At 40.6% G+C, this 229192-nt stretch overlaps 4 protein-coding genes and 1 long non-coding RNA gene across 6 annotated transcripts; 4 read left to right on the top strand and 1 right to left on the bottom strand.

The window, feature by feature from the left end:
- Nucleotides 1–22312: 22312 nt before the first annotated feature.
- On the top strand, nucleotides 22313–24347 carry LOC143886154 (protein WUSCHEL-like). 2 transcript variants are annotated; one of them, XM_077390108.1, is made up of 3 exons: nucleotides 22313–22762; nucleotides 22983–23083; nucleotides 23848–24347. In XM_077390108.1, exons 1-3 carry the CDS (start codon nucleotides 22444–22446, stop codon nucleotides 24160–24162), a joined length of 735 nt encoding a protein of 244 aa, XP_077246223.1. In that variant the 5' UTR covers nucleotides 22313–22443; the 3' UTR covers nucleotides 24163–24347. The 2 variants fall into 2 exon arrangements, with proteins under 2 accessions (XP_077246223.1, XP_077246224.1); XM_077390109.1 differs by having other exon boundaries at nucleotides 22338–22804.
- A 30765-nt stretch (nucleotides 24348–55112) lies between these two features.
- LOC143885889 (uncharacterized) lies at nucleotides 55113–55754 on the top strand. Its single transcript, XM_077389930.1, has one exon. The coding sequence runs from the start codon at nucleotides 55113–55115 to the stop codon at nucleotides 55752–55754; it is 642 nt and encodes a 213-aa protein (XP_077246045.1).
- Nucleotides 55755–65478: 9724 nt separating this feature from the next.
- On the bottom strand, nucleotides 65479–169864 carry LOC143885887 (uncharacterized). Its single transcript, XM_077389929.1, has 9 exons — nucleotides 169774–169864; nucleotides 157564–157902; nucleotides 157268–157473; nucleotides 155560–155935; nucleotides 154672–155424; nucleotides 127073–127098; nucleotides 126391–126838; nucleotides 85213–85695; nucleotides 65479–65678 (listed from the first exon to the last, which is right to left on the bottom strand). Exons 1-9 carry the CDS (start codon nucleotides 169862–169864, stop codon nucleotides 65479–65481), a joined length of 2922 nt encoding a protein of 973 aa, XP_077246044.1.
- Nucleotides 168362–187852, top strand: LOC143886438 (putative HVA22-like protein g). Its single transcript, XM_077390405.1, has 7 exons — nucleotides 168362–168549; nucleotides 169780–169915; nucleotides 170011–170109; nucleotides 170250–170306; nucleotides 170448–170511; nucleotides 170598–170804; nucleotides 187261–187852. The coding sequence occupies exons 2-7, from the start codon at nucleotides 169884–169886 to the stop codon at nucleotides 187663–187665; spliced, it is 864 nt and encodes a 287-aa protein (XP_077246520.1). The 5' UTR covers nucleotides 168362–168549; nucleotides 169780–169883; the 3' UTR covers nucleotides 187666–187852.
- Nucleotides 187853–198083: 10231 nt separating this feature from the next.
- On the top strand, nucleotides 198084–198870 carry LOC143886273 (uncharacterized). Its single transcript, XR_013253727.1, has 3 exons — nucleotides 198084–198359; nucleotides 198586–198736; nucleotides 198823–198870. It is a non-coding gene; the product is annotated as an uncharacterized LOC143886273 (long non-coding RNA).
- The last annotated feature ends 30322 nt before the right edge of the window (nucleotides 198871–229192 follow it).

Genomic DNA, 229192 nt, shown 5'->3' with positions numbered 1-229192 from the left:
GTTCAGGACATTCAGTTTCAGGACCAGGGTGGTTTCAATCCAAGTGACCTCACACTGTTCCCAGAAATCCGTCTCCCAGCCAATTTTCAAATGCCGGACTTTGATAAATATGATGGTGTGGGTTGTCCAATCACACATTTGCAAATGTTCACCATCATGTGTCAGCCTCAAGGCTTATCTTCTGAGCAAATGGCTCAATTGTTCCCGGTTTCCCTAACCAAGGTTGCCAGGAGGTGGTTCATGGTCTTGGACAAGACTCGTTACAGGACATGGAAGGATATCGGCGAGCAGTTCATCAGGCAATTCAAATATGATGACGGGACAGAAATCACCAGAAAGGATTTGAAAAGGACAAAGCAAGACTTGAGGGAATCCTTTCTGACCTTTGTGAAAAGATGGAGGAGAATAGCAGCTCAGATGATGGAGCGCCCTTCTGAGGAAGAGCAGGTCCAAATAATCATGAAAAATATTTCCCCCCAGCTCCAGTATCACATGTCGTTGCAGTATTATCCGGACTTCAAACACTTTATCGTGGCAGGCACCCAAATAGAGGAGGCTATGGCTCAAGGTGTGTTCAACCGAAGTAACCCGAATACCAAAGAACTCAGGAAGCCTCCATCAGCTGAAATTAATAACCTTTCCCGCTCCAAGCCTCAGCCTTCAAAACCTCAGAACCCCATGGTGATGGATTATACCCAACCTGCTGTCGCACCTCGGTCACAGGCCCAGACAGAATTTACCCCTCTCCCTCTTCCACCATCTGTGATACTCAAGGAGTGTCTAGCCTCAGGTCGCATAATCCTGCCCGACATTAGGGCTCTTCCTAATCCTTTACCAGCAAATTGGCGAACAGATCAACACTGCGAATACCATAGAAATTCTGGCCATCTCACTGATAATTGCATTGCCCTAAAATTCAGAATCCAGAGGTTGCTCGACAATAAAAGCCTTGTGTTTGAGCCAAGTCCCGTTGCTACCAATAACCCATTATCAAATCATGCAGTACTGCCGCCAGCCGTTCGCAATGCTTAAATAACTGAAGGTTCAAAGGGGCACAGGTCCGGTTGCAATGAAAAGAATCAGAAGTTGAAAGTACCATTTATGAGCCAGCTTTCGCCGAGCCTCCGAAGCTAGACAGTTGCGGCAGTTAAAGTTTTAGTCGTTTATTATTTTATTTTGAGTCAGCCATCATGGTCAGTACAATTGTTGAGTCCGGTTCTACAGTTCAAGGTTAATGCCTAGTCCAGGCAAGTTATCTTTTGCTTTTCTTTTAGAGTTGTGAATCCTGAACATGTTCAGGATAGGTTGTGAGATGTAGTATTTTTTTTCTTTAAATAAAATTTCAGTTCCAATAGTTCACTTGTGTCTATTTCTTAAGTGTGCTTCTGATCTTAAAATAAGACTCCCTCCTCAAATGAGGACAAAATTGACGAAACTCCACTTGAGTCACAACGATTACTTGAACAAGAGGAGGAGCGCCAATCTCAGCCTTTCAAAGATGAAATTAAAGTGGTAAACACTGGCACTGAAACCTTGATCCAGTAAATGCCGATTGAAAATACATTACCCTCTGAAGAGTGTGAAGAATTGGTAAACCCATTTTGAGGATAAAAAGATGGTCCGGTAAGCGTTACCATTAATGCCAAGAGAAAGACATGGATGGAAAGCTCAAAGAAAATGAAGAAAGTGAGAAGATATATGCTGTACAAGGGGCATAGAGTGGAAACAACTTTCATATTTCCAATCAATGACCTTGGTTCTCAAATTCATAACATAAAGCCAACAAATTCAAGATAAGAAGTTCAAGAGCAAGCATTGAAAAGTGATCATCAGATATCAAGAGTACGAATCCATAGATGGAGGATGTCAAAGAACAAGTTTCGCTCTATGAAAGTCTAAAGCACGCATTAGAATCTTGAAAGAAGAAGATCCATTATCTTACCTGGAAATGCCGTCAAGCTCCGTGAAAAAAAAATAAAAAAATAATAATAATCAGTACCAGAGGGACTCTAGTAACCTAGATCGATTCCCAATCTGAACATCGGAAGGCCTCCTTTGGCCGAATAAATCCCAAAATCAGAACCCAACGTCAAAAGAATACTGGTTTGCAAACCCTTCGAGCCTAAATGAAATTTTCTTGAAAACCCATCAAACTAGGGGCATTCGCCCCGAACTACGCGAGACCTGATCCCTACACTAGGGTACGTAGGCAGCTCGGTTAAACCGAGTTCGGTCGATTCAAAAAAAAAGAAAAAAGGAAAAGAAATGTAATCGTTCTAAAAAAAAAGAGGGACCAGTTCCAAAAGAAGAGAGGTCAATCATTCCAGAAAGAAAGAAAAAAAGGAAAAAATCAATTAACCTTCAAGCAATTTATCTTCAAACTAGGGGCATTCGCCCTGAACTACACACGACCTGATTCCTATCTTGGGATATGTAGGCAACCTATTCATAGGTTCGGTCGAAATCTTTGTCGAGCCTTAAGCCATTCTTTGAAAAACCCTATCCTACCTATAAAGTCCTTCCGGTGTTCAGAACTAATGATCTAGGTCCCGAAACACAAAAAGAAAAAAAAAAAAAAAAAACGATGATGAATAAAAAAAAAAATGGAGTTTGAAGATCTGCTAGACTGAAAACCTGAAAGGGCGGTTTAGGCAAAATTTAAGATCATTCCCCTGCTAAGTTGAAAACCCGAAAGGGCGACTTAGGCAAAAGCTAAGGGGATAGCCTGCTGGATCGAAAACCTAGAAAGGTGGTTCAGGCAAAAGTTAAGGCTAGCGCGGTCCGCCAAGTCAAAAACCCTGAAGAGGTGACTTGGTCACGGTAAGAGAATCGATATAAGAAGGCTACAGCCGGTATCAAGACTGAAGATCAACTGAAGTTCAAGCAAATGCAAGTGATATCCTCAAAACTGGGGGCATTGAAGCTAAGCAATCTTAGGGGTCATAATTAAATTCTTGAGGCATTACTATTTCAAGGAAGAAGTCCAGTGTTTACGATTTCAAAAAAAAAAAGAAAAAAAAGAAAAAGAAAAAGCATTCTTCGAAAGGATAGACTTACCAAATAAAACGTTAACTAAGTCAGAAGCATTACTGTGTCTGTCAGTGTCGTTAGTCATTCTTTGTCATTCTAAGTTCACTCCTTCAGAGCTGCTCAATCCTTTGAGTAGTGCCTTTCATCTAAGTTTTCTCTTTAGAAAGAGCCAATCGTCGTTCCTATGTCCAAAATGATGCAACTGTCTCGGTGAAGGAGGCCCGGCTTCGTCAGCTCCCTTCGATTGTACCTGAAAGAGCTTGAGAATCCAGTCAAACAGCTTCATTTCAAAGATGATCAACTCAGAAGAGTTCAGAAGTAGAAACATCAGAAAGCCCAGCTTCCGTAAAAAGATCATACCTCAAAAAGGCATCTTAAGCTTGGAAGAGCCTCAGATGCAATGATGGTCGAGCCAATTTCTCAGAAAGATGAACCGTTAAAATTCAGAATTTCCTTCCAGTTAGTTAAATACTATCCTGGTCAAGAAATGTTTATCTAAACACCTATCAAGAGGCAAGTCCCACTTTTCCATGATTATATCCAAGAGAGCCGTTGTTCTAGATTACCAATTTTAAGTGTCTTGTTCAAGGTTTCAGTTATCCAAATCCCCAAAGACAAGACCAGCAGTCTCTTTGAGAAAAATATTGTTGAAGTTTAATAAAAGTGTTTCTAATCCATTCTTGTTAGTAATGGTTCTTCGGTTTGCCGTTTCATCATTCGTCACGGTTTGCCGTTTCATCATTCGTCAAAGTCCTAGTTTCCGATATCTTTGTCAAGCATGATCTGTAACATCCCCGATTTCATTAAGTTCAAAAAATCAAAAATTCATCAAATCCAATCCTATGTCAAATTCAAGTTCATGAAAAATCTCTAAATTCTTCATTGTTGAATTCATCAATCAAAGCTATCTTGTTTCCTTGAGCCCGTTTGTGAACGGTGCCTCATTTTCTGAGTCCATTTGTGAATGGTCTCGTGTTCTCCTTGAGCCCGTTTGTGAACGGCGCCTCATTTCTGAAGTTCATTTGTAAATGGTCTCATGTTCCCCTTCATCCCGTTTGTGAACGGTGTCTCATTTTCTGAAGTTCATTTGTAAATTGTCTCATATCCTCTTCAAGCCCGTTTGTGAACGGTGCCTCATTTTCTGAGTCCATTTGTTTATGGTCTCATGTCCTCCTTGAGCCCGGTTGTGGACGGTGCCTTATTTCTGAAAAATCAAAAATTCATCAAATCCAATCCCATGTCAAATTCAAGTTCATAAAAAAAAAAACTCTAAATTCTTCGTTGTTGAATTCATCAATCAAAGCTATCTTGTTTCTTTGAGCCCGTTTGTGAACGGTCCTCTTTTCTCGAGTCCATTTGTAAATGGTCTCGTCTTCTCCTTGAGCCCGTTTGTGAACGGTACCTCATTTTCTGAGTCCATTTGTGAATGGTCTCTTATTCTCCTTGAACCCGTTTGTGAACGGTGCCTCGTTTCTCGAGTCCATTTGTGAATGGTCTCATCTTCTCCTTGAGCCCGTTTGCGGACGGTACCTCATTTTCCAAAAATAAAAAAATTTATCAAATCCAAATCCTTAATTAAAAAAAAAAAAATCCAATCCTACGTCAAATTCAAGTTCATAAAAAATATCTAAATTCTTCGAGCCCGTTTGTGAACGGGGCCTCATTTCTCGAGTCCATTTGTGAATGGTCTCGTCTTCTCCTTGAACCCGTTTGTGAACGGTGTCTCATTCTCTGAGTCCATTTGTGAATGGTCTCATCTTCTCCTTGAGCCCGTTTGTGAACGGTGCCTCATTTTCTGAGTCCATTTGTGAATGGTCTCTTATTCTCCTTGAGCCCGTTTGTGAACGGTGCCTCATTTCTCGAGTCCATTTGTGAATGGTCTCGTCTTCTCCTTAAGCCCGTTTGTGAACGGTGCCTCGTTTCTCGAGTCCATTTGTGAATGGTCTCATCTTCTCCTTGAGCCCGTTTGTGAACGGTACATCATTTTCCATCATTTTCTGAGTCCATTTGTGAATGGTCTTTTATTCTCCTTGAGCCCGTTTGTGAACGGTGCCTCATTTCTCGAGTCCATTTGTGAATGGTCTCGTCTTCTCCTTGAGCCCGTTTGTGAACGGTACCTCATTTTCTGAGTCCATTTGTGAATGGTCTCTTATTCTCCTTGAGCCCGTTTGTGAACGGTGCCTCGTTTCTCGAGTCCATTTGTGAATGGTCTCGTCTTCTCCTTAAGCCCGTTTGTGAACAGTACCTCATTTTCTGAGTCTATTTGTGAATGGTCTCATGTTCTCCTTGAGCACGTTTGTGAACGGTGCCTCGTTTCTCGAGTCCATTTGTGAATGGTCTCATCTTCTCCTTGAGCCCGTTTGTGAACAGTACCTCATTTTCTGAGTCCATTTGTGAATGGTCTCGTCCTCTCCTTAAGCCCGTTTGTGAACGGTACCTCATTTTCTGAGTCCATTTGTGAATGGTCTCATCTTCTTCTTAAGCCCGTTTGTGAACGGTACCTCATTTTCTGAGTCCATTTGTGAATGGTCTCATATCCTCCTTGAGGCCGTTTGTGAATGGTACCTCATTGTCTGAGTCCATTTGTGAATGGTCTCTTATCCTCCTTGAGCCCGCTTGTGAAAGATGTCTCATTTTTAAAAAAAAAAAAAAAAAAAAAAAAAAAAAAAAAAAAAAAAAACCGCTTGAGAACGATCTTTGTTCTTTCTGTTCGGAATCCATTCGAAAGTGGTATCTCATTCTCTCGTTGCTCGTTTGTAAACGGCACCGCATCAGGATTTCTTATTATGTTCTAATTCTAGGATTTCATTTAGGGCCTTGCATTAGGTAGTAAATGTTTGCGTCTAAGTTCCGTTTTGTGTAGAGTCTTTTGTCGATTAAAGCTACGCAAAATGGCTCTGTCATTTTGACTTTGGTATTCGATGACTACGTCATCTCTACCAAAGAGGGGCATCTGTAGACACCCCATTTTGCTCTACCTTAATCGATAAAGAAATTAGGGTTTGTTTTCCGTCGGTTTTCCAATGTCTTTCTTTCCCGCATCCGTTTGTTACATTTCTAAATATTTTTGGTCATTTCCGTCGTGTTTCGCATTTTCCCGCTAAATGTTGAAAAGGATTATTCAGAAAAATCTAAACTAGGGAGAATTTGTACCCGTTTGTGTGGGACCCGCTGGTGTGGGACCTGCTAGTGTGGGACCTGCTAGTGTGGGACCCGTTTGTGTGGGACCCGCTGGTGTGGGACCTGCTAGTGTGGGACCTGCTAGTGTGGGACCCGTTTGTGTGGGACCCGCTGATGTGGGACCCGTTTGTGTGGGACCCGCTGATGTGGGACCCGCTTGTGTAGGGCCCGCTGATGTGGGACCCGCTTGTGCGGAACCCGCTGATGTGGGACTCACCATTAGCATGACTTAACTTTCTCTACCATTTCCACTAACTTCATTTTTCCCTTTAAAATAACACCATTATCTCCATTACCATTATATATTCCATTATCCCCACCACCATTCCCACCATTACCATTATATATTCCATTATTCCCACCACCATTCTCACCATTACCATTATATATTCCATTATTCCCACCACCATTCCCACAATTACCATTGTTTATTTCCATTATTCTCCACCACACCCACCATTCACATTATATATTCCATTATTCCCCACCACAATTCCCACCATTACCATTATATATTCCATTATTCTCCACCACACCCACCATTCTCATTGTTTATTTCCATTATTCTCCACCACACCCACCATTCTCATTGTTTATTTCCACCTCTCCACTAAGTTTTTCACTATATAAAGAGAGGTGATGAGAGGAGAAAAAAAAAAAAAAAAAAACAACACATTGTTTTTGGATAGTTTTCTCTTTCTCTCCCTCAATATCTCTCACTCTCTCACTCTCACACTATCATTATCTACTTTCTCTCCTTATTTGTTTCTCCCCATCTCTCTCCCTTGTTCCATATAAAAAAAAATATAAAAGAAAATAAAACAAAGAAAAAGAGAAAGAAAGCGGAAGCGGATCAAGCGGCGGTGCGATTTTCGAATTTTTCGGCTCTCGGATTCGGCGAGGATTTCGATCACAGGTAGGTACTTAATTTTTAGATTTTTCTAGAATTATTTGGTATATTTGCATGATTTTTAGTATTTAATTGGATTTAGTTGAAAATTAAATATGTATGCTCAAAATCATGATCTCCATGAGTGTTTCGAAAATAAAATATATACTAAATGAATTCCAAAATTAATGAAATTTCGTGGGAAACTAATATGATACCAGTACATTCTACCATGAAATTTTGAGAATTTTGAGAATTTGTTTGGTATATTATTTTATGCTTTCTTTGAAATTTACCAGCTTTTGGAGGAATTGTTACTGACATCAGATCACAACTAAAATTCTTAAAATTTTTACAGTAGTCTTCAATCTCACATTTCTAGTTACTGTAAAAGTTTCAAGTGATTTGGATCTGTTTTCATATGGGATGTAGGGTTAATTCATAATCTGGTCTGAAAATTAAAAAATCTGAAACTGATAGTAAATGGTTTCCAAAATTCATGAAAATTTCTCAGTATGTTATTTTTACTTATATCTTATTAATGTAGAAATTTCATTGAATTTAGATTCATATTTCTAGTGGTTTCTGTGTTATTTGTGCAATCTGGTCAATCAATTGTTAAATCGAAATTAAATATGAGCTTAATGTAAAAATCTGTAAAACTCTTTCCGTAAGCTACATTTCATCATATCTTGCTGCTGTAGAAATTTCAACTCATTTCGAATTCGTTTGCTACAATTTCACTTGTAAAATCACTCATATGTTTAAAATTGATAAAATTCATTGAAAATCCGAAATTAATTGAAAATCATCTGAATATTTCTAAAGAACCTTAAATCTCTGTCACACATTAACTCCTTAATCCATTGAAACAGAAATCTTAGGATCATTAGAATTCCCTGGAAAAATGGTCAGTGCATCCATAATCGTATCCCAATTGCAACCGATCTTTGACAATTTGAATACTTAAGCTATAGCATGTTGTTGGCTCCGAGGTTACTGTCCACGGAAATCCTGAGATATGCCAGGCAATAAGATGTTATAACCTAAATATTAAATTGCGCAAGGAAAGAACGCACGATTCCCTTCCTTGGATGCTATTCTGGGCCGAAATTGGTGAACCCTAGAACCATTGGTAATCCTCAAGTGTCCATAAATCGAAAATCCATGAAATCTGAAATTAATTAACTTCAAGAATTTGAATTGATTTGTCTCGAGTCTTCCGGAACCATTGGATTATGGTTTCCAATCTAAGAACCATTAGAGCCCAATTTAGGAACACTAGTGTTGTGTCGTGTCCTAAGTTTTAGGGAGTCCTAGAGTTAGGAGTCCAGCCTCATCACGGACGTTTGTTATGTATAACAACCGTGCCATAGGTCTAGTCACACTAGTCACCCAATCTTTCCTTAAGACGAGCCTAGTAACCTAGGATGTAGGCAAACCTGCATTAGTCTAAGGAACAATTTGCATTTAGATAAGAATCATATAGCATCTCAGATGAAATCCTAAGATAATAAAATCCTCAACTTGAATTAAATAACTTCTCTCAAAACTGTTGAAACAGTCAATTCTGTCTAGGTCGGTGTCCTAGTTGAGTTAGGCATAAGTAGCTTGGCTTAGGTGCACCGAACTACGTCGACTCTGATCCCAGTGAGGCTTGGGTACGTAGGCAGCTTGGATGTCTGACGGCATACCACCCGCGAGTCGGCACCACAACAAATTGTGGTGTTTTGTATATTAATTTTCTTGTAAATGCTTAATCAAATCACTTAGGATTTTTCATGAAATTAGAATTTTAGGAGAACTTTCACCTAGATTGAATCCAGACAAATTAAGAAATCAAGATACACATTTAGGATTCACATTGAAATTAGATCATAGGATGCATGTCACTTAGTTCGCACAATAACATAGAGTTGAATGAGCCATTTAAAATAAATTTAAAAGAGTTAGCTTTTGGAATCGAAGACCGATTATCGGGCAAGAATGGTGCATGTGGTGGATAACTCCCCATACCTTCCATTCTCGTAACCAGGTAGCGAGTCTAGATTTCTGGTTAATTATGGGTCCTAGATCCCACATCTAGGTGGCGACTCTGTCAATCTCTTTCGTGTGGAATTCGGATTGCCTTAGTGATCCCAAGTTCACAGGAAAGACGAATTCAAATCAACAAATAAAATGCACACGCCAATCGCGTGGGAACGAGAAACCAAGAGAGAGCGCGCGGCGGCTCGCGCCCCACGCCCCTCTCGCGGGATCAGGGTCCCACAGCTGGTGAGGAACAAAATCTCTTCATTCTTTGCTTTTTCAAATGATATGGCGGTGACTTCTACAGAGAACCCGGTCAAACTAACATCACCTTTTTTTCTGAGGTACCCTCTTGCAAAATTTGGCCTACCTCTAAATCAGGATCACCCTTGACTATTATCACCCTGTTATTTCTAATGAACTTAAGTTTCTGGTGCAGTGAAGGAGGGATAACTCCAACCTTATGTAGCCAAGGTCAGCCAAGCAAGAGAAGGAAAGACGCTTTGATATCAAGCACTTGGAACTCTATTTCAAAGATTTCTCCTCCTATCAGAATCTCGGTTGCTAGTGTTCCAATAACGTCGCGTCTGGTACCGTCATATGCCAAAATTCCTTGTTCAGAAGGGATGAAGTCATTCGGCCCAAATCCCAAGACAGTAGCAGTGGCTAACGGACATACGTTCAGTGCGGACCCGTTGTCAACTAATACATCAGGGACCTTCTTCCCATTACAGATAACAGTGATTTTCAGTGGACGCGTATGATTGCAACCCTCAGATGTCAGATCTTCATCACTGAAAGAAAGAGTCTTGGACACCCTAGCCATCGCTACTAAACCAACCAGTTCATCTGATGTAATATCTACAGATACCTGTGCAGCATTCAACTCTCTTAATACCACTTGACGGTGCTTTGGGGAAGCCATAAGCAAACCCCAAATTGAAATATTAGCTTGGGTCTTTTTAAGTTGACGTAAAAGATTCTCATCTTCTTCTTCGCAACTCGGCTTGTTTTGTTTCTGCGCTTCTGCGGCCCATACAACTTCAGCCGGGTTCTCAGCTCTCAACTCAACAGGTTTGAAGATTCGCCGACCATGAGTAACATGGTGGACTTTGTCACATTGATCGTTCAAGAAATCAAAGTCGTCATCATCAAAGCTAAGAACATACGGAGCAACAACTTGGACTTCCTCGTCATCACATTGAAGAATATATCGACTAACAGAAGACTCGACATAGTCATCTTCATCTCCACCCAGCACATAAGGTTCTTCTTCCTCTAGTCCTTCAATTTCCTCGCCAAATGCCACGACAGTCGATGAATTGGAAGCGATAGGACAGATCAAGGAAGCAGGGTCAAGAATAGGCTCTTCAGTAAAAACCGCCCCAACTGTAGGTGGAGGTCGTGCAGCATGAGTCGGTAATGGATTCCGGGTAGTGTTTGGCATAGATACAGCAATTTTTTTTCGCTTCTATCATATCCTGAGTTTTATGCCTCAAGGCCATGCAGTTATCTGTTAGGTGTCCTGCTCCTTAATGATATGCACAATACTGATATTCACGCCAATATCTGGGGAGAACAGGTGTTGGAGGTCTCGGTTCTAAGAGAGTGTTCTTTTTGTCTCTTAGTAACTTCTTGAGAGCGACAGATACGGGGTAAGGTAGCGGATCAAAATGCCTTGGCGCTTTCTTCACTGGCTGCTCTGTCTCTGCCACAACTCTTCTTACAGGGCGTACAACACTCACACTGTTAACTTCAAGCTTTGAAGCTACCATTAGTTTCTTTCTGTTCCTTGGATCAAAAGATGACTTCGCCAGAGAACCCTTTAACAATGCATCTTCAGTTATGGTTCCTGTCTTGATCAAGTGATTGAAATGAGAATAATATGGTCGCCATGAAGTGGTAATACTGCGGAGACAAATTCTTGCCCACAATTTTGATCTAATCTTCTTCTGGAGGGCGATGAGTCATCTGGGCCGCTTTTCTCCTCCATCTTCTTACAAAAGAGGAAAACGTTTCCTGAGGTCCTTGCTTTATTGTTTTCAGATCCCTCTTCGTAACTTCTATTCCTTCTTCCATCGAAAATTGCTCAACAAACTTGTTAGCAATTTCGTCTAAAGTTCCGAGCTCTTCAAATTTCAGATGAAGGAACCACTTCTTAGCTACTCCTGTTAGCGATCTGCTCTGGAGACAGCCCATACCCTTCTAGATTTGAAATGAACGACCTCAGATGACTCCACGGGCATCCCGTCCCATCATATTTATCAAAATTTGGCATTCTGAATTTTGGAGGAAGGGTGACACCAGGGAAAAGGGAAAACTCAGACATTTTGATCTTCTTTGGGCCCTTAACTTGCATGCTTTCAACTTGTTGGGTCAATTTTTCAACTTTATCAACCAATTCCTTCTCTTTGTTTGGCTTAACTGATTGCGGGAGACAGTTCTCCTCTACATATTGCTCGTCATAGAAATCATCTTCATGGGAGATGACAGACCGAACAAAGCCTGGAATCACATTAGGAGGATTTTGGACGACGGGTTGCTTCGAGGTAGCGGCTTTCTCACTTTTCAACTGAGTAACTTCTTCCTTTATGGTAGATACCTCTCTTGTAAGGTTCCTCATCATGTCTCTCATTTCAGCCAACATCTCATTTGACTCAACCATTTGGTTAAGACTAGGGGAGACAAGTGGAAATAAAGCTAGTGAAATAGGTGAAGAAGATTTACGACTTAGTCTCGACGTAGAAGATTGTCGGGACCAAGTAGGCTATAAAATGGTAACTTTTTTCGGAGCAATGGCTTTTGCTTAATGCAGACTCCTGAAATGGAAGTAAAACACTAATTTAAATTAAGATAATCAGAAAGAATGTCATGTACAAAATGAAACAAGAGATAATACAAACACATCTCTCCTCTGGGTAAGAACCAGCAGTACAACAATTGTAAGAAGGGTCATGACGGCTCATCAAACCTAAACGAATAACCATCACTTAGGGTGTTTCAGATAAAAATCCGGCAGAATAATGGCCTTACAAAAGGATCATGGCATGGTAAACTCATGGTTTATCAACAGTCCTAAAGAATAGCGGTCACACTCTATATTCTGGGTAAAATCCTGCAGCATAACAACTGTACAAAGAGATGTGGTAAGGTAAGCACATGGTTTGTCAACAAGCCTAAAAGGATAATGACCACACTCAAGGTATTTAGAGAAAATTTGACTGCATGACAGCTACACCTGGAGATGTGGTACGGTAATCACATGGTTCCTCAACAAACCTAAAAGAATAATGATCACTCTAAGGTTTTTAGAAAAAATCCGGCATCATGACGGCTGTACAAAGGGGTCTAGACAACTAAGTATAGAGAGTACGCCAACAAGGTCAAGATGAAACAGTGCTCTCAGCTAGAACGCACTCCGGTAATGATAATGGCAAAGTAAACTCATAATCAACAAGCGGAACGCGATCTTTTCAGGATCAATCAAAGGATCCGGCTCGTGGAAGATGAATCATGGCTTATAAAGATAATGAAGTAAAACCTATGATCTAACCATAATCCAAAAGATGGATGGATAGGAAGAATGGATTAGATTAGGAAGAAAAACCTAACTAAGAAGAGTCGTCAGCCTGTGGACCCCGATCCCGAGGACGATGAGCGAGGGATACGAGATCCCACGTCAATCCTCTAAGATCTCCACAATGTGAAGGAGAGCTGTACCAAGGACCTCTCGAAATGGTGCCACTCACAGCATGGGTAGCGATATAAATGAGATACTTCTTGATTCAAGGACTAGCCCAGAACCAAGACGTACTTATAACAAAGAAGAGTCGCCATCCAAGGAAATGGGCCCTGGATCCCATACAATACTCTGTCGCAACGGATAATCAGAGATACAAAAGTCCGTGCCTGGTGACGAATGAGGAAGATCCGAAGAGCACCCCCAATTCGCCCAAGTGCGAGCACCTGGTCTCTTATGCCATTTATTATTAAGTTTAAAGAGTTTTGGGCGAAAATCAGATGAAACGGGAACGAGTATCCCCGAGAAAATATCTATCTAAGCCATGCACGACTCGGGGATGGGCAAAAGAAAATAAACATCCAAATCCTAACTCACCGCATCTACTCCTAACCCATCACATCTAGAAAAGCAGTAACTTCCGCATGCACAGCTACAGCTAAGCAAGTAATATAGCAGATATGATAAGCAGGAAAGTAGTAAATATCTACAGCTAAGCATATGATCATGATAAGTAAGCAGATAAATGTTACAGCTAAGCATGTAAATAAGCATGTGAAACTAAACACACAAGGAATAAGCAAGCTGAAAGTGAACACACAAGGAACCAAAGACAAACACACGATAAGCTAAAAGATGCGAGGAAAGAAAGGAATCAGAAAATCGACGGTATGCGTAAACCCAAAATGCTAGGAAAAAGAAAATGGGACATACGATAGACTCAGGGAGCGATTCTAAAGGAATCGAGCTCAGTGATCCTGATCCGCTAAAGATCGGACAAGTCTCGCAGTCATCATAGCCTATCGTTAGGCTCAGCGAGGACAATCCCTGTGAAGGGGCCACGCTACGTCGTCACCTGTCCCAAAATCAGATAAAACGTCGAAAAATCGATGAAAACTAAAAAACCACGATCAAGATCGGAAATGGAATGAAAAGAGGGCTCCGAATGACCTGGCCATCACCGTCCTTGCCCATTTTGGTTTTTGTTTTGAAAGGTTTAAAAGATTTTTTTTGATGTTTAAATGATTTTTTGAAGGGTTTAAATGATTTTACTGAAAAGTTTGAATGATTTTATTGAAAAGTTTGACTGGGCTTGGGATGAAGATCCCAAGCTGCCTACGTACCCTGTGGAAAGAGATCAAGCCAACATAGTTCGAACCGCTTTTCGAAAAATGCTTTTGAGTGTTTTTTTTTTATGTTTTTTGCTGTTTTTGGATTTTTGTAGATTTTTATCCCTTTTGATAAAAGGGGGTTTCGACTCAGGAGTTCGTCGTCCGTCATCGCTTAAACCCGCCAAAGCGCTCCTATAATCGAGGGAATCCCGAAACTCAAAAAGGATACCGAGGAACATGAGGAGAATGACTCTGAATGAAGAAGCAACCTGAGGAAATGTCCCTATAATCGATGAAATCCAGAAGTTCGAATAGAATTCCTAAGAACCTGACGAGAATGAGCCCAAAGAAGACACCCCGAACCCTGAAAGAAGTAATGATCTCGAAGAAAAGGGGACCCCTAAGCCCTATAAGAAATGGTGATCTCAAAAAGAAGGGAAATCCCTACACCCTATAAGAATCCTAAGGAGAGAAAGAGGATGTGAGAGGCAAGGGGTGGCTGAAGAAACATTCCGTCATCATCCTGACCATAGAGGAAGTGTTCATTGAAATCAAAGGAATCTCAGGCCCACAGAAGATCTCGAAAATGAAATACACTCAGGGTAACTTCGGAGATATGAAACAAACCATGAAAGGTAAAGATAATCCCGAAAGCCCTAAGGAATTGTGATATGCAGACCTGGGATGACAGAACATGATCCCAATACCATAGCTCAAATAGAAGGACCAAGCTAGTATCATACGAAGGACAGAACACGGGTCTATCCTACTTCATTGCAACTAGTAATGAAAAACAAGTGTAGCACCTTTAGAAGCAATGGCATCAACGCGAAGCTCTAATGAAAAGAAAAACTTTGTTCTCCTCCTTCTCATGTTGTGAGGTATTTGCATCGAGTGCTCATCAAGTGTCGAGTGTTTAGTCAACATTAAGGCGCCAAAAAGGATCCAATTTGGGCTTAGGTTTAGGAACTTCAAGCAAACAATTGAGATTCAAGAATCTGTATAATGCACAAAGCAAGTGCGAGGTCTGGGTGAATAACAGGTCCGGTATGCCATCTGAACCAATCAAGGGTAATACTAGGTCAATTATTTAGAGCTAGGGAAATTGGTCTTGTTAGAATGGAGAGTTGATAATCCGGTCTCATTTTCATACTCGGGGCCAGTCACTTGTAACGTTGGAGGTAAGCAAAATTAATGAGAAATGGTTGGTTCAAAGAGCAGATTATGGACAATATATCATTTCTCTAAGAGTACTCATCAAAATTTAATCAGGTTAATCACAGAAGCAAAAGTGATTAATTGACCCGCTATTGCGCATGCATCACAAAATTATCTTGACTGAGAATTAGCATGGGAACCATATACCCATAACAACATCACAAGGGTTCTCGGATTTAAAAAAAAATTACCCAGACTTGCTTCTGTACAATTAGAATTGGAATTTTGCCTTGGTCCCGGGAGGTTTGGGGTTAATTCTCATCTATTTTGATAAATCCCAATCTTAGACCAACCCTTCCATTAAAAATACATTTTCTTGATTAGCTTTAGGTCAAGACAACCATGAAAACCTCAGTTGCCTAAACCCAATCGAAATCCCATCTCATTGTTTATCAAAGTCAATAGAAAACGCACCATCCAACAATCACATAGGTTGTAGAGACAAGCCATTATAATCAGATCCCTCTTTAGAGATGAAATGAATCATGGATTGATAAATTAGACAAGGAACTTACAGGGAAAAAGAATGAATGTTACCTGTATTTGTTGACGAGAGCTGACAGGGTTCGTAGTGATGATCGGAAATGATAATGGCCGGAGTGATGATCGAAGATGATAATGGCCGGAGTGATGATCGGTCAACGAGATGATGACGGCCGGACGACAAGGTTGGATCCAGCGAAGAGATAGCAACAAAAAATGGCAGCGGACACCTTTCCTTCTCTGCTCCTCTCTCTATTGTGTTCTCTCAATCCTCTCTCTATTCTCTCTGTTTTGATGAAGGAAATCAAAACTCCAATCGATTCCCCATTTTCATTCTCGCTCCGCTCTCTGCTCTCTCTAATTTTATGCTTCTCTGCCGCTCAAACCCTACTTCAATTTCCCACCCTACTTCACAAATCCAATCTCTTTAACATAGAAGGATTAGAGGGCATGAAGTCAAATAAATGTGGTCGGATCTGGGTTCCAAGAAGATGGAGGTGGTGAAAATCAATAGAGGAGATGGTGGCTGGCTTGAAAGTGGCCTGAGAAATGGGATAAATGGGGTCCAAGGCTGCTGTTATAATGGCTATAGATGATGTATGAATTTGTTGGAGATGAGGGTTGGTAGTGAGAGGGCAAAAGAATAGGGGAAGTTGATGGTCGGATCTGGGCGGAGGTGGGTTTAAATGGAAGAGGGTATGATAGGTTTTGAAGAAGGGTTTGGGAATAGATCTGTTGTGGTGGCTGAAATCAATGGGAAAGATGAATAGGATGATGGTAGAAGAAGAAGAGAATGGGAATTTCAATGGAGGAAGGTGGAGATGGCTTGGCTGGATTCCTGCAAGGACGACCGGAGAAGATGGTGAAGGTGGGGTAATAGAAGGTGGTGTTGATTGGGAAGGGAAAATGGGGGTTGGAGAAGTAGATGTAAAGCTCTTCTCTCTTTCTCTCTCTGTTTTTCTCCCCTTCAATGGTGGTGTCGGTGGTGGTGGGGGCAAGAGGTAGTGGCCGACCGGAGTTAGTGGTGGTAGGGGTGAAGAAATGGGTTTATGAAGAAGAAGATGGGTTTGGATCTAGATGAGGATTTGAGATGGGTTAGGGTAAGGTGATGGGGTTGGAGAAGATGGTTTTGAAGATATTCATGGAGAAGAGGTTTTTGGGGTTAAGGTGATGGTGGTGGCGGATGATGGTGGTGGTGAAGTTGAGGATGGAGTTAACGAACGTCAACGAAAAATGGCCGGAGAATGGCCAGAATTCATGGCCGAATCTCCTCTCTCTCTCTCTCTCTCTCTCTCTCTCTCTCTCTCTCTCTCTTTGCAGCCTCTGTTTCTCCTTCTTTTCTTTTTTTTTGCTTCTTAAGAAAAACCTCTCCCTAATGCCCTAGTTCGTTGGGTTTTAGTAAGGAAAATGAAATATTCAACCCTATCAATGTATTTATGACTACTATTTCAACCTACATGGGGGCCAAATAGAAAATGGGGCAAAGACTCCCTTCTCTTTACATGATCTCAAGCCTTTTAATTTGATCTAGTGGCTCTTAAGGATTGCTTGAAACAAAAGCTACCCCCTAATTGCAAAATCACCCTTCCAAAGATAGCAAATCCCCAATTTACTAAATAAAAAATCCCTTGTCTTTTATAATAAAAGTAGGGTGATATCTGCACACAAGTGTTTGATAACCGCACAAATTTGGCACGTCTCTTCCGTCATTTTCCTTTCAATTTGTCCGAAATTTTGCGGATGTCCTCTTTAAAGTATCAACTATCCTCTAGGGAACTTGCACCTACCAATGGGGATAACAGGTTGGTACCATTTCGGGTTTTCTTCGCATTTGGGGCCCACTTTTTCGGGAATTTGGGAATTCGGTTTGGGACCTCGACTCAACTTTCAGGATTTTATCTGATTTTGGAGAAAAGGGTTCTGTCAAAATGGGGTGTCTACAGTATCTAGCAAATCCCTTGTATGCTCGCTTCAGCTCATCAAACAGTGTATGCACGCATCAATCTAGACCACCCAATAAATGATCTAACTTTCTATGCACCCTGCCCCTAAGACGTGCCCATTGTATCGGAAATGTGTACTGTTAAAAATTATTCGTGTAAATCATGGACTCACCCGAGTCAACTCCTTTATACCTTGGTCGGAGTTCTTGTGCAGATCTAGGTTTTGCCTGCTTATAAAGTTAATTAGAACTCTGGTATGAAATTAATGAAAAATTGATCACGTCAATCATCGAATGGCCTAAGGGAGTTCCCTTGAGATTTAGTTCAAGTTTCGAAACAGTATTCAAATGACGTGTTTTTATATGGTGTAAGGCCTTCCAACTATAAGGTAGGGGTGCCAGCCTTGATATTTGATTCAACAGCAGCTCACCTTTTGAGAAGCTGCCGTTGGATCAAATATCAAGGATGGTACCTCCACCATACAAAGGCCTTATTGTTGTAAGGCCATGCATTATATAATTTCTCATCAAATGACAATAGTAGTTTATACGCCATGCCTTAGTGTATAGCTATACACATATCTAGTTATATTCCATGAAATAGTGAAATACTCAATATTTTTTTGCTACTGATATTGACACTACGAAGGTTTAATCATTGCACTAACTAATCTTGTCTTTTCTTTTTTAATTGCCTTAGGAGAGCTTTTGGAGGATTATAATAACCTTTGAGAGCTGGTTAAATTAAATAATAAAAGACAAGGTGAGTTATTGCAATTATCAGCATGATAGTGCTAATATCAGTAGCCTTTTTTTTTCCTCTAGCTACTAGAGACATAATAGCTTATAGGTAGGGTCATCCCATCCTTGGGTGTGTTAGAAAGTTGTGTTTAAATGGGTAGATCCCTTGAAAAGGGGGAGTTTAGACTCAAGAGCTGTTGTTCATTGACTTCTTAGTTCGAATCTACAGCCGATTTGGGTTGGGTCTATGTCTGTCTAACCATAGCTTAATGGGCCTAGAGAAGGATAAAAATCATACATGGGAGTAGCTATTCTAAGTAAAAGGTTGTGTACTAGAACGAATACTTTTGTGGTCTTCCTTTGATTGAAGAGAGAAACTGAAAGTCATTTATAAGGGCATGACTTTATTTAAGTAGCGCATGCTTGTCCCTTTCTAGGAGTTATTGTAGGAGAAAAAGAAAAGGAAAGATGGGAAGAAAGAGAGAAGAGGGAGTAGCCCTTTATAGGGAGGGGGTGGAGGTAACATAATCTTTTCAAATATCTTTATGTATCTTTTCAAATCTCCAGAGAAACATCACAAGATGATTACCCCAAAGAAAAGTAGTGTACTCTTAGAGCTGCACTCTAGGGCACACTATAAGGGGTAAGGGGCAAGATAACACGACTGCACTGCCAAAATCAAGTGCAAAGAAAGCCTCAAAGAAAAACGAGAGAGAGAGAGAGATGTAATTGCATGATAGAGAAAGGGAAATCTCATGATGGTAGTGTCAATATCAAACAAATAACATAATCTGAAAAGTTGCACTTGTAACTGAGATCCTCATAAAGTAGATGATACATATACTACTCGGATGTGAGAGACAGAGAGAGAGAGAGAGAGAGATAATGTTATACTGTCCACAGTCTTTGTTGGGTAGAGGACAGAGACAGAAAATGAGGATGAAAAGAGGGGTGTTACAGTGAAAAATATGGAAAAGGGGAATGAGAGATTTGCAGGATGGATTTAAGCAGAGATTGGGTGGGAATTTATTATCTTATGTTTGTCTGCAACAACAAAAGAAAAGAACAACATTTTTGAGGAAATGGGTGGTTTTACCAATCCTATCGGCAAATGTGAACTCTCCACCAAAATAACTCAATATTTTTGCGTATGGAACTGGTGGGGTCCATTCGAGTGACGTCATCTGCTTTTGTTTCCCTTGTCTGTGGTCCCATTTCTGTTCACCAATCAAATGGCTTCGGCCCTCTTTCTGATTTTAGAAGCGTCTGAGCGTACCATAATCCAAAAACTAGAAAACCCAACTAGACAAAATCTACTTTGACCGAGTCAATTGTACCGACTCATAAAAACTCGGGAAATTTGAATCCAATTGGGGTTTGGGTCATTTTACACTAAGGCTCTGTTCACTTGCGTTCCCGGGAAAGCAAATCCATAGAAAACAGCCTCTTTTTTCCTTGACAAGACCTTGACAAGATAGAATTCTGGTGTTCACTTGCTTTCCTGATAAAGTAACAAACCTAGGTGGAAAATGTCAAATAATGGCATAAAAATTACCAAAAATGATGTGAAAATGTCTCTTTTCTCACAAGTGTGGGAAACCAAATCTCACTATTTTGGTCGGATTTGCTTTCCCGAGAAAACTAGTGAAAAAGGTGGGCAAGCAGTTTCTCAGAAAACCTTTTCCTGCGCACGTGAATAGGCACGGGAAACCTTTTCCTACACAGTTTCCCTGGATTTCTTTTCCTAATGCCACGTCAGATTCCCAGCAAACCTTTTCTTTTCCTTTCCCGGGAAAATAAGTGAACAGAGCCTAAGATCATGTTTGGTAGCCCTGGAAAATTATTCCATGAAAGAGCATAAGAAAATCTCTAAAAACTAGTAAAAAAATTACCTATTTAAATTATTATTTTTTCCTCGTGTTCAGGAGCTTTCATGCTCCCCTTACTCCCACCCTCTTATAAGCCAAAACGTGGATTTTATAAGTGAATCCTGGATTTTTTTAATGAAAATGAAGTAAAACCTAGATTTTACAATCCTAAAAATGTACAATCTGGGTTTCAGCTTATAAAATCCTGATTTTAGCTTGTAAAACAAAGGATTTTACAATCCTGGATTATAAAATCCCGGTATCCAAACATCTCTCTCCGGTCCATCGCTACAACTCGCCCCCACAAATATTCTACAGAATAATTTTTTCCATGGTTGCCCAAACATGGCCCAAGGCTCCGTTTATTACTCTTGAGTCATTCAACTCGGATTAGTTTTGGGTTGACTCTGTGAGTTTTTGTACTATGTCGTCCTAAAGAAAACTAAGGAGCATTTGTTCTACCTAGAGCATGTTATGGTGGATCCCAAATTCACCACCGTTTGATCATAATCTGACAGTGGCGGATGGTGCATGTCTTTGAGCGAGGGTGGTGTTATGGCGTTTGACAGTAGCATGTAAATGCTACCAAATGTTAGCATTTAAAATGGGGCGCATTATCCTACAGGGGTGAAAAATGACCTTACCAAATTAATTTGTCGTGGAGTTAGGCATTGTAGCAGCGGGAAAGCACAAAAATGATGACGTTTTGATGAAGTGGCTCGCCCACCGATGAACCCTATTGAAGGCGAGGATTTCCCTGGGACCGCGTGAGGCCTGAAATTCTCTCTCTTTTTTTTGAGAAAAAATGGCTGAAAAATCTTCTAAACTAACATTTGCCATGTTTTGGTAATTGCACTAACTCACCTTGTCTTTTCTTTTTTAATTGGCTCGTGTGAGTGTTCTGGGAATTGTAATAACATTTGATATGGCTGGTTAAATAATAAAAGACAAGGCAAGTTAGTGCAATTATTAAAACATATCAGTGCCAATATCAATAGCCTTAAGTTAAAAGAAAGAACTCAAAAGAAAACAACAAAAGCTAATGTTTGGATTGCAAGAAAAACATTTCTGATGGAAAATCTGTTTGTAGAAAGAAAAAGATTGGAAATCTCTTTTTGTAGAAATATTTTTCTTTCTAAGATTTATGGGGCAATGATGATATGATTAATGTTAATTTTGAGAGAGATTATTATAAATATAATTGAAGGGCCCTCTAAGTAAAAAATCATTAGGCTTGGTTAAAGATATTGTTTTTAGTAAGTTAAAAAGTAATTTCCTTTCCAAGATTTTCCAGGAAATTCCTACAATCCATACAGGCCAGGCAAATGATATTTCCACCCCTTAAGTGTTAAAGTATAAAAAATAAATAACACCTTTCTCCAACAACTTAAGCTTCTGGAGAAGTTGGTAAGTTGACATGGTATTAAAGCCAAATGTCTCGAGTCCAAACCTCTCGGATAGCAAAAATCAACACGCGATGGACGGCCCAAAGTGGGACCACATGTGCCACATGTTTACCAAGTGGGCCACTTGTGCGGGGGAGTGTTAAAGTATAAAAGATAAATAACACCTTTCTCCAACACCTTAAGCTTTTGGAGAAGTTGGTAAGTTAACACTGAGCATACATATGTTCCTTTTGTTTTTCTATATTTTAAAAGAAAAAAGTAGTACACTTGAATCTTCTTTTGCTTGTCCTTTCTATATAATTAGGTCATTTTTTGAGGAAAAGACACACAAAAGTGGGTGGAAATGATGGGTAAAAAGTGGAAATATCATTTCCCCTGAAAACAACCACAGAAACTAAATAATTTAAAACCTTAATAATAAAACAATGTAGAAAGAGAGAAGAGAAAACCCCATCATCTTTCCCTATTCATTCATTCATTCAGGAGGACTACTCTCTCTCTCTCTCTCTCTCTACATGTTCTGGCTTTTAATCATTTCTTCATGCCTTTTCATCCAAGCAATTCCCCTGCACCCCTTCCTTTCTATCCCCTCTTTTGTCCCCATCCATTTTTTAAGCCTCCCTCTGTCAACTTCAGTCCTTCTCTACCTGATATCCCTCTGATCTCCTCTTTTGCTCTTATAAACTCTTTCCATGTGACCAACTTATATCTTCAAATACCCCACCTCACACATTCTCCTCCATTTCCCCCCTCCGGCCTCCTTTTCCTAACCCATTTGTTTTCTTCCTTTTGTTTTTCTCAACCCTAATGGATTCTCAACCACAAAATCCGCAAAAGAATCAACAACCACTACATGAAGATAGCACTAGTAGTAGTAAGAGCAGCTTTCTCTGCAGGCAATCCAGCACAAGGTGGATTCCCACTTCTGACCAGATAAGAATATTGAAAGAACTTTACTATAACAATGGACTTAGGTCCCCAACTGCTGAGCAAATACAAAGGATTTCAGCTAGGTTGAGGCAATATGGGAAGATAGAAGGGAAAAATGTCTTCTATTGGTTTCAAAATCACAAGGCAAGGGAGAGGCAAAAGAAGAGATTTACTGTTGATATGGCCATGCAAAGAGGTGGTTGGAAGGCTGAGGATTCTATTCCCAACAACTACACTGGTGGAGTATCAAGAACCCATCTCTTTTTCATGAAAACTTTTACTTTTCTCATTTGGGTCTGATGAGATTTATAATGGGCTTTGGGTTTCGTGAAGGAAAGTTGGATTTTTGTCCAGTGTTTTACAAGTTCTAATTTCTTTCATTTTTATTCTTATTTTCCTTTTGGGTTCTTTTGCAGTGCTTTCTTCTCCTCCTCCATGTTCTTCTTCTGGTGTACTTTCTGTTGGGCAGATGGGGAGCATTGGTTGTGGGTCCGTACTCATGGAAAAGAGTTTCAGAGTAAGTGATTAAAGTAGTCTTGGCTCTGTTTTATTGATTTCATGTGAAGAACTGATTTAGAAGAATAGCCCAAGTGTAAAAGTCTAGTAGGGTGAGACAAATGACTGTCTTTACTAAGAATAGGATACTAAAAGATGAAAACAGTGCTTGCATTATGCAAATATTGTCTATAAAAATAAACTAACCCTTTTTCTCAATCTCTAGGAAAATAATTTGTTTCAACTACTTTAAAGAAACCCAACATGCTAATCTGTTAAAGGGAGAGTTTATAACAATTACCCATTTGTTTGTTTCAGAACAGAGTTGGAAACACCAATCTGTATGATTCTAAAAACGAAAGGAAAATACATTGAAGAAATCATCTTCCTTATTTTCCTATTATCAAATGCAAAAAATTACCCATTCTGTTAAAGGAAAAATCTCATTTTTTTTTCTTTTCTTATAGCTTGTTATTAAGCTGAAAGCCAGACTCTCTCTCTCTCTCTCTCTCTCTCTCTCTCTCTCTCTCTCTCTCTCTCTCTCTCTCTCTCTCTCTCTCTCTCTCTGTATTCTACCATCCACAAAAAGCATCTTCCTACCTAAATAAAGGAAAATAGATTAGACAGACAAAACCCCATTCTAAGAAAATGCTAAAAATCAACTTTTTTCCTTTACCCCAAGACTGTGGGCTGTTAGTAAAAGACCCCAAGATTTTGGGCTGTTAGTAAAAGCACCAACTCTCTCTCTCTCTCTCTCTCTCATGGGTTTCTTTTCTTTTCAATCAGGAGTGTTGTATATCAGGTGTTAGTGGATATGTTAACCATAATATTGGATGGATGGGCATAGAATCTTCTCCTTCATCTTCATGCCCTCCACGTTTCGACATAAGAAACCCCACAGAAACGTTTTCAAGATCAGCTTCTCCCGACGTAGAAACGCTCCAGCTTTTCCCAACACATGCAGGACAACAACACACCAACAATCCTAATCAAAACCCTTATTTCCCTACAGAAGGCTATTTTCACTATGATGAAGAAGAAACTCCAAGGACTTCTCTCGAGCTCAGCCTCAGCTCATTTGGGCCCTCGGATTCAACGTGACTTTTGATTGAGTATGATCTCTCTTATGATTTTCATTTTGGAATATCTTTTTAGTGGTCTGTGTAAGTCGTAAAGGTGGTCGTAGACCATTGTTTTTTTGTGCTTCTCTCCCTCTGCTCTCTCTGATTATTATTGTAATGGCCGAAATATTTGACTTTGTAAAACAGTTATATTATCTTCTTGTCTCTTGTGAACTTACTTGTGAACTTATCTAACTATACCTGCCCAGTTTCTGTAAGATATATTCTCTTCCTCTCTTGTTTTCTTCATTAGCTTCTACAATTTCAATGAGTTGTAGGTGTTAAAGTATTAAAGATTTAGTAACGCCTTCTCCAATAGCTTAAGCTTTTGGAGTAATTGGTAGTTTCACATGGTATCACAGCAAAAGTTTTGGGTTCAAAACTCCTTGATAATAAAAATTCACATCTAATGGCCAACCCCAAAGACGGGCCATTTGTGCCACGTGTAGGATGTTAAAGTATAAAAGATGGGTGCTGATATTCTTAGACCAACCCCCCCCCCCCCCCCCGTCCCCCCCCCCCCCCCCCCCCCCCGTGTAGGCTATTTTCCCCCTCCTTGATGGCCGCTACGCTAAACGTTAGGCTTTAATGGGTAACTTCGTCAAATTCTCCCCACCCCCCCCCTTGAATCATGTTAGTGCATGTTTCCCACCTTTAGACCTCTCTCTCTCTCTCTCTCTCTCTCTCCACGACAGGAACAGTTGATGGCCCCCCAAAATTCTCCTTGGTGCCCAAATCCAACCCACTATGACAGTGTACCGTCCAGACCATGAGATGATCCGAGCAGTCCATTTGATAGGCCACATCGTAAATAGGTTGTGTCCCAAAAAACCATTTCCATATGATGATCCTAGCCCTCAAATATAAAGAGAAATTGTTATTATGGAAACCTCTATAGATTGGAGGGTTGTGATCATCCTATGCAAATGGCTTTTGGGGCACAACCCATTTACGTTATGGCCCATCAAATGGACGGCTCAGATCATCATATGGTTTGCACGGTACACTTCATTTTCAAAAATATAGGTGGGGCCTAAATTGAGCCTTAATGTTACTGTACGAACCACATCATAGGATGATCCAAACCATGGACGGCTTGGATCATCCTATATTGTGGACAGTATGCTTCAATTTGAAAAATATTGATGGGGCCTACGATTGGGCCTTAATGTTATTGTGCGACCAACTCCATAGGATTATCCAAACCATGGACGGCTTGGATCATCCTATGTTGTGGACGGGCCTTAATGTTACTGTACGACCAACTCCATATGAAGATCCAAACCATTCATTTGATGGGCCATAATGTAAATAGGTTGTGCCCCAAAAATCATTTCCATAGGATGATCACAACCCTACAATCTATAGAGGTTGCATAAGATGTAGTTTCTATTTAGATCGGAGGGCTAGGACCAGCCTATGGAAAATGATATTTTGGGATGCAACCTATTTACATTTATGGCCGATCAAATGGATGGTTAGGATTATCCTATGGTGTGGTATGCGAGGGGCCCTACGTTAATTGGGGGGGGGGGGGGGGGGGGGGGGGGCGGGCGGGGGAATAGCCTACCAAGGGGGGGGACCTTCTCCACCAGCTTAAGCTTTCGGAGTACTTGTCATTTCGTTTCACAGCAGGACCTTATGGGGGAATTTAAATTTCAAAATACAGAGATGGGTGTATGTTACGGTCCTGAGTGGGGGCCCCACCTAGGTATGGGACCGGGTGGGACCCAGGTGTGGGACAGGTTTAAAGGGCCTTGCCTAACGCTTTCCATCAGCTCTGGAGCTTTGGAGTATTGGTAAGGTACCTAACAGCGTATGAAATGGAGGGGGTGTATATCCCTTATTTTTGGTAAAATATAGTCTGTGTGTGTAATTTCTCATTAGTTGTCAGTTTGTTACAATTCGAATGAGTTTTAAGGCTTATGGAGTTTGAAATTCCAAACTATGACTTGTAGGGGGCTTAGAGTTTAGGACCACGTTTGGATACATGGATTTTTTAATCCTGGATTTTACAATGTAGAAACTGGATTTTACAATCCTGAAAATGTACAATTCAGATTTTAGGTTATAAAATTCAGGTCATAGATTTACTGGATTAAAAAATCTATCCTTCCAAACGGCCCGTGGATTATATCTGTCTCTCCAAACGGCTTTAAGATTTTAGTGGGTGTCTTTAACAAAAAGAGAGGTCTCAGTATGTAGGTGTGCGGGAATGCGCATGCGTTTTGCTTATGTAGGACTCGCTTAAGCATAAGATCAAGGTGGGACCCACAGAATATCGAGTGGCACAAAACAGCTGCGACATAAAGGAGGCGTGCTAGGCTCTAGTACTTCGGTTTAGGATATGAGAGAGAGAGAGAGAGAGAGAGAGAATATGCTGCCGTTAAGAGTATATATTTTGGAATTTGAACCGCAAAGTACCCGGAAAATGTCCTGGAAAACAGAAGGCAATGATATTCTGAGGAAAAAGGAGTGGTTCTCTCACTTCAATGCTTTGATAATTGTAGCTCTCCCTTTGTTAAAGTGTAAAAATAGAAAAGGAGCGGTAAATGGGAAAAGTACGGAATATGGCTCATGTTCGAGGAATTACGGATTTCGGGCACCTTTTAAAACACGGGCGGTTCTTCAAAATCGTGTGGGAAAAAGACCCCAATACCCATCTGACATAATCAAGACCAAAATGGAGTCCTCGCATGTTTGTCAATCAGCCTCGTATGTTGGTCCATTGTACTTGCACCATTCTCTTTACAGGTTCGTTCTGTACCGGTGGCATATCTCTATTTTACTGGTGGCGTATGTTGTTTGTATCGGTGGCATACAGTTGTTGTATCGTTGGCGTACCTATATTGTAACGGTGGCGTATGTTATTTGTATCGGTGGCATACAGTTGTTGTACTATTGGCGTACCTATATTGTAACGGTGGCGTATCTGTATTGTACCGATTGCACCCAAGTAGCGTACCAGTGGCGTATATTTACCGTTGGCGTATATCTATTGTACCGGTGGCGTACCTATCGAGAAATAATGACCTGATTGGAAAGGGCACCATCATTATGAGGCGTCGTTCCAGGAGGCGGTAAGTCCGAACCGTCGCCAACTTCTGTGTATTTAGTGTAAGTTGGGTTCTTATTTCCCATCCCATTCGAACCGTCCCTAACTACTGCAAGTCTGCAACTCTCTTCTCTCAACAATGGTTGAAGAACCATTCGAAAGTAAATACGACCTATCCTTCCCGTCAGAATTCGCTTTTGTTGATGTGGAATCTTTATCAGAAAGTAATTACCTCCGGGAGTTCTTTGGAGAGCCGGTGGAGAAGAGGACACGCCGGACGTCTCTCCTGAAGGCCTCAAGTTCCAATCCCTCTCCCCTCCTCCCGCTCCTCCGATGACCAGGGTCGCCGCCCTCAAGGATGGCTCCGAGGCTTGTCCCAAGGCGGAGGAACTTTAGATTGTATATATAACTTTTTTGTTTGTTTTAACTTTTATTATAATATATGAACTTTTTAATACATGAGTGTTATTCCATGTGTGTTGGTATGACGATAGAAATGTCTGTTTGGGTAAATTATTCCATAAGTGTTAGTACTATAGAAAATGTCTAGGTAAATTCTATGAGTGTTAGTATTATAGAGAATGTGTGGGTGAATTACATCAGACATGATTGTTTACAGTATTTTTAAAAAATTATCGGTTGGAAAACGTAGGCGTTTTTAAATTACGCCGCCATTTCTCTTGGGGTGCCAATGTTACAAATTAAAAACGCCGGCGTATTGGTTGATAAAGTTAAAATAATATTTGAATTAATTACGCTGGCGTTAAAATAGGGATTCAACTCTCACAGGTCTGTACACATCAGTGGCATATTTGTTGTTGTCTAATACGGATCAAATATTGTTTTGTTTTTTCTTGTTTTCATTATATTAGCTCTTCACTTGCTGGGTTAAGAAGATGTGATAGAGTTACTTTTATGGTATACATGAGTGTTCGCTAGTGATTTGTTGTCGGTTATTGAACTCCTTTCATGTAATTGCAAAATATTGACTAGGAATGACAATGTACGGTGAATGAAGAAATAGGCATACACATTAACAATGTTTGATGATTGGTTTCTCTTAGTTACAATAGGGGGCAGGAAAATCGCTGCCCTAACAAATCATCCTTGATTCATCATCCTATACCCTACTGAAATACAGGTGTGACAACCCCAGAGGGAGGGTGAACTGGTCAATTAAAAATTTTGGGCTTAATTAGGTGAGTAATTAAAAATTAATTTACTAATTAAGCACTTATTAATCTAATCCTTGTTCAAATATTCAAGATAATAAAATTTAGGGTTTAGATGTTATTTTAAGCCTATTTGTCCTAACCTTTGTTTTAATAAAACATAAATACAAGAAAGGGTAGAGTTTACCAATCACCCCAAAGTGCAATGAGAAGGAGGAGAGAAAGCATCCACAAGGCACAAGATTTATAGTGGTTCGGTCTATAACAAGACCTACTTTACTTTTCCAAGTTTACCTCATAGGAATCTCTACTAAAACAATGAGATTCTTCAAAGGGGGAATCTCGAAGCCGTACACCCAACTCCTCCGATCTTCAAAGAGAACAAACTCTTTCTGCACGAAGCCTTGACAAGAGGACAAACCCTCTTACAACGTCTTCACCTTTCATAACGGGCTGAAGAGTAGATCCTCACAATGTCTTCACATTTGTTACCGGGCCGAAGAGGAGACTGTAGACACCCCCATGTTGCTTCGCTTTATCCAACAAAGGATTTCTTTAGTTTTCATCATGTTGGGTCGGTTGTGTGAGTACTGTCATTTTCTGAGTAGATCCTTAGCATTTTCCCTCGCTTTCCCTAGCTCTCCTGCTATTGCCATACGATTTATATCATTTTCCTAGGAGTTCGATTTTCCATGGAAAATTAAGATGAGGTAACTTTCGGCCAATTTTGGGAGAGATTCATCATTTTTCAAAGATATTCAATTTCAGCCATATAAGTGATGGCCCATTAAATGGACAGTTTTGGATCATTCTCTGGCAACAAGTTGCGGGGTACGACCGATTTACGTTGTGACCTGACAATTGGGCGGTCTAAATTATCCAATGGAAAAGATCTAGGGGGCGTGGCTATTCACATTGTAGCCTATCAAATGAATGGATCGGATCACCCAATGGAGTGGATTTATGGGGATTAGAGTTTCGGTCAAAATATAGGTGGGCCCCAATAAAGGTTGTGATTCATGAAGAGTGGTTTCGGTCAACGGGGGGATAGGGTTTGTCCTAATTATTTTTAGAAGCAAAGGGTCTTGAATTGGTATTGGAGAGGAAGGTTTGAGTAGTTCTACTCGTGTGAAACTTGGTCATCATTTGGTGGGGACTATTTTCAAATTAATTAATTTCAACAAAGAACTCGTTTCTTTAACCATGAGATTAGAAATCAAGGGCTGTTGGAGCATCTTATTCAACTGTTGGTGTTTTGATTGAATTCTTCATTTCAAGATTATAACAAGTAACCTAATCATGCTACGGCCCACCAAACGAACAGTTTGGGTCATTCAATGGAAATGATTAGGGGAACATTTCATTTGCGCCATGGCCCATCCAATGTACTGTTCGGATCATTGTATGAAAATGGTTTTGTGGCGCCACTTAATTACATCGTGACCCAACAATTGAACGGTCGGGATCACCCATGCAAGCGATTTGCGGAGTGCTACCAAGTCATGTTGAGGCCTATTGATCGCACAGTCTAGATCATATTACGGAAATGATTTGGAGGGCGCAACCATTTATGTTACTGCCCAATCAAGTGGATGGTTTGGATCATCCTATGGAAATCCATCGCGGGGCACAAGCAATTTGCGTTGTGGCCTATCAATCGAACAGCTTGGATTACCCCAGGTAGCAAGTTGCCTGGGAATAGCGGGGGCCACTATTTGCACTAGGGCCCACTATCTCCACTCGAGCCCATGCGTGTGGTGGGGCAAACAATTCTGGAGTCGAATTGTGATGGGAATGCCCATTTGTTTACATGCCCAAATAGCTTACGTACATAGAAATGATATTCCCACCCCTCTTGAAAAAAAAAAAAACAAAACGGAAATTCAAACTCATCAATTTTGCTAACTACAAGGGCATTTCGGTCTTGTGGTAACAACCCAAAAAAAAAAAAAAAAAAAAAAACCACCGTGGGGTACCTTGATTAAAACCTGGATTCCAAGGTTTACTCAAATGTTGGGTCTCTTTCTCTCACATCCCCATATGACCTACTCACTTCTTCTTTATCCAAAACATCCAACCACCGCTGGATGATCTCCTTTGGATATGAGCATAACCACCTACAAATCTCCTCCTTCTAATCTCAACAAATTGATACACCCAATCACTCCTTTGTTCTAATCTCCAAGAGAATACTTCTTCCTTATAAATATGTTCAAGAGCTTGGAAGAGAGGGGGGTTGATGTTTGGACCAGAGAGCTCTCTTGCTCGGTCAAACATCTCCATCTCCTCCATAGCAGCTTCATCATCCCATCTCTCATCAGCCATCTCTCTCTCATCTCACCCCATCTATCATCAGCCATCTCTCACTCTCATCTCTCCATCCTCTATTTCATATAGCAACCCTCTCTCTCTATCTCAACTGATAAAACCGAGACCCACTTTCTATTATTCCAAAAGATATCTTCCATCCATATTTACACTTCGGATCGTTTAAAAATTCTCACGGTCTCAAGATTTGTCTCATTCAGTTCTCTTCGGAGCATCTTCTATTGGCGGAATTCAGCGGAGTATTTTTTTTTCTCGTGGGTTGGATTTCTTTTCATCAAAGGATCGAGCTCAATAATCAGGTAGGTATTTTGGTCCATTTTTTATTTCATGTTCTTGTTTGAATACATGTTCAATTTCTAGAAAAATTGCATGCTTTAGTTCTAGCGATTTCCATGTTCTTGCTCAAATTCCAGTTGAACTAAGATAATTTTTTTGTAGGAAAATAAGAACGTAATTAGGATTATCTATCTAGGATGTAGTTTATGGGACATCTAATTCATGGCTCTAAGATCTTTGAATTCTCTGTCATGCCCCAAACCCCACCTTGGGCGTAGGACGTGACAGCGCCGTACACCTGCAAGACGAATCTCACAAATGTACAAGGCTACAAAGCAGATAACAAAATAAACCTGGCATTCATAATTAAATGTATATCAAATTCCATCTAAGCGGACCCATTAGGGTCAAGTCAAATCTCATCTCTCCCCAAAAGAGTCAAAGCGGAAATAAATTAATAAAGTCTTTACATATTATTCAAGTACTCACTTCCTAATAACTGAAATAACTAAACTAGTCTCTGAGCCAAAAATCATATTCCAGAACTAAGCGTCCTGCTCCCCGTTAACCTCACGAGAATCAAAACCTGAAAATAATATATAACCACAGTTAGCTGAAAAGCTCAGTACATAATAAAGCACTACTCTAAGCACAGTCTGATTATGACAGGATTCAATAGGGTCAGATAGTCAAAGTCAAAATGGAGTTCAAAGGTCTTAGCTGATTCACAGGCACAAACAGTTATAAGTGCATGTCAAATATGGTTCCGAATTAAAGGTGCATGAAGCAAATCAAAGTCTAAGTTTGAATCAAAGACATATATTTCAGAGTTCACATACAGAAGGTCAGAGTTAAAATACACTTCGGAGTCACCGGCATAGTTCAGAAGACTCCACAGAAGTGTTCAAAAATGTTCAAAGTTCATATTCAAATGATTCAAAGTATTCAGAATTCAAACTAATAGGTTCAATGGATCAGAGTTCAGAACAGATATTCATAACAGTTAATTCTAAGGTTCAGAATAATAGTGATAAAACACTAAGTAGGCCAAACAGAAACAGACATAACAGATCATGGCTAATTCAGAAGTTCAAAGGGTATCAATACAGATTTCTAAAGTCAATACTGATTCAAAAGGGATACAGGGTTCATAATACCCAAAGTAGTACGTTGTTACGTACCTCAAAGATGCTTGATTTCTTAATTCAGATTACGATTCAATGTCCTGATCTGAACAGAACATAACAACAAATAAGGGCTCATAAAGGTAACCCATTCTATGGTTATTTTTAGTATTTTGGTGATATCATCATTGTAAAGTTTTTAAAATTTATTGAAACTATTTTTAACAGAAAGATGACGTTTTCGGCGTACCTGTAGAGTACAAGAACGGACAAGAAACAAATAAGTTATGAATTTTTGAACTTTTGGAAAAATTGTCGCACCGACCGTCCGAAAATGACGGACGTCCGGGATTGCGGACGTCCGAGGAGCTACTATCGCCAAAAGTGGTAATCACGGATGTCCGCCATATTCCAGACGTCCGGCTCACGCGCGAATCCAGATTTCTCCAAAACACATTTTTTCACCGTTTTTGCACTAAAACGGTCATAACTCCTTCGTTTGACATCCGATTCGCGCGTGGTTGGATCCGTTGGACTCGTATCGACAAGAGAAATCCATCTAATCCAATTCCATGCTAAAAAATTCTCAAATACTAAAGTTTCTATCGATACAAACAAATTGATCTTGAGTTCTTTGGGGGGTTCAACACGAAACGAATCCCAAGGAATCCAAGATCTACCATGGAGTTTACCATAGACTAAAACCAAGGCTCTAATCACACATCTTTTCACATCAAACCTCAGTTTAGGGTTCTTTTCATTCGTTCAACCATTAAAGATTAATAATCTTACCTTGGTTTGCGATCTCTTTTCTTGAATCGCGCTCTTTCTCTTTTTCTCCACGAAGATCTCTTCTTAGGGCTGCAAAGATGGTTTAGGGTTTCTTAATTTATCATAAGATGTATTTATAGGCTTTATTAGGAAGTCCTAATCTGAGTTAACATGAATAGACAAAAAAGCCCCTCTTTTAAAGAGGAGGACAAAAATTTAAGTGGGGGGTATTTTTGGGTATTTACATTCTCGCATAACTAATTTGCTAATACTAAAATCCGATTAAACATAGAGACTCAATTACATAAAGTAATTTAATCATAGCCCACTCCCCAATTGATAATCACAACCCATCTTCCCATAACTTGTAACCCAAAAATCCACTTCGTTTGGGTTTTGAAGCTAAAAGTAAATAATATTTGCTCACTCATGCTTTGCTATTTACACCCTTTCTTGAGTTATAATTTATGAGGAGCTTCAAAAGGTCATTACAGTTCCTAAAAAGCTCTCACATATCAATTATTAAAGAAGGGACAAGCTTGGTTCAAGCAATTATTAGAACATCGAAGTTTCAACATCTGTAGTTTGCCCATCTTGTAGGATGATCCACACTGTTCATTAGTTGCAACTCACCAATTTTGACATGGACTGATGTCTCAATACCATATTTTGATAACCGCACTACCCAATTAGTGGAGGTGTAAGCCCAAGGGTCTACTCTCCTATCTTGTTTTGATGATTCTAAACATAATTGATTGTGTTATTGAATACTAATCAATTTGCCTTGAAGTGTTGTGTTTAAGATAGGATTGATCAATTGAAGAAACCAACACACTACATGGTCATGCTTAAAAACGTACCAACACAAGAGTCAAAGGAGCTAAGTGGAGCTCACATCATCTCTCAAGCAAGCATACAAAAGATGGAAGATCAATTGAAGACCAAGACTAAAGAGAAGTTGAAGGTTACATAGGTATCATTGTACATCCTTTCTCTTTAGATTTTCAAGATAAGACAAAGTGTTTTTAAAAGAGTTTTTCAAACACACTTAAGAACTTAAAATGGATTAGTGAATGGTTCTGTGGTGGACCAACATGTTGGGACCCTCATAAACATTCCAAAATTATCATAGGAGTTGAGTTCGAAAAGCCAAAAATCAAACAAGCAATAAAAACACAAAATCTGCTGCTTTTTAGGCTTCTGAAAACTCCGAGATTTTTCTCGGAGCTCCGAGCTCGGAACTCCGAGAAATGGTCCAGTAGCATCTGGACATTTTCTTGGAACTCCGAGACATTTTCTCGGAATTCCGAGAAATGGTCCAGTAGAATTTTTTCATCTTCTGGCCGTTCTCTCGGAACTCCGAGAACCTCGCGACAGACCAAAATATAGCCATTGGGATTTGAATTAATTTGTGATTTTTGATATTACCACCCCCAAAACGGTCATATTTTGATGAGAGGTTATATATACAACATCAAGAGGATTATTTCCTCTCTCTTGAACATTTTGAAAAATCCTCTTAAGCATTCAAGCAAACTTGCAACCCTTTCAAGCTTAAGATTTTGTTTTTCCCAAACTTGCCTTGCACTTGCAAATCTATTGAGTTTGGATTTAGAGCTTTCACTTGCAATCACTATTGAAGAGCAATCAAGGGACTTCAAAGAGCATCAAGCTTTCAAGAAGAAGCCAAGCTATTTATCTTCAATTTCTTGTAAAGGTGGCTAGGGCATCCTACCTTAATACCCTAGGGAGCATCGCTTAGAACTCGGCGAAAAAGGAGAGTCGGTGTAAAGGTGTAAGGGCATCCTTATTTAATATCCCTTGGAAGTGTAATCGCCTAGGAGCCGGGCATCGTGGAGGTCTCCAATAGTGGAAATCCTTAAGGACGATCTTAAGAAGAGTGGAGTAGGGCTTTGCCCGAACCACTATATATCGGTGTGTTCTTTCTTATTCTTGCACTTTCATTCTTATTTTTGGTTTGGTATTTCTATTTGTGTTGATCTCATTTGAACTAACCAAAATCCAATTAAGAGAAAAAAATTCAAATTATGGTTCACTAATTAATTTTCAAAAGGGCTAATTTAGTGTTAAAATCAATTCACCCCCCCTCTTGCATATTTCAATTGGTATCAAAGCCTCGTCTCTAATTTATTTTAAAACCCTAACCAGTCTAGAGTAAAGATTCTAAAAATGGCAAACTACCTTCAACACCATGAAGGTTACTCAAACACTAGGCCACCCTACTTTGATGGAACAAACTATGGATTTTGGAAAACCAAAATGAAAATCTTTTTAACCCAAGATTACCAAATGTGGAGAGCAATTATTAATGAATATATATTACCCACTAGAAATCTAAATTATTGGACCGAAGCCGAACAACAAGCCTCAAACTACAACGCCAAAGCCATGAATTTCCTAATTTGTGCTTTGTCTCACGGAGAATTCAATAGAGTGTCAAATTTGAATTCGGCTAAGGAAATTTGGGACACCTTAGAAGTCACCCATGAGGGAACCAACCAAGTCAAAGAATCTAAAATGAATCACTTATTTAGGCAATATGAACTCTTTCAAATGACACCCGATGAAACTAGTGCCCACATGTACACTAGATTCACGAACCTTGTAAATGGATTAAGGGGACTTGGAAAGCAATTTTCAAATAGAGATTTAGTGACCAAAATCCTTAGATCCCTACCTTTGTCATGGGAATCCAAAACCTCCGCAATCACTGAAGCCAAGGACATGAATACATTAAACCTAGATGAACTAATAGGATCCTGGATAACCCATGAGATGATTTTCAAAACAAAAGCACCCGAAATTGAAACTAAAATTGAAAAACGAAAAGGAGTTGCTTTTGCTTGTAATGTAGGTGACAATGAAGATGCAAAGGAAGACATGGAAGATGAAGTTGCCCTCCTAACAAGAATGATAAAATTCTTGCAAAGGAACATGGGAGGCATGAAAAATAGAAAGACCAATCCTCCATTCAAGAAGAAAGAAGAGCTCGGTGATGGATCGTCTCAACCCCGATGCTATGGATGCAAGAAGCTTGGACTCATTCGTCCGGATTGTCCACTCAACAATGAGCCTTCTTCAAACAACCGTTTCAAGAGAAGAGAAGGCAAGAAAGGAATGACCGCCACATGGGATGAGGAAATTGAAAGTGAAGGCGAACAAAATGATGAAAAAGATTGCTTGATTGCAAGAAACGTTTGCTTCATGGCCTCAACAAACGACAATCAAGAGGTAAATACTTTAAATAATGTCATTGTTTTAAAAGAAGTTCTAGATTCCTTACAAAATGCACATGATGAACTTGAGATTGAATTTGATAAAAATGCATCACTTGAAAATTCTCTCTGTAACATGACAAAAGAATTTGGTTGGTTAAAGAAAGACCATGAATTTTTAGATGATGAAAATGAAAAATACAAAGTTAAAATTCATGATTTAATTGCTTCTATCAAAATCTTAAATGAAAATCGTCAAGAATTTTCTATTGAAAACAACAAGCTAAAGTATGAAAATAGTAAACTATCTTTTGAATATGATAAACTAAAGAAACTATTTGAAAATTTTGAACAAAGTTCATTGAAATTGGATAGGCTTGTTAACATTCAAAGAATGCTACATGATCAAAGTGGACTTGGACACAAATGGAATACTACAATATCCAACTATAAAAACAAACTTGTAAATGCTTCTTCCAGTGGTACTAAAACTTGTCATTATTGTGGTCTAGAAGGTCATTATAAAATTGCTTGCATGCATGCTAAAAAAGATAAAATCAAATTGAACTCTAAAGTGAAAATAAATGAACATAGCAAGATTAGGAAGATTTAGGTACCTAAGGGATCTCATTTGCCTATTCATATGTAGGTATGCCTTAAAAGCCATAATAAGAAGAACACATGGTACCTTGATAGTGGATGCTCTAGACATATGATCGGAGACCTCACTCAATTTGCATCCCTATCACTCAAGGATGGTGGAGATGTTACCTTTGGAGATGACAATAAAGGAAAAGTCAAAGGAGAAGGCACCATAGGTAACTCTACCTCTCTCATACATGATGTGCTTTATGTTGATGGCTTATCCCATAATCTTATTAGCATTAGTCAATTATGTGATAATAGTTTTGAAGTAGTCTTCAACCCCGACAAATGTATTGTTAAAAATAAGATAGATGGAAAAGTGAAATTCATAGGTTCTAGAGACAATAACATTTACACCATTGGACTAGATGATCTTAGACTCCAAATGTGACTTGTCTTAATGCCATTAGTGAAGATTCTTGGTTGTGGCATAGGAGGTTGGGTTATCCCGGAATGGATCTCATTTCGACCCTCTCCTCAAAAGAAATTGTTAGAGGATTGTCTAAGTTCAAATACACCAAAGATCACATTTGTAGAACTTGTCAATTAGGAAAACAATTAAAAAGCTCATTTGCCCATAAAAATATGATTTCAACTACCTACCCCTTGCAACTACTTCATATGGACCTTTTTGGACCAATGAAGACAAGTAGCTTAGGTGGAAAGAGGTACGTGTTTGTCATCGTGGATGACTACTCACGATTTACATGGGTCATATTTTTAGCACATAAAGATGAAACCTATGAAAATTTTCTTAAATTATGTAATCAAATACAAAATGAAAAAGCTATTGCCATATCTAAAATTAGAAGTGACCATGGAACGAAATTTGAAAATGTACATTTTGACACTTACTGTAATGAACATGGCATCAAACACAATTTTTGGGCACCTAGGACACCTCAACAAAATGGGGTTGTAGAAAGAAAGAACCGAACCCTCCAAGAAATGGCTAGAACTATATTGCATGAAAATGATCTCCCTAGATACTTTTGGGCAGAGGCGGTTAGCACCGCTTGCTATATCATAAATAGGGTATATATAAGGCTAATTTCTAAGAAAACACCTTATGAGCTTTAGAAAAACTTGAAACCAAATATAAGCTATTTTAGAGTGTTTGGTTGTAAATGCTTCATCTTGAACATTAAAGATAATTTACACAAATTTGATAAGAAGTCGGATGATGGCATATTCTTTGGGTATTCTTCACATGGCAAGGCATATAGAGTATTTAATAGAAGAACTCTAGTTGTAGAAGAATCCATGCATGTGACATTTGATGAGAGAGAGCCAACACCTCAAGAAATGCCACATGATGAGGATGAACCTATTGAACATCTATTACCTAAGACAAATGTTCCTTCTCATGCATCTACAAGTAATACATTGCCTAGTGAGGAAGTAGAAAATGTAGATGATGACTCAGTGCCTAGGGATAGGAGAATATTGGTAGATCATCCTGAATCCCAAATCTTGGGTGATGCCACATCGCCGGTAAGAACTAGATCATACTATCGTAGTGTGAGCAATAACTTGGCGTTTCTATCCGAATTAGAGCCTAAGTCCATCAAGAAAGCCGAAAAGGATGAATATTGGTTGATGGCTATGTAAGAAGAGTTGAGTCAATTCGAAAGGAACAAGGTGTGGAGGCTAGTGCCTAGACCTAGTGATCATCCAGTCATTGGCACGAGATGGGTGTATAGAAACAAATTGGATAAAAATTAAATTATCACTAGAAATAAAGCTAGGCTTGTAGCCCAAGGGTACAATCAGGAGGAGGGAATAGACTATGATGAGAAATTTGCTCCTGTAGCCTGTATGGAAGCTATTAGGATACTCTTGGCATATGCATCTCATAAAGGATTTAAACTATATCAAATGGATGTCAAAAGTGCCTTCCTAAATGACTATATCCAAGAGGAAGTGTGTGTTGAGCAACCTCCAGGTTTTGAAGACTTCAAACATCCAAATCATGTCTTCGGGCTTGATAAAGCTTTATATGGATTAAAGCAAGCTCCTAGAGCTTGGTATGAGAGGCTTTGCACTTTCTTAGTGGAAAAAGGATTTGAGATGGGAAAGGTGGATAAAATATTATTTATCAAAAGAGAAAATCAAGATATCCTCCTTGTCCAGATTTATGTGGATGACACCATCTGTGGCTCAACTAATCAAAAAATGTGTGATGAATTTGCAATTCTAATGAAAAATGAATTTGAAATGAGCATGATGGGTGAGTTAACCTACTTCTTAGGACTCCAAATTAAACAATACCAAAATGGGATATTTTTAAACCAAGAAAAATATACAAAGGAGTTATTAAAGAAGTATGGCAAGGATAGCAGTAAGACATCAAGAATTCCCATGAGTACAACTGCTAAGCTAGAGAAAGATGAATTTGGCAAATCTATAGATCAAAAGAGGTATAGGGGTATGATAGGTAGCTTACTCTATTTGACAGCCAGCAGACCAGACATTATGTTTATTGTCTGTCTCTGTGCTCGATTTCAATCGGATCCAAAGGAGTCTCACCTATCGGCAGTCAAGAAAATCTTTAAATACTTAAGAGGAACCCAAAGTCTGGGACTATGGTATGAAAGATCCACTGCCTTCACTCTCATTGGATATTCAGATGCAGACTTTGCTGGATGTAGAGTGGATAGGAAAAGCACTAGTGGGACTTGTCAATTCTTGGGAAAATCACTTGTTTCATGGTTTAGCAAGAAACAAAATTCAGTAACTCTGTCTACAACAGAAGCAGAATATGTGGCAGCTGGAGCTTGTTGTGCACAAGTCCTATGGATGAAAAGCACAATGATGGACTATGAAATTAAAATGGAAAATATTCTCATCCAATGTGACAATACTAGTGCTATAAGCTTGACAAAGAACCCCATACAATACTCTAGAACAAAACATATTGAGATTAGGCACCACTTCATTAGAGATCACTCACAAAAAGGGGATATTTGCTTAAAATATATCAATACTGAGGATCAATTGACGGATATCTTTACAAAACCCCTTAGTGATGATAGAATATGTTATATCCGAAGTGCCTTAAACATTTGGAGTGCTGATCAAGTCAAAGAAATTGCCAAATAAATACTTTGTGCCTTTCACCAGCTTATCTATATAGTATTTATATATATATCATCTTTGTTTGGTAGTATCTGCATGAATGAGATGTCAAATATTAATCTTAAAATCACTCAATTGGTACTCTTAGCCTTCTTAGTTCTCTAAGATGGAGAGGTACCTTCACTTTAATTAAAAATACCTAACAATTTGACATTTGTCAGCATCTCGATCATGAACAGGTATATGTACATTACTTGGCTAAATATGTTTATACCATAAGCATTGATTTAGGAGGAGTACCTAACTCAATCTTCATTTACTCCTAAATTGCTTTATATTTTAGTTCACCCTTTCTGTCGATGACAAAAGCGAGAGAAGTTTGAAATTGATTATCTATTCAATTGACTATATGCACCATATGCTTTCAATGGTTATAATTTATCTGTGTGCATATATTGAGGGGGAGTTCCAGCATTCTCCTATCTTGTTTTGATGATTCTAAACATAATTGATTGTGTTATTGAATACTAATCAATTTGCCTTGAAGTGTTGTGTTTAAGATAGGATTGATCAATTGAAGAAACCAACACACTACATGGTCATGCTTGAAGACGTACCAACACAAGAGTCAAATGAGCTAAGTGGAGCTCACATCATCTCTCAAGCAACCATACAAAAGATGGAAGATCAATTGAAGACCAAGACTAAAGAGAAGTTAAAGGTTACATAGGTATCATTGTACATCCTTTCTCTTTAGATTTTCAAGACAAGGCAAAGTGTTTTTAAAAGAGTTTTTCAAACACACTTAAGAATTTAAAATGGATTAGTGAATGGTTATGTGGTGGACCAACATGTTGGGACCCTCATAAACATTCCAAAATTATCATAGGAGTTGAGTTCCAAAAGCCAAAAATCAAACAAGCAATAAAAACACAAAATCTGCTGATTTTTAGGCTTCTCGAAACTCCGAGAGTTCCCTCGGAACTCCGAGAAATGGTCCAGTAGCTTTTGGTCATTTTCTCGGAACTCCGAGAAATGGTCCAGTAGAATTTTTTCATCTTCTGGCCGTTCTCTCAGAACTCCGAGAATATTTCTCGGAACTCTGAGAATTTCTCGGAGCTCCGAGAACCTCGCGACAGACCAAAATATAGCCGTTGGGATTTGAATTAATTTGTGATTTTTGATATTACCACCCCCAAACGGTCATATTTTGATGAGAGGATATATATACAACATCAAGAGGATTATTTCCTCTCTCTTGAACATTTTGAAAAACCCTCTTAAGCATTCAAGCAAACTTGCAACCCTTTCAAGCTTAAGATTTTATTTTTTCCAAACTTGCCTTGCACTTGCAAATCTATTGAGTTTGGATTTAGAGCTTTCACTTGCAATCACTATTGAAGAGCAATCAAGGGACTTCAAAGAGCATCAAGCTTTCAAGAAGAAGCCAAGCTATTTATCTTCAATTTCTTGTAAAGGTGGCTAGGGCATCCTACCTTAATACCCTAGGGAGCATCGCTTAGAACTCAGCGAAGAAGGAGAGTCGGTGTAAAGGTGTAAGGGCATCCTTATTTAATATCCCTTGCAAGTGTAATCGCCTAGGAGCCGGGCATCGTGGAGGTCTCAAATAGTGGAAATCCTTAAGGACGATCTTAAGAAAAGTAGAGTAGGGTTTTGCCCAAACCACTATATATCGGTGTGTTCTTTCTTATTCTTGCACTTTCATTCTTATTTTTGGTTTGGTATTTCTATTTGTGTTGATCTCATTTGAACTAACCAAAATCCAATTAAGAGAAGAAAATTCAAATTAGGGTTCACTAATTAATTTTCAAAAGGACTAATTTAGTGTTAAAATCAATTCACCCCCCCTCTTGCATATTTCAGGAGGAGATTATCAGCACAGCAATATTTCCTTCCATATGGGATTTGATATAAGCACAACCAAGTTCTAATAATCACACCATCATGTTTCTTTCTATATGAGATTTGACATCAGTATAGCTATGTTTTGATAATCGCACCACAATGCCCCTTTCATGCGTTTTGGTAATTGCACTGCCGTGTTTATTCCCACATGTCCTGATGAATACACTATCATAATGGCTTATAAGAAGGGTTGGTGTCATTATCAAAACAATGTGGTGTTCATATCATTTTTATTTCATGATGGTGCTAATTCAACTCGTCATTTCTCATATAATGGCTTATAAGAGCTTTCTGACTGTTGTAATATCCTTTCGACAGCTCTTTAACCATTAGAAGACAAGATGAATTAGTGTGATTATCAAAACGTGGTAGTCCCAATATCATTTCCGCCATAGTCCTGGCTGCCCGTCTGGTGACCTGATTTCGAGCATCCAAACCAAAGATTCACAAAAAATAGTAAACTACAAAGTTGTAGTCCTTCGAAAGATCTTTGTGACGCATATTCGTACATTAAATTTGGCTAAGCAGTTAAAAAGTTATCACAGTTTTAGTGGGCTGTGTTCGTTAGATCTTTAAATGATCAAGGTTTTGTCAAATTGGTCCAATTGTCAAAATATGGTTGTGTTAATGTCGTTCTCCAAACAAAAATCAAAAGACACCAATCTAAAATACACCCAATCTAAAAGTCACAAATCTAAAATTTACCCGCTTAAAAAATACCGGTCTAAATCTGGTAAAAGCCAATAACCAAAAGACCACTAAAAGTCACAAGTGAAACTAAAAACTTCTAAGCAAACAACTTAATAGACACCACACACACTAAAGGCCTTAAGATAATTAAAAGCTTCAAGAAAACTCTAAAAGTTTCAACAAACTCATAAGAATTCGAGATTCCTAAGAGCATGTGGATTCAAAATTCTTTTAGGAACATTTATGCTCTGTTTCGATGCCGGTAGATGTTGGGAGGATTTGGAGAAGAAGAAGTCAAAGGGAGATTAAAAGCAAATCAATTGAGAATCAGTCAACGGGGAGATTGAGAGCAAATCTACCGGACATTGTTTGGTTGGGTTAGGAGATTTTTTTTCGGAAATGTTATCAGCACTACTGTATTTTGATGAGGGCACTCTCACTTTATTAAAAGTACAGTATGGCCCTGCACCATTGGATGATCCAAACCGTCCATTAGATGGGCCACAGCTTAAATAGGTTGTGCCCCAAAAATTATTTCCATAGGTTGATCCTAGCCGTCCAATCTATAGAGGGTTAGGATCAACCCTCTAACATTTCCCTTTTTTCTTTTTATAGGAATTTGCTAGCCACCTTCGCCGAGGCCACTTGCTCGGCTTGTGGCCCATCCTTTGATGCAAAGATTGGAAGAAGACATGGGTGCAAAGGTGGCTAGCAAAAGCATAAAATGGAAAAAATAGTAATCATTACGATTTATTAGATTTGTGATAGAAGTGCTAAGTTTTAAATGAAAAATTACCGAAAATGGAAATAAAGTAAGAAAATTACAAAAAAATACAAATATGTGGTACTAACATATGACAATTACAAAAAAACTACTGTGAAAGTTATAAAATTATGACAATTATGGAAAAGTTAAATTTGCCTCAGAATTTCTCCCCTTTTTTCTTTGATTCGGAGAAATTAATCCAGCGAATTTTGAGGGTTCCATGTCACCGATAAGTGCCCGACATCCCCGGCGGTCAAACTCCCCAATTTCTTTAAATTCCCTACCAAACACCCTTCGGCGAATTAGTAGAATTACATTCCCTGCTATTTTTCTCAAAAAGAGAACCAAATAGAGCATTAGGGCCCCCTTAAGGAACACTTATGTCACGTCGTATTCTAGGTCTTAGGGTGTTTTGGAGTTAGGAGTCTAGCCTCATCACGGCCAGTTGCTATTACTAGCAATTGAGTCATAGATTAGGCTCACTAGTTAATCTTTTTTTCCTATAGGACAAGCTTAGTTAACCTAGGTTATAGAGCCCACCTACATTAGTCTAGAGATTGTCTTGCATTTAGATAGGATCATATAGCATCTTAGATGAAGTCCTAAGATAATAAAATGTAATTAACCTGAATTAATTAATCTCTCTAAAACTGTTAAAACAGTACATCTAGTCTAGATCGGTGTCCTACATGAATTAGGCATGTAGCTTAGGTTAGGCCACTGAACTACATCGACTCAGATCCTAGTGAGACTTGGGTACGTAGGCAGCTTGGATGTTTGGATAGAATTCCTTGCAGGAGTTGGCCCTACACACTTCAGTAGGGTTTTATTTTGTTTATTTCTTTATGATTTTCAAACACTAAATTAAATTGATTAAAACACAGGATTTTTCCCAAAATTAGAGTTTAGGAGAACTCTCACATAGATCGATTAGAACAAATCAAGAAAATCAAACGATACCTTTAGGAACTACATTGACATTAGATTATTTATGATGCATGTCCCGTAATTTGCACATCAATAGAGTTTAAATGAGCCTTTTAAAAGAAATTTAAATGAGTTAATCTTTGGAATTGAAGACCAGATTATCGGACAAGAATGGTGCATAAGGCGACAATCTAGCATACCTTCCATTCTCGTAATCAGGTAACAAATCTAGACTTCTGAGATCGCAGATCATTGCAGTGTCACTTATGTGTGCTAGGTCCCTTACCTAGGTGGCGACTCTGATCATTCTCTTTTGCGTGAAATTCATATTGCTTTAGTGATCCCAAGTTCACGAAAAATATGATTCACATCAATAATAAATAAAAAGGCACACGCCATTCGCGTGGGTATGAGAGACCAAGAGAGAGGCGGTTCGCGCCATCTCTCACGGGATCGGGTCCCACAGAGACCCTCAAATACAATGAAGAAAATAAAATGAAAAACTCTCAATGCCTATTAATAGGCGGATTACAAACTTTGTTAGCTCACCAACACTCCAAAGAAAGATGAAATGTAAAGCCTAAGGAGTACCTCTTGATAGAATGTGCAAATGCAAGATCAAAGAGGTTTTAGCTTTTGATAGAAGGTTTTAGCTCAAGGAAAATGGGATCTGATCTTTCTAAATTGTTCAAAAGCTACTTTATATAGGTTTTAATCATGTTTATATAAGGTATTTGAAAATATGACCGTTTGGGGGTAAAACTGTAAATAACTGGGTTGAAAAAATCAACCTGCAAAAGCCCCAACGGCTAGTTTGCCTAACCGTCGCGGTCAACCGAGCTACCGCAGTCGCCCGCTCCTATCGGGCGCCCTTTTTTATTTTTAAATTCCTTATCGTCGCAGTCGACCGGCCCCATGGTGGTCGCCCGGCGAGAGCTACTTGTTCGCTCAAAATTTAAGCACAAAAACCTATCCGCGGTCGACCGACCCACGACGGTCGTCCGCCCGACCGCCCAAACCCATGACGGATTGTTTTGTTTGAAACAGACACATATCTGCGATCGCCCGGCTTGCCCCGGTTGACCAGCCCGATAAATTTTGAGATGTCCTGGAGTTCCAGGTATCATCCCGCGGTCGCCCGGAATAGCCCGGTCGACCTGCCCTGAGTGAAATTCCATTTTTAACTTTAAAATTCAGGGGCTTTGGGCTTTGGTCTTTGGACTTTAGTCCTAGGTTTTCAAACATATTTTTGGGTGTGTTGATGGTTTTCAAAGAAGTAAAATGTTAAGTATAAAAATCATTTGAAAATCTTTTGAAAGTGCATTTAAACATAAAATTAAGAGGACTCTAAATACATTCTAAAAATGAATACCATGAGTTTTCTTAGAATGTGTCGGCTTCTTTGCATTTCCTTGGACTTCTTCTGCTTGGGTAAACATCTTGACCTTGTGTTGGCTCTTGTGACTTGTCCTCCAATCTTCAATACATGTTGAGCTACATGAAGTGTCACCATGGCATGTTCAACTCCAAGCTCCTTCTTGACACTTGTTGGGAACTTGTGGAATCTTCATGATGAGCTTCTTGATTTGAACATCTTCAAATGAGGATGTCTTCACTGTAGGTGCAAGCTCTTGGTTCCTTTGCTCCTTGATCCACAAGCCATGTGTTGTGAAGAGTTGTGTAATGGCGGTTATGACATGAAATTCCTGTATACAACACAACACCTCAAAGCAACACATTAGTCCATAAATGCTAATCAATTTAGTTTCCTAGCATCAAACCAAGAAGGTAAGGTGAATGATTAAACCCATGGGAACACTTGGGCTTACTCCTACATTTTTCGTAAACCCCGGCCAAAAATTGATTGCATAGGGTGCGTCTTATATGGGGTATGTCGTCGGTCGTGAAGGAAAAGTAAAAGTCCCTCAGTAGGCACTCCATGTACTTCATCACAAATACCCCACAATCAAATCTGCACGCATATATGTGGTACGCATGATTAATTTTCAGTAGGGGAGATCATAGAGAGAATCATTTTAAATACACTCACTCGTTGCTTTGCAATGGTTGCTTTATTGCAATCATAACTGGGCTTTCTTCGGGATTTTTTCCTCGAGTTGTTAAGTATATCTTAAAACATTTAACCTGTGCCTACATTGATTATATATAATGTTAGTACGATTTTTTCCAACTAAATTGGGAAGCAATATATGATTAATCATAGGGAACACTTACAACACTCTCCACAGGTTGGGTGCCTTCTAAGCCCAAGAGTCAAATATTACAAATGCATTGCATTCCATATCTACCATAAGAAGAACCCAATGGACACCGGTGCATATCGGAAGAAGTATTCGTTTGATGTCATTAATGGGAATCTGGTCTAAGTCTGAGGTATGGTGCTAGATATGGCATGGTCGGCGGGTTGGCTTGATTTAGCTTTGCCTGCATTTACAAGGTAGTAATTATAATAACCATGGAATGGATAATTATAAAACTCGTTAGAAGGCAATCAATGTTGGCTTTCACCTACCGCAAGGCGGCACCGACCCTTACCTTGTGCTCCGCTTTCATCCATTCGATTAAGGTGCTCACCATAAACATCAATGATCTACACAGAAAATCGGCCGGCATAAGTCAAGGATCAACCACCACATTGTAAGGAAGGTGTTCAATAATGCTCACCGAATCTATAAGAAGCCCGTTTAATTTATAGAGGGTCATAAGATGGCTCTTCGTTAGAAAATCCTTTTCTCCATCTACTATTGTTTCCCTATAACAGACAAGAAGGCAGCTCAATCGACGTACATAAATTAGTAATATCTCATTCCAAGATTAACCGCATTAAAATAGAAAAAGACATGGGATTTTTAGTTCTTCCTTACTCGTCTCCGAAGGCCAAAAAGGAGTCCAACTTCTTGTCTCGACTAGACTCATGGATCTGCAGCCCCTCAAACACTATTATTCTATCGGACCGATCAATAGCGTTCGCATCCCTTTGTAGAATACTGACACGGTCAACTTGGGCTTGCCCCTCTTTAAGCACATTTACTTCTCTGGCAAGCTGACTTAGCTTCTGATTGTATTCCTAATATTATGACTTAACTGTCTGTAGCTCTTCCTTCATCGCCAAAGTCTCTGCTTTGGCAGCTTTTCTTAGCAACCTCATGTAACAGCTCTTGATGAAGGTGATACACAATGTCGCCCGCTGGTTCCTGTTGGACGAGACTATCATCAGCTTCATCCGTAATATCCCAGTCTTCATGCACAACGGAAGCATGGGTCATAAGATTGTGAAGGACCGGTATAGGGTTCGACTGATCCGCTTCGCCTTGGTTATCTTCAGGCACTTGTACAACAGTGGTCTGTCACAATAACGGATGTGTGCTAAAAATCTCTATGTACCAAAGGATGAAATGTATATAATATGGTAACGATGATACATTACCGGGTCCATGGGAGGCATAAACCTAACCTCATTCAGAGTCGGTGGTAGAACCCTGATGACCTAGACACTGATTGCAAGCAACTGTTGAGACGAAATAAAACATGCAGATTACATGCACATTAAATTAACTAAGTACTGTGACCCCTCACCTGGGAGTCACTCAACTGCATCTCCTTCACCAATGTAAACATTTGTTTATGCTCAGTCTTCCTGCTATGTACATGACATTTCCATTTAAATATTTGTGGGATCGCTTCAGCATGATCGCAACGCCATAGATTAGTGTGCTCAAACAACCATACCTGAGGTAATGCGCATATACGTTTTAAGGTTTTCATGTAAGACCTTACAATTGTACTGTTGGATTCGTCAGAATGTAGTGGCTTACCTGAAGGACAATCAAGCATCCGGTGAGATGACCTATCTAGTTGCACTTCTATTTATAGATTGAAGAAGGTAGTTGTAGACAACATATGCCCATGCAAAATTTGATATGTTTTGAAGATTGTCTATAAAAAGGAAAAACGATGCATCCACCTTGTGGTCTGTCTGATTCAAGAGAAAGGTATTGAACATGAGCAACAACAGAAAATTAACAACCAAATCAATATTGTCCTCCTTATCGCTGCCTACTAAACTTTTGATTTTGTCACATATTTCGTTCGCTTTTGCAGATGGTTTGCTAAACATCCACCCAGGCACATTTGCACTGCGGCTCCGTCTCATCGGTATTCTTTTGCCACTGATATTTAGGCCTAATACTAATGCAACGTCTGATACCTGAAACGGAACTAACTAACCACCTAATTTAATCGAATTACTCTCACAATCCCACAAACCTAGTAGCATTGTCAATATAGATTTATGTAATACAAGACCTTCGAGATTAAATACATGTCCGAATGGAGTTCAATACAGCGCATCATAGTGAACATCCCTAAGCTCTAATTGTAGAGACTTAAGATGCGAGAGAAAATTCCTTGGAGAGCATCTAGTCATCACATACTTAGCTTTTTCTTTTCCCTGCAATATCAAAGTGGTACAAGAACGTGTGGATCAGTATGGTGTCCATAGGATATATATGCCATATACAAAGAGGCATCAAACCACCTGTACTCTTTCCCCAGTGGTTGCATCGTCTGTCCGATTCCGTTTCATAGCTTCACTTGGTTTTACAAGCAAGATGATCCTCAGCCCATCCCACTAGCAAAGAAAGATCAGGGAATGGTATCTTACAGCTTGGAGAACGCAATATTGGCTCTACGAATCCTTTTACAAGCAATATGAATGTAAGCCCAAGGGTTCCCATAGGTCTAATCATTCACCTTACCTTCTTATTTTGATGCTAGTAAACTAAATTGATTAGCATTTATGGCCTAATGTGTTGCCTTGAGGTGTTGTGTTGATACAGGATTTTCATGTCATAATCGCAATTACACAACTCTTCTCAGCACATGACTTGTGGATCAAGAAAGAAAAGGAACCAAGAGCTTGCACCTACATTGGTGACATCCTCATTTGAAGATACTCAAGTCAAGAAGCTCAACGTGAAGATCCTACAAGTTCCCAACAAGTGTCAAGAAGGAGCTTGAAGATGAACATGCCATGGTGACTCCTCATGCACCTTTCAATATGATTTGAAGATTGGAGGAAGTCACAAGAGTCAAGATAGAGTTCAAGATGTTCTCTCAAGCCGAAGAAGTCTAAGAAAGTGCAAAGAAGCCGACACATTCCAAGAAGACTCATGATATTCATTTTTAGAATGTATTTAGAGTCATCTTGATTTTATGTTTAAATGCACTTTTAAAAGGTTCAAATAATTTTTATACTTAACATTTTACATATTTGAAAACCATCAACACACCCTAAAATGTGTTTGAAAACCATCAGTCGACCGCAGATAGTTTTTGAGCCGAAATTTTGAGCAAACAGGTTGACCTCGCCGGATGACCGCCATGGGGCCGGTCGACCGCGACAGTAAGAAATTTGAAAATATAAAAGGGTGACGGATAAGGGTGGATGACCGTGATAGCTCGGTCGACCGTGACAGTTGAGCAAACTAGTCGTTGGGGCTTTCGCAGATTGACTTTTTCAACCCAGTTTTTATAGTTTTACTCCCAAATGGTCATATTTTCAAATACTCTATATATACATCATTCAAACCTGTCTCTAAAAGCTTTTGAAGAATTTAAAAAGATCAAATCCCATTTTCCTTGAGCTAAAACCTTCTATCAAAAGCTAAAACCTCTTTTGGTCTTGCATTTGCACATTCTATCAAGAGGTACTCCTTAGGCTTTACATTTTATCTTTCTTTGGAGTGTGGTGAGCTAACAAAGTTTGTAATCCACCTATTAAGAGGCATTAAGAGTTTTTCATTTTATTTTCTTCATTGTACTTGAGGGTCTTCTCTTTGGCCCTTTAACAAAGGTGAAGACGTTGTGTTGGGGGTAAAAATCGGCATTTACGGTACCGACCCTCAAACCCCTTCTCCACCACTCAATTGGATCAATACAACTCCCGCAGCAACACTCCGAAGCGAACATTGATTGGACCTCTTTGATACTTCTCCCTCGACCGGTACCGAGCTACCAGGGGAATCAAACAGAATCACGGGGATCTTGCCCCCATGCGACTAATCCAGATGGCTGTTATACGTAAGGCGTGGAATCGCTGGAAATCATATCTCCATGATCTCTTTCTCCATCCATCACGCACCACGTGGGCTAAATTAAAGGCCTAATTGATATCTCCAAGATCACGAATCTCCTCCCCTATAAAAAGGGGTCTATACACTGAAGCAAAGGGTCATTCCATTCTCCCTCTCCTCCTTTGGTCTGGTAACTTGATTGAACCCTCTCCCATTCCCCGTCCATTGTCTGTGATTGTCCATCTCTGACTTGAGTGTCGAAGTGGCCGTCCAGAGCCACAACTCCGGGCCCATTGACGCTTGTTCTGTGAGCGCAGGATTACAGGTTCTGCGAAGATAGTTCATGCAGTCAGATTTTAGGCATCATTAGATTGGCGCCATCCGTGGGACACGACTATGCCAAAGGCGAAAGCTACCTCCCAACCTAACGGTGGAATGGTTACGAGAAGCCAAGCAAGTCAACGAAACCGCGAACAACCGGAGGAGACAGGAGAGATGGTTACTTCCGGTGACTCTCCGGTAATAATGACCGTCTTCAACCAACTCAAACAGCAACTTGGAAGCGTCGTGGCCGCCCTCCAACAAGTACTCCAAATGATCCCTCCCCAACCGGCAGCGCCACCTCCCCCTATAAACCAACTGGACGAAGAAATTCATCCCGTCAAGATGTCAGAGGAGCAAGGATCCTCAGAAGGATGAAATCCTCGGAATCAAAGTGTAGACACCCCCACTTTGCTACACTTTTAAAAAGCAAAAACTTCTGTAGTTTGTCAAGTTTCGAGTCCATATTCCACCTAGGATTAGGCATCTGTGCATTTTAGGGTAGATTTCGCCTCGTTAACGGAATTCTGAAGTTGATTCGCGATCCTGAAGGTTTCTAGGGTGTTCCAATGGTATCTAGAAGATGAAAATTCAAGTTTCCAAGCAAGTGAAAAAACCTGCTATTTTTAGAATTTTCGGGGTTTTCCCTAGTTTTGCCAAATTCTTGCACCTCGGGGCAATTTGGTCTTTTCCTGTGTAATTCTTTTGATCCCCGAAAGGTGTCTGAGAGATTATGAATGATTTCTTGAATTTTGGAAAACCTGCTAAATTTAGAATTTCTCAAGGGTTTCGCTTAATTCGGAAATTCTGAGTGTTGAGGGCATTTTGGGTATTTTCAGGGGATACCAAATGATCATGTTTGATATTGCTCACCGAAATGATCCAACTTTAAAAGTTTCTTCGGTTTACGTGCCGTAATTCTTTTTTGTATTAAATTAGAAAATTTTCAAAATTTTTCTTTACAAACCAGTAACATAGGTTACTGGAATGTTAGAGAAAAAATTTTAATTTGTTTTACAAAGTTTTAATATGGTTTTGTAATTTATTTTAATAGACGGGTTTCAATTCTTATGAAACAAATTTCCCTTTTCTATGTAAAAATCAATTTTATGGAGTAGATTTAATTTTTAAGTTTTGAAATTTTGATAGAAAATTTTATAATCTATTATATATCTACTAAAATTTTTTATTTGATTTCAGGATACCATTAGGTTTGCTTTTTAAGTAATTCGTTGGTTTCATCCGATTTTTGTGTGAATTTCAATTGGCATCAAATCGTAATACAAATCCATGAAAGTCATACAGTAGTCTAATCTAATGATTAGATTTATAATGTAGAGTTTGAGTCGATTTGAAATTGATATGCTATAAGTTGCTGTGTTAATCTATAATCTGATTTGAATTTTGAAATATTTGAAAATGATATCAAACCTTAATGATAATTCATGACAATTTTCTAGTAAGCTATAATCATATATATATTAATATGCTATAAGTTACCGTGTTAATCTATGAACTGATTTGAATTTTGTGAAATCAGAAATTGATATCAAATCTTAATGACAATTCATAAAAAATTTCTGGTAAGCTATAATCATCTATATCTCTATTCTGTGAAAGTTTGGATTATTTTGAAATTGATATGCTATAAGTTACTGTGTTAACCTATGAACTCATTTGAATTTTAAAAAATCAGTGATTGATATCAAATCTTAATAAAAATTCATGAAAATTTTCCAGTAAGTCACAATCATCCATATCTTGTTACTGGAAAAGTTTTAACTGATTTGGAGTTTGATTGCTTAGGATTTCTTTGTAATCCTAGCAATCTGGTCTTAATGTTAATAAATCATAATTTAATAGTAAATCAACACAAAAGTCAGTAAAAACCTCCAACAAATCTTACCTTTACATCATGAATTTAATCCCCAACTTGTTTGAAACAGAATCATAGATCTCCCATGTAAATTCGCTATACCGCGATAGTCTAACTGCCGAGATGGCAACCACAATCGTATACTAATTGTGATTAATCCTGCATAATTGGAATACGTAAATTATAGTTTGATATTGGCTCCGAGGTCAACTGTCCACCGAAATCCTGAGAAACATGCCAGGCAATAAGATACCATAACTTACGTGCTAAATTATACAAGGGTTGAGAGCACAATTCTCATCTATGGTTGCGATTCGAGGCTGAAACTGGCAAACCATAGAACCTTTGGTATCGCTTCGATATTTAGGAATCGAAAATCCTTGAAAATAAAAAATCAGTCAATCTAAAAATCACCTATATCAACAAATTGAATTAACTTAATCAAAGTCTTAGGAGTCGTTGGATTGCGGTCTCCTATCGTAGGAACCTTTTAGGGCCCCTCAGGAGCATTTACGTCACGTTGTGTCCTAGGTTTTAGGAAGTCCTAGAGTTAGGCGTCCAGCCTCATCACGGCCGTTTGCTATGGATAGCAACCGTGCCATAGATCTAGTTACACTGGTAACCCAATTTTTCCTTAGGACAAACTTAGTTACCTAGGATATAGGTTGACCTTTATTAGTCTAAGGATGACTTGTACTTAGATAAGACCATATAGCATCTTAGATGAAGTCCTAGGATAATAACATCTTCAACTTGAACTAAATAATTTCTCTTAAAGTGTTAAAGCAGTCAATCCAGTCTAGATCGGTGTCCTAGATGAGTTAGGCATAAGTAGCTTAGTTCAGGTGCACTGAACTATGATCGACTCTGATTCCAGTGAGGTTGGAATACATAGGCAATTTGGATACTTGAGTGGCATACCAAGCCCGAGTCGGTTCCACACATAACTGGGGGGGTTTGTATATTAATAATTAAATTTAAAGTAATTAAATCACTTAGAACTTTTCATGAAATTAGAATTTTAGGAGAACTTTCACTTAGATTGAATTCAAACAAATTAAGAAAATCAAGATACACATTTATGAATTACATTAAAATTAGATTTTAGGATGCATGTCACATAGTTCGCACTTCAATAGAGTTAAATGGGCAATTTAAAAGAAATTCAAGAGAGTTAACTTTTGGAATCGAAGACCGGATTATCGGGCGAGGATGGTGCATGTGGTGGTAACTCCCCATACCTTCCATTCTCGTAACCAGGTAACGAGTCTAGATTTCTGGTTATTTATGGGTCCTAGATCCCTCATCTAGGTGGCGACTCTGTCATTCTCCTTTGTGTGAAATTCATATTCTTTTTGTGATCCCAAGTTCACGAAAAGGATGAATTAAATCATACCTTGCTAGGCTCGGCGGCTTACCCTGCCCTTGTGGGTACTGGTTGCACGTTTGTTTGCACCCTATGGCTTGGTTGTTGCCGGCTTGGTTGGGTAATCAATAATAAAAATAATAAAAGACACGTGCCAATCGCGTGGGTACGCGAGACTAAGAGAGAGTATGGCGCCTCGCGCACTCGTGACCCTCTTGCGGGATCGGGTCCCACACAAAGACCCTGCCAACATCAACAAGAGTCTACCTCAGTCACCAGCCTGCCACTCGACCATCGCTGTGATAATCGCCATCGAAGAGGTGACAACTCGATGATGGAACCAGTGAATCTAGCCTATCGGGACGATGATTGGATGCCTTTGAGAAGAGAAAGTCCTACGAGAAACAATCCAGCAAAAGAAAACCCCACTGTCATGGCCGATCTCCAACGCCAGATAAGAGAACTCCAACAACAAATGAAGGCGCCCTGCGACCCAGACCTCCTGGCAGCATGGGAGACCGAAATCACTTCTCCATTCGTTCCAAGAATCTCTAATGCCATTGTTTCTATGAATTCTAACATGCCTCGGTTAGACCTCTATGATGGGTCATCTGACCCTCTTGAGTTTCTCCGAACTTACCGCCGCGCGATGGTAATCAGGAATGCCTCAGACGTCACGATGTGGAAAGCCTTTTCTGCCTACCTAAAGAAAGATGCTAGCAACTGGTACAGTCGGTTAAGGCCCAACTCCATCGAGTCATTCCACGAACTAGGAAGGAGTTTGTCGCTTATTTCGGTAACAGTCGGCCCCAAAAGAAGCCAGCCGATGCTCTTCTGACTTTACGACAAGGAAAGGACGAAACATTACGGAAGTTCATCGATCGGTTCCGGGTGGAACTCCACCAAATTAACGAAACGAACTTCGATATGGTTCGCGCCGCAATCCGCCATGCCATCCGAGATAAAGACATGAAAGTCGCCTTGAATGTGAATCCTCCTCGTGACCTCCAAGAACTCATGGCCACTACGGATAGATACATTAATAATGAGGAATCATTTGCCATGGAAAGGGAGTTGGAGAACACCCGAGGAAATGAAAAGTAGAAAGACAACTCTAGGGCGCTACCGAGTCATAAGTAGGCAAGACACAACGATCAACAGAATCGTCGCGCCCCAAATCCCCAGTTTGATAGGGTCAACCACACTCCATTGAACAACACCATCTCAAATATCCTGTACGAAATTCGCGATAGAGAACCCATACACTAGCCCGAAAAAATGAGAAACTCGAGAAAAGGTAAAAACTCCAGCAAATATTGTCATTTTCACCAAGATCATGGGCACACCACCGACAATTGTTATCATTTGAAGAATGAAATTGAAAGACTCGCGAGACTTGGTCAGATTGATCGTTACCTTCAAAATCCCCCAAGGAGCCAGCAACGACCCAGATCCGAAATTCACCGGCCGGACGAACATCGTTGCTCGCCAAACCACCGGGCGGAAAGCAGTAGGCAAGGAGCTTCGGATCTGGAAGAAGCACCTAAGATCACCAGAAATATTGACACCATCTATGGAGGTCCGGCGTCCGGAGGACCAACCGAGGAAGGACGCCCTCTTTATGCGGGACAAATCAACTCCATAGAAAACCCTTCCAAGAAGTCAAAGATGGACCCAAGTACCAGTGTACCCATCACCTTTACCGAGGCAGATTATGGAATGATAGATCATCAGCATGATGACACTGTGGTATTCCGACTCACCATCGCCAACTTTAACGTGGGGCGAATCTTGATAGACACTGGAAGCTCGGTCAATGTCCTCCATCAAGACGCCTTCGCCAAAATGGACATCAGCAGTGATAGGCTGGAGCCTGTTGACTGGTCCATCTTTGGATTCTTCGGAGAAGTTAAGGTATGAGGGAAAATCAAACTCCCTGTGACATTTGGATCTCACCCGACCCAGCGTACCATCATGCAAACATTCATAATAGTTCGCATCCCTTCCACTTATAATGGGATCATCGGAAGGTCAGCACTGAATGAACTAGGGGCAGTGGTTTCCACTGCCCCACTGCCCACTTGAAAATAAAGTTTCCCCTAAAACTTGGTGTAGGAGAGGATAACAGCGATCAAGAGAAAGCCCACGAGTGCTACACCACCCTGTTGAAAAAGAAAAGGGCCGTCAAAGAAACCTTCTCCATAGGCGGTACTAACCCTCGAATTGAGGTAAAACAGAGAGAACCGGTCGAGGAACTCACGAAAATCCCTCTGTTCCCCGGATCCGACGAGCAAACCATCCAAATAGGTTCCCTCCTGTCAAGTAAGCTTAAAGCTGACCTCGTCAATTTCTTAAAGACTAACTCGGATATCTTCACCTGGTCCGCCTCCGACATGCAGGGAATTCCCTTCGATGTAGCGGTCCACAAGCTGAACGTGGACCCAAACTCCAAGACGGTCAAACAAAATAAACGTAACTTCGCCGCCGAAAGACAAGCACATCAAGGAAGAAGTAGATAAACTCCTCGATGCCAAATTCGTCAGAGAAATTCGCTACCCAGACTGGCTTGCCAATGTTGTGATGGTCAGGAAATCCAACGGTAAGTGGCGAATTTGCATAGATTTCACGGATCTCAACAAAGCGTGTCCCAAAGATTGTTACCAGTTACCGAGGATCGATCACCTCATTGATGCCACCGCCGGGCATGAGATGGTGAGCTTCATGGATGCCTTCTCCGGGTACAACCAGATCCAGATGTATGGTCCCGACATTCCAAAAACTTCCTTCGTCACTGACCAAGGGTTGTTTTGTTACGAAGTCATGCCTTTCGGCCTCAAAAACGCTGGCGCCACGTACCAACGTCCCGTCAATAAGATTTTTACCGAACAAATTGGGAAGAACATGGAAGTATATGTCGACGACATACTCGTTAAAAGCCTCAAAGCACAGAACCACATCGCCGACCTTGAAGAGGCCTTCGCCGTACTCCGACGAAACCGAATAAAGTTGAACCCTGCCAAGTGAGCTTTTGGGGTTACCTCCGGAAAATTCCTAGGCTTCATGGTTAGCCAGTGAGGAATTGAAGCCAATCCCAAAAAAATAAAAGCACTGTTAGAAATGACAGCGCCGAAGGAAGTCAGAGATGTACAAAGACTCACCGGCAGAATCGCGCCCCTCAACAGGTTTATGTCTAAATCTGCCGAAAGGTGCCTGCCCTTCTTTAAATCTCTCCGAAGTGTGAAAGACTTTTGATGGATAGAAGAATGTCAGACGGCCTTCGACCAGCTAAAGGCATATCTCCAAGCGCTCCCGTTACTCTCAAAGCCGGTACCGGGGGAAGATTTGTACCTGTACCTAGCAGTTGGGCTCGCCGCGGTAAATTCTGTACTCGTCCGACAGGAAGGAAAAATGGAGCAACCTATTTACTATGTTAGTAGAGTGCTCCATGACGCTGAAACTCGATACCACCTTTGCTGTCGTCATGTCGGCAAGAAAGCTTCGCCCGTATTTTTAGGCTTATCCTGTTACCGTACTCACCGACTAGCCTCTCCGAAAGATATTGCAGAAGCCTGGAACCTCAGGACGCCTGATTAATTGGGCCGTTGAATTGGGCGAATTCGACATCCACATAAACCCCCGTCCAGCAATCAAATCCCAAGTGCTGGCAAATTTTATTGTGGAACGTACGGTACTGACAGAGGAATCTGAAGAACCAAGTCTTCCGGCCGAAGAGCCGACTCTAAACCAGCAGAGCCAAGATCCAATGTGGATGTTATACATGGATGGCTCCTCTAACGCTGGGGGCAGTGGTGCCGGCTTGGTCATAACAGGGCCGGACAATTTTATTGCTGAGTACGCCCTGCGACTAGATTTCAAAGCATCCAATAACGATGTGGAATACGAAGCTTTGATTGCTGGAATAGCTCTTGCCGCCAAATTATGAGTCAATCGGATCAGAGTCCACAGTGATTTGCAATTGGTGGTCAGCTAAGTAAATGGATTCAGCGAAGCTAAAGAAGAACGGATGATCAAATACCTAGAAAAGGTGAGAAAGGAAATCTCCAGCTTTGAAGAATTCCAGATAGTACAGGTTCCCCAGCCTTAAATACCCACGCTGGCGCTCTCTCCAAGATGGCCTCGTCTGGAGTGTTTGAACCGGGAAACATCTATACCGAGATCCTCCCTCAGCGTAGTATTGAGAGAAAAGAAATCCTACAACTCAACGAGGAACCTAGTTGGATGGATCCTACACGATACTTAAAAGATGGCGTCGTACCCTCGGATAGAAAGGAAGCTCGACGCCTGGTTGCCAAGTCCGCCCATTACATCCTCAATGGACATGAGCTGTACAAGCGGTCCTTTTCATGGCCTTTATTGAAATGCCTCTGACCCTCCACTGCAGAACTCGCCATGAGAGAAGTCCATGAAGGAATCTGTGGCGATCACTCAGGAGAAAAGGTGCTCACAAGATCCTTCGCCAAGGTTTTTCTAGCCAACCATTCAACAAGACGCATCTGATTTCGTCAGAAAATGAGAACAATGCCAGAAGTTCGCTACCATACCTCGTCTCCCCGCAGTTCCCTACAAACCCATCTCCAATCCAGTCTCGTTTGCTATGTGGGGAATGGATTTGTTAGGGCCTTTTCCAAACTCGACCAAGGGGCACCAAATGATGTACGTCGCCATTGACTACTTCACCAAATGGGTCGAAACCAAGGCAGTGAAGAAAATTACTTCCAAATAAATAGAAAACTTCTTCTATCATGATATCATTTGTAGATTCGGTATTCCGCGGGTTTTTGTAACTGACAACGGAACCCAATTTGCGAGTAGGCGGTTCAAAGACTTTTGCGAAAAACTCGGTATCGAACAGCGTTTCACCTCAGTCGGCCATCCGCAAGCCAACGGACAAGTGGAAGTAACCAATCGAACTCTCTTACAGGGATTGAAGAAATGCGTAGAAAAAGCCTGGGGCTTATGGGCAGAAGAATCACCGAACCTCCTCTGGGCCTATCGAACCACCCCTAGGACCGCAACATGAGAGTCACCATTCAGCCTTGCCTTTGGGGTAGACGCGGTCATACCCGTCGAGATTGGAGCCCACTCTCCGAGGCTGGAAGCATACAACGAGAGGTCTAAGCCCAACCACCTAAGGAGCAGCCTTGACCTCATCGAAGACACTAGGGAAAAAGCCTGAGTAAGGATGGCCGCGTATCAACACAGGGTGGCCTGATACTACAACTCTGAAGGAAAGAGCAACAAGAACAGGCGACCTAGTGCTGCGACGATCCGAAGTCTCTGATCCTCGCAACTTGGAAAAATTGGCTCCCACTTGGGAAGGACCCTACCGCATATCCCGTACTCTCCACCAAGATCGTACCAATTGGAAGACTTAGAGGGCAACCCCATTCCCCACACTTTGGCACATTTCAAATCTGAAGAAATTCTACCGGTAGGCAAGAATATGGTTCATTTTCATTTTCTTATTTCCAATAAAATTGCGTGTTTGTTTTTTTCTTTGCGATATTGCAGAAATGTAATCATTCTCCCCAAATAATGAAATCTCCTTTTCGATTATCCGTCTGCAAGAGCGATTACTCCCCAGCATTAATGAATCTCCAAATCGAACAAGCTACGAACGAAGGATAAAAGATACGACCCATAAACTAGTGCCCGAAGAGGCCCGGTAGAGAGTCTATCTATTTAAAAGATACGACCCATAAACCGGTGCCTGAAGAGGCCCGGTAGAGAGTCTATCTATTTGAAGGATACAACCCATAAACCGGTGCCTGAAGAGGTCTGGTAGAGAGTCTATCTATTTGAAAGAAACGACCCATAAACCGGTGCCCGAAGAGGCTCGGTAGAGAGTCTATCTACTTAAAAGATACGACCAATAAATCGGTGCCCGAAGAGGCCCGGTAGAGAGTCTATCTACTTGAAGGATATGACCCATAAACCGATGCCCAAAGAGGCTCGGTGAGGAGTCTATCTACAAAATACTGCTTCATAAAACAAATCAATATCTTGCAAGAGTCAGGAGAAAATTTACTATCACCAGTAAAAGGTATAAATGTTTCAAATACATCACCATGAATAGGGATCACCTCGAAGGACGAACCCTTCCATCACACACCAAAATAAAATGAAGTTCTACATATACAGTTCATGAGAAAAGTAAAAAGAAAATTGAAAGGGCCCTGCCCCTAAGCATCCTTCCCCAAATCTTCTCCAGCAGAGGTTGCTCCAACGGGCGGAACAGAGGATTCCACTCTAGGAGATGCAACCGCGAGGTTCGCCTCGTTCGCTTCACTCGCCTCAAGATCCTCTCCCTCGAAAAGTTTTGTCCCCGGTGGTCCCTCCAGCCTCTGGATGGGAAATACAGAGTTTTTGGCCTTAACCTGGCTACAACATTCAATGAACCCCTTCGCGTCAAACTCCAGGATGTGAAGTGCCATATCCGTTTTAAACTCTTGAGATTGACTGAACTCGGCAATCGCACGGGACCGAATCTCTCCTTCTCGCTGCGCAACCTCATCCCGTACCTTCTTGAGGTTAGCACGGATCTCCTTTTCTCGGTTAAGTTCATCCTTAACCCTCTGAAGCTCAGCCTGGCCTGAAGATTTCTCGCATCTACCAAGGACTCCTCGAACACCTTCCTATCGTTCGCCCGTGAATCCACTTAATTCTTTACCTCCTTGGATGCGTGAGCGTAGAGAGATTGGTACTTGTCCATGCGCCGCGAAGTATAAGAACAAATATCTTACGACTGTGAACAAAAGGGGGAGAAATAAGTATTCGCAAAGCCTAAAGGACGTCAAGAGAATTAAAGATAAAAGCACACACCTTCTTCGCCAAAGCGACCATGTCCCGGCCCAAAGAATAGTGCGAACACTTCTCCATCTCCGCTAAGTCTCTTGGTAAGACACTCGTCATCGCCATCTCTACAGCTACCCTCAGGTTACGAAGGGCAGAATCTTCGGTACTCACCTTCCAATTAGGATCAAAATAAGGCCCCTGTTGGGTCGCCTCATCCTTCGACAGAGTCACTGACTTAAAAAGAGCATGGGTCCCATCGCAACCCTCGGCGGGGAGGGTCTCCTGAGTCACAACTAGGTCTTTACCTTTAAGACCCTCCCCCTCTGCCGACTTACCCTTCTTGCTAAGGCTCTTCTCCGACAAATCTGCTTGCCGCTTGCCATGAACGGATTTCTCCGAAGATGCAACATCCTTGGACCCTACGGTCGAGCAAGGGTGTGTCCCCTTGTGGAGGCGGTGATCGCTTTTATACGCTTTGTGAGGCGGCATTGAAGAGCCTTGCCATAGTGGAGAAAATCCCAAGGAAAGACCAAGTACTTGGGTAGTGGAGTAGGTCAAGTTGTGACCGAACCACTATAAAATCATTGTGTGGTCTCCTTGCTTCCTCTCCTCTCTCTTGTGGTGTGATTCGTAATTTCTTTCCTCTTTCTATTTGGATATAATCTTGAACAAGGGTTAGAACTAACTAGGCTAATTTCACAAGTCCTAGCTTTTGAATAGAAAAATTTTAAAACACCCAATTCACCCCCTCTTGTGTGTTGCCCTTCGGAATTTCACTTGGTATCAAAGCTAAAGCTCTTCTAGAGATTCTAGATCCTAAAATCAATAAGAGAGATCCATGGCAACCGATCCTCCTCCATCCTCATCTAATCCCCTTCCTCTTCCGGTAGCTCCCTCTGGGTATATTGAGGGTCATGCCTCAAATAAACCTCCGTATTTTAATGGACTAAATTACGGATATTGAAAAATTAAAATGGTCTTTTATTTAAAATCCGTAGATTTTGAAATTTGGGAGCTAGTCCAAGATGAGTACATTGAACCCACAACAGATAGGAAGGAATGGAGTCCCACCGACAACTACATTTGATGCCAAAGGAGTAACATTACTATTTTGTGCTCTCTCTCCTAAGGAATTCAATAGACTCTCAACTTGTAAGACGGATAGGGAGATTTGGACCTCACTTGAGACAACTCATGAAGGGACGACTCAAGTGAAGAATTCTAAGGTTAATATGCTTATTATTGATTTTGAGGCCTTTGAGATGCATGAAGGAGAGTCCATCTCCAACATGTTAACAAGGTTTACTAATATTATAAATTAGTTGAATGCCCTAGGAAAAACTTACACAAATTATGAGTTGGTTCAAAGACTCCTTAGATGCTTCCCAGATTCTTGGGATCCAATGACCACGGCGGTTGAGCAATCAAAAGACTTGGATACCCTTCAACTTGACGATCTCATGGGGAACCTAATCACCCATGAGATGAAGATGAAGAAGAGGAAAAGCAAAAGGAAACAAAAGAAGGAAGAATCAAAGAAGAAGGATGTAGCTTTTAAAGCCAAAGTTCACAGTGATGAAGATGACAGTGATAAAGAGCTAAGCATGGAAAACTTAACCTCGAAAATGGCTCTCCTCTCCAAAAGGATCTCTCGATTTGGAAAATTCAATCAGAAGAATCGATCATCAAGAAGAAGCAAATCCCCAAAGAGAGATAAAGATAGAAGAAGAAGAGAAGATGATGATCCGGTCCGATGTTTTGAATGCGGCAAAGAGGGACACATCCGTACTAAGAGCCACTACTCAAGAAGGACTCGGATAGAAGAAAAGAAAAAGATGACAAGAAGAAGAAGAGCTTCAGTGCCAACTGGGATGGCTTAAGCAACACATCACGAAGCAACTCGAGTGGAGATGAGAAGTCCAATTTCGTATGCTATATGGCAAGCAATCCATCTAAACTCAATGTAAGCCAAATTCTAGACTCTTTTCTTCCTAATAGTGACAGTGATAGTAGTAATGGTAGTGAAAGTGATAATGAAAATGAAAAGCCCACCATTGAAGAACTAATTGAAACATGTGAACAAGTTAAGGAAGCACTACTTCTTGAAGTTTTCAAGAACCAAAAATTAAAGAAGTCACTTGAAAATATAACCAAGGACTTTGAAAACTTGAAGAATGAGCTTGATGAAAAATCTTCTCTACATGATAAATTTTTCATGGAAAACACCTTGCTTAAAGGGAAATATGAAAACTTGAAGTGTAAGTTTGATCCTTTAAAAGAAGAAAATGAACAATTGTATATTGATATTTGTGGACCCCGATCTGAGGACGGTGAGGGAACGGGTCCCTACATCCTCTAAGATCTCCACAATGTGAAGGAGAGCTCTGTCAAGGAACTCTCAAAACTGCTGCCACCCTCACAGCATAGCATGAGTGGCGATATAAAAAGAAAGAGATACATCATGATCCGGAGCTAGGGCTCGAAACCAAGATATATCTAGAAATAACTCAGAGTCGCCATCCATGGATACACCATGCAACCAAAACAAATGCTTTGTTTGCAATGGATAACCAGAGATACTAAAGGTCCGTGCCTGGTGACGAATGGAGAAGGTCCGAAGAGCGCCCCCAATTCGCCCGAGTGCGAACACTTGGTCTCTTATGCCATTTATTTATTAACTTCGAAGAATTTCTGGGCAAAATCATGTGAAATGGGAATAAAATATCCCCGGGAAGACGTCTACCTAATCATGCATGACCAGGGGATAACATAATAAGCACACACAAAATAAAATAAAAGATGTGTCATCTAATGACAGCTAGGTTATGAGTGACATGCCTAACAGGTGTCTAAGTTCTGGTGGACGAACACATGCATGCTACAGCTAAAGGTATAGGTCTGCACAAGAAAGTAAGAAAACACAACAAAATATACAATATAACACAACAAATCCTAAGACTCTAAATGATTTAGCCCGAGTCCTTGAATGGTCTGATGTTCATCCAAAGAAGCCTACGTATCCCCGCCTCCACGAGAATCAAGGCACATAGTTCTTCTCGCCTATTCTAAACTAGGATGCCTAAGACACCTAGACCTCTATCTTAGACTCGATCTGAAAGACCGGATTAGTTCTTAAAGCTTCATGAACGATTATTCAGATTCCAATGAATTGTAGATTTTAGGACACCCTATATGCCCTAACTAAATGCAGGTTAGCCCTAAGCTAATGCGGGTGGTTCCTACAACCTATGTGTAACTAGGCAGTGCTTCTTAAGGAAAACCATGGGATCACTAACGCATCTTAGACCTAGTCATCAGTCGGCGATATGAATCGCCAACTGACCGGACGGATGCGCTCCTAGCTAGGACAAACTCCTAACTCTAACACAAACACACAACAAGCACACAACAAAAGACAAACTCCTAACTCTAAAACTCTCTATCTAGGACAAACTCCTAACTCTAGAGGAAGATCTTGTTGAAAACCAGGTTTTGAAAGATTTTTAGTATTTTTAAAAGGGTTAAATGATTTATTTACAAAGTTTGGCTGGACTTGGGATATGTATCCCAAGCTGCACTACGTACCTCGTGGAAGAGGATCAAGCCAACGTAGTTCGAAAATCAAACTCTCCTACTACACTCCTAAAACTACTTAATACTTTAGATGATTTTGGATTTTTCTGTTTGTTAAATGTTTTTGATATTTTTAAAGTTTTCAAATGTTTTTGGATTTTAAAGCTTTTCCAATGCTCTGAACCTTTAAATGCTTTCAATCTTAAAGGGAACACGCAAGTAACACCACAAACTAGGGCAAAGCCCTAAATCTAAAGGGGAAATCCCAAATAAGCAACTAGCGTCTCAAAGAGACAAACCACAACAAGAAAGATAGCGTCCCAAGAACAGAGAAAACAATCTAAGATCCCAAGCAGGGAAGGCTCTAATAAGACCGAGTTAGTCTTGAATGAAAATACTCCTAACTAATGACACCAGGGAGGAAGTACAAATGAGTCGGAGACTCTCTAATAACACTACCAAGTCAAAGACTTGCTCTAAAAGAGGAGGCCACTCTAACATGAGGCTAGGTAAGCCTCCTAAAGGGGAAACTCTCTATATGAGACAAGGCCTGTCTCTGAGACACAAATGACGTAAACAAGGGTTCTGATGAGACTGGGCAAGTCTCCTATATACAAAGGAGATGAGCTCTACTCGGACTGAGCAAGTCCCCTAAGGATGGGCTTGGGCTAGCGCCTTCATCGCCCTTCCAAAGGCTTGCCCCCCTAAATAGAAAGATCAGAAATAATAACGAGAAGAGAATATTATTCAACATAAGTAACGCCAATGGAGTGCACCTAAATGACCACTATTTAAGCAGATTACTGCTCAGAAAGATAAATTAAATACTATTTCACCTCAATGCATATATCAATTTATAACTTTGTAGGCCCTGCATAAAATTCGGCACATATTCCTAATAAAACAATATGCAACAAGTTACCCTAAATATTATTTAACCATGCTAATTCATGCAGTGAAGAGGATCATCCAAGAGATCCCAAGTGACATAGAAGGTGCGCAAGACATAGAGTTATCATTTACAGACCATCACCAAAATTCAAAAGGGATTCAAGGTTGAAAGGTATCCCAACAAACATGGCAAATGCTTTAATTCCCATTAATTGCCTCGTATGGACAACAATGAAATAATTTTCAACATGAAGCGCAAGTTTTCCAGCTACTAGAATTGAATTCAAAAGGCTTAGAACAGATATCCGAACAGATTCCGGGTTTGCGCCAATGAATGCTTGGATTCAAAAGAAAATTTCAAAGATCAAACCATGGAGCTGAGAGCGACCGGATTCTTAATAACCCAAACCCAAAATTCATCAAATTCCACATAATTTGCCGAAGAACCAACCATGAACAAGAAAACATAAATTTGAAAAACCATACGAGTCTTAACCATAACTGCCCTCGTAAAGTCTTGCTCGAACCAATTGCAGAATTGAGAGGAAATTGCAGACCAAAATGCTATGAGAACAAAGAATTAAAAAATAAGAGCACAGAGGATAAAGGGGGCAAGTTGTACCTTCCTGAATGCTGCCCTGTGAATCTTCTCGATCTTTTGATCAAGGGCGAAATTGCCGCAGGGCAGAGATGGGTTGCGGCTTGATGTGAAAGAGGCGATGACGATGGCAAATGGTGATGAAGCTCGTGAAGACAAAGGCCGGAGACCGGCCATAGGCGAGGAGATTGAACTGGTTAGATTAGGGAGCCGATCACTGGATTCCAGTAGAGCTACCTGAATCAATTGAATTGGACGGAGCCAGACAGATTCGCCGGAGATAGGAGAAATAAGTAGGAATTCGGGGTTTCTATAGAGGCAGCAGAGAAAATGGAAACGAGTTTAAGAGGGGAGATGAAGGTATGGTGATTTGAAGGGGGATTTATAGAGATTAGAGGTGGTGGCTGAGATGGGTTTGGGTGTTTGGAGGATGGAGGAGTGGGTTCGAATGGAGGTGGCAAGCCGGAGTTAATGGGGTATCGGCCGGAGCATGGTGGTGGTGATTGGGGAAGATGAAAATGAAAATGGGGTTTTGTAAAAATGGGGATTCGAAGTGGGTTTGGAAGATGGTGGAATGGAACTGGGTTTGAGGGTGGGGACCATGGCTGAGATGAGAATGGGTTTTGGAGGTGATTATTAAAAGAAGAAAATGAAAAGAAAGATGATCGGGGGTTGCAAATGGCAGGTCGGAGCTTGACCGGAGCACGGCCGGAGAAGATGAAAGGGGAAAATGTTAGGGTGGAGATGTGGGTTTGAGTGGTAAGGAGGAGATGGGTTTGATGGTGGCAATAACTGTGAAGGAGGTAGATTGGGGTTTAATGGAGGTTGAAGAAGATGGTGTAGATTAAGGTGGTGGTTCAAGGGTGTTCTCGGTCGGATTCCGGCAATCTTGCCGGAATCAATGCAGAACGGTTTGGGCGGCTGGCTTTTGGGATTGACTGAGATGGGTTTGGATCTAGTGATAGTGGTGTGGAGATGGAGAGAAGAAGATGATGGTGATGCCAGATTTAATGGAGGTTGGCCGGTGGTGGTGGACTTGGGGAAGAAAATGGGTTTCTGTAAAAAAATAAAAATGGAGATGATGGTGGGATCGTGGTGGTAAAATAGAAGAAGAAGAAGAAGAAGAACATGGTAGAGGCCGATTGGAGTCAGGAGGGAGGCCGGAGAAGAAAGCTCAGACTCCTCTCCTCTCTCTTTTCTGTGATTTCCTTCCCTTTTTCTTGCAAAAATCAAAATCCCCTCTTCAAACCCCCTTTCGCTGGGATTTAAGGAGAAAGGGAGATGATATAATCGACCCCTCTTCTTTCCCAGGCCACCTCCCTTGGCAGTGCATTTATAACTAATCCATAATTACGGGGTGGTGTCTCGAGTAAGACAAACCCAAGCAAAATGAAATGAATTTGATCCCCCTCCTTTTCCATGGACAACCAGCTCTAGTGTATTTATAATTACTTTTTATACCAGCAAAGGGGGGGACCACGTAGAAAACAGGGGGAAATAATCTTTGCAAAAAAATATCTTCTCTCCCTTTGATCTTAACCCTTCAAATCACCTTTTGATTCAAGGGTTAAGATCAAAGAAATCCTAACCAACTAAGATTCCCTCTAACTAATCCTAGTCTTAAGCATCTCACTAACCTAGCTTAGGGCTTAATGGTGACTTGGAGGGGAAGAAAAGCATCTTTGCAAATTACGAAAGTGCCCTGGTTCAGGATAATACGCCCCCTAATTTTATTACACACTAATCTGCACACCCCTATATCTCCCTGGACAACCTATTACGGAAAATTTGAGCTGGTTTTCTAAGCTCACGCGCACCCCTATTTCTGGCTAAGTCGCCACCCTTATTCCTACACTACACTACTCTACAAACATCGTCCGTTTACTAGGCAAACCGCGACGGATTCAGACGAAAATTTACGGAGACCTAAATGAGACCCTAACCTAGTCTAGGAACAAATTTGGGACACTAAAACACTAGTTTGATAGGGTTTTCATTCTACCGACGCTTATTAGGGTTCGGTCAAAATGGGGTGTCTACAGATGCCCCTCTTTGGCAGAGCGTGTGTAACACGCGAATGCCAAAGCTGAACAGACGACACATTTTGGCTGACCCGAAAGCAAAGCAAAATTTTGGGTTTTGGGTTCTAAAACGGTACTCACAAAGGTAAGACTACGAAATAACACTACAAGACTCAAAGACTGCAAGCAAAAGGGAGATAACCTCTCACCGGCCCTTAACTCGGCAATCACGATATCTCAATGAGATAGTCTCTCTCTAATACTCACGACTCAACTATCTAAACCAAAACGGAAAGACCTTATTAAGGGAAGCAAACACAACACACAAACATACTCTTTATCTTTAAGACGTAGTCTTATGAAAACGAACACAATGGAATTACTTCAGAGAATGTAAAACATTATCAATGCAGATGTAAATCAAACACTCGAAGAATATCAAATCGATCACTCAAAGAGTCTGTAACACTCAGAGAGCTTCAAACACACACAGAAACCTTTATACTCAAAGAGCCTCAACTATCCGAAGAGTCTGTAACACTCGAAGGGTCTTAACTACTCAAAGAGTCTCAAATACACAAAAATCATTTATACTCAAAAAGCCTCAACCACCCGAAGAGTCTGTAACACTCAAAAGGTCTCAACTACTCAAAGAGTCTCAAATACACAAAAATCATTTATACTCAAAAAGCCTCAACCACCCGAAGAGTCTGTAACACTCAAAGGGTCTCAACTACTCAAAGAGTCTCAAACACATGCAAAAACCTTTATACTCTAAAGAGTCTCAACTACATAGAGAAACCTTTATACTCAAAGAGCCTCAACTACCCGAAGAGTCTGTAACACTTAAAGGGTCTCAACTACTCAAAGAGTCTCAAACACATCAAAGAAACTTTTATACTCAAAGAGCCTCAACTACTCGAAGAGTCTGTAACACTCAAAGGGTCTCAACTACTCAAAGAGTCTCAAATACACCCAAAAACATTTTTACTCAAAAAGTCTCAACTACCCGAAGAGTCTGTAACACTCAAAGGGTCTCAACTACTCAAAGGGTCTCAACTACTCAAAGAGTCTCAAACACATCAAAGAAACTTTTATACTCAAAGAGCCTCAACTACCCGAAGAGTTTGTAACACTCGAAGGGTCTTAACTACTCAAAGAGTCTCAAATCAACACAAAAACATTTATACTCAAAGAGTCTCAACTACCCGAAGAGTCTGTAACACTCAAAGAGTCTCAACTACTCAAAGAGTCTCAAACCAACACAAAAACATTTATACTCAAAGAGTCTCAACTACCTGAAGAGTCTGTAACACTCGAAGGGTCTCAACTACTCAAAGAGTCTCAAATCAACACAAAAACATTTATACTCAAAGAGTCTCAACTACCCGAAGAGTCTGTCTGTAACACTCAAATGGTCTCAACTACTCAAAGAATCTCAAATCAACACAAAAACATTTATACTCAAAGAGTCTCAACTACCCGAAGAGTCTGTAACACTCAAAGGGGCTCAACTACTCAAAGAGTCTCAAATACACAAAAAACCATTTATACTCAAACAGTCTCAACTACCCGAAGAGTCTGTAACACTTGAAGGGTCTCAACTACTCAAAGAGTCTCAAATCACCACAAAAACATTTATACTCAAAGAGTCTCAACTACCCGAAGAGTCTGTAACACTCGAAGGGCCTCAACTACTCAAAGAGTCTCAAATACAAACACTCAAAGAGTCTGCAACACTCAATGAGTCTCCTTCCTTCTTTTTTGAAATCGAAGCTTTACCAAAGCAACACTAACCAAATACTCGAAAGTAAGAATTAAAGAAGCACATTAATCAATCAAAAAACCCTTTTTACTGGGGCTAAGATTTTTTGAAAATCTTAATCTAAAAGAAAACAACTCGACGGGAGAGCTTGAACCAAAAGAGCGTGTTCAAACTTCTCTGGTCTCTATTTGAGGAGAATGTCCATTTCAAATATCAATGCACTTTTGACATCTTTTATGACGTAAGTCATAAAAGATGCCTCTAGTATGGTTACTTCCATAACAACATTCGCTGGAGAGCAACACATGAAAAACGGGCCAAAGGCTTTCATTAATGTACACTTGGGTTACAAACTTTTCTGATAAACACTTGGGCTTATAAAGCTCCTCAAAAATACAAGAACATGGTTCTGCTCAAAATCTTGCTTCATCACTGCCATCTGCTAACGCTGGAACTGGGCTAAAAGCCTATCAACCTCTGAATTCTACTATGCTCTGCACTTGTTCACGGGAGCGACGAATTTTCTGCTTCTGTGAGAGTTATGCTTTCTTTCTTTCTTTTTTTTGTCACCCCGACTTGGGGAGGAACTTTAACTAAACAGGAATCTGGAAACTGACCCCGACTCAATAAGGAAAGACTTTGACAAACCACGAATGAGACAAATGACGAACACACGACTCGAACACTAAGAGAAACTGAAATCTGCTTCTTAGTCTGATAAATATTTTTAAAATGGTAAAAGTCAACCACTCTTAGAGTCTTTTGAATACCGTGTTCAAAGGCATTTCATTCCTCTTTTCAGGATTTCTGTCATGATTATTATCACTTCAGATTGCTCGGTTTCAACCTCTCTAACTCAAAAAGTATCAAAAGAAGTCTTGATGGCATTTACTCAGACTTTGAGAAGGTGCCAAAGAAAACTGAAAGTTTAGCTGGCTTCTTAAAGCCCGGTCGTCTCTTCATGAAGTCACTGCCATGACCAAATCGCCTTTTCAGGTTTTCAATTCGGCGGACCGCATGCCTTAATTTTTGCCTGGACTGTCTGCCCTTGCAGATTTTCCATCCAGCAGGCTCAGCACCCTGATTTTTGCCTAAGCCGCCCTTTCGGGTTTTCAGCTTAGCGGGTGAATGACCCTAACTTTTGCCTAGACCGCCCTTGCGGATTTTCAGTTGTGGGACCCGATCCCGCGGGAGGGGTGGGGCGCGAGCCGCCACGCTCTCTCTTGGTCTCTCGTACCCACGCGATTAGTGTGTGCTCTTTTATTATTGATTTTAATTCATCTTTTATGTGAACTTGGGATCACTAAGGCTCTGTTTGGTTGCAAAAAGTAGGAAAGACGGCTGAGCATTTCTAGGAATATGAAATACCAAATGTTGTTTGGTTGTCATTTTTAGCTCAAATCCCATTGGACTTCTAGACATGGAAGAGACATAATTATTAGCTTTTGGCTTAGGTGGCACCTATGTGGCGGGAGTGTCCCCTCCCCTACTTTTCCAATGCCAAACCTTGTTTTTGGTAAAATTTAGAGGGGAGAAGAGTAGAATATGAAATGCCATGTGTAATCATTACTTTTTTCTCTCTTTCTCTCTCCCCTTTCTCTCTCTTCTACTATTTATTTTGTTAATGACACCCCTCCATTCTTCCACATGCTTTGACATCTAACCAAACACACTACCAAAATTCCCCAAAATTCCCTCTAATCTTCTCAGACAAGTCTACACATATCCCACCCTTGTCACCTCCTTGTTGACTACTACTTGCACTAAAATCTCATCTAACCAAACAGAGCCTAAGGCAATTCGAATTCCACACAAAAGATAGTGACAGAGTCGCCACCTAGATGTGGGATCTAGGACCCGTAATTAACCAGAAATCTAGACTCGTTACCTGGTTACAAGAATGGAAGGTATGGGGAGTTATCCACCACATGCACCATTCCTGCCCGATAATCGGTCTTCAATTCCAAAAGTTAACTCTTTTGAATTTCTTTTAAATGACTCATTTAACTCTATGTTAGTGTGCGAACTAAGTGACATGCATCCTAAATCTAATTTCAATGTAGATCCTAAGTGTGTATCTTGATTTCTTTATTTGTTTGAATTCAATCTAAGTGAAAGTTCTCCTAAAATTCTAATTTCATGAAAAATCCTAAGTGATTTAATTAAGCATTTCCAAGAAAATTAATACACAAAACCCCACAATTTGTTGTGGAGCCGACTCGTGATTGGTATGCCATCAAGCATCCAAGCTGCCTACGTACCCAAGCCTCATTGGGATCAGAGTCGACGTAGTTCGGTGCACCTAAGCTAAGCGACTTATGCCTAACTCAGCTACGACACCGACCAAGACTGGATTGACTGTTTCAACAGTTTTAAGAGAAGTTATTTAGTTCAAGTTGAGGATTTTATTATCTTAGGATTTCATCTAAGATGCTATATGATCCTATCTAAATGCAAATTGTCCCTTAGACTAATGCAGGTTAACCTACATCCTAGGTAACTAGGCTTGTCCTAGGGAAAGATTGGGTGACTAGTGTAACTAGATCTATGGCATGGTTGCTATCCATAGCAAACGTCCATGATGAGGCTGGACTCCTAACTCTAGGACTCCCTAAAACCTAGGACTCCCTAAAACTTAGGACATGACACGACGTAAGTGTTCCTAAATTGGGCTCTAATGGTTCTTATGACGGAGACCGTAATCCAACGGTTCCGAGAGACGCGAGGTAAATCGATTCAAGTTCTTGAAGTTAATGAATTTCAGAGCTCAAGGATTTTTGGTTTCTGAACATTTCAGGAATACCAAAGGTTCTAGGGTTCACCAATTTCGGCCTAGGATAGCATCCACGGAAGGGAATCATGCGCTCTTTCCTTGTGCAATTTAATACTTAGGTTATAGCACCTTATTGCCTGGCATATCTCAGGATTTCCGTGGACAGTAACCTCGGAGCCAATAACATGCTATAGCTTAAATATTCAAATTGTCAAAGATCGATTGCAATTGGGATACGATTATTGATGCAATGACTATTTTACCAGGAAAATCTAAAGATCCTAAGATTTCTGTTTCAATGGATTGAGGAGTGAATATGTGACAAAAAATTAAGATTCTTTAGAAATTTTGTGATAATTTTTAATTAATTTCAGTTTTTCAATGGATTTTATCAATTTTAAATCATATGAGTGATTTTACAAGTGAAATTATTGTAAACGAATTCAAAATGGATTAAAATTTCTACAGTAACAAGATGGGAATGTATGTAGCTTACTGGAAGAGTTTTACAGATTTTTATATTAAGTTCTTATTTATTTTTGATTTAACAATAATGAGATCAGATTGTAAAAATAACACAGAAACTACCAAAAATAGAAATCTAAATTCATTGAAATTTCTACAGTAATAAGATATGAATAAACATAGCATGCTGTGAGATTTTCACGAATTTCAGAGACTATTTACTATCGATTTCGGATTTTTCAATTTTAAGACCAGATTATGAATTTACACTACATCCCTTAGGAAACAAGATCCAAATTAATTGAAAATTTTACAATAGTAAGAAATATGAAATATAAGACTACTGTAAAACTTTTGAGAATTTTAATTGTGATTTGATGTCAGTAAAAAATCTCACAATATCTGATAAATTTTCAAAGAAAGCATCAAATAACATACTAAATAGAATCCAAAACTCCTTAAAAATTCATGGTGGAATGTATCAGTACCATATTATTTTTTCACAAAATTTCATTAATTTTCGAATCTATTTAGTATATATTTTATTTTTCTTCGTCAAAAAGATATTTTTGAAGAGTTTTCTATTTTTAAAACATGATTTTTGAGAAAATTACGACTCCGGAAAATGTCCTTTAATCTTGTTCTGATGTGATGAACACAAGAAAATTTTAAAATTCCACAAAATCAATCATCCTGAGATAGCTATTTTTTCAAATTTTGTAATTTCTCAGCCATTATTTTTAATGAAATTCCACTCTTCACTCAAATTTTTGAAATCCTTTGATCCAATGTCCGATCTAATCCGATGGTTATTTTAGTCTATTTAAATAGATCAGTGTATTAAATTTCGAGACGAATCGGAATTGAAACACTCATGTAGATCATGATTTTGAGCACACACATATAATATCGAATTAAATTCAATTAAATGCTAAAAACCATGGAAAAATACATAAAAAACACCAAATAATCCTGGAAAAATCTGAGAATAGTGCGCCTACCTTTCTTTTTTTTCTTTGTTTTCTCACAGAGGATGGGCAGAGAGAGATAGGGAGGGAGAGTATGAGAGTGAGAGTGATTGAGAGAGAGAGAGAGAAAGAGAGAGAGAGTGAGAGTGGTAGAGAGTGTGAGATAGATAGAGAGTTGAGAAGATTAGAGACAACAGAGTGATATAGAGAGAGTTAAGAGGATTAAATACGACAGAATGAGATAGAGAGAGTTGAGAGGATTAGAGACAGAAAGAGTGAGAGAGAAAGAGAGAGAATAGAGAGAGAGAGAGAGATAGTATGAGAAAGAGAGATAGTATGAGAGAGAGATAGTTGTAGACACCCCATTTTGACCAGACCCAAGTTCGCGTTGCTCGAGCAAAACCTCGTCAAATCCTTGAATTAGGACCTCAAATTACACCCTAAGGTAGCTTAAGGTCTCCCGTAGGTCTCCATAAAATTTCGTCGAGATCCGAGCGTGTTCGCTTAGTGAACGAGCCAGGGCAGTGTGCGTAGTACGAATCCAAAAGGGGGGTGATTTATCTGCACTAGGGGGTGTCTTTACCAAGCCATTTGAATATAAGACGTGCAAAGGGGGGTGAATTAGATCGCTCATGTCGCAGACCATTCGCGCGCTTATCACATTTGGTGCGCTCATCAAAATGGGGAGTGCTAATATCAGCAGCCAGCATGTGTATATAAAAAAAAAATCAAAGAAAAAAAGAGGGGATCTGAGATTTCTCGCTGAAACGAGAGGGGTTTTCTCATTTTTCGTTGAAAAATTTGCAGAGAGGGAGAGCAAGAGAGAGAAGGGATTCTTCCCAAACCTTAACCCATGCCTCATCTTCTCCGATGAATTCGGCCGGATTCCGGCCAATCTCCAGCTAGGAGGATTTTCATTTTCGTAGAAAAACGAAGAGAGAGATTGCAGAGAGAGGGAGAGTACTCCTCCGGCAACGGTGCCGGAGCTCCGATCGCACTGCATCACCATCCCTCTCTCCCAATCCCCGACTCCTCTTCTTCTTTTTCTTCTTCTTCTAGCTTCCTCCACCTCCATTAAACCTAAATCCCCTTTTCTCTCTTCAAATCTGTACGGGAAAGAGAAATCTCAGATCTGAGATCTAAGATCTGAGATCTGAGAGGGAGAGATATATATAGAGAGAGAGAGCTGAAGAGAAAATCCCCAAACCCTTGTTATCTTCTCCGGCAAGATTCTGCCGGAATTCGGTCAGAATACGGTCATCTTCTCCGTCAATCCTTTCCGACTATATAACCGAAGCTCCGAGTGAAAGAGAGAAGGATCTGAGAAAGGAAAAATAGCAGAGAGAGCAAAGAGTCATCCAACTCATGTCAATGTCTATCTCTAACATTTCAGGTAATTCGTTCTCTTTCTTTTAATTCTTGTTTAATGCTCAGTTCATGCTGGTTTGGATAGCATATGTTTGCATTCTGTTTGATTATAACCCTTAGTGATTTCAAGACTTACCTGGTAGTTTGAATAAAAGTAAGTTTATTGCCAATGTGTATCTGGGTTGAGGATGTTAGGATTTACTTCCAATTAATTTGACTTTACTATATTTCCTGAAATTGATTGGGGCAAGGGAGGTGTTGTAGATCCCAAAAGTAGTATGGTTGGATTGATTCCATTTTGTTTAAGATAGGCTTACTGGTTCAATAGGATGGTTGGGAATAATTTTCATCCAATTACATATTAGCTAGTACGTGATTAAATTTTGCTTACTTCCAAATGGCTGACCTGAGTGTGTGAATGAGGCGAGATTATCAAGTCTCCAAGCTAGCCCGAGCCTTCCTTGAAAAATTATATTTTTCTACTTCACTTCTGGGCATTGGCATTTATATTTACTTGATTATTTCGCTTCCCCTGTATCCAGACCAATATTACTTAAATGAGAGTATTCATTTGGTCATCTGTGGGTCGTTGTTAACTGGTAAAAGGAATTGGTTTAAATTTATTATGGTTGAGTGCACTTCATACATAGCAGCTGCTGCTCTGTAGGCTCATTATTCCTGCAAAATATGAGCTGGTGTTGTTTGAAGTCATTTTCATGGAAAAGATACTGGATTTTTATTAACAAATATTGTTATTCCTTTCATAACCTGCTATGCTTTCTGGTTATATGTTATTGTACAATCAGGTTATATTTCCTACAACTTTGCTCTACCTTTGATGAAGAATGATATCAGTTGAATCATGTTATGCTGATTGCATAAGTTGATTATTTTTGTGAGCTAAGTCTTGATATTCTTATGGCTTGGATTGCCAATATTCATCATTGATCTCATTATTGTACTATGTGACAAAGGTTTATTTCTCTTATGATATGATACATTGCCGTATATGACGGAAAATTCATGTCTCTTGGAATTGGGAATCCCTTTCTTTCGTCGTTAGATGTATTTTAGTATTGGGATCTTGAGTTAGGGCGATGAAGGAGCTAGCCCAAGCCCATTATTTTAGGAGATTTGCTCAGTCTTAGTAGAGCTTCCCATCTTTTATTTAGAGACTTCTCTAGTCTTTTAGAAACTTTTAAGTGGTAGTTTCTCTTCCTCATTTAGTAGACCATTATGGTCTTATTAGCGAATTCCATGCTAGGAGACACACTCTGTCTCATTGAAGTATTTCTCTTGTGTAGACAAGCCTCATTTTGGACCTACCCTTAGGGAGGTCGCTTTAGTTTGGTAGAGAGTATACCCATAGGAGGCATGCCTTGCCTCATTTATAGAGCCTCTATTTGTAGACAAGCCTTGTCTCATTTAGAAGGTTTCCATTTTTAGAAGGCTTACCAAGCCTTATATTAGAGCAGCTCCTTTTAGAGAGTTTTTAACGCATTCCTCCTTTAAGTTGTAGTATTAGAGAGCCTTTGGCTCATTTATCTTCGTTAGTGTTTTTTATTAGAAAGTCGTTGACTCGCTCGTCCTTTGGATGTCATTGTTAGAGAGTTTTTTATTCACTCGTCCTTTGATAGCGGTATCAGAGAGTCTTTGACTCATTTCTCCCTTCTTCTATAGTTGTTTTTAGGAGCTTCTCCTTAGTATTGTCGTCGTTCTTATTTGTTAGAGACTGGAGCAGTTTCATTAGAGTTTTTCTTGTTTGTGATCTTAGATCATTCTCTCGTCCTTGATCATTAGTTTACCTTGTTTAGGGGTTTCCCCTGTTAGCCCTAGGGTTTGGCCCTAGGGTTTTGCTTTGTATATTCCCTTAGGTCTTTGACCAAAAGGGTGAAAACTCTTTAAACTTCAAAAACATTTGAAAAGCTTTAAAACCCAAAAACATTAAATACATTTAAAACTCAAAAATATTAGAAATTTAAAATATCAAAAATATTTTTAAAAAAGCCTAAAGTGTTGAGTGTTTTAGAAGTAACAATTAGGAGAGTTCGTTTCGAACTACGTTGACTTGATCCTCTTCCACGAGGTACGTAGTGCAGCTTGGGATTTATATCCCAAGTCCAGCCAAACTTTTGTAAATAGCGTTTTAAACCTTTTTGAATAAACAACATTTGATTTCGAAAAACTCTTCCTTTAGAGTTAGGACTTTGTCCTAGATAGAGAGTTTAGAGTTAGGTTTTGATCTTTGTTTTGTTGTGTGCTTGTTTGTGATTGTTTTAGAGTTAAGGGTTTGTCCTAGAGTTATAGGAGCGCCTCCATCCGATCAGTCGGCGGTCCACATCGCCGAGTGATGACTAGAGCAGGATACGTTAGTCCACCCTTTGTTTTCCTTAGGAAGTACAGCCTAGTTACACACAGGTTGTAGGAACTACGTACATTAGCTTAGGGCTAATCTGCATTTAGTTAGGGCATATAGGGTGTCCTAAAATCCACAATTTACTAGAATTTAAATAATCGTACAAGAAACTTTAATAACTGGTCCGGTCTTTTAGATCGAGTCTAGGATAGAGGTCTAGGTGTCTTAGGCATCCTAGCTTAGAATAGGTGCGAAGAACTACGTTGCCTTGATTCTCGTGGAGGCGGGGATACGTAGGCTTCTTTGGATGAATACTAGACCATCCGAAGACTCGGGCTAATCATTTAGAGTCTTAGGATTTGTTGTGTATTTATTGTATTCCTTTTGATGTGTTTTCTTACTTTCTTGTACTGATCCTATACCTTTAGTTGTAGCTTGCATGCCTTTGCACATCAGAACTTAGACACCCATTAGGTATGTCACTCATAACCTAGCTATGCTTAGGTGACACATCTTTCATTTTATTTTATATGTATTTATTATCTTTATTCTCAGGAAATGCATGCTTAGGTAGACAACTCCTGAGGATTGTTCCCATTTCACATGATTTTTACCCAAACTTCTTTGGAGTTAATGAAAATGGCATAAGAGACCAAGTGCTTGCACTCGGATGAATTGGAGGTGCTCTCAGACCTTCTCCATTCGTAACCAGGCACGAACCCATATATATTTCTGGTTATCCATTGCACAGAGGATTTGATTTTAGGGTTCCATGGCATATCCATGGATGGCGACTCTGAGTTTATTTCAGGTATGTCTTGGTTTCGAGCCTTGGCTCCGGATCGAGACATATCTCTTTCTTTTTATATCGCCACTCGTGCTATGCTATGAGGGTGGCATCCGTTTTGAGAGTTCCTTGGCAGAGCTCTCCTTCACATGTGGATGATCCAGAGAGGGCGTTAGGGACCCGTTCCCTCGCCTCGTCCTCCTCGGATCGGGGTCCACAGTAGTATGAGAGAAAAAAAACAGAGTATACGATACTCTGTTTCTTTTCACGTTCCTTTTTTTTTTTATAGAAAAGATGCTGCTGTTGAAGGGATGGGAGGTGGAAAAAAAACGTGATGGGAAGAGGGATCGAGAGGAAAAACAGAGGAAGAATGGGGAGAGGAGTTTTGAGAGTGCTCTTCAGAGAATCGTTTTTCTTTTTTATATATCCGAGCTACTGTTTTTGTGGAGCAAAAAAAAAAACAGAGCTTCGGCTTTTCCTTCTTCTGCTTGTAACCGAGAGGTCAGAGAGAGAGAGAGCTGGGAGAGATTGAGAGTTAGAGAGTTATGGCACTCTGTTTTTTACCGAAGGAAGGTGAGATGGAGAGGGATCGGAGAGAGGAAGACAAACAGAGTGAGTGAGGGGAGGGGGAAACACAGAAGCTAGCAAGGGGAGAGGGAAAACACAGAAGCTAGCAATGGGAGAGGGAAAAACACCGCCGCCAGCAATCTCACGGTTTTTCTTTTTTATAGAGTTGCTCTTTATTTTTAGAAAAACCGAGCCACCTCATCCTGAAAATGGGTATCTTTCTTTTTTTCTTAAAAGCTTCCTAACACTAGAGGGTGGATCACTTGCTGTCTTTCTTTTTTTATCAAACACCAAAGCTGCTATCTACAATTTTTTTTTTTTTTTTTTTAGAACCATATTTCTCTTGCCTTAAAACGGATTCTTCTCCTCTCCCCTGTTTTTTTTTCTTTTATTCCTACCCACTTCCTTTGTGTTGCTAAAAAACCCACCCTCTATCAAATGAATATCCGAGCACTCTTTCTAGAAAGGGAGAGGATGTTTCCAACTATTTTCGATGACCGAGAGTAACTTTACACCATGCCTAAAAAATTTCCTTTTCAAAACAATGACATAGGGAATCCCCAAACATTGCCGAATTTATTTATTAGGTGGTGGAATTACCAAACCTTATGGTCATCTACATCACGCACGTAATTGAGGGTCCCACACATCAGATTATGAAGCTCAAAATGATAGTGGCACCATCAGAAAAACAAAAAATTAATGATAGTGGCCCCACAAATGATAATGGCCCTACCTTTAAACTTTTTATCATGGTGGCCTCTATTCCAATTTGTCTAAATGCTTTTACAAATAAGGTGATGGGCCCACACCATGTTGAGCACATGGTGGGCCCCATCCCATGGCTTAAAACACATGAGCACCTTCTCATAGAAATTAATGTTTCAATGTTAATTCCAAATAAAGCCGAAATGCATTTTCCATGGAAAAATGCATGGTTTCATTGTTTGTCCCAAGTCTAAACAAAATGCTCAATGCGGGCCCACCAAACGGGTCCAAACTCCCCCCTTGCTCGGATTCTCGTGAATAACCTTTCTCAACACTTAGCGGGATAATGCGAAACACGGCAGAAATGATCGACAAGATCGAGAAAATATAAGAGACGGCACGGAAATAGAAAACACTGGAAAACCGATAGAAAAATACTAACTTCTTTGTTGACTAAGGCGGAGCAAAATGGGGGTGTCTACAGATGCCCCTCTTTGGTAGAGGTGACGTAGTCATCGAATACCAAAGCCAAAGTGACAGTGCCATTTTGCGTAGCTTTGATCGACAAAGGACTCCCTAGACACAATGCAACCTAACATAATGCAAGACCCAAGATGAAATCCTAGAATTTGAACATATATCAAAATCATTAACTCTAAACACCATGAGATGCCAGTTTAGAATAACGGAGAATCGAATTTACTCTGTGTGCAAAAATCTTGCAAACCAGAACAAAAGATGATTATGATGCGGTGCCGTTTTCGAACGGACAATGAAAGAATGGGATGCCATTTTCAAACGGATTTTCAGAGGGAAAGGAATACCGTTTTTGAACGGTTTCAGAGGAAATGAGACGCCATTTTCAAATGGTCTCAGAGAGAATAATGGATGACTTTTTGAAAGATTTTTAATGAAAACGAAGCATCATTTTTTAATGAGCTCAGATAAAATACGATATCATATTTGTATGGATCCCAAAGAGGAATAAGAAACTATTTTTTAATAGACTGAGGAAGGATGAGATACCGTATTTTTACGGTACCCAAAAGAGAGCAAGAGATCATTTCTGAATGGATTCAGAGAGAATGAAATACCATATTTAAACGGATTCCATGGAAATGAGACCGTAATTGTACGGACTCGGAAGGAACATGATACCGTAATTATACGGACCCTGATGGGAATGAGACACTGTAGTTATACAGTCTCAAAGGAAGCAGGATATTGTAGTCATACAGGCCTAAAAGGATAAGAGTCCATATTCATATGGACTCAAAGAGAATGAGACACCGTAGTTGTACGGGTTCAAATGAAATGGGATACCGTAGTTGTACGGGCCCAAAGGAGACAAGGGACCATATTCGTATGGACTCGAAGAGAATGAAATACCGTATTTATACGGATTTCAGGGAAATGAGACACTATATTCGTATGATGTTCAAAGAGAAAAGACCATTTTCAAATGGATTCAGAGAGGATGAAATAACGTATTTGTACGGATTTCAAGGAAAATGAGACATCAAATTTATATGATGTTCAAGAGACCATCTTTGAATGAACTCGGAGAGAATGAAATAACGTATTTATACTGATTTCAAGGAAAATGAGACACCATATTCACATGATGCTCAAAGTTAACTCAGAGATAATGGAATATCGTATTTATACGAATTCCAAGGAATGAGACATCACATTTGTATGATGTTCACAGAGAATTAAGAGACCATTTTTGAATGGACTCAAAGAAATGAAATACCGTATTTTTACGGATTCCAAAGAAACGAGACATCATATTCGTATGATGTTCAAAGAGAATAAGAGACCACTTTCGAATGGCTTGAAGAGAATGGAATACCGTATTTATATGGATTCCAAGATAATGAGACATCATATTTGCATGATGTTCAAAAGAAAAGACCATTTTTAAATGGACTCAGAGATAATGAAATAACATATTTATACGGATTTCAAGGAAATGAGACACCATATTCATATGATGCTCAGAGAGAATTGAGAGAGCATTTTCAAATGGACTCAGAGAGATAAGATAATTTGGGTTTTGACAGAGATTATCAGAAAAAAGGAAATTGAAACCTCCAATTAACAATTTTGGAAGCAAAGGATTTAACACCACCATGTAGCAAAGGACTTTCAAGGCTTGAATATGGGATGCCACTTCATTAGCAACCTGCCCCAGTTTGAGGCATTCTAACCTTCTTCTATTCATTGACCAGAGATCATTCTTTCAAAGATTTTTCGCCATTCGTGACAGTCTCATCTTTTCCAAGTTTCTCAGAACCTATTAATGAACCTGCCTTCAGAGTGATTGCACCCTACAACAATTCTTAAAATAGAAATTTTTTTTCTTCTAAAAATAGAACCACAGACATTTGTAATAAAAGACAAAATGAGAAAGATTACTCAAGTAGTCTCGTGATGCTTCTGACTTATCAGTATTTTCTTTTTGGGTTAGGCTGGCCTCTTTTAAAGAATATTTCTCCATTGATAAACATCTTCACTTATTTTTAAGACAGTGATACTTCATGTATCTTTCTATCAACTTTCGGATTGCTTTGAAATTAATGCCCCTAGTTTCGGGAATCGTTGTTATTTTTGCTTGACCTACTGTGATTTCAGAGATCGATTGTAATTCTTCTGGTGTGGACCCAATCTTACCACGACCAAGTCTTCCTTTCTGGATTTTCAACTTGGCGGACCGCTCGGCCTTAACTTTTGCCTGAATCGCCTTTTCAGGTTTTCGACTCAGCAGGCCACCCCCCTTAACTTTTGCCTAAGCCGTCCTTTCAGGTTTTCAACTTAGCAGGGGAATGATCCTAAATTTTGCCTAGATCGCCTTTTCAGGTTTTCAATCTAGCGGATCTTCAAGCTCCATTTCTTTTTTTTTCCTTTTTTTCTTTTTTTTTTCATTCATTTTTTTTTTACTTGAACACCAAAAGGATTTTTTAGGTGAGGCAAGGTTTTTTAAAGAATAGCTTAAGGTTTTGCAAGAATTTCGACCGAACCTGTAAACAGGTTGCCTACGTATCCCAGTGTAGGAATCAGGTCATGCGTAGTTCAGGGCGAATGCCCCTAGTTTGAAGGTATTTTAATTTTCTTTTCTTTTTGTATGGATTTTTTTCTTTTTTATTCTTTTCAACTTCTTTTTGGAATGATTGATTTTCTTCTTTTGAAACAACCGAACTCGGTTTGACCGAGCTGCCTACGTACCCCAGTGTAGGGATCAGGTCATGCGTAGTTCAGGGCGGATGCCCCTAGTATATTGAGTTTTGAAGGAAAATGTTATTTAGGCTCAAAAGGGTTCGCAAAAGGTTATATATATATTTTTTATTTTTGGGTTATGAATTTGGGATTTATTCGGCCAAAGGACGGCCTTCTGGTGTTCAAGCATAGAACCTCTTGAGTTGATCAAGATTTGTTAGTTCTGGCAATATTTCTCCATTTAAATCACGGAGCTTGACGGCTTTTCCGGGTAAGATTTGGTCCACAATGTATGGTCCTGACCAATTTGGTTTGAACTTGCCCCTCGGGTCAAACATTGGTGCTCGGTTCTCTTTCAGAACAAGATTGCCTTCTTCTAGATCTCTGATTTTAACCTTTTTATTAAACGCCCGGGCTATTCTGCGTTGGTAACCCTGTACATGGTAAAGCGCCTTTAACCTTTTCTCATCTAGCATGTTCAGCTCTTTATATCTGGCATCTGCCCATTCATTTTCTGGCAACTTAGCCTCAGTCAATACTCGAAGCGAAGGTACACGGATCTCAACAGGTAGCACTGCTTCCACCCCATAAACAAGAGAGTAAGGGGTTGCCCCAGTTGAAGCTCTAATTGATGTTCTGTAAGCCCACAAGGCGTACGATAACTTATTCGACCAATCCTTATAAGTTTCTGACATCTTGCTAATGATAGTCTTGACATTTTTGTTTGTAGCTTCCACCGCTCCATTCGTCTGCGGACGATAAGGTGAGGATTTATGATGCTTAATCTTGAACTCTTCGCAAAGAGTGATTACTTCCTTCTTGAAATGAGATCTGTTATCTGAGATAAGTTCATGGGGAATTCCATATCTGCATATGATATTGGTTCGTATGAATTTGGCAACTAATGCGGATGTAAGCTTTGCGTAAGAAGCGGCCTCAACCCACTTGGTGAAGTAGTCAATTGCAACGAGTATGTACTCGTGACCATTAGACGACTTGGGTGAAATCTTGCCAATGATGTCAATTCCCCATACTGAAAATGGCCAAGGAGAGGTAAGAGAATGCAATTCGGTAGGTGGTACATGGATGAGATTCGCATGTATCTGACACTTATAGCATTTCTTCATAAATGTGTGACAATCTGCTTCCAATGTTGGCCAATAGTACCCCAGACGTAGAATTTTCCTTGCCAACATCTTCCCATTCATATGAGGCCCACACACCCCTTCATGAATATCTGCGAGAATTTCTTCTGCCTGATCTTCAGTGACACATAAGAGTTGAATTCCGTCGAAAGACCGTCGATACAACTCTCCTCCACAAATGACAAAATTAGCTGCCAATCTCTGCAAAGTCCTTATTTCTTTATTCGACGCCTCATTGGGATGCCCCTGGCCCGAGATGTAGTTCTTTATGTCCGTATACCATGGTTTACCATCGGGACATCTTACAGCTATTTCTATAGCATCAACATATGCAGGAGCCCGTTGCTCTTGAACCGTGATGGGCCTCATCTTCATATTGTGAGGTATGTCAATCATGGAAGCTAATGTTGCTAAGGCATCGGCGAATCTATTTTTCAACCTTGGTAAATAACTGAAAGTGATGCACTGGAATTGTTGAGCGAGAGCATCCAAGTATTCATGATATGGCTGTAGCTTTTCTTCTTTGGTTCTCCACTCTCCTTGAGTTTGGCAAATGATTAGCTTCGAATCTCCATATACGTCAAGATTCTCTATGCCTAAGGCCAATGCAGCCTCAAGCCCAACAATGCATGCTTCATACTCTGCCATATTGTTGGTGCAATTAAATTGCAACTTAACGGCAAGGGGAACATGCTCATTTCGAGGTGACACAAGCAATGCCCCTACTCCTTGCCCTGTTTGGTTTGCTGCTCCATCAAAATAGAGGGTCCAACCAGTTTCTGGATATTCATCTTCTATCATCATGATCTCTTCATCTGGGAACATCGGCTTGAAAGGCTGATTTTCTTCTCGGGGTGCTTCCGCCAATTGCTCAGCAATGGCTCGGCCCTTTACTAATTTTTGGGTTACATGGGTGATGTCGAACTCAGACAACAATAATAACCATCTGGCAGTCCTGCCTGTCAGGGCTGGTTTTTCAAAGAGATACTTCAGAGGATCCATTCTTGACAACAGCAGGACCTTATGCGATAAAAGGTAATGCCTGAGTCGCTGAGTTGCCCAAACCAAGTCTAAGCAGGTTTTTTCTAGGACAGTGTACTTCTGTTCATACTCCAACATCTTCTTACTAAGATAATATACAGCCTTTTCATGCTTGGTTTCTGGATCTTGCTGTGCTAACATACAACCCATGGTGGTTTCTGTTACTGACAAGTAAAGCAGCAATGGATGCCCCGGTATTACTAGTGCTACTATCGGTGGTTCAGCCAGACTTTGTTTTATCTTCTCAAAGGCCTGTTGACATTCCTTCGTCCATTCTTTGGAAGCATTTTTCTTTAGGAGCTTAAAGATAGGTTCACAAGTTGATGTCAGATGAGCGATGAATCGCCTTAAGAACTGTATCCTTCCTAGGAATCCCCGAATTTCCTTCTCAGTTTTAGGCGGCGGCATCTCCTGGATAGCCTTAATCTTCTGAGGATCTACCTCTATGCCCCTTTGACTCACCATGAATCCTAGCAACTTACCAGAGGTAACCCCGAATACACACTTGCTAGGATTCAAGCGAAGCTGGTATTTGAGTATTCTTTCAAAGAACTTCTTAAGGTTCGGGATATGATCTCTCCTTTCCTTGGCTTTTACAATCATATCATCGATGTACACTTCGACTTCCCTATGTATCATGTCATAGAGTAAGGCTGTAGCTGCTCTTTGGTATGTCACACCAGCATTCTTGAGACCAAATGGCACTACCCGATAGCAATAGGTCCCCCATTGTGTAATGAACGAGGTTTTAGCCATGTCTTCGGGTGCCATTTTAATTTGATTGTAGCCCGAAAAACCATCCATGAAAGATAGTAATTCATGCCCGGCCGTATTGTCTACCAGGATGTCGATATGTGGTAGAGGGAAATCATCTTTTGGACTTGCCTTATTCAAATCCCTGAAATCTACACACATTCTCACATTTCCATCTTTCTTTGGTACAGGTACTATATTTGCGAGCCATTCTAGATATTCCACTACTTGCAGAAACCCAGCATTCAACTGCTTAGTAACCTCTTCATCTACTTTCAAGACCCACTCGGGCTTCATTCTTCTTAGCTTCTGCTTTTTAAGTTTAATTCCCGGTAACAAAGGTAGCTTGTGCTGAACAATGTCTTCACTCAACCCGGGCATATCTTTGTAGGACCAGGCAAAAACTTCTTTATATTCCTTAAGTAGGTTTATTAATTCATCACGCTCTTCAGGAGATAGAGTATTTCCAATTCGTATTTCCTGTATTAATTCTTCTGTTCCGATGTTTATAATTTCGATTTCATCTTTAAGAGGCTGGGCTCGGCGCTCCTCCTCTTGTTTGAGCATATGCTGCAATTCAATGGGAGTTTCGTCAATCCCTTCAAGCTCTAGTTTGAAAGATTTTCTGTTGCAGGTGCAATCTGACTCTGAGGTTCAGTAAAGGTATCATCGCTCTGAATAATTGCTACTAGCACATCTTCACAGTCTGTTTCTTCTTGCTCTTCGAAATATTCTAAAATTGGCAACTCTTGCCAAGCAACATTAGGCACATCTTCTTCAAACAAGGACCCCAACACATCTGGCTCAAGGTAGACTAACCAGTCCTCAACAGTTTTCTCAACATAACATACCGGCGGTTCTGTTTCTGGGAGAGCAAGGCCACTAAATATTTCAAAACCAGGTATCATGATTCCTGTCATCGAGTCATACCATGGTTCAGAAAACCCATAGTATGGAGAAGTCTCGCCTTCTTTGATATAGTGATCATTCATCGATAAGGAAAAGGGAGCCATTGGGAGCACACTTTCGGTGCGGCAGATTTCTTCCTTCAATTTCAACAATTCTTCCATGGCTTCTTCCTCCTCCTCAGTAGGTACATATCCAAGACCGAAAATTCCATGGTTTGCTTTGATTGGGTGCCAGTGAGATGCCTTGCTTGGATCACGGCCCAAATTCATACCAGGAAAGTAATTCTTTTTTCTCATCATCTTGGCAACCACAGGACTGATGGCAAAAGGTAAACACAACTCCTCTCGAGAGGCCTCTTCATAGGAAATAGCAGCAACGTCGAACGCGTAACCATTCAAGTTGTAGTCTTCTGCTATTGCAGCTGGAAGGATCAGAGTTTCTCCTGTTATCTGTCCTATTTCTGGCTCTTCATCACCTCTGACAGTGAACAACTTTCCATCTTTGATGAACTTCAATTTTTGGTGAAGGGTTGAAGCAACAGCGCCTTCCTTATGCAACCAGGGACGTCCCAGAAGCACATTAAACGAGGCCTTGATATCAATAACCTGAAACTCAACCTCAAATTCTTGACCACCTACAACAATTTTAGTGGTAAGGACCCCGACCACATTTCTGCGGGTGTTGTCATATGCGAGGATTCCAAGAGTTGATTCGGCAAAATCAGTAGGGCCAAAACCCAAGGTAATAGCAGTTCTCAACGGACACATATTCAACGCAGATCTGTTATCCACTAACACAGATGGTACTTTCTTGCCTTCACAGACAATAGTGACATGTAGAGCTCTAGCATGATTCCGACCTTGAGGAGGCAGCTTCTGATCTGAGAAACTGATGACCCTGGTGGCCTAGGTTAGATCAACAACTTCGGCTAGTTGCTCTGGAGATATTTCTGAGGATACCTGTGTGGTATTCAATTCTTTTAACACGACTTCTCTGTGTTTCTTTGATGCTATCAACAATCCCCAAACAGATATAACGGCCTGAGTTTTCTTCAGTTGCTGTACAACTTCATCATCTGGGTCTTTCATATATTGCGGCTCCTCTCCTCGAGCCAATGCCCCTGGATTTTCGACTCTCAATTCAGCAGGTTTGAAAATTCTTCCACCCCTTGTAACATGTCTGACTTCATCCAATTCTGGCTCATCGTAAGTAATAACTTGAGGGACTTGTGGCTCATAGGTGATTACCAAGGGAGGTACAGACTCTCTTAGGTGTGATTCATCACAGAAGATGATCTGGGGTTCAGAAATGGGTTCTAAGGCACATATGAGGGTGAGAGGGTCAAATTCAGAATCTCCTATGGTTAAGGCATTAACGGCAGCAGGAGGATTAGCATGATCAGGTAGCGGGTTTTGGGTAACATTGGGTCTTGGCTGGAATGCAATGACTTTCTCATCAATGAGTTTTTGGATTCTAAATTTCAAGGCAATGCAGTTGTCAGTAAGATGACCAGGACCCCTGTGATACTCACAGTGTAGGTCAGCTCGCCAATTTGCAGGTAGAGGATTGGGGGGAGACCGGATGGCAGGTAGGGTTATGCGACCTGAAGCAAGACACTGCTTAGGCACTTCTGAAGATGGAATAGGAAGAGGGGTAAATTCTACCCGGGTTTGTTGCCGAGGTGCGGTCGCGGGTTGAGCATAGTCCATTACTAGAGGTTCTTGGGACTTAGAGGACTGAGCACTGGAACGAGAGATACTACTGACTTGGGCTGGAGGGGACTTTTTGAAATCTCTGGGGTTTGGGTTGCTACGGTTGAATACACCTTGAGCCATAGCCTCCTCTATTTGGGTGCCTGCCACAATGAAGTGCTTGAAGTCTGGATAATATGGCAATGACATGTGATACTGGAGTTGGGGGGAAATATTTTTCATGATTATCTAGACCTGCTCTTCCTCAGAAGGGCGCTCCATCATCTGAGCTGCTAATCTCCTCCATCTTTTGACAAAAATTAGAAAGAATTCCCTCAAGTCTTGCTTGGTTCTCTCTAAATCCTTTCTAGTGATTTCTGTCCCATCATCATATTTGAACTGCCTGATGAATTGCTCACTGATATCCTTCCACGTCCTACAACGAGTCTTGTCTAGGACCATGAACCACCTTCTAGCAACCTTGGTTAGGGAAACCGGGAACAATTGAGCCATTTGCTCAGGAGATAAGCCTTGAGGCTGACACATGATGGTAAACATCTGCAAATGGGTGATTGGACAACCCACACCATCATATTTGTCAAAATCTGGCCTTTGAAAATTAGCAGGGAGACGAATTTCGGGAAACAATGTAAGGTCACTTGGATTGAAACCACCCTGGTCTTGAAACTGGATGTCTTGAGCCTTCCTGGTAAGACTTTCTAATTTCTCCATAACTGTCTTATCAACCATGGACTGAGAAGGCCTACTGCGATCCTCGTTGTACTGCTCTTTTTTCAAATCTTCTTCGGTTTTATCAGGGATGGGAATGAATACTGGCTGGGCAGGTGCGGCTGAAGTAGTTGTATGGTGCATGGACCCTTTATCTTTGGACAACGACGGTCCCAACTTCTCAGAAAGCTGAGCCTTGATAACTCGGTTCTCTTATTTGAGTTCTTGAAGCTGCTGGACAATTAAAGTAAGAGTATCGGTAATAACAGCGGGTGGAAGACCGTCCTGGTTTTTTGCCATTGGCGAGGATGAGGACGGGAAAGAAGGAGAGGCTGGGGTTCTCAGAGAAGGTGGCGGGGATACAGATTTCCTCTCCAATCGTGAAGAGATCCGAATCCAAGGAGTAGTAGGGTTAGCTATGGTGGTTATTGCCCTGAAATATTTGAAAGACATATTTTAAAATCAGAAAGAAGTAGACAATGATGCACACATAGACAAAGATAATGAAAGAGAATGATGGACTTTATTGATTAATCATTAAAGCTCGAGTACATGGTTTATTCTTTCAAAGATGAACGAATAAGATTAAACATGGAACTAAGCATTCTTTCTAGACTTCTTCTTCGGACGACAATCTTCCTCAACTGACTCCTTTAAAGGCTTGATGATTTTGACATCCTAAGCAGATGAAACGGCTTTGACAATCTTGGGCTTGAGATCCTCAGGCGGATAGAAATGACGAAGGGGAGACACAATGGATTGCCCCCTCCCATACTGATGCTGAATCCTGGCAGGAACATAGAAGGAAGTCTTTTTTAGACCAAGAAGACGAACGTAGTTAGCTTCTCCAGTGTTGAAGACGGCTTCTTGGATTCCAGGGATTTGCCAATAAATCTGATCTTGTTGGCGAGAATTTAACCATTCAACCCAATTGTTTTTGTCATCAAAGGAAACATCATGACGCCACTCGCTAAAGGTATACAATGTATAGTCAAAATGGACAGGAGCTGCAATTTTTAGCTTGTGGCATAACCACACCTGAAGTAATGCAGGACATCCTGAGAAGGACCCAACGAAAGAGCGAACATAAGAGCCTGGACCTGAGCTGGCACGAAGACGAGCCATGTCATCCAATCCATTGAAGGTTTCTGCAAGTATAGTAAGAATTGGATTGGCGCCACGATTCATTTGATCAACAAGGTCCAAAAGAACAGCTGACGCAAAGCGAGAAGGCTGATCAGTGAGGAACCTAGCAAATGAGCAGAATCTCAAAGCGCGATGTCGGGCTTTTTGAATATCAACAGCACCAATGTGTCCAACAGGAGGGTAAATGTCAATCAGTTGTTGCATGGACACTTCTTGGCCTTTGATGAAAGAGTTCGTGGATTCATCTGGATTATTCATCAAGTGAAGGAACAAAAGACGATAATCTGGTACACAGGATGGCTTCACCAGAGGGCCATCCACAGGATATTCCAACAAGGCACACCATTCTTCAAAGGTGGGACACATTTCTTGGTTGCCAAAACGGAAAACATGATGATCGGGATCCCAACACTCTGATGCGGCATAGAGTAATCCCCAATCGAGCTTAATGGCTGCCACGTAGCCGAAGAGATTTTTCTCTTGTTCACTTATGGCGTAGATATGGGATTCTCTTAATGTACCACGGATCCAATAAAGAATTGTACGGGTAGACATAGTGCCTGTAAGCCAAAAGGAGGGATACAAGAATGATCAGGGTTATATGAACACGAGATGGGGATAAGTTCCTGCCAGTACAAAGAAAGTATGAATACATGATCGAATCACATGATAGAAGATTGACAGACGTACGATCAAGAGATGAGATGAGATAGCATAAGATTGCTTTCAACGGATAGATCATGAATGACTAATCGTATGAGATCTTTGGAAATGATGGGATTTATATCTTAACCCCAAAGGGAAAGTTTTTAATCTTCGCACATTTTAACAGTGTTACCTGAATGCATCAAACCCTAATCCTAATCTAGCGGAGTGGAGAGAGGATCTCGACTCATGACTTTGTTTGTGCACCTAAGACCGATCGTAGCCATTGGAAGATGGGCTACGGCCTAATCTAGACACAAATGGGTAGGATATCCTAAACTAGGCTCACACACGTGATGCACATCTGTTCGTATACTACATGTATGGGTGGGTTAATCTAGGGGTAAGGCCAAGAGTTCCCTTAGCGTGAATCCATGTTCGATATACTGTACCAGTGTCCGGCATATCAGTACGTGAACAAGAGATCCGTTTACGCACCATAAGGTGCTAGGCTAAGGGTGGAATGCTTCTCTAGCACAGAGGCACCAGGTGATGAAATCCCAGTCAACCATGCTAGATAACACTTTGGGTTCCTAAAATAGGACGTGTGTGTATGTGAGATGCAGGGGTTTAGATGCAAGTGATGTAAGTGTGTGCAATAAGTTCGCGCAATCTATGATGCATTCAGGTTTTGTTAGATTAAGTTTGAGTATGATGTGATGAGAAAATAAAGCATACAAACTAATCTAACAAGCATAAAAGAGATAGAGTTTTTATGAGCCAGTTAAATTAAATTCAAATGAGTTATTTTTTGAAATTTTAATGAAGTTAGGTGGTCCCCAGCAGAGTCGCCAAACTGTGGGACCCAGTCCCGCGGGAGGGGTGGGGCGCTAGCCGCCACGCTCTCTCTTGGTCTCTCGTACCCACGTGATTGGCATGTGCTCTTTTATTATTGATTTTAATTCGTCTTTTATATGAACTTGGGATCACTAAGGCAATTCGAATTCCACACAAAAGATAGTGACAGAGTCGCCACCTAGATGTGGGATCTAGGACTCGTAATTAACCAGAAATCTAGACTCGTTACCTAGTTACAAGAATGGAAGGTATGGGGAGTTATCCACCACATGCATCATTCCTGCCCGATAATCGGTCTTCAATTCCAAAAGTTAACTCTTTTGAATTTCTTTTAAATGACTCATTTAACTCTATGTTAGTGTGCAAACTAAGTGACATGCATCCTAAAATCTAATTTCAATGTAGATCCTAAGTGTGTATCTTGATTTCTTTATTTGTTTGAATTCAATCTAAGTGAAAGTTCTCCTAAAATTCTAATTTCATGAAAAATCCTAAGTGATTTAATTTAGCATTTACAAGAAAATTAATATACAAAACCCCACAATTTGTTGTGGGGCCGACTCGTGATTGGTATGCCATCAAGCATCCAAGCTGCCTACGTACCCAAGCCTCACTGGGATCAGAGTCGACGTAGTTCGGTGCACCTAAGCTAAGCTACTTATGCCTAACTCAGCTAAGACACCGACCTAGATTGGATTGACTGTTTCAACAGTTTTAAGAGAAGTTATTTAGTTCAAGTTGAGGATTTTATTATCTTAGGATTTCATCTAAGATGCTATATGATCCTATCTAAATGCAAATTGTCCCTTAGACTAATGCAGGTTAACCTATATCCTAGGTAACTAGGCTTGTCCTAGGGAAAGATTGGGTGACTAGTGTAACTAGATCTATGGCACAGTTGCTATCCATAGCAAACGTCCGTGATGAGGCTGGACTCCTAACTCTAGGACTCCCTAAAACCTAGGACTCCCTAAAACTTAGGATATGACACGACGTAAGTGTTCCTAAATTGGGCTCTAATGGTTCTTATGACGGAGACCGTAATCCAACGGTTCCGAGAGATGCGAGGTAAATCGATTCAAGTTCTTGAAGTTAATGAATTTCAAATTTCAAGGATTTTCAGTTTTTGAACATTTCAGGAATACCAAAGGTTCTAGGGTTCACCAATTTCGGCCTAAGATAGAATCCACGGAAGGGAATCGTGCGCTCTTTCCTTGTGCAATTTAATACTTAGGTTATAGCACCTTATTGCCTGGCATATCTCAGGATTTCCGTGGACAGTAACCTTGGAGCCAATAACATGCTATAGCTTAAATATTCAAATTGTCAAAGATCGATTGCAATTGGGATACAATTATGGATGCAATGACTATTTTACCAGGGAAATCTAAAGATCCTAAGATTTCTGTTTCAATGGATTGAGGAGTGAATATGTGACAAAAATTTAGGATTCTTTAGAAATTTTGTGATATTTTTTAATTAATTTCAGTTTTTCAATGGATTTTATTAATTTTAAATCATATGAGTAATTTTACAAGTGAAATTATTGCAAACGAATTCAAAATGGATTGAAATTTCTATAGCACTAAGATGAGAATGTATATAGCTTACTGGAAGAGTTTTACAGATTTTTATATTAAGTTCTTATTTATTTTTTATTTAACAATAATGAGACCAGATTGTAAAAATAACACAGAAACTACCAAAAATAGAAATTTAAATTCATTGAAATTTTTACAGTAATACGATATGAATAAACATAGCATGATATGAGATTTGCATGAATTTCAGAGACTATTTACTATCAATTTCGGATATTTCAATTTTAAGACTAGATTATGAATTTACACTACATCCCTTAGGTAAAAAGCTCCAAATCAATTGAAAAGTTTACAGCAGCAAGAAATATGAAATATAAGACTACTGTAAAAATATTGAGAATTTTAATTGTGATCTGATGTCAATAAAAAATCTCACAAAATCTGACAAATTTCAAAGAAAGCATCAAATAACATACTAAATAGAATCCAAAAATGCTTAAAAATTCATGGTTGAATGTATCAGTACCATATTAGTTTCCCACAAAATTTCATTAATTTTGGAATCTATTTAGTATATATTTTTATTTTCTTCGTCAAAAAAATATTTTTGAAGAGTTTTCTATTTTTAAAACATGATTTTTGAGAAAATTACGACTCCGGAAAATATCCTTTAATCTTGTTCTGATGTGATGAACACAAGAAAATTTTAAAATTCCACAAAATCAATCATCCTGAGATAGCTATTTTTCAAATTTTGTAATTTCTCAGCCATTATTTTTAATGAAATTCCACTCTTCACTCAAATTTTTAAAATCTTTGGATCCAATGTCCGATCTGATCGGATGGTTATTTTATTTTATTTAAATAGATCAGTGTATTAAATTTCGAGACGAATCGGAATTGAAACACTCATGTAGATCGTGATTTTTAGCACACTCATATAATATTGAATTAAATTCAATTAAATGCTAAAAACCATGCAAAAATACATAAAAAACACCAAATAATCCTGAAAAAATCTGAGAATAGTGCGCCTAACTTCGATCGAGATCCTCTCCGAATCCAAGAGCCGAAAAATCCGAAAAATCTTGCCGACGCTCGATCCGATATCCGCTTCCTTCTCTTTCTTTCTTTTGTTGTTTTTTTTTTCTTTGTTTTCTCACAGAGGATGGGCAGAGAGAGATAGGGAGGGAGCGTATGAGAGTGAGAGTGATTGAGAGAGAGAGAAAGAGAGAGAGAGTGAGAGTGGTAGAGAGTGTGAGATAGATAGAGAGTTGAGAAGATTAGAGACAACAGAGTGATATAGAGAGAGTTAAGAGGATTAAATACGACAGAATGAGATAGAGAGAGTTGAGAGGATTAGAGACAGAAAGAGTGAGAGAGAGAGAGAGAATAGAGAGAGAGAGAGAGATAGTATGGGAGAGAGAGATAGTATGAGAAAGAGAGATAGTATGAGAGAAAAAAAACAGAGTATACGATACTCTGTTTTTTTCACGTTCCTTTTTTTTAATTTTTTATTTAGAAAAGATGCTGCTGTTGAAGGGATGGGAGGTGAAAAAAAACGTGATGGGAAGAGGCATCGAGAGGAAAAACAGAGGAAGAATGGGGAGAGGAGTTTTGAGAGTGCTCTTCAGAGAATCGTTTTTCTTTTTTATATATCCGAGCTACTGTTTTTGTGGAGCTACTGCTTTGGCTTTTCCTTCTTCTTCTTGTAACCGAGAGGTCAGACAGAGATAGAGAGAGAGAGATAGAGAGAGAGAGAGAGAGAGAGAGAGCTGGGAGAGATTGAGAGTTAGAGAGTTATGGCACTCTGTTTTTGACCGAAGGAAGGTGAGATTGAGAGGGATCGGAGAGAGTTCTCTTTGAAACAATACATTGTTTCCATTATCACAGAATTCACTAATACTAAATAAATTGTGAACCAAACCATCAACAATCAGAACATTATTAATAGTAGTATTTTTAAACTTAATAGTACCTTCTCCAATTATCTTACCATTGGCATTATCTCCAAATGTAACATTGCCTTGATTTTCCATGATGAGGGAAGAGAATTTGGAGGAGTCAAATGTCATGTGTCTTGAGCATCCACTATCTAGATACCATTGCTCAAGCACACCTAGAAAATGAGATCAAGTTTTTGGTTTAGGTACCCAAACCATCTTGGGTCCTTGTGTGTTAGTATCAGATAACATGTCTTTTCTAACCCAAATATAGTGTGATGATTTCTTAATACTGCAAGCATAGCAAGTTGGTTGAAATTTACTAGTGCTAGGTAGAGAATGAGAGGTGCTAGCATATGAGTGTCCATAGAGATGACTTGCTTTTGTGTGAGTCATTCTTTTGGATGTTTTGATATCCAATTCCTTCCTTTCTAAGAGAGATCTTTCTCCCAAGAATTTGATCTTAGGTGGTTTTTCCTTTGATAAATTTCAGACTTAATTTGTCATAGTCCCATTTCAGTTCTTTATTTTCTAGATAAAATTTTGCAAGATTTAGAGATAGTTTCTCATTCTCTATCAAGCATTCTTCATTTAGTGACTCTAATTCCTTAATTCTATCCAATAGGGATTTGTTTTCATTGATCAGATTAGCATGCAGTTCACACTCATTTTTACATGAGTCAAGTTTCATAGTTAATTCATCTATAGTTTTTGACAATTTTCTACTCTTTGAAACTTCAAGGAGTCCTTCTTGGAATTTCTCACATGCATCATATAATTCTTGAAAAGTAAAAGAGGGTTCATCATTCATTTCAAAGGAATCACATACCTTGTCTTGTTCTTGAGTCTCCTCAAGAGCCATGAAGCAGATGCTGGATTCTTCACAGTCGCTTTGTTCACTTCCTGATGAACAGCTCAGTCCATCAAGTGTGGTGCTGAAGCTCTTCTTCTTGTAGTTGTCTTCTTGTGTTTTTCAACAACCTTGTACTTTTCGTCCAGTTTGTGCAAGGGACATTCTGGGCGAATATGACCCAGTTTGTGACATCGGAAACAACGTGGCTGGTCGCCCTTTTCCTTCTCTTTGTCTTTTTCTTTTCGAGGAATTCTGTCCCTTTTGAAGTTCTTGTTGCCCTTAGCAAACCTTCTGAATTTCCTGGCTAGCAGTGCAAGTCCATCTTCTAATGTTCTCATGTTTTCTTCTTCACTGCCGCTTTCCTCCTCTTCAAGGTTGGTTTTGAAGGCAATTCCTTTTCACTTGTCTTTCATATTTTCTTGATCTTCAAGTTCTCTTTTCTTTAACTTCATTTCATACGTGATGAGAGATCCCACTAGCTCTTCAAGCTTCACTTGGTCCAGTTGTTTTGATTCCTCGATTGCTTCAGTTTTCGCATCCCAAGTCTTAGGGAGTGATCGTAACAGTTTGTTGACCAACTCTTCATTTGGGAATGTTTTACCTAGACCGTCTAACTCATTTATAATATTAGTGAATCGTCTGTACATGCCTGAAACAGATTCATCTATTTTCATTTTAAATCCATCTAGGTCACTAAGGAGTAGATTAATTTTGGTCTTTTTCACTAGGGTAGTACCCTCATGAGTTACTTCCAAAGTGTCCTAAATTTCCTTAGCCGTTTTGAGAGTTGATACTCTGTTGAACTCTTCAGGCGATACAGCACAGATTAAGAAATTCATGGCCTTATAGTTCAAAGTGTATTGACTCTTTTCTTCAACCTTCCACGTATCGCTATCCATGGAGGGTTCAATGTACCCCTTTTCAATTATCTTCCAAACGCCAAACTCTTGGCCTTGGAGGAAGATCTTCATCTTAGCCTTCCAATAGCCATAGTTTGTGCCTTTGAAGTAGGGAGGCCTAGATGAGGATTGTCCCTCAATGTTTTGGGAAGATGAGGATGCTACGGATCTTTTCCTCTTTTAGATTTTTAGGAATAAAAATCTATTGTTAAGAGCCTTTTGCTCTGATACCAATTGAAATTCCTTATGGCAATCCAAGAGGGGGGTGAATTGGTTTCTTTGAATTTTTATTGATTTTAAGAAGAGTAAATTATCAATTTTTAAATTCTTGCAACACATAAAAAATAACTAGGGTTATTAACATACCATTCACCATGAAGATGCAAGAGAGGTAAGACTCAAGAGATGAATCACCGGATTTTTGTAGTGGTTTGGGAAATCCCTACGTCCACTTTGTGGTTGATCTCCACTATATCCGATCCACACCAAGCCTGAATCGGAGGACGTCTTACAACACCAACACATGAATTAAACCCTCTCACAAACACACACTACAATGGAAGGAAGGAAATACAGTCGAACCCTTGGCCTCTTCTAGGCTTGATACACAAATGAGCACAAGAAATCATTGACTGAAAACACCCTAATTGAAAACCTCAACTTGATCACAAGGTGGAAGCTCAAGAATCACCTCACTAATTCAATATGACTCAGTTCCTTTTAATGATCTTAAAAACTCAATATATATAAGGTGTGTTCTATGAGATCTTAATCAGAAAAACATTGATAGGATCAATGAGGAAAGATTGAAAACGTAATATTGATAAATTAGGAAAGATTCTTAGGTTTTTGGAAAATTCAATGGTAACCCCGGAAGGTAGGTTCGGATGTCCGAGACTAGCAATTACTAAGCAAGAAATTCAATTTTCGGACGTCCGACAAAACCTTCGGAAGTCCGACCAAGTTCCAGTAGTTTTGGTTAAAATTCAATTGACCTTTTTCTTCACACTCGGATAGCCGATAGACATATCAGACTTCTGACTCGGACATCCGACAAACACTCGAAAACCCGATATGATTCCAGTAGTTTTGCAAACATTTTCCTTTATAATCGGAAATCCAACGAAAGCATCAGACATCCGAGGTTGCCCTCGGCAGTCCGATTTGGTTCCAGTAGTTTCACAGATTTTTGCCTTCAAAAATGAAAATCCGATTAAATCATCGGATGTCTGATACGAACATCCAAGGTTTTTTTCGGCAGTCCAATTATATAGGGTAATTACGTTTTAAGATCAACTGAGTTTGGAGTTAACTTTTGTGTAGCTTTTGAAATCTTATTGAGATCTTTTTGAAATTGATTGGTGATCTTGAGCCTTACTTAGTGTCATTGAAGAATTCAACGAACACTCTAAAGTGGAGAATCAACTCCTAACTCTAGATATCCTGTTGGTCTTAAGCCAACAGTCTCCAACTCATTCCTTTGAAATCCCTAGTGCTTCTTGATGTTCTTATCATCTTTCGTTGATGCCTTTGTCCGCTTGATTGATCTAGTGCACTCCTTTGAGTTTGATTCTGAAACACACATAAGCTACAAGACAACTTGTGAGATCTTATTTACAATCAATTAAGGTTTATAATACATCAAAACTTGGGTGAATGTTGAACCCATAGGCTAACAAAATTCAAGAGAGTTAACTTTTGAAATTGAAGACCGGATTATCAGGCAAGAATGGTGCTTGTGGTGGTAACTCCCCATACCTTCCATTCTCGTAATCAGGTAGCGAATCTAGATTTCTGGTCACTTATGGGTCCTACATCTCTCATCTAGGTGGCGACTCTGTCATCCAATTTTGCGTGAAATTTGAATTGCTTTAGATTCACAGAAAAGATGAATTAAATCAATAATAAAAAGCACACGCCAATCGCGTGGGTACGAGAGACAAAGAGAGAGGGAGGCGGGCCGCCCCTCTCGCGGGATTGGGTCCCACAGTAGTTTTTGAGATTGGACATGACCCGCTATAGGACATGGAAAGACATTGTTGAACAGTTTGTGAAGCAATTCAAATATGATGACGGGGCAGATATCACTAAGAAAGACCTGGAAAAAACCAAACAAGATTCAAGGGAGTCTTTCTTGACATTTGTGAAAAGATGGAGGGGTTGGCAGCACAGATGATTAACCGTCCCACAGAGAAGGAGCAAGTTCAGATGATACTTAAAAACTTGTCCCCTCAGCTCTATTATCACATGTCTCTCCAGTACAATCCTGACTTTGAGCACCTCTTTAATGCTGGCACACAAATTGAAGAAGCAATGTCACAAGGGGTATATAACCAAAGCAATCCTAATACCTGAGATTTTAAGAAGCCTGCACCCGCACAAGTCAAAGAGGTTGGCAATGTCTCTCGTGCCAATCCTCAACCGCCAAGACCTCAGAACCCTATAGTCATGGATTATGATCAACCCATGGTCGCACTCCAGCAGGAACCAAGGAAGGATTTTGATCCTCTACCTGTTCTACCTTCTAAAATCCTACAAAAATGTTTAGCCTCAAGTCGCATCATCTTACCTCCCATTAGACCACCTCCCAATCCTTTACCCCGAAGTTGGAGAGCACAGTGTATAGCCTTGAAGTATGTGATCCAGAAGCTGATTGATGAGAAAAAATTATCATTTCAACACAGGCCGAACGTCATCAATAATCCTATACCGACTCATGCAGTACCGCCACCAGCCAATGCTTGAGACAACCCAGGGTTCAAAGAAGAACAGGTCCAGTTGTAGTGAAGAAGGGGGTTGAAAGTACCAGTCATGAGCCGCCTTTGCCGAGCCTCCAAAGCCAGACCTTTGCAGTGTTTAAAGTTAAAGTTTCAGTCATTTACTATTTTGTGTTGAGTCAGTCAATATATTAGTTCAGAAATTGAGTCTAGTCTTACAAGGTTACAGAGTCAACGCCTAGTCCGGGTGAGTCTTTTTCTGCATTTATTTTCAAGTCCAAAAATTGTGAATCTTGAGCATGTTCATGATAGGTCATCATTTGTAATGTCTTTCTATTAAATGAAATTTGCTTCCCAATAATGTTTCAGTGATTGCTTCTGATCTTAATAAATAAAAATGAGACTCTCTCCTCAAAAGAGGAAAAAGATACCAACAAAACTCCCCTTGATTGGCGGCATATGTTCAAACAAAAGGAGCGCTGGGCCCAGCCTCTCAAAGAGGAAATTGAAATGATAAACATTGGCACGAAAATTTTAATCTAGTAAATGCCAAATGAAAATGCATTACCCTCCAAAAGAGCGTGAAATAAACTCATTTCGAGGATAAGCCGATTATCTAGAAGCGCTATAACCGATACCAGAGGCAAGACATAGATAGAAAGCTAAAGAGAATGAAGGAAGTGAGAGACATATACTATATAAGGGGCATGGATTGGAAACAACTTTTTATATCTCCAGTCAATGACCTTGGTTCCCAAATTCATAATATGAAACCAAAAAATTCAAGATAAGAGTTCAAGAGCAAGTATTGAAAAGCGATCGTTAAATATCAAAAGTTACCGATTCATAAATGGAGGATATTAAAGAACAAGTTTTGCTCCATCAAAGTCAAAAGTGCATATCAGAATCTTGAAAGAAGAAGACTCATTATCTCTTACCTAGAAATGCCGTCAAACTCTGTCAAAAAATAATAATAAAAAAATTATCAACCTAGATCAATTCCAAACTTGAACATTGGAAGGCCTCCTTTGGCCGAACAAATCCCAAGTTCATGACCCAGTGTGAAAAAGAATACCCTTTTTGCAAACCCTTTTGGGCCTGAATAATATTTTCTTTCAAAACCCATTATACTAGGGGCATCAGCCCCGAACTACGCGAGTCATGATCCCTACACTAGGGTACGTAGGTAGCCCAGTCAAACCGAGTCCGGTCGTTTTAAAAGAAAAAATTCAATAGTTCCAAAAAGAAGAAGAGAGAGTCTCAATCAATCAAAAGAAAGAAGTCAATAAAAAAAGAGAAAAGAAAAGAAAATAGAGTCAATCAAGAAAAAAAATAAAAGAAAAATCAATTTACCTTCAAACTATGGCATCTGCCCTGAACTACGCGCGACCTGATTCCTACACTAGGATACGTAGGCAATCTGTTTATGGGTTCAGTCGAAATTTTTGCAAAGCCGTAAGCCTTTTCTTTGAAATAGCCCATCCTACCTATAAACTCCTTCCGGTGTTCAGAATCAAGGATTTAGGTCCCAATGCAAAAAAAGAAAGAAAGAAAAAAGAAAAGAACAGAGTTTGAAGATTTGCTAGACTAAAAACCTGAAAATGCGGTATAGGTAAAATTTAAGATCATTCCCCTGCTAAGTTGAAAACCCAAAAGGGCGGCTTAGGCAAAAGCTAAGGGGATAGCCTGCTGAGTTAAAAACCGAAACGGGCGATTCAGGCAAAAGTTAAGGTCAAACGGTCCGCTAAGTTGAAAACTTGAAAAGGGCGACTTGGTCATGGTAGGAGGAAATATCCAAAAATCTATATCCAGCATCAAGATTGAGGAATTAAGAAGTTCAAGCAGGCACACTTTGCATCCTCCAAACTAGGGGCATGAGACCAAGCAATCCAAGGAGTAGTAATCAAATCCTTGGAGTATTACTGTTTTCAAAGGAGAAGTCCAGTGTTTATCAATTTTAAAATTTCTCTTTGAAAGGCCACACCTACTAAACAAAATGTTAAGTAAGTCAGAAGCATCACTTTGGGTTGTTCTAGTCAGTCCATCCATTTCTATTCTTTCAGAAATCATCGATTATTCGAATAGTGTCTTAGTGTCCAAAGGTCGCAACTGTCTTGGTGAAAGAGGTAAGGCGTCAACTTATCTGCAACTGCACTTGAGCCATACAAATCTTGATGGAAGAACTTCATGAGTCGTCATATGAAAGATTCGGTTTAAGCAAGCCACCTCAGAAAGAATTTAGAAGCAGAACGTCAGAAGGCACAGTTTCCATAAGAAGACCATGTCCCAGAAAGGCACCATAGGCTTGGAAGAGTCTCATATGTGATGTTGGTTGGACCGATTCCTCAGCAAAATGAAACATTAAAATTCAGAATTTCTTTCCAACGTATTGCATACCATTACCGTCGAGAAACGTTGGTCAAAATACCTGCCAAAAAAAAATCCCACATTCCAATTTCAGTATCCAAGAGAGCTATTGTTCTAGATTACCAGTTCACATATTTAGATCAGGGTTTCAATTATGAATACCAAGAATCTCCAGCAATGAAGACCAATGGTCTTTAGGCAATAACCTCTTCTTAAAAGTTTCTGAAAGCATTCTTAACAATTCTCATAAGTCATGTTTCACCATTTCTTCTCTACGGATAAATGTCAATAGCCATTGCATTTAGTTCCTGATATGCATTGTCTCGTCATTCATTTGAATTTTGGTCTTCCACAATATTTATTTGTCCTCGAATCCAATTTCATACATCTAAATTTCATCAATTTTCAAATTTATCAAATTCAAGTTCATGCTCAAATCTTCAAGTTCAAGTTCATTTCAAATCATCAACTCAAGTTCATTTCAAATTTCCAAATTCAAGTTCATTTCAAATCATAAACTCAAGTCCATTTCAAATCTCCAAATTCACGTTCATTTCAAGTCATCAAATCAAATTCAGATTAAATTCATCTTCCTTTTCTTTTCAAAGAAAAAGCGAAAGTGCCTCTCGATCGAAATTCATCTTCCATTTTGTTTTCAGAGAAAAAGCGAAAGTGTCTCTCGATCGAAAATTCATTTTCCTTTCTTTTAAGAGAAAAAGCAAAAGTGCCTCTGGCTTGAAATATTCTTTCTTTTCAGAGAAGAAGCGAAAGTGCCTCTGGATTGAAAATTTCTTTCTTTTCAGAGAAAAAGAAAAAGTGCCTTTGGATTGAAAATTTATTTTCCTTTCTTTTCAGAGAAAAAGCGAAAGTGCCTCTGGATTGAAAATTCATTTTCCTTTCTTTTCAGTGAAAAAGCAAAAGTGCCTCTCGATTGAAAATTCTTTTTCCTTTCTTTTCAGAGAAAAAGTGAAAGTGCCTCTCGATTAAAAATGTCTTTCTTTTCAGAGAAAAAGCGAAAGTGCCTCTGAATTGAAATTTTCTTTCTTTTCAGAGAAAAAGTGAAAGAGCCTCTCGATTGAAAATTTATTTCTTTTCAAAGAAAAAAAGAAAGTTCCTCTAGATTGAAAATTTATTTTCCTTTTATTTTTGGAGAAAAAGCGAAAGTACCTCTAGATCGAAAATTCCTTTTACTTTCTTTTCAAAGAAAAAGCGAAAGTGCCTCTGGATTGAAAATTCTTTTTTCTTTTCTTTTCAAAGAAAAAGCGAAAGTGCATCTGGATTGAAATTTTTTTTTTCAGAGAAAAAACGAAAGTGCCTCTGGATCGAAATTCATCTTCCATTTCCTTTCAAAGAAAAAGTGAAAGTGCCTCTGGATAGAAATTCATCTTCCTTTTCTTTTCAGAGAAAAAGCGAAGGTGCCTCTGAATCAAAATATTCTTCTCCCTTTTTGTTTAGAGAAACAGCGCACGAGCCTCTAAACCAAAAAGATTCTTTCTTCAGCCCTAGAGAAAAAGCTTGGTGCCTCTATGACAAAAAATTTCATCAAGATAATCCAATTTCTCAATATTCTAGGACTTCGTCTAGGGTCTTGCATTAGGAAGCATTTAGCATATGTTTGCATTGCATTAGTGAATCTTTTGTTGATTAAAGCTACGCAAAATGGCTCTGTCACTTTTGCTTTGGTATTCGATGACTACGTCAACTCTACCAAAGAGGGGCATCTGTAGACACCCACATTTTGCTACGCTTTAAAAAGCAAAAGATTCGATAGTTTCATCGAGTCTTGAGTCGGTCTTCCATATTAGATTAGGTATTCTTGCATTTTAGGGTGAATTTCACCTCATTTTAGGAGTTTTGAAGTTTATTCGCAATCCTGAAAGTCTCTAGGAGGTTCCATTGGCCTCCTGAAGATGAATAATTAAGTTTCCAATCAAGTAGGAAAAATTGATATTTTTGAGTTTCTCAGGGTTTCCCTCATTTTTGCCTATTTTTGCACCTCGGGGGTAATTTGGTCATTTACAGTGTGTTTCATTTGGTCTCTAAAGTGTGTCTAAGAAGTCACGAGTCATTTCGTGAATTTTTGAAAACCTGCTAAATTTGGAATTTCTCAGGGATTTCGCTTGATTTGAAAATTTTGTATGTCGAGGGCATTTTGGGCATTTTCAGGGGATTCCAAGTGATCCTGTTTGATATCACCCACAAAACGAAGTAAACTTAAAAACTTTCTATTTTTTAGGTTTGACCATGAAGACTTTCTATTTTTAACTTTTTTCTTTTGGGGCAACCCAATTTAAGGTCATTTTAGTCGCCTTTGGGTACATAATGATCAAGCAGGGGCACTTTGGCCTAAAAAATTATTTCTTCTAAAGGGAATGGTTCGACCATATGTCGAGGGTGCACCATAAATATCATATGGGTTGGGTTCATCAATAAAAATTTTGAATTTAAAGGATTTTATTGAATTTTCATTTAAAAAAAAACAAAATACATGTCATAAGGCTCATTGGGCTAAAGCCCACAAGGTGGGGGTCCATGTGGGTTGGCCACATAAGTGGGCGACCCACATGGGGAGGCCACATGCAAAAATGTTCAACATGGGATGAGGTGGTTGGTGATATCATATTTGTTTTGAAAAAGTAATAAAGAATGGAAGAGCTATAATTAGAAAGGGCTAGTATGGTCATGTTAGTAAAATGGCCATAACTTTTTATCTTCTAGTCCAAAAAAATTGTAATTATACTTGTTTCTAACATCTCGAAAAGATCTACAACTTTCTAGTTTACAATATTTTCTTAATCAGCATCTAAATAGGCCAAAAACGAGCTCAAACGTTGGGCGGCCCTCTTTGGACAAAAATCATTCATAAAAGCTAGTTTCCTATGTGAGAAGGCTTCTAGATTGATCTTGAAGGATCTCCATTATGTAATTTAGCATTGCTTAGCTTACAAAAAACAAATTTTAGAAATAAGTTCAATATGAAAATCAAAGAATGAGAAAGTCAAAGCACAAATTGGAAACAAGCCAAAAGGAGAGAGCTCACATTGAAAACTTCCAAATTCATTCAAACCTAGCCTTGTGCTTATAAAAGCAAACCCACCCAAGGCTTTTCTTCTCTTGGAAAAATATCCCACCTTGTCTTCACCCTCTAGAAAATTCCTTCCCCCATTATAGTGTTCTTAATAATCTTCTATTACTTGTTTTTCTTCAAAGCACACTTGGATTTCTTCGTCTCTTCTTCAACAAACGTCAAAACCAGATTATATTGGGCGATCTTTGGGGTTTTCTTTTGCGTATACAAGGTGTGACAAAGCGTATATTTTGGACTTACACACCTTAGAGACAAGGAAAGTGATCAACAGTTAGTATCTTATTCTATGTAATCTAGAACTAGTAACATGTTAGAGGTGCCTTTTCTTTATTTTCTTCGTGGAGTTTTGTAGAGAATTTCATGAGAGGTTGTCTTGCAGATCTAATATGATTTACGATGGGTCAATTTACTTTATTACTGATTTTGGTAGAAGAAGAACCATGTTACAGGTGGAAAATTGAATGTTTAACCAATTAAGATTGTAAGTAGTCTTTGAATCGATTTACAAAGCAAGTGTTTCAAATCTAAGGATTTTTCGCAAAGTTATATTTTCTGAGTTTCAATTGAATTTAAAAAACACTATAAATCCGAAAGTTCCAATAGAATTCATTTATATTGATGGCTTTAAAATTCGATCAACTGATTAGGGTTTCAAGTAGTTTTTAAGTCAATTTACAAAGCAAGTGTTTCAAAACCAAAGATTTTTCGCAAAGTTATATTTTCTGAGTTTCAATTGGGATAAAAAAAACACTAAAAATCCAAAAGTTCCACTAGAATTCATTTATTTTGATGATTATAAAATTCACCCAAAAAATACCTAGAAAAAAATTTTGACGAATAAAAATTTGTTCATGTATCAAAACAATTCCAAATTGAACGAAATTTTATTCTTAGTAGTCTTTTAATATTTAAATATCATACAAAAGTTTCCAAAATATTTTGAGTTTATTTATTATATTTATTGAAAATTTTTAATGAAAATTACTTATTTTCACATGTATGTTTTTCGGATTTGTTGTGGATGTTTTGATATTTTTTTATGATTTATCTTTGAATCGGACAAAACATAAATAAATATATTTAAAATAGTAAATTTCAGAGATATTATGTGAAATTTCTATTGTGGTTTGATATTACTGTGAGCATATTATAGTGATAATTTGGAATGATTTGGAGCACGTTTGCTATATGTTGCTTTGTAACAGTATAAATCTGGTCTGATTTTGTTAAAATCATTAAAAATTCACTTTAATTATAAAAATCATGAAAATTTTCAGAATATCATAACTTTCTAGAATGCATGTAATCTTTAAGTCATTTGAATATAAACCTTAAAAATCATTAAGTTCCTTCATAACTGGCTAATCTAGGTCATTTTAGATGAGAGAGTTGTATTCATAATCGTTTCTTCATTGCGATCAACCCTTGACTTTTTAGCATCTAATTCTAAATATATTGTTGGCTCCGAGGTCTTTGTCCACGGAAATCCTGAGAAAATGCCAGGCAACAGTATATCATGATTTATTTGCCGAACTGTGTAAGGGTAGAAAACATGATTCCCTTCCATGAATTCAACCCTTGTAGGGAAATAACTAACCATTAGAGCCTTTGATTTTTCTTAAATTTTAGGTGTTAGGAACCCTTAAAAGAATTGAAAATAATTAACCGAATAATTTGGATTGGATAAACCCATGTTCAAGTCAATCTTGGAACCGTTGGATCATGGTCCCACCTCGTAGGAACCTTTAGAGCCGCATTAAGAACATTTTTGTCACGTTGTGATCTAGATTTTAGGGTGTCCTAGAGTTAGGAGTCCAGCCTTATCACGGCCGATTTCTATTATTAGCAATTGACCTTTAGATTAGTTTCACTAGTTAACCCTCTTTTCCCTGTAGGACAAGCATAGTTAACCTAGGATGTAGGACCCACCTGCATTAGTTTAGGGAGTGTCTTATACTTAGATAGGGCCATATAGCATCTTAGATAGAGTCCTAGGATAAAAAGAAATCTACCCAACTTAAACTAAATAATCTCTCTTAAACTGTCAAAACAGTCAGTCCAGTCTAGATCGGTGTCCTAGATGTCTTAGGCATGTAGCTTAGTTTAGGCCACCGAAGTATGTCAACTCTGATCCTAGTGAGGCTTTACTACGTAGGTAGCTTGGATGCTTGATGGGATACCAATCACGAGTCGGCCCCACACATAATCAGTGAGGTTTTTATGGTAGTTTTTTTTTTCTTTCATCATTTAAAACCTTAAATTAAAATTGATTAATTCACTTAGGACTTTTTTCCAAATTAGAATTTTAGGAGAACTTTCACATAAATTGAATACAAACGAATTAAGAAAATCACGATACACATTAGGAAATGCATTGAAATTAGATCTTAGGATCCATGTCATATAATTCGCACATTAATATAGAGTTAAATGAGCCATTTAAAATAAATTCATGAGAGTTAACCTTTGGAATTGAAGACCAGATTATCAGGCAAGAATGGTGCATGTGGTTGTAACTCCCCATACCTTTCGTTCTCGTAATCAGGTAACGAACCTAGATTTCTAGTCAATTATGGGTCCTAGATCTCTCATCTAGGTGGCGACTCTGCCATTCTCTTTTGCGTGAAATTCGGATTGCTTTATAACCTTTAAGACCCCTTAGGAATACTCACGTCACGTTGTGTCCTAAGTTTTAGGGAGTCCTAGAGTTAGGAGTCCAGCCTCATCACGGGCGTTTGCTATGGATAGCAACTGTGCCATAGATCTAGTTACACTAGTCACCTCACTTTTCTCATAGGACAAGCCTAGTTACCTAGGATGTAGGTTTACCTGCATTAGTCTAAGGGGTGTCTTGCACTTAGATAGGACCATATAGCATCTTAGATGAAGTCCTATGATAATAAAATCTTCAACTTGAACTAAATAATTTCTCTTAAACTGTTAAAACAGTAAATCCAGTCTAAATCGGTATCCTAGATGAGTTAGGCATAAGTAGCTTAGTTCAGGTGCACCGAACTACGATCGACTCTGATTCCAGTGAGGCTGAGATACGTAGGCAACTTGGATACTTGAGTGGCATACCAAGCCCGAGTCGGCTCCACAGATAAGTGGTGGGGTTTTGTACATTAATCCTTAAATTAAAAGTAATTAAATCACTTGGGACTTTCCATGAAATTAAAATTTTAGGAGAACTTTCACTTAGATTGAATTCAAACAAATTAAGAAAATCAAGATACACATTTAGGAATTACACTAAAATTAGATCTTAGGATGCATGTCATGTAGTTCGCACATTAATATAGAGTTCAATGAGCCATTTAAAAGAAATTCAAAATAGTTAACTTTTGGAATTGAAGACCGATTATCGGGCAGGAATGATGCATGTGGTAGTAACTCCCCATACCTTCCATTCTCGTAACCAGGTAACGAGTCTAGATTTCTGGTCAACTATGGGTCCTAGATCCCTCATCTAGGTGGTGACTCTGTCACTCTCTTTTGCGTGGAATTCGGATTGCCTTAGTGATCCCAAGTTCACGAAAAAGATGAATTAAATCACACCTTGCTAGGCTCGACGGCTTACCCCTGCCCTGACGGCTACTGGATTGCACGTTTGTTTGCACCCTATGGCTTGGTTGCTGCCTGCTTGATTGGGTAATTAAAATCAATAATAAAAAGCACACGCCATTCGCGTGGGTACGAGAGACCAAGAGAGAGCGTGGCGGCTCGCGAGCACGCGACCCTCTAGCGAAATCGAGTCCCACAGTTTGGCGACTCTGCTGGGGACCACCTAACTTCATTAAAACTTTAAAGGATAATCATTTGAATTTAATTTAACTGGCTCATAAAAACTCTATTTCTTATATGCTTGGTAGATTAGTTTGTTTACTTTCTCATCACATAATACTCAAACTTAATCTAACAAAACCTGAAGGCATCATAGATTGCACACACATATTGCACACACTGACATTACTTGCATGTAAACCCTTGCATCTCACGTGCACACACATCCTATTTAGGAATCCGGAGTGTTATCTAGCATGGTTGACTGGGATTTCATCACCTGATGCCTCTGTGCTAGAGAAGCATTCCACCCTTAGCCTAGTACCTTTATGGTGCTTAAACGGATTCGTTGGTTCACGTACTGATACGCCGGACACTGGTACAGTATATCGAACACGAATTTGTGCTAAGGGAACTCTTGGCCTTACCCCTAGATTAACCCACACATGCATATAGTATACGAACACACGTGCACCATGTGTGTGAGCCTAGTTTAGGATATCCTACCCATTTTTGTCTAGATTAGGCAATAGTCAATCTTTCAATGGCTACGATCGGTCCTTAGGTACACAAACAAAGTCAAGAGTCGAGATTCTTTCTCCACTCCGCTAGATGAGGATTAGGATTGATGCCTTTAGGTAGCACTTGTAAAAATGTAAGAAGATTAAAAAAACTTTTCCTTTGGGATTACGATATATAAATCCCATCATTCCAAAGATTTCATAGGATAGCTTCCTCTCGATCTATCTCTCAGATTTATCTTGCACGATCTTACTAAATCATATGATTATGATATCCTGATTTCTCTCTCTCAATGGCCTAGTCATGCTTGTGTCATTATAGGTCGTGTGACCTATCGCTTAGGCTTTCCCTAGGGCAGTTCATACATCTGGGATGTAGTTTACATATTCAGATTGTTTAGCCTGGATCATCTTTCTCTTAAGATCATTGCATCCCTAGCTTAAGGTCAATTCCTTCTGACTCTAGGGGGATCATTTTTCAAGATCATCTTCTAAATTCCTTCAGAGTTCATTCCGATAATCCTTAAACCAGAGGCATCCCCATGTGCTATCATGTCATCATTGTTATGTTTATTTGTTTTGAGGAACCATCCTTTTATCTCCCATTCCTTAGCTAGTCGTATTATAATTATCATATCAATCATAGAAAAGAAAAATTCCCTGAATGTCAAGCTTACATCTCGTGTTTATTATTTCTATGTCAGGATTGGTCATCACTGAGAATCTTGGAAAATTTCTTGGGTTTGAACTTATTCTGTATTAGGTGAAAAAATTTAACTCACCATTTGTGTTGAAAGTCTCTCTATCCACTTTTTCCTACCTATGACAGATTCTATGGAAAATTTCCAACTCTTTCATGTCACAGAAACCCTAACTCTGCTTGTCCAACAGATGAAAGAACTTAAGGAAGAGAATCAATACATTAAGGCTCAGCTGGATGAGAAACTTGGCCCAGCCATTATTGCTTCTAAGGACAAAAATCATAGCCTCTATGATGCATTGAAATTGTCTCAAAATGATGCGTTCATAAAGATGGAGAAATTCTTCATGAACCTCTCTCTGCAGACAGCCATGGTAGTTGGTGAAGTCAGTCAGGTGAAGAATCAGATACATTATATGTCCACCCATTGTTGTCAATGTCAAAGTTCTGAGCACTTCATCAACATGGATATTATGACTGAAGATGTCACTGCCCAAGGCAGTATTGCCCAAAATTACGAAAAACCTCTTGAGACTCTAGTCTGTAAGGAAGAGAAGCCAGCTTCAAAACAGAGCAGAAAATTCACTGATTTGCCTATCCCACGATCTGGTATCCTGAAAGGGTTTAAAGAAAAAGCGGATTAACTAGTCACAGGAGCCTATGGTAATCGAATATGATCAACCAAGACCTACACCTCAGCAAAAGCCCGATAGGCAATTCGCCCCCCTCCCGCTTCCACCATCTATTATATTTCAACAAGGGTTGGCTTCAAGCGATATCTATTTACCTCGCATTAGGGATCCTCCTAATCCACTCCCCAGGACGTGGAAGGCAGATGAACACTGCGACTTTCACCGAAGATCAGGGCACACCACCGATCAGTGTATAACTTTGAGACATGTGATCCAAAAATTGATTGATGAGCGCAAGCTATTATTCCAGCAAACGCCAAATGTTGTGTGGAACCATGCCGCACCATCGCCAGATAAGGCTTAGACACATCGAAGTTTGAGAAGCTCAGGTCTAGCTGCAGTAGAACAGGAAGAATCCAAAATTGAAAGTATCAGCCATGATATGATTCAGAACGAACCAGCCTTCACTGAGCCTTCAACACCAGACAGTCGCAACTGTTAGAGTCTTAGTCCGTATGCTATTTTATTGAGTTTAGTCATATAGTTTTGTCTTCTGAAGTTTGAATAAATTTTTATTTCGGTCATGTCAGTTAAGTCACTATCAGTGCCTTGTCCAAGCGAGTCCTTTTTTTATAATGTAAATCTTGAGCTTGTTCAGGATGAGTCCAATAATGATATAATTTCTTTCCATTCAATAAAGCTTGCTTCTTCATACATTCTAGTGTGTTTGCTTCTAACTTTCATAACAATAAAAATAAGACCCCCGTCTCAAATGAGGAAAGAAATGCCGACGAAACTCCCCTTAGTTTGTAGCATATGTGCAAACACGATGAGCGTCGAGCTTGGCCTCTTAAAGATAAAACTGAAGTGATAAACATTGGCACTGAAACTTTGATTCAGTGAATACCGATTAAAAGTACATTACCCTCTGAAGAGTGTGAAGAATTGATAAACTTATTTCAAGAATAAGAAGATTATCTAGAAACGCTACAACCGATACCAGGGGCAAGACATAGATAGAAAGCTCAAGAGAATGAAGAAAGTGAGAGACATATGCTATACAAGGGGCATAGAGTGAAAACAACTTTCATATTTCCAATCAATGACCTTGGTTCTCAAATTCATAACATGAAGCCAACAAATTCAAGATAAGAAGTTCAAGAGCAAGCATTGAAAAGTTATCATCAAATATCAAGAGTTACAAATCCATAGATGGAGGATATCAAATAACAAGTTTCGCTCTATGAAAGTCGAAAGCATATATTAGAATCTTGAAAGAAGAAGATCCATTATCTCTTACCTGGAAATGCTGTCAAACTCCGAAAAAAAAAAGAAATAATAATAAAGAGAACACATCAACCTAGATCAATTCCAAACCTGAACATTGGAAGGCCTCCTTTGGCCGAACAAATCCCAGAATCATAACCCAATGTCAAAAAAATACCAGTTTGCAAACCCTTTGAGCTTGAATAAAATTTTCTTGAAAACCCATCAAACTAGGGGCATCCACCCCGAACTACGCAAGACCTGATCCCTACACTGGGGTACGTAGGCAGCTCGGTTAAACCGAGTTGGGTCGATTCAAAAAAAGAAAAGAAATTCAATCGTTCCAGAAAAAAAAAAGAGGGACAAGTTCCAAAAGAAGAGAAGTTAATCATTCCAAAAAGAAAAGAAAAAAAGAAAAATCAATTAACCTTCAAATAATTTATCTTCAAACTAGGGGCATTCCCCCTGAACTACGCACGACCCGATTCCTACCCTGAGATACGTAGGCAACCTGTTCACATGTTCGGTCGAAATCTTTGTTCAACCGTAAGCCATTCTTTGAAAAGCCTTATCCTACCTATAAAGTCCTTCAGATGTTCAGAATGAAAGATCTATTCCTAAAAAAAAATGATGAATAAGAAAAAGAACGGAGTTTGAAGATCTGCTAGACTGAAAACCTGAAAAGTTGGTCTAGGCAAAATTTAAGATCATTCCCCGGCTAAGTAGAAAACCCGAAAGGGCGGCCTAGGCAAAAGCTAAGGAGATAGCCTGCTGGATCGAAAACCTAGAAAGGCGGTTCAGGCAAAAGTTAAGGCTAGCACGGCCCGCCAAGTTAAAAACCCTGAAGAGATGACTTGGTCACGGTAAGAGAATCATTATAAGAAGGCTACGCCGTTATCAAGACTGAAGATCAAAAAGAAGTTCAAGCGAGTTCAAGTGTCATCCTAGAAATTAGGGCATTGAAACCAAGCAATCCTAGGAATGGTAACCAAATCCTTGAGGCATTATTGTTTAAGGAAGAAGTCCAGTGTTTATTAATTGAGAAACTACTCTTTGAAAAGATAGACTTACCAAACAAAACGTTAACTAAGTCAGAAGCATCACTGTGTCTATCAGTGTAGTTAGTCAATCTTTGTCATTCTAAGTTCACTCTTTCGGAGTTTCTCAATCCTTTGAATAGTGTCATTTACCCAAATTTTCTCTTTAAGATGAGTCAACCATCGTCCTTGTGTCCAAATGATGCAATTGTCTCGGTGAAATAGGCCCGGTGTCATCAGCTCCCTGCGATTGTACCTGCGCCAAGTTAATCCTAAAGAAAAGATCTCGAGAATCTAGTCAAAGAGCTTCGTTCTAAAGAAGATCAGCTCAGAAGCATTCCGAAGCAGAAACATCGGGAAGTGGAGTTTCCATAAGAGGACCATGCCCCAGAAAGGCACCTAAGGCATAGAGAATTTCATATGTGATGATGATTGGGCCAGTTTCTCAGAAAGATGAACCCTTAAAAATTTTAATTTCCTTCCTGGCAGTTGAATATTATCCTGGTCAAGAAGTGTTTATCTCAACACCTGTCAAAGGAAAAATTCAACTTCCTAATTTTCAGTATCCAAGAGAGCCGTTGTTCTAGATTACCAATACCAGGTAGTTAGATCAAGGTTTCAGTTATCAAAATCCCCAGAAGAAAAGACAGACAATCTCTTTGCGAAAAAAAAAATCATGTTGAAGCTTCCTGATAGCGTTCCTAAACCATTCTCGTTAATCATGTTTCATAGTTCCTAAGGTTTGTTGTCTCGTCATTCGTCAAAGTCTTAGTTTCCCATATCTTCATCGGGCACAATTTCTATTGTCCCCGATTTCATCCTACACCAATTTCAAGCATCTAAAATTCATCAAATTCGAGTTTACCTCAAATTCTAGTTTATGAAAAATCTACAAATTCTTCATTGTCGAATTCATTAATTCATCTCAACCGAAGTTGTCTTATCTCTTTTGAACCCGTACAACTATGGTGTCTCATTCTCTTTGAGTCCATATGACTATGGACTCTTATCCTTTTAGGCCTGTATGACTACAGTGTCATATTCCCTTTGAGGCTGTATAACTACAGTGTCTCATTCCCTTCAGGGTCCGTATAATTATGGCGTCATGTTCCTTCCAAGTCCGTATAATTACGGTCTCATTTCTTTGGAATCCGTATAAATACGGTATTTCATCCTCTCTGAGTCCATTCGCAAAATGGTCTCTTATTCTCTTTGAGCATCATATAAATACGATGTCTCATTTCCTTGGAATCCGTATAAATACGGTGTTTCATTTTCTCTGAGTCCATTCGAAAATGGTCTCTGTTTCTCTTTTAGCATCATACAAATATGATGTCTCATTTCCTTGGAATCCGTATAAATACGATATTTCATTTTCTCTGAGTCCATTCGAAAATGGTCTCTTATTCTCTTTGAGCATCATACAAATATGATGTCTCATTTTCTTCGAATCCGTATAAATACGGTATTTCATTTTCTCTGAGTCCATTTGAAAATGGTTTTTTATTCTCTTTGAGCATTATACAAATATGATGTCTCATTTCCTTGGAATCCGTATAAATATGGTATTTCATCTTCTCTGAGTCCATTCGAAAATGATCTCTTCTTCCCTTTGAGCATCATACAAATATGATGTCTAATTTCCTTAGAGTCCGTATAAATACGGTATTTCATTATTTCTGAGTCCATTTGTGAATGGTCTCATCTTCTCCTTGAGCCCGTTTGTGAACGGTGTCTCATTTCCCGAGTCCATTTGTGAATGGTCTCTTATCCTCTTTGAGCCCGTTTGTGAACGGTGTCTCATTTTTCGAGTCCATTTGTGAATGGTCTCTTATCCTCTTTGAGCCCGTTTGTAAACGGTGTCTCATTTTCCGAGTCCATTTGTGAATGGTCTCTTATCCTCTTTGAACCCGTTTGTGAACGGTATCTCATTTTCTGAGTCCATTTGTGAATGGTCTCATATCCTCCTTGATCCCATTTGTGAACGGTGTCTCATTTTTCGAGTCCATTTGTGAATGATCTCTTATCCTCTTTGAGCCCGTTTGTGAACGGTGTCTCATTTTTCGAGTCCATTTGTGAATGGCCTCATATCCTCTTTGAGCCCGTTTGTGAACGGTACCTCATTTTCTGAGTCCATTTGTGAATGTTCTCAGAGCCCATTTGTGAACGGTGTCTCATTTTCTGAGTCCATTTGTGAATGGTCTCATATTCTCCTTGGGCCCGTTTGTGAACGGTGTCTCATTTTCCGAGTCCATTTGTGAATGGTCTCTTATTCTCTTTGAGCCCGTTTGTGAACGGTGTCTCATTTTTCGAGTCCATTTGTGAATGGCCTCATATCCTCTTTGAGCCCGTTTATGAACGGTATCTCATTTTCTGAGTCCATTTATGAATGGTCTCATGTTCTCCTTGAGCCCGTTTGTGAACGGTATCTCATTTTCTGAGTCCGTTTGTGAATGGTCTCATGTCCTCCTTGAGCCCGTTTGTGAACGGTGTCTCATTTTCTGAGTCCATTTGTGAATGGTCTCCTATCCTCCTTGAGGCCATTTGTTAACGGTGCCTCATTGTCCGAGTCCATTTGGGAATGCCTCTTATCCTTCTTGAGCCCGCTTGTGAACGGTGTCTCATTTTGCTACGCTTTAAAAAGAAAGATTCGGTAGTATCATCGAGTCTTGAGTCCGTATTCAGCATTAGATTAGGCATCCATGCATTTTATGGTATATTTCACCTCATTATGGGAGTTTTGAAGTTGATTCGCGATCCTGAAGGTCTCTACGGGCTTCCTTTGGCCTCCGAAATATGTAAAATCAAGTTTCCAAGCAAGTGAAAAAACCTGCTATTTTTAGAATTTTTAGGGTTTCCCTCATTTTTGCCCATTTTGCACTACAGGAGGATTTTGGTCATTCCTGATGTGTCCTGTTTGAACCCCGAGCTGTGTCCGAGAGATCTTGAGCGATTACATGAATTTTGAAAAAGCTGGTATTTTTATAAACTCATGGGGCTTCCACATTTTCATCATCTTATGGATATTTCAATCATTTCTCATATATCCAAAACCATCTCGAGGGTACGGCTGATGGATTAGGAGTAATTTCGTAAGATTTTGGAAACCTGCTAAATTCAGATCTCTCAAGATCTTCTCTTAGTCTTGCACTTCGGAGGTATTTTAAACAGTTCCAATATATCATATTTGGTCCCTAAGTTGTGTCTAAGAAATCTTGAGTCCATTCATAAATTTTCGGAAATCTACTATTTTTGAAATTTCTCCGGATGAATTAGACCAGGAATACCCACTGAAATGGGTCATAATCTAGACAATCGACTCAACGAATCGGGTATGTACAAGAAGGTGACAAATCTATAAATTGACTCAACAAATAATACATGTATATCGGAATGACACAACTGTACACTCACGAAACAAAAGGCCACTCATGGTCAGAATAATGACAAAGGATAATTACTGACCAGGTCTGAAGATTGGAAAGAATGTAGCGAATAGTTAGACCAAAAAACTTTATTGATAGACAAGTCCCGATCTAACAGCTAGCACAATGAATGTGATTAGAATCACGAAATTTAAGTGAAAAGGATAACAAAGAGTCAAGGAATGGCCACAGGAGATAGTGGACAAAACCATCAGCCAAATCTAGGGCTAAAAGAGTAAACAGACTGTAATCGTTGCAATAGACCAAAAAACCTCACTAGAAAGTAAGCCCTAATCGTTAAATTGAATATAAATCTGAGATATATGGAATAATTGGAGATCGCAGGGTAGACCATGGTCTGTATAATGACCAAGCAAGAACAAGGGTCATCGACCAAGTCTGAAAGGATGGAATGACTGAAATAGATACAGAAACTTAATCTAAGAAATAAGTCCTAATAAATATAGTATATACACATATATATACCCTAACCAGGGGCACCAACCCTAATATAATCCAACGGAGTCAAGACACTTGACTCAAGAGTGATATGTGAGTATACTAAACAACACGCCGAGTAACCACAGTGTGACTTACCCTTCTACACTACATGGGTAGGCTGACTTCTATCCTAGGCTCACATGTGTTTCCATCACACATCTACGTCCTATATGAATGCAATATATATATATATATATATATATATATATATATATACACATGCACCTCCTAGTTAGGTTTCACTAAGTCAACAAATATATCTATGGACATAATATATGAAATTAAAGTAGGGCTCCGGGCTCGATCTATCGGGCACTATGCATATGATCCATACTTTAGATGTATAACACAGGTACACTGAGTGTTATACATAGTATGCTTCATTGCTCATCGGCTGCTGTAAACACAGGTACACCGAGTGTTTACGGCTGTAGCACTGGCACATAGCTTGGAAATAGATCCAGCAGTCCCATCAGGGTAATGACCTCCCATGTGGCACGCACTGTATCTATCCCGTGGAGCCAATAATAATGAAAAATAATGAAAGAAATAAAGAATATGATAATGTATGCTGTGCAGTGTGTGAATTCCTGGTTTTACACACTTATTTGGTGCCCCTGGATTTCTAAGCGTTAAAGTTCCCATTTAACTTGATTTTTGCCCAAATTTCTTAAAAATTAGTAAAAATTGCATGTTTATCAGAGTTAGGCAATGTTTCAAGAACTCCCCAGCAGAATCGCCAGCCTGTGGACCCCGATCCTGAGGAGGCGGCAAGAGAACAGGTCCCTCGTCGGTCCTTTGGATCAACACATGAAGGAGAGCTCTACCAAGGAACTCTCAAAATAGGTGTCACCCTCATAGCATAGCACGACTGACGATAAATGAAAGAGATACTTCTTGATCCGGAGTCAGGGCTCGAAACCAAGACGTACCTAGAATAACTCAAAGTCGTGATCCAAGGAAGTCAGCCCTAGAACCCATAAAAATAAATCCTTTGTGCAATGGATGACCAGAAATATATGTGGGTCAGTGCCTGATTACAAATGAGGAAGGTTCGAAGAGCACCCCATCTGCCCGAGTGCAAGCACTTGGTCTCTTATGCCATTTATTATTAACTTTGAAGAGTTTTTGGTGAAAATCATGTGAAATGGGAACAAATATGCCCGAGAAAAATGTCCACCTAAACATGCACGACCAGGGGATAATAAGCACATACAAAATAAAATAAAAAGGAGTAACCTAAGCATAGCTAAGTTATGATTGTCATGCCTAATGGGTGTCTCAGTTCTGGTGGGCAAACACATGCGTGCTACAGCTAAAGGAACAAGGTCTGCACAGGAAAGTAAGAAAACACAACAAAACATACAACACGACTCGATACCACACACGACACAACACAACAAACCCTAGACTCTAAGTGTTGTCGCCCAATTCTTTGGATGGTTTGGTGTTCATCCAAAGCCGCCTACATATTCCCACCTGCACGAGAATCAAGGCAATGTAGTTTTTCGTGCCTATTCTAAGGTATGATGCCTAAGACATCTAGACCACTAAACTAGACTCAATCCTAAAAGACAGGACTGATGGCGTTTGGATCCGGGTCTGCGATCGCGCGGTAGGTAGAGGGCCTCCGCGGGGTCTGCAATCACAAACAAAAGGGGGTCAGGGGGTCCGGGGTGGGTCCCGGACGACCACTTTGACACCCAAGTCAAATCCTTCGACCAGTCAATATAAAGAACAGCTAGAAAGGGAGGGGGTTTTGACCAGGGTTACCAAGGCCGGTGCGCGGGGACATTTCTGGGTGCGTAGATGAGTGAGTCGGAGGGGACTAGCAGGGAGGGCAGGATGGGATTCCTGGCCTCCTCTATTGTTGCCTCGCCTCTTTTTCCGGTGTTGCGGGGTGGAGGATGGGTGAATTCCCTGCTTTTTGGGGTCAAAAGAGAAAAAAAGGTCCCCCTCTTCTTCCTTTCCCTCCCCTTTTAGAGGGAGGTGTGCGGCCCTTTTCATCATTATGGAGGGAAAAACTTCCTTTGCAGGATTGGGCCGTCCCTCTGCCTCGCCGGCGTACGTGGCTTTGGCGGCCATTTCCTTCCCTAATTTGTGATGATGAGGCCTGGATGGCGAGAAGAACTTCCTTTGCAGGATTGGGCCGTCCCTCTGCCTCGCCGGCGCGTGGCTTTGGCGGCCATTTCCTTCCCTAATTTGTGATGATGAGGCCTGGGTGGTGAGAGGGCGACATGTGTCATGAATGTGTGGTTTTTGCCGTTTTCCAACACCCTTCTTCATGATGGTTGGGCTCTGCTCGTGCATGGATGACACGTGGTGATATTTGGGAGCGTAGCCGTATTTGTGCCCCATCATAACTCCCCCTTACTCCTTTGGTCCATTGAATGGGCCAAGGGAGTAACGTTTTGTTCGAGCTAAGTCATGATGAGGATATTTACGAGCGCTCCGGGGTGCGTGGAGACATGCCGTTTTATCCGGCGGCTGTTCTTGGGAAGCGGCGGCGTCGTTAGGGAGGCTGCGTTGTCTCGAGGCACCAGGATTTCTTTCTCGAGTTTAAAAGAGGGGAATTACCCTGGTGTCTTTTTGTGGCTCCTCGTCGCTCTTCTTCTTTCTTTGCCGTAGGGGTTCTTTTCGTATATTCTCCAGCAACATGTCTGGCTCTTCTTCACGAGTTAGGGGCAAGGCCTGTTTCCTCCAGGAGTCGTCGAGCGACCCTGACTTGTCCTCCGATCCGGGGGAGGATCTCGTGGCTCGTCGGAAGAAGGCTAAGAGGGGCCCGGGCGCTTCGTCGGGCTTCCCCCCCCCCTTCGCCTTTCTTCCCTGCCTAGGAAGGACAGATTGTCCAGGTCCCGCGTTGCCCGGGAGTGGTCGTTTTTCTCTCGAGCCTATCGTCAGGGGACGGAACTGCGTGGGCGTGTTTCGAAGATGGGTCAGGAGATCGAGGACTTGAAGCGGGAGAACGAGGTTCTACGGAAGAAAGTTCATTTTCTCAACGAGCAGCTGTTGGAATATGAGGTGGACCCCCTGCTGGAGACCTCTTGGGAGGAGGAGGGGAGCTCCTCTGGGGAGGAGTCGTTCTCCGATTAAGCTTTGGCTTTCTATGTTTTCTTGCGTGTCTATCCCCTTCTCTGGCGTGGATCTCTGAGGCCTGCGTGCCCTGTGCTTGTTTTTTGGTTTCCCTTTATTTTTGTAGGCCTATGGGCCAGGAGGATGTTAATGGGTAGTTTATGTGTATTTGGGCCATATCTCTTAATGTTGTTCTTGGCTTGTGATGGAGAATCTCTTGTTTTTTTTTTTTTTGGGGGGGGGGGGCCCGAACCTGCGTGGGGTCGGGATAGCGAGGCGTGTCGAATTCGTGTGATTTTGCCCTTTACCCTCTACTTCCTTTATGAAGGTTAGGCTTTATGTAGATCTGGGGGCGACACGTGGCGTGCTCCGGTGATAGCGCCGTCTTTGCATGTTATCGTGATGTGACCTTAGTCCATTGATTGGCCTCGGGGAGCTGGCCCGTTGGCATAGTTAAAGGATAATGTGGTGAAGGCGTTTATTGGAGCATTGGGGTGCGAGCGGATATTCTGCTCCGTCCGGCGGCTCCTTCCCGAGGCGCCGCTTGGTTGTTCAGTAGGAAACGGACACGCGGGTAGTAAGTGCTTCATTTTTTCACACCGGGGTTTCCTATAAGGGTTCTATAAAGGGGTGAGCTTTCCTGAAGTCCGGAATATCGCCCTTTGTCTGTTGTTCGCCTCTTTGATTTCTTCCGGCCTTTCTTCAGGCTTGTCCGAGATGTCGTCGCCTTTCCAGGGTCCCTTTGCGGGCGGCGATCGTAGGTCTGATCGCGACGGGAGTCGTCCGAATAACCCCGAGGCAAATTCTGGCGGGCTGGGGCCTCAGCGAGGGGTTCCGGAGGGGGACGTGGATCATCATCCTTCCCTGCACGAGAGGGAGTCTCACGAAGCGTTTATTCACCGCAACCGTTCCTTCTTTTCCTGCGTCCATCGTAGGGGAATGGAGGTTTTTAGCCGGATGAGGGACATGGATCGGGAGATTGCTGCTTTGCGCGCGGAGAACGATCTGCTGAGGAACCGGGTGCGTTGGTTAAATGACCAGGCCCGTTTGGCTGGGAATCGGCGTTGGGGAAGCTCTTCGGACGGGGAACAGAGTGATAGGGAGATTTCTGATGCGGAAAACTCTTTCGGCGGCCAGTCCCTCTGAGCTGATTGCGGTGGGAGTTCGGAATTTTTGGAGGAAGCCTCTTGTCTTTGCGCTTTCTTTTTTTTTGTCTTAGGGATCTTGGGGGCTTCGGGCCTGCGTGCCTATTGTCCTTACTCCCCTTTTTGTAGGCCTTTGGGCCAGGAGGAAGTGGTTTATGAATGGCGCCTTTCTTTTTCCTGTTTTCGATGTGTGTTTTCTCCTTTCGTGTTTGCTTTTCTTTTGCATGCTTGCTTTCTCGCGCATTTCTGAGCCCTTGTCGCTGCGTCGATATTTTCGGCCCGGTGGTATTTTGTATGGGGTATCTAATCGTACCTTTTTTCATCTTGTGGAAGGGTATGTCGGGCCCTTGTGACGGGGTCCGAGCCCTTTCTTTATGAACGCAGTTTTGTCCATCTGGTGGAGGTGTATGGATGGCTTGCTGGGGAAGTTATGTCGTGGGTAGGGGTAGAGACGTCCTTTCCGTATGGCGCTTCGACTTATGGCGGTTCCCTTGGGTTTCTCAATCGGCGCCACGTGTGCGCGTCCCATCGACTTAGAAAGGGCGGGAGTTCGAACGATAGGTGTCAAAACCCTAGCCCTTTTTAAAGCCTTTTTGGGGATTTCATTTTTTACTTTATTCCTTCGTCTTCCTCGATTAGAACGGGTTTTTCTCCGCGGCGATTCTTCTACGTGTTGCTTGTCGTCCACGCTTCGCTCGGTGAGTTCTGTGTCTTTGTTTCATAGCCTAAGATGTCTGTTGCGATTGTGCCTCAGAGCCCCTCTTCCGCGTCGGTAGAGGTGGTGGAGAGGGCTCCGGTGAGAAAGAGGAGGCGGTTGTCCGTAGAGGGTGGGAGCGGCGTCGCTGAGGATGTGCGGCAGCCCACGGAGTTGAGGGATAGTTCCGGGACCTCAGGGTCGTCGGTGGGGGCCGCTACTTCGGAATCTCCGGCTCGAGTTTCTTATGCTCGTGGGGCGGAGATTGGGGACATTCGGCCTGGCGCCGTTATTCGTCCCGGCCGGGTGGCGTGTTTCAGGAATACTTTGGAAAAAGGGGCGGCGGAGAAAATTAGGAGGGAGTTCCATATCCCCGACGATTATGGGATTAGAGTCCCCTCCTTTGTAGAAGGGGTGTGTGGGGGTACCACGGAGGAAGAGGTAGCTTTCTACGTGGAAGCTTTCCGGGCGGGCGTTAGGTTTCCGCTCTTGGACATTATAATAGAGGCCCTCGAGTTCTACCAGATGGCTCCTTCCCAACTGGCGCCTAATAGTTGGTGCACACTCCTGGCCTTTGTGGCCAAGGCGGGTCTTCATAAGGTTCCCTTCCCGACGAGTCTGACTATAGCAAGTTTGACTTGGGGAAGCTCGCCTCTGGGGAGGCTATTAACGTCTCCGAGTTTAGGTGGGAGAGGAGCCTGAAGAGGTTTGGCTTGGTGGGAGCTGTGGAGAGGAGGGTCCGTTGCACGGGCGAGGGAACGGGGGAGAGTTCAGCCAACTATCGTGGTGAGCCCCTCCCCTCTTCCTTTTTTTTTTTTTTTCTTTTCCTTTTTTTTTTGGTTTTCCTTTGCTTTGAGCGATTGTTATTCTCTTGTTTGTGGCAGGAGAGATGTCTTCTTCTGGTGACGTTGGTAAGGGGAAGGAGGTTGCGGCGGTGACAACGGGCTTGTCGAGACGGAAGAAAATTCCTTCTGACTTTATGGCCGCGGCCAGGCTGGGTCGGTCGCAAGCGAGGCTCGCAACATCTATGCCTTCCAGCCCCTCTGGTCGAGCGGTTGGAGAGAAGGGGCCGGTTAGTTCCTCACCCCCGGGGTCTGAGCATCCTGCCAGGAGGGTCGCCAGCCGCGTGGCGCGTCCTTCAATCTTTGCGGAGGACGTGCCAAGTCGGATGGAAGGGGCGGTAATGACCAAGCTTCTTCTGGAGCGGGCGGAGCTTCCCCCGCAAAGTTTCCAGATGCGAGGGGAACTGTTTAAGCCTGGCTGGAGGATTGGTGTTGAGGACAGCGTTCTTGCGAATCCCCGGGTTGGGGTGGAGCTAGGGGTGACAACTGCCCTTCCTTGTGACGAGGCTGAGCTGAAGGGCTATGATCGTAGGGCCCTGGGGGCTCAGTATTTTCAATCAACTTCCTGCGTAAGTAATGGGTGGCCGGTTTTCTGATGGTATTTTTCTCTCCTCGCTGTTTTCGAGATTGTGTGTTGGAATTTTCCTGATAACGTGCCTTTTGCAGTCCCAAAGTTATGCCAGGAGGATGGTGCAGTGCCTTCTTGAGGATGAGGCTGAGATAAGTGCTGTGGGGGAGCTAAACCGGCAGTTACGCGAGGAATTGGGCAGAGCCCGGGCGGAGAGAGCGACCTTTGATGACACTGTTGCTCAACTCCGGGAAGATCTCCGGGTAACTGTGGAGGGGAGGAGTCGTGCGTCGGACAAGTTGGCGCTGGCCCGACGAACTCATGCCCGGGAATTGGCGAAGGCACGGGAGGAATGGTGCGACTCTGCGGAGTTTTTTAAGGCTGCGGCTGCATTCAGCGTGGATATTGAGATTGATGCGTTTGCTGAATGCCGGCGGCGCGTTCAAGAGGTCGATCCCTCCTTCCCTCTCGATAAGCTGATGCATGAGTCTGAGGTCGATCCTTTGCCGGCACCGGCGGAAGTGGTGGAGCCGGTAGGAGAGGAGGTGGCCGCCCCAGTGGATCGCGTAGTTGCCGAGATTTCCGAGGGGGGCCCAGTGATGTTGTGAATGCCTCGGGGGGCTTGCTCTTTTCTTTCAATGTTCCTGGTTATTTGGTCTGTAATAACTTTTGAACTACCTATTTTTTGTTGTTTGTTGTGTAACCGTATTGACATCTCTGCATATACACGATGCGCCGCGAGGTTTTCGAGGTCGTCAGGCCTTTGCGAATTGTGTTGGTGAGAGTATTCTTAGTGCACCCCGTAGGGCGTCTATTTATGGGAGGACTATCTTCCCCTCGAATGATCAGTTCGGGGTTAATGGGTCCCGCCTGCCCTTAAAGGGGGAGGTCTTTTTTCTTTTTTTTCATGGGGAGCGTTTTAGGGTATTCTCGGGGGGATCGGCCCCGATGTTACCTCTGTCTCATTCCCTGTTTTCTTTCGGGTCCCTCATTTATCGTGGGCCGAAAAGTGGAGATGTACGCTGCTTTTGTAGAAGTGCTTTTCCATTAATTTGTTGATAAGAATACATCTTTGCTTCTAGGACACAAAAAGGAAACCAAAACACTTGTCATATTTTTAAAAGAAAGGCACGGAACTTACCCTGTCGTTTTACTGATAGAACTTTCGGAGGTTGTCCATGCTCCAACTGCGAGGGACCGGGGTCCCATCGAGGCGTTCTAGTTGGTAGGCCCCGGGTCGAAGTGCTTGAACGACTTTGTACGGTCCTTCCCATTTGGGTGCGAGCTTACCCGTGTTGCGGGGGTCTGATACCTCTGCACGCCGTAGCACCAGATCTCCGGGCTTTATCGAACGCTTTTTAACCCGAGCATTGTAGTATCGTGCCACCTTTTGCTGGTAGGAGGCGGTTCGGAGGAGGGCTTGCTCTCTTTTCTCGAGCACGAGATCGAGGTTGTTCCGGAGGAGTTCGGAATTTCCCTGCTCGTCGTAATTCGCGGTGCGGAAGCTGGGGAGGCCAATTTCTAGCGGAATGACCGCTTCGGTCCCAAAGGTTAAGCTAAAAGGGGATTCTCCAGTTGCGGTCCGTGGTGTTGTTCAATAGGCCCAGAGGACGCTAGGGAGTGCGTCCAGCCAGTTTTTTCCGGCTTCTCCCAATCTCTTCTTGAGACTTTGTAGCAAAATCCTGTTGGTTACCTCGACCTGCCCGTTGGCCTGCGGGTGTGCTACAGAGGCGAAACGGTGTTCGATGCTTAGGCTATCACAGAATCTGCCAAATTCGGCGCTTGCGAACTGGGGACCGTTGTCTGTTACAAGGGTCTTTGGAATGCCGAAACGGCAAACGACGTCGTGATAGAAGAACTTCTCCGTCGCTTTGGAATTGGGTTTCACCACGGCTTTGACCTCAACCCACTTGGTGAAGTAGTCGATGGCGACGTATAACATTGTATGCCCCCCGGGGGCCTTGGGGAATGATCAGAGTAGATCCATGCCCCACATGGCGAAAGGCAGGGGTCCTGCTATCGCGGTGTACGGTGTAGCCGGTTGGTGGGGGGTGGTTGCGTACCTTTGGCAGGGGCTGCATTTTCTGACGAATTCCTTGGTGTCCCTAAGGACCGTGGGCCAGAAGTAGCCGTGCCTTACGATTTTCTGGGCTAGGGTCCTGCCGCCTCCATGGTCTCCGCAGATCCCTTCATGTACTTCTCGTAGCGCATAGTCTGATTCGGAGGGCACCAGGCATCGGAGGTACGGCCATGTGTACGACCGTTTGTAGAGCCTGGGCCCGTGGACCACGTAATGGGTGGCTCTTGCGGTTAGGCGCCGGGCTTCCAGCTTATCTGCGGGTAGTATACCGTCTTTCAGGTATCGTATGATGGGGTCCATCCAGTTTGGCCCTGGTGGAATCTCCAGAACTCGTATCTCGTCGATGCTGGGGTGGGGCAGGATTTCTGTGAGCACAGTGCCGAAGTCATGGGTCTCTTCGGCGGCCATTCTTGATAATGCATCCGCTCGGTTGTTCATGTCTCGCGGCACCTGGAGGATCTCTACCTCTCCCATCCCCTGCAGTTTCTCTTTTACCTTGTGGAGGTATTTTTTCATTCTGAAGCCCTTGGCTTCGTATATTCCGTTTACTTGGTTAACGACAAGCTGTGAGTCGCTATAGACTTTCAACTTGCCTGCACCGAGCTCCGCGGCTAGACTTAGTCCTGCTAGTAAGGCTTCGTATTCGGCCTCGTTATTGGAGGCTTTGAAATCCAACCTGAGGGCATATTCCAGTGTGAACTCTTCTGGGCCGTGGAGGACCACTCCCGCTCCGTGTCCTTTATTGCCGGCGGAGCCATCAACGTGCAGGATCCAAGGGGTTTCGTTGTTCTGTTCCGAGGGGTCCTGCATCCCGTCGTCGCAAACCGTGTGCGCAGTGGGGCCCTCGCTGCTCCCCATTGTCGCTGGTTCTTCGGCCGGGGCCGTGAATTCCACTATAAAGTCAGCGAGGGCTTGAGATTTGATAGCCGGCCTTGGGCGGACTTGTATGTCTTCCTGAGGGGCTGGTCGGTTAGCAGGACTATGGGGTGGGCCTGGAAGTAGGGGCGGAGCTTTCGAGCGGCACTGACGACTGCGAGGGCGAATTTCTCTATGTTCGAATATCGGATTTCCGCACCGTGGAGAGTCTTGCTCACGTAGTACACAGGGTGTTCCTTTTTGTCGCTTTGTTTGGCCAACACCGCGCTTACTGCCGTGGGGCTGACGGCCAGATATAAAAATAGCTCTTCCCCCGGCTCGGGTTTGGCGAGTACGGGCGGTGTCTGGAGGTATTGCTTCAGAGAGTCGAAGGCCTCTTGGCAGGCCGGGGTCCATTCGAATTCCCGTATGTTTTTTAATTGTTTGAAGAAGGGTTGGCACTTCTCTGCTGATTTGGGCATGAATCGGCCGAGGGCCGTGATCCGTCCTGCGAGCCTCTGTACTTCTACTGCTGTCGTCGGGGGTTCCATGTCTAGGATGGCCTGGATTTTTTCTGGGTTGGCCTCGATCCCTCTTTGGCTGACCATGAACCCCAAGAACTTTCCGGAAGTTACCCCAAAGGCGCATTTCGCGGGGTTCAGCTTCATTCGGGCTCGTCGTAAGGTGTCGAAAGTTTCCTGAAGGTCGGAGATGTGTCTGGCGGCTTCCAAGCTTTTTACCAGCATATCGTAGACATACACCTCCACGTTCCTTCCAATTTGCGTTTGGAATAGCTTATTCACGAGCCGCTGGTAGGTGGCGCCTGCGTTTTTTAACCCGAAGGGCATGACAGTGTAGCAGTAGACGCCCTGATCGGTGATGAACGCTGTTTTCGGGATGTCTGGCTCGTGCATTTTGATCTGATTGTAGCCTGAGAACGCGTCTAAGAAGGTGAGAAGTTCGTGTCCGGAGGTGGCGTCGATGAGTTGGTCAATGCGCGGGAGGGGATAGGGGTCTTTTGGGCAGGCTCGGTTGAGGTCGGTGAAGTCTATACAGGCCCGCCATCCTCCGCTAGCTTTCTTGACCATCACGACGTTTGACAGCCACTCGGGATACCGGATTTCCCTGACGAATCCGGCTTGTAGCAGTTTTTCCACTTCGGCCTTTATGTGAGTTTGGCGCTCTACTGCGAAGTTCCTCTTTTTCTGCCGGACGGGTTTAAGGGCGGGGTTCACATTCAACTTGTGGACGGCCATTTCCTTGGGTATCCCGGGCATGTCCTTGGCGGACCATGCGAACATGTCTTTGTTTATTCTGAGGAAGTTGATCATCTGGTCTCGCAGGGGGCCTGTTAACATGGAACTTATCCGGACTTGTCTCTCCGGCTGACCTTGGGCCAGGGGGTGGAGTCTAGCTCCTCGGCGGGCTCTCCTCTGATTGCGCGAGCCCGCTGCCAAGGGTCTTCACTGCCGATGGTGAAGTTTTCGGCTGGGGCGTTGGTTCCTTTCAGGCTTGCCGCGTAGCACTGGCGTGCTATCATTTGCTGCCCCCTGACCTCTCCCACTCCGTCCGGAGTGGGGAATTTCATCTTGAGATGGGGGGTGGAGACTACGGCTCCCAAGTCTCTGAGAGCAGAGCGCCCAATGATGGCGCTGTAGGTGAACGGTATGTCTACGACCAGGAAGGTGGTCAGGATGGTTTTCTGCAAGGGGTACGCTCCGAAAGTCACGGGCAAGTCGATCTTGCCGTCTACCTGTACGGATGCCCCGGAGAAACCGTAGATGGAGTATTCCGCGGGTCCCAGCCTTTCCCTGCCCAGCTTCATTTCTTCGAAAGTTTTGAGGTGTAGCACATTGACGGAGCTTCCTGTGTCCACCAAGATTTTTCCTATATCGAAGTTGGCGATGACTAGCCTGATGACCAGTGCATCGTCATGCGGGACTTGCAGCCCGTCGAGGTCTTTGTTGGAAAAAGTGATGATCTGGTTTTCATGGGGTGGATTTGTTCGGGCCTTCTTGGAAGGTATATCCATGGAGAATACCCGTTCCGCGTATGCCCGCCGACCGGCTGTTGTCGGCCCTCCCGCCGCAGGCCCGCCTACGATGATGTTGATTTTTCCTATGATGGTAGGCGGTTGCTCGCGAGCCTGTGGCTGTTCGGGGGGCTCACCCTTTCGGGGGCGCTGGTGGCGGCTCGTGTCGTGTCTGCTGCGGGATCAGCGTCGGCTTCGTGAGTGATGCCTACCGGGGGATCGGTGTCGGCTTGTGGACCGGCGGCGGTTTGGTGACCGATGCCTACCTCTGGGTTCGTCGAGCGGGCGCTGGGCCTCGCATGGGCTTTTGTCAGGACTCCTGAGGTATTGGTTTAGGTGTCCTTCCTCGGCCAGCCTTTCCAGCTGGAGGCGGAGGTGGAAGCAGTGGTCAGTTTCGTGGCCGTGGTCCCCGTGGAATTCGCAAAATTTCCTGGCGGACCTCTTCTTTGGATCTGTGGCCATTTTCTTGGGGGGGGGTCAGGAGACCCTGATCCCTAATAGCCGATAGAACGTGGGAGAGGGGGAACTTTAGTGGGGCGGTTCCCAGTCTTTCGAAGACGGGGATGGGGTTGCGGCCCGTCTGTCTTTCATCGGTTCGTGGCCTTATGGCCCTTCGGCCGTCGTTTTTTCTCTCGTCGGGGCCGGGCCGATTCTGGGAGCGCAGGCTTCTTCTGCTCGAACGAACTTATCAGCCTTTGATTCAAGCTCCTGTAGGTCCCACGGGGGCTTGAGGGTGAGGTGCAGCTTAAGATTCGGATCGGTGGTGGCATGCTTTAGTGTGGCGACCGCTATCTGGACGTCCATGTTGGAGAGTTAGGCCAATTCGGCGTTGAACTTCAACATGAAGTCTCTTAGGGTCTCGTTTCTGCCTTGGCGGAGGGCTAGGAGGGCGTCCGCAGGATCATGGCGGAGGCGGTTGTTGGCAAACCTCGTGCTGAACTTTCGTCCGAATTCGTGGAAGGATGCGATGGAGTCGGGCTCCAATCTCATGTACCAGTCGTTGGCGGTTTTTCTTAGTAGGGATGCAAAGGCTCTGCACATGAATCCATCCGACGCGCCTCGAAGCATCATTACTCTCTTGAAAGTCTGGAGGAACTCGAGGGGGTCCGTGCTCCCGTCGTATAGACCGAAGCGGGAGAGGTCTATGCCTGCTTCTGCGGGGGTCTTTAAGACCTCTGAGGTGAACGGGGATGCCGTTTCCCTTTCCCACTCATCAAGGATGCCGTGGGAGTAGGGTTTTTTCATTTCTAGTTTTACCTCTCGGATTTGCCTTTGCAGGTCCGCTATTGGATCCAAGCTGGGCGGTTGCGCCGAGGTTGCAACTTCTTCTGCCCGAGCCAAGGGCGGTTCCCGGAGACGGGTATCTTGGACAAGGGGGGCGCGGCTATTAGTAACCTGTCCCCTGCTGCCTCGCTGATGTCCCCCGGCTGCGTGGGGCAAGGGGCTATTTGTTGATGGGGATGGCGTTCTGCGAGTCGGTGCTCGCTTTCGCCGGGGATGTCATTCCCCTGATTGTTCCTCGTTGCCTTCGTCGTAGGCTTCTGTCCGGTCCTGTGTCGTCCCGGGCTTTTTCGAAGCCGGGAGAGGCAAACGCTGGAGTAGTTCGTTGCGAAGTTTGTTGAACATCTCCATGGTGGGGACCATCTGCGGCGTGCTGGAGGAGGGTCGGGGTTGGTCCGAAGGCGGTGAGTTTCGCTCTTGGGAGCTTGAGGAGCTGGCTTGTGCGCGCTGGGCCTGACTCCTAGTTATTATCCCTGTTTCTGGCTGTTGGGTGTGGTTTCTCATCGCCATAAGGCGTTCAGTTACTCGACGAGTCCCACGGATGGCGCCAATATGATGGCATCTGGATCCTGCGATCGCGCGGTCGGTAGAGGGCCTCCGCGGGGTCTGCAATCACAAACAAAAGGGGGTCAGGGGGTCCGGGGTGGGTCCCGGACGACCACTTCGACACCCAAGTCAGATCCTTCGACCAGTCAATATAAAGAACAGCTAGAAAGGGAGGGAGTTTTGACCAGGGTTACCAGGGCCGGTGCGCAGGGACATTTCTGGGTGCGTAGATGAGTGAATCGGAGGGGACTAGCAGGGAGGGCAGGATGGGATTCCTGGCCTCCTCTGTTGTTGCCTCGCCTCTTTTTCCGGTGTTGCGGGGTGGAGGATGGGTGAATTCCCTGCTTTTTGGGGTCAAAAGAGAAAAAAAGGTCCCCCTCTTCTTCCTTTCCCTCCCCTTTTAAAGGGAGGTGTGCGGCCCTTTTCATCATTATGGAGGGAAAAACTTCCTTTGCAGGATTGGGCCGTCCCTCTGCCTCGCCGGCACGCGTGGCTTTGGCGGCCATTTCCTTCCCTAATTTGTGATGATGAGGCATGGATGGCGAGAAGAACTTCCTTTGCAAGATTGGGCCGTCCCTTTGCCTCGCCGGCGCGCGTGGCTTTGGCGGCCATTTCCTTCCCTAATTTGTGATGATGAGGCCTGGGTGGTAAGAGGGCGACATGTGTCATGAATGTGTGGTCTTTGCCGTTTTCCAACACCCTTCTTCATGATGGTTGGGCTCTGCTCGTGCATGGATGACACGTGGTGATATTTGGGAGCGTAGCCGTATTTGTGCCCCATCAAGGACTGGTTTTTAAAGCTTCTTGAGCGATATTCAAATTTAAGTGGATTGTGAATTTTAGGACCCTCTATATGCCCTAACTAAATGTAAGTTGTTTTTAACTCTAAGCTAATGCAAGTGATTCCTATATTCTATGTGTAACTAGGCTGTATGTCCTAAGAAAAATAATGGGCAGACTAACGCATCCTATTCTAGTCATCAGTAGGCGATGTGGATCGCCAACTGACCGGATGGAGGCGAAACAGACACCTAGCTATGACAAACTCCTAACTCTAACAAAAAGAAACAACAACCACAACACTCTATCTAAGAAAAACTCCTAACTCTAGATGAAGAGCTTTTTGAAAACAATGTTTATCGAGAAAATTTTAAAATATTTTAATATTTTGAAAGGTTAAAACAGTTTATTTATAAAGTTTGACTGGACTTGGGATAAGTATCCCAAGCTGCCTACGTACCTCATGGGAGAGGATCAAGCCAACGTAGTTCAGAAACCAACTTTCCTAACTACACTCCTAAAAGTTTTCAACATTTTAAATGGTTTTGAAGTTTTCTGGTTTTCAAATGTTTTTGAGTTGCAAATTTCTAATGTTTTTTATGTTAAAAGATTTTAAATATTTTTTGGATTTTAAATTGTTTTCACCCTTAAAGGGAACATGCAAACACAATAACAAACTAAGGCAAAACCCCAAAGCTAAAGGGGAAACCCCTAAACAAGCACACTCACTAAAAGTAAAATGATCCCAAAACGAGTAAATTAGTGTCCCAAGAAAAGTAAAACTGATCTAAGATCTCAAGTAAGTAAACAATGTCTAAAAACTTAAGTAAAGCTCTATATAAAGAAAGAGGAGATAACAAAGGTAAAAGGATAGACTCCTAACTAAAAGTATACTAAAGACTCTAAGAGGGGGTGCAAATAAGTTAAAGAAATGACTAATAGATGAAACAGGAAACAAATAGGGATGCTTGTGAGACTGAGCTAGTCTCCTGAAAAAGATGACAACTATGACCAATGAGACAAGGCATGTCTCCTATAGAGGGCTCCAAGTAACCTTATCATTGCCCTTCCTTGCAATGATAAGTAGGGTTAAGGGCAACGAACAAACCAAGTTGGTCTTCAACTAGTAGGGGGTGCAACTTATGGGACTCGAGGTAGTCTCTTATAAAGGGGTATGCTCTAAATGACAAGGCTTGTCTCCAAAGGAGAACCGCCTAACAAGACAATGCGTGTCTCCTAGTGTAACTCACTAATAAGACTACAATGGTCTCATAAATGGGGGCTCCAGATGACTCTTTCATTACCCTTGAAATGATAAAGGGCTCTAAAAGACTTAGTTAGTCTTTAATTTAACTGGGGTGTTTAATCTGAGACTTGGATAGTCTCCTATGTGTGACTCACTAATGAGACAAAGCATGTCTCCTAAAATGAAAAACTCGTAGAATTTGAAAGGTCTAGACATGATTTGGAAGTGATCCTGGAAGTTTAGATGTCTAGGTTGACATGTAGTACGGGTTCCACTCATTTAACATAAAAAAAAATATTGAAAGCACTCTACACAACATGCAATTTTCACAAATAAGGCTCTAAAATACAAAATAAATCATGAAAATGATCAATATATGATTTGTAACTTGCTAGCATGCTCATCATATCCCAATACAAGCATTAGAATCAATATAGGCTCAAAACAATTTAGAAAAACAAAGAGGCAAAATTTTCACCCAATATGCAATTTTCACAAAAAATGGGCGAAAATGCCAAACAATTCATGAAAATTATTCAATATATGATTTAAAACTTGCTATTAAGCTCAAAATATCCAAAACAATCATTAAAATTGAATAGAGCTCAAGTTGTCTATAATATAAAAAAATGACATAATTATGACTTTAGTGTGAAAATTGCCACTTTTCGTTGAATTTTGGACCTATCAAATATCAAAACCACCAGAAACCTCATGATTCAAAGTTATAGATCCCATCATGAATGACATTCTCTCAGTTGACCACTTCATCTTGTTCCAGCTGGAAGTGACCGGAAAACGATCGTTTCCGGCTCATTGCCATTAAAAAGCACATTAGTGTTTCAGCTGAAAGTTCACGCTCAGTTTTGACACTCAATACATCATTTTTGAAAATTTTGCTCAAGGGAAAAGTTTTAGAAAATCATTCAAGGAACAACTTTGTCTTCTACGGCTCCGGCCAGATCAGGCCAGAAGTGCCCCAAAAATGGCCGACAATCTGCTGTTATAGCAAACAGAGTTTTTTTAGAAAACTGAAATTTTCAAAGTGATTTTTGACTCACCAAACATTGTTTCTGGAAAAATGCACAAATTGATAATGTTTTAGGAAATCTCATAACGAACAACTTTCTCTTCTATGGCTCCAGCCAAATCTGGCCAGAAGCGGCTCAGAAGTTACTCGACGCGATATTTCAAAAAAATATATATATTAGAAAATAAACACATTGAACGGCTGAACTATTCCACACCCTCATGCTACCTAAACATGCCCTCAAGCAAGAATTAAAAGGGAAGCTCTTCTTTTGAGCACACACCTCTCATAATCATATACACATGCACTTTCACAAATGTATACACACATGGACAAGCACACTTACACTCACAGCCACACATATATAACATACACTCGTATGTATACACATGACAACCGTAAGAGAACCAAGTTATGTATCAAATTTACACTAGCAACAAATTGAATAGGAGCAGTACTAAAATAGGATTACAAGAACACTCTTTGGATTGACAGAATCAAAGAAAGACAGAGATGAATGCAAGCACTATTGTGGTAAAAGGGCTGTACATATCAAAGTGAGATAAAGGATGTAAATACCAAAGTGATAAAAGGGTTGTACATATCAAAATGAAATGAGGGATGTAAACACCAAAGTGGTAAGTGGACTGTGAATATCAAAAGAAAGTGGGCTGTCATTATCAAAATGAGAGCAAGGGCTGCCATTATCAAGTGGGTGAGGGCTGCCATTATCAAATGAAAGTGGGCTGCCAATATCTAAACAAAGTAGGATGCCATTATCAAATGAGAGTAGGGGCTGCCATTATCAAGTGGGTGAGGGCTGCCGTTATCAAATGAGAGTGGGCTGCCATGAATTATCTAGTCAAAGGGCATGAAAATGGGCCAGACCATAATGCACTTAAAATTTGGAGAAAACCAATCATTCAATCATCTTCTAAGTGAAGAAGAAGACAAAATGTAGGATACACAAACACCATGTGACCAAGTGAGCATTATCTCGCACGAAAGAAAAAAAAGACAAGTAAAGAGAGGGACTTAACTAAACTACGGATATATGCACCACCACGCTTTGTTAACTGGACTAACATGCGTTGACTAGAGGTAACAAATGATGAAGCTCAGACAAGTTGAGGCCACTATCAAGGAAATGATGACACAAATATCAGTAACCTCATTTTGTTTGTAGACAAAATGCAAAGTCTCAAATTATGATCGCAGGTTCAATGCCAAAATGACCCAACACAAGTAAAGGGTTATTTAGGATCATAAGATCTCAAATTTGTAAAAAGCCATTGGGGATATCAATACAGTTCACAAAAGTCTTTATCAACTGATTAAGGAATGAGGGTCTACCCAGGGAGTGCGATAAATCAACACCATTTCTAATCATGCTTATTTAAACCAATATCACTGATTCAACTAAACTTCGACAACTATGAGACCTACTGATTTCATATAAAGCTCTTCCCAAAACATAGTATTGCTGACATCATTTTCCCACAAGAAACTATATTAATTTGGTTTGATTATCCAAGCATGGCAACGCGACATCAATAACCACCGGCCTTATTATGGGTCATGCTTTGCTCAAATAATCATACCCAGGTCATCTTATTTCTCTTCACAAATCCTGGGTATTCTCAAAAGAGATCAGAAAAATTACTCTAAGCATCAAAGACAGAGCAACTTCTTAAAATTAACAAACATGCCAATACTAACATCAATTCCTGCCTGCACTTTATTTTGGCAATTACACCACACTCACCTCATTTATCATTACTGATGAAAGGGAAAATGAAAGATTAGCAACCAGTCCAGCTTCTAAACATTACTATGGAAAACCAGCCTCACCATGAAAGAAACACATTGATTTTATGCAAATTTTAGAATTTTATACTGAAAATGCTATAATCCAAAGGTAGAGCATTACCTGTTTGGAACGAAACTACCGATGCAAAGGATTCCACGGAGCCTTAGTGCAGGCACCGAAAATGATGGGCGAGTATCTTCGGGATTGTAGCAGCGTCGGATCCAAGTTAGAATTGCGGAAATATTTGATCGGATGGCAAGATCGACGAATCGATAGCTGGAATTTTTGAAGATTGCCGGAATAAATGGCGAGATGGGTTTAATGGTGCAGTTGAAATAGAGGGTTAGACCTGATGGGAGTAAAGGGGTTCTAGATCTAGGAATATGATGGAGATGGGCTGACTGCTCCAAAGAAGGGAATAAGGTCAGAATTGTGGAAAATGAGTAATGGGTTGTGAGGGTGAGAGATAGAGGTGATGAAAAGGAGAAATAAGAGGGGGAAATGGGGTCTGTGATTAGAGGGTTCGGATTCATGGGGGTTTTTGGTTGGATTTGATGGGTATTGCCGAAGTTAGGGTTGGGGTTAAAAGATAAAAATGGGTTTGGAGGTGGTCTACGGCACCAAGGAATGCCCAAGATGGGAGCTCGACTCCCTCTTTTCAATAGGTTTGGAAACCCTAGCCTCTCTCTCTCTCTCTCTCTCTCTCTCTCTCTCTCTCTTCTCTTCCCTATGTCATATTCAAATCAGAAGCTCTTACTCATCTTTTTCTCTCTATTTCCTCATCCAAACCCTAGCTCAATTACCCTCTCTGCAACTTTTAATTTCACTCTTCTTCAATATCTCTCTACTCAAATCTCTCTCAAATGGGGTGGTCGGATTTGGGGTTTTTGAAAGGGAAGTGACCGGATGGGGTTGGGTATGATTGTTACTTACAGGGAGAGCAACAGATTCGACGGTCTATGGTGGTGTAAAGTGAGGAATTAGAGGTTGAAGATGGTGTTGGTAGATAAGGCTAGATCTAAAAGGGGTGAATCAGATCTTAGTTAGTAAGGTTGGCAATGGTGGGTTGTAGTGGTGGTGGAAGAAGAGGGTCGGATGATGGAGGAGACAGGGGTAGAGTAGAAATGGAAGGGGAGTGGCCGGATTCCGGAGGAGTTGTCGGATTCCGGCAAGAATCGACAGAGCAGGGAAAAATTCTGGTGGCTGAATGTATGGAGAGGGTTTAAATAAAAAATGAGGTCTGAACAAGGTGGAGGTGTTCGCCAAGGAAGATGGGGGCGATGGGGCAACAGATCCTCTTCCCTTTTTTCTTCTCTCTCTGCTCCTCCCTCTCTACTATGTTTCCCTAACCCTCCAAAAAAATGGAGAAGAGTATATGAAAAACCAAGCATAAATTGATATAACCTTAAGCCATTCAATAAAAAAAATACCAAATATAACCTTAATGCAAATATGAGACCATATATTTCTTGACACCACCACCAAAGTGGAGCATGGACTAAAGGTGATCCTGTTTTTTCGTAGGATATGCTTGATTGCTCGTCATGTGGGGAAGAAAAAAGGTTTGGATGGAAGATAATGAGTCGATTTTGGGTTTGGATGGAAGAAAAAGGGTATTTAGAGAAAGGAGAAGGGTATTTGGAGAAGGGAGAGAGATAGGGGGGAAAAGGGTTTGAAGGAAGTTGAAGTTTAAAGGGCATCACTGGGCCCGGTTTTTAAAAAAGAGCCGGAAGGTCGCACGGAGCTCCGTAAATTTACACGGAGCTCCATGTGAACTACTGCCTTTTTAAAAAAAAATCTCGCACAGAGGTCCGTAAATTTACACGGAGCTCCGTGTGAACTACTGCTATTTTTAAAAGAAAAACTCTCTCGCACGGAGCTCCGTGTGCGGAGTTTCGTGGAAAATCACGGAGCTCCGTGCGAGAGTTTGTTAAAAAAAAACAGAAGCTTCGACGGAGCTCTGTATAAATGCACGGAGCTCCGTGGGAGCTTCTATTTGTTTAAAAAAACAGTACTAATGGGGGACCTGTTTCAAAGCGTTTCAAAGCTCCGTGGTAGCTTCTGTTACACGGAGCACCGTCATTTTATTACAAAAAATCCAATAATAATGGGGGACCCAATTGTGCTTGTGTAGCTGTCAAATTTCCTACTTCAGCACCCAATTGTGCTTGTGCAGCTGTCAGATTTCAGCACCCAATGGTGCTTGTTCAGCAACATCCCGAACATGTATACATGGGTTTCAAACAACTTAGTCATTGTTTACTCAAACCTGTATATGTACAACTGAAAACACCCAATGAATCTCCATAACAAAAACTCAATTCAACTTCTATAGATCAATGTTTACAACGTCTCAATCCTTTACACAAAAGAAAATGTGTACAACTCAAAACACATTTTCTAAAAATTATAGATTTCAGCACCCAATTGTGCCTATGCAGCTGTCAGATTTCAGCACCCAATGGTGCTTGTTCAGCACTTCACTTACAATTGATAACAGGTTATCAATTCAACTTCCGTAGATCAATATTTACAATGTCTCAATCATTTACACAAAACAAAATGTTTACAACAACTCAAAACACAACGTATACAAGAACTCAATCATCTTTGCTAGCTTTACACTCTCCAAACTCCCCCTGTAGAAATCTTTGACAAAGAGCCTGACGCATGTCGGGGATGTCTGCGGGGCCAAATTTCCAAGGGCACCGCGATAAAGATGGTCGATGAATTGTAGAACAAACAATCCACAGTCAAAGCTGCATAATAAATAATGGAAAAAGCAGTGAGAAAACTTTTACTAAATTTACAATTAAACAACTTTACAACAAACTTTCTATTCTGACTAACCCATTGTCTTGCTGTGGGCAATCACTCCTCTATTCATACGAAAACTCATCTATATTCATACCATGATCCTTGAAATACTGCTTTATGTAGTCTATCTGAAAAAGAAATTAAGGTGTGATACGGTGTTAAACAATTAAATTAGGGTGTCAATCAAACGGTGTTATACAAAAGGTGTTTTACTTACGATCTGTGCTGTCAGTTCCTCAAATTTGAATCTCGTTTCTGAATTGAACTCGACGAAGGCTTTTTTGACCAAGTCAACCCCGAGAAGAGCCTAGTGCATGTTTTGACATAACGGGAATAAGATCATATCCAACTGGGTCAGATCTTCATCCCCAAGAGCATCGGCCAACACCTGCTTCCCGTCCGCCCAGACCTCCAGCTTTCTTCTTATATCCATCTGCTCACAGCCAACCGTTAGATACCCCTGAACAACCGTGTATGCAGATATTAAGTTGAAAAGAAGTGAACATTAATAAATAAAGGTATTATGTAACATGCATATGTAGAGAAACCCTCTTACATGGAGTGACGAACTGACTAATGCAATTCGGTTCTGACCGGTTAAACGGTAGTTGGAGTGAATGGCCTTCGCGCATATGTCTACTATCTGTTAAAAAAAATGATTTGAATTTAATTCAAAACTACTATTGGTGCTAATGCGAACCAAATTTGAAGAGAGGAGTTCAATGCCACTTACAGAGGTTGCGAGGTACCCTCTAAGGCTCCAGAGTTCGTACAAGTCCTCCGCAATTACCCTAGTGCCATCATCGAAGGTAATGACTTCCAAGCTGCATAATCATAGAGCCGTTAAAATTGCAACACACTCGCATTACCGTGAGAAATAAATCTATGTGCTACAACCTCGCATTTACATACTTTTTATTATACTTTATGAGCTTATGAATAGTTGCGCTTCGCCTGCCCGCCCCTCCCTTCTTCGCCCTGGGGGCTCGCTTTCCCTTCTTGGGGGCTACCTTCGTCTCCCGCTCATCGGTTTGAGGTTCCACGTCAAAGGGTGATTGTTTGAACCTACTCGTGGCCCTGGTCCTTCTCTGTTTCACTTCCTTTTCAATACTACCCATAGGAGGAGCTCTAACATGCTTCCTCTTCAGAGGGCTATCCTTGATGTTAATAATGAATGGTGTGCTCTCAACCTCTAGAGGACTGTCATTAATGGTGACAGCCACCGTTTCCAAGGCATTTGAAACTTGTAGAGGACTGTCAGTAATGGTGAGAGCCACCTTTTTCAACTCATCTCCAATCTCCTTCCCCACTACATCCTCCAATACACCAACTCGAGCCTCCTCCAACACATCACCATCCTTCTCCTCCAAAACACTGCCACCTTCCTTCCCCATTACACCAACTATCTCCTCCTCCAATGCACCAACTCTTTCTTCTATTACTTCTTCACCCCTTCCCTCTCTTTTAGCAAAGCTTCCCTCACTTTTCTAAATTCTTCAGTCTCCCTCCTAAAAGAAGCTTTCTCTTCTTCAAAATCCCCCCTCTCTTTTCTCAGCTCCTCTTTTCTCTTTTCTACTTGTTCCCTCTCCTTTGCTACCTCCTCCCTCTCTATCAACTGTCTCCTCCTCGCCTTCCTTATGTCCTCCCTCTCCTTCCTTGTCTCATCTCTCTCCTTCCTTAACTCCTCTCTCTCCTTTCTTAGCTCATCTCTCTCCTTTTCTATTTCGCCCCCTCTCTCATGAGGATCGTTAAAGTCACCACCACCAATTGGCTCGTCTTCTCTCTCATTTTCTCATCTCTCGGGTGGGTTGGCAAATGCAGGGGGCGTAGGGGAACGCGTCAGCGATAGAAGCCCCTCTATCGAACCCGACTCATCATCCTTCTGCCATACAAAAAGAGTAAATAATAAAAGGACAGTAAGGAGAGAAATAAGAGATGAATACTGTGATTACAATATAAAGTGCATTACCTGGTAGCTTGAGGGCAGGTACCGTAATTCCTCCCCATCCGGATTTAATGAGACGACCACCTGATAATTTCAATAACCTATTATCATTGTCTAACCTCATTTAAAAATAACAATTAATGAACAATCTATGTTGGTTATGTCTCAACTCATGTCCACCGATGCGTCTTTTTCGATCGATTGATACTTCGGCCACTCCTCCTTCGACCCGGACTTAGTATTCCAGTCCCACTTCAAGAGACGTGGTCGGCCTTCTGGATTCTTTGGAACCCATAATTTGGTATGCTTATAGAGCCACACCTGCATAATACACCTAATCATCATATAACTAGCGAACATATAATAAACTACATATAATGATTTAAAGAAGCTGAAATGACACCATACCTGAATTACCAAAGAGCAGCCGCCGAGGTATATTCCAGATGACAGGTACTCAACTAACTAGTCATATACTGCGTAGCCCTAGGCGTAGTCGCCTATCTTCTACAGGTCCTCTATGTAGGGCCAGAATAGCTGGTTTGCCCGATGTTCGGTCTGCGTGAAGAGGACCGTCGCAAATAGGTGAAGGAGGACATACTTCACCATTGCATCGATCGACACTTGGTCCTCCCTGTTCACTACCGTCATAATCTTCTTCTCAATTTTTGGTGCCATCGCAGATGCTTTGGGAAACACCCAACCCGGTACAAGAGGAGGGGGATTCCTCTTGTCAGTAGGGATTATCCTAGCTACACTTACTCTTTGTCCTCTCGGTGAGAGGCCTAGCGTCAATGCAACATCGGTCGCTTTAAAGGGAACTGCGATGCTCCCTAGAATAAAGGACTTCATATGTGCATTCTAATTAGAATGCACTGCTCTGATTAGGGGCTTGTGCATCACCACATCTTCTAAATTCATCAAATCCTTGAAGGGAGTCATCTTCAGAGCATTCTTATGCCATTCCCTCAGCTTCATCCTCCCCATGGCAGCTGTAAAACATGCAGGCGAACATCGTGCCGGCACATTTTTAACCTGCATGACAGGTTAAGTCATCAATGAATATAAAAGAACTACTAATACATCAAATAGTAAACTACAATAGAGTACACTTACAGGTTTCTTCCCTCCCTTAGCCATATAACAAATCAACAAATATATCGAGGTCTGTACAAACATCATCAAAAAGTTATAAACAGCCCACATTAAAGAAACAAATGAATGAATTTATTCAGGATACAAATAAATGAATTTATTCAAATTATATTTTCCTTCTAGCTAGACTGAATTCATTCACGATACAAAGAAATGAAAAAAAAGCCCACATTAGAGATTAAAAGAATTGAACTGAATTCATTGCCAACACAATCAATAAACAGAACCCACATCAGAAATCAGCACATCTAAACAAACATAGGGAAATGACAAATAGAAGAACAAGAAGAAGAAAGATTGGGTTTTTTGGTTTCATACCAGAGGTATAAACAAATAATCTACTAGTTTGCCTGTTCGTATTGTGATCTAATTTCAGGAAAGTCACAAGTAATTCAAATGGATAATCTAACAGCAAGCCTTATAAGTTTAAACAAGAGTTATCCTATCATCTAGAGGGCTTATCCTATTATAGACAAGGCTTATCCAATTATACATAAGGGATGCCAAGTTATACATATGGGATGCCAAGTTATACTGAGGTTATCCAATTCTATACTGAGGTTTATTCTATAATGAGGTTATCTATACAAAGGTTATCCAATTCTATACAGCGGTTATCCAATTTATACTGAGGTTATCAATTTATATACAAGGGTTATCCAATTCTATACAGAGGTTATCCAATTTATACTGAGGTTACCAATTTAGACAAGGGTTATCCAATTATATACTGAGGTTTATTCTATACTGAGCTTATTTAGACTGAGGTTATCCAAATATACAGAGGTTATCCAATTTTTACTGAGGTCATCAATTTATAAACAAGGGTTATCCAATTCTATACTGAGGTTATCAATTTATACGATACCAACTTCCTCAGAACACACCAATAAAATGAAAGGAAACTAAATAACTTTTCAGAACACACCAAAAAAGTAAGATTTTCTATGGTAAACTGGGGTTATCAATTAACTACACAGGCTATCAAGAATTTCTCAAGTCCCAAGAATGCTAAAAAATCTAAATATCAGTTATTAGTTGTAAAATAGGTTTCAGATCATAAGAAAAATAATGTTTCAACATATACATGGGGGTTATCCAATATTTAGAGGGGTTATCAAGTCTAAACGAGAGATTTTCAATGGTACCCACCATCCGTCTTCCCGGGAAAGTAGCTGGAAAAACCAGTGAAAAAAACTCTCACTTACTTATTTACGCCGGGAGACTAAACGCCGGAAGGAAGAGGACGGTGAGGGTGACGGCGGCGGCGAAGGTAGATGAAAAGGCAAGGGTTTTGGAGGAATAAGAAAATGAGGGTTTCCAAACGGCGGGACCACCACGATTCTCCGGCCACTCTTGGGTTTCAGAGGAAGAAGAAAATGAGGGTTTGCAAACGGTGAAAAAAAATGACTGAAGTTTAAAGTAAGTCTTGCCTGTTTTTTATTTTCAAACGTGAGGGCATTTCAGTCTTTTTTCCAAGCGGGAATTAAATATCGACACCACTTCGACATGTTGGAATTGGGTGACTTCAAATGGACATTTCCCTATTTTTCGACGTCACTTAGAAATTTTTCCTTTCATTTTTAAACTTAGATACATACCATTTTTCATATTTTAATAGAATGTACTTTTCAAATTGAGCTTTAATGATCCCATCACATCCATGCTATAGTCTATAGGTAAAATAATGCTATACTTATTGTAGACTATATCCTTGTACTTTATTGAATATCATTCTAGAATTTTTAGTCTAAGTGCACACACTGTCTTCTTGCACTTAGTACTCATCCACAACAAAAATCTATAATAGAAAATTCATTGTGAAAACCATATTTGTGCTTCCAGGAAAATCAACCACTCCTTGCCCCTGAGTTCAGCTTAATCTCCATATCAATTTTTGCATTTGCTAGATCTTAGAATATTCAACTTGGTTTGAATATCATTTCTAGCATGATTAAGAAGTTAAAAGCCATGACTAAGAAAATCCACTCAAGTCCTTTCTTAGACATCCCTTGTGCCCTAGGTGAGTAGTCATGTCTATTACTTTACACCTAGTTGTGCTTTAAACCCATTCTTATGTGCTTAATGGTTATTATTAAATGCATAAGGAATCTTGATGGGTTATAGTAGATGTGTTCCAAAGACCTAAAATGAATATACTCTCATGACTAAGATGAAATTATCTAGTCATAGGAATTCATTTTGGAATGCATTTGTCCAAGGTGTTTATCTCTTGACATACTCTAAAAGAATCCTTAGATCATTCCCTAAGTTCATATAAGAATATATTATTATAGGGAACTTTAAAATGAGTCTAGATTCAATATATGATACTCATTTGAGTAAAATTAAAAATCTCATAGGAATCTAGTTTCATTTTTGGGCATTTACCTATGATGATGGTTGACATGCAATACATTGTGATGTGAACACTTATCTCCCTCACATTTTTGTTTTCTATGGGCCTATGCACTTTGTGCTTAGTGCCTTCTCTTTAGAAAGGTGGTATGTGGATGTAAAACATAGATGTTTGGACCATGAACTTTATGTGGTATGACTTTTGTGTCCAAACATGGCAGACTATCCATGGATGTGTTTGTCATAGATCATATCTTTCCCATGAGGTATACTCTCACCTTCATGAGCCGTGGATGTCTCTCTAAGACATGGTACTTTATTGACCATTCTTACTATGTCTTAGCATTATAGATTTGAGCTAAATTAGCATATTTACATAATCTATAATTATAACTATAAGCCCAAGGGTGCACATGGGTTTAATCATTCACCTTACCTTCTTGTTTTGATGCTAGCAAACACAAATTGATTAGCATTGACAGACTAATGTATTGCTTTGAGATGTTGTGTTGTATACAGAACTTTCATGTCATAATCGCCATTACACAACTCTTCACAACACATGACTTATGGATCAAGGATCAAAGGAACCAAGAGCTTGCACCTACAGTGAAGACATCCTCATTTGAAGATGTTCAAGTAAAGAAGCTCACATATAATGAAGACATCCTCATTTGAAGATGTTCAAGTAAAGAAGATCATCATGAAGAAGATCCCACAAGTTTCCTAAGCAAGTGTCAAGAAGAAGCTTGGTGTTGAACAAGTCATTGATAACACCTCATACACCTCACAATAGGGGTGGACATGGTTACGGTTCGAACCGAGGAACCGAACCGAACCGGCACATATGGTTCGGTTCGGTTCAGTTCCATATTTATATGGTTCGGTTCCGGTTCTGAGATCCTGGAACCGATGGAGATTCGGTTCGGTTCTGGGTTTGGGATCCCGGAACCGAAAACCGAACCGAGAACCGACCCTCACCTTAAAACCCAATGCCTCATCGCTTGATAAAATCACCCCACCCCCTTTTAATTCACCCATCTTTAACGTGTTGCTTTGCCTTTAAAATTTTAATTCACCCCCCAAATTTGTGCTTGATTATTCCAAATTTGTGCATGTTTGTAGGTCATATATAATTTTTGCATTGCCCAAATTTGTGCAAATTTGTGCCTAATTATTCCAAATTCATGCATGTTAGTCTTTGTAGTTCATATATAAATAGGACCGAACCCATTATAAATACGATTAGGCAAAATATCTACATTTGGTGAAGGTTGGGTAAACCCAGAACCGAACCGAGCCGATTATATATGGTTCTGGTTCGGTTCGGTTCCAAACATATATGGTTCGGTTCTGGTTCCAATTTCAGGGAACCGATTATATATGGTTCGGTTCTGGGTATACCCCAAAACCGAACCGAACCGAACCATGTCCACCCCTACCTCACAACATGCAGTGAAGATTGGATGATGTCACAAGAACCAAGACAAGGTTAAGATGTTCACCCAAGCTGAAGAAGTCCAAGAAAGTGCAAAGGAGCCAAGACATTCCAAGAAGACTCAAGGTTCTTATTTTTAGAATGTATTTGGAGTCCTCTTGATTTTATATAAAATGCACCTTCAAAAGGTTTTCAAAATGGTTTTCATACTTAACATTTTACATCTTTGAAAACCATCAGCACACCAAAAAATGTGTTAGAAAACCTTAGACTAAAGCCCAAAGACCATAGCCCAAAAGCCTCTGGATTTTAAAGTTAAAATGGAATTTTACTCAGGGCCGGTCTACCGGGCTAGGCCGGGCGACCGCGGGATGGAACCTGAAAATCTAGGCCATCTCAAATTCTATCGAGCCGGTCGACTGGGGCAAGCCGGGCTACCGCTGATACGTTTCTGTTTCAAACAAAAACAATCCAGTATGGTGTGGGCGATCGACCTCCATGGGTCCGGTCGACCGCGATAGTGTTTTGAGCGAAAATCTAATTCAAACAGTAAGCCCTCGTCGGGCTACCGCCATAGGGCTGGTCGACCTCGCCGGTATGAAATTTGAATTTCAAAAGAAGAGCCCCATAAGGGCGGGCGGCCTCGGTCAACCGCCGCGACTGGGAAATAGATCCGTTGGAGCTTTCGCAGGTTAACTTTTTCAACCCTGTAAATTACAGTTTTACCCCCAAACGGTCATATTTCCTTGTGGGCTATATATACACTATCTAAAACCTTTCTACACAACCTTTTGCAAGATAAAATCCCATCTTCTTGAACCTAAACTTTTATATGAAAGGTTAAACCACTTTGAACTTGATTTTTACATTCTATCAAGAGGATCTCCTTAGGCTTTACATTTGTATATATTCCTTGGAGAGTTTATGAGCTTTGAAAGTTGTAATCAACCTATCAAGAGGCATTAAGAGTTCTTTCTTTTTATTTCTTCATTCTATGGTTGAGGGTTTCCGATTTGGCCTGGAAAGAAAGGTAAATCAAATGTATGAAGAAAGTGTCATCGGAAAGGCTTCGTGCATAAAAGGGTGTGATCCCTTTGAAGAAGGAGTTGGTGTAAGGCGTTGAGATTCACCCTTTGAAGAATCTTATTGGTTAGTGAAGAACCCCAAGGAGAAAAACTTGGAAGAGTGGAGTAGGTCAAGTTGTGACCGAACCACTATAAATCTTGTGCCTTGTCGATGCTTTATTCTTCTCCTTCTCATTTGCACATTGTGGTGATTGGTAATCTCTAACCCAACTTGTATCTATGTTTTAATCAAACAATGAATGCATGCTTAAAGTAACATCTAAACCCTATCTCTTAATATCTTTATTGATTGATCAAGGGATAAACAAATTGATTTTAGTAATCCAATTAATTAAGCCCCAAATTTTTAATTAGCCAATTCAGCCCCCCCTCTTGGGTTGTCACCTTGTATTTCAATAACCCCTTTTATGGTATGAGCTTCATGGAAAGATGGTAAACTTAAAATTAAAAGCTACTCAAACGGTACTCTTAGTCCTCTTACCTAGTAAGTTAGAGAGTATACACTCACCTTTAATTAAAACATCTAATCTCTTTGGCTTTGAGCAACATCTTCACCATGATAAGCCATATGTGCTCTGGAAGTGAATTATACCATATATGCACACATTTAGGGGAGCATTAGCCAAAAGCTGAAAATCTGTTGTGCTATGCTTGTTTATCATGAAGAGCTAGAGTATGGTTATCACTCTAATCATGATAAACCGACACTTAGAGAGAAGAGTGCCTTTATAGCCCAAGGGTTGATTGTAAATCATTTATCTATGAATCCCTTGGTAACTATATGGTTGGACAGCCCTTTGGATTCATAATTTGTATGAGTCATTCGCAAAGGGGGAGCTATACATGTATATTGTCTGTCCATCTATCTTATCATATAATGTTTGATGTGTATACTACATCTCATATGATAAGTTAACTCATTTGGAGCCACATCCTTTTTCACAAGGGAAATGATATATTTGATCCCCTCTTCTTATAAGGACAGCCCCTTCTAGTGCATTTTACTACTCTTTTTGCTTCACAAGGGGTGGCTTGAGATGGAAAAGGACCCTAATAAAAAGACTCTAAATATGGCTCCCATTTTCTTCGCTTGGACAGCCCACTCTTTGTTTACTTATAGCCACTTTTAATTCAGAAGGGGTGATTCAGGTAAGAGTAGGGGTGGGACAAATGATCTTTTTCTTCTTGAAATGTTATTGGCACAACCATGTTTTGATAAGTGCACCAATCCGCCCGTCTTTTCTTCTCTTAAGCTTTTAATGACTCCTAAAACAAACCAATAGGGAAGGTGGGTTAGTGAAAATATCGAAGCAAGATTGTACGAGTAAGCCTCGGAGTTTGGGGACTTCAATAGGGGAGTGCCAATACAAATGCTCATGTTTTTTTTTTTTTTGTAATTTTGGAATTTTGCGAATTTCGGGAAAATGAGTATGGGGATCAAGGCTTCGAAAAGCTTCACAAAACTAACTACGAATGAGGACTCTTCGGGTTTATCTATCACTAAGGACTCGATTCTTCGGGGATTTCGGGATCTTATTCGACTTTGGAATTTACTCTAATTTGGGACATGTATTCAATTATGGGGATTTAGGATCCGGTCAAAATGGGGTGTCTACAGCATTCAATATTACATTGAATGTTGGTTTGAAGTGGGCGACACCTTCAAATGGGAGGGCCCCACTCCAACAGATTGTATGACTAACTCTGTCATAATGGAGGTTAGATCTCCACTTATTATAGTGCCTGTCACTCTACAAGGAACGGAGGGTGCTTGACATCATCATCGCCATCACTTTGGGAGGATGGCATTCGTGGTTCCGTAGGAAACAATCTTTAAGTTGGGCTTCCTTAGTATCTTGAAGAAGATGGGCCCATGAGGCCCACCTTCTACTTAAAACCAAGGTTTTAAATTTAGGCCGGATTTCGGTGAGGACTGAAACCACAACATTCTGAAATTGAAATTGCCAAAATTTACCAAATTTCGGTTGAAATTAAATTTCTAAAATTTTGGCCAAATTTTTTATAAAATATTAATTTTGTATTCATTTACAAAATTTCAGTAGGCTAAAATTAACGAAATTTCGGCCCAAAAAATAACATTTGGAGCACCTTTACGAATTTAGGCTAAATTTTCAGTTTCCGTGAGGAGCGAAAGTACCCCCGAAACCGAAATTTAAAACCTTGCTTAAAACAAGCTAACCAGGCAAAAATTCCCCTATGTATAAAAAGGAAAAGGGGGGGCAAATATATCACTTTCATATTTCTAATCATGCGCTATTTATGATCCGACTGTTTGTCAGGTCACCTTTGTGCTGGTCCACCAAATCAACGGTCCTAGTGACACAATTTATCACATAAGGATGATTATTATGGTTGTTGGTCTCTGCTTAGTGGAAAATGGATCATTGCAAGGGACCACTGGACCCAGAAGACGTAACCCATAAGGCATAAAAATAAAAGAATTGAAAATGACACACCTCGAACATCCTCTCTTCATCCATTCATTATCCGCAGGAAATGATATTTCCACCACTGTTGTTTCTCCCTTCCAAAAATAATGGCCGCATTCCCATCTCCATTTGTTGGTCTTTTCTTGAGAAAGGTAGAAAAGCTAATAAAGGGGTGTAAATATCATTTTCCTTATCCATATCATATTATCCATCCAAAAAACGAAGGATAAAAAAAAAGGGGGTGATAAATTCGCACCCCCTGTAGGATGATTCGCACCCAGTATAACGAGAATTGTGGCAGACTTTTATTGCTTTTTGACATCAAATCACGTTATAAGGGGTGCGAATCATCCTATAGGGGGTGCGAATATATCATCACCCTTAAAAAACAATAAAGATTCTGGCACTTGCCGCCTAGTATGCTTTGCTCACTTACGTGCAGCTTCCAAAGTCAATTTTGTTTTGGGTTTTTCTTTTCCAAAAGAAGTCTTCTGCTTTGCTTTATTTGCAAATATAGTCATCTAGTTTGAGTGAATTTTCCAAATTAGGGTCATGCCATCATTATGTTACCCAACTACTCATGGTAGATTCTTTTGAGTCACTGAAAAAGACCAAAATGTCCTTACATGTGAAAAGACATATTTAGACATGGCAAAAAGTGACCCAGACCTGTGGGTCCACCCGGGCCGCCCGTAATTTACTGGCCCGGGTCACTAAATTAGTGACCCGTTGATATTTGACCAAGCCTGTACAAGTCCCGTCAAAACTAGGCCGGGCCGAGTGGACCCGCGGGTGCCCGGAAAAACCCAAATGATTGAGATTTAATATGGTGTAAGCTCTTATAGTTCCATATTTTTCAGAAAGTACTATATGGACCACATCATAGGATGATCTAAACCATCAATGTGATGGAATACAACGTAAATATGGTGTGCCCAAAATATCATTTCCATAGGATGATCCTAGCCCTCCGTTCTATAGAGGTTTCCATAAATAATAATAGTGTAAGCCCAAGGGTTCCCCCCCTCCTGGGTTGTCACACCTGTATTTCAAATATGCAATTCCTCCATGGGTCAGAGGGCTAGGATCATCCTATGAGAATCAATTTTTGGGCACAACCTATTTACGTTATGGCCCATCACTTGGACAGTTTGGATCATCCAGTTATAGTGTGGGAATAAAAACAGCAAAAAAAAAAAACTGGTGACCTACAAGTCTACCCTACCCCTACGTGTGGGGTCCAGGTTCACCAAATTGTGACCCGTAAAATTTCGGGTCATTTATGAGCCAGCCCGTTTTACCCAAACCCGTACGGGTTGGCTGAAACCCGGCCCGCCCCACCCGTTTGCCAGGTCTAGACATATTAGGGGTGCAACTCACGTCGGGTTTGGGTTGGGTTGGGTTAAGCTTTTTTGCAAATCGGGTTGGGGTGTCGGGCAACCCGACCCGACCCGAAACCCGAATTGTCTTTGTTGAATACCAAAATATTTTGAATATGCATTGAAAATAATGGCGCAATCTCTTTTCCCCAAAATTAGACAACTGTTATGCACTTTTCTAGATAGCCATTACTTCTCTTCCCATTTTTAACTTCTCCCAATGCCAAAAAATAAAGTAGGTTTTCCTCTCTTGCTAGACGTGTAGAACAATGTAAGAAAGTTTACTTTTTTAATGACTTTTATATTTATAGCCTCTTTTCCAAAAGACATTTACTCATTTATCTCCTAGGGACACTCGTTTTTTACTTCTAATACCAGCTAAGGCAGGTAAGCTAAGTAGGTTTTCATAAATTATGAAAATATCCTCCATTTTCCTCCCATTTTTCTCAGATCTCTTCCCCAAATCCATTCCATTCCATTTGAAGCTTTGCTCTCTCCCTCTATGTCTCTCTCAATTGCGACTACCTAACAGAGCTTCACGCACGATGGCATCCTCGTTGGATGTATAACTTGTGGAATTTTGCATCAGCTGCATCACACATCTTATGGTTTTTTGAATAAAAAATGGGCTTAGATTAGGGTTTTTGTAATGGATAATGGGTGTAAGCCCAATGGTTTCCACCTTGGCATTCCCATCTTATTTTGATGATTCCAATACACAAGTGATTTATGATCACTAATGTGTTTGATTGTCTAAGTTGTAGATCACATTGGTGCTTGATTGAGAAATTAAATAACCGCAAGTGCACGGATCGTGTAAATACGGGTCGAACTCAAGGAAGAGAAATCTAGTTGTCAATCCTATTCTTTTACCGATTAGAATACTAGCTATGATATAATGTTGCCTGGAATGGACTCAGGATTTCCGTGGACTTAGACCTCGGAGCCAACACTACATATAAGCGTGTATTCTATTCAATCGAAGAATCAAATTCAACTACGATCTTGATTTGGAAATCTTAATTTAGGCAAAGTGTACCAAAATTCTTAATGATCTTTATTAACTACTTATCTAATCTAATTAGAAAACTAAAATTCTAAAGGCCTAAGTTAATTGGAAAATTGCAAAAGTAATTTGGAATAGTGTAAAAATCTTAATTCAATATAAAAGATTACTTAGGGTTAGAATCCATCATGGGTTTGGAATTATATTATTAATCAAACCAATTTCTGTATTGGATAGTGTATTTGATAAATTTAGTCTATGGGGAATAAGATCTATTGATGTCATTGCCCATGAGTGTTTTATCAAATATACTACTCAATTTAAAGATATTATATAAGAAATTATATTTATTTATCGGCAATCACTTATACGACTGGGGAAAGCCAGTGGCATACATGATTGGGATCCAACAAATACAAATCCTTACATAAGTTGTTATATAAGCCACTGGTTTTAATTAATCATCTTTCTCCTTTCCCATGGCTTCATCTAAACCCCAAGTAGATGGATTTAGTTATTCATGGAGAAGGGGAAAGAAACAAAGAAAATAGAGAGAATAGAGAAGAGAATTGCCATTAAGAACTTGAAAAGAAAAATCAAACACAAAGTATTTTCTCTTTTAATTAAAATTAAACAAAAATACAGTTAACTAGGATTGAAAGAAATAACAGAAATTAAAGAACACTTAGTCTTTTTCTCCTTCGAGCAACGGCCAACTTGTCCTTCTCCGTCTCTTGATGTCACCTTGGAGTGGAGCCTTTGATGGTTGATCCTTGGTTGAAGAGATAAAAAAAAACTAGAGAGAGTGAGAGAGGAAGAAAAGCATGAGAGAACGAACTCCCCAATTAGGAGGAGGCAAAGAAATATATATCAAGAGAGTAAGAGAGATCATTTTTTTTAGGCAAGAGAGAGCTGTCGGTTTTTCCATGGAGGTGACAGAGGGAATTACTAACTCTTAGTCTTGAGAAATTCGGAATGTTCTAAATAGAGGTGATACTAATGGAGACCGAAATCTCGAGATTAGCAATTACAACAAGAAAGTGGTAAAGAGGAGATTGGAAGGAATTGCCGAAATCCCATTTTAGCTAGCAAGAGAGTCTTGGTTTCTGTGTATTGTGAGGAGAGAGACAACTTGCCAAAATTGGATGATGTGAGGAATAGAAACATTCTCCAAACATGACCCACTTTCTTAATGTATGAGAGAAAAAGAATCACACAGCATCTTGCATGGCTTTTTGCATGGCTCTGAATCACTACCATGTGTTGGACATTTCCAAATTTGATAGATGCCATTGATAGATGGCCAATTAATCTCACTCTTATGGAAAGTTTATAGATGGGCAATCCACTTCTTAAGATAATCCAAACCATCCATTTTATGGAGTGCAAAATAAATGGTCGTGCCTCTTATTCCATTCCCACAAGTTGATCCAAACCGTTCACTTAATGGGCAACTGCAAAATAGATGGGCCGTGCCCCCATAATTCATTTCTGTTGTTTGATCTCCACCGTCCAATTGGTGAACCATAATATAATTGGTTTGTGCCCTCAAGTCATTTCTATAGAGCAATCCGAACCGTTGAATTGACTAGCCACGACATAAATCGGCCATGCTTCGCAACTCATTGCCAAAGGATGATTCGAACTGTCCGAATGGTGGGTACAAAGATGGCATAGGAGTGGGTCCCATTTGATAAATCAATTATCACTCTTAATATGGCAAGCAATTAAAGACAATGTAACAACTGGGCCCTGATGTTTGACCCAAAACATAACAACCGAAGATATGATGGACAATTTCTTTGGCAAGGGCATGCATTGATTGAATGGGCATGTATGATGGACATATTTAGCAAGAGCTAAAATAGTCGGTGCTTTTGTATCCCACGGGGGCTGCTGTCCAAGCTTCCAAAAATGAGAGCCACACATGGGTGCAAATTGGCAAGTGGGTCCCACTTGATTACATGCTTTAGAAAATACTATTTCCAAATCCAATGGGTGTAGCTGCTGGACATTTTTAGAAAAATGCCAAAATTCGGTGGTTATGGCTAAAATAGCAAGATGCCAACTCATATAAAATCACACCTCAGGTGGGTCCCACATAGAAAGAGAAAGAGTTGCACCCAAAATTCCAAACAACAAAAAAAAACTTTCTTGTGTGGCTGAATCCTATATGGACTAAAAATCGAAAATTCAAGGTGGGCCCCAATTGAACCGACCATGATGCGAATGAGGATGTGTAGCTCATTTTAACCCTACTGTTACTAGTGGCGCATGCCAAGGTTGCACAAGCAGTGGCCCCCACACTAATCCTCATTACACTCCCTCAGCCAGCCCCCTTTTGTTTATTAATAACTACCATTTCATATATAAAAGGGTAACCCATGGTAGAAAAGGGGTCGATATGTCAAAACTTAATTTACCCAAAAAGGGGGTTCGGCTTAGATTGTTCCAAAATTGCAATTTTTCCGTAAAATTTCATCCTCTTAGCATATTTTCCTCTGAATTCCCCATATAATCCTGAAACATCAGAAACAAGCAAATACCTTAGTAGTACTGCCTTAAATAACAAAAAAATGCATGCTTTTCCTACCTACAATTCACACATAAATGTGTTCATCAAATTCCTCCATACTTAAGCTTTGCTTGTCCTCGAGCAAACAAAAAGAAAAACTAAAACAAACACAAAAACTAAACAAAAAATAAAATCCTAACTCACTTTCGTAGGAATCACGATTGCACTTAGCATGTGCAACAAGCCTTTAAACCCCTAAGTTACCCTAGTGGACGAGTTGTGTCTCGTGAGTGTTTGCAGTGAATAAACACACAAAATTCTAAAAACAAACTTTTCTTTTAAATCCCACTATAGAGTAAAGCCAAAAATTTCTAATCCTGTTTCTTTGATAAATTGCTCAAATAGAAGAACAAGAATACCCCCATACTTAAACTTTGCATCCTATCCCAAGTTGGAAAAATTAGAAAAATATTTTAATCAAGGAATCCTCTTTTGAATTTGTCGTACTTTGCTCCCTTAAACTTGCCTCTAATGTAATCGTACCATAAAAGAAATTTGATTCGGAAACTTCGTAGAAAACTTACAAATTTATATGGTCCACCATTCTTTCAACTTTTCCCATAGTTTCTAAGAATAGAACTCATTTTTTTTTTTTGTAATCCTCTACTGCTTTTGGCGTGAATGACATGCAGGGCATGCACCAGACACCCAGGCTACTAAGCAGTGTCCGACTAATCTTTGATTTGCATATGTCATAGACATTGATGCATATGAGTTCAAGCTTTACCTTTGATTATGTGCAATGCTTTGATTCATTAAGCTTTCTAATTGACCCATGTATGGAGTTTTCAGTCAGTTGCTCTCAAGCCAGTTGGCTTTAAGGAACTAGGCATAAAAACCCTTCAGACTTAATAGCTCAAGTCAAAAAGGCTACAAATCAAAACTATAATCAAGAAGCAAACTTTCTAAAAAATCATTCTTTCTTTCTTTTGTTTCAACCTTTCTTTTCTTTTTATCCATACCATATAAAAAGCAAGTTTCTATTTCTATTTCTTATTCAAATCCTTTTAAAAGAAAGATTCCAAAAGCAAACAAAACTAAGAAAGGAAAGTATTCTTTCTAATTTTTCAAATTCCAAAATTAAAATATCCACTAACTTTCTTTCTTAAAATAGGAAAACAACTTTCTTTTTAAAAATACCAAGTTCTTTCTAATTTGAGAAAAATACCAAAAACAAAAGGAAAAGAAAATTTCTAACTTTAAACCATAGAAAAGAATAGAAAAGGAAAGTTTCTAAAAGCCCCCATACTCGATTTATGCATTGTCCTCAAGGCATTAAAAATAGAAAGAAAAATATGAGGACTAAAAAATAGAAAGGAGGGTACGTACCGTATTTGTTTAGGCATGATTCGAATAGGAAGGTTCATGGAGATCCATGACCTCTTCCATATCCGGCTTTGAAAACTCAATAAATGGCTTTAATCTTTGACCATTAACTTTAAAAATCTCACCATTGCTTGGATTTAGAATCTCGACCGCACCATGGGAGAAAACTTTATTAACAATGTATGGTCCATCCCAACGGGATCTTAACTTACCTGGAAAGATATGCAATCTTGAATTGTAGAGAAGTACTTTTTCGCCCTCTTGAAACGATTTTCTCAAAATATGTTTGTCATGAAAAGCTTTTGTCTTCTCTTTATAGATCTTTGCATTCTCGTACGCTTCATTGCGCAACTCCTCCAATTCAGAAAGTTGTAATCGCCTTTGAACACCTGCAGAAGACAAATCAAAGTTTAGTTTCTTTATGGCCCAAAAAGCTTTATGTTCCAATTCAACCGGGAGGTGACAAGCTTTGCCATACACAAGGCGGTAAGGAGACTGACCAAGATCAGTCTTGAATGCCGTCCTATGAGCCCACAAGGCATCCACTAATCTAATGGACCAATCTTTGCGGTTTGGATTCACTGTCTTTTCCAAAATTTGCTTAATTTGCCTATTTGAAACCTCCACTTGGCCACTCGTTTGTGGGTGATAAGGTGTAGACAACTTATGAGTAATACCATATTTCTTCATAAGAGCTTCAAAAGGTCTATTACAAAAGTGTTTACCCCTATCACTAATGATCGCACGAGGAGTACCAAAGCGCGAGAGGATGTTTTCTTTCAAAAACTTGACCACCACCTTGTGGTCATTGGATTTGCAAGCAATGGCTTCAATCCATTTTGACACATAATCTACTCCTAACAAAATATACAAGTTGCCAAAAGAATTGGGAAACGGACCCATAAAATCAATACCCCACACATCGAAGATTTCTACCACTAAGATTGGGTTGAGGGGCATCATATTTCGCTTAGTAACTCTACCTAATGACTGACAAGATCTACATGCCTTACAAAAATCAAAAGCATCCCTAAAAAGACTTGGCCAATAGAAACCACACTGTAAAACTTTGTGCGCGGTTTTCTTTGCACTAAAGTGGCCACCACAGGTTTGATTATGGCAAAAAGATAGAATCGATTGGTGCTCATGATTGGGCACACATCGTCGGACAATCTGATCCGAACAAGTTTTGAATAAATAGGGATCATCCCAAAAGAAATACTTTACCTGTGAGTGAAACCGGTATTTGTCTTGGTTGGACCAATGATCAGGTGTAGCACCTGTAACCAAGTAATTCACAATATCCGCATACCATGGTTCACTAGAAATAGCAAACAATTGCTCATCAGGAAAGTTTTCATTAATTGGACCTTCGTCATTCTTTGCATTAGGAAGTCTAGACAAGTGATCGGCAACCAAGTTTTCCGTACCCTTTTTATCTCTAATCTCCAAATCAAATTCTTGAAGAAGTAAAACCCACCTAATGAGGCGAGCTTTAGCATCCTTCTTTCCAACAAGATACTTGATTGCCGAATGGTCGGTATAAATTATCACATGCGATCCAATCAAGTATGACCTAAATTTTTCTAATGCAAACACAACCGCTATAAATTCTTTTTCCGTAGTGGTGTAGTTGAGTTGTGCATCATTGAGAGTCCTACTTGCATAATAGATGACATGCGGTAATTTATTGAATCTTTGGCCCAAAACGGCTCCTATGGCAAAGTCAGAAGCATCACACATAATTTCAAACGGTTCGGCCCAATTTGGTGCTTGAATGATGGGAGCTGTAGTTAACTCCTTTTTTAAACACTCAAAAGAATCGAAGCATTCTTTGGAAAACTCAAATTTTTGATCTTTTGCTAACAAGTTGGTTAGAGGCCTAGCATTTTTAGAAAAATCTTTTATAAAACGCCGGTAAAAGCCCGCATGGCCTAAAAATGATCGAATATCCTTCACACTTTTGGGCGGTGGAAGATGGACAATGAGATCCACCTTGGCTCTATCAACCTTAATTCCCTCTTTAGAAATCACATGTCCTAGAACGATGCCCTCTTTTACCATAAAATGACACTTTTCCCAATTGAGGACAAGGTTCTTTTCTCTACTCCTTTCTAAGACCAATTTTAAGTGATGTAAACATTCGGCAAAGGTGGAGCCATGAATAGAAAAATCATCCATAAAAACCTCTAAGAAGGTCTCCACCATGTCAGAAAAGATACTCATCATGCATCTTTGGAAAGTTGCCGGTGCATTGCATAACCCAAAAGGCATGCGTCTATAAGCAAACGTTCCAAAGGGGCATGTGAATGTCGTTTTCTCTTGATCTTCAGGAGCTATGGGAATTTGGTTATAACCGGAATATCCATCAAGAAAGCAATAATACTCACGACCCGCTAACCTTTCTAACATTTGATCAATAAAAGGCAAAGGAAAGTGATCCTTCCAAGTAGCGGCATTAAGCTTTCGGTAGTCAATACAAACCCGCCACCCCGTTTGAATACGAGTAGGAATGAGTTCATTGGTGGCGGATTGTATAACCGTGACTCCCGACTTCTTAGGCACTACTTGAACGGGACTCACCCATTGGCTATCCGAGATGGGATATATGATCCCGTTATCTAACCATTTTAAGATCTCTTTTTGGATGGCTTCCTTCATCACAGGATTAGCCCTTCTTTGAGGTTCCCTTGAAGGTTTGGAACCCTCAATGAGGTGGATGTGATGTTGCACAATCGAAGGGCTAATTCCTTTGATGTCGGCCATTGTCCAACCTATGGCTTCCTTGTTATCTTTTAGCAATTTAATGAGTTCCTCCTCTTGAGTGGAGGTTAGATCCGCAGCAATTATTACAGGCAAAGTACAATTATCACCAAGAAAAGCATAACGTAAAGTAGAGGGAAGCGGCTTCAAGTCTAGCTGTGGGGCCTCTTCAATGGAAAGCTTTGGAAGCGATGTGGCTAGTGGTCCCACCGGCTCTACGTTTTGAATGGCAAAAGCTTTGGAAAAGAAATCATCTCCTCCATCATCTCCTAGTGCATCCAAGCATTCTTGATAACCTGCATCAAAGTTGATTTCAAAATTAGTCATAACATCTTCAGGAAAGGCATGCAACATATTAATATCTTCATGAAAATTGGGTTGCTTACCTAATCTAAAAACATTAAAATCTACTGAAGTATTACCAAAGGAGAGTTTCATTAGGCCATTTCTACAGTTAATGAGAGCATTGCTAGTAGCAAGGAAAGGCCTCCCAAGAATGATAGGGATTTGATCCTTGATATTAGCAACAGGTTCCGTATCTAACACGATAAAATCGACTGGAAAAAGAAAATCTCCTACTTTAATTAACACATCCTCAACCATCCCTTTAGGTGTCTTTATGGATCTATCCGCCAATTGGAGAGTGACGGTGGTTGGTTTGAGGTCTCCTAGTCCTAATTGCATATATACAGAAAATGGCAAGAGGTTCACACTAGCACCCAAATCTAAAAGAGCATGCTCAATTTTAGTGTTACCAATAGTGCAAGAAATAGTGGGACATCCCGGGTCCTTATACTTAGCCACCATCTGTTGAGATAAAATGGAACTTATATTTGCGGCCAAGAAAGCCTTCTTGGGCACATTAGTTGTGCGCTTTTGTGTGCACAAATCCTTCAACACTTTGGCATAAGTAGGGACTTGGGAAATCGCATCTAATAAGGGAATGTTAATTTGCACTTGCTTAAACACATTTAATATTTTATCCATGGCATCCACCTTTTTATTATTAGCAAGTCTCCTTGGAAAATGAGCTTTAGGCACATACTCCTTTTCAGGTGGAGAAACTGCTTGCTCTTCACTTACCTGTTTGGGTTCCACAATCGACCCTGTTGGAGGGGAGTCTTTTCTTACCTCTTTGGATGTATCTTGTGGATCTATAGAAGGTTCAGATCTGACCTCCTCATTGTGGTAATCTTTACCACTCCTTAAAGCATATACGACATTACATTCATTGGAGGGCTCTTGCAGCGGCAGAATTGGTTGAATGACATTCAACTGATTTTGCGGTACCTGTTGATTCACATTCATATTCACGTTCCTTGGATTAGGAACGGGTTGACTTGGCATCTTCCCCTTTTCCCTTTCATGCAAAGCCATGGCAAGTTGGGAGATTTGCTTCTCCATATTGTGTTGGCTTGTCATGAAAGTGCTAGTGAGAAGTTCTATGCTCTTTTCTAAGGAAGCTATGCGTGCCGACTCCCCTTGTTTTTGAAAACCCGGTGGTTGCTGATTTGAAACATTATTTAAAATTGGGTTGTGAAAAGGTGGAGGTGTGGTTAGGGGTGGTCGAACATTCATAGAAGGGAAGGTGGGCCTAGGTTGGCCAAATTGGCCTTGACCTTGGAAATTTGATGGCCCTCCTTGATAATTCCCTTGATTCCAAGAAAAGTTAGGATGATTCCTCCATCCCGGATTATAAGTGCTACTATATGGATTATTTAAAAACATGGCACTTGCATTTTCATTAGAATTACCAAATTTAGCAAGAGTTGGGCACTCTTCCATGACATGGTCCGTGGCTTGACACCAATTGCACATAGGAACACTATGTGCAATTTGATGGACCTGTGAAGGTCCTTTGACAACTATTGCTTCTAGCCTTTTGATTAGGCTATCAAGATGGGCCTCTTTTGCCATGGCACCCTCTATTAGAAATCCCTTACTTGAAGTGGCTCTCTCACCGTCTTGAGTGGATTCCCACTCTCTTGTTTTTTCTGCCAAATCAAGTAAGAAGTTCCATGCCGCGGCCTCATCCGTGAAAGATGTAAAACCGTTAGGACACATGGATTCAAGAAGTTGCTTTGTTTGGTAATCTATGCCCTCATAAACAATTTGGCATAAGTGCCACAAATCAATTCCATGGTGAGGACACTCTTGGAGTAGGTCTTTCAACCTCTCCATAAACTTAGAAAATGACTCTAATGGCTTTTGTTTGAATTGTAAAATATCGTTCCTAAGCTTATTAGTTTTATGTAATGGAAAAAACTTTTTTAGGAAAGCGACGGCGAACTCCTCCCAAGTGGTGATGGAGTTCGTTGGTAAGCCATAGAGCCACTTCTTTGCTCCATCCTTGAGTGAAAACGTAATAAACCGCAACTTTACCGCATCATCGGTAAGTTGTTGCAACTTAATCAAAGCACATACATCTTCAAACTCACGCAAAAATAAATACGCATCCTCCGAAGGGAGGCCATGAAAACGAGGAAGCAAAGAAATAAATTGCGATTTTAGCTCAAAATTATTGCCCTGCGCAATCGGCAATCTAATGCAAGAAGGTTGCGCGGTTCGGGCCGGATAGAAGCGATCGCGCAAACTCTTGGGCGTCTCTTGGTCTTCCGCCATGACTACTTGATTTGGATTTGGTGCGATGTCTTCCGCCGTCTCTAACCGGTTTGATCTTTCTAGTCGATTGGCCGAGTTCCGCACCCAACCTTCACTCATAAACACAAGAAAACCAAATAAGAGAGATGGATAGGCAAGAAACCAAAAATATAACTAAACTAAAAATAACTACTAATCTAACACTTCGAATAATTAAGATTCTAATGCAACTCTCTTCCCCGGCAGCGGCGCCAAAAACTTGATTGAGAAATTAAATAACCGCAAGTGCACGGATCGTGTAAATACGGGTCGAACTCAAGGAAGAGAAATCTAGTTGTCAATCCTATTCTTTTACCGATTAGAATACTAGCTATGATATAATGTTGCCTGGAATGGACTCAGGATTTCCGTGGACTTAGACCTCGGAGCCAACACTACATATAAGCGTGTATTCTATTCAATCTAAGAATCAAATTCAACTACGATCTTGATTTGGAAATCTTAATTTAGGCAAAGTGTACCAAAATTCTTAATGATCTTTATTAACTACTTATCTAATCTAATTAGAAAACTAAAATTCTAAAGGCCTAAGTTAATTGGAAAATTGCAAAAGTAATTTGGAATAGTGTAAAAATCTTAATTCAATATAAAAGATTACTTAGGGTTAGAATCCATCATGGGTTTGGAATTATATTATTAATCAAACCAATTTCTGTATTGGATAGTGTATTTGATAAATTTAGTCTATGGGGAATAAGATCTATTGATGTCATTGCCCATGAGTGTTTTATCAAATATACTACTCAATTTAAAGATATTATATAAGAAATTATACTTATTTATCGGCAATCACTTATACGACTGGGGAAAGCCAGTGGCATACATGATTGGGATCCAACAAATACAAATCCTTACATAAGTTGTTATATAAGCCACTGGTTTTAATTAATCATCTTTCTCCTTCCCCATGGCTTCATCTAAACCCCAAGTAGATGGATTTAGTTATTCATGGAGAAGGGGAAAGAAACAAAGAAAATAGAGAGAATAGAGAAGAGAATTGCCATTAAGAACTTGAAAAGAAAAATCAAACACAAAGTATTTTCTCTTTTAATTAAAATTAAACAAAAATACAGTTAACTAGGATTGAAAGAAATAACAGAAATTAAAGAACACTTAGTCTTTTTCTCCTTCGAGCAACGGCCAACTTGTCCTTCTCCGTCTCTTGATGTCACCTTGGAGTGGAGCCTTTGATGGTTGATCCTTGGTTGAAGAGATAAAAAAAAACTAGAGAGAGTGAGAGAGGAAGAAAAGCATGAGAGAACGAACTCCCCAATTAGGAGGAGGCAAAGAAATATATATCAAGAGAGTAAGAGAGATCATTTTTTTTAGGCAAGAGAGAGCTGTCGGTTTTTCCATGGAGGTGACAGAGGGAATTACTAACTCTTAGTCTTGAGAAATTCGGAATGTTCTAAATAGAGGTGATACTAATGGAGACCGAAATCTCGAGATTAGCAATTACAACAAGAAAGTGGTAAAGAGGAGATTGGAAGGAATTGCCGAAATCCCATTTTAGCTAGCAAGAGAGTCTTGGTTTCTGTGTATTGTGAGGAGAGAGACAACTTGCCAAAATTGGATGATGTGAGGAATAGAAACATTCTCCAAACATGACCCACTTTCTTAATGTATGAGAGAAAAAGAATCACACAGCATCTTGCATGGCTTTTTGCATGGCTCTGAATCACTACCATGTGTTGGACATTTCCAAATTTGATAGATGCCATTGATAGATGGCCAATTAATCTCACTCTTATGGAAAGTTTATAGATGGGCAATCCACTTCTTAAGATAATCCAAACCATCCATTTTATGGAGTGCAAAATAAATGGTCGTGCCTCTTATTCCATTCCCACAAGTTGATCCAAACCGTTCACTTAATGGGCAACTGCAAAATAGATGGGCCGTGCCCCCATAATTCATTTCTGTTGTTTGATCTCCACCGTCCACTTGGTGAACCATAATATAATTGGTTTGTGCCCTCAAGTCATTTCTATAGAGCAATCCGAACCGTTGAATTGACTAGCCACGACATAAATCGGCCATGCTTCGCAACTCATTGCCAAAGGATGATTCGAACTGTCCGAATGGTGGGTACAAAGATGGCATAGGAGTGGGTCCCATTTGATAAATCAATTATCACTCTTAATATGGCAAGCAATTAAAGACAATGTAACAACTGGGCCCTGATGTTTGACCCAAAACATAACAACCGAAGATATGATGGACAATTTCTTTGGCAAGGGCATGCATTGATTGAATGGGCATGTATGATGGACATATTTAGCAAGAGCTAAAATAGTCGGTGCTTTTGTATCCCACGGGGGCTGCTGTCCAAGCTTCCAAAAATGAGAGCCACACATGGGTGCAAATTGGCAAGTGGGTCCCACTTGATTACATGCTTTAGAAAATACTATTTCCAAATCCAATGGGTGTAGCTGCTGGACATTTTTAGAAAAATGCCAAAATTCGGTGGTTATGGCTAAAATAGCAAGATGCCAACTCATATAAAATCACACCTCAGGTGGGTCCCACATAGAAAGAGAAAGAGTTGCACCCAAAATTCCAAACAACAAAAAAAAAACTTTCTTGTGTGGCTGAATCCTATATGGACTAAAAATCAAAAATTCAAGGTGGGCCCCAATTGAACCGACCATGATGCGAATGAGGATGTGTAGCTCATTTTAACCCTACTGTTACTAGTGGCGCATGCCAAGGTTGCACAAGCAGTGGCCCCCACACTAATCCTCATTACACTCCCTCAGCCAGCCCCCTTTTGTTTATTAATAACTACCATTTCATATATAAAAGGGTAACCCATGGTAGAAAAGGGGTCGATATGTCAAAACTTAATTTACCCAAAAAGGGGGTTCGGCTTAGATTGTTCCAAAATTGCAATTTTTCCGTAAAATTTCATCCTCTTAGCATATTTTCCTCTGAATTCCCCATATAATCCTGAAACATCAGAAACAAGCAAATACCTTAGTAGTACTGCCTTCAATAACAAAAAAATGCATGCTTTTCCTACCTACAATTCACACATAAATGTGTTCATCAGTGCTAAGACAACATTGGTTGGATTGATTCTCACTTCTATTTGTATTCCCGGAACTCCGAGATTTTTTCTCGGAACTCCGAGAACACTATAACGGTCGGATTTTTAGCCGTTGGGAATTTTCCAGGAATTACCACAATGCCACTGAACGGTCATATTTTGGTTTTCCTATATATATGGGCATTCTAAACTTCAAGACCATCAATCCTAACACTCTAAAACTTCATTTGAACATCCAAAGAGTGAATCAAACTTGATTATGCCTCTCATCCTCTAAAGATTAGGATTTGGATCATAGGCTCAATTTGTACATCTTCTACAATTCTTGTAAACCCTTGTGAGGGAATTTTTGTTCTTTCTTTCTTATCAAGAACTTTGTATCGGGCGAGTGTTCGGAGAAGCGTAGCCCACTCTCCGTGGTGAAGATTGCCACCAAGGTTAAAGGTAATCGGAATTATAATCGGCACCGATCTTCGCCGAAGTTAAGAAGATCACATAGTGAAGCCATCAACGGGTTTGGTTGGTGGAGTGGAGTAGGCCTCGCGTTTTGAGGACCGAACCACTTTAAATCTCGGGTGCACTCTCTCTTGAACTCTAGCTCTTTATTTTGCATTGCACCTCTAGATTTAACTTGTGTGCTTGAAATTCATTTGTGATCTCTTAATTTCCTATATTAGGTTTGAGTTTTCAAAAGAGTTAAAACTTGTTAGGAACCTAATTTTTCCCTCCTCATAAGTTGCCGTACTCGGGACCACCCTTGGAATTTCACTTGGTATCAGAGCCTTGGCTCTTAAAAGATTTTCATTTCTTAAAATCTTTGGTAAATTTTCTTTAAAAATTTCAACAAGGGAAAGATCATAAGTTCTTTGGCAACTTTCTAATTGTGAAATGACGGATAAAAATGGAACCGGACTTCCGGAGGGCCATTCCACAACTAGACCTCCCTTCTTTAATGGGTCCAACTATGGACATTGGAAGACAAGGATGCGCATCTATCTTCTTTCAATAGATGTAGAACTTTAGCATATTGTTGAAAATGGATACATTTTGCCTTCCACACCATTTGAAGAATGGAATACGGTAGAAAAAAGGCATGCAAATTTAAATTACAAAGCTATAAATTCTTTGTTTTGCGCCTTATCTACAGAGGAGTTTAATCGAGTTGCTCTTTTTGATTCCACCAAGATTATTTGGGATACACTTGCCGTTACCCATGAGGGAACATCACAAGTTAAAGATTCCAAAATAAACTTGTTAAAGAGCAAATATGAAATGTTTAGAATGGATCAAAACGAAAGCATTTCCGAAATGTATACCCGTTTTTCTAAAATTTCTAATGAACTAGCTAATCTTGGTAAATCTTATCCTACTGATGAGCTTGTGAGTAAGTTGCTTAGGTCTCTTCCTCCATATTGGGATCCAAAGGTAACCGCCATACAAGAATCAAAGAATCTCAAGACGCTAACCATGGAGGAGCTTGTAGGATCTCTCATCACCCATGTGATGCTCCTCACTAGCCGACAAGAGGAGAAGAAGCCGAAAGAGAAAGAAAAAGAGAGTCGATCTCTAGCTCTAAAAGCCTCCAAAGCGAACTCATCATCCTCTAGCGAGGCGGATAGCGATGAAGAAGAAGCTTTAAGAAAATTTAAAAGCTTATGGAGAAAGAAACATAAAAAGGATAAAAAGAAGAAAGAAGAAAGTGAAGTTGAGGGAGCTTTAAGATGCTACAATTGCAAGAAGATTGGACACAAAAGACCGGATTGTCCACTTCTCAAGTCGTCTTCCTCAAAGTACAAGGGAAAGAAGGATTGGAAGAAGCACAAGGCTCTTGCCGCCGGTTGGGATACTTTGAGCACCTCGGGATAAAGCTCAAGTGAAGGGGAAGAAAAGAAGGATGATCTTTTCCTCATGGCACTCTCCCATGAAGTTGAGGTAAATTCTAACCCCTCTTGTTATTCATCTAGTAGTGAGAGTGAAAAAATATCATATGATGAATTGTGCTCAACCTTGCACTCTCAAATTTCTAAAAATAAAGTTCAAAAGAAATCCATTTCAAAATTAGAAAATGAACTTAATTTTTTGAAAAATGAATCTTCTTCCAAATCTCAAGCTCAATTTGAAAATTTTAAACTTGAGATTGAAACCTTTAAGGGTTGTTTGGATGAGAAAACTTGCCAAATTGCAAAACTCCAAGATGTGGCAAGCTCTTCCAAATCTTATGAAGATGAATTTAATGATTTTGTAAATCAAATAACCCATCTTCATAATGAAAATGAAAGGTTAAGATTATGTCTCCATGGATTCTTAAATGGTGACAAAATTATTGACATAATCTTAAAGAAGACTAGTCAAAGACCTAAACATGCATGTTATGATAGGACTAGCGTATCTAACCCTCATGTTAGATGCCATTATTGTGGAATAAATGGTCATTACCAATTCCAATGTGCATCTAAGATTAGGGATAGCGGTGGATCCAAGAAAGCTTGGGTTCCCAAAGCCCCCATATGATTTTCATCATATGTGCTTAGATTAGGGGCTTGCTCTAAAATTGAATATCTTTCTATGGATAATTAAAATATCCCCTCTTATGTTGAATAAAAATTCTAAATAGGGGAGTTCTAGGTTTATCTTTTTCCTTGAAAAAAGGGGAGCCTTAAATTGCATATCTCATCCCTTTGTTTCTCTTTTACCCCAATCTTTGTTATTGATGCCAAAGGGGGAGAGAATTCTAGTGTAAGGAAAATATGTATGTTTTTATTGGAAAATCTCTTGTGCTTGTCATCATCAAAAAGGGGGAGATTGTAAGCCCAATGGTTTCCACCTTGGCATTCCCATCCTATTTTGATGATTCCAATACACAAGTGATTTATGATCACTAATGTGTTTGATTGTCTAAGTTGTAGATCACATTGGTGCTAAGACAACATTGCTTGAATTGAGGCCAAGAAGATCTCATTGGACCACATATGAAGGCCAAAGACATCGTAGCCCAAGACAAATGAAGAGTTGAAGAATCCATTGAAGATCAAAGTCATATTTGAATGTATAAGATCCAATCTTAGTTTTAGATTTTAAGAGGCATAATTAAGTAAATAAACACACTCCCTAAATGTATAAAAGATTGTCCTTGTGGTGTTCCAACACCTTGGAACCCTCATAGCAACCCCATCTTGGTGTAAAGTTGGAAGCCCAAAAAGAAGAAGTGAAAATCTGCTTGACATAGGCTTCTCGGAACTCCGAGAGATTCCTCGGAGCTCCGAGCTCGAAACTCCGAGAGATTCCTCGGAGCTCCGAGAAATGGTCCAGTAACATTTTTCTCACTTCTATTTGTATTCCCGGAACTCCGAGATTTTTTCTCGGAACTCTGAGAACACTATAACGGTCGGATTTTCACCCGTTGGGAATTTTCCAGGAATTACCACAATGCCACTGAACGGTCATATTTTGGTTTTCCTATATATATGGGCATTCTAAACCTCAAGACCATCAATCCCAACACTCTAAAACTTCATTTGAACATCCAAAGAGTGAATCAAATTTGATTATGCCTCTCATCCTCTAAAGATTAGGATTTGGATCATAGGCTCAATTTGTACATCTTCTACAATTCTTGTAAACCCTTGTGAGGGATTTTTTGTTCTTTCTTTCTTATCAAGAACTTTGTGTCGGGCGAGTGTTCGGAGAAACGTAGCCCACTCTCCGTGGTGAAGATTGCCACCAGGGTTAAAGGTAATCGGAATTGTAATCGGCACCGATCTTCGCCGAAGTTAAGAAGATCACATAGTGAAGCCATCAACGAGCTTGGTTAGTGGAGTGGAGTAGGCCTCACGTTTTGATGACCGAACCACTTTAAATCTCGGGTGCACTCTCTCTTGAACTCTAGCTCTTTATTTTGCATTGCACCTCTAGATTTAACTTGTGTGCTTGAAATTCATTTGTGATCTCTTAATTTCCTATATTAGGTTTGAGTTTTCAAAAGAGTTAAAACTTGTTAGGAACCTAATTTTTCCCTCCTCATAAGTTGCCGTACTCGGGACCACCATTGGAATTTCAATAATGGATGTTGATTTTTAGCTATTTTTCTTTTCTGATTTTTGCGACTTTTTTCCCTTCTTCTGATGTCCATTAGGGTTTACAAATCTAGATAAAATGGAGGAGTAAGGTATAGACTGAAAGAAGAAGAAAACGTCTAGAGAGACATAGAGATTTGTGTGTTCAACTGGGAATAGATTTTGGGCGAGAGAAACAGTGACAGAACTAAAAACATTCTGATTTGGGCAAATGAGAGAGGTAGAAGATGAGGGTATTTTTGTAATTTTCAAAAACCACTTGATAGAGAGGTACGAGCCAGGGTATTTTTGTAGTTTTCAAAAACCACTTGAGTTTCTTCTCCCCTCTGAAATCGGGTTGGGTCGGGTTGAGGAAATTGGAAATCGGGTTGGGTCGGGTTGAACTCAGCCGGGTTGCAAATCGGGTTGGGTTGGAAAAATGGGTTCCTCGGGTTGGGTCGGGTTGGCCTCAACCCGACCCAACCCTACCCGAGTTGCACCTGTAAGACATATTACCTTGTAAAAATTCCAAAATACCCATGACAATTGGAGATTTTATATTGTGGCCAGCCTTTACATATAAGGGTTGGAGAGATACAACCCCTCCTCCCTTCATTTTTATCCAACAGTAGCCCCCTTTTGTGACTTTTTGTTGGATCCCAAATCAAGGGTGACAAGTTTTCTCTCTCTCCGCCCTTGTTTCTACACGGTCGGCCACCATATAATTTTTCTGACAATTGATGATAGGTTTTGAATCATAGGTGTGAGAATATCATTTCTTTATGTTGCGGTCAAAATCTAGATTCTGCTGAGCTGGAGACAAAGAGAGGTGATTTTCAGCCTGTGTGCAAGAGAAAACAATTAGAAGCCGACCCGGAGATGGTTCTCCGGAAAGGCCCTCCGATGCTTAACTCAATGACAACAACAAATAAGGGAAAATCAATAGGAATAGAAAGTTTTAGGAACTATGTCCTTTACCTTTGAGCCTTATAATGCTATTTATAGCAAGGGCTACCTTGGGGTTTATAGTAATTTCCATCTTGTGGAATTACCTTATTACCCTGCACAGCACAGGTGGCAGCCCCTGATTGGGTGTCATTCTCTTCAGGGTTTCCCCATGGTATGGAATTATTTAGACGTCACTGGCCACGCGGCAACCCGTTATTGGGGCGTTATTTTGGGTTTGAATTGAGTTGGTGGGACCCAACCTATCAAAACATAATCACTGAGCATCATGGGTATTTTGGTATTTTTATGAGGTAATTTTCATCTTTTCAAATTAATGTCATGACCTGGGCTGCAAAACTCAAATTGTCAAACTAGAAAACTGTTTTTGTAAATAAACCAAAGCAGAGGACTTCTTTTACAATATCCCCTTTTATTTTTTAATTTCCCGTACTCAAAAACAAATTAAGGAATAATTTTTAGAGATAAAGTTCCAAAAGAAATTCAAAACAAGATTTAGCACAGTCTCCCCTCCTCCTCAACGACGGAGCTGTACGGCCGCGACCCTTCCAAAATTCCAAATCGCGACCTCTGTATAAAACCCTAACCCTAGATTTCAAATCTCCTCAAACCCTTCAGATCTCTCTATCCTTTTCTCTTGACTGGTATATAAACCCTTCATATCTCTATCCTCTTCATTTTTCTTTCATCTACCGATCTTTTACAACTTTGTTTTTTTTAATTTTTTTTTAATTTTCAATGTATACAATTGTTTTTAGAATTACTATTTATTCTTGATTTTCACCTTGAATTTTTGAAGATTTGGGATTTTTCCTTATTTATTACTGATTTTCTGGTGTATGCTTGTCGATTTCGGGTTCTTTCAAGTTTCCTTCAAGGAAATTGGGGTTTTAATGTTCCAATTTTGTAATGTGTGTTTAGATTCAGTCGAATTTTTTTATTTGGGTAGTTGAATTTTTTAACACGTCAATGGTGTTTGCCCTAATTTCGGTTCTACTTGCATTTTCTGTTGATTTTCTTTTTAATACGCATCGAATTTTAATGTTGGATAGTAATGTGTGATTTCCTTGTTGTCTCTCCTTGGAATGGTGTTTTATTAATGAATTTTTGCCTGTGTTGTCTGCTTCTTTTTGCCCTAGTCACTGTTCTGGAATGTGCAGATTTTCAGATAAGACGCTTCTTTTTCAAAATGCATGATTCTTTTCTTAATTTTTGCAGTAAATTTTCTAAAAATAACTAATATCTGCCTCAAATTTTTTCTATTAGTTTCCTCGGTGGTCGGTTTTTTAATTTACTGTACTTATATGTATCACAGAAGTGTGTTGCTTTTCCTTGCTTATTGAATTTACTAAGGCCCTGTTCGTTTAAGATTATGACAACCGATTATGAGTGCCAAACCGATCATTGGACTCAATTTTGCGTTTAAATTTGAGTCCACAAAATAGGTTTTGTTTAATAGTAAATAACTTGACTTTCACGGTCCTCTGGTGCAATATGATTACTAGGGCTCTCTTCAAATGCGATATCAAATGCGATAAACTTTGCACTCACAATGACATTTAAGATTATGACAACCGATTATGAACTGATTATTGGATTTAAATTTACGTTTAGGCCATGTTCGTTTGAGATTGTGACAACCGATTGGTAGCCCCAAACTTATTATTGTACTCAAATTTAAATGTATTTTTAGTCCAATAATAGGTTTTGGGCTCACAATCGGTTGTCACAATCTCAAACGAACAGGCCCTTAAAATTGCGTCCAATAATCGGTATGGCACTCACAATCGATTGTTATAATCTTAAACGTACAGGGCCTAAGATTCTGGAGAGTTTTCTGATTTGTGCCTTGTGTTTGATTTCCCTACCTGCAGTATCAGCAGACTGGCATTTGCATTCAGTGAAGTTCAATTCGCCGTCTGGGAAGTGACCGTCGAAGTCGTTTTTCTTTTTGTACATGTTAGATTAGATATCCAAAATGATGGGATCCTTTCTTACCAGAGGCCTCGCGTATGTTACTACTTGAATTCCTGTTTGTTATCTTCCTTGCGTCTGCTTAGCTTCTTGTTAATGAACAAGTGAATCTCTATTGCTTGTGTTGGCAGGATGGTTCTAGGCTATGCTTATCCAGCTTATGAATGCTTTAAAACCGTGGAAAAGAACAAGCCAGAGATTGAGCAGCTACGGTTTTGGTGTCAATATTGGTAGGTGCTGTTTTTTTTTTTCTTTTTGAAAGTGTGTGATGTGGGATAATATAGATTTTCTCAAGTTATTATAAAGCAATGACCCGGAAACATTGACATTTTATTTTTTCTGATAATGTTGTTTCTTCCAAAATTTCCAGGATTTTAGTTGCTATGTTGACAGTCTTTGAAAGGGTTGGAGATACTTTTGTTTCATGGTAAATGTTTCTTGACTTGAGAATCTGCCCATAATAATTTTTTTCTCCAATGCTTGAATTTACTCAATTGAGCCAATTCTAACTAATTTGGGACAAAGGCTTAGTTGAGTTGAGTTTAATATATCTGCACTTTTCTTGTAGGGTACCAATGTATAGTGAGGCTAAATTGGCATTCTTTGTGTATTTGTGGTATCCTAAAACGAGGGTATGACTTCTGTGCTGAGTTCAGTATTTGATTGTGTTTTATCTCAATGCTCCCTCTCATTATCTTTGAATTTGATTCTGTCCCAGGGAACAACATACGTTTATGATACATTCTTGAGGCCATATCTTGCAAAGCATGAGACAGAAATTGATCGTAACTTGCTGGAGTTAAGGACCAGGGCAGGGGACATTGTAGTTTTGTATTGGCAAAAGGCTGCAAGCTATGGGCAGTCAAGGATTTTCGAAATTCTGCAGTATGTTGCCTCGCAGTCACCCAGTCCTCAACCTGCTCAGGTACCCATTCATAAGGGCAATTAGCTCTTGTTTCTATAAGGGTATTGCCACTATTCTTTTTCTTCTTCAAGTCTATGCTCGGCTTCCTGCACTGCATCAACCTTGCTCACTCAGATACCCTACTAATCATGATGGATAAAGCATGTTGTTTATGCCTCCATGCTAATCTTGTCTTCTGATTTTTTTACCCTGGGCTTTCTCCAATGCATCAATGCATGACACTTCCCCTATGAATTTATTTGGTGCCCACTGGTTATTGTTTTACCAGTTTTTGTGATGCTTATGTTTTGATTTTTGCTTCAATGCTTTTATTTTAATTTTTGCTTCTGGTGTGTGTGTGTGTGTGCGCGCTTATGATGGTTTCTCACCAATTTTTTAATCTAAATTTAGTGCTTGGCAAAGAGGTGGAGAAGATAGTCCTAAATTTAGATTAAAAAACAATTGGAGGCTCTCGGGGTCTCTCCATCAACCTCATATCAATTCAAGATGACTTCAAGATGATCTCTCTCTCTCTCTCTCTCTCTCTCTTCACTTTTTGCTAGTCCTCATGCTTGAGGAGATACTTGTTGAACGAAAATGACCTTGGAAATGGAGTATTCTGGAATGGTCCTCGATTTGCAAATGCAAGACATGTTGTTGCATTGAGAATTTTCAATTTCGAAGATATTCATTCCACTTGATTATGGGGAAGGAGAAATGTGGTTTTCATGAGAATAGGAAGAAGGCAATGGTATATCCTTTTCATAGAGCTAGGGAAGATTTCGATTTTCAAATGACCAAGCGACCATCTATCTATCTCTCTCTCTCTCTCTCTCTCTCTCTCTCTCTATATATATATATATATATATATATATATATATATATATATATGTGTGTGTGTGTGTGTGTGTGTGTGTGTGTGTGTGTGCAAAATCCCCCAACCCCACCCCCATTTTTTTGTTGTGGTAAGAGGAGGGGGGATGGGGGCCGCTTATTAACACCGATTTTTTAAGTTTCAGGTGTAGAAATTGGAGACCGATCAACCCTCTTACCCCCTAAAACCTCTTTTTTCTCTTTCCCCGGTGTGCATCACCGCATGCCTCTTTTTGCTAGTTGTGTATACACAAAGGTAGTGGGTTGCTAGATGAAACACTTAAGTGAGGGCTTCATACATGTCTTAGGCATTAAAATATATAGGGATAGACCCAACCCAATGTTAGCAGTCTTAGGATAAGCACAAATCCTATGGGAACGCTTATTTCAAAGGAAGAAAGACTCAACGATGAGTTTTGTTCAAAAACTCCCAAGGAAAAAGACTATATGGAAAAAGTTTCACATGCTTTAGACCAACATGGATCAACAATGAACCGGCTTACTATCTGAATTGCATGAGAGATTCTGTCTGGTCATCATCGGTTGCACCTGCTAATCTCTAAGGTGAGCAAGAGCGATTATATCTTTCGTGTATTTGGTTTAGCTCACCAAAATCCCATGGCTTAGAGAGACCCCCAGCCCCAAGAAATATGTTAAATGGCCCAAGTCATCAATTGTCATCTCCTAATATGATGACTTGTCAAACATAAATGAGTACAAGGAATAATCAAACTATACCGTGGAAATCCATTACCGATAGCAATTTCTTGGAACTTCTCCAACCATGCATGTAGGGCCTGTTTTGGTTCATGAAGAGATTTTCACATAGGTGGCAAACCAAAGGATGCTAGAAGGAAGTATGGTCCTGGAAAAGGAGACATGATGCAGAAGTGTTCGGATGTCATCTTTGCGACATGTGTTAATAGTCTCCTCATGGTTAGTACTTCCTGTGCATAACCTTATACAACCTTGTGCAACCAATATTGCTTTATATATTGCCCAAACTGCTATTTGGATTGAGCAAACTAGTAATGGAGGCTAGTGAGGAACAAGAAACTTGAAGACGTAAGAACTTGCACAACTTGATTGGATAATTTATGTCACACATGAAGAGCGTCGTTAAATTTAAACACTTTACCAAACAAGTATTGGATAGTTAAATTGGCTATTCTTCCTTTTAGCGACCACCTTATGTTGGGGTGGGTGTGTGGAAAACATTGTTGAGAGAGAATTCCTTCCTATTTTAAGAAGTTTTGAAATTCAGTAGAGTTTTACTCGCCACTGAATCCATTTCTAGGATTTTGTTGGGATGTATAGACAACTTCGTTGTGAGAGAATTTGTTCATCTTTTGGCAAGTTTTGAAATTTTAAAAGGCTTCAGATTTGTTTTGAGATGTACGCTGAAAAGAATTATGCACCTGTGAAAGATCAGATTTATTAAGAAGCAATCCAGATGTAAACTGACAAACTTATCAAAAAACTCAAACTATCATGAAGAGAGGAAGAAAGGAGAGCAAATTTGACACTCAAAAAATGGGGAAAGCAGGGAAATCCTTGCTCCATAACTTATACGGTTATACCCCATTGTATTTATAATACCAGTTGTGGCAATTACAAAAATACTCCTATTGCACAGTACATTTACTAAAGGGCCTATAGGTAATATCCTACTTACATACATAATGTCTGATTCAATCGTGCACAAAAAAACGGAATAGTAAAAACAAAACAAAAACAAGCCAAAAGTTGCACACCGAGATTTTACGTGGTTTGGCCCAGATGCCTACGTCGATGTGCAAGAACACAATATTCCATTATGAGGAAACAAAATACAAAGATTACAACAGGATTAGCCTGCAAACACCTGAACCCACAAACCAAAACCCTTTCCTTCCTCTCTCAACCGAGACCGTATACAAGAGTAACTCGAGAGAAAAACCCCGAGAGAAAACCCAAGAAGAAAACAAGAGAAACCCCGAGAGGAAGTACACATGGGTCAACTTTCCTGAAAATCTCCACCTTAGCTTGTTTCCCACTCACTTGAAGATTTTCTGTTGATGTCTCCACCAATCCCCTGTTGCCACAAACCACCATTGGCCTTCCAAAATGCTATCTACACATACAATGATGCATATTGGTTGGCTATGTCCCACCCTCCCCTTCAAATTGATGCATTGGGTCATGAAGCATCAATTTGCAAATAAGAAATTCATGTTTTGAGCAGATCATTGCCAAGCTAACGTGATAAGGGAACATTGATAATGTAAACCATCTATTGGAAAAACATTGTCGAATATAATGACAATCCACCTCAATATGCCTTGAGCGTAAAAAATCGGATTAGTGTCAATCCGAATAGCAGACTTATTATCTAACATAGAGAGGAGTAGATGGGGGAGCTTATACTATAATATTGTTGGATATTCATATGTGTATATAATGCCATAAGGGCATAGTAGTCTTTTCTCTCTTTCCTCTTTAATATAAGTACTTGAGTGAAGGGGAAAGACGCTAACTTATTCTTATTTTCTCTCATCTCTTTCTCCTCCAACATGGTATCAGAGCCCTAAGGTTAGTGTGCCCTAAGGACCAAATTGGAGCCTCCTCCATTCTCTTCTTCTTCTTCTCTCCCCCCCCCCCCCCCCCCCACGCCACCCACTCATGCCCTAACTCCTCAGCCCTCCATTCTCTTCTTCTTCTTCTTCTTCCCCACCCCCCTAGCCCAAAACCCTCCCTCTGGTGACAGCTGGGGGAGACGGCTGAGGGAGACGTTGATTTGAGAAGAAAAGGAGGGGGCGGGAGGAGGAGGACGGTTGAGGGAGATGCTGAAGCTCCTCATAATCGGTCCTGGTGAACTCAAAAGGGTCCTCTGGAAGGCTAGAACCAGAAAACTGGAATGTGCCATCTGTAGGGGTCGCAACAGAGAGATGAGCAGCTCGGGAACTGAGGAGCTCAGGATGGAGCACAAAGCAAGTCTCAACACAGTGGCCATCCCTCTGATAATGAGTGCAATATGGCCGACCACGACCACCAGTACCACGTCTACCGCCCAACACACGACCGCGGCCAAAACCATGGCCACGACCAGAAGATCCAGTGCCTCGGCCAAAGGAATCTCCAGTATCATAAGTAGCAAGGGCGGAACCCTCAATCGGAAGAGTGGTGGATGAGCCGCCTGGGAGACACTGTTGAACACGGAAGTAGATCTCCGTGAGATAGGGAATGGACCTCGAGTTGATCAACTGCTGGCGAAAGGGTAAGAACTCCGGGCCCAAAGACTCAAGGTAGTGGAATGCCCGAAGCCGGTCCCTCTGATGCGCAAGGACCGTCAAATTTGAAGTAAGGGGCATAAACACGTCCAACTGCTGGCATAGAGAGAGATGAATTTGCTGTAATGGTCGGCGAGGGACAAATCGCCTCACACAAATCAAATCCACTCAGAGTAGGTGGCACAAATGCATGTGAGGTTATCAACCTCAGAGAACATGAGGGCAATATGCTCCCAAATATCCTTGGCAGTTGCCAAATCCATCATCGGCCGAGCAATATTGGGGGTCATACTCTGCCAGAGTAAGGTGCGAACCATCGTATCATCCTGTCGCCACTGGTCATCGGATCAGAGGAGGGAGGAGGACCCCACTCAATGAAAGAGACTTGTCCTCGAGCTAGGAGATAGGTCTCGATAGCCCTCCGCTAGCTAAGATAGTTGGAGCCGACGAGATGCTCCGAAGTCATCTGGGGAAAGGACTGCTCTACGAAGGAGAATACGCCGTCGGATTGTAGCTCGAAGAAGGAGCCGATGGAGGCGCTGTCAGTGGGTCAGGGACTGGCAGGAGGATCCGAAGTAGTCGGAGGATCCATAGGAAGAGAAGGAGCTCTCGGAGACCCGAAAAAGAAATGAGACGAATGAGAACATGAGAAGTCACAAAGTGGACTCCATCAAACGAGCGCGGCTCCGATGATAAAAGAGAATGAGAAGAGGCATAGAAAGACAAGCCTCATGTAGCAGCATGGAATGTCAATCGGAGCCGCGGAGAAGGGGGATAGAAAGAAAGGGAAGATTTAGGTCTATGTAGGAGTAAAAGAGAAGGGTTTAGTAGGGTTTTAGGGTTTAGAGAAGTCTGATGCTGGTCATGTCATTCTCTTAGTCTATGTCGATGATATTATCATTATAGGAATTGACTCATGTGGCATTCAACGACTGAAGAATTTTCTTTAGAAACAGTTCTCTACCAAGGATCTTGGTCGTCTTCGATACTTCTTGGGGATTGAGGTATCTTATTCAGGTACAAATATTTCTCTATCTCAGCGAAAGTATGTGTTGGACCTTCTGGATGAGACTAGATCCTTGGAGACCAAACCTACCAATACTCCCATGGAACCAAATACAAAGCTTCTCCTGGAAGAGGGGGACTTATTAAAGGACCCTGGCCGATATAGGAGACTTGTTGGAAAGCTCATATACCTCACTGTCATTCGTCCTGATATTTCTTATGCCGTGGGAGTCGTCAGCCAATTCATGAGTGAACCTCGAACTTCTCATTGGGCGGCTGTGGTGCATATCATTCACTACTTAAAGAGTGCTCCAGGAAAAGGGCTAATTTTTAAGAAACATAGTCACATGAAGTTATAGGCCTTTTGTGATGCTGATTGGGCTGGCTCTCCAGCTGACAGATGATCTACTACAGGATATTGCACATTTGTTGGTGGAAACCTTGTGTCCTGGCGTAGCAAGAAACAAAATGCTGTGTCTAAGTCAAGTGCAGGGCTATGTCTCACACCTGTAGTGAGCTCATCTGGCTGCGCTCTCTTCTTTCTGAGATTGGGCTCCCCTCATCTTCTCCGGCAGAGTTGTATTGTGACAACAAGGCGGCTATCTATATTGTGAACAATCCAGTGTTTCATGAGCGTACCAAACACATCGAGGTAGACTGCCACTTCATTAGGCACAGGATCTAGCATGGCATGTTACGCACTACATTCACTCGCTCTACCGAACAACTAGGTGACACCTTCACCAAACCATTGAGCAAAGCTAAGTTTATTGATATTTGTAACAAGCTAGGAATGTGTAATATATACATTCCAGCTTGAGGGGGAGTGTTGGATATTCATATATGTGTATGTAATACCATAAGGGCATAGTAGTCTTTTCTCTTTTTTCTCTTTAATATAAGTACTTGAGTGAAGGGGAAAGACCCCAACTTATTCTCATTTTCTCTCATCTCTTTCTCCTCCAACAAATATGAGGGAAGAGAACTAAGTGAAACCACATCTCTAGAGGCTGATTACATAGGATGATTAAAAAAAAAGGGCGGCCCAGTGCACGAGGCTCCAGCCATTGCGGGGTCTGGGGAGGGCTCAATGTAAGCAGCCTTACCCCTGCTTTGGAGAGAGGCTGTTTCTGTGACTCGAACCCGTGACCACCAAGTCACAATGGAGCAACCTTATCGTTGCGCTAAGGCTGTTTCTGTGACTCAAACCCGTGACCACCAGGTCTCTAGAAGCTGATTACATAGGTGGATGAAGACGAAAAAAGGAGACTCCATTCGTCAATGCTACATATCTTATGATCCGACGAATTGCCGAAGATGGGACACATATGAGGAGCATACACTAATTAACTCATTATTTGAACAGCATATGCAATATCTAACCTAGTCATTGTTTAGTAAACTAAACTTACTGAAGTCTTTGATATGTTATAAGATCATTAAGTACATCATCAACCTCTCTATACTAGAGGTTTAGTTCAAGTGGAGTGTTGATTACCTTTTTATCAGTCAAATTGACAAGATGAATCATGTCCCCAGCATATTTTTTTCGATGACCGAGAATACCTTGCTGGATCAATTCTTCTAATCCCAAAAAATACATTAGAGAACACAAATCCTTCATTCTAAAGATGATTGAAGACAAGACTTCAGACGGGCTATACCTTCTGTTATCTCTTGTCATCACCAGAAATAACGATATTATCGGCATAGATTAAAAGTATAGTTATCTTTGAGGGATTTGCTAGGGTCCATCGCAAAAGGCATTTCGCAGCTGGTCTGTCGCATGTCAAACCAGCCACCTCGTGAATGAAGACAACAGCTTTTGTCTCCATTCACGAGGTGGGTGGTTTGACATGCTACAAACCAGCCACGAAATGCCTTTTGCGATGGACGCCAGCAATTCCCTATCTCTGATTTACTATGATATGTAAATAGGAATAATCAGAAGTACTATGCTCAAAGCCATGTGTAACCAATGCTATGCTCACAAAACTTTTTAAACCAGGCTCGTAGTGCATGTTTGATACCATAAAGAGGTTTCTTCAATTTACAAAGTATATATGTAGAGATGTAGGAACTGGTAGTCTAGGAGAAGGAACCTATGAACGGTCTCAAGATCATGTAAGAAAGCATTCTTTACATCCATTTGGTTCACAGGCCATTATCATATGGCGGCAATATCAGTCATATTTCGAATAATGGTCATTTTTGTCACTGGAGCAAACTATTGCCGCAGTCATATTTCGAATGAGTCATTTTTTCCACTGGAGCAAACATTTCTTCGTACTCAATCCCATATTCTTGCTTATAACCTTGGGCAAAAACATGGGCCTTATATCTATCCAGACTACCATCATACCGTAGCTTGATATAATAAATCAATTTGCTTCCAATTACAAACACATCAGGACACAAAACCAAATCCCACTTGTGTCACTTTCGTGGAGACCAATAAGCTCCTTGTCCGTAGCCCGTTTCCAACAATCTTGCTTCGCTGCTTGTTTATAGGTTGAAGGGACAATGTGTTAAATAAATTAAAAAAAAGTGCTTTGGACAGAATCCTTCGTGGTTTAAGGGCCTAGCCTAATGCGTTCCATCAGACATAGAGCTTTTGGCATGTTGATCAGGTACCTAAAATTTTGTGTGAGATCCAATACCTCGTCTTATGTTCGAGTCATAGAAGGAGCGGCCTCGCCGTCGCAGAGTGAGCCGTCGAGAAGAAGGACAACCTATGGAAAGGGTTACATAGAGCAACTAGTGTGAAAGTCACCGTAAAATGGGTCATTGACGGTATGGGCCGTTGGGGAGACCTGTGAAAAGAGCTACCTAGAGAACAACTAGAGTGAGTAGTCACAAAATGGGCCGTTTGGGTCATCTATTGCGGAGCAATGTTACAATTTTAAGTGGTTTAAGGGCCTTGCGTAGTCTTTTCCATTTGTCTCGAGGCTTTTGGCATATTATTTCGTTACCTAACATTTGTTATCAGAGCCAACACCACATCTTGTTGTGTTCAAAACATGAAAGGGGCCACTTGTGAAAAGGGCTACCTGGAGCAACCAAAGTGAATCGTCATAGAGTGGGCCATTGGGTGGAAGGAGCAATGCGTGGAAAGGGCTACCTAGAGCAACTAGAGTGAAAGCTCTCACAAAGTTGGCCACCGATGGAAGGGGCGAATTGTGAACACAAGAAGTGGTGTTGGGTCTGATACCAAATGTTAGGTACCTAACCAATACCTCAAAATCCTTGGGACTGATGGAATTTGTTACACGAGGGCCTTGAACCACTTAAGATTGTAACATTGCTCCACAACCAACATCCCCAATAGCCCACTCTGTGACGGCTTTAATTCTGGTTGTTCTCTAGGTAGCCCTTTCACAAGTCGCCACTTCCGTTGGCGGTCAACTCTATGATGACTTTCACTCTAGCCCACAAGTCACCCCTTCCGCCCCGGCAGCCCGCTATGTGATAGCTTTCACTTTGGTTGTTCTTGGTAGCCAGCCCTTTTCACATGTCATCCTTTCCGTGACTCGAACACGAGACGTGGTGTTGGCTTTGATACCAAATGTTAGGTACCTAACCAATACACCAAAAGCCTCAAGACTGAAGGAACACATTAAGCTAGGCCCTGAAACCACTTAGGGGCAGTCAGGAGGATGAGATTGACGTTTAGAAAAACGTAATTGACACCCATCTAAGTGTTGGTTTGGGATAAGTGTAATACTTGGTCTTGGTGATGGATGAATCTTGTTTTGAAACATGGAGCGGGACACCTTTCTTCCATTTTCACTGATAAGTGATTATGGGTGTCAAAGTAGGATATGGGAACTCATCAGAATGGAACGGACCTTCATTACTAAACGAAGGTGATTAAAAGAAAGACGGAGGCAATGAGTCTTGTATAAGGCGGTGGAAAAACAATGATAAGGAGATTTATTGTGCAAAACATGGGAATTTGGTGAGGTGTATTCAGGCAACTTTTGTGGTAGAGTATCTCTCGACCTGTTATAATTTCTATAAGTTACAAGACTAGTGATCTCCCTGTAAATCAGAGAGAAAAATTTTGATCCCTGATTGAAACTATGTTTTAACCATGTTGAAATATTGAATAGATTTATAACATTAAATTTCTTCTATAACAGGTATAACCTGGTAAACTGGGTTTGATCATCAATAAATATATCGAAATAGTTATTACCCTTTGTGAGTTGATACTTGTGCATCCCACACATCTCTATGAAACAATTCAAAAGGTTCCTTGGTGAAGTGATGACTTAGGGGAAAGGATAACCAAGTGCTTTTACTAAGCAAACACGCATCACAATTGAAAGAAGAAGACGAAGAAGAAATATGAGAGACAATGTTTTTATTCATAGACATTCTAGAATTTAAGAAATGCCTCTTTTGAACTGCTCCAAAAAATGGTTTTATTCAGACATTCTAGATTTTAAGATAGAACTCAGTCTTTACTTTGTGGGTGGCATAAGCGTCTATGCCACAGAGGCCAAATGTTATTATATGAAGATGAAGAAAGGAAACAAACAGGTAAGGGAGTAATCCCCTTAATGTCAAGAAAATAAAGGTGTCTGTCCTTATATCCTTTCTTGGACGAATTCGCACTCTATGGAAGCTACCCTTATTAGTAAGGGCAAGCAGCACCTTCGGATGTTTAAAGTGGCATGTTGTGTTCACTCCTTTAGGGAATATTCAAGGGTATGGGGTATCACGCCTGACTCCAAGTCGAGCGTGACCCTCCATGTGTGCAGGTCTTGTATGTGACATCCAGAATGAGAGAATGAGACAGGGCACTCATTTCTAGTTAATTGTCCTACAAAGGTTATGCTCGTAATGAGAGACAGGGCACTCAAACTAGTTAATTGTCCTACAAAGGCTAAGTTCGAAATGAGAGACACAGCACTCATTTCAAGTTAATTGTCCTACAAAGGTTAAGCTCGCAATGAGAGACAGGGCACTCACTTTTAGTTAATTGTCCTACAAAGGCTAAGCTTACAATGAGATGAGGAACAACAAAGACAATTTTTCAAGGAAACAGAGAGAACCTGAGGGATTGGGAAGCAAAGTGGCGTCAAGTCCAGAAATAGGGAGGTAATGTAGAAAAATCTACAACGACGATTCTTAAATAGGTATGAACTAGATAATTCAAATATCGAAATAATTTCGAAGTAAATTACTGCAAACAAAATCACAACTCACCTTTCCTTAAATCATAAACCAGAAAAACAAAAAAGAAAAAGATTGCTCTAAAAGAATTCAAATCTAGATTGATTGCATCCATAGATCAAATTCCAGAGGAACCTTTATTGAACTCTGCAACGAAGCTCTCAAAAATAAATTTTTTCCTAGAAAAATCCACAAATAGTTCTTGTTGGACTGGATCTAAACATGCCGTCTTTACAGTCTGATGACGTCAAGGCATGGTCAATATGGGTCAAACATCTCAAAAAAACCCTCTTCATATAGAACATAAGTACATAGCTATAACTGTTATGCTAAATCCATTACCGAACCTGGTTGTGATTCCATGTCAACAAGAGGTTTCGGCAAAGAAAGAAGCACTCCTTCACTTGGCTTTTCCATATATTATATGAAAACACCCGTCATACATGAGTACATAAATTCTTGAGTGGGGATGATTCAAAGCATGCACAAAAATACCCAAATTACATATCATTAACCAACTATTTTAATTTAATTTTCGGTAACTACTTGAGAAAATCATTGTTCAATGTAGTGACTTCACACACGATTTTGTAAAATCCGTATCTTAAAATATGGCCTTTCAAAATTTTATGATTCAAATTTCTTTTGAAAGTAGACAAGATAAAACATCTCGGTACGAAATTTCAATATTTGTCATTCTACAAATATAGCAGAATTTCTAGCAAAAAAAGGGCGGCCCAGTGCACGAGGCTCCCGCCATTGCGGGGTCTGGGAAAGGCTAGATGTACTCAGCCTTACCCTTGCTTTGCAAAGAGGCTGTTTTCATGACTCGAACCCCGTGACCACCAGGTCCATAGGTCACAATGGAGCAACCTTACCATTGCACCAAGGCTCGCCCTCTAGCAGTATTTCTGACATCGTTTGTTATGCTTTTTTCTGACATCGTTTGTTATTCTTTTCATTAGAAACAAGTTTAATTACAGAATCTGGGGAAATACCTGTGCCAGAATTTTCAATGAATTGCTAGAAATTTTTCCCCAGATTCTGTAATTAAACTTGTTTCTAATGAAAAGAATAACAAACGATGTCAGAAATTTATGGAATAAGTTAAATTTGAAAGGGTCTTTTGTGTAGAACAAAAGTCAATAGACTTTCATTTTTCATTAGACTACAGTTAACTATAATGGAAATGTCATGGAGTTGTCAGATTCAAGATTTTTCCACCTAGGATTGTTGATGCAATTTTTCAGAAAAATCCCGAAATCCAAATCCTTTGAAAATTTTATCACTTTTATCACTCACTGTTAACAAGTCAAAGATGATTAAGAAAATTTTTAGGAGTTTAAAACAAGAAAGCTTTAAAAGAAGTGAAGTGATATATCTTCCTCTTTTCATTACTTGGGACATCCAGCTGCAGTGTATCGATATGACTGTATAAGGGCTGTTGTACTTCACATGGGAAGGATTCAACAGATTTGATTCCCAGCCTACACTGCATTCTGCTGTCCCAAGTAATGAAAAGGGGCAGATATATCACTTCCTAAACGAATTCAGATCTACGTTGATTACATCGTAGGTCAAATTCCTTAGAAAACTTCGTTGAAATCTGCCGCAAAGCTCTCGAAAGTGAATTTTTTCCAAGAACAATCTACGAATAGGTTCTTTTCTGAATGGATCTGAATTAGCCGTCTTTACGGCCTGATGACATCAATGCATGATCTAGTATGGGTCAAACACCATCGAGAAAGAAAAAATCTCTTCATATAGAACAGAACTGTAAGTGTAATGGCTGAATCCATCACTGAACCTTGTGATTCCATGTCAACAAGAGGCTTGGGGCAAATATAGATTGCGCATAAGAGAAAGGAGCTACATGTTGAAAGGCATTATTTAGATAGCGCATTATGGTGGTACTAAAAGCTTGAGAGAGGAGTCAATGTAATAAGAAATAAGTAGAAAATTTGTGACAAAGGTTGGAGCACTCAATCACTTCTCTTTATTTAACATTAGATGATGTGATATATATACATGATAATCATGTGAAGAACCACTTGTCCATTCTTAGCCATATGCTTACGAGGCCGCATGTTCAGATCTAAAATAATTTACCAGCGAGGGTGATGGGATTAGGCTTTATTTATTGTTTATCTTCCCCCCAAGCTAAGATTTGGTTCTCGCATGAAATGTTTGGTTTGCTAATACTGTTATCGTGATTTCAGTGGACGCAATTGATTTATCACTTGTGATGTATGATCTAGCAAATGTAAGATATTGCAAGCCTCAACAAATGGTCTTGTGTCTAGCTAAATCTTCTAGCTGGACCCTCCATTGGCTCTACACATTTCGTTGACACCAATAGGTCCAAAAGGGTTTAAAGTTCTCCATTTCTTCACACCACTTTAGCAAGTTGTGTGCTTACCCCTCTTAGTTCGTGTTTCTCTAATTAGTTCTGATAGCTGGTTTTACCAACTGTCTTGAATGTTTTCATCATGGCCCCTAGCCATATATTTTATATTGACATTTGTATCCAAAACCTTCTATTATGTTTTAGATGATTCTTCATGTGATCCATCCTCATGTCGGGCTTCAGTGAAGAACTTTATAATTTATAAAGAATATCTGACCGCATCTGGTGAATTCATTATCTAGTGAATTTATTCAATTAATAAAATATCACGATGTCCAAAGGGGATTTGGGAACCATGTAATGTGAGAAAATAGTAAAGAATTTCATTCTCTGGTTTATAGGATACATCTATACCTTAACATGTGGGAATAACAAATTTCCTTTCATTGTCACTAACATGATTTCTTATGCTTTGGCATTTACAACCATGAGGAATTGGATGGTTGTTTTGAGCGCAGTGATAACACCATAGTGTTTTGTGCTCTCTCATTATATTTTCCATGCCTTTGGGCTTTATAGTCATGGCTTCTAGAAAGATTTTGATTGATCATTCTGTTGAGTGACTCTTCAAGATCATCCTCCTTGCCTTGTGCCTGGGATTGCACGAATCTAGCTGCTTTAACTTATTCTTGAGTCTTAACTTGCATGTTCTCAATTTTCTAGCACAGTGCACATTTTTTGTGTGGTAGGTAGTTAAACTACTTTTTGGTATGCATTTTGGTCGTGTCTGAAATGTCCATTTTGGTTTCGGATGGAAATGTCTTTTGAAGGTTGCTCCATTGTGACTTGGGATTCCATTAGGGATTTCTACCTTAGTAGATGGAAGACCAACCAAATCTCAATTAATAAAGAGAGAACTTACTTCTTTCAAGCGATCGACGAAAGCTTTCTTTCACAGGCAGATCAGTGCTCTGATTCTACTTATGAGATTTTTCTAATGAAAAGCTTTACCGTGACATACTAAAACCCGTGGTCACGGATTCGAGTCACGGAAACAGCCTCTCTGCAAAGCAGGGGTAAGGCTGTATACACATCTAACCAGCCCTCCCCAGACTCCGCAATGGCAGGAGCCTCATGCACTGGGATGCCCTTTGTGGAAATGTCTATGGAAATGCTGTAAAATCATGAAAACAAATTGAAACAGATGTAAATTAATGATAGACATTTAAGATAAAACTCCAGGGAGTGCTTGAATAAGGACAAATTTAAATAATACATATATCAACATTTCACATGCAATTTATAGGAAAGGAAAAGTGTTTGTGAGCTAGAGTTCATATAAGATTATATGAGCAAGAGCTCACAAACATAGGGGGCCTCACATTGTTTGGATGATCCAAAGCATTCATTTGATAGGAAAAGTGTTTGTGAGCTAGAGCTCATATAAGATTATATGAGCAAGAGCTCACAAACATAGGGGGCCTCACATTGTTTGGATGATCCAAAGCATTCATTTGATAGGCCCTCATATGGATAGGGTGTGCCCAAAAAAACAGCTCCATAGGATCATCCTAACCCTTCCATTTGTGGAGGTTAAAAATGGGTAGATTTATGGAGGTTTATACCCGTCCATTTTAAGCTCCACAAATGGAAGGGTTAGGATGATCCTATGAAGCTGATTTTTTGGGCACACCTTATCTATATGAGGGCCTATCAAATGAATGCTTTGGGTCATCCAAACAATGTAGGCCCCCTATGTTTGTGAGCTCTAGCTCATATAAGCTTATTTGAGCTCTAGCTCACAAACACTTTTCCCATCCTTATAAATGGGACCCAAAACACTTTTCCCATCCAATTATTGGACTCAAAACTAAACGTAAATTTGAGTCCAATAATAGGGGTTTTGTGCTCACAATTAGTTGTCATAATGTTAAACGAACACATCCTAAGTAGTTCTATTATCAGATGGTCTTTCTTCATGCTGCTTGAGTGTGTTACTTGCGGTCCAGTGAAGTGCCCCCTTTTCAGCTTGCTTAGCATTAGCAGGAGAACCCTTCCTATCAGGAAGCTCAATTGCTGTTCGGTGAATTTCTAATGCCTATATATTTTCATGCTTTTCCCAATTAAAATCTTAGGAAATGATATTTCCACCCCCTTTTCCAGCATTTCCACTGCCCCTTTTGCTCGTCTTTTGGGCTCCTTTATATGGATGGTTAGTACCCTGAAAATCATCCACATTGGATAATTCTCTGATGTATGGCCTACAAAGGATTTGGATCATTTTTCGGAGAATATTTGTGGGGCATGGTCCTTCCATAGTGGAGCTCAACAGATGAATGGTTTGGACTGGTTTCAGTCTTGTTAATGCCATGTGGAGTGGGGCTTTTAAGAAGGTAGTAGCTTCTACCATAAGTCAAATAGCAAGGGGCAATGTTTGCACACAAGATGCAGTGGCTGTAGCGGAGCCAAGTTTGAAGAGTTGCACAGATTTATCATGCAGGTTTTGCATTACGTAGTGTTGTGGTTTCTTTATTTTCCTTAATTTAAGATGAGAAAGTGGGAGGAAGATCCGAGTCAGGATCAGGGGGAAATAAAAAATACAGAGACCCAACTCAAGCTCTTTCAGGAGGATGAGAGAGTTCGCGATCCATGGCGCCAAGACCCAAAACTAGGTCGACTCCTAGTGGATTCGGAATTTAGGCAGAGCAAGGGAATCGAAACGGGAATCGAAAGCGGGAATCGAAGGCTCCCAGGGAAGAATCCTACTAAAGGTTGCCAGAGCGGGAATCGAAAGCGGGAATTGAAACGGGAATCAAAGCGGGAATCGAAGGCTCCCAAGGAAGAATCCTACTTCCTTGAGGCAGAGGTCTAGGCAAAGTGGCGACTTTGTGGAGGAGGTGACCGTAGGCCTTTTCAAGGGGCTGGAGGGTTTGATGTAACCCTTCGTTCTATATTATACCACTGGACTATATCGAGTTTGAAGACTTGCACTGGTTTATTCTGCAGGTTTTGCATTTGACGTCTTCGTTTCGTTGCTTTCCAGACTTTTTGGCTTAATCATGTTTCTTGATGACTAATTTGTTTTTTTTTTTGTTTTTTGTCTTTTTTAACTGAAGGCTTGGGATTGTCAAATGACTTGTACCGCCTTTTTTTTTTCTTGAAATTTGTCAAATGACTTGTACCTGAAAGGGATTCAGAAGAGTAGCCATAGCCATGTTTCTAACTGAAGTTAGGAGCTTTGAGTAGATTAAGTTCTATTATCGGATGGTCTTCTTCATGCTGCTTGAGTGTGTTACTTGCAGTTCAGTGAAATGCTCCCTTTTCAACTTGCTTAGCATTAGCAGGAGATCCCGCCATATCTGGAAGCTCAATTGCCGTTCCGAGAATTTCTAATACCTATGTCTTTTCATGCTTTTCCCAGTTAAAATCTTGGGAAATGATATTCCCACCCCCTTTTCCAGCATTTGCACCACCCCGTTTGCTCGTCTTTTCTTAGAAATGGTTGGCATTGCACCCCCTACTTTTCAGCAAAAGACTGGAAACCAGAGATGCACTGCTAGGGGAAACAGGGTGGAAATATCATTTCTCTAAGATCTTTTACATGAAAAATTGCAAATGCTTGATCCTCTATTTTTTACGTGCTCTCAAAATTTCACCTTCCACCATCACTGATATGAACTGAGCAGCACACTATCACTCTCAATTAGAAGTCTCAATTCCTTTGTAAGTAAGAGGTCACAAGATTGAAAACCCGGATACATATTACTTTCATATATTGTCAATGATGCTACTGAAACTACAGCAACGACGACAAGTTGGAGTTCGTCAACCTCCGCCCACTGCACCGACCCACCAAACTGCCACCCAGCAGCCCCAACAGCCACCATTGCGACCACCACCAACCACGGCTACCACAACCACGGCTACCACAGTTAACCAAGAACGTGAACCGGCCAAGGAAATATCAGCAGCCCCTCCCTCGGCACCCCATGAAGCATCACACTCGCAAGCCACAGATTCCGTTCAAGCTACTACTCAATTGACGCCACCACCAAGTGAGGGAGAAGCAACACAGGTTGACCCAGTGGTTGCTATCACAAATGGAAATGTAGACCCTCCTCCTTCCTCGCTGGAAACAGTCATGGACGAAACCATTCGCGAGACACGTGCCCGGTTGAGGAAACATCGACCTGCCGGAAATCGTTAGTGAAGTCTCCATTTCTATTTTTTTTTCATTTCTTGTTAGTGTTGTTCGTAGTAGATAAGATGATTGAATTGAATGTCCAGTTTCCAAACAGATGGTGAAGCAGTTGGTTAGATGTATATTAGCTAGAGTAATTCTGTTGATACTGTTGTTCAATTCATTCCTTTGCTGTTTTACTAGCCTTTTAACACATCATCTGGCTACATTATTTCCAGTGGAAAGTGCGGGGTTGGCTGATTTATATCAATATTGCAACCTCTTACAATTAGGGTGCATCTCGGGCTGGGTTGGGTCGGGTTGAGGCCAACCCTAGCCCAACCCGAGATAGCATTCCCTCAATCCTAACCCAACCCAATCCAAGCCTCTGGTCGAAAATGGTCAACCCTAACCCAACCTGCCTGAACTTCTCAACCCTCAAAATACATGTCTAACCTGTGTTTTCCTAATCGGGTTGGGTTTGGGTTACAGCAAAAAAAAAAAAAATTCCTATTCGGGCGCTTACAGCAAAATAAAAAAATACAATAAAATCACAATAAAATTAGATGATGGAGGTTAGGTTGGGATGTCTCGACCCGAGGCATCGACCTAACCCAACCCAACCTGAGAATCAAGTTGGCTTTTCCCAACCCTGACCTAACCCAACCCAAGGAAATGTCAACCCAACCTGAGCCAAAATTAAGTTGAACATGTCGGATTTGGTTAGAAACGCTCTATTCAGTATTTCTCCCCGGCTCTTCAATCCTAGTATACGAAAGGGCCTTTATCTTCTATCTAATGACTTTTTTTTTTTTTTTTCAAACAAAACAAAATGGAAATCAATCGTTTTTAGAACTCAATCCTACCTTGCCTTCTAGTTAACCTGTCTCCTCTCCTAAGCTTCAGAAACCTTACCAGTTTTTCCACCTTGTCGAGTCCATGTATCATATCAATCAAGTGAATCTTGTCCTGATGGGTCGGGTCAATAAAAGCAAAGAAATTAGGATCGGCCCTGAAACAATTCATTGCATTGATATTTATCAAATATCAATAATGACCCAAGTTGCACCCCTGCTGTGTATGGTTTGAACTTATGTGAAGCTCTGTGGTTTGGAGTTGTGGTAAGCTGGTCTCGTGGATAAGATGTTTCTATAGCATAAGATGTTAGCCCTATTATTCTCATAGTTACAGTGAAATAAATATGTTTGTCGACTTGTTGGCCAAGATTCCTTATGCCCGAACTCATGCAAAAAATACTTGTCATTAACTGGAGAGTTGAAACCGTTCCCTATTTCTTATCAGATTTGGACTAAAATCTGCATGGATTTAATAGATGGGCTCCAACCTATGCAACGAAAGAGTGTTATAGGGTTGCATTGTATTAATTTTAAAAGTAAGTCCAACTCATGTCTCAATTATAGCACATATAATCACATTTTCAAATTACATAGCAATCTGTTATCGATAGTTAGTGACCACGACCTACTTTTACAGTGCATTTAGCAAGAACCCTTAAAATTGCATGGACTTGCTCTTAATTCAACCTACCATTCCCAAACAGATGAATAATCTAAAATTGTGAATAAATATCTAGAGAATTTCACCAAAGTAAGGCCTAAAGCATGTGTCAAATTTGACTAGTACAACACAAACACCCATTCCTCTACCATGCTAATTGTCACAGGGTAATTTTGCCCTCCTCAAAGGCAACCAGTGATGGCACTAAGTCTGCCAACTTTCTCAGCCAACTCACATTCGAGGCTCCATGAAAATGCATTTGAAAGCAATACACAAAGATACAACAGTTTTTTAATTCTTGCATACGTCCACGGGCTATATTATTATTGCATACACTTGGGATCACTCACCCACACAGCCCTTACAATAATAAAGGAAAAAATCCCTCCCCAAAACCCCCAAACTCTCTTTACAATATAAAGGAACTCACTCAACACCCCCTCCCATCTTGCTTGGATGTTTGCCTACATATAGGACACTTACAACAGCCCACAACATCCACCATGCACATGTTTGGTGCAGTTACACACCTGACTCTTCTAAGTGGCATAACTGCCTTACAATTGAACATACAATTGCCCCATGTGCTGCCCAACACGAGTCAGCACATCCCTTGGGCCATTTCCAGCGTGCCACGTGCATAACTGGGCTAAGTGCCTCTGGAGAGTACCTCATGCCTTAGCCAAATCGTGTCTGCAACTACCGCCAGCATTGGCCCAGTGTGCCCTGCATGATTAGCCAATTTCTCCCGTTTCTGGCCCATTGTTGCGAGCCAATGCCATTGCGCATGGCTTCTCCCGTCAATGCTCAATCCCGCCAGCGTGCTATTTTCCGCCAATGCCCGCAAGTCACTTGGCCCATGTGTGCATGCCTTGCGCACCATTCCTCCTGGCCTTCCTCTTGAACATGTCGGATTTGGGTAGAACCGGACCCAAGTTGTACCCCTAGTGTGTATGGTTTGGAGTTACGTGAAGCTGGGAAGTGTGTGTTTTGGAGTTGTGGGAAGCTGGTCTCACGGGGAGACAGTAGGGCTTGTTTATTTAGCAATTTGTTTCACATTCCTTAAGATGTTAGGGCTGTTTTTCTCATATTTAGAGTGAAATAAATATGTTTGTCTACTTGTTGGCCAACATTGTAGATTTATTTTTTTGGGTTTTCTTTTCCTTATGCCCAAACTTACATTGTAGATTTATTTTTTTGGGTTTTCTTTTCCTTATGCCCAAACTCATACAAAAAATACTAGTTATTAACTGGACAGTTGCAACCGTTTACCCATTTCTTATCAGTTTTGGACTAAAATCTGCATGGATTTAATAGATGGGCTCCAACCTATGCAACGAAAGAAGTGGTGACATTGTATTAATTTTAAAAATAAGCCCATCTTATGTCTCAATTATAGCACATGTAATCACATTTTCAAATTACATAGCAAGCTGTTATCGATAGTAAGTGACCAATAGTAAGTGACCACGACCCTACTCTTACAAGTGCATTTTAGCAAGAACTCTTTAAATTGCAGACTTGCTCTTGATTCAACCTACCATTCCCAAATAGATGAACAATCTAAAATTGTGAATAAATATCTGGAGAATTGTCTTCGGTGTTTCACCAAAGCAAGGGCTAAAACATGTGTCAAATTTGGCTGGTGCTGGCAGAATGGTAGTACAACAGATACAACCATTCTTCTACCATGCTAATCCCCTATGAGGCTATTCACGGAGTTCACCTCCCCTGTCTCTATCATATATACACCGAAATACAATGTTCAAGCCCTTGAATACGAGCTATATAGTTATGATCAAATTCTTAAAATCCTTAAGGCCATGTTTGGATACCCACAAGATTTAGATTTGAATTTCTCACATTTGCAGTTGAGATTTGGAACTGGTTCAGATCCTTAGATTTCCAAATCAGCTAATACAGTGAAAAAAAAAATCGGATTTTCGAATGTGTTCTGCAAGACATTATTTGGAAATCAATATTTGTGGCAATTACCTTCACCCTATCTGCTCCTCAGCCTTGCTGATGCAGCAGCCAGACATCCCTCCTTCCCTCTTTTTTTTCTCTTACAACATGAGCAGTAGGATGACTGATGTATTTTGTATCCAAAATTCAAACTCAAATCCAAATGCAAAATGCAAATACAAAAACATGAGGTATCCAAATGTGGCCTAAAGAAAATCCACAAGTTGTCAAAGATCGCATGAAAAAATTTGCAAATCGTCATCAGACTGGGTGTGAATTCCAAGCCATAGATTGGATAAATATACAACATCCAATTGCCACTCTTTCCTAAATTCTTGACGTTACATTCCCAAGTGAAGGCCTACCTAGATATGAGACTAGATTAGACCCAGCTTGGCATGGGATGGGTTTAAAGGGCTTAGGCTAATGCATTACGTCAGTATTGAGCCTTTTGGCTTACTGATTAGGTACATAACAGTTGGTATCAAAGCAGCCATTATGTCACATGTTCAGGTCACAGAGGAGGCGGCTCATGGAGAAGACTAATTGGAAGGACAACCTGGTAAAAGCTAGAGTGAAAGCCGCTAGAGTGAAGTTACCATAGTGTGCCACCAAAAAATGAACAAACCGTGGAAAGCATGGCTTTAAATTTTGGCCGAAACAGAAATATTTCGGCCAAAATTTTGGATTTCACCCAAGGCCGACATGAAATTTACCTTAAATCGATTTTCCTTAAATCAAAATTTTACAAGATTTCGGTGAAATTACGCGGAAATTTTGCTGAAATTTTATGATTTCCACCGAAATTTTTAAGATTTCCACTCAAATTTATGAAATTTCCACCAAAATTGTTGAAACTGAAACCAAAATTGCCAAAATTTCAATAATAATTTTGTAAATTTCGGTGGAAATAGAAAGAAAAAATAAAACGAAATTCTTACCATATTTTTAACGATTTCGGCTGAAATTTTCACTGAATGGCCGAAACTGACCAAAATCGTTATTTAAAACTTGGTGGAAATGACTACCTAGAAAAAGGTCAAGGTAAAAGCCGCGACAGAGTGGGCTGCCGAAGACCATGGATGCGGAAGCGTGGTAGAATGCTACGATCCTCAGTGAGCCCTGATTAGGTATTGGACTAGGTTGGACCTAGTCTAGTATGGGACAGGTTTAATGGGCTTAGCATAATGCCTTCCATCAGTCATATGACAAGGCCTGCCATGATCGGTATATGGTTTAAGCCGGTCATCCGGTGAACCCTGACATGGATTTGCCCAGCTTAGAAACTACACCAATCCTGCATCCTAAATTCCTAACCATCCTATGATCCTATCAATCGTATGTAGACTGCTGATCAATTTTGCTATTTTATTTTCAGCTATCTACTTGTCCTCAAAAGTCCTGATTCGATGGTTAGATTATCCAACGGCTACAGTTTTTAGGATCATCCAACGGCTGCAATTTTTAGATAGGGCCCATCCAATATGGGCTCAGGTCTGGAGTCTGGACTACACGGTGCATGCACCACATCTGTACCAGATTAAAACTCATCATTACGAAAAGGGAGATGATATTTTCACCCCCTTTGTAGTACTCATTCGCCCCCCTTATAAATTGAACATTCAACTTTAACGCTTTTTGATGTCGAATCACGTTAATGCGGACTGCCCTGCCTTATCATCGCCTTAAAAACATGTCAGGCAATGGATGTCTTACATCCTTTTATGCGTGAAACAAATACAAGCATAAGAAAACTTTGCAACCAAGAGACAAATAAGAAAAGGAAATTAGACATAAGGGAGCCAAATAAAAGGCATAATATCAGAGGGGTCAAGGGTTTGTTGGAAATGACAGAAGGGGGTCAAAATTTGGATTTCGAAATTTCGAATGACGAGAATGCCCCTCTGGCAGAAACAGTGAAATGACTTAGAAAAAATAAAATAAAAAACATTTACGTTTTCCCTCCTCTCTCTTTCCTCTTCTCTCCTCTCGTCTCTGTTAAATTTATTTCGTCCTCTCCTCCCTCCGGCGATCTCTACGGCAATCACTCCGGCGATCTCGACGGCGATCTCGACCAAGGTGAAGTACGTATCAAACCTCGTATTTGAAGGAAACCCTACCTGGTACGTCGTTTCCTTCCCTTCCTTTATTCAATCTCATTTTTATTTATTTTTGAAGAGGAAAATCAGGTTGAGAGAGATGCAAAAGGGGGGAGTGGAAATCCTTTTTCATGCTATATGTTTTTGATTTTTTTCAGTTCATATACATGTCAATTACTGCATTTCCTCCTACAGAGTAAAATAGTTGTAAATGCTTTTAAATGTTGTTTGTTGCTGCTAGGGTTTTATGTTTTACATTAATTTGTGAAATGGAGAAACGTTCTGCTGTTTATTTATTGTAGGGTTTTATTTTGTACATTAATTTCTGAAATGGAGAGATGGGATTTCATTTCATACATGCGTATCCACCTACAGAGTAAAATAGAGTTGCATGCTACGGTATTTGTTGATGCTAGGGTTTAATTTTTGACGTTAATTTGTGGAATGGAGAAATGCGATTTTGTTTCATTTACATATGTTAATGCTAGGCTTTTAATTTTACAATTTGTGGAGTGGAGAAATGGGATTTCAAAATCACCTTCTTGAAAACCATGTAGAGCTCCCCTATATTGGCCTTGAAAACCCTCTTTTGGTACTAGTAGCTGGAAACCCTTTTCTGTGAACTTGGGGACCATGTTAGGCAGTTGATGGCCCCTCTATGGCGACTTCTTCTAGGTACTAATAACCCCTTTTTTGTAGCTGAAAACCCATGACTTTCAACTTCAGGACTTTCTTCTGGATTTGATGGACCCTCCAAGGGTACTTCTTCTACCCCATTTGAGTGCCCATAATCCATTCTCTAATACCATGCATAGCTCCCCTCGGTTGCCCTTGAGAAGCCCCCCTTAGGTACTAATAACCCATTCTTTGTAGCTGAAAACCCATGCCTTTCACCTTGAGGACCTTCTTCTGGATTTGATGACCCTCTGAGGGTACTTCTCCTACCCCATTTGAGTGCCCATAATCCCTTCTCTAATACCATCCAAAAGTCCCCTCTATTGCCCTTGAGAAGCCCCCCTTACGTACTAATAACCCCTTTTTTGTAGCTGAAAACCCATGACTTTAATGGACCCTCCAAGGGTACTTCTTCTACCCCATTTGAGGGCCCATAATCCCTTCTCTAATACCATGCATAGCTCCCCTCGGTTGCCCTTGAGAAGCTCCCCTTAGGTACTAATAACCCCTTCTTTGTAGCTGAAAACCCATGACTTTGAACTTCAGGACCATCTTCTGGATTTGATGGACCCTCCAAGGGTACTTCTTCTACCCCATTTGAGGGCGCATAATCCCTTCACTAATACCATCCATAGGTCCCCTCTATTGTCCTTGAGAAGCCCCCCTTAGGTACTAATAACCCCTTCTTTGTAGCTGAAAACCCATGCCTTTGAACTTCAGGACCTTCTTCTGGATTTGATGGACCCTCCGAGGGTACTTCTTCTACCCCATTTGAGGGCCCATAATCCCTTCTCTAATACCATGCATAGCTCCCCTCTATTGCCCTTGAGAAGCCCCCCTTACGTACTAATAACCCCTTTTTTGTAGCTGAAAACCCATGACTTTCAACTTCAGGACTATCTTCTGGATTTGATGGACCCTCCAAGGGTACTTCTTCTACCTCATTTGAGTGCCCATAATCCCTTCTCTAATACCATGCATAGCTCCCCACGGTTGCCCTTGAGAAGCCCCTCTTAGGTACTAATAACCCATTCTTTGTAGCTGAAAACCCATGTCTTTCACCTTGAGGACCTTCTTCTGGATTTGATGGACCCTCTGAGGGTACTTCTCCTACCCCATTTGAGTGCCCATAATCCCTTCTCTAATACCATCCAAAAGTCCCCTCTATTGCCCTTGAGAAGCCCCCCTTACGTACTAATAACCCCTTTTTTGTAGCTGAAAACCCATGACTTTAATGGACCCTCCAAGGGTACTTCTTCTACCCCATTTGAGGGCCCATAATCCCTTCTCTAATACCATGCATAGCTCCCCTCTATTGCCCTTGAGAAGCCCCCCTTACGTACTAATAACCCCTTTTTTGTAGCTGAAAACCCATGACTTTCAACTTCAGGACTATCTTCTGGATTTGATGGACCCTCCAAGGGTACTTCTTCTACCCCATTTGAGTGCCCATAATCCCTTCTCTAATACCATGCATAGCTCCCCTCGGTTGCCCTTGAGAAGCCCCCCTTAGGTACTAATAACCCCTTCTTTGTAACTGAAAACTCATGCCTTTCAACTTGAGCACCATCTTTGGATTTGCTGCACCCTCCAAGGGTACTTCTCGTACCCCATTTGAGGGCCCATAATCCCTTCTCTAATACCATCCATAGCTCCCCTCTGTTGCCGTTGAGAAGCCCCCCTTAGGTACTAATAACCCCTTCTTTGTAGCTGAAAACCCATGCCTTTCAACTTGAGCACCATCTTTGGATTTGCTGCACCCTCCAAGGGTACTTCTCCTACCCCATTTGAGTGCCCATAATCCCTTCTCTAATACCATCCATAGGTCCCCTCTGTTGCCGTTGAGAAGCCCCCCTTAGGTACTAATAACCCCTTCTTTGTAGCTGAAAACCCATGCCTTTCACCTTGAGGACCTTCTTCTGGATTTGATGGACCCTCCGAGGGTACTTCTCCTACCCCATTTGAGGGCCCATAATCCCTTCTCTAATACCATCCATAGGTCCCCTCTATTGTCCTTCAGAAGCCCCCCTTAGGTACTAATAACCCCTTCTTTGTAGCTGAAAACCCATGCCTTTGAACTTCAGGACCTTCTTCTGGATTTGATGGACCCTCCGAGGGTACTTCTTCTACCCCATTTGAGGGCCCATAATCCCTTCTCTAATACCATGCATAGCTCCCCTCTATTGCCCTTGAGAAGCCCCCCTTACGTACTAATAACCCCTTTTTTGTAGCTGAAAACCCATGACTTTCAACTTCAGGACTATCTTCTGGATTTGATGGACCCTCCAAGGGTACTTCTTCTACCCCATTTGAGTGCCCATAATCCCTTCTCTAATACCATGCATAGCTCCCCTCGGTTGCCCTTGAGAAGCCCCCCTTAGGTACTAATAACCCCTTCATTGTAACTGAAAACCCATGCCTTTCAACTTGAGCACCATCTTTGGATTTGCTGCACCCTCCAAGGGTACTTCTCGTACCCCATTTGAGGGCCCATAATCCCTTCTCTAATACCATCCATAGGTCCCCTCTGTTGCCGTTGAGAAGCCCTCCTTAGGTACTAATAACCCCTTCTTTGTAGCTGAAAACCCATGCCTTTCAACTTGAGCACCATCTTTGGATTTGCTGCACCCTCCAAGGGTACTTCTCCTACCCCATTTGAGTGCCCATAATCCCTTCTCTAATACCATCCATAGGTCCCCTCTATTGCCGTTGAGAAGCCCCCCTTAGGTACTAATAACCCCTTCTTTGTAGCTAAAAACCCATGCCTTTCACCTTGAGGACCTTCTTCTGGATTTGATGGACCCTCCGAGGGTACTTCTCCTACCCCATTTGAGGGCCCATAATCCCTTCTCTAATACCATCCATAGGTCCCCTTTGTTGGCCTTGAGAAGCCCCCCTTAGGTACTAATAACCCCTTCTTTGTAGCTGAAAACCCATGCCTTTCACCTTGAGGACCTTCTTCTGGATTTGATGGACCCTCCGAGGGTACTTCTCCTACCCCATTTGAGGGCCCATAATCCCTTCTCTAATACCATCCATAGGTCCCCTCTATTGCCCTTGAGAAGCCCCCCTTAGGTACTAATAACCCCTTCTTTGTAGCTGAAAACCCATGCCTTTGAACTTCAGGACCTTCTTCTGGATTTGATGGACCCTCCGAGGGTACTTCTCCTACCCCATTTGAGGGCCCATAATCCCTTCTCTAATACCATCCATAGGTCCCCTCTATTGCCCTTCAGAAGCCCCCCTTAGGTACTAATAACCCCTTCTTTGTAGCTCAAAACCCATGCCTTTGAACTTCAGGACCTTCTTCTGGATTTGATGGACCCTCCGAGGGTACTTCTTCTACCCCATTTGAGGGCCCATAATCCCTTCTCTAATACCATGCCTAGCTCCCCACTGTTGCCCTTAAGAAGCCTCCCTTAGGTACTAATAACCCCTTTTTTGTAGCTGAAAACCCATGCCTTTGAACTTCAGGTCCTTCTTCTGGATTTGATGGACCCTCCGAGGGTACTTCTTCTACCCCATTTGAGGGCCCATAATCCCTTCTCTAATACCATCCATAGCTCCCCTCGGTTGCCCTGGAGAAGCCCCCCTTAGGTACTAATAATCCCTTTTTTGTAGCTGAAAACCCATGACTTTCAACTTCAGGACTTTCTTCTGGATTTGGTGGACCCTCCAAGGGTACTTCTTCTACCCCATTTGAGTGCCCATAATCCCTTCTCTAATATCATGCATAGCTCCCCTCGGTTGCCCTTGAGAAGCCCCCCTTACGTACTAATAACCCCTTTTTTGTAGCTGAAATAGAGTTGATTTTCAACTTCAGGACCTTCTTCTGCATTTATGCTAGGTTTTATTTTTTACTTTAATTTTTGGGATGGAGAAATGCGATTTCATTTCATGTACATATCAGGTACCACATTTCCACCTATGGAGTCAAATCAATGCAAATGGTCGTCTGCTATTTGTTTATGCTAGGCTTTTATTTTTACAATATGTGGAGTGGAGAAATGGGTTTTCAAAAACACCTTCTTCAATACCATGTAGAGGGCACAGTTTATAGTTGATGGGCCTTCTTTAATACCATGTGGAGACCCATGTTCATTGTTGAAGCAGTCATGGTTCACTTGTTTTATCTTCGATTTCATTTATTAAATTATTGGTCCAATGGTGGTCATTGAATTCCAATACCTAGTGCTTATCTGCTTTGTTTCTCAAAAGGTCTGATGCTATAAGTTTTTTTTTAAATGCATGTGAGCTAATACTCGCCTGATGCCCATGTGGATGAGAATTTTAACAGACCTCCTAATCTGTTTTGGGGGTTTGTCCTTGTTGTTGTGCTTTCAGAAAATTCATATAGAACACTGATGGTTGCACTTATTGGTTAGCTCTTTTATTTCTTCTTTGCTTTGCTTCATATCTAAGAAGCCAGACCTTAGAGGTTACAGACATGATACATATTTTCAGGTAAGTATGAGAATTGTAATAATTGTTGGTTTGCTTGGTAGCTTTTCTTCATAATAGTACTGATTGGGAATATGAGTTTATGCTATGGGTTGGATTTTATTGATTTTCTTGGTAATTTATTTTAGAGATGATGAGGACGAGATTTTTAATGATTGTCAATATAACTGAGTTTTTGGGTTATGAATTGATCTCGGTGATTTTGATTTGGTTGTTCATTGTTATACAGTTTTTATCCGGTCAGGAGCCATTCAAAGCCTTGAAAGATGGTGATGCGAAAAAGTGATAGAGTGAAAGTAACAAAGCCTCCAAGAAGGACAGAAAGGAGTTTAGAAGGGGAGGAGACGAAAACTGCAGCTGTGAAGAAGAGAGGAACAGATGTAAGTGTGTATGTTGTTAATTGTATCAATGATAGTAAGTTAATTCATTTACGACATATATTTTGGCGATGTAATTTGTTTTGCAGGCTCCATACGTCCCAGCACGATGTTCTCCAGCTTCTTTCAAATCGGCACTGGACAGGATAAAGTTCAAGCCAGTCCATTTTCATGCCATAGAAAAGACTCCTTTTCGACATCTGTTTGGCATGGAGGACATTATCATGCACAAGCCTCTCATAAGAGCTATCCACGATAAGTGGACTCCCGGCACTAACACGTTCACGTTAGGGAGTATAAATGTCCCCTTCCTTCCAAGAGATGTGGCATTGGCATTAGGACTGCCACTTACTGGAGAGCGAATGGACGTGGTGAGGGTTCTGTCATTCGACAGGACAAAACCGCAACCTAAAGTGCCTGGCTGGCCATTTCCAGAGGCCAACGTCAAGGCATCGGTTATTGAGAATGAAATTACAGCATTAGTTAGAGAACGCAATAAAGTTTCGATAGAGAAGACAGTGAAATATGTTCTCCTGCATCTTTTTGCCTCTGTCCTTTTCCCAAAAAGCGTACATCGAGCTGAGGAGCTCTTCTGGCCCTACATCGACGACATAGGAAACATTGGCAACTATAACTGGGCGATGGCAGTGTATGACTGGCTCGTAGATTACCTAGACAGAGTCAGCAAGGGTGGCAGGTACCTTGGTGGCTGCTCGTTGGTAATTCAGGTAATTTGGACTCATGACATTTAATATTATAACCGTGCTGTTTATAGTTTGATTAACATGGTGTTTCGTATGTATGCAGGTATGGTTATACGAGCATACCACATTTTGGATTCCCACCAATCCAACTGCTCGTCCACTTGTCCTTAAATGGGACTGGAAAGCAAACGAATCAAAGACATATCGATTAGTGGAGCAGAAGCAGATAAAGAAATCGGAGGTGAGATATGAAAAATTTGTTAACGTATATATCAATACTAGTATCTTGATAACTGACTATGTTTTCCAAAAATTCAGGTGGTGGTGACATTGAAAGTATCTCTGTTAGAGAAGTCACAGTACCTACAGGATGAGGTAATGCAGTCGAGCATGACTATGTTGCGTACGTTATTTTATTTTACTTATTGATTTTTTAAATTTGATCATTGACTGTCATGTTTAAACATTAGGATGTTGATGAGACAATGGAAGTCGATAAGGAACAGTTGGAATCCGAGGGGATAGTTTTGGGAGTAGAAAGTGAAATGGAGAAAGGAAGTAGTGAAGATGAGTCGAAGCATATAAAATTTTTGGCGAGAGAGGGAGATGTAATTGATAGACAGTGGCAGATGATTACAGCAGCATGGGAAGAAATAAGAAAAAGAGAGGAAGATGTTGGAAAAAGAGAGGAAGATGTCAGAAAGAAAGAGGAGGATTTGAAAAAAGGATGGGAGCGTATGCGGAGAACAAATGAAGGGACTGGGGGAAGAATGGAGGGGGTTGAGGTGGAGGGGGTTGAGGAGGAGAGGAAGGGCGAAAATGCATCTCAAGGTGCACGATTCTCTTCGCAGCTGTGCGAGGATTGGACGGATTTAGCTGACCTTGGATGTGACATGGATGCAGCCGCCACCCTAATAGATGTATCGGCTCAGAACCCCAAGTCACATGAAGAAATATTCGGCACCACAGACGGGGTGATCCTTAACCCTTTACAACGATTGTTCGAAATGGAGGTGACCAAGGAAGAGGCACCATCTACTGAAGTTGAGATGAAAGTGAGTGGTGTAAGGGATGAGATGGTGGATTCCGAATTAGGGAGCATTGTGAGGGGTGTGAAGATGGATGGAAGGAGTAGGAAACCTGGGAGAGCCAGAAAAAGCCCCTACTATTCAGGGAAGACCCGAAAGAGGAGGCAGAAGGAAGGGAAGAAACAGGGGGAGGACCCCAACATACCTAAACCACCGCCCAAGAAGAAAGGGGATGACGGGAAGATGCGTAAGGGAAGGAGAACAGCTCTGATAGAGAAACTTCTAAAGCATGATAAAAGGCAAGTAGATGTGAATTATATTATACCATGATTTAAGTTGATCAGAATTGAAAATTATTAACTAACAATTTAATACAATTTTGCAGTGATATCCTCATGGAAACGGATGATGTACACCTAATAGCTGAAGACCTACAACATCTATGGAATGTCAGACAATACCTGACTGGCACTGTAAGTGTCATTTTTTATCATTAATTTCTACATTACTGTAGGGAATAATGTACATCTGACATTTACTTCTCTTCCTTGAAGATTGTCGATATATATGGGAAGCACGTGCAGTCCTCCAACGACGATGGGTTAGCAGATCCTGCAATGGGGGGAATTGTCTTCGTTCCATCGGTGGTACATGTAAGTGTTATTTCTATCATCCCACATTGAGGTTTACATAAGATTTTATCTGTAGTATAACATTGAATTCCTTTTTTTTTATAGGGAACTCTTACTGCAGTAGGGACCGAAGTCACTGAGGTCCAGAGGGTAGAAAAGTGGAGGACAGCGAAGGACGCTCTACACAGTAGACTTATAAACCACCACCTCGAAGCAGTAAAAATAGTACTATTACCATTATGTGAAGACAACCATTGGGTTCTCCTCATTGTCGATATGGTCAACAAAATCTTCCACGAATGCAATTCCTGTAAAGGAATAGAGTTCCAGGAAAGAGCAGGATTGACCGTAAGTGGGTTAGCATCTTTAATGTTTTCCTACTTATAAATCTATACGTATAACACTTTTGTTTCCTAAACCTATCAATGTTAACCACTTGCAGGTTGTGTTGTTGAAGGAGTACTTAAAGGAAAGGGGCTGTGATATAGACCACTTTCAATATGCGCAGATGGAAAATTTCCCACAACAGGCCAATGGGTCAGTATATTAGTATATTTAAATGTTTATTTTTCTAGGCTATGATTTTGATTCGCTCAATACAACTGTTGTTATGCAGGTTTGACTGTGGTTTGTTCGTGCTTAAAGCGATCGACCATCTGTATGCAAATGATCCATTTACTTTCAGCAAGTCTGACATTCCCGCTTATCGGCTGCAGCTCTGCGAAAGATTCTTGCGCGGAGAGTTTGGGGACTGTGGTGATTTCCTTAAGGGGGATATATGACTGAAAAATGAAGAACCTCTCTTCAAGTTCTAATGGATGTTGTAAACATGGTGGACATTGATGGTCTTTCCAGTGAAGTTTTCTGTGTATTTGTAAGCAAAATGGGGTAAAATGGGCTACATTTATTTGTTGGGCGCATATGTGTAGGACAGAAAGCAGGGTGTAGAGACACAGAGGGAGGGTTTGTTTGTATCTCAGCATACTGACAACTATGTATTTGTAATGAAAAATCAAGTTCTGTGAAGTGATGGTGTTTGTGGCATTGGGTTCATTGCGAAATATGGTAAAGGTCTTTGAAAATCATCAAATATTTGTTCATAAAGTTTTGGGGGAATTTTTATTTCTATTGGATGGAAATATGATTTATTTGTAATTGTGGTTATTCTCTCTACTTTATATTTTCATCGTCATAGTTGGCAATGGGACCCCTGTTTTTTGTGCTTTTCCGGTTTTGTTTGGTTGGTTGAACTGTTGGGAAGAAAAAAATTCTTCCTCAAAGTTGTTCATAAATTGCACACTTAATTTCTTACAACACCCACCCTCTTCTTTCCAAATGGACTTTCCACCCCACACCATAGGATGATCCATAACGTCCATTTGATGGGCCACAATTTCAATAGTTTGTGTAGCAAAAGACAATTCATACAAAATAAAAATATAAAATAAATGGGTTAGCAGATCCTAAAATGGAACCTCCAAGGATTCTCGGAATTCCGAGACAATGTCTCGGAACTCCGAGATTCGGTCCAGTATAATGTGAAAACAACCGTCTATTCTCGGAGCTCCGACAAATTTTCTCGGAACTCCGAGATTCGTACCAGTAGCCTAAAAAAAAAACCTGTATATTCTCGGAGCTCCGAGAAAATTCTCGAAACTCCGAGAGTCGTTCCAGTAGCCAAAAAAAGAAACCTGTATATTCTCGGAGCTCCGAGAAATTTTCTCGGAACTCCGAGATTCGTTCCAATAGCCTAAAAAAAAAACCTGTATATTCTCGGAGCTCCGAGAAAATTTCTCAGAACTCCGAGATTCGTTCCAGTAGCCTAAAAAAAAAACCTGTATATTCTCGGAGCTCCGAGAAATTCGCTCGGAACTCCGAGATTCGTTCCAGTAGCCTAAAAAAAAACCTGTATATTCTCGGAGCTCCGAGAACATTTCTCGGAAGTCCGAGATTCGTTCCAGTAGCATATACAAGAAACCGGAAATTGTCGGAGTTCCGAGAGTAATTCTCGGAACTCCGAGATTCGGGCAATGGAAAAAAAAAAATTTTCTTTTGTTCTCGGAACTCCGACACAGTGTCTCGGAACTCCGAGAATCGGCCCAGGAGCTTCATAACCCTGGACCCGGTTCCTTTTTTTTACTTCACTTTTCTTCTCTTCTTTCCCTATACCTAAACCACTTCCCTTGAAACCGTAAGTCCACTTTTTCTTTCGTTCCGTCATTTTCTCCCTACATCTTCCTCCAAAACCCGCTTCTCCCTTCCAAATCCCTCTCTTCTTCCTAAAACCCTAGCATTTCACCACTTTTTCGTTTTTTCTTTCTTCCCTTCTCTATTTCTCTTTTTGGACTCCATTTTAGGGCTATTTCTCTTCTACTTTACATATCACTTTTGTTTCCATCCATATTTCCTGTCACCATGCCTCCTAAAACCAAAAATCTCAACATCGGAGGCTCCTCCCAAGTTGAAGACCCCGAATACGTTCGTGAAGAAGTTCCCGACGAAGAAGGGCCTTCACGGAAGAAGTCCAAGGCCAAGGCTGTGGCTGCCGAGGTTGTGGCCAAGTCCTATTTCACTGGGGATAAGGCGAAGAAACTCTGGGACGACGTCGGCACTAGGCGCATCCTCACCGGTAGGTACATTGATCCCCCTGTCCTTGAAAATTTTGATTTAAAGGCCAAATTTGATGCCCTTCATTGGACACCCATCCTTCACATTAACGAACCCGTTTACCCTCGATTGGTGCGTCTCTTCTATGCCAATCTCACCATTTCCCCTTCCTTCTTCAAAATCGAATCTAAGGTGAAGAAAACTGTCATCAAACTCACCTATCAGACTTTTGCCACAGTATTTGGGATTAGCCATGACGGCCTCTTACACTATTTTTGGCCGGACGATGGGACGCATGAACTTGATGATATTGATCATGACACTGTCTATGGGCGGATAACACGGCGCTACCACCCTAATATGCCCGTACAATCTGCCGACCTCATTCCGGTTCCGCGCGTGCTCCATAACTTCATGTACCACATCTTCATACCTCGTGGTGGGATGCGTGAAGCCGTAAGACCCTTAGAGGCATATATTATCTACAGCATCCTAGAGGGCCGCCAGCTTTGTCTGCCATATATCATGTTTCGCTTCATGTTTCAGACCCCTGAACGCTACCGATCTTCCTTGCCATATGGCATGATTCTCACCCGTGTCTTCCGGCACTTCGGCATCACCTTGGATGGAGAGATGACCATGACTCCTACTGCCCCGTTTGATGTTCCGACATTTAACCGCATGGCTCTTAATGAAGCAGCGATTGACATCGATGTTCACGATGGAGGAGGCTATGAAGCCGAGGACCAGCCTGCACCGGCACCTCAGCCTTCAGGAGATACATCTCAGTTCTGCACTCGCCAGGATTTGGCTCACATGCAGGAGGCCATTGAGCGATCCATGGCCTCTCAGTTTCAGCAGTTGTCTACCCATGTCGACTCTGCGATTTCGACTCGCTTCCACACCATGACTTCCCACTTTGATGACCAGTGGGCCGCCTATTATCGCTACATCTCCAGTGGTCAGTGGGGCCAGGTGCCGGGCAGTTCTTCTCATCACCCACCGCCTCCTTCGGAACAGTAGATAGCTCTAGTTCTCTGATGATGGATCCTGTGTTGTTCAGATTTCTTTTTATATTAGCCTTATCTATATGTTTCTATAGTGTTTGGATTATCAGTTGGTTGTATGGATCATATTTAGGTAGTTGCTTGGATAGTAAGTTGGATCTTTTTGGGATGTATTCCGTTTTATATAATTCTGTCACTGTTATGATGTGTCATGGATGCTATGTCCTTTGAGTGGTTGTACGCACTTTCATTGGCTCACACCTACTCTCTTTCCTTTTGTTCCACCTTTTTTGGTGATGACAAAAGAGGGAGAATATTTGAGCTCCCAAGTCATAATAATATGCATATATTAAGGGGGAGTAAAGCTCTATGCTCCATTTTTTTGGGACATCAATGCCCATGAAACGAACAAAAAGGTCAATAAATAAAGGTTGCAAAATGACAAACTTTATTGCGCCCTTTCTTACCAGCAGGGAAAAGCTTTTTGCAAACTTTTTTGCAAAATGACAAACTTTTTGCAAAATGAACAAAAAGGTCATATATATACAACCAATTTAATTTTCCAGTTCTTGAATTTTCTTACCAGCAGGGAAAAGCTTATTTTAACAATGCTTGCAAGGTAGAACTCATTCGAGCTTCTGAAAACTGGGCAGCCTTCAACTATGACAACCCATTCCACCTTAAGAAAACAGGGTTTCCCTCCAAAAATTACAGTATACCAGTAATTACAGTATACCATTAATTACAGTATAACAAAGAATACAGTATTCCACCTTCAAAAAATTGGATTTCCCTCATAAAACTGGGCAGCCTTCAATTATGCACACCACTAATTACAGTATACCATTAATTACAGTATAACAAAAAATTGAGTATTCCACCTTCAGAAAATTGGGTTTCCCTCATCAAACTAGGCAGCCTTCAACTATGCACACCACTAATTACAGTATACCATTAATTACAGTAGGGTCCAAAAAATAGAATATTCCACCTTCAAAAAATTGGGTTCTCCTCAGAAAACTTGCCAGCCTTCAACTATGCACACCACTATACCTCAAAAAATTATTATATACAGCAACTAATTACTGTGCACACTTTCAATTAATCCACTTCTCCTCCTTCATCCAACTGGAGCCTCCAATGCATTCTCCGCGGAATAATTAAGTGAAAAAAGGAGCTGCACAAGGTACACCCGACCTACAACACCACCACCACACCAAATAAGTATGGAATCGGGGATGTTCTATACTACTTATTGACCTCAATATATTACGTATCATGTACCTATTGAAAACGGGGGCAGAGGGTCCAATGGAAGATTCATCAGGGAGTTGTCTCTCCATGGGAGGTTCTCTGCAAGTCCTTTTGTTGTGGCCTAGTTTTCCACAGATCGTACATTTGCGATGCACTCCACTCTGCAATTCGCGGTCAGTTCTTCTCGTTTGCGGCCGTCCAGGTGGTCTTTTCGCTATTGGAGGTAATACAGTCTGCAGAGGTTCTTGAGGCAGTTCCCATTGAGTGCGATCTACTGTAGGGTGAAGCACCTCACAGTACGTTTCCCGATACATCTGTATACGAAACCATTTATGGCAATAATCGTACTCATCAAAATCTGTGATGGCAATGGCTGCCATGGCATGTCCGCACGGAAGCCCAAGCGTTTGGAACTCACGACATGTACAGGTTTGTTGCAGCAAGTTTACGACATCATGATGATCACGGGACCTTACTTCAAATTCGTGCACACCTACTCGATAAGCAGTATATCCGCGACCCTGTTCCCTGGCCAGTCCCAAATGTTTTTCTGCATAATGCGTGCACTTTGTTTCCCATTGAAGGCCCATCGCTTGACGTTTCTGTATGTATTCGGAGCTCTTAAAACGAGTCAGCTCCACCGCAGCTGCAATCGGCAATTTTCTGGCATCCTTTAGCACTGCATTGTAACACTCCGATCTATTGGTGGTCAACACATCATATCTTTCCCCCTTGAAGTAGAAACTAGCCCAGTTTTCCTTCGGAATAGCGGCTATCCAGTTGTGTGCATTTTCATTCCTCGCCTTAATTTTTTCCATTGTGTCTATGAAAACACTCTCTCTCAAAGCCCTAGCAGCTCTCCAGAACAATTTCTTAAGTAAAGGGTCTTTGAAGTCGGTGTACAGATTGGCGGCGAGGTGACGCATGCAGTAGCTATGGTTTGCAATAGGCATTACTTTAGGCACTGCTTGCATCAACCCCTTTTGTCGATCGGAGCACAAGGTCAATGCGCCTATCCCCTCAGGCAATACGTGCCGCTTCACCAAATAGAGGAACCAGCACCAGCTATCTTCGTTCTCAGTCTCGACAACACCAAAAGCTAATGGAACTAAGCCGTTGTTCCCGTCTACCCCAACTGCGATCAGTAAGATTCCAAGATACTTTCCACGTAGATGCGTCTCATCGACCAAAACTATCGATCTGAGTGTTCGTTGGAAAGAACGTATGCTGGGACCAAATGCCCAGAATAAGCGAGCAAATTTATCATCTCCCCCTGGACGTAGATCTCTCGCTCGAAAAACACGCATGTAGGTGCCCGGGTTTGTTCTCATCATCTCAACTATCAGTGCAGGGAGCAAGCGGTACGAGTCCTCCACATTTCCACACTTTATTTCAAGGATGATGTTCATCGCAAGGTGTGCTCTACGGTAGGTCATGGTTATACCCCAGTGCGACTTCATGTACTGTCTTATGATCCTTGTCCCCACATCTTCTGGACGGTCAAATAGGGGTAAGCATGTCTCGGCAACCCATGGGGATGTAGCTAGATGATTATCATTGCCCTTTAAGTGAGATGTACACGTATGGTCGCTCACAAACTTCTTCACTAGCACATAAGTCATACGGCTAATGCCTGATATACGCCACTTGCAACCTGGTTCTTTGCATACAACGGCATACTTCTTGGGAGTTGACCGTGACTTCTTGAACATGAATCGCTGCCGAATTGCATACTCCTTAACGGCCTTCTTGAACTGCTTCATATTTGGATACATAGCCCCAACAGTTAACTCATCGAACTGAAGATTATCTGCATCTACCTCATCAGCCCCAACATACATGTCGTCTACTTCCAGTGGCCGACTTGTGCCAGCAGGTAGAAATGGCCAACCATTGGCGGTAGGGGGAGCCACTTCTGTTGGCCTACGATTTTCACCAGAATCTTCGTTCTGATTTTCATTTCCATTATAATTTTCAGGATCATGGGCGGCCTCATCACCCTCCTCATCCTGAACCTCAGCCTCGTCATCATCCTCATCATCATCCTCTGCAGGATCATCATCATTGTCATCTTCAGTTCTAAATTCTTCGAAATCACAACCGAAGACATGAAAATCATCCTCCAAAACGTTAATATGCTCCAACGGCACATCTGCATCATTCCCGGGGACAATGATATCTTCGGAGGTAGGGTTCTCATACATATCGTCCGAGAAGTTTTCATTTAGGCCAACTCGTACCCTACACAGTTCAACAATATAAAATTAGGATAGTAGATTGAGTACTTCAATATAAATAAAATTGTACAAGACATACCTTGAACTAAATTGTGCCGAGTCACCTCCTATGCTTGTATTACCTAATTCTGTTTCATATTCTCTTTCTAAGTCTACTTCAAAACGAGAGTCGGGAGTGACAGTTACTCGTTCCGATGGATATCTTAGGTGTGGAATCGGTGGAACGGAAGTAGGAGGTATGCATGCATTATGAGAGGGATTTTGAGAGGGAATCGGTGGTACAGAAGTCAAACGTATGGGCAGGTTATGAGAGGGATTTCGAGGTGAAAAGGAAGTAGAAGGTATGTGTAGACACCCCATTTTGACCGGACCCAAGTTCGCTATGCTTGGGAGAAACCCCATCCGATCATTTCCGCCATGTTTCGCATTTTTCCGTGAGAGGTTGAGAGAGATTATTCATAAGAATCCAAGCGAGGGAGAATTTGGACCCGTTTGGTGGGCCCGCATTGAACATTTGTTTAAAATTCGAATCAACCGAGAGCCCACATTGTGGGGCCCACATTGTGGGGCCTCAATAGGGCCTCTTGTGAGGCCTCTTATGAAGAACAATAATGATGGATTCTCCACTAAAGAAACATGATGGGCCCTCCACTAAGAACAATAATGATGGATTCTCCACTAAGAAACATGATGGGCCCTCCACTAAGAAGAATGATGATGGATTCTCCACTAAGAAACATGATGGGCCCTCCACTAAGAAGAATGATGATGGATTCTCCACTAAGAAACATGATGGGCCCTCCACTAAGAAGAATGATGATGGATTCTCCACTAAGAAACATGATGGGCCCTCCACTAAGAAGAATGATGATGGATTCTCCACTAAGAAACATGATGGGCCCTCCACTAAGAAGAATGGTGATGGATTCTCCACTAAGAGGGACAACATGATGAGCTCTCCACCAACACATCTCTCTCTTTCTCTTTCTCTCCCTATATATATCTTCCTTCCCATCCATAAAAAGGAGGAGAAAAAAAGGAGATTTACCTTCCATTATCTCTTTCTCTTCCATTATCTCTTCCAATCACTCCCTCAAATCCCTTTCCCTATATTCTTCTTCCATTATCTCTCCCAATCACCTCCCAATCCTTCCCTCTAAGAGAAAGCGAAAGACGGCGGATCGGATCGGCGGCGGCAAGATCTTCACCACAGGTAGGTGCATTTTTCTCAAAATATTTCTGTATTTTTCCGAATTTTTCTGATTTTTTCCGCAAATTGTGTTTTAAAAATAGAAAACTCTTCAAAAAAACATCTTTTGACGAAGAAAAATTAAATTATATACCAAACAGATTCCAAATTTAATGCAATTTCGTGAGAAATTAATATGGTACTGATTCATTTTACCATGAATTTTTAAGGATTTTTGGAGTTTATTTGGTATATTATTTAATGCTTTCTTTGAAAATTATCAGATTTTGTGAGACTTGTTACTGACATCAAATCACCCTTAAAATTCTTAAAATTTTTACAGTAGTCTTATCTTCCATATTTCTTGTTACTGTAAAATTGTCGAGTGATTTGGATCTGTTTTCATATGGGATGTAGTGTTAATTCTTAATCTGGTCTGAAAATTGTAAAATCCGAAATCGGTAGTAAATAGTCTTTATAATTTATGAAATTCTCACCGCATGCTCATTTTATTGATATCTTATTTCTGTAGAAATTTCATAGAATTTATATGTCTATTTCTTGTAGTTTCTGTGTTAATTTGGCAATCTGGTCATTTAATTGTTAAATCAAGATTAAATATGAATTTAATGTAAAAATCTGCAAAACTCATCTATTAAGCTACATACATTCCCATCTTGCTGCTGTAGAAATTTCAACTCATTTCGAATTTTTTTGCAATAATTTCACTTGTAAAATCATTCATATGCTTAAAATTGATACAATCCATTGAAAATTCGAAATTAATTACTACCAAGTGATTTTCAACATTCGAAATTCGAAATTAAAATTGATAAAATCCATTGATAAAATCACATTTACTCAAACTTAATCTAACAAAACCTGAAGGCATCATAGATTGCGCGAACTTATTGCACACACTTACATCACTTGCATCTAAACCCCTGCATCTCACATGCACACACGTCCTATTTTAGGAACCCGGAGTGTTATCTAGCATGGTTGACTAGGATTTCATCACCTGGTGCCCCTGTGCTAGAGAAGCATTCCACCCTTAGCCTAGTACCTTTATGGTACGTAAACGGATCTCTTGTTCACGTACTGATACGCCGGACACTGGTACAGTATATCGAACATGGATTCGCGCTAAGGGAACTCTTGGCCTTACCCCTAGATTAACCCACACATGCATGTAGTATACGAACACATGTGCATCACGTGTGTGAGCCTAGTTTAGGATATCCTACCCATTTGTGTCTAGATTAGGCCGTAGTCCATCTTCCAATGGCTACGATCGGTCCTAGGTACACAAACAAAGTCATGAGTCGAGATCCTTTCTCCACTCCGCTAGATTATGGTTAGGGTTGATGCCTTCAGGTAACACTGATAAAATGTGCGAAGATTAAAAAACTTTTCCTTTGGGGTTAGGATGTAAATCCCATTCATTTCCAAAGATCTCATAGGATTAGTCATTCATGATCCATCCGTTGAAAGCAATCTTATGCTATCTCATCTCATCTTGATCACAGATTTTCAATCTTATATTATCTGATTTGACTCGTGTTTTCATCTCTTTTAGAGAGTCTTTGACTCATTTATCCTTTAGTTGGTGTTAGTGGAGTCTTTGACTCGTGTTTCTTTTCCTTTAGAGAGTCTTTGACTCATATATCCTTTAGTTGGTGTTAGTAGAGTCTTTGACTCGTGTTTTCATCTCTTTTAGAGAGTCTTTGACTCATTTATCCTTTAGTTGGTGTTAGTAGAGTCTTTGACTCATGTTTCTTTTCCTTTAGAGAGTCTTTGACTCATTTAGCCTTTAGTTGGTGTTAGTAGAGTCTTTGACTCGTATTTCTTTTCACCTCTTTTAGAGAGTCTTTGACTCATTTATCCTTTAGTTGGTGTTAGTAGAGTCTTTGACTCATGTTTCTTTTCCTTTAGAGAGTCTTTGACTCATTTAGCCTTTAGTTGGTGTTAGTAGAGTCTTTGACTCGTGTTTCTTTTCCTTTAGAGAGTCTTTGACTCATATATCCTTTAGTTGGTGTTAGTGGAGTCTTTGACTCGTATTTTCATCTCTTTTAGAGAGTCTTTGACTCATTTATCCTTTAGTTGGTGTTAGTGGAGTCTTTGACTCGTATTTCTTTTCCTTTAGAGAGTCTTTGACTCATATATCCTTTAGTTGGTGTTAGTGGAGTCTTTGACTCGTATTTTCATCTCTTTTAGAGAGTCTTTGACTCATTTATCCTTTAGTTGGTGTTAGTGGAGTCTTTGACTCGTATTTCTTTTCCTTTAGAGAGTCTTTGACTCATATATCCTTTAGTTGGTGTTAGTGGAGTCTTTGACTCGTGTTTTTCATCTCTTTTAGAGAGTCTTTACTCATTAATCCTTTAGTTAATGTTAGTGGAGTCTTTGACTCGTGTTTCTTTTCCTTTAGAGAGTCTTTGACTCATTTATCTTTTAGTTGGTGTCATTGGAGTCTTTGACTCGTGTTTCCGTTTTTAGAGAGTCTTTGACTCATCTGTTTCATTTGCAGTATTATTAGAGAGTCTTTGACTTCGTTATCTCATTTCAGTGTTATCAGTTGCTCTTATTAGAGAGTCTTTGACTCGTTTATCCTTTAGTCGCTTTTATTAGAGAGTCTTTGACTCATTTATTCTCCAGTTACTGTCATTAGAGAGTCTTTGACTCATTTGCTCTTATAATAGTATTATTAGAGCATAGTTGATTTGCCGTAAGTGTTTGATAGGTAGAGAGTTCGTTTCGAACTACGTTGGCTTGATCCTCTTCCACGAGGTACGTAGTGCAGCTTGGGATCCACATCCCAAGTCCAGCCAAACCTTTAAAAATAAAAATTTTAAATCTTTCAAAGTTACAAAAATATTCAAACCATTTTCAAAAAGATCTTCCTCTAGAGTTAGGAGTATGTCCTAGCTGTTTAGGTTGTGTTCTAGAGTTAGGAGTTTGTCTTGATTTGTATTGATATGGTATGTCCTGTCGTGTGAGTGTCCCTAGAGTTAGGAGGCCTCGAGTCGATCGGTTAGACATTTAGTCGAACCGATGGCTAGACTAGGCATATAGTCAGCCCGTGGTTTTCATTAGGTTGCACAGCCTAGTTACACATAGGATTGTAGGAACCACCTGCATTAGCCTAAGGCTAATCAACTTGCATTAGTTAGGGCATATAGGGTGTCCTAAAATCCACGATTCACTGGAATTTTAATAATCATACAAGAAGCTTTAATAACTGGTTCGGTCTTTTAGATCGAGTCTAGGATAGAGGGCTAGATGTCTTAGGCATCATAATTTAGAATAGGGCATCGAACTACGTGGGCTCCGATTCTTCCCGAGGCCGGGATACGTAGCGCAGCTAGGATGGATGGCCATTCTGGTCCGAGTCCAGTCCTGCATTAGAGTTAGGACTTGTCTTGTCCCGTCATACATAGCATAGATTTGTGTCTCATGTTTTGATATGTTTTCTTACTTTCTTGTACTGATACTATACCTTTGGTTGTAGCTTGCATGTGCGTGTCCACCAGAAACTTAGACACCCATTAGGCATGTCACTCATAACCTAGCTTTGCTTAGGTGACACATTTTTCATTTCATTTTACGTGTTTATTTCTCCATTCTCAGGAAATGCATGCTTAGGTAGACGATTCCTGAGGATTGTTCCCATTTCACATGATTTTTACTCAAACTTCTTTGGAATTGATGAAAATGGCATAAGAGACCAAGTGCTTGCACTCGGGCGAATTGGGGGTGCTCTCAGACCTTCCCCATTCGTAACCAGGCACGAACCCATATATATTTCTGGTTATCCATTGCACAGAGGATTTGATTTTAGGGTTCCATGGCCTATCCATGGATGGCGACTCTGAGTTATTATAGGTATGTCTCGGTTTCGAACCCCGGTTCCGGATCAAGACATATCCCTTTTTTTTATATCGCCACTCGTGCTATGCTGTGAGGGTGGCATCCGTTTCGAGAGTTCCTTGGCAGAGCTCTCCTTCACATTGTGGAGATCTTAGAGGATTGCTGTGGGGACCTCGCGTCCCTCGCCGCACTCGTCCTCTCCGGATCGGGGTCCACAGGCTGGCGACTCTGCTGGGGAGTTCTTGAAACATTGCCTAACTCTCTAAAAATGCCATTTTTATTAACTTTGGAGAAATTTGAGCTAAAATCATTTTAAATGGGAACTCTATCGTTAGAATCCAGGGGCACCAGGTAGGTGCGTAATTAAAAAAAAGGATTCACACACTGCACATCATGCATTGTCATATTTTTTTTAATTCTTTTATTGTTTTTCATTGTTTTTCATTATTGGCTCCATGGGATAGATTCAATGCGTGCCTGACTGGGATGTTATTACATCCTGATGGTACTGTTGAATCTATTTCCAAGCTATGCGCCAGCGCTGCAGCATATTAAGTATATTTCATACGCATAGTACCCATTAGATTGAGTCCGGAGCCCTACTTTGTTTTATATATATTATATATATACTTACTGACCTAGTGAAGCCCAACTAGGGAGTACCCGTGTGTATATTGCATTCATATAGGGTCGAACATGTGTTGCTTACACATGTGGAGCCTAGAGTTAGGAGCTTTGCCCCATTTGTAGACTAGGGTAGCTCATTTTTACATGGCTACAACATTGTCCTAGTACACTCACCAGTCTGTCTTGAGTCGAGACTTCCTTGACTCCGTTAGATTAGAATTAGGGCTGGTGCCCCTGGTTAGGATTTGTGTGTATGTGTATTTACTTATATATACTGATTATGTATATTATGGTTCTCCTCTTAGTCAGAGATTCCTTATTCCTTTCAGTCGGTTATATCCATTCCGAATTTAGATCTAGATCTAGTCAGTGGATTTTGACCGTCATTACCTTGGCCGAGTTTAGCCCTTGATCTGTTGATTATAGGGTTTGACCCATTGTTGTATATTCTCACCTTTGGTTAGTCCATCTGTTGATCACCCTTCTCTAGTAACCGTTATTCATACCTTTCGATTGAGCTAGGATGATCCCTTGTATAGCCGTTATGCTGCCGGATTTTATCCAGAATATTTTTGAGCATAACCGTTATTTCTTAGGGTTAGTTAAACCATGAGTTTACCTTACCTTGACTTTCTTGTTTAGCCGTTGTGCTGCCGAATTTTTTCGCAGCACGTTTTTAAGCATGACGGCTACTCTTTAGAGTCAGTTTACTCAGTCAGGACCTTGACCTCCTCGTATAGCCGTTATGTTGCTGGATTTTATCCAAAAAAAGTATGTTAAGCATGATTGCTATCCTTTGGAGTCAGTCTGCCTTGTCTTGATTCTCATGTATACATCATTTAGTAGGATTATATCCTTATTTGTCAACCTGTTTGTCTTGAGATCTGGCCGATAGCTCGTTTGCTGTCCTTATGACCATGGTCTATCATTTCATCTCATATTGATCGTACAGTTGTTGATATCCATCATTCAGATTTTAGATCTGGTCTTTGACCCTACTTTTGTCATTCTTATGGCCATGGTCTATTATCTGAGCCATTGATTTTTTGATCCATGTTTACCTATCATATATCTTTTACCCTTGGATCATATCGAAATCATTAATGGAAAAGTTTGATCTTACCTGTATTCTTTGAGTGCATGATCATTGCTGAGATCGAAATTTATTTTGATTAGGGATGTTTATCGTTCCTGACTCTTTCATTCCCAAAAAGAAGAGCAGTTATACTCAAATGAGACTTCAAGGTGTGGATTGAGAATTCATTGAAACCCTGTTGATGTATGTCATATTATCACTGTCTATTTTTCCTTGACCTTTATAGACAGTATTTCTTTGATTTTCAGAATAAAATACCCTTTGGTGTATTTCAAGATTACTCTTTTCTCTGTTTGTTCAGAATCTTTATCCCATGACTATTGATCTAGTGTGTGTGCTTCCAAGTCAAGAGTCTATGTTTAGCGAAAGACCATTTTTTCTAAAGACTGACTATTTCTAATCATACTTGATCCAGGCAGTCTATTGTTTTACCCACATTGTCAACATAAGCCTTTTGTTGCCCCATTTAACCTAGACCTTGTGGAGTTGCCTTTTCTGTGATTTCTACTCCGGGATTGAACTTTATAGTTATCATTATCATGAGGAAAGGTGTATCACCTATAAGCTTTCAGTGTCAGTTCACTACCTTTGAAGAAGTGTCCTGTATCTTTAGATTTGTCTTTCATTGAGTGTACATCAACTTTCTTCTCTCTAAGTTGAAAAAGTTCAGTTACGTAGATGTTAAAAAAAAAAAAAATGAAGTCATGTCTGTCAATCTTTCTTATACAGAGTCAGTATTCTGTTTTCTATCAGAACTGTTGAAGAGCCCATTGAGGTGTGTCAAAAATCATCAATGTACTTACAGTCCTCAATTCAATAAAATTGTTGATTTCGTATCTTTGATACTCTATGATTCACTCTTAGATCTAATGTTTAAACAACTAAAGACCCCCTTCTCGGATGAGAATGCAGACGAAATTCACCTCGAGATCTGAAAGATGGTCGAACGAGAGGAAGAGCGTCGAGCATAGCCACTTAAAGAAGAAATCAAAGCCATTGATAGTGGTATCGAAATCCGAAACTCGGGATGGATGGATTGGAAAAACTTTATCTCCTAAGGAGCGCAAAGAATTGATAAACCTGTTTAGAGGGGTTTGAGGTAGTCTTGCTTGATCCTATAAGGATAAACCAGGGGAATGCCCTGTCGTTGATCAAAGCAAGACTTCATCTGCATTAGACATCCAGTTGAGGAATAAATTTTTAAAGAGATAAGCGTCAGGCATCCTGTGGAGCTGATGAGATATTGAGAGAAGATTTTCAGACAGAGTTGTGGAATCTTGAGCATAAATTCAAGATCTTCGAGATGGGAGTGGAGCACAGTGGTTGAAGTTTTGCCAGAAAACCGCCAGACTCCTCAAAAAAAAATAAAAATTTCAAAGGCTTTGAACCTTAAACAAAAAGGCTTGTACATCAAATACATCAGGAGGCCATCCTTGATCGTTTGAGCTTTTATAGCCAAAATCCTAATGTTTTAAAATCCATTTGTAAACCCTTTGGGCCAAAAGCAAAATTAAAACAACTTCTTTTCAAACACATTATAAACCCGGGGCATTTATGCACCCGAACTACGTCGGACCTGATCCCCACCTCTTCAGGGGTACGTAGGCAACTTGATTAATTCAAGTTCGGTCAAACCTTGGGATAAAATCCCCTTTGAAAATTTTGAAGCTAAATGCTAAACCATTCTTTGAAAAATCCCAAAGCGAACTACGCGGATCTGATCCTCCATCTTTGGGGTACGTAGGTAGTCTGGCTAGACCAGATTCGGTTCAAATCTTTAGAACCTTAGGTATTCAACCCTTTCGAACCCAAGCCCACCTAGAAAGTCCTTCTGGTGAAACAAGCAAAGGTTCGAGGCGAATGAAAAGAAAAACAGAAAGAAAAGAATGAGAGTCTGAAGACCCACTAGGTTGAAAACCCGAAAGGGCGGCCTAGAGATATACATTTGCTAAGTTAACAGCCAAAAGAGTTAGCTTATGCAAAAAGTCAGGGTAGTGGTCTGCTGGATTGAAAACTTGAAGAGGTAATCCAGTCAAGGGCAAAGACTTCCCATGAACAGTTGAGTTGAATAGAAGCAGAAGGAGTTCCTCAGTTACGTAGAATTCCCAAGTTTGAGTACAAGCAAAAGTTGAGATAAGTGGTCTTTCAGACTGAAAGCTTGGAAAGCAAAAGTTATGACTTCTTTTGAAGAGAGAAATCAGGGAGACGGAGAAGCCACCTCTGCACAGGGCAGAATCCTGGAATCCGAGTAGTGTCAGCGAGACTTATTTTGACACCTTTTTAAACTAGGGGCATTAAGACCGAGCAATCCGAAAGGGGTAATAACCATGACGGAGATCCCGATGGAGGAAATTAGGCCATCTTGACATAGTTTTTTAGACTACTCTGAGAGTGGCTGACCTTACCATTAAAAAATGATACATTTGATTTAAGAGTGAATCAAAATTTAGTCAAATCATTTGAATATTGTAAGTCTTCTTTGAAAGAGTCTTCAGGAGTCTGTTCCTTGTTTATCATTGTTTTCTTTTAGAATCAAAAGTGTTTGGCACTGGAGAGAATGGGTGTATACCTTCCAAAGTGAAAAGAAAATTCAAAGTAGATCCTGATTTAAGAATCAAAGAAGGGCAAGAGATTTTTTATTCTGACCTGCCTGAAACATCAAAGCCTCAAACACTGAGCAAAATGAAGAATTCTTACGTTCAGCCTTTGTAGAGTTGGTTTTACCACTATACCAAAGAAAGAACCCATGCAAACTCAAATTTTTTCTACTTACCTTGGTTCTGCCTTCTTAAGACTTTGTCATGGAAGCACATCATACTAGGGGCATCTTTTATGACTTGCGTCATAAAAGATATTACACAATGATAACTGGGATATCTATTCTTAGCAAATAGAAACCAGAGAAGCTTGAACATACTCTTTGAGTTGAATTCCTTGATCCAATTGTTTCTTTTGGAGTCAGTTTCAGAAACTTTAATTCCCAGCGGAGTATAAAATCTACTCCTGCATCCTTCAAACCTCATCAGAATGCTTCTCACCTGTTAAAGAGAGTCAGCACCTGAAAATCTCATCAATCTATTTGAGTTTTGCTTTCAGCAAAGATCATGCGCTCCTAGTTATTCTTGGTAAGAGATGACTGGCCCATTAGTGAAATCGATCAAAGATGGTAAATTCTTCATTCCTTTTGAAAGATTTTAACAGAGTTTGAAATTACCGAACTTGCGTTACGCGGTTTGGTCTTTTTGAAAGATTTTAACAGAGTTTGAAATTACCGAACCTGTGTTACACAGTTTGGTCGTTTTGAAAGTTTTTAACAGAGATAAAAATTACCGAACCTGTGTTACACGGTTTGGTCCTTTTGAAAGATTTTAATAGAGATGGAAATTATCGAACCTGTGTTACACGGTTTGGTCTTTTTGAAATGTTTTAATAAGGAAAATATTTCCGATCCTGTGTTACACGGATTGGTCTTTTCTTCCTTCTCCCGGGTATTTAGTACCCCGATGATTAGTAGTGTAATGTCAAGTAGTGACTTACCTAATCATCGTTCCGCAATGTGCAGCTTCTTAACGAGTTAGGAGTCATGTGTATCTGTGAAGAGGTTTGTAGGGGACTGTTTAGCAGGACCTACGAATTTGGGTTTATGTGGAACTGTTTAGCAGAACCGCGTGATCCAGAGTGATTCGCTACCTTGAAAGAGAGGAGTCAGAGTTACTCGGATAGTTAAACAGATTTATTTTCAGTAATGATCTGTATAACTATCGCTAGGCTTGAGACTTAGTCTCGCCTCTGGTACTTAGTACCCAGATGATTAGTAGTGTAATGTCAAGTGGTGACTTACCTAATCATCGTCCCGCAATGTGCAGCTTCCTAACGTGTTAGGAGTCATGTGTATCTGCGAAGAGGTTTGTAGGGGACTGTTTAGCAGGACCTACGAATTTGGATTTACGTGGAACTGTTTAGCAGAACCGCATGATCCGGAGTGATTCGCTACCTTGAAAGAGAGGAGTCAGAGTTACTCGGATAGTTACACAGATTTATAACTATCGCTGGGCTTGAGACTTAGTCTCGCCTCGGGTATTAGAAGTTTGAGTTTAGCTTGAATATTCGATTACCCTAATAATTGGTCGAGTCTTTGACTGATCGGCATGATAAAAAAAAAAAAAAAAAAAAAAAAAACTCTTTGAGTGTTTGGTTTTGAACTTGTTTTGGACGAGTTTCAATACATTGGTCTTGGGCCTATTTTTGCAGGTTTCTAAAAAGGAAAAACTCTTTAAGTGTTTGAGTTTGTGCTTGTCTTAGACAAATTGCAACGTGGTTTCTAAGAAAAAAAAAAAAATGAAAGCTCTTTGAGTAATTGAAGTGATTGGTTTGTTTGTTTGGTTTGTGCTCTTTGAGCAATTGTTATGTGTACTTTGACTTAGCCTGATATAAAAAAATAAAAAAAAAACTCTTTGAGTGTTTGGTTTTGAACTTATTTTGGACAAGTTTCAATACATTGGTCTTTGGCCTATTTTGCAGGTTTCTAAAAAATTTTTTAAAAAAAAAAAAATGAAAAATGAAAACTCTTTGAGCGACTGAAGTAATTGGTTTGTCTGTTTGGTTTCTGCTCTTTGAGCAGAGGTTATGTCTACTTTGGTTTAGCCTAATAAAAACAATGTATGTGTGTTTGTGTTTTTATAATTGTTCGTTCGTTTTTGTTATCTAGTTTAGATAGTTGAGTCATGAGTATTAGGGAGAGACTATCTCTTTGAGATGTCTTAGTTGCCGAGTTAAGAGTCGGTGAGAGGCTATCTCCCTATTGTTAGTAGAGTTTTATCTTTGTGAATATCGTTTTAAAACTGAAAACCCAAAAATTTGCTTTGTTTTGGTTTCGGGTCAGTCAAAATGTGTCGTCTGTTCAGCTTTGCCATTCGCGTGTTACACACGCTCTGCCAAAGAGGGGCATCTGTAGACACCCCATTTTGACCGGACCCAAGTTCGCTATGCTTGGGAGAAACCCCATCCGATCATTTCCGCCATGTTTCGCATTTTTCCGTGAGAGGTTGAGAGAGATTATTCATAAGAATCCAAGCGAGGGAGAATTTGGACCCGTTTGGTGGGCCCGCATTGAACATTTGTTTAAAATTTGAATCAACCGAGAGCCCACATTGTGGGGCCCACATTGTGGGGCCTCAATAGGGCCTCTTGTGAGGCCTCTTATGAAGAACAATAATGATGGATTCTCCACTAAAGAAACATGATGGGCCCTCCACTAAGAACAATAATGATGGATTCTCCACTAAGAAACATGATGGGCCCTCCACTAAGAAGAATGATGATGGATTCTCCACTAAGAAACATGATGGGCCCTCCACTAAGAAGAATGATGATGGATTCTCCACTAAGAAACATGATGGGCCCTCCACTAAGAAGAATGATGATGGATTCTCCACTAAGAAACATGATGGGCCCTCCACTAAGAAGAATGATGATGGATTCTCCACTAAGAAACATGATGGGCCCTCCACTAAGAAGAATGGTGATGGATTCTCCACTAAGAGGGACAACATGATGAGCTCTCCACCAACACATCTCTCTCTTTCTCTTTCTCTCCCTATATATATCTTCCTTCCCATCCATAAAAAGGAGGAGAAAAAAAGGAGATTTACCTTCCATTATCTCTTTCTCTTCCATTATCTCTTCCAATCACTCCCTCAAATCCCTTTCCCTATATTCTTCTTCCATTATCTCTCCCAATCACCTCCCAATCCTTCCCTCTAAGAGAAAGCGAAAGACGGCGGATCGGATCGGCGGCGGCAAGATCTTCACCACAGGTAGGTGCATTTTTCTCAAAATATTTCTGTATTTTTCCGAATTTTTCTGATTTTTTCCGCAAATTGTGTTTTAAAAATAGAAAACTCTTCAAAAAAACATCTTTTGACGAAGAAAAATTAAATTATATACCAAACAGATTCCAAATTTAATGCAATTTCGTGAGAAATTAATATGGTACTGATTCATTTTACCATGAATTTTTAAGGATTTTTGGAGTTTATTTGGTATATTATTTAATGCTTTCTTTGAAAATTATCAGATTTTGTGAGACTTGTTACTGACATCAAATCACCCTTAAAATTCTTAAAATTTTTACAGTAGTCTTATCTTCCATATTTCTTGTTACTGTAAAATTTTCGAGTGATTTGGATCTGTTTTCATATGGGATGTAGTGTTAATTCTTAATCTGGTCTGAAAATTGTAAAATCCGAAATCGGTAGTAAATAGTCTTTATAATTTATGAAATTCTCACCGCATGCTCATTTTATTGATATCTTATTTCTGTAGAAATTTCATAGAATTTATATGTCTATTTCTTGTAGTTTCTGTGTTAATTTGGCAATCTGGTCATTTAATTGTTAAATCAAGATTAAATATGAATTTAATGTAAAAATCTGCAAAACTCATCTATTAAGCTACATACATTCCCATCTTGCTGCTGTAGAAATTTCAACTCATTTCGAATTTTTTTGCAATAATTTCACTTGTAAAATCATTCATATGCTTAAAATTGATACAATCCATTGAAAATTCGAAATTAATTACTACCAAGTGATTTTCAACATTCGAAATTCGAAATTAAAATTGATAAAATCCATTGATAAAATCACATTTACTCAAACTTAATCTAACAAAACCTGAAGGCATCATAGATTGCGCGAACTTATTGCACACACTTACATCACTTGCATCTAAACCCCTGCATCTCACATGCACACACGTCCTATTTTAGGAACCCGGAGTGTTATCTAGCATGGTTGACTAGGATTTCATCACCTGGTGCCCCTGTGCTAGAGAAGCATTCCACCCTTAGCCTAGTACCTTTATGGTACGTAAACGGATCTCTTGTTCACGTACTGATACGCCGGACACTGGTACAGTATATCGAACATGGATTCGCGCTAAGGGAACTCTTGGCCTTACCCCTAGATTAACCCACACATGCATGTAGTATACGAACACATGTGCATCACGTGTGTGAGCCTAGTTTAGGATATCCTACCCATTTGTGTCTAGATTAGGCCGTAGTCCATCTTCCAATGGCTACGATCGGTCCTAGGTACACAAACAAAGTCATGAGTCGAGATCCTTTCTCCACTCCGCTAGATTATGGTTAGGGTTGATGCCTTCAGGTAACACTGATAAAATGTGCGAAGATTAAAAAACTTTTCCTTTGGGGTTAGGATGTAAATCCCATTCATTTCCAAAGATCTCATAGGATTAGTCATTCATGATCCATCCGTTGAAAGCAATCTTATGCTATCTCATCTCATCTTGATCACAGATTTTCAATCTTATATTATCTGATTTGACTCGTGTTTTCATCTCTTTTAGAGAGTCTTTGACTCATTTATCCTTTAGTTGGTGTTAGTGGAGTCTTTGACTCGTGTTTCTTTTCCTTTAGAGAGTCTTTGACTCATATATCCTTTAGTTGGTGTTAGTAGAGTCTTTGACTCGTGTTTTCATCTCTTTTAGAGAGTCTTTGACTCATTTATCCTTTAGTTGGTGTTAGTAGAGTCTTTGACTCATGTTTCTTTTCCTTTAGAGAGTCTTTGACTCATTTAGCCTTTAGTTGGTGTTAGTAGAGTCTTTGACTCGTATTTCTTTTCACCTCTTTTAGAGAGTCTTTGACTCATTTATCCTTTAGTTGGTGTTAGTAGAGTCTTTGACTCATGTTTCTTTTCCTTTAGAGAGTCTTTGACTCATTTAGCCTTTAGTTGGTGTTAGTAGAGTCTTTGACTCGTGTTTCTTTTCCTTTAGAGAGTCTTTGACTCATATATCCTTTAGTTGGTGTTAGTGGAGTCTTTGACTCGTATTTTCATCTCTTTTAGAGAGTCTTTGACTCATTTATCCTTTAGTTGGTGTTAGTGGAGTCTTTGACTCGTATTTCTTTTCCTTTAGAGAGTCTTTGACTCATATATCCTTTAGTTGGTGTTAGTGGAGTCTTTGACTCGTATTTTCATCTCTTTTAGAGAGTCTTTGACTCATTTATCCTTTAGTTGGTGTTAGTGGAGTCTTTGACTCGTATTTCTTTTCCTTTAGAGAGTCTTTGACTCATATATCCTTTAGTTGGTGTTAGTGGAGTCTTTGACTCGTGTTTTTCATCTCTTTTAGAGAGTCTTTACTCATTAATCCTTTAGTTAATGTTAGTGGAGTCTTTGACTCGTGTTTCTTTTCCTTTAGAGAGTCTTTGACTCATTTATCTTTTAGTTGGTGTCATTGGAGTCTTTGACTCGTGTTTCCGTTTTTAGAGAGTCTTTGACTCATCTGTTTCATTTGCAGTATTATTAGAGAGTCTTTGACTTCGTTATCTCATTTCAGTGTTATCAGTTGCTCTTATTAGAGAGTCTTTGACTCGTTTATCCTTTAGTCGCTTTTATTAGAGAGTCTTTGACTCATTTATTCTCCAGTTACTGTCATTAGAGAGTCTTTGACTCATTTGCTCTTATAATAGTATTATTAGAGCATAGTTGATTTGCCGTAAGTGTTTGATAGGTAGAGAGTTCGTTTCGAACTACGTTGGCTTGATCCTCTTCCACGAGGTACGTAGTGCAGCTTGGGATCCACATCCCAAGTCCAGCCAAACCTTTAAAAATAAAAATTTTAAATCTTTCAAAGTTACAAAAATATTCAAACCATTTTCAAAAAGATCTTCCTCTAGAGTTAGGAGTATGTCCTAGCTGTTTAGGTTGTGTTCTAGAGTTAGGAGTTTGTCTTGATTTGTATTGATATGGTATGTCCTGTCGTGTGAGTGTCCCTAGAGTTAGGAGGCCTCGAGTCGATCGGTTAGACATTTAGTCGAACCGATGGCTAGACTAGGCATATAGTCAGCCCGTGGTTTTCATTAGGTTGCACAGCCTAGTTACACATAGGATTGTAGGAACCACCTGCATTAGCCTAAGGCTAATCAACTTGCATTAGTTAGGGCATATAGGGTGTCCTAAAATCCACGATTCACTGGAATTTTAATAATCATACAAGAAGCTTTAATAACTGGTTCGGTCTTTTAGATCGAGTCTAGGATAGAGGGCTAGATGTCTTAGGCATCATAATTTAGAATAGGGCATCGAACTACGTGGGCTCCGATTCTTCCCGAGGCCGGGATACGTAGCGCAGCTAGGATGGATGGCCATTCTGGTCCGAGTCCAGTCCTGCATTAGAGTTAGGACTTGTCTTGTCCCGTCATACATAGCATAGATTTGTGTCTCATGTTTTGATATGTTTTCTTACTTTCTTGTACTGATACTATACCTTTGGTTGTAGCTTGCATGTGCGTGTCCACCAGAAACTTAGACACCCATTAGGCATGTCACTCATAACCTAGCTTTGCTTAGGTGACACATTTTTCATTTCATTTTACGTGTTTATTTCTCCATTCTCAGGAAATGCATGCTTAGGTAGACGATTCCTGAGGATTGTTCCCATTTCACATGATTTTTACTCAAACTTCTTTGGAATTGATGAAAATGGCATAAGAGACCAAGTGCTTGCACTCGGGCGAATTGGGGGTGCTCTCAGACCTTCCCCATTCGTAACCAGGCACGAACCCATATATATTTCTGGTTATCCATTGCACAGAGGATTTGATTTTAGGGTTCCATGGCCTATCCATGGATGGCGACTCTGAGTTATTATAGGTATGTCTCGGTTTCGAACCCCGGTTCCGGATCAAGACATATCCCTTTTTTTTATATCGCCACTCGTGCTATGCTGTGAGGGTGGCATCCGTTTCGAGAGTTCCTTGGCAGAGCTCTCCTTCACATTGTGGAGATCTTAGAGGATTGCTGTGGGGACCTCGCGTCCCTCGCCGCACTCGTCCTCTCCGGATCGGGGTCCACAGTATGACATTGTTTGTGGGCAGAATTGAAGAATAAGATGAATTTAGGCCATTGTCAATTTTTGTTATGTATAGCATCACAGAGTTGAAATTATCTTTCTCAAGCACCTTAACCAACGATTGGAAGATTTCATCGCTATCGACGTCGATTAGAGTGCTTATATATGGATCAACAACATATCGACATTTGATGGATAGTGACACCCCTCCTCCAATACTCCCAATTCGACTGTGGATTAGAGCCTCCAATTCTTTAAGATTCATTCGGGGACTTACCAATAACAATTTCTTACTCCCACCAACATATTCCCAATTAACTTCATCCTTCAGTATGCCATCATTGTGTAACAGCAGAGAAAGCATTGTGCGTGCCAGTTTACGAAGACCTGCAAAGGGCAGACAAGATATGATAAGAAGCAGTACGTAAAGAGGGCTTCTCAAGGCGAATAAGTAGAGGCCGACATAAGCAAAACCTTCGGAGGCACACGTTGAAAGAAGAAAATATGACCTTCCTGATTGAAAACTTGTCTGCAAAAGGAGTATATGATATGGTTAAGACTTAAACATGAGAAGAAGATGATAACATATTTTGATTCTCAGTACATTTAATACCAGACTGAAGCATGGAAATAATTTAACATAAGTGAACATTGCATTTCAAGTACACAGGTCACAGTACGAAATCTAGTTTAAAGACGAAATCTACGAGAACTTAGTTTAACATGTTACATCTGGCAATGATATAATATTTTCTTAATTAAATTACAGCAAAAGGGATTATGGGCCCTCAAATGGGGTAGGAGAAGTACCCTCGGAGGGTCCATCAAATCCAGAAGAAGGTCCTCAAGGTGAAAGGCATGGGTTTTCAGCTACAAAGAAGGGGTTATTAGTACCTAAGGGGGGCTTCTCAAGGGCAATAGAGGGGAGCTATGCATGGTATTAGAGAAGGGATTATGGGCCCTCAAATGGGGTAGAAGAAGTACCCTTTGAGGGTCCATCAAATCCATAAGATGGTCCTGAAGTTGAAAGTCATGGGTTTTCAGCTACAAAAAAGGGGTTATTAGTACGTAAGGGGGGCTTCTCAAGGGCAATAGAGGGGACCTATGGATGGTATTAGAGAAGGGATTATGGGCACTCAAATGGGGTAGGAGAAGTACCCTCAGAGGGTCCATCAAATTCAGAAGAAGGTCCTCAAGGTGAAAGGCATGGGTTTTCAGCTACAAAGAAGGGGTTATTAGTACCTAAGGGGGGCTTCTCAAGGGCAACCGAGGGGAGCTATGCATGGTATTAGAGAAGGGATTATGGGCACTCAAATGGGGTAGAAGAAGTACCCTTGGAGGGTCCATCAAATCCAGAAGAAAGTCCTGAAGTTGAAAGTCATGGGTTTTCAGCTACAAAAAAGGAGTTATTAGTACCTAAGGGGGGCTTCTCAAGGGCAACCGAGGGGAGCTATGCATGGTATTAGAGAAGGGATTATGGGCACTCAAATTGGGTAGAAGAAGTACCCTTGGAGGGTCCATCAAATCCAGAAGATAGTCCTGAAGTTGAAAGTCATGGGTTTTCAGCTACAAAAAAGGGTTATTAGTACGTAAGGGGGGCTTCTCAAGGGCAATAGAGGGGAGCTATGCATGGTATTAGAGAAGGGATTATGGGCCCTCAAATGGGGTAGAAGAAGTACCCTTGAGGGGTCCATGAAAGTCATGGGTTTTCTGCTACAAAAAAGGGGTTATTAGTACGTAAGGGGGGCTTCTCAAGGGCAATAGAGGGGACCTATGGATGGTATTAGAGAAGGGATTATGGGCACTCAAATGGGGTAGGAGAAGTACCCTCAGAGGGTCCATCAAATCCAGAAGAAGGTCCTCAAGGTGAAAGGCATGGGTTTTCAGCTACAACGAAGGGGTTATTAGTACCTGAGGGGGGCTTCTCAAGGGCAACCGAGGGGAGCTATGCATGGTATTAGAGAAGGGATTATGGGCACTCAAATGGGGTAGAAGAAGTACCCTTGGAGGGTCCATCAAATCCAGAAGAAAGTCCTGAAGTTGAAAGTCATGGGTTTTCAGCTACAAAAAAGGGGGTTATTAGTACCTAAGGGGGGCTTCTCAAGGGCAATAGAGGGGAGCTATGCATGGTATTAGAGAAGGGATTATGGGCCCTCAAATGGGGTAGAAGAAGTACCCTTGGAGGGTCCATCAAATCCAGAAGATGGTCGTCAAGTTGAAAGTCATGGGTTTTCAGCTACAAAAAAGGGGTTATTAGTACGTAAGGGGGGCTTCTCAAGGGCAATAGAGGGGAGCTATGCATGGTATTAGAGAAGGGATTATGGGCCCTCAAATGGGGTAGAAGAAGTACCCTTGGAGGGTCCATCAAATCCAGAAGATGGTCGTCAAGTTGAAAGTCATGGGTTTTCAGCTACAAAGAAGGGGTTATTAGTACCTATGGGGGGCTTCTCAAGGCCAATAGAGGGGACCTATGGATGGTATTAGAGAAGGGATTATGGGCCCTCAAATGGGGTAGGAGAAGTACCCTTGGAGGGTGCAGCAAATCCAAAGATGGTGCTCAAGTTGAAAGGCATGGGTTTTCAGCTACAAAGAAGGGGTTATTAGTACCTAAGGGGGGCTTCTCAAGGGAAATAGAGGGGAGCTATGCATGGTATTAGAGAAGGGATTATAGGCCCTCAAAAATTCAATCCCTACACTCTTCAAACTCATGTCTGTCTTCTTTTCGCAAGCACTTTCACATTTAACACCAAAGCTAAATGGGATAGCATGAGTTTTGAAATACTAATAATAGCAATATCTTATGGAGCACAACCACCCTTTGCGTATTATCATATCACACTGCCACATTTCTCTTAAATAAAATCTTTGCAAATTATTTCTTTCAGATAGTAAAGAAAATAATATGAAAGATAGCAAGGGGGTGAAGGCAACGGAGAAAGATATGTGATTGTATAAGAATGCCATCTGGAAACATGTACCCCAACTGTAAGAACGGTGTGTTTGCCACAAATGGTTTATTTTTTCTCTAAATATACACTCAACTCCTATTGTTAAAGCATCAATTTCTTTAATGTTTATCTTTTCAACAATTTGTCGCTCAAAATAAATGGATGTTAAGAAAGCTTTTATTCATGGAAAGTTCAAAAGCATAAATGTAGTTCAAAAGCTTTTAGTATGAGAGGTGAGACTACAAACTACATCTACATCTCTACTATGACAGGTGAGAATACAAATTTCTCAACTGACTACAAACTACATCTCTACTTCGTACTCACACCGAAGACAAATCATGAAAAATAAACTGAGACCAGGTAGGGTTTACTGTTTTCCAGGTTTCATACGTGCTTCACCTTCGTCGAGATCGCCGGAGAGATTGCCTACGGCTCTGTTTGGTTGTCAAAAATGAGGCATCTCATTAGAATTTCGTGGGAATTTTAGATGCCGGCACGTCGTTTGGTTGTGTTTTTAAAACCCGATGGTCAAAACACCCACAACAATGTCGGGATACGGTCGGCCCACGTGGCTCTCCAATGAGAACCGAATGGCAAACCCCCAAAACCGAGTTTCTGTATTAGAATTTCAACAGGAATGGCCTTCTCAAACGATGGATGAGGCTCCACGCACTGCTTCGTCGCATATCTTCCGCTAAATTCTTGTAATCAAATGGCATTTGGGAATTTAGTTCCAACAAAATCCTAGTAAGCATCCCTACAACCAAACGTTATTTCAAAACACCACCCCCATAAGGTCCTTTCATTGCCATTCTGCACAAATCCCCTTTCACTTCCCCTTCCCCTTCCCGCCGAGATTCACGAACCAAACAGAGCCGTAGAGATCGCCGGAGAAGAGGACGGAAAAAAAAATAACACAGACGGGAGGAGAGAAGAGGGAAGAGAGAAGAGGGAAGAGAAAGAGAGGGAAACTGAAATACTTTTAAGTCATATCACCTATTTCTGCCACAAGGGCATTCTCGTCATTGAAAATTTTGAAAACCAAATTTTGACCCCCTTATGTCATTTTGGCTATAGCTAGACCCCTGTGTCATTATACGATTTATTTGACCCCCCTACGTCAAATCTTCATAAGAAAATAACTTTCTAATTCATATCTCTCAATGCACTACAACAACCAGAAAAATAGAAAAGGGTTTTCAACATATTTGAACAAACACAATTCCCTCATCTCATCTACAAATAGGTTAACATAAACTCAAAACAGCACGTAGCTTTACAAAACAACATCAAAATTGCACTCAGCTAAAACCTTGTCTCGGCAATCTAAAGCCCTCGTTGGATGAGGGCTACTCAATGCTTACAGATTGATTAGTGGTATCCTAAA

This window comes from Tasmannia lanceolata, unplaced genomic scaffold, assembly GCF_043159265.1.
Source record: "Tasmannia lanceolata isolate RefF3 unplaced genomic scaffold, GAP_Taslan_0.1 ptg000011l, whole genome shotgun sequence".
Lineage (NCBI taxonomy): Eukaryota > Viridiplantae > Streptophyta > Magnoliopsida > Canellales > Winteraceae > Tasmannia > Tasmannia lanceolata.
This window is presented reverse-complemented; position numbering and strand designations above follow the sequence as displayed.

Coding starts and splice junctions, on each gene's coding strand:
- LOC143886154 (XM_077390109.1), top strand. CDS start 22,444: ATGGATTCTCAACCACAAAATCCGCAAAAGAATCAACAACCACTACAT. Junction 22,805..22,982: donor TATTCCCAACAACTACACTG/GTGGAGTATCAA, acceptor GTTCTTTTGCAG/TGCTTTCTTCTCCTCCTCCA. Junction 23,084..23,847: donor TCATGGAAAAGAGTTTCAGA/GTAAGTGATTAA, acceptor CTTTTCAATCAG/GAGTGTTGTATATCAGGTGT.
- LOC143885889 (XM_077389930.1), top strand. CDS start 55,113: ATGAGAAACTCGAGAAAAGGTAAAAACTCCAGCAAATATTGTCATTTT.
- LOC143885887 (XM_077389929.1), bottom strand. CDS start 169,864: ATGTACAAAAAGAAAAACGACTTCGACGGTCACTTCCCAGACGGCGAA. Junction 157,903..169,773: donor CCAGTCTGCTGATACTGCAG/GTAGGGAAATCA, acceptor ATGCTCTTTTAG/ATTTGGGTGCTAGTGTGAAC. Junction 157,474..157,563: donor TTTTAATGTTTTTAGATTAG/GTAAGCAACCCA, acceptor ACTTTGATGCAG/GTTATCAAGAATGCTTGGAT.
- LOC143886438 (XM_077390405.1), top strand. CDS start 169,884: ATGATGGGATCCTTTCTTACCAGAGGCCTCGC. Junction 169,916..170,010: donor TTTCTTACCAGAGGCCTCGC/GTATGTTACTAC, acceptor TTGTGTTGGCAG/GATGGTTCTAGGCTATGCTT. Junction 170,110..170,249: donor CGGTTTTGGTGTCAATATTG/GTAGGTGCTGTT, acceptor CAAAATTTCCAG/GATTTTAGTTGCTATGTTGA.